The following is a 288,358-nucleotide window of genomic DNA, read 5'->3' as shown; positions in this document are numbered from 1 at the left end:
GGGGGCACCCAGCACCTCAAGAGCCACTCTCTCATGGAGGATGAAAATGGCAAGCCTCACTTCATTGAACTCCTGCCTGGTAAGGCATCAGAAGTCTGTTTAAAGAGAACAAGAAGCCTTTTCCCCTTCTCCTGGGAAGTGGAGAATGAGACCAGAAAACTGCAGCTGTGAACCCCTTGAGAAAAACAATAATTTGGTCCCATCTGCAGCATTCAATCCATGCTCCAACACCCAGAGAGCCAACCCCTGGACGTGGAACCAAGTGAACTCATTGACCATGGGAAGGCTTCCTGCCTGCAGAGGAAAGCAGCAGCCTAGACACCCCCTGCTCTCCTCATCCTTCATTGGTCTCTGGAGCTCAGTGCTTTGCATTCAGGTAATAACTGTTCAGTACAGTCTAAGGGCCAAGGTCTGTTCCATTTGCACTGGGGCAAACCCAGAGTAACTCCCATCAAAGTCACACAGATATCCTCGGCTTACACCAGAGCAGAACTTGACCCCATGGCTGGTAAGAAAGTTCAGAGGCCTGTCCCTCTTCAGGAGGTGGTTCCCTACTCACATGCCCGTACTTGTGCTAGAGCTCATCGAGCTAGTGTGAGTAGGAATAACAATGCAGTCGCGGTAGCACAGGTAGCAGCAGTGGAGGTCTGGCTAAGAAGCACAAACTCACCTGAAACAGCTGGGCCTCCGCGGCCACTACTCACACTACGAGCGGCTATGCTGCTATTTCCTCCCTGCGCTAGCTCAGTGAGAGCAGGGGAATCACAGCCCTAGCTCATAGCCTAGACAGAGCCAAACTGGGCACGCAGAATGCTCTCCCTTCCAGCTAGCTCCACGAAGCCAGTTAGTACATACACCAGGAAGAGGCAGGATTTGATGGGGTTGAGCTGGGCATGCCCAGCTACATCGAGCATTTGTTCGATTCATCTAAAAACTTGCGAGGTGAACACTGGAAATAGCTGCCCTTCAACTTTCGTCCTAAATACTCCTGCCTGTAGGGACAGGACAACATGACTGCGAGTGTGTTACAGCAGAGCCGGGCCTGGGAACTATGCCAGGCTGTTCGGTGCAGGACATCTACTTATCGGGTGGTTTTCACTGAGAGAAGAGCAGCAGTGCCCAGAGCACCTAGGCCAGGAACATGCTGCTGGTGCCACCACCACCCTAAAGAAAACAGATTTTAGATATGTTGGCAAGCACCCAGAATCCCTTGGAGGAGCAGGGCTGGCTTTAGGAACTGCGGGACCCGATTCGAATACCCGGCGGCAGTCTGGGTCTTCGGCAGCACTTCGGCGCCGAGGAGTCCTTCACTCGCTCCGGACTGCCCACTGCCGAAATGCCACCGAAGAGCCGGAGCAAGTGAAGGACCCCCCACCGCTGAAGTGCTGCCGAAGACCTGGACCCCGCCGGGTATGTAAAAAATGTTAAAAATTAAACAAGTGCCTAAGGCGCGGGGCCCAATTCCGGGGAATCGGGGGAATTGACCTAAAGCCAGCCCTGTGGAGGAGAACCTGCAAAGCAAAGCAGAACAGCTAACAAACCTCCCCTCTACCTGAGGGGAACTTCTATGAGCTGCAACAGGACAGAACCTCAAAACACACACACACACTCTCTCTCTCTCTCTCTCTCTCTCTCTCTCTCTCTCTCTCCTCTTCAGGGCCAGCTCCAGGCACCAGCATGGAAGCAGGTGCTTGGGGCGGCCAATTGAAAGGGGCGGCATGTCCAGGTCTTCGGCGGCAATTCGGCGGTGGGTGCCTCAGTCCCTCTCAGAGGGAAGGACCAGCCGCTGAATTGCCGCCGAAGAATGAAGCGGCACAGTAGAGCTGCCGCCGAAGTATCGCCGATCGCGGCTTTATCTTTTTTCTTTTTCTTCGCCACTTGGGGAGGCAAAAAAGCTGAAGCTGGCCCTGCTCCTCTTGCTCACATCATCATTCAGGCCAATAGAAATAGTGTCCTGACTGTCTCCCAGGGAAACAGTATTTTAAAAGGGTCTGCAACCCAAGCCCTGTGCTTGTGCATGAGGAGTGCAAAGTGAAACCAACTAGAGCCCTAAATTAAGCTGACTGGGCTCCAATATTCAACTACTGGGATTCTGGGGCAGATTCACCAGCGTCACTAGAAGATGCCAATTTATATCAGCTGAGAAGCTGGCTCAAATAATTTATTGTTATTGGCCAAGCTGAGAGGGTTTAAAATAATAAAAAAAAAAGCATCAGCAGAGTGAAAGGTAAATTAGATTTAAAATGCTTTCAATGTGAACAGTTGGACATGTTAGCAGTGACACAAGCATTTTAAGAAAACAGCATCTTTAACCTGAGAGAGGGAGGAGAAGAAGGGTTTATCTTCAATCCAGGCAGCAGGACAAGAATTTTAGTTAAGGTTTGTTTGTTTCAGGTAATTGTTCCAGCTGGAAAAAGAAACCTCACTGTCTGAATCCAGAAGATTTTTCCTTCAGGAGATCCTTGTGATTCCCTGTCCTTGTCAAGCAGGGTAGGGAGGGGAAAAGCCTTCACTAAAATACTAGGAAGCCAAGAGGGCAAACTGTAGAGAAACTGCTCTCTTTAAAAGAAAAAAATCAAAGAAGTACTAGCTAGGAGACAGCTCTGCACTGCCCTCTTTGGGCTAAATCCTCATATCTGGGCCTGAGCTGTGCTGCAAAGCAGGCTGGTATGGGAGTAGGTGGGTTGAGAGAGAAGGACTGCTCTCTGCAGGCGAGAATTTAAGACGTGATTATGTGGCAGTAAGTTTATTGGTCTCTAGTGGATGGAAGATTATACTACAGCTGCCAGAAGAGTTTCTCCTCTGCAGTAGCTGTTGCCAGGCAGGGTGCACCTTGGAGACCATTCTGTTGGACAGGAGGCTGCTGTCAATCAAAGAACCACAGGGCTGTGCTGAAGTCTCTAACTGTTAATATTTATATTAACAAAAGCAAGGCCCTATTCCACCATTCACACTCCCTGCTCGGCAATATTTCCTTCCCAGTGCCAGTGACACCCCTGGAGTCTCTTCCACATAAGAGTGGCAGAATCAGGCCCCAGATCCTACTTCTTTCTGGTGTGTCTGTCACACATATGGAAATCCTTGGGCAGAACAGAGAAGAACAATTTTATGGGTAGGATGGGAGGGATTGGGGGGAGGAGGGCTTGGAGCTGAAGGCCCTGAATTCACATGGTGCTTCCTTGCTGCGTGTGGGAAAACTTGCCGATAGTGGAATCTGAGATGTAGCATCATGTATTACTACAGCAGAACATTATCAGAGATTAACACGGTGCAGTATCCACCAGAAACCAGTCAGAAGCACCTTTCACATACAGTAAGAAGGACCAGTCAACATGCAATTATATCTAGTCAGCGGAGCTAGAAATCATGTGCCGTGACATTGCATGGAGGTATGAGTGGAGGCCCCTATGGATAGGTGGGGAAGGCGCAGCCTACCCTGTTCTGAGTCAGGCTCACGGGGTGTCTGCAGCCTCCCCCAAGAGGTGCAGTGATAATGCAAGTGAAATCATGGATACGTGCGCACCAAACATCCACCAAGCAATGGGACAATAAATACAAAAATCTTGTGGTTCTAGCCATCGGAAAGCCCAGCCTGTTACTGCTGCCTGTGGCAAACTGAATATCACAGAGCAGAAAATAAATTGGTTTAAAGGCTTCCGTGCTCTCATTAATGCATTCTTTTCTAAAAGCCAATTTAGTGAAAGAGAGAAAGGGACGGGGGAGGAAAGGTCTTTGAGCTGAAATTCTTCAATAAACAATAAGAAATCAGCAGAAGTGGAGCAAGCACAGACTGAGCCAAGAAGAATCCAAATTGGTCTAGGTTTTGTGCATTTCAATATATACTTTCTATCATCACATTCTTTTCAGCTGCTTATAACTTTGCCAAATGTTAACCATTTGGGTTGACATTTTTCATTACGAGGTGTCTGCCTCAGGTTGAATTTTTTGGGACAGTTTAAGCTAAAATGATTCTGCAATTTCTCAGAAATAAAGATTAGAAAAAACATTTTTCCTATGATAGATTCTTACAACTGTTTTGTTGAGAAGTTCTCATGCCTCCATGCTTTGGAGCAGAAACTTGAAATTTGGCAAGGAGGTCACCCTGGTGGTAGAGATGTGCCTTATATCAGCCCTGTGAAAATCTGCCCAAATTTAACCAAGTTATAAGCCAGGGGTAGGCAACCTATGGCACGAGTGCCAAAGACGGCACGCAAGCTGATTTTCAGTGGCACTCACACTGCCCTGGTCCTGGCCACCGGTCCGGGGGGCTCTGCATTTTAATTTAATTTTAAATGAAGCTTCTTAAACATTTTAAATACATTATTTACTTTACATCAAATAATAGTTTAGCTATATATTATAGACTTATAGAAAGAGACCTTCTACAAACGTTAAAATGTATGACTGGCACACGAAACCTTAAATTAGAGTGAATAAATGAAGACTTGGCACAGCACTTCTGAAAGGTTGCCGACCCCTGTTATAAGCCTTTGAAATTTTTCATTTGATGCACACTCAGTAGACACTTGTTAGAGTTCAGCAGCTAAATTCTCTAAACATTCCATTTGCACCAAGCATGCTCCAGCCCCTCACAGCTGCAAGTGTGACCAGACTGTACCTATGCCATCCCCACAGAGCAACTGAGCAGGTTGCATCTCTGGGATGTAGGGACTACCAGACTTTTCCTGCAATTGCTCCTCCAAGCTGCTAGGGACTCATGTGGGGCCAGGCAGAGGAAATGCAAGCAAGGAGATGACCTCTCAATGCTTCCCTTGCTGGCACCAAGGCCACACAGAGGAGAAGGAGAAAGAACTTGTTTTGAATGCAGTGGAGGCGGAGGATCAGGAGCTGGGTTTGGGGAGTGGGACACATGAGCAATATGATCTAACACCACTAGATCACGCTTCCCTCCAGAACATGCAATTGAACCTAAAGGCCTCAATCTCTACGTTGTCTGTTGTCAGCAAGTATCTGTGAAACCCACTGACAAAACGTGTGGCTCGTCCCCCTCTAGTAGGTGGTCCCCAGAGAGGATGACAGCCTAATACAGCTATCAGTTACTCCATTAACTCAAGCGGCAGAGGTGTGTGCTGTGGATCTAACAATCCAAACCCTACTGATGAAAGACCCCTGTGGGTGTCAGTATCATGCATGATGGAATTTGTTTTTCCAGTTTCTAAAAAAAACACTGTAGAAAACTACACCAAAATGTAAGTGAAAAGAATAATCTTAAGTTTGCAAAGTCAAGCACTCAGAAGTTAGAAAATGCCAGAATTAAGGTTGTCTGCACAATTTTAATTCACCCCCTTTTGCATATGCATTATGAAATGGTCTTTAATTACATGAACACATTATTGAGGACCCTTGCCTCATTCAGTGCACAGGATGGACCTGTTCTGGGGAGGAATCAGGGCTGTCTAGTGAAGGACATAGCTGTCTGCAGGACCCTGGCTTTGTTACAAACGTTGGAGGGTATGCAGTGAATGAGGGAGGGACTGGCAGGAAGAGAAAAGATGGTCTCATGGTTAAGACTATTGAATGCCACCCTAGAGAATGGGATTCCGCTTGCCTTGCTAAGTTACATGAAGCAAAATATTCACAGTTGGCCCATAATTGTGCGTGCCACATTTTTTGGGGACTGTGGGACATCTGGGATCAGATCTGCAGAAGTGCTGAGCACTCACAGCTGCAACTGAAGGCAATGGAAACTGCTTTGCATTATAAAGTGCTATGAAAATGCGAAGTACTGCAGAAAATCATGCCATAGGCATCACAAGTTGGGCATTCAAATTTAGTGCATCCTTTTGACAATTTTGGCTTTAATCTCTCTGTGCCTCACTTCCCGGCTATAAAATAGAGACAGCAATACTGCCTCATCTCACAGAAGTACTGTGAAGATCTATTCATTCATGTTTGTGAAGTACTTGGATACGATGACGACAGCGTTGTAGAAAGCACCCAGGAAAAATATCATAATCCTGTATTCAGTGCAGGGTTTGGATGGAGGAGGTGTTAAATAAGACCACCCAGGCGACTAATCCTGGCATTTCCTAATCTTTGAGTGCTTGAGTTTCCTTAATATTCTTTTGACATTGTTTTTTGGAAGATGCATACATAGATGTACGAAGGATTCCTTTTTGACCTCAAAGCACTTTAGAAAGAATAAACCATGTACACTGTGGCATGCATTTCTTAAGACCCCTCTATTTCTGATGGGGACTGCTTCAGGGGACACATCACTACACTATTTGAGTGCATGCCAGGTTCATTAGATTGGACTGGCATAGCTAGATCCCCAGCCTGGCAGGATTTCCTTTGCTCCACATTAAGCCTTGTATTAACACTTCACTATATCTCTACATCGAAATGCCCCTGCTGAGCTGGAGAGCATCTTATTTATAATAATGGCAGGTCTGTTGTGGGAGATTAGGGGTAAGCTGCAGAGAATCACAAGCAAGCAGTGTGGTACAAGTTTCAAATTGCTAGCTATGTCCCAGACTCCAGAAGATCACAACTGTATTTCTCTCAGTAATGATGATCTTTGAGCCTGACAAGATATTTCAGCATCACAGTACAGACCTGCTACCACTGCTATTTTAACTAGACTCCCTCCTCTTCCTCCCCACTTTATTTTCCTTACATCTCTGTAAGCCATATCTGGGGCCAAATTCTGCTCCCAGCTCCACCCATGCAACCCTACAGACCTTGTGGGGAACCAGCATTCCCAGAAGCACAAAAGAATCCTAGAAAGTGGAGCTGGAAGACAGCCATGAGGTCAGTACAGGAGTGTTACCAGCTGTGTATTCTTGAGTGCTTTGTCTAGGTGAGTATCTGTAAGGTGAGCAATGGAGCATCCACCGCTGCCTGCAGGAGGCTGCATGCTGTAACAGAGCTTGCCCTTAGGCAAGGTTTCCTGATATTGGACGAAATGCATATCTGCTGTAACAAGGAGCAATTCCACCGATGTCACCCACTTACACTTTGCCTCAGTTTACCTCCTGCACCCACTTAGCACTACATCTTCCTTTGGCCCAATCAGACCTAACATATGTCAGCACTACTGGAAACCTCTAATTGGCTGGCCAGGACAGCCGTGTCATCATTTCCTTATGTGGCCACATTGTAAGCCAAAGCACTCCAGTCACACCGTATCTTAGAGAGGTGGTGGGATTCATGCCTCTCAAGGCTTTGCCTGCCAACCCCCCTCTTATGCAATGACAAGCTACACTGACCTATCAAAATCAATGCACATTATAGCACCCAGGGCGTTGGAATCCTTCACACACACACACACTGATCTCAGAGCAAGGAGGGGGAGGGGTTTGTACTGAAGCAAGCGCAGCAGCAAATTCACTCATCCCCATTCCTGAGCCAGCTTTTGCCACAAGAAGAAACACCATGCGAGAGGCCAGGCAGAGCATGTGGGAACAGAGCTCCACTTCCCCGATGAATAAATCATTAGGACAGTGCATTATGTATCCCGCCAACATCCATATGGACGTGAATTATATATAACAAGCCAGTGAAAGCAATTTATCTAAAACATGTGTGAGCCATAAAACCAGAGTTCTCCAGCACTCCAGACAATTTCCAGATATTGCACTTTTACAAAAGCAAGAAAAGCCGGTTCAGGAGCACCCTGGGTTCAGAGCACCGCAACGCCTTAACCAGGTTTATTTATCACGCTTTGTGGAGCAAGTGAAGGGCAAAGGGCTCAGACATGGCAGTGTTCGGTGCTGCTGATCAGTAGGTGCTTGGAGACGTGGAAGGGTAGAACCAGATTGGCCTGAGCCAGCTCTGATCCTGCCTATCAGACCACTTCCCCCATAAAAATACCCCCCATGCACATGGAGTCCTAGGGCATAGTCCTTTCTCCGCACACTGCTCAACTTCCATGTAAAGCCACTAGTAGTGATTGAGAACCGACGCCTCTGACCACCAGATGTTGGGACTAGTGACAGGGGATGGATCACTTGAGAATTGTCCTGTTCTGTTCATTGCCTCTGAAGCATCTGGCATTGGTCTCTGTTGGAAGACGGCATACTGGGCTAGATGGACCATTGGCCTGAATCAGTATGGCCATTGTTACATTCTTGGTCTGAAGGCCATCAGTACACACATGGCCTTCAGCTCAACATCTCCTATGCTGTTGCCCAAACATCCCAATGCCTGAGTGAAATTAGTGCCTGGACAAAGAGCTGCTGACGCTTACAGAGGTGATCTTGACACAAGGGGGGGAATATTTCAAACAACTGGCCAAGACCAACACATCATTCTCGGTACAGTATAGGACATCCACCTCATTGTCTTGACAGTGCATAGCTTGTACCTCCTCCTAGCCTCCTCTTTACTGTTTGGCATGGAGATAGCAATAGTTGCTGAAAACACCTTTTCCCATCTACAGTTTTCCAGGAGCCCAGTGTGATGTTGCACTCTATATGTTTATGGAAATATGCTTATGAGTGTAAATATGACATAACTGGAATATGTTTTATGCTAGATATGCCATGTAACATATCCTTACAAAACTCATAATCTGCTGAGTGTGTTCATCCTTTTTTGTATGAATGTAGCATTCTTGTATCTGAAGCTAGAGATATGAAGTATTACTCTGAGGTCCTATTGTGATTATGCAAAGTGTGGGCCATAAATGGTGGTTTAGAATCTTGATGGCACCCGTTGTCTAGGACAACTGACTGTAGATGGCTCTGTTTACCTGCAAGTCTCCACTGCATATGTGTGGGCCAGTCCTGGACGAATGGAGAGGAGTTCACAGGACATGTGATCATGTCATCTGAACTGGAATCCATCTTTAACCTGGTGCTTTTCCATTTAGAAGGAGGGGTGGGAACCCAGAGAGAGACAAAAGATTCCCGCCTTGTTCCAAATCTATAAAAGGGGGTGGAACAGAACAAAGGGGCCCCGGTCATGTGGAATCCCCTGCTTTTCACCTAAGATGCCTGCTGGAACTAACAAGGGCTGCACCAGGGGAAAGGATTGGGCCCAGACTGGTAAGGAGTCTAGTCTGTGAAAAAGCTTATTGGAACATCTCTGAGGGTGAGATTTCATCTGTAATCAGTTTCTTAATGTATGAGGCTTAGACTTGCATGTTTTGTTTTATTTTGCTTGGTAACTTACTTTGTTCTGTCTGTTATTACTTGGAACCACTTAAATCCTACTTTTCATACTTAATAAAATCACTTTTGTTTATTAATTAACCCAGAGTAAGTGATTAATACCTGGGGGAGCAAACAGCTGTGCATATTTCTCTATCTGTGTTATAGAGGGTGGACAATTCATGAGTTTACCCTGTATAAGCTTTATACAGAGTAAAATGGATTTATTTGGGGTTTGGATCCCATTGGGAACTGGGTGTCTGGGTGCTGCAGACAGGAATACTTACTAAGCTGTTTTCAGTTAAGTCAGGTTCAGGCCCTGTGTCTGTGTCTGTGTTGCAGCAGGCTAGTGAGTCTGGCTCAACAAGACAGGGTTCTGGAGTCCCAAACTGGCAGAGAAAACGGGCTCAGAGGTAGTCTCAGCACAATAGGTGACAGTCCCAAGGGGGTTACTGTGACTGAACCTGGTACACCCATGCCTCAGCCTGATTGAGGCTAGATCTCTGCCTGTCATCCGTACATTCATGACCTCCTGTCTTAGCTCTTGCCAGCCAACATAACTAAGAACATACCAAACAGCCTTAAGGAACTTCTAAATAGTCCATTATGCTGCAATGTGTCTATCAAATAACTAGGGTCAATGCAAACACGTCACCACAGCGTTCTACTGTCTCCCTATCCAGTACCCTGTCAATGTCAGACCCCCTGTACTGATCTTCAAGCCCTATAACAGGATAGGGCCCAGGCTACCTGAACAATCAACTCTTGCCACAACTGTGTTATTTACATTAGTACAGTCACAAAGAAAAGAAGATTGCTTCCCCCTATGCTCCAGGAGCCGTTGATATAGCTTAAAAGTAGAGAAAAATGCATACACTGAGTGAGCAGCACAAGTCAAGGGAGACTTCTTGCAATATTCCAGCACTGTCAGGGTTCAGGAAATGCCCCTCTCTAACAATTCCCCACCTTCTGGTTTTTAATGTTTGAGGGAGGGAAGATGAGATCGGCAGCGTGCCCTGAAGGCCTCCAGATCTGGGTTATTTCAGACCCGATATGTGCACTCATTGAGAACCATGGGACTACCCCAAAAAAGGGATGTGGAGGAGGGAAAACTCCTCCACTTCCTCAAGCCACAGGTCCATAGAGAGGTACCTCCCATGGGTGATGTTAGGACCACCATAAATATTCTCACTCACAGGACCAAGGCAAGACACAAGTCTTTGGAAATGCCACCCCTCGAAACAGCCACGCCTTGGGGGATGGGGATGGAAGAGTAGAATGGCCGCCAATGAGGAGGGAGAAGATGGGATTTTTTTAAATTGAATTTAAATACAATTTAAAGCCTCGTGTCCGGAGAACTAGGATGGACCTAAGGAGAAGGAGGAAAAACTAAGGAAAAGACCAAATAGCCAGGCCTATGGTAAATGGCTTACTCTTTGGCAGAGCAGGGCAAGCTGGCTGCTCAGCAGCTGGAAGCTGAGTAAGCAAAGTTGACTATGGAAATAAGCTGCAACTTTTAAATTAGCCATTGGGACAGATCACCAAGGGCTGTGGGAAATTCTCCATCATCTGGAGTCTCTAAATCAAGGCTGGATACTTTAAGAGAGAAGCTCTAGTTAAACCACAAATTGTTGGCCATGTCGCAGGAACGACAGGGTGAAATGCTCTGTCCTGTGTTATGCAGGAGGCCAGACCAGATGATCACAGTGATCCCCTATGGCCTTAAAATCTAGGAATCTATCCAGGTACTTCTATGCCCTTTATCGCTAAACAAGGCAAAAAGAGTGAATCTGGCCCTAATGGGTTGTGCCTGGTGTGTGTGCACACACACACACACACACACACTTCTTCTTTGCATTGGCTCTCTTTTATCAGAAGTTGAGACTGCCACTTCTCTATGGGGTAAGTCAGACTTGTGGTGGCTTCCAGTGCAGAGCAGCTGCTTGTGAGCAGAGGGTTGCTCTCAAAGGTGTGAAGTCCTGGCCCCCTTCTGATGTGAGCTTTATCCCCATTGCACACCATTCAAAGATGATGCAGGATGGTGCTTGCTGTGCTGTGCAGCTTCTGTTTACTCAGTCTCTTTACAGCTTTGTCTGTACATCAGATCCTGGCCATATTAAATTCCCCTGCTCCTCGTCTACATCTCGACATCACCACGGCATCCCACCGCTGTCCCACCACACCAGAGTGCTGACTGACACCTTCCCACCCCAGTAAAGATGGTTTTATCGTTAATAAAACAATGCATGGTTGTACCCAAGGACACACTGAGTGGGCATAGAAATCAGGGTCCTCCCCTGCCTGTCTTGAGCTGTGGGTGAGCTCTGTAGAAGTTATCCGAATAAGGTTCAGCATTCATCTTGGCATAAATTCAGTATCCAAGAGCTGCATGTATGGAAGAGTAGAGATCATGGGCTCAGGCTCTTGTTACAGCCCAGAGTGCTCCCTCTTCCTAGGTCTAGATAATATCCATGACATGAGAAATGTTAACAACGTGGAGAAGCAGTTCTCATCTACGTGTCCTGAAAAGGAAATCTGCAGGTGCCATCTGTCCCAGCCTAGCACCTTAGAAGGACATCAGTCCACTTGTTTACTGGGCAGCCTTGTCGAGGATGAAGCTGCTAATAGTTTTCACAACTACTGTCGTCATTTTCAGATCACATTAACATCCACAAATGACTGAGCTAATAATAAGGCCACTGGGACGCTACTGTAAATCCATCATTGGACTTTCTATTCATATAAGTGGCCTTTCTATCATGTTAGCAACACCAAGAGCACAGTTTTCCCACCAGATGAGAATTCACACACATGCACAAGGCAATCTCCCTGAGGGGCATCAGATCCTTTGGAAGTAAAACTCCTTGGGAAACAAACCATCAGACAAATACCACATGGGACAGAACTGCTAGAAATGACCCATGCTGGTGCTCTCAATTTACCTTCAGTAAACTTTTGCCTGTTCTATTCTTTCATGTTTTGTTCTTCCTAGACACCTGACCCATAGAGTGGATCTACTCTGAGAGATATTTAAGAGTCTCAGAAACATGGAAGCTAGAGATTAAAAGCAACAGGTAAGTAATTTGCTCCATCACATTCCCACTGTCCTCAAAAGCAGGAGCTTTGACTGTTTACCTAGGTTTGAACTACGGCTACATCTACACTGAAAAAAAAATCACCGTGGCAGCAAGGCTCAGAGACCAGGTCACATGACTCAGGTCCCAGGGCTAAAATGAGCAGTGTAGACATTCCTGCTCAGGCTAAGGCCCAGACTCTGAAAGCGAGCCCAAGTCAGTTGCGCCAAGCTCTGAGACTCACTGCAGCAGGTGTTTTTTGCAGTGTAGACATGCCCTTAGTCACTTAGCATCATAGCATGAGTGTCTCTCATGAGAAGTAAGCACCTCTTGCCTAGCCAGACTCTTCTGCAGGCTGGTAGACAATACACCCCTTAAAGTCATCATGTCTGTTCTGTACTGCTTGGCCATTTTCTGTTTGAGCCTCTGACTGTTGGAGAAAGGGTTAGCTGGACCCCAGATCTGCTCCAGTCTGGGAACGGCTCTTTTGAAGAGGTTAGTTAGCACATGGAGGGAGGACTGTGGTTACAATAGGGCACGAGGGGTCAGGATTTACCACTGACTAGCTGCATGAATGCTTGAGCAGGTCATTTAATCTCTCTGTGCGTCATTTCCCCCCATCTGTGAGACAGGTGTTGTGAGAATTAATGGTTAATAAAGGGCATGGAGGATGCCTGAGGTGGCACATTAGTGCAAAATACCGCCGGCTTTGGGCTGATTGGACGTCTCACATAGAGGAGAATAACCACGAGAATCAAGTTACAGAGCCACTCAGGAGGTCGCCTCCTAAGAACCTTCTGGGGCACATGAGCTGAGGGCAGCCATGGGCAGCACAGTCCCATCCAATGAGACAGCTCAGCATGGTGTTAAGAAGAAATAGCAAGAAAATCCAAGTCCCTCTAGCTGGAAGCGGGAGCAGCTTGGTGCAGGTGGGGAGGCCATGTAAAAGTGGCCCTGCACCACTACTGCGAGCCTTGCTGGCTTCAAAAGTTACTGCAACCACAGGGCAGCTGCAGAGCCTTGCATGGTTCTGGGCAAGGGGGCAGGCCGGGGCTCAGATCCTACATTCAAAACACGTCGGAATTAGCCTGCACCCAGGGGCGGCTCTAGACATTTTGCCACCCCAAGCACGGAGGGTCCGCTGGTCCCGTGGCTTCAGCGGACCTCCCACAGGCATGCCACCGAAGGCACTCTACCTGCTGCCCTAGCAGCGACCAGCAGAGCGCTCCCCGTGGCTTGCTGCCTGTGATGGAGTAGGGACTGTCTGTGTGGGGAATGGGAGAGCAGGGGAGGACTTTAGGGGATGGACGATACCGGAGCCTGTAACCTGAGCTAGGTAAGGGAGGGGAAAGGTCAACACCTTTGCCCGGGAAGGGGGACAAAGGAAGGGAATGGCAGGAGGGAGCAGTTTGAGTTTGGGCTTGGGGCTGTGTGGGCGGAATTCAGGGTATCCTAGCTAGGATCCAATCACCCTGAAAGCCCAGAAGGACTCGATGGAGGGGTCCTGACTGTGCCTGCAAGCTCTGCTGTAACCTGTGTTCCTGTTGTCCAATAAACCTTCTGTTTTACTGGCTGGCCGAGAGTCACTGTGGGTCCCAGGAAGAGGGGTGCAGGACTGGACTCCTCACACTCCGTGACACTGCCCTAGGCACGCGCTTGGAGCGCTGGTGCCTGGAGCTGCCCCTGCCTGCAGCTGAGGCTGGGCAGTCCTCGCAGCCCCCAGGTAGGAAGAAGGGAACTAGCAAGAGGGAGCTGGGTAGCTCTCTGCCCACGGAGTGATGTGCACTGCTTAGTTCTTCATCTCTGAACATCAAGGCTCCAACCCTAAATCACCAAAAAAGCTCTCATTGGTCAGGAGGACATTAGGCCAGATGAGTAAGAGATCCCTCCCCCCCCGAGCCCGCCCCAGTGTGTAAAATAAATAATCATGGCTGTCGCCGTGCAGCTCCGAGGCGGCTCGTGTGATGAACAGATTTCCCCTGCAGCCCTCCATCCATTTTGCAGGAGAGAACACGCCTATTACTTATGTAAGCAATAACTGAAAAAAAATCCTGCTCCACAGCTCCCTACGAGGCCATGCCATCCAGCGTGATTTCCCAGCCAATTCATGTGCATCAGCAATCATTGCTTCTTGATTGGCTCTACGGTCTAGGAGGCAGCAGAACAATAACACACCTGGCTTGAAGTTAGAAAGCCCACTTTCCTATCAGCTGGGTAATCCTCCCTGACGTGATGCTGGCCTGCTGAGGATGGACCTGGCCTTTGTGAGGGCTGGCAGAGTTATCACATTTGCACAGCAATTGCAATGCTGTATCATCATGAGGCTGAGGTTTGCAGGTTGTTTTCTGTTCCCTTTGCTTCATGGTAATGCATGAGGTTGGAAGAGCTTGCCGAACAAGTGGAGGAAATTGCATTCCTTTATCTCATTGGTTTCTAGCCACACTGCCTGCAGACCATGGAGGGAGAATGCCAAAGCAGTAGCAACAGCCAGAATTCATTTCCCTCTCAGGTAGAGGAGGCTTTTGCGGGTTATGCATCAGCAGCCTCCTGCAGGGGGTCTCCTTAGTTTTTCTTCCCTTTCACCAATTCTCCCTCCCTACGGCCACATGCGGTGGTTACTAAACACAGGCCTTGGAGTCATTCCCAATCCCAGGGCCACCTCTATGTTGCCCCCTGGGCTGCTGCTAAGTGACAGGAGGAGATGCTCCTGGCTCTGGGCATGGAGCACACCAGCCCTGCAATCCTGGCTGGTTGGGTTCAGGAGTCAGAGATGGTCTCCCATGTGGACACAGCAAGGCAAGCATGTAGGGGGACAGTGGAAGCAGGTTGGAGGATCCTGTGTACCAAGAGAAGGAAGGCTGTCACTGCTCGCATTTAGTGGAGACGATGTGACAAGGTGATATGGCCAGTGCTCATCTCACTTCTGCAAGGGAAGGTTCAGGGCATGCTCCACTCCCTATCGGCCACTTGATGAGTAACTCCAATGTCAATCCATCCCCAGTGTCCACTTTGTCCATCCTCACTGCTTGGAGAGTCCACTGTGTCCTAAAATGTTGCTATGTCAGCCCAGCCCTGCAATAATTCAGGGCTTTGCAAGGTTCTCAGCCTATCTCTAGGCCAGATCTCTAACCCAGACTTAGAGCACAATTAGCAGATGAAGCCATTAAAAACGTCCAGTGCCTACAAACGTTCGTTGTAGATCAAGCTAAACTTGCCCTTGTGGATAACCAGCTGTTTAAAACAATTGCTTCATCAGTGAACAGATAGAGGGAACACTGCCATGTCTTGACAGCATGACAAAATGGACAAGTTACTGCATACTAGTTATATTCCAGTTTAGCATTAAATGTTTGCTATAGTAGCACTCAGAGAACCTGGCCAAGATTGGGCCCCATTGTGTTGAATATTAAGCAAACACATAGTGAGACAGTCCCTGACCTGAGTGTTTTACAACCCTGTAGCCTGGGATTAATCTAAGGTGCAAAGTGCACCGTCACAGGGAACAGGTTCTTCACCCTTGCAAGTACATACTACTAATTATGAGATTGGTGAAACACACAAAAATCCAAGTAAATCTCAGGATAAGCAAAGTTATACAAAACCAGATACATATAAACAAATCAGTCCCTGCACTGTGCATACTTACAGCCTTAGGCTGGCACCAGGTAAATGTTGACATACTTACAACCTTGTGCCTACTGGTAACAGTGAAGATAGAAGAAAAAGTGGAGATCACCTCAAGCGGGCTTGTTCGTACTCAGGCTTCCACCATTTGGTCATCCCTGGTGACCCAACTTTGACAATTTTTCATACTCCTTTTTCCATTCCACTCAGATACCTCTGGGAGCATACCTGATCGACTCTTGCCCTCCTACTCATATTTGCTACTCAAAGAGACCAATTTTAGGGTGCTGATTGTCTAGATGTGGTATTGCAGTTGACCATAATTACTTTTCCAACTGTTAAGCCAATCATTCACATCAGTCCTTTGCCAAATAGTTTTGATACATCAGCGCAGTTAGCTCTTATTACAAAATGCCCCAGACATGCTACCATCTGTTCCTTTGTGGTTTTACCTATTCATCAGAAGATCCATTGCCAGACTATCACAAGATATATATTGCTAACTTGTAGGCCTCACTCGTAACACTTAATGCTTAAAATCTATAGCCAAGTTTATTTTTAATACATATATTTTGGTTCCTCTGCTGGCTACAGTTTCAGTAACATCCATTATTATTTTACCCAAAACTCTAGATCCTCCAAGATCCAGTCAGGGTCAACAGTTAACAGACTAAATAGAGAACTGTGGAGGAGAGGGGACAGAGACAGAGAGGGGAAAATCATTTGCTCAAGGCTGCAGAGCATGTCAGTGGTGGAGCCAAGAATAGAACCAGGTCTTCTGACTCCTAGTTCAGTGCCCTGCCCACAAGGGAACATTGTCCCTTTTGTATAGCTCTAGGCATATTAATGCCACTTCATAGCTACAAGCACTTTACAGAACATAAATGCAAAGGTCCCTAAACCCATATATAAAAATGAGCTTCCGGTGTGATGAATTGATTTAATAATTACCCCCAATTAATGAGACCTACTGCTTGCCCCTCAGTCCATCCCAGCTCCAAATGCCCAATTAAAGAAATGAACTTTACTGTTTTATTGTCCTTCTACCTACAAGTGCTTTCTGTGCTTCCAAGTGGAGAAGTTATTCCTCATGTGTTAGTGCTCATTTAGAATGATTATTAAATTAGTGCTATTATTCACCCACCTGGTGTGGTTATGCACTGTGGCTGCCATGGTCCGTATTTAAGTGGGACTACATTTCAGTGCTGGATAAGCAGCACCGGAGAAATTCTTGTAAAGTGCTTTGGGATCCTTCCTGATGAAAGGATGCCCTAGAACCATAGAGAGAGGGTTTATTATCATCAGTCAGATTAACACTGCGGGCATAAGCCTGTCCCGCTCTGCCCTCTGGGCAGTCATTCTCTCCTCTTTAAAGCAAGTGTAAACTGCTGCCTTGCTGAACTGGTGGCATGTTACACCACATGGTTCAGGTCTCAACAACTCCACCAGATGTAAGGCACTGGGAAAGCGGGCCCACTGCCTATATCACTATTCCATTCACTTCTTCCAGTTCTGCTGTCCATCACACTGGTGCAAAGCAATAGTAACTGCACTGCACTCAGAATTTCATGGGTGCCAGTGAGATCAGAATAGGCCCATTATTTCTGTGCCTGGGCTAGCATCTAGAAAACGAAGGCCAGTGGCTGCTGTCTTCTACTGCAGTCAATGCATCTTTCCCTAGCTGGGATCAATACACTCCAGCAGTGGGGCGAGTATTTGTTTTTGCATCAAAGGAGGAATAATTAATTACCCAAGGTCTAATTATCTCCAGAGGTAGATGCTGCCAGTGCCATCATATATCTATGTCTTACTGAACACCCCTGGCACTGGCAAAGAGCGAGCCTTGTACATAGGTAGGTGGTAATCCCCACTCTGCAACTGGGACAGACATGTTCCCTGTCACTGCTGTGACCCACAGCTTGGTGCTGTGAACCAGGAGGAAGGGGCCAAGTGCAGGTTAGCAGAGACTCTGCTACATCTGTCTGGCCACAGTGTCACTTCAGCTCTGAATGCTCCTTTGTGTCACCTTTAATTGAATGAGACAAGGAGGAAGTCAGCCCAGCAGCCAGACACTGTGTAAGGCAGCAGATTAATTAGAAGCAGCTCCTCACACTCACTCTATTTGCCTTTTCCCCAGCTAGAAAACAGAGAATGAAACCAGCTTCACTCAAGAGATTGGACTTGAAACAACTGCCATTGTAGCATCCCAGGTACCAAACACAAAGATGCCAGCCCACCATATCCACCTTCGCCCACTGAATACCTGCCAGCTGACCGACCACTGGAATGGCCTTGGGAAGAGCACCTTTGATTGCTTAACCCTGTGTTTGCTTATGTTTGACAGCACATACGCTGCCGTTTCCACTAAACAGTGATGGGTCTGAACCAAGTCTCTGAATCCCACACACAAGCCCAAATCTGAGTGTGTTCAGAAGCCACATGCAGATGGGAAATGTCATAGCTGATCTCCCCCTAACAGGCCAAACCAAATCCTCCCACCTCAACACCCCCAAACTGTGCCCTACCTGCAGGGGTGCTTTGAAATAAGGCACAGAGCGTTAACAGGTTACTCAACTATTGGAACAGGTTAGCAAGCGAAATGGTAAATTTGCCAACATTTGGAGTCTTTAAATCAAGACCAGCTGCCTTCGAAGAGAAGCTGCTTTAGTCCAACCACCAGTTACTGGGCTGGACATAGGAATGGCTGGGTGAAATCCTCCGGTCTGTGCTGTGCAGGAGGTGAGACCAGATGACCAGAATGGTCCTTTCTGGGGTTAAAAATTACAAAATCCAGATCAGGAGTCAGAATCTGAATTTGGAAGCGTGGGTCCATCTTTTCCTGTAGTAATAATGAACAACAATATTTGTACTTGTGCGACACGTTACATTTCCAGGCAGCTGAAAGGTATAGTCCTTACTCAGAAAAAGCAGCAAAATATTCCCCTGCACATCTAATTCCTGGTGGTGAAATGAAGGGACAAAATTAAAATGGATAAATATGTGTTGATTAGCATTCATTATGGAGATTTATTACATGAAAAATCAGATGCTATAGGGGGCATGAAGTTCATGTAACAAAAAGAATCCTGTGATCCGCAGGATTTCCCAGCAGAATACCCAGTTCCAGTGATCTGAACCTGGCTCTCATTTCAATCTAATCAGAAGAAGAGAGGCGAGAATGACAGAAAGATCTGAGCCCCCGTCAGAGCTCCAGGTCACTCCTTTGGCTGTGTGTACTAAAGTGTACACAGCTTTATACACCCCAGTGGACAAGCTTACTATTCTGGGGCAGAGACTAATGCAGTGTCAATCTTTACAGTGACATTCACCCTTGTGCAAAGAGTCACTTTAGGGCCCTAGCTGCCTTCACTGGGGAACAGATCCTTGGCATTGGGTGGAGGTTGCACCCCAAGTATGTTGATACAGAGTAACAGCGCCAGAACAGAGCATATTGTCCCTTTTGCACTACACAGCAAGGAGGAAGCAGCAGTGCTGTGATTGGGGGTGGGGGCACGGAAACGGGATGACTCTTGCTGTGCTGCTCTTTTGTTGTCTAGCGCTTTGTGTGCCTGACACTACTGAGATGGTAAAGGAATCGAGAGAAGGGGAACCACTGCTTGTGTCAGTCGGATTTCGGTTCATCACAGACACTTGGCCGCCAGTCACAACAGGAGAGCAGCCACATGTCTGTGCTGCTACATATGAATATACATAACACGGGGTCTCCTTCCTCCATGACCCCTGAGAGGTTTAACTCAGCCTGATGTTCTAGCCCAGGAGGTCTGTCTGTGTTACAGACCTGCCACTCCCCGTTCTCTGCACAGGCAGATCCTGTGCTGCAGAACCAGTGTGCCTGTGCTCCATGCTCTCACTACCTCCTTGTCACAAGCACTGATCCAGGTAAGAGCAAAGATTCCCCCCCACACACACATCTATTTTATGCTGTTGTCATCCCAATAACTTCACTGGAGTCACTCCTGGTCTCCACCGGGGGAAATAAAGGGGTGGTAAGGATCCCAAAAGACACCTTGGGTGCTGAGGCCCAGCAGTGACCTCAGTGAAGAGCACTACACCTACGTAATGCCTAGAATAGCTGCCTCAGAACTAGGCTAGCTGGCAGTTGGAGTCCCAGCACACCAGGGCACAGCCCTACCATGGGAACTTGGGTCAGAGGCACCAGTTTCTTGTGCCCCACAGCTAGGGGAGCAGGAAGAGCTCTGTTCCCAGGGATACGTTTGTGCCTGTATCACTGTCACTGGGAAACACAGCCAGATGGAGCAGTTGGGATCAGCGCTGGATGGGAAGGTTGTCTTCATCTCCTCCCTCCAAAGGGCTGCCGGAGAGATTTTCCCAGAGAGGCTGCAGAGCTGGAAAGGAACCCAGGCAGGGGGACACTAGAAATGTATTTGATGTGCCACAGAGGACAGGCAGGCCAAGGGGACCAGATCGATGCTCATGTCTCTTTAAATCAGAGCTTTGATTTCTGCTTCTGCATCCTACTCAATCCCCCTTTCCTCCTTCCCCAGCATGGCTGCTTCATGAGTCAGAGACTGGAGGTAAATAAGAAGTGGAATTGTCAGCATAGAAATCTCGCTATCTCATTTCAGGGCATTCTCTAGTGTTGCAGCCTAGCTCCATGGACTGAGCCCTGGCAGGGCTCCTGCTTGCCCTAAGGCTTGGGAAACAACATGGGCAGAGGACGTCTCACCCGGTACAGGGGACTCAGGGTGAAATGACATGGTGTGTTCTGGAGGAATCCCTTTGTGAGTATTGGGCGTGGGGCTTAGTGTGTCAGCAAGACTCCAGCACAGCAGCTAAACACAGCTCCTTTCCTGGAGCTCTGGCAGCAGAGATGGAGAAAACAAATGTCAGTCCAGCTGTCAGTCCAGCAGCTGGATCTGTGATAGGCCACAGCCATCAGCTCACGGGAAGCTGAATGGAAAGGGAAACCCATGTGGAAGCCAATCTCCGCTGGGTTAATTGACTAACCTCCTCCTCACCTTAAAAAGCACTACCCTGCACAAAAGGAACACGGCAATTGGGGCAAGCGTGGGAGGATCAGAATCAAACATCATGTGGAGTGGGGAGAGAGGAGATCACCCTGTATGAAAATGAGCACAAAGGCATGGATGCTGGCATCCCTGTTGCCATGGTGATGATAGGGGAGTCAGGCATGGAGCACGGACATCCACACCACATAGTGGGTGAAGGCACCAAAGACAGGGGGCTGGGAACATGGGAGCAAGGGCACATCCTAAGCGGCTACTGGGAATGAGGGGACCAGTGAGGTCAGAACAATGGTGCAAGGACTGCCACAGAGTCAGGGCAATGGAGCCATTATGGGTCTACTGGCAGAATAAGGCGTTGCTCTTTGAGAGTACAGAGTGGTACAATAGGCCCCTTAGTGATTTAGGGCCCCTCTCCTCCGGTGGAAGAGTCAAGCCCCTGGAATCTTCCTCACTGCTTGGAAACCAGAACACCGTCAATGGGCTCTGGAATCCTGGGCCTAACTACCAAATACAGCAATTAGCAGTGGAGCTCCCTGCTGCGACGGGAACATGCTGTGTAAATAAATTACATTCTAGAAATTAATAAGCGCTGCCTAATTGGAGTTTAGCGCCTTTAATTTGTAAAATTCCAGTAAGGCTGCTAAAAAGGTAGTACATTTGTTTGCCTCTCTCTTAGCTGTGTGGAGAGCACCAATCCCCTATGGCAGCTAGTTGCTAGGTGAGACATCCTTACAAGCCTACCATCACCCATGCCAAGACCCCCAGCTTCATGTCATACCCTCTGTACATCCAGAATAACCCAGGTGAAAGTTGATTTCTCCAATTAACACAACTGCGCTGCTGCAAACAACCAAGTCAATACACAGCACCTGGGGAATCGTCTGTCAAGTGAAGAAAAACAGAACTGCACACATGCACTGGTTAAAACTGGCCAGTCACATACTAACCAAAAGCACAGGTTCCAGACTGGACTCTTCACCTAGGCAGACTGGGTTTCCAGCTGTTTGACTCAATTACCTTTCTGGTGATCCCTGTCTGGGTTTGACTAGGGGGCCTGTCATGGTATAACTCCCACTCTGAACCTTAGCGTCCAAAAGATGGGGTACCAGCATGAATTCCTCTAAGCTTAATTACCAGCTTAGATCTTGTAGTGCTGCCACCACCCAGGACTTGCAGTGCCTGGTACACTCTGGTCCCCCCAAAACCTTCTCTGGGGACCCCAAGACCCCAAACTCCTTGGGTCTCACAACAAAGGGAAATAAACCATTCCCCCTCCTTTCCTTTCTTCCTCCCAGATCCTCCCCTCCCTGGGTACACTAGGAGATTACTGTGATTCAAACTCCTTGAATCTAAAAATAGAGAGGAATGTCACCTTCCCCCCTCCTCTTTTCCCCTCACCAAGAGATAATACAGATTCAAGCTCCATGAATCTAAAACATAGAGGAATTCCACTTTCCCCCTCTCTCTTCCCTCCTTTCTCCCACCAATTCCCTGGTGAGTACAGACTTAATTCCCTTGAGCCTTAACAAGGGGAAAAATCAATCAGGTCTTTTAAAAAAAGAAAAGCTTTTAATAAAAAATAAAAAATAAAAATTGCCTCTGTAAAATCAAGTTGGAAAATGTTACAGGGTCTTTCAGCTTATGGACACTAGAGAGAAGCCTCCCCCCAGCCCAAATACAAATTAAAATCCTTCCAGCAAAATACACATTTGCAAATAAGAAAACAAACAAAAAGACTAAACCGCCTTCCTAATTGGTACTACTAAATTGAACAGAAGAGGCTGTTTCAGAAATTTGAAGATATCTGCTTACAGGTCTGGTCCCTCTCATAACCCAGAGAGAACAAAGCAAACCCCCCAAAAAAACAAAAAAACAAAGGCTTCCCTCCACCGAGATTTGAAAGTATTTTGTCTCCTGATTGGTCCTTTGGTCAGGTGTTCCAGGTTCACTGTTTGTTAACCCTTTACAGGTGAAAGAGACATTAACCCTTAACTATCTGTTTATGACAGGGCCACAGTCTCAAAGGCAGCATGAACCACTTGATAGGTCATATGGGCACTTGGCCACTATGGTCTTCTGGTGGTGCAAACAATAAATTAGATATGGGATAAAAGATGTGACCACTCTATCATGGCAGCAGCATCTGGACACTTCAAAGTATATCCATCATAACCAGGGGGCACGTTGTTTGTTCCTGAGTTTCACAGGGGTGGGGCAGGGAGTGCAGGCAGCCCCAGCAATAAAAATGTAAGCTAGCTCACCTGTGACAACAACACGTGCTGTTGTAACGAAGAACAATCTTTTGGTTCGTGTGATTGTTCTGAGGGGCATGCAGAGAGACTAGGGGATAGAGATCTGAGTTGTCTACCTGCCAAAGAAATATGCCATCGATCCAAAATATAGTCTCACACCACCTGTTGCTGCTGTTCCTTAGAAGGGGCATGTCTGATGTGCTGTCTGAGAGGCTCAGTTGTTTCAGAAAAGTGGTATCTTGACCTTGGCTGGTGTTTTCGATGTGGCATGGAGATGGAATTGTGAAGTAAGCTGACTTGATACCTGGCTGCATGCAGTAATGCGGCCAGGGCCCTGCCTTCATACCTAATTGCCAAAGGAGCAAAGCCAGCCAGGACCAGAAGGTTGAAACTGGAGCTGTCTGGGTCACACCAGGGATGATACAAAGGGCAGAGCTAATTGTTGAGGCCATTTGCCACAGTGACGACTGGAGCCCCATGCTGCCACATGGTATTTGGCAGGTGCAATAATTAGGGCATTGGGAGGTGTCCATGAGTTGCCAGCAAGCCTACAGAGGAGTGTGGTTCTCAGTTGGATTTTATTGCATCCTCTCAATGTATTGTGGAAAGGACAGAAAGTGGTCATGCTCTATACCCAAATAAGAAGGGTGTGGTTCAAAAACGACTGGCTGATTGATCACAGAAGGACTTGCAGCTGTCGATGAGCTAACCAGTTGGCGAGACAGGACAAGATGACACTATCTTTTAGTGCATTTAGTTTAAGTCACCATTGGCCAGGATGTCAAGTTCAGATGACAGGCAAGACTCCAGCTCCTCAAAGCACCTTCTGGCTACTGCCAGGCAGATGCCATCAGCATACACGAACTTAGCTGCCAAAGTGGGCAGCAGGTCGGCTGGGTGTCTGTTAAAGAGCATCGGAGTGAGTACAGATTCCGGGGGAAATGCATTGTTCATCGACGTGGGTGACTTGAACTGTCTGCATGCTTAAGGATCACTGTACTGCTAGAAATCATTTGCACAATAAACTCTACGTGTTTCTTGTCTCGGGCCCCAGAGAATAATGTTAGGACTTGTCCATAGTGCCAGACTGTGTTGTATGTCGACAAAAGGTCAACAACAACCGTGCCAACTCCTGTCCTGACTAAAGGCATCCTCAGTAAAATATGTCAGTCTAATCACTTGATCCTCAGCTATATGGCCTGGTCTGAACCCTGCCCAGTAATGAGGCAACTGTGGGTTGATTAAAGGCAACTGTTGTTTAAGCACTAGTCTCACAAGCAGTTTAAAAATGATGCTGATCAGGACAATTTGGCAAATAGTCCTTTGGGTCATCTGCCTTCCTTCCAGGCTCCAGAAGTGCCATTACGTGTGCCCTTCACTAGAGCTTCGTCTGTACAGCATCCCAGACAAGTGTTACAGGCATTCTGCAGAAAGTCACGATGTGAGGCCAGCTGAGGAGATACATTAAATGCCTAGGCAGGGTGGATTAAGAGGGGTTATTTAACTTTCCATGGAGCATCCTGAGGTTAGTCATTAAGAAGAGGAACAAGACCACTCCAGATCTGAATTCTAGGTGGCGTGTTGACAAAGTGCCAATCTATGAATGTAGGAGCTCAGATACCACAATGACAAGAGAACTTATCCAAACCAAAGTAGATGAGTTAAACCACTAAACACAAGGAGGCAAGGATCCTGCCATATCTGCACTATCGAGGAGGGGAGGGGCATGTTGTGACGTTACACTGCATATTCTTTATGGAAATATGCTTATTATATGGATGTGACATAACTGAGATATACTTTATGCAAGATGGCTCATATGAGATGTCATTGGGAAAGTTATGATTTACTGAATGTGATTATCCAATTTGTACACCTTTATCATTTCTGTATCTGAAGTTAGGAATATTGACCATGTATTTGTATTTCAAATGTGCTACTTTGGGTGACACCCCCAACACCTTCAGGTACAACAATGAAAAACCAGACAGGGCTGATGGCCCGTCAGCAAAGACAATGGACTGTGAAAGAGCTTAGTCCTCCTGTGGCCGCTCCAGACTACTTGCGAGTAATGGCTGCTACAACCCGGCAGAGATAGGGGTCTGCATCACCTGGTACTGGACCGCACCTCCCTTGGAATGCCAGTGTTTTTCCATTGGAAGACAAAGAGTTCCCACCATAGACAAAAACTATATAAGGCAGGGGAATGACATCACCATGGTTCTCCTCTGCCTCTCCAGCCAAAGAGACACTGAAAAACATCTGGAAGCAAGAACTGAACGGGGGGGAGAAGAGTTGAGCCCTCTTTTCCTCTCAGAGGTGTTGTCAGACTTAAAGACTCAAGTCCTTTTTACCTCTGCCAGTTCTAGGTAGCATCATTCCAAGCAAGCTGCATGGGTACCTTCCCCCATCTGCGAATGGCAACCCATGGAAATCAACAGGAACGCTGCAGTGCTGCCTGATGCCTTCCAGCTCATGCACTGGACACAGGTCCCTTGGTAGTTAACCCTACACTACCTCCCCCACATGCCACATTACTAACAGAGCCGGGTAAACAGGAAAACACAGCCCCCCTCCCCACCCTGCCTAATGCAGGCTTTTCCCTCCCCCACCTTCTCGTGGCCAGAGTGCAGAACCCATTAATGAATTTGACAGAACTCCTAGCACAGAACAGCTCTACGATGTGATGCAAAGTTTAATTTGATTTCTCACTTGAGTAGCTGAGACGTTCTCTATATACTCCCTTCGGCTTCTCAAGATAAATTCTCTGCATACAATTAGCACTGCCAGGTGCTCATGTTTTGCCCTCCCTCATCCCCTGCCCCACTCCTTCCCTGTCTGGCCTTTCCTTTTCTTCCCAGCTCCAGGATTGCTTTGAGACTGCCAGCCCCCTTGCACTTCACCCCTCCAACCCAACCATCTAGCAGAGGCTGTGAGCACTGAGCGTGTGTGTGCGCCACACTCCCTGAGGCTCTCAAAGTGAAAGGGGGTTAGGATGGGAGGTCTTCCCTAGGCATCATCCCCCCCCATCTGCAGAAGAGCAGCATTCATGGACTTCAAAGGACAGCTCCTGGCACTTTATGTTAGCCCCGCTGTGCAGGTAGTGCTCTCTGGGTGTAATGCTAATCAGGGATGTCTGGGGACTTGCAGGTCCCCTGAGGTTAGCTCTCTCTGAGGCCAGGATGTGGTATAAATAGAGCGGGGAAATAAAGCCCATAAAGAGAGTCTAAATATAGGCCTTGCTAGACTCCACGCTTTAAGGTAGCTGGTGATGTGCAAGATGAAAGGGCCACAAGGCAGCATATCGCAGCCGGAGCAGTCTGCCCCTTTGTGCCAGTCTAGTGTCCTTTAGAAATCTCTTTCCAATTAAGACACCAGTTATGTGCCCAGCAAAATAGACAGAGGACAGATAGATACTTAAACCTTTTGTTACCTTTTATTCAATACTCAGACAAAGAACATTTCCCTGCAAGAAAAAAAAAACAAAAAAAACCAAACCAGTGCACCTATCCACTTTTTTTGAATATTAACATTTGACAGACATAACTAGCCTGTTAAGCGTGTATATAGAGATTTCACTCAATTTTAACACAATCACTAGAAACAACATGGGGGTTGTAATGATGCTCACTCTGTAGGATAGTAACACCCCATTAAATAGAAATCTGATGACTATATTCCTGTATGATGGCTCTTTGAACAAAAGCTACCTGTTTTAATAATTGTTTCATTTCTGACATTTACATGGCAAGGATTTGTAAACTTGTTAAAACTGCCAAACTACATAGTAAGAGATAAAGAACTCTCTTTCCAGATCTTCCTGTAGGAGGCAAGGGTTGTTCTCTGGAGGAGCTGCTCCATGCATACACCCCCAGGACAGGCCTCCAGTCCTATCAATCATGCTTCTGCCTGGCTGGTGCCTGCTACCTGGGCCTGCCCTTCAGAAACACACCCCCCTCCACACACACAGGGCTGATGTAGGGGGAAGCCATGCATTTCCTCCTTCTATCAGGAGACAGTTTGGGTCAATAGTTTGAGTATGGGAGATCTGGCCTCTGCCCCCAGCTCTGCTACTGACCTGCTGTGCCAAGTCACTCAACCCAGCTATTCCTCAGTCACCCCACCTGTAAGAGGGGAATCAGAGCACTTACCCCGCTCCCTTTGTAAAACACCCGGAATAATACAGCACCAGTGTTGGCAGTTGTGTTGCTCAGAATTCCCCCAGAAATAGCCTGCGCCTATGCTCCATCAACAAGGATGTCTCTCTCTACATCTCACTGCAACCCATTTCCCCAGCCACTTCCTGGCCGTCTGGAGAGGGGACTTCCTGGAAAGCAAATGGAGCAGCTGCCAGCTGAGCCAGCAGGACTCAACCGCCCCATTCGGTGGCACTGGGGACACGGTGAAGGATGGCAGTGCTGATGGAATCAGGCAGCAGATTATTCCGGGTCTCTGTGGAGGAGAAGTGTTATTGTGGGATCAGGAGGAGGATTTACAACATAGTGTGATCCCTGCAGGACACCAGCAGAGGCAGTGATGAATTACCCTGCAGTTTCACTTGGATACAGCATTCCTTGGCCTTTCCCATGCCGAACTGCTGCACTCCACCCCAAAGGCAGCCACATTTCAGTGACAGAAGAAGTTAGTATCAGTTTACAAAGTGCTTTAGGAAACACTTAGGGGTGAAAATCATTAAAATGGAAGCTGTATCTTTATTGCTACAAAGACTGACTTGGAGATGGGTGGTTTTTTAAACAGTTTAGATGTGATTCCACATCTTCACAGGCTGCACTGCAATCTAAGTCCAAGATGCCAGACCTCACTGCATCCAATTCAACCAGAGATGTAGAACCTTCATCTCCATTGTAAATACCTACAGCTCTGGTGACGCTAATGGAAGTGGGCTCACTTCCACCAGAGCTGAATTCGGGCCGTAGTGTTGCACCTTCCATGTCTGGGAATTGGTTAGCAGCATGACCCCAACTCCAGTTCAGTCTTAAAGCAGGCAATTCCAGCAGGCCAGGCAGCCCAACCCCCTCTCTGCAGTCTCTGTTGTAGAATGGCTGCTGCTTCCCTCTCGGTTTTGCCAGGCACAAATGTCATAACATTTCTTCCCAGATCTGGACCTTAGCATCCAAAATATGGGTGTTAGCATGAAAACCTCCAAGCTTAGTTACCAGCTTGGACCTGGTATTGCTTCCACCAGCTAGGAATTATACAGTGCCTAGCTCACTGTGGTCTCCCCAAAACCTTCCCTGGGGGACCCCCAGACTCAGATGCCTTGAGTCTTACAACAAAGGGAAATAACCCCCTCCCCTTGTTTCCTTGTTACTTCCTCCCAGGCTCCCCTCCCTGGACGACCCTAGGAGATTCCCTGCTTCCAGTCCTGGAAACACAAGTACCGAGAGATCTAATCTCTCTTCCCCGTCACCCAGAGGATATGCAAAGTCAGGCTTAGTAAATCTAACACAAAGAGATTTTCTCCCTGACTTCTTCCTCCCACCAATTCCCTGGTGAGCTGCAGACTCAATTCCCTGGAGTCCCCACTAAAGAAAACTCCAACAGGTCTTAAAAAGAAAGCTTTATATAAAAAGAAAGAAAGACATTAAAAATAGTCTCTGTATTAAGGTGACAATATACAGGGTCAATTGCTTAGAGGAAAAAAATGAATAAACAGCCTTATCCAAAAAGAATACAGTTTAAACATTCCAGCAACTAAACAAATGTAAATACAAAAAAAAAAACAGTATAAACCTATTGTCTTACTATCCTTGTACTTACAACTTGGAAACAGAAGATTAGAAAGCCTGGAGATTCTCGTGGTCACTCTTAGAGCCGAGAAAAGAGAACAGACCAAGAACAAAGGACTCATACCCAAAACTTCCCTCCACCCAGATTTGAAAAAGTCTTGTTTCCTGATTGGTCCTCTGGTCAGGTGTTTCAGGTTACTGTTGTTACCCCTTTACAGGTAAAAGAACATTAACCCTTAGCTATCTGTTTATGACAACAAATGATTTCAAAATCCTCTAATGCTCCATTAAAGAACGAACGGTACACGTGCAAGAATTAAAGCTACAGAGCCAGGAGCAGCAAAACCCTTTTGATGGGGGAAATCAATGCCAGACATTTCACTAGCCTTATCCAAGGAGGAGGAAAAAGAAAGCACAGCAGATCTAGGCAGATGGCAGCATTTCTGAAGAAAGCCAAGTCTCCCAGGCGGGAGAGAATGTCCAGGAACAGGTCCAGTCACGCTGCCGCCAGCAATGCTCCAGCAAAGCTTGAAAGCAAGGATTGCATTGAAGCGTATCAGCAGGTTTGAGGCCTTGAAGTCTTACTTGCTTTTAGAAATTAAAAGCAGATGCCTGGGATGGGAAAATTGTGTCCGTTTTTTTCCCTTCCCTCCCTTTCACAGGCAGATTGATCTGCGGGAGCGTGGTAGGGCTAACAAGCTCTGGCCCAGGAGGTGTCCACAAGAGCGGCAACAGCACAGCGAGGGGAGGAGCCCATCTCAGTTTGTGTGCAAATTCGGAATGTTGTTTTCCCATTGGTTCCAATGGAAGCCATAACAGGGAATATATACACTCAGATTGGCCCTTGAGCATGTAAAGTGCCAGGTCATGCAGAACTGCAATGTCCAGCTCAGGACTCTGTACTTGAAAACTAGCCCCACAGTTACCTTCACCTGAAGACAAAACCTGCTCCCCTTTCCCCTTCCTTGCTGCTCACTGGCTGGGATTCTTAGGTTGATTAGCCCACACCGTCAGATTTAGACACAGATATATTATGGGATCATCCCCCACCCGCACCCTCTGCAGTATGTAAAGAAGCCAGTGCATCTGGGAACCTGCATTCAGGTCATTGCTCATGGCTGCAGATACAAGGGTCCTGGGACTCAAACATGGTGTATTAAAAGCAAAGGGTGTATATCTCCATGTAGATTCAGCAGACAGTTCAGTTCTGACAACCACAGCGCCCGAGGAAAGGAGCAGGCCATAAAGGAAGGAATAACATTCCCTGCCCTCGCTTGAAAGAGGTATTGCAAGAGTGAAAGCCATTCTGACAAGTTAAAACAGGTCATTTGTGCCTGCTGATATATTTTAAGCACTTTCCTTTGTCTTTTATCTATCGGTTTTCTTCTCCTTTATATTCAAAAACATGGTCTTCAAAAGCACACGGCACGTCTCAAGGGGGAAATACCCTACCACAAGGCAGGCTTACCTCTAGGCTGTGAGAAGCTGTATTAACTGAGCAAAAGGCTTTCATCTCTTTATGCTATTTTTTTCCATAGCGCTCACACCAAAAGGAAATCGCTGTCTTTTATATGATACAAAAGTCACCTTCTCTGCCAAGTACTGTGGCCTCAGAAGAGGCTAGTGGCTTTTAAGAATCTTTTGTTCTCTTCTTTTCCAGTTCCAGTCTCACCTCTCCCCAGTATCATGTGTATTACGGTAGCACATACAGGTCCCAGTGCGCTAGGCACTGTGCAAACCCAGTGGGAGACAGCCCCTGCCCCAGAGAGCTCGCCGTCTGCTAGACAAGGTAGATAAAGGGCAAGAGACTTGTATTTTGGTTCTGAACGGTTACACCAAGTAATGGCTTCACAAACTGTACCAAGGAGACTAACAAACTGTTCCAGTCTGAGAGAATCAAACAGCAGCCAATATAGCAATCCGCGGGGCCATTACTCTCTGCTTGCTTCTCAATGAACATTGAGGCAACAAGCAAATCCACCAGCTTTCTAAAGGAAACCAGAGAATGGGAGCATTTCTACAGTGCTATTTGTAGTACTGGTGCTGTCATCCCACCTAGGAATTTGATTGCAGAAGCTGCGCAGAGGCAGAACTCGGATGGAGAGCTAACCCCCTTAGGTGACTGAGTTGCGCTATTTAATATTTGCTAAGCACCAGTGCACTTATCTTCTCACTCTACCCGAGGAAGATGTAATCCCTGCCTCCAGAAGCTTACAGACTGAACAGAAAGGCAAACAAAAACCCACTGCCTGCCTGCAGTTTGGAGCATTATGTTATGGGAGAGCTATGGCAAAGCCATGTGTTTGTTTAATATAGGGAGCGCCATCTACTGGCAGATAAGAATATGTAGTATTGTTCATAAATTAGTGGGTTCAATAAAGTTGTTATACACTGCAAATTGTGGTGCCAAGTCTTGCGATTTTATCTAGTATCTCAAGATATCTGATGTTTAACAAAGACCCAGTGCTTGGAGATGAGTGATTACAGGAGAATCTCAGCTTTCGTTGTTAAAAATGAACGTTGCTGTGAAGAAAAGCTTGGAAAATGTGACCCCTCCTGGTTCACAAACCAGAAGGCAAATAAACAGAATCCAACCTCAATTTTGAAAAATCTCATGACTTGTAAAGACCTTCTCTTGATTTTCAAATGTTTAGGGTTAAGAACATAAGAACGGCCACACTGGGTCAGACCAAAGGTCCATCTAGCCCAGTATCCTGTCTGCCAACAGTGGCCAGTGTCAGGTGCCCCAAAGGGAATGAACAGAACAGGCAATCATCACATGATCCATTCCCTGCCACCCATTCCCAGCTTCTGGCAAACAGAGGCTAGGGACACCATCCCTGCCCATCCTAGCTAATAGCCATTGATGGACCTATCCTCCACGAACTTATCTAGTGTTTTTGAAGCCTGTTATAGTCCTGGCCTTCACAACATCCTCTGACAAGGAGTTCCACAGATTGACTATGCGCTGTGTAAAAAAATATTTCCTTTTGTTTGTTTTAAACGTGCTGCCTATTAATTTCATTTGGTCACCCCTAGTTCATGTGTTACAAGAAGGAGTAAATAACACTTCCTTATTTACTTTCTCCACACCAGTCATGATTTTATAGACCATTATCATATCCCCCCTTAGTTGTCTCTTTGCCAAGCTGAAAAGTCCCAGTCTTATTAATCTTTCCTCATATGGAAGCCATTCCATACCCTTTATCATTTTTGTTGCCCTTGTCCAAATGTTTTCCAATTCCAATATATCTTTTTGGAGATGGGGCAATCACATCTGCACACAGTATTCAAGATGTGGGTGCACCATGGATTTATAAAGAGACAATATGATATTTTCTATCTTGTTTTCTGTCAGTACTGCACATGGCTTCCCAAAGGCAGCTCCTCACGCATGGTATGTCATTGTGGTAAATGGGATGCTACTGAAATCTCCTACTGACAGGAGTGGAAAAGTGATGGGCTTTCCAGATGGAACATGTTTTAGGGAACGATTTGAATCAGGAGAGGGAGGCTGCACAGGTCAACATTACTAAATTGTTCTCTGCTTCGAAGTATCAGGTGACAGACAGGTGAGACCAGGTATTAAGCTACCTAGAAAGAGTAATATAACAAAATGCCACAGCTTCGTTACATATAAGCAACCTCCCAACAGCCCTTAAAATAAAGATGTGGCTGGGAAAGTTAGAGAACAAGACAGGGAGCGAGGATTCCTGTAACCTAAGACAAGTTGCTTAGGTCAGAGTCCTCAAGAGGGGCCATTAATTTTTGCCCTACCCTACTCCAGAAGGTCCTGATTTCTGGAAGTGCTGAACATATACACAGCTCCAGGAGAAGTCACTGGCAGCTGTGGGTACTCGTCAGGTCTGAAAATCAGGCTCCCCAGCCTCTTTTGGCATCCAGCATTAGTGGGTATTTTTGCAAGTTGAGGCCTTAACTTCTCTGGGCCTCCGTTTTCTCCTCTCTGTAAAAGGAGAAGGATGCTGACCTACCCCATAGACAGGGCTGGAAAGCTTTAGTAAAGCGCTTGGAGGTGCTTGGAATGTGCTGTACAGCACAAAGAGGGCTGGCTGGCAGCATGAGCCTCTGTGCTGCTAACAAAGAAACGTGTGGATAACTGCTGGTGGGAGAAGCTCTGGGGACTTGCCATACTAACCACTGGGAGCTCATGCTGCCATGTGTATGCCAGGTTTCTGGCTCCCTGGTATGACATGAAAAGTGGCAGTGAGGCTCTGGACTAGCATGTTTACACATGGTTCACAGTTGGCAGCTGCTTCCTCTGAGAACTGGGGTGGGAGAAAGGGGATTCACAAGTGACTTTGGCAAGCGTCTGTCCAGGTATTGTCCCACTGAGTATGCAGTGTTAGGGAGTCGGAGTGCTTGGCCAGATGTTCTCCTTCTGCAGAGAGAAGTGCCATAGAATACTGGGGTAAACCACTGAGCAGATCATGGTCCCAGGAAAGGAAAGGAAAGGAAAGGAAAGGAAAGGAAAGGGGGCATCTTGCCAGCGATTTCAGAGAAAGTAGTCTTTCCCACTGTCCTGTCTCCCTTCCCTTGATTTCTAATTAAATCAGACAACAAGCAAATTTCTTCTAAGAGGAAGAGTCCAACCAGTAGGAAAAGCACAGAGTGGATGAGAAAAGTCACTGCCCCGGCCTCCCACATCCTTTACCCCACAGGGCACTGCTCAGATCACACAAGCGAGAGGTCAGTACAATGGCCCCAGCTTAGCCCTCTGATATATGCAGGAACACCCCAGCCAAACAGAATGTGATTCCTTCTGCTTCGCAGGTCAGGACTGTGATGCATTTACAGAGCATGGGAGGGACCAGGACTGGGATACAACTTCCATTTCTCTACCCAACCTAGTGCCTAGTGGTTCTGCATTGCCATTGCCGCAGCCGATGGCATCTGCAACACCTGAAGCATTGCAAGAATTGCAGCTCTCTGCTCTGGAAGTGATGCCAATATTGGAGAGGCAGTGTTGCCTACCGGATAGGGAATTGACTCGGACCAAGGAGACCTGGGTTCTATTCATGGCTCTGCTACTGGCCTGCTGGTGACCTTGAACAAGTCATTTCCCCCCCCCCCTCACCCCGTGCCTCAGTTTCCCCATCTGTAAAGTGGGGATACTGACACTGACCTCCTTTGAAAAGCACTTTGAGATCTGCTGATGAAAAGACCTAGGTATCACTATTATTAACCGCTGCAAGAGGAACACAGAACCTCAGGGGCACATAAAGATCATTTCTGCTTGCCTAGAGAGGCGGGCATGAAAGTTCAAGTACAAGGCTGAGAGTTCCTGGCTCGTCTGTAATTTTGCTGTGTGATCGCTGGTAAGTTGGTGCCTCAGTTTCCCCATCTATAAAAGAGGGTTGGCCATATTTATCTGCTTGCAATGGAGAAAAGAGTCTTAGCAGAATGTTTGCACAGTGTGTGGGCGCCCTCAAGCTACAGAGTAACCAAGCGTGATGTTAAAAAGAAAGCCTGGGCCACTTCTAAGATCACAGGTTTTACTGTTTGTGATTTGAGATCTTGAATAATTTGTGTTTGGTTTTTTAAAAACAACTTTTCCATTTGCTTCTAGCCTAATCAATACTTCCCCCCAGCCCAACAGCATGTGTTGGGGGGAACACAATGCAGCCCTGTTAAGAAAAATACCTTAAAGCCAGAAAAGCCCACTAGGTCGGTCAATTTCTAAGAGATTCAGGAACGGCGGGGGAAAGAAAACTCCAAGGCAGATAAACTACAGTAGAATCACTGACCTATTAAAGAAATAGACATGGTACATAGAGCAAGCTATTTCCTGCAACCTGGCCCCCCGTGTCAGAAGTGGAAGGGGCATGTTCTTTCTAACCCAAATCTATTTTGGCTCCTCCATGGTGACCAGCTTTCCCCTATACCTGCCCCTTCTGCTCCCAGCAGCCCAGCCTTGACTGCTGTGAGGATGTGTTTCACTTTATTGACCTATTAGCTTCCACCTGCTTGGGACGCTGCCACAGCAGCTTTGCCATTGTGTAAGCAGCAGCAAAAACATCCAACCCCAAATAAATTGTCAGAGGCCCTGAAGCAGTATAATTAATCACACGGTTCTTTTGGGGACAACACTGGTGGGGATGGAAGACAGAAAACCAGAAAGTGGCATTGCAGTCTGACTCCAGAGAGGGCTCGGGATTAGAGCTGCCCTCAGGCTCAGCTAAAGCTTAGATAGATTGCCTTCAGCTTGCTGATATCTAAGGTAAGCTGGGTTCAAATCTCAGTTCCGCCATGTGACCTTGAGAGTAACACTGCATCATGCTGTACCCTGAGCTGTAGGAGAGGGTAGGAAATGTGAGGCACATTTTGATCCAAAGGTAAGTAGTATCTTACACCAGTATGCACAGGTGCAAATGCCAAGGAGAATCAGCTCCCTTAGACTTGTGTTCTTAGATGCCTACTCAACATCTAACTGGCAGTTCCCTCCTCCCCTTACACAGTCCAGAGACTGCCAAATCAGATCAGGGAAAGCGATGAAGACAAAGATATTCTCATTAGGACACTCCAGGCCTCAGTGGACCATGAGCTACATCCTGTCCAACCTGTCCAGATCCAGCTGTGGAGAAGGAGAAGATGCATTTGCTTTGGGTGAAAAGCCCACCCCCCAGCAAACATGATCCTATCTGAAAAATATATCCAAGCACTGGCAAGCTCAGGGTCTGGTTTTTGGGCGGCGCTCCGACACATCAGATCATCTCAGCAGGGATTGAGAAATGCCAAATCAGGAGCCGACAGTGCTTTCCTGGAGGTCATCAGCAACCAACTACATGGCCCTCCTTGCCTGCATTTTTGCTGCTTGGCAGTTATCTGTATGATGGTAGCACCTTACCATTCAGTGTGAGATACTACTTCCCTGAAGGGTCCAATCAAGAGCAGGGCCCCGTTCTGCTAAGGGCTGTACTCCCACATTATAAGAGATGGTCCCCACCCTGAAGAGTTTACAGCAGGGGTAGGCAACCTATGGCACGGGTGCCGAAGGTGGCACGCGAGCTGATTTTCACTGGAACTCACACTGCCTGGGTCCTGGCCACTGGTCCGGGGGGCTCTGCATTTTATTTAATTTTAAATGAAGCTTCTTAAACTTTTTAAAAACCTTATTTACTTTACATACAACAATAGTTTAGTTATATATTATAGACTTATAGAAAGAGACCTTCTAAGAACGTTTAAATGTATTACTGGCACATGAAACCTTAAAATTAGAGTGAATGAATGAAGACTCGGCACAGCACTTCTGAAAGGTTGCCGACCCCTGGTTTACAGTCTAACTAGATAAGACAAAGGGTGGGAGAAAAAAAACAAGACACCCCCTCTTCTACAGCTACAGCACTGAGGCACAGCAAGGTGACATGGACTTTCCCCGGATTATGCAGTGAGTCTGTGGCAGAACCAGGAACCTTCTTCTCCCTCATGCCTTGATGATAACGTTCAGGGCTGACATTGGCAGCCAGAGAGGACTCCGCTGTCCCTGACTGGATGGGAGATAGTGGTGGGAAGGGGAGAGGCTGTTGAGACCAGTCAGTCCTGGGGTGAAGTTAATTCTAGGATGATCAAGCCCCGTAGGGAACAGTCCTGCACTGGGACAAGAAGGTTGGACCTAAATGACTAGAGAGGTGTCCCCATCCCAGTTCTGTAGCACTGGAGGAGTTTGCCTATCCTCTGCTCCCTGTGTAATCTTCATGGAACCCCCATTCATGCTGTGGGACACCAGAAATATTCCTTCATGCCCTGTAATGAGAAAAATGTTGGGAAAGGGATTTCAGGTCTGTGGGAAAGAATCCTGGGACTTCCTTGCACAGAGACATGGAGATGGAAGAATGCCACCTGTGTATACTTCTCTAGGCTCTTTCATCCAGGGATCTCAAAGCACTTTGCACAGAGGAGATGGAGGTGATACTATTTGCCTATTTTACATGGGGTAAAATAGAGGCACAGGGAAGTTAAGTGACTGGGCTGAAGTCACAAAGAAAGTCTGACACAGCTGGGAATAGAGGTCAGGTCTCCTGATGCCTAGTTCTGCACTGTAACCACTAGACCACACTCTCCCTTATTCAAAGAAGATACAGAGCATTCAACGCATATTTACTCTGAATGTGGATTGTGGCTATTTGCCCTAAATTGTCCATCACTAAACCCAACCAGGAGAGCGTCAAATGACAACAACGTTCACAGGCCAGCAAGCAAGGAAATGCAGCTCCTTTGGGTGGAAAGGCTACAATTCAGCAGCCACAAGGTCACAAGCTGATCTCTGCATGCTACACACAGGTGGCTGGCATCTGTTACCTGCTGCCCCAAAGCCCTGCAGTCTCCACTTCCCCCAGGAATCCAGCCACCATCTCACATCCCAGGCCAGCTCTCCCCCAAGCAGTAGGTGAAGCAGTGCCTCAATTTTGTTTTCCTTTTAAACCGACTGCCGAGAAAGTATTTTGGTTTTAATTTATTCTGCAGACTCACTCAGTTAAACAGCACTCCCCGTCTAGACAGAACCATCTTGTTGTCAGCAAAACAGATTCACCCTGACATCCTCTAGCTTGTTGTGAAGCTGTGGCTATTCTGAAGAAAGAACAGCTAAAAGCTCCTACTCTGACGGCTTTGAAATTATGATTCCTGTCCACTCAACTTCAAATAAATACCCAGCAATAAATAATCTTGCCATACGTGGCTTGGTATCATGCTCTTTTAGGAACCCACATGGGTTGAGAAGGAGGTTGATTGCTTAGCACCTATGCAGTTGGACATCCCAAGTGCTTTTGCAATACCTGCTCACCTGAGATACAGGGGTTCCACCTTATACTCTGGAATGTTGCTCTATATTTCTAAAGGACTGATTGGCCCTTCCAAGCCTAGAGAGCTCTGGCTTGTCTGTGGACTGTCTTTCAGAGGTTTAAGCTCATCAGATTGCAAAGGAGGAAGGTCCCTGGAACCACAACTCCTGAACTCAGCAGAGCAGCTTCTGCCTTTCCCTAGCACCATTTATTCAGCTAGGGGAGGCACAAAGAAACCGAAAGGGACACTGTCATCCTGAAGACAGTTTCACCAGAAGCCTTTTTAGGTACCACACCTGCTCCCATCTTCCTCTGCCAGTATTTGCTAATTTTTAAAAAGTTCCTCATGCCTCCCCCTGGGAAAGAAGAAGGAGGAAAACTGGCTGAACAGTTTGCAGCCTTTGGAGTCTAGCTAGTTTCACTGCTTCCCCCTGCACCATCAGAGAAAACAGCCCATCAGAAAATAATATTCCCCTTTAATCTCTCTGGGATCCTAGGTGTCGTAAGTAAGGCACGACATACCCAAGTCAGACATTGTGGATCAATGTATCTCCTCCTCCCTCATTAACTTAGCTACCTGTCCATCACATCTAGAATGAGTGGAGGGATTTCCCTCTCTGCTGATGAGGCGGTCCCAGCTATGCACCACTGGGAAGGAATGCACAGCCTGTGAGACTAAGCATGACATCCCACGGGCCCATCAAAATGTGTTTTTGGCCAACAGCCATTCCAACACCGGGTGGAGGGAAGGGATTTCCAGGTAATGGCTCCTCCTGGTGGCAAGTAAAAGGTACTGAAGTTCAAGCCCAGCAAATGAGCCCAGATGGTGGAGAGGAAAAGTCTGCAGGCACAGTGAAGAAATCCTCTGTCCTCAGTGCTAGGCTACTTAATAAAGAAGGAAACCTGTTGGGCCATAGCCTTATGCCCTGTGCTGCAGTTGGCCTACCCACAGGAAAGTTAACAACATGGTGACTGAATTGTCACAGCCTCTTTTCCAGCCCTGACACCTTGAAATTTAGCATGAAACCCCTGCTGCTGAAGCATCCTTTAATCTCTGTACTTATGATGTTTGAAGCAGTAATCCACAGGCACTGGGAGGCCGTAGGAGCCTAGGTACTACAGAAGGAAATGTTACAGAGTGATCATAATGAGCCAGGCCAGCAGTGCGGATAACACCCTGTGCTGCCAAGCCAGAGACATGGTCTCACTGATAGAGACCCAACTTCTGACTGGGATGCAGGGATTGGCAGTACTGGGTGGGTGCAGCACTTGACCTAGGAAGATAGTGGCACAAGATAGAGTACTTTGTATTCCTCGTTAGCACTGCCCCATGGCCAAACATGGAAGCCAGTTTGTAGGAATTCTATAATGTGCTTTAGAGCAAAGTTTACAACACTTCATAGGACTAGGCTCGTTTTTCCCCACACAGCCTTCTTACCCCAGCCCAGTACTAAAATAACCCCTTAGTAGCCAAAAAGCTGGAGCTGAAATGGGAGGTAGTAGTTCCAAGGTCTTAGAATGAGAGTGAGAATCAGGACAAAACCAGAGATGGCAAAGTTGTTGTTTGTTTTTTAAAAAGGTGCCTCAGCTTGACTAGCATCATGTCCAGTTGCCTTTGACCTCCCTAACCCTGTGGATCAGGTGTCCACTTGGCCGCTTGGTGAACTGGAGGCAGACTTTCTGCATGAGGTCAAGTGAGACTTGAACCCATGTTCGGAGTCAAGCACCTTAGTCACTTGGCCACCACACCTCATTAGGAGTCAGGACACCCAGGTTCTAGTCTCAGCTCTGCCACTGTGTGATTGTTTGCAAATGAAAAAATGGTTTCCATAACTTCCAGCTCTGCAAACTCCCTCCAAACCAAAAGTCACAATGGGTTCTCCTCAACTGCACAGTAAAAGATTCTGCAACCAGACGATCATTATTAAACACAAATGAAGGCTGCATAAACAGAACAGAATCCAGTTTCCTCCTGATAGCCCTGGAGAGGTAGGAGACTAAAACCCCATTTCCCCCTCACTAAAGCAAGCAGACTGGAGTCTGAATACAGCCAATAAACTGATTGTTAGGATATAGATATTCAGGCCTGTCTGCAAAGGCCTATACTCTAAGAATTTAGGTGTATTCTTATCACTTAGCTAGTTATAGAGGTATAAAGGAAAGAATCAAAGATCACTGTCTGTGTAATGGCCTTCTCTTACTGTGACAGGCTAAGGCCTTCAGCTAAGATGTAGTTAGGCAGCCATAAGCTGGAAAGTGTATGGTCACATCCTCAAATTCCAAACTAGTCACATTGAAATAAGGTGCTATTGGGCTATTAGGAATACAATTCTGTCCTGATATTCCTATCACCTCCAGAGAAAGGGAAGAGCCTAGAAGATGTAAAAGGAAACTTAGTTTGATCGCATCCTGTCTGGCAAGAACTCACTTATCAATAGACACAGCCGGAGAACCCTTATGTCTGTATAGATGTAGTTGTGAAATCCTCACTTCTGTATTGTTTTGTATGTTTATTTGCATGGTCTCTGTCTGGTTCTGTAATTGTTTCCGTCTGCTGTATAATTAATTTTGTTGGGTGTAAACCAATTAAGGTGGTGGGGTATAATTGGTTAAATAACCATGTTACAATATGTTAGGATTGGTTAGTTAAATTTCAGTAAAATGATTGGTTAAGGAATAGCTAAGCAAAACTCAGGTTTTACTATATAGTTTGCAGTCAATCAGAAAGTGGGGGGGGAAATGGGAACAGGGACTGGGGATGGGGGAATTAAAATCATGTCTTGCTAAAGGGGAAAATGGGAACAGGGGATAGGAACAGGAACAGGGACACAGGCAAGGCTCTGTGGTGTCAGAGCTGGGAAGGGGGACACTAAGGAAGGAAATTGGAATCATGCTTGCTGGAAGTTCATCCTAATAAACATCAAATTGTTTGTGCCTTTGTTGGGTCTAAACTTTTGGTGAACTTTGGGGAGCCAAAACACACCCAGACTGGCCGTCTCTGCATAATCCTTTCTGAACCCTTTATCGAACAAAGCACTGACCTGCAAACTACTCATGACACCCCCTTTCTCAAGTAGCCATTAGCCTTTATCTCTATGCATTTACTTGTTAAACTTGCTTTTCCTGTAAAATCTTGATTGATTATGCATGACCATTATCTTTTGTTAATCACTTTGTTTACTTCTGTGTATAAATATTGATGCTCACCCCTAATAAAGGGGCCACACTTAATCTAAAGCTTTGAGAGCTAAGGATAGTGTGAGCCCGTTGATCAACGCATTGGTGTCTGGTCTCTGACAGAATTGTGTGCCCCATACCAACTCCGCACGAACTCGGGTGCTGGAGAGGTGAGTGAGGACTTGCTTTATTACCTAACAATTTGGGGGCTCGTCCGGGATTCCTTCTGGTGCGGTACCTCTGTCCAGTGGTCAGACCACTCATATATGAATTGGCAAGGCGCCACAGGAGATTTCTCCCAGCCAATTCAATATTGAGGGGTCGTGTATTGGACAGCAGGGTAAACGCCAGTTGGAGGGCTCCTGTCAGACACCATGGGTCAAGGGACTAGCGTGCCTCTTGAGAGTCCGTTGGGGATTGTAAATAAGTTATGGAACGAAGGGAAACTCCCAGTACAGACAGGAATGTCTAGGAAGAAGTTGTACACACTATGTGTAAGGAATTGGACTGGGTATACCGCGGTATTGGCCGACCCGGAGATGAGGTGGCCTTCGTATGGCTCTTTCGAACAGGCTGCCTTAAGAGGAGTAAAGAGCCAGATCGAAAAAGACCATCCGGGACAGTTATGTTACTGGTTTTGTTGGGACACAGCAGCAGAGCTGTGGAAATCTTTAAAAATTATGGCAGTCAGGTACTCTCCCGAGAGTGAACCCCCTCCAGGTTATTTCGATGAAGGGTGTAGACCACGGCGTGTTTTGACTCGTCAGCTGGTCCCCTCTGCACCTGCCCCTATTCCTCCGCAGGGGGACTCTCTCCTTGTAGCAGAGGGGAATCTGCAGGATACCAGATTGGAATTTCTGCAGAAGGATGAGGAGGAAATGGAGGGGCAAACCTCGGGAGGAGTGGTTACTAGGCTAATGTCCAAGCAGGTACGGCAGGGTGCATGCCCCCCCCCGAGGATAGCCCAGAGGATGTCCCCGTCAAATCTCTTGCGAGTAATAAAAGTATAGTTAGAGAGATGCCTTTACAGGTGCACGATCAACCTTATATGGGCAATGATGGACGGTTACAACATGCTAATATTGTGGAATATAAAGGATGGCTAGAATGGGACTTGAAAGAGTGGGGACAGTTGTCAGGGTCTTTTGGGGAAAATCCCCGAAAGATCATAGAACTTCTAGAAAGATTGTTTTTAAGTTATAATCCTACTTATACGGATGTGGATCAGTTGTTAAGTAGAGTTTTGACCGGAGAGGAACGTAGTAGATTGTGGATGGCAGAAAGGACATGGGGAGATAGCAATGCAGTTAATCGTACTTGGATGGATAGGCGGGATCTGGCCGCTGGCTGGAATCCCCTAGACTGGACTCAGCCAAGGCTGACTCAGCTGCGAACAGATCGAGAGCGATTGTTAGAGAGACTCAAGGAAATGGCTCGCCGCTCGCCTAATCAGGCTAAGTTCATGCAGATTCGGCAGGAATCTGATGAGCCGCCCAGAAAGTTCTGGTCGAGGCTATTGGAGGGGGCCCGAATGTTCACTCAGATGGATCCTGAGAGAGAAGCAGACCACCCTACTCTTATTTCATTTTTTGTGAATCAGTCGATGCCCCCTGTAAGGGATTACTTCTTAAAGTTTCGCCCTGGTTGGGGAGGTGAGTCAGTCACTTCAGTGTTGGACGTAGCTGATTTTGCCTGGGAGAAAGAAAGGGAAAGTAGTAAAAAGAAAGAGAAAAAGGAAGAATATAAGCTGATGGCTTTAGCTTTTCACGGCGGTGTTCGAGGCAAAGGCCGTGGCCATGGCAGGGGATTCCAGGGTGCTCGGGGAAGAGGGTCCTGGCGACCCCAGCCATCAGGAAATTGTTTTCAGTGCGGACAGCCCGGTCACTTTAAACGTGAATGCCCCTGGGGACGCCCAGAGGGTCTGGTTGCATCCGCAGATGCTTACACAAGTGAGGAATACACCCCTGCACCACCAGCTCAGCCCATTCCCCAGGCCTGGATCAACTACGGGAAACAGCAGCAGCCACAGCAAACTCAGCCTCCTCAATGACGGTACCCCGGGGGCGAAGGCAAACAATGTGATGGTCTTATTTCCTTAATGTCTTTAGCCGGCTCCTTTCTCACTTTCTCCCCTCCCAGCAAAGAGCCTCGTTTAACCCTTTCAGTCCAGGGACTGCCTGTCTCTTTCCTCATTGATACTGGGGCTACTTTCTCTCTTTTAAATCATGCCCCCTCTCCCTGGCTATCCTCTGAGGTCAAAACTGCGACTGGGGTGGAGGGCAACCCACAGTCTCTGGAACTCACTTTGCCTTTGAATGTTGTTTATGCTGATAAATGTTTTCCTCACCGTTTTCTTTTTTCCCCAGCTTGTCCGATCCCTTTGATGGGCAGGGATTTACTCTGTAAGATTGAGGCTACTTTAACCTGCACTCCTGAAGGGGTAGGATTATTGATGACAGTGTTAGGAGATTCGGCCCCTACTCAGGGTAATTGGGAAACACCCCCCTCTCTCTCCCCTGACCTCACTGACTTGCCTTCAACCCTCTGGGGAATTTCTGACACTGATGTTGGCCTGCTCCTTTCGGCAGAGCCCGTAAGGATTCAGGTGAAGCCTTCCTTAACCCCCCCGTCAGTCCCTCAATACCCCCTGTCGCTGGAAGCCCGGGAGGGCATCCGCCCCATTATCGAGGGATTCATTGCACAAAAGCTAGTCCGCCCTCAGCGCACTCCCTGTAACACCCCTATACTGCCTGTCAAAAAGCCTCCTCAAAAGGACGGAGACCCTGTTCGTTGGCGCTTTGTACAGGATCTACGAGTTGTTAATCAGTATGTGGTCCCTCTTCATGCAGTAGTTCCTGACCCAGCTACTATCATCAGCCAAATCCCCTGGGATGCTGAGTGGTTCACTGTTATTGACTTAAAATCAGCTTTTTTCAGCATTCCTGTGCACCCAGACTCTCAGTATCTCTTTGGTTTCACCTGGGAGGGACAAAGTTATGTCTGGCAACGACTTCCTCAAGGCTACAGAGACAGCCCCACGATTTTCAGCCAGTGCCTCCGCCACGACTTGGAAGGTTTCACCAGTCCGCAGGGATCCACATTGGTCCTATACGTAGATGACATCCTATTAGGTAATCGCGAAGAAGCTGCCCTCCGCATCGATGGTAAGGCACTTTTATTATACCTACACACCAGAGGCCACAAGGTAGACCCTAAAAAGATTCAGTGGGTCTCACAGAAGGTCCGATATCTGGGCTTCCTGTTAACCCCAGAGGGAAGACAGATGGACCCAGCCCGTATAAAGACTATTCAAAACTGCCCTCTACCGAACACCAAGAAACAACTTCGAGGTTTCTTAGGATTAATTGGCTTCTGTCGCCCCTGGTTGCCGTCCTGCGGGGAGTTAAGCAAACCGCTCCACCGACTCACTGCTAACCTTGCTCCTGACCCTTTGCAGTGGTCCCCGGACACTATTCAAGCCTTTCAGTTACTCAAGGACAGTGTGGCCTCCTCCATGTCTCTCCGCCCCCCCAATTACAGCAAACCCTTTCACCTTTTTGTCCACGAGAGGGGCGGAATTGCTAGTGGTGTCCTTACCCAGCTGAGCGGGCCCCACCATTTCCCGCTTGCTTTTTACTCTCAGCAAATCGACCCTGTCGCTCAGGGAACCCCATCCTGCACCCGGACTCTGGCAGCAGCTGCCCTGCTGATCACAAAGGCAAAGAGCCTAACCCTGGGTCATTTTACCACGGTTTGGACCTCTCATGCCTTGTCAGCCCTTCTGCGTAGGGGTACAACCCAAGTCTTTTCGGCCCATCGTCAGCAACAGCTAGAGGCCGAACTCTTAGAAGACACTAACCTAATTTTTGAAAGGTGTGGACCCCTTAATCCAGCTACCTTGCTTCCTGACCTGCCAGTCCTCCAGGATCAGCACGACTGTGTGGAAGTAGTTTCCAGCATCTTACAGATAAGGGACAACCTGTTTGACCTGGCACTGGACAATCCCGATTGCATCCTCTTCTCGGACGGAAGCTCCTTCTTTGTTGATGGCAAGCGTTTCACAGGTTATGCTGTCACCTCTGAATGGGACATTCAAGAGGCCGCCTCACTGCCAGGCAACTGGGGAGCCCAAGCCGCTGAACTCTATGCCCTGGCCCGAGCTTGCCAGTTGGCCGCTGGTAAGACCGTTACCATTTTTACTGATAGCAAATATGCTTTTGGAGTTGTGCATTGTCATATCCACCTCTGGAAGTTTCGAGGTTTCCAGACAGCTGCCGGTAAACCCATTCAGCATCTCCCCCTCATCCACAAGCTTTTGGACGCCCTCCAAAAACCCTCTGTCCTGGCTGTAGTTCACTGCCGGGCCCATACTAAAGATAGTAGCCCCGTTACCCGTGGGAATGCCCTGGCTGACGCCTCCGCCAAGAAGGCTGCCACCTTACCTTTAGCCATGCCCACATTGGCTATTGCAACCTCCTCCTTTACTCCACCGCACCCCGTACCAGTACCCGCTGCTGAACTACAATCGTGGGAAAGCCTCGGGGCCACTCTGGTCAAAGGGACCTGGCTTATGCCAGATGGCCGAGCCTGCCTCCCTCGCTCCACATACCCCGTGGCAGTTCGCTGGCACCATGATAAAGGGGGTCACTACGGCACGCACGCCCTCGTGGACACTATCGCTCGCTTTTGGTATGCTCCAGGCATTCAACCCTATTGCCTATCAATAGTGAAAGCATGCAGCACATGTCAGCGTAATGGACCTGCTCCACCTCTTAACAAAATTAAGGGTGGAAGACCTCCGCCTGCTGCTCCATTTCAACATCTTCAAATTGACTTTGCAGATATGCCAAAGGCTTTTGGGAAAAAGCACCTCCTTGTTTTGGTTTGCCCTCTGACTTCCTGGGTCGAAGCTTTTCCTACTGCTAATTGTACTGCTGCCACAGTGGCGAAGATTCTCCTTAGAGACATTGTACCCCGTTTTGGCATCCCTCTTGTGCTCGACTCAGATCGCGGACCTCACTTTACTGGTCATGTCCTTGGCCGTTTAGAACAAGGACTGGGCATTTCACACTCCTTTCATACACCCTACCACCCCCAGTCTAGCGGGAAAGTTGAGCGTATGAATAGGGAACTTAAGTTTACATTGGCTAAATACTGTCAGGAAACAGGATTAAAGTGGCCTCAGGTACTTCCCTTGGTCCTGTTTCACCTTCGTACTCGCCCAACCCGCGCATTGGGATTATCCCCCTTTGAACTGCTCTATGGACACCCCCCTTTCAAAGGCGGGGCGCTACCACGTGCTGATGTTTCACTATTGGGAGGGGATCATATGACCGCGTGTCAGTTTCTCTCCCTACAGGCTCGCCTCCGTACCCTTTGGAAAGCCTCGCAGTTTTCCCAGACCGTGCCGCTGGAGGAACAAATCCACCCGTTCCAACCAGGGGACTTCGTCTGGGCCAAAAAGTTCGTTCGTGACGACACCCTCCAGCCAAGGTTTACTGGACCCCACCAGGTTCTTTTGACAACCCAGACTGCAGTGTTCCTGGAAGGACGCAAATCTTGGATCCACCACTCCCACGTCAAGCCAGCCGTAGTGGACCACAGTGACGGACCAGCAGCTCTTGTCACCACTGAGGACACTGCCTTCGACCAGTGGACCAGCTTACCTCTCTCAGACATTAGACTTAAATTGACTCGAAAAAAATGAGAGGACCCTTTATTCTGACAACTGTATGTTTTTTTTTATGCTTTTTTAGTTTATTTTCTGCTTATGAAGATAATGCTTTTATTAGATATTCCCACGAGGTTAAAACTCGTATTTTAGGAAATAGAAGTGATTGCTGGGTATGTACTCAATTTCCAGTAAATGCAGCACAGGGACTCCCCTTCACACCCATTCCCCTAACCACTGTTAATATGACTTGGATGCCACCGACTCCTCTGGCCAGCCACCTTATGATTGGTGGGGAGCCTTATGGAATTGGCTGCCCGGACTTGGGTGGGTTAAAAACCTCTTGGTGGGTGTTGTTGGGGCCATAGTAGTCCTTATAATACTGTGTTGCTGTATTCAGTGTGTCCCCTCCCTCATAAACTCATGTAAGTCAGTTTATTCTTTTCCCACTTCAGCTAAAAGCCTTACTCTCTTCGAATTGGCCCAGGCTGAAATTGCCAAGCGGCCCTTGAGATCTTGAAATAGGGTGTAGCTTTTTGATTAATAGTTATCTCAAAGCTACAAATGGAGGAATGTTGGGTCTAAACTTTTGGTGAACTTTGGGGAGCCAAAACACACCCAGACTGGCCGTCTCTGCATAATCCTTTCTGAACCCTTTATCGAACAAAGCACTGACCTGCAAACTACTCATGACACCCCCTTTCTCAAGTAGCCATTAGCCTTTATCTCTATGCATTTACTTGTTAAACTTGCTTTTCCTGTAAAATCTTGATTGATTATGCATGACCATTATCTTTTGTTAATCACTTTGTTTACTTCTGTGTATAAATATTGATGCTCACCCCTAATAAAGGGGCCACACTTAATCTAAAGCTTTGAGAGCTAAGGATAGTGTGAGCCCGTTGATCAACGCATTGGTGTCTGGTCTCTGACAGAATTGTGTGCCCCATACCAACTCCGCACGAACTCGGGTGCTGGAGAGGTGAGTGAGGACTTGCTTTATTACCTAACACCTTTGGACTTCGGGTATTGTTGGTCTCTGTTCATGCGAGAAGGACCAAGGAAGTGAGAGGGTGAGGGAATAAGCCCCCTAACACTGATCTGTTGAGTAGTATGGGCCATTTTTACATGACTGCTTCTCTGATCATAAAGGCCCTTTCATTCCTCCAATGCCAAAAAAACCTTCAGCAATTCCTTAACTTTAAACAGTCTATACCACATGCCACACATCTGTATAAACATGCAACAGCACTGCTGCAGCGTCTTGCTGCAAACCTCATGCAACTCTACACGGAGGGAAAGCAGCACTGGCTATGAAATATTCTAAATCGGAAAATGAAAGTCAGGAAGCAGAAGGGTTTCCAGCAGTCCCTTTTCTAGGAAGCCACTAGAGCCTGCTCTTAAAGCGTACCATCATTGCTATTGGAGGTGAGCTGGGCTGGCGTGACTGCTACCATAAACTGCCCACCGCTGTTTAAACTGTTAGCCAAGCACTAGTACACCCGTGGAAGGTGTTTAGATACTACAGCAATGAAGACAGAAGAAGGTCTGAGAGAACACAGGATGGACTAGGATAACACAATTAGATAATGCTGGTGTGAGAATGCTGATGGTGCGCTGCACTAGCCCTCCCACCACTGCCACGACTGGCGGGGACTTTAAGACAGAACAGCTTAGACAAGGCTTATTAGTCAGGGGCTTCCAAGTTCAGCCACACACTGGTTTCACCTGGGCCACTAACTTAACACGTAATGATTCAATGAGCTGCCCAATTGCAAAATAAATGTTTGAAAAGGGTCAGTGCAATTACAGGGTAAATGGAATGTTTACTCGCCACTTGATAACAGCCATGATTCACAACAGGATTGCAGACACTGAGGAGATGAATGTGACTCTCCAGGGGTAACAGCATTAATGCATGGACTGCACTGATAGGGGACTCAGGCAGGCAGTGCTGACAAGTGTGACAAAGCCTCATTATTATGCACTTAACAGCACTGAAATCGGTTACCGATCTAAAGCCCCCACCTAGTGAGCATGGACTGGACAGGACAGACTCTCTGCCTCCTGACAGAGCCACTACAGCTTGTAGTGTTTATTCTAGGCCCTACTCATGGTGTTTACTTCCAGCTTAACAATGAAAACAGGGGTCCCTCCAGGCTTCATCCAGAAGTTGTACTGGAATTTTAAAGAGCTCACACACAGCCATGCCCCAGAACTGTATACCCTCCTGGCAGACATGCCATGCCAGACTCCAGTCCAACCATTTTCCTGCCTGGACCACGAAGCAGCAGCTGCACTGAGTCAGCTTGCAGTAAGACCTGTTGTAATCAGGTAGGTCCACCAGCTTTCACCAGCAGCTGGGCACTGGGCTCCAGACCTCTGTTTTATCCCCATTACTGCCACTGCCTCCTTGTGACCTCTGTCAAGTTTCAACCTCTGTCTCTGAGTTTCCCCATCTGTAAAACGGGACTGGTAATATCTTCACCCGCAACTCTGTACCGTTCAGACCTTTGCATTCAGATTACTGTAGTGTGTTCTCCCATGGAGCGTTACTTGGAGACCACTTGGGACTGTCAGCAACTGCTGATGGAATCTCCTCTTACTGACACCTCCTGGATGTTAGTGATGGGACCCTGGGCACTCTCTGTGCTCAGATTCAAGTGGAGAAACAGGTGCCTTTGGGGCACAAGCAAGACATCTTTTACCCTGGCTCATGGAGCTTGCAGGAGGGCTTTTAGCTAGGAGCCTCTTTAGGTGTCAGTGTGGATGGGATTTAATGAATTTGGGCTTAGCAGCTATGTAACATGCGTAGGCACTTTAATTTGTAATAAAGGGCCTATGCTGGAATTGGTTTATGGCCCCTGAAAAATGCAGAAGCCAAGGAGTTTCTAAGCAGTGACCAGCACTGTTCAATTGTGGGGTGATGTGTGTACACAATCCAGTTCTAAACCTAATAATTTAATTTACCATAGGAGACTCAAACTGCCATCAATTAACATTTCCCTGCCCCAGAACATAGGCATGTTTTGTCTGGAGATTATGTTCATTCAATTATCAACTGCCATAATCCCCGCAACAAGGCTGCAAGAGACATAAGAAAATATAGATATCACCTTCTGAGCCACAGCAAGGAAGTGTAAATTCACCTCCCACTGACATACTGGCTCACTGGAGACCATGTATTTACACACACACACACTTCCCAGGAAGTAGCTGCTCTGATGAAACTGGCATGATATTAAGGGAAAACAAATCACCAGTTAAAAATTGAAGGGATACTGTCAGAGGATCTTAAAAGCCACTTAGCTTTGTGCCACCATCATTAAGGGTTTGGCTAAATACACAGCTCAGGCCTTTGAAATCAAAGATGTGAAGTTCCAAAAGTGAAAAATTCTGTCATTCAGACCCCCAGACAGGGAATGCAGAGCAGGACGGATTTCTCAGGCCATAGAAATAGACAAGCCATCCAGCTCCAGACCCCCACGCAGCTCTGGCACCTCAAAAATCTTCCTAAGGTCTCAGACTCTCTCCTCCTGCTCCCCTTCAGCCACCACTCATGGCCTGGATTCCTTTCCACCACCCCACGGACATGTCCTATCTCCATTCTGATCCCCACAAACCACCACCTTCATCTCTAGGACCCTTGGAATGCAAGGAAGGTCCTTGAAAATAGCTTTACAGATCTCAGAATGCAGCAGGCCTGTGTGCTCAGCACGAGCGGCCATGAATGCATCACCCTGCTGCTCTGGCCACTACGCTGCATTTGGTTTAGTAGGAAGCTACAGTCCTGGACCTAACCTTCAAAAACTTTGCTAGATTTAGTTACTGTAAAGGCCACCTCTCACCCACAACTCAAGCCTTGCTGGGCTCATCTGGGAGAATGGAACTGTTGGCTGCTAAGAGTACATCTATACAGGGATAAAAGACCCACGGTACAACTCAGACTTGCGGGGCTCTGACTCCGGGGCTAAAAACTGCTGTGTAGACATTTGAGCTCAGCTGGTGCCTGAGCTCTGGGACCCTTCCCCATCACAGGATCCCAGAGCTCAGGTACCAGCCCAACCCCAAACTCTGCACAGCAATTTTTGAACCCCGGAGCCCAAGCAACCCTGAGTCAGCTGATCTGGGCCAGCCATAGGTTTATCAGCCCTGTGTAGATGTACTCCAAGAGAAAAGTAGCAGTAGCCCAGGACAGCTCTTCTCTCACCTGGCCTTGGGCAATAGCGCTCCCTTCCACAAGGGCTGTATCACCTCCACAACACACTGCAAGCCCCATCTTCTTGGCTCGGCTCTACAAAATGGCAGACTCGCTGGGCCCATCTAGAGCCTGGCTTATGGCCTCACCAAGGTCACTAGCAAACTCCCTGTAGCAAACCCAATGAGGGTCCTCTGGTTTTATTTCTCCATCTGGCTGCTGCCTTCAAGCCCCCATGATTGCTCCATCTTCTTCCTGCAGCTGTCCCATGGGTGACCCTCCTTCCTTGCTGACCCCTCTCAGCCTCTTGGGTAACTCCTTCACCCTTCCCCGTTGGCCCCCTTCTCCCCCCTCAGGCCCTAGGCCACCTCATCAGCAGCTTCCAGGACATCTGCACTGATAACTACTCAGTCATTCCCTCAACTCTCAGCCCCCTGTTCTCTCTCACCTGCCACTGCCTCAGTTAATCCAAAGCAGAATTACTCTGCTCCTGGTCTGCCCCTTTTCTCCCCGTCTTCATCACCAAACATCAGTCCCAATCTTCAACTGCCCCATATCCAGCCTGCTAGAAACCCTATGGCTTCCTCTCCATCTAGAATCCATATTTCCACCCCTCCTGGGCAAGCATCCCACCCACATAGACCAGGATCTGTGTCCTAGGCTCAGTGTTTAGAGAGCGGGGGGAGTTGCTGGATGGTGGTTTCCAGAGAAGAAGGCAGAGGGGCTACAGAGAAACCCTGCAGGACCGAACCTGTATTACTCTTCCTACCAGGGACTGGGAGAGGGGAGGAAAAGATCCTACAGCCCCAGACCTGTGACTTCTATGCAGACAGACTCACCCTGCAGCACTTCCATTCAGGGACTGCAGCTCCATGGCTGTCACTGTCCAAGGTGCTGGTCACTTGTTGCACTGGATAGGGGACTGAAGCTACATGGCAGGTGCTGTCTGAGGTGCTGCTTATCACAGTGCCCCAGAGGCTAAAGCTTTGTATCTAATACACTTCTATGGGTTCTGGTGCTGTAGCATCGAAAGTGCCTCATGATCTGTAATGCAATTATCCTCACAGCACCCCTGGGAAAGAGGGAAGTGCTCTTATGCTCATTCCACAGATGGGAAATGAAGGTAGGGAAAGAGTCACTTACCCAAGACCATTACAGGGAGCAAATGTGGTGGAGAAGGGAATTGAAGCCTGAGAATCAGGAGATGTGGGTATCCCATTAACCACTGGACCATCCTTCCTCTCTATAAGGGAGATACTTTCCCAGATTTCAGCTGTTGCTCTTTTAGCAGCAAAGGAAGAGGCAGCCTGAGCCAGGGAGGGTGTGCACTGCTCTGCTATTTTAAAGGAGCGATCCTCTGTGATCATCACATGGTACACCCACCATCTCAGTCTCTTCACCTTGTTTATTCTCTCTGCATCTGCAGTGCTTAGTCAACCTCCTTCCCCTTCCTTCCTCTAGTTCTTTCTTCCTGGGCCTGTCCTTGGCAAGGTCAGCCACGGCAGCCACCTGCACAGGCAGCCCCTGTTCTGCTCTGAATCACTGCATTTCTGAGGTGAGAACAGCGTTTCTTCTTTCCAGTTCAGCCCTGTTGATTGGTGCCAGAGAAAATGAGCATTAGAAGAGAAGCTCCTGCTGTATTTCTGTTGCCACATGACAGAGGAATCATTTTTGCAACCACTGTCAGTTCCTCCTAGCATGCATGGAAATAAGCCTGACTCTGCTTTTTGAGACTCTGATTATAAAGATCCCCTTTTTGTCTTATACTCAGAGGGGAAGGTCCAGGCCTTGCAATCCAAATGAGAAGCATAAAATGACTGGTGGGGAATGGAGATCAGGGCCTTTCTCTAGCAGCAAGATGCAACTTTAAGCAAATGGAATTTCTCAGCTTACAGCCATTCATGCAATAAACAGTTGAGAGAACAGGCACCTTCCCAACCTGCTATACAAACTCATCACCTACCCTGGAAGTTGGCTCTGTAAATACATGTAACTAACCATGCCCTTGTTGGGTCCTCTGAAGGGACTGGGCCTAAAACCATTAGTCTCATTTGCAAGATAGAAAGGTCCCAGTCCGTTAGCTCAGAGTAAGTAGCTGACCCAAAGCACCTGTGTTGTCTGGCTACGTAATCCACGCTGAAAATTTGTCCCTCACTCATAGCTACAGATCAAACATCAGGTCACACCTTCTCCCCATGTTTGACCACTCTACAAATCCTCCCCACAAGACTGTTCAGCCCACACCCTTTATCCTCTCTATCCACAGATAATCCCATCTCCTTTAAATCCAGGAGGGGTAATGAGCCAGCAGGACCCCCCCTTGACTCCTTTCCAGCTCCTGAAAACTATGTGGGGCATTTCAGGCAAAGCCTGTTCCCTTGGGGGGGCGGGGGAGAAATACTTATCCAAGGACATTTTCCAGCAGCATTTCATAATTCAACGACGCTCAGCTATTTTTTGTTTAAATTAAATGTTTTATCTGCCAGTTGTTAGGCTTGTTTGTATAGCGCCCAAGGGCCCTTGGCAGGACAGTTTAGAAATACAATACAGATCCCATTGAAAATGGAGCTTTTTGAATTAGAAAACCTCCTTGAAGTCTGACAAAGAATCTCATGATGAAGGTGACCAGTGGAGAGGGGTTCAAGGCTGAGATAACAGGCGAAAGCCACATCAGAACAAAGCAAACACAAGGAATACTTTACACGTTGGCCTTAGAAACAAAACAATACACACGCAGCAGATTATACATACAGTCTTTTGAGGCAGGCCACAATGGAAAAGAGAGCTTTGAATACTTGCTCACTCGTCTAGCCAATCAACAATGGTAAACATATTAACAGAAATAGAATTTAGTGGGCGAAATGAAACAAAAGACTTCACCTCCTTGTTTGAAGGCTTATAGTGCTAAGTGCAAATGACTAGAGTCAAGGCTCCTGGTTTCTGTGTCTCAGTCTCTGAAAAGACTCTGAATGTTAGCTTGGGTAAATCTCTGCCTCAGTGTCCCCCATTTTACATATGTGGATGGTGCCCCACATTAGTAAAATGCTTTGAGATGCTCAGATGAAAAGCACTAGCGCCATGCTAAGCATTTTAGGAATCCTTTCAATTGAAAACCAGGTTCATGGAATGAGGAGAAATAAAGTATGGGAAGAATTACATCCAGCCAGAAGCAGTGCAACTTTTTTCTCTTTGGCAGATCGGATTAGAGAGAGATACTCAAAACACAGTTGTAGTCTAATTTGGTTTGGTTACTTGGGAGGGAGTGTGGAGGAAAGACTCCTCTCCCTGTTCTCAAACCTCAGGGCTCTAGTTTTTCCCCCTTTATCTGTGCAAAGGAACGATTCAACGCACACACTCGCAGACACGAACGAACACACACGGAAGAGGAACCAAACACTGAAGTTCTCCAAAACAAGGCATTCTCAGCAAGCTTTTTGCAGAGGGAGGGAAAAGTGAAAAGAGGAGTTCGCTGATTAGACACATTTGGCAGCCAGTGCTACGAGACTGGAAGCTGCATGCAATTGCACTCCAAGAAATACCACACCTTTTTCAATCATTCTGCATCATTCCCATAGCACTATAAGTGTGTCCAATGATTTTCAAAGCAGAAGAGATCTGTTCCCTGCCCTGAAGTCCTTTCAATTTTAAATCCAAGCCCAGAATCCCATCTTACCCAGAACCACACGGCCTAGTTTTATCAGACTCCACAAGTATAAAATTATTCTAAAAAAAAAAGAAAAAAGAGGAATTAAATTTCACACTAATGCTCCCTATCTTTATGATACCATTTTCAGAGCAGGGATAATCCATTTGATTGGCTGAAGTGAGGGGGAGGGTCAGAAAGCCGGCAATAGATTGCATTTCAACGTGTGCCTGGTGCATCTCTATTCTGAGTTTCACACCTCTTCACTGTCATTAGTATGTGCTGCACAAAGGCTGAGAACTTCATTACTCCTAAGTGAAACATCTTCAAACATGTCAAAAACATTTGTCTTCAGTGAGATCCTAGTCCCTGACAAGCATGAAGTTCTAAAGAGAAGCCCCAAGCTAGCTTTCCCCAAGCAAACGTGCACAGTTTAAGTTTCAGAATGGGTAGTACACATCCCTCCCTTTCTTGGTAAAAAATAAACACCAGCACAGCCATACGGAATTACATCAAATGGTCCCATCAAAACTAATTTACCTGCCAAGAACAAGCCTGACAAATTCTCAGTACAGAGGAAGATTTTTTTTTTTAATTACAGCACAAGTACCTGAATCCAGAGGAGTGGTTAAGACTGAATGATCTCTTCAGCCATACCACCACGATGCACTCTCACAATCCACGCCTGCCTGATAACAGCCACCTTTGAAGATAAGGGTTTTGAGTATTCAGGGAGAGGAGCATATAAAGACCTAGGATGAATAGTTGTTGTATCTCAACTCTTGGCCAGAGGGGAGTGTGAAGGGGGACACTCACCTCCTATCAGCAGGGTGTGGCGTTGTGATCGTTCTTCCAGCTCCTGGCACCCTCTGTAGGTTGCTGACCTCACCAGGCAAGTCTTCCTTGGCTCAGCCCTCTGACCAAGTCATACGAGTTCAACAAGCTGCCAACCTCACCAGGGTTTTCAGCCCTGTTTCTGGGCCCTTTAAATTCTGCCTTTCAAAGGGGCTTCTAAAGGAGCCATGTCCCCTTCTCGAGGCTTAGGCATCTTCCCGGAGGGAGTACCCAGGCCTGCCCACTGCTCCAGGTCCCAGACCCAGGGACCGAATCCACAGCAGCCACCTGCGGCTTCCTTTAATGAGTTGCTGCTTTTTTCCCTGGGCCTCTTCCCACCCAGTGCCTTTACCTTCGCTCGTTACCTCAGGGTTACAGTTCTCAGGGCCTCTCTCCCCCGGGGCCAGTACGTGCAGCGAGCCAGGCTCCTGTAGCCAGAGCAGAGCCCCCTTCCTCACCCCTCTGGCCCCAGCCAGGGACCCGCCCCGGCCCGGCAGCTCCTTTTACCTGAGCCTGCTGGGCTGTGACTGGCTGCTTCAGTGCAGCCTCTCTAGGCAGGCCTGGGGCACCCACCTTTGCTGCTCCTTCCTGGCACAGGTGGGAGGACTGCGGGGCCTTCAGCAGGGGAAGGGCCAGGCATAGGGGTACCAGAACAAGGGGGGGCAGGGGACCATGGACTGAGCAGTGTGGGATCTTGGGGGGAAGGGGCAGTGTGGGGGCAGGGTCTTGGGGGAACGGGCAGTGTGAGGCCAGGGGCTCAGGGAGATGCAGAGCAGGGTGGGGCCTCAGGGGATGGTGCAGGGGGGCAGGACCACAGTTCAGGCACTTGTGGCCCCTGCACTTTTAGGGCACTTCCACTGCTCCTGGCCCAGTACACCCTGTCACAGGGAAGAAGTATGTTGAGACCAGACAGCTAGTAGGAAGCGTAAACATCTTGGCTTGAAAAGGGCAGCTTGGAAAAAGCTACATGTGGCTCAAAATACAAACACTTGTCTCCTCAGCAAAGTAGGCTCCTAAGAGCACATCATCCCTTTATGTTACTCACACCTTCTCAAACACAGAATTAAGTTGAGGATCTTAGTCCTTCGTTCAAAGCTCTCAATAGACTGACAATCTCCAGGAGATGCAAGATACCACCTCACCCATGGCTCTGCTCCAAAGGACTGATTGATCGTTTATCTCAAGGGTGATGCTTGCATGCATAGGAGTTGTTAGCTGGCCAGAGACTGAAATCCTCTCTTGCAGGAGCAAGGACTTACTATAAACCTACCTGCTTTCAGATCCCAATACAAAGCTCACCTCTTCCACTTTGGTTTTCCACAAAGCAACTTATTGCCTAATAGCACTTACACAGACACTGCTTAACTTACTCCCCAAGGACTGGGTGGGAGAGAATGGTGCAAAAGCCAAAATTTATTAATGTACGTCATGCGTGTGCATGTACACGCACTCTGGATGACACCGCTACTTAGTCATGGAGCAAAACCTTAAGTAGAATTAAAAATAATTAGACAGGTGACTTGGGACAGTGGATAAAGTAAGAGACTGGGGTTGTGTTCCCAACTCTGCCACTGACTCGCTGTGTGACCTTGGGCAAGTTACTTTACCTCTGTGCCTCAGTTTCCCCAACCTAAGGATTGGGGTGGGAGGGAAATCACATTTACATCCCGTTTGTAAAAATCTTTGAGATCTATAGATTGAGTGCTATAGGAATACCAAGTAAAGATTGCTGCTAAGAATAACAGGTTCCTTTTTGGCAAAAGGAATCCTTGATAGCACTGAGCAAGCAGGGAAGCAGCCTGTATTGGACTCACTCCATCGTTTGCTCCTGCTAATCTTGTTCCTTTTCCTTTAGTGGCAGGTCAGACTGCGAAGTGATAGGGAAAAGAAAAATGTACAAGGGAGACTGAGTAAAAAAAAAAAATTTCACTGGAATGTATTTGGTTGCTTTTTACTGGAATGCCATAATTCATTTCCAAATCCTGTCAAGAACATTCCGATATGAAACTGGAAATATGAATGCCTGCCAGCCTTCGGCACACTGAACCATGAGCAAAATACAAGGGGTGAGGAGAGGTTGAATACACAGGGGATTAAGCTGAATGAGTTGCAGATTGAAAGATTGTGGCAAGATAGAATTTTAACCCTAATCAACTCCATATATCATGTGGTAGAAACCTTTTCTTCTAAATATTCAGCTTCATGCTTATTTGCTTACACACAGTACAGATTATTGGTAAAGAGGACAGCCAAAAATTTACTTCTGTTTAGGGCCAAACCTGCAGAACACATCCTATTGCTGCTTTAAGACTGCATGTGAAATTAGTGCTGGAGAAGAGTGCCAGTCTATTGGAATTCTGGGAGGAAGGTTGGCAACTGTGTGGAGCCCCCTTAAGGCCTGCCCCTCCTTAGACAAGGTGGGAGTTAGAGAGCCCAGAAATCAACTAAACATATTGGACAAGTGAAAAATAAAGCCCTCAGGGACAGCGTGACGGTCAGATGTATTGACTGTTCAGGCCACGAGATGAATGCCAGCAGGACAAGCTTTCCCCACCCTCAACTGCCAATGTACATCAGCATCCCTCCTGAGAGACCACTGCAGTCTCAATTGGCCATTCAGCTTTTGGACCCTCTGCCAGGAGTGGTTACAGTAGAACCTCAGAGTTACAAACACCGCAGGAATGGGGGTTGTCCGTAACTCTGAACAAAACATTATGGTTGTTCTTTCAAAAGTTTACAAAGGAGCATTGACTTAATACAGCTTTGCAACTTTATTATGCAGAAGAAAAACGCTGCTTTTCCTTTATTTCTTTAGTAGTTTATGTTTAACACAGTACTGTGCTGTATTTGCTTTATTTTTTGTCTCTGCTGCTGCCTGATTGTGTACTTCCAGTTCCAAATGAGGTCTATGGTTGACTGGTCAGTTCATAACTCTGAGATTCCATTGCAGTGGGGGGGGGAGGGGAAATCATCAGTACCAAATGAGGTGACCTTTGTTTTTAGTTAAACATGTGAGGCCTTTCCTTTAGGCTGATGAAGCTCGTGGCTATGCTGAGTGCACCATGAGCAGTTAAGAATGGACAACAGGCTCCTGTGTGCATGGCTGCTTCTTCTGAGAGTATCTTCCCTATTCATCACAGCTAGCACCCCACTACTCATCCCAAAGGTCAGCCTTCTCACACAAAGCTCTTTTTACAGAAACTTTATCCCAGGAAGAAAAATAAATACCCCCCCCCCAATTGTTAAGCATCATTTTGTTCTTGTGATTCATTCATCTGCTCTTGGAAATGCAGCTGATTTTTTTTTTTTTGGAGGAACAGACTGAAGCAGGCTTGCAGAGCACATCCCCATCACCAGGGAGAGAGAATCTAATAAAGGCTAGGCAGGTGGTGAGCTGCTGTTAGTGCTCTCAACCAATTGAGAGCAATGCACAGCCAATCATTTATGCTATCTTCTCTCCTCCTCTCCCTATCCCAGCCCACTTGTCTGTCTCATGCACCTCATGTCTCATCTTTCAGATTGTAAACTGTGACAGGGCCTGTCAGTTACAATGCAACTGTGCCCTGCCTAGCACAAGAAGTCCCTGCTCTGCTTGGCCTCTAGATGCTCTTGCAGTGTTCAAATACTAAATAAAAAGCAGTTTGTTGTAGAACAGAACTGGTGTTCTGTCCTGAGAGCAATAAAGAGAGCACGCTGTGTTTAGTTCTTGGATTCTGTGCATTGTACCCCAGGTTGACAGAGGACTAGGATACGAAATAACGTTCTCTCCTGGGATACAATGCCTGGCATGCATATTATAGTCAAATTATACTGAGCATGAATAGCAATACATTTCATCCTTCCAGGTGACCAAAGGCTGGCCCTCCTGTGAAGCATTGCGTGCATTGTTTTTACCGGATAATAAGCTAGATAACAGATACTGAAAGCCAGAAGCACCGTAATGGTTTATTGGAATAAAGCACTTGTGTATTTATAAAAATATGATCCATTCCCTCAGGCTACAGCTATATTTGCATCAATACACTTGTTGGGTCTAAACTTTTGGTGAACTTTGGGGAGCCAAAACACACCCAGACTGGCCGTCTCTGCATAATCCTTTCTGAACCCTTTATCAAACAAAGCACTGACCTGCAAACTACTCATGACACCCCCTTTCCCTAGTAGCCATTAGCCTTTATCTCTATGCATTTACTTGTTAACTTGCTTTTCCTGTAAAATCTTGATTGATTATGCATAACCATTATCTTTTGTTAATCACTTTGTTTACTTCTGTGTATAAATATTGATGCTCACCCCTAATAAAGGGGCCACACTTAATCTAAAGCTTTTTAAAGCTAAGAATAGTGTGAGCCCGTTGATCAACGCATTGGTGTCTGGTCTCTGACAGAATTGTGTGCCCCATACCAACTCCGCACGAACTCGGGTGCTGGAGAGGTGAGTGAGGACTTGCTTTATTACCTAACAATTTGGGGGCTCGTCCGGGATTCCTTCTGGTGCGGTACCTCTGTCCAGTGGTCAGACCACTCATATATGAATTGGCAAGGCGCCACAGGAGATTTCTCCCAGCCAATTCAATATTGAGGGGTCGTGTACTGGACAGCAGGGTAAACGCCAGTTGGAGGGCTCCTGTCAGACACCATGGGTCAAGGGACTAGCGTGCCTCTTGAGAGTCCGTTGGGGATTGTAAATAAGTTATGGAACAAAGGGAAACTCCCAGTACAGACAGGAATGTCTAGGAAGAAGTTGTACACACTATGTGTAAGGAATTGGACTGGGTATACCGCGGTATTGGCCGACCCGGAGATGAGGTGGCCTTCGTATGGCTCTTTCGAACAGGCTGCCTTAAGAGGAGTAAAGAGCCAGATCGAAAAAGACCATCCGGGACAGTTATGTTACTGGCTTTGTTGGAACACAGCAGCAGAGCTGTGGAAATCTTTAAAAATTATGGCAGTCAGGTACTCTCCCGAGAGTGAACCCCCTCCAGGTTATTTCGATGAAGGGTGTAGACCACGGCGTGTTTTGACTCGTCAGCTGGTCCCCTCTGCACCTGCCCCTATTCCTCCGCAGGGGGACTCTCTCCATGTAGCAGAGGGGAATCTGCAGAATCCCAAATTGGAATTTCTGCAGAAGGATGAGGAGGAAATGGAGGGGCAAACCTCGGGAGGAGTGGTTACTAGGCTAATGTCCAAACAGATACAGCAGGGTGCATGCCCCCCCCCCCTGAGGATAGCCCAGAGGATGTCCCCGTCAAATCTCTTGCGAGTAATAAAAGTATAGTTAGAGAGATGCCTTTACAGGTGCACCACCAGCTCAGCCCATTCCCCAGGCCTGGATCAACTACGGGAAACAGCAGCAGCCGCAGCAAACTCAGCCTCCTCAATGACGGTACCCCGGGGGCGAAGACAAACAATGTGATGGTCTTATTTCCTTAATGTCTTTAGCCGGCTCCTTTCTCACTTTCTCCCCTCCCAGCAAAGAGCCTCGTTTAACCCTTTCAGTCCAGGGACTGCCTGTCTCTTTCCTCATTGATACTGGGGCTACTTTCTCTCTTTTAAATCATGCCCCCTCTCCCTGGCTATCCTCTGAGGTTAAAACTGCGACTGGGGTGGAGGGCAACCCACAGTCTCTGGGACTCACTTTGCCTTTGAATGTTATTTATGCTGATAAATGTTTTCCTCACCGTTTTCTTTTTTCCCCAGCTTGTCCGATCCCTTTGATGGGCCGGGATTTACTCTGTAAGCTTGAGGCTACTTTAACCTGCACTCCTGAAGGGGTAGGATTATTGATGACAGTGTTAGAAGATTCGGCCCCTACTCAGGGTAATTGGGAAACACCCCCCTCTCTCTCCCCTGACCTCACTGACTTGCCTTCAACCCTCTGGGGAATTTCTGACACTGATGTTGGCCTGCTCCTTTCGGCAGAGCCCGTAAGGATTCAGGTGAAGCCTTCCTTAACCCCCCCGTCAGTCCCTCAATACCCCCTGTCGCTGGAAGCCCGGGAGGGCATCCGCCCCATTATCGAGGGATTCATTGCACAAAAGCTAGTCCGCCCTCAGCGCACTCCCTGTAACACCCCTATACTGCCTGTCAAAAAGCCTCCTAAAAAGGACGGAGACCCTGTTCGTTGGCGCTTTGTACAGGATCTACAAGTTATTAATCAGTATGTGGTCCCTCTTCATGCAGTAGTTCCTGACCCAGCTACTATCATCAGCCAAATCCCCTGGGATGCTGAGTGGTTCACTGTTATTGACTTAAAATCAGCTTTTTTCAGCATTCCTGTGCACCCAGACTCTCAGTATCTCTTTGGTTTCACCTGGGAGGGACAAAGTTATGTCTGGCAACGACTTCCTCAAGGCTACAGAGACAGCCCCACGATTTTCAGCCAGTGCCTCCGCCACGACTTGGAAGGTTTCACCAGTCCGCAGGGATCCATATTGGTCCTATACGTAGATGACATCCTATTAGGTAATCGCGAAAAAGCTGCCCTCCGCATCGATGGTAAGGCACTTTTATTATACCTACACACCAGAGGCCACAAGGTAGACCCTAAAAAGATTCAGTGGGTCTCACAAAAGGTCCGATATCTGGGCTTCCTGTTAACCCCAGAGGGAAGACAGATGGACCCAGCCCGCATAAAGACTATTCAAAACTGCCCTCTACCGAACACCAAGAAACAACTTCGAGGTTTCTTAAAATAATTGGCTTCTGTCGCCCCTGGTTGCCGTCCTGCGGGGAGTTAAGCAAACCGCTCCACCGACTCACTGCTAACCTTGCTCCTGACCCTTTGCAGTGGTCCCCGGACACTATTCAAGCCTTTCAGTTACTCAAGGACAGTGTGGCCTCCTCCATGTCTCTCCGCCCCCCCAATTACAGCAAACCCTTTCACCTTTTTGTCCACGAGAGGGGCGGAATTGCTAGTGGTGTCCTTACCCAGCTGAGCGGGCCCCACCATTTCCCGCTTGCTTTTTACTCTCAGCAAATCGACCCTGTCGCTCAGGGAACCCCATCCTGCACCCGAACTCTGGCAGCAGCTGCCCTGCTGATCACAAAGGCAAAGAGCCTAACCCTGGGTCATTTTACCACGGTTTGGACCTCTCATGCCTTGTCAGCCCTTCTGCGTAGGGGCACAACCCAAGTCTTTTCGGCCCATCGTCAGCAACAGCTAGAGGCCGAACTCTTAGAAGACACTAACCTAATTTTTAAAAGGTGTGGACCCCTTAATCCAGCTACCTTGCTTCCTGACCTGCCAGTCCTCCAGGATCAGCACGACTGTGTGGAAGTAGTTTACAGCATCTTACAGATAAGAGACAACCTGTTTGACGTGCCACTGGACAACCCCGATTGCATCCTCTTCTCGGACGGAAGCTCCTTCTATGTTGATGGCAAGCGTTTCACTGGTTATGCTGTCACCTCTGAATGGGACATTCAAGAGGCCGCCTCACTGCCAGGCAACTGGGGAGCCCAAGCCGCTGAACTCTATGCCCTGGCCCGAGCTTGCCAGTTGGCCGCTGGTAAGACCGTTACCATTTTTACTGATAGCAAATATGCTTTTGGAGTTGTGCATTGTCATATTCACCTCTGGAAGTTTCGAGGTTTCCAGACAGCGGCCGGTAAACCCATTCAGCACCTCCCCCTCATCCACAAGCTTTTGGACGCCCTCCAAAAACCCTCTGTCCTGGCTGTAGTTCACTGCCGGGCCCATACTAAAGATAGTAGCCCCGTTACCCGTGGGAATGCCCTGGCTGACGCCTCCGCCAAGAAGGCTGCCACCTTACCTTTAGCCATGCCCACATTGGCTATTGCAACCTCCTCCTTTACTCCACCGCACCCCGTACCAGTACCCGCTGCTGAACTACAATCGTGGGAAAGCCTCGGGGCCACTCTGGTCAAAGGGACCTGGCTTATGCCAGATGGCCGAGCCTGCCTCCCTCGCTCCACATACCCCGTGGCAGTTCGCTGGCACCATGATAAAGGGGGTCACTACGGCACACACGCCCTCGTGAACACCATCGCTCGCTTTTGGTATGCTCCAGGCATTCAACCCTATTGCCTATCAATAGTGAAAGCATGCAGCACATGTCAGCGTAATGGACCTGCTCCACCTCTTAACAAAATTAAGGGTGGAAAACCTCCGCCTGCTGCTCCATTTCAACATCTTCAAATTAACTTTGCAGATATGCCAAAGGCTTTTGGAAAAAAGCACCTCCTTGTTTTGGTTTGCCCTCTGACTTCCTGGGTCGAAGCTTTTCCTACTGCTAATTGTACTGCTGCCACAGTGGCGAAAATTCTCCTTAAAAACATTGTACCCCGTTTTGGCATCCCTCTTGTGCTCGACTCAGATCGCGGACCTCACTTTACTGGTCATGTCCTTGGCCGTTTAGAACAAGGACTGGGCATTTCACACTCCTTTCATACACCCTACCACCCCCAGTCTAGCAAAAAAGTTGAGCGTATGAATAGGGAACTTAAGTTTACATTGGCTAAATACTGTCAGGAAACAGGATTAAAGTGGCCTCAGGTACTTCCCTTGGTCCTGTTTCACCTTCGTACTCGCCCAACCCGCGCATTGGGATTATCCCCCTTTGAACTGCTCTATGAACACCCCCCTTTCAAAGGCGGGGCGCTACCACGTGCTGATGTTTCACTATTGGGAGGGGATCATTTAACCGCGTGTCAGTTTCTCTCCCTACAGGCTCGCCTCCGTACCCTTTGGAAAGCCTCGCAGTTTTCCCAGACCGTGCCGCTGGAGGAACAGATCCACCCGTTCCAACCAGGGGACTTCGTCTGGGCCAAAAAGTTCGTTCGTGACAACACCCTCCAGCCAAGGTTTACTGGACCCCACCAGGTTCTTTTGACAACCCAGACTGCAGTGTTCCTGGAAGGACGCAAATCTTGGATCCACCACTCCCACGTCAAGCCAGCCGTAGTGGACCACAGTGACGGACCAGCAGCTCTTGTCACCACTGAGGACACTGCCTTCGACCAGTGGACCAGCTTACCTCTCTCAGACATTAAACTTAAATTGACTCGAAAAAAATGAGAGGACCCTTTATTCTGACAACTGTATGTTTTTTTATGCTTTTTTAGTTTATTTTCTGCTTATGAAGAATGCTGTGTTTTTGTAAATGACACCTACTCTAACACTTTTCAACGTACCAAACACCTAAGGGAAATGGCTAAAAACTACTCCTCTGGCCAGCCACCTTATAATTGGTGGGGAGCCTTATAAAATTGGCTGCCCGGATTTGGGTGGGTTAAAAAAACTCTTGGTGGGTGTTGTTGGGGCCATAGTAGTCCTTATAATACTGTGTTGCTGTATTCAGTGTGTCCCCTCCCTCATAAACTCATGTAAGTCAGTTTATTCTTTTCCCACTTCAGCTAAAAGCCTTACTCTCTTCGAATTGGCCCAGGCTGAAATTGCCAAGCGGCCCTTGAGATCTTGAAATAGGGTGTAGCTTTTTGATTAATAGTTATCTCAAAGCTACAAATGGAGGAATGTTGGGTCTAAACTTTTGGTGAACTTTGGGGAGCCAAAACACACCCAGACTGGCCGTCTCTGCATAATCCTTTCTGAACCCTTTATCAAACAAAGCACTGACCTGCAAACTACTCATGACACCCCCTTTCCCTAGTAGCCATTAGCCTTTATCTCTATGCATTTACTTGTTAACTTGCTTTTCCTGTAAAATCTTGATTGATTATGCATAACCATTATCTTTTGTTAATCACTTTGTTTACTTCTGTGTATAAATATTGATGCTCACCCCTAATAAAGGGGCCACACTTAATCTAAAGCTTTTTAAAGCTAAGAATAGTGTGAGCCCGTTGATCAACGCATTGGTGTCTGGTCTCTGACAGAATTGTGTGCCCCATACCAACTCCGCACGAACTCGGGTGCTGGAGAGGTGAGTGAGGACTTGCTTTATTACCTAACACACTCAACGTTTAAACAGCATACTGCATTGGCAGCCTGCTGCAACAGAAACAAGAATGGCACCAACCTCTACATCCAGTGACAGTCTGGACAGACAGACAAGCCCTGCACTGCCCTGATTAAGTCGAGGTGATTTGACAAGGAGAAAGAGTTCGACGTGAACAACATTCACCAAAGATAGATCTGAATTATATGGACAAAAGGCAGGCTAGGACTTGTTAACAGAAACACCTCAACTCACCTGAGTAACAGAGAGAAGGTAAATACTGTAGGCTACTTTAGATGGCCAGGACATAAGCCCTATAGGGGCTTTACAGATTAATACTGATACTTCGAATTGTACCAAGCCACAAATAAAAAGCTAGTGCACCTTATGGAGCCCAGCTGTAAGAGTTAAGAAAGGCTCACACCAAACATGTTCTGTCAGATCCGTATCTCTTGGGCAGCTCAGTGTAGCCCTTTGCAGAGTCCATTACAGTACATCCCATCTAGAAGTGAGAGGCATAGAAAGCTGTGGCAATGCCCACTTCAGAAGAGGTCACAGCCTCCTGAACACACATGGCAAAAAGGACCCTCCTTGCTGCTAGCTGGGAATCAGTAGCAGATTTGAACTCTCAACATCTAGGCTGCTCACTTTGGCAAAGCGAGGGCACAAGCACCCTCAAGAGAAAGCTAACAAGCCCCACTAAATCATCTCCAGACTTCCCGTTCACAGCACCATCTCTCTCTTCTCTGGAATGAGCCCAGCCAACTCATTTTGATCTCAGCTCCTCCCTTTCTGGGCCAGGCCCCAGAAGAGTCAGGACTCCACACAGGCCTGATGGAAAGATGAGAACCGAGCATCAATGGGTTTGCAACCCAAAATGTCTGTTACTACCCAGCAACGGGACACACAAGACAGAGTGAATGACCAAGCCAAGTGCTCCATTCCTACAATGCTTAGGAAGGATTGGGAGTCCCCATGTCCTCTCCAGCTAGAAGAGAGGACGTGACAGTAAAGCACCTGCAAAGGGAGGGGGAATTTAAGCGATTACATGAGGCAGGATTAAGTAGCCTACCACAACATTTTCCTCGATAGGCTATTTCGCCTAAATTCTTCAGGCGAAAAGCAGAAAGAGCTATTTAGTGGTTTGCCGTTGTATTTCACTTTAGACCTGCACAATTCTTCTCTCCCAAGCTACTTTAATGGAGGGAGGAAGGGAAAAAGTTTTTTCATTGTTTTAGTAAAGGGCAGGCCTAGTAGATCATGCCAGAGCTGGTAATTATTCACGGCCGTTTTGCAAGGCTGTTTTACCCTCCTCAGTAGCGATAAGCTATGCAATTGAATTAATATTTTTAGAGACCATTGCTCTATGTGCTTAGAAGACCTATTCCTGGCTCTTAATAGATGCTCTTTTAAACTCACGAGTGAGGCTTTTTTTTTTTTTTCTCCTCTTTCCAGTACACTTTATAAACCTTAATTTTTAAAATCACTAAGATATAGAGCCCCTTGTTAGGCCCATCCACATGACAAGTGTAAGTGGTGGTTAGTGATCAGAAAGGCACTGATTCCTGTCTATGACATAGTACTGAATAATTATTCAAGTGCACTATGGGTGGAGGTAGCTTCTCCTTGAAGCAGCTTGAACTTTACATATGCTTTCATTACGTTGGCACTCTTGAGGAAATGCAGCTTTGGCCACAATGTTTTGTTCCAGCCTTTCCCTAACTCCTCTGGTCAGCAGGGAGAACTGATTAAAAGCAAGGACTTTAATCGTAGGTTAAAGCAGAAAACCTCACTTTAAACCAGTCCATGCAATCATGTGTTGCTGTTGTACCTCCTAGTTATTTTCCCAGACTGCATTCTCAGTGGTTGGTATAACAATTAAAATAAGTTAATTTGCAAATGTAATGGGCCTTTATATTAAATTGGTTGCTTTTTGGTAATCAGGAGTATACTATACACCTAACACTATTTAAACAATTATCCATCTTAACATACATTTAGATTCTTATTTTTTAGTGTTAGAAAATGTGAATGATGCATTTACTAGATGGTTTTTTGCCCTTGATTTGTCTCACAGCGCATTTAGAAGGAAAATGGAATTCTATTAGAAGCATACAAAAACAGCATTTTACCATTGTTTTTAATAGTTTCTTTGCATTATGGGTCAGATTTTTCAAGATCTAGGCCTCCCCTCCTTCAAGTTAAGAATTAGTTGATCCATTCTTCTTCAATCTGGTTTTCATTCACAGATTAGAAGAGGAAAATAAGCTTTCCAACTCCCACTTGGTTTTTCAACTTTGACTGAATTAGTCCAAAATGAAGACTAAATTCTCTCTGCACCTGTTAAACTGAAATCAAAAAGTACATAAGGCAGAATATATTGTCCACAACAAATACACTTTGAAAAAATATGAATACCAATATTTGCTTGCTTGTAAAGACAGAAAATAGATGTCTAACGTGATACATGTCATTGTGACATTTATAAAGCTTGAGCTGACCTCAAAAAGTTAAGATGTCTCCTCCTATGCCTGCTTTTATGTATAACATTAAAAACCTTTAGCTCATTGAAATTTCAGGGGTTTTGATGTGGCCTTTTTTATTTAAATGGTTTTAAGAGACTGAAGTTTAGGCTTCAACATAATTTCAAGTGGTTTATTTTTTAAAAAGAGAAAGGTAGTGTAAATTTTTATCCACACTGCTGCTCAAAGAAGGTGGAAATAAAGCAGGATTATTCTGAAGGATAAGAGGTGTGGGTGTTTGTTTGATAAATGCATGATGTACAAATATTAGACACACTATAGAAGCCCTGTGCCAGACTGATTCCAAGCCCCAAAAAACTATAAATCCCATGTAAGTTTTGTTCTCCCTGGAAAGATTGTTCCAGGAGAGCAAAAAGATCAATGGCAAATTGAAAGACATTTGGTCCCTATTGGAGTATCCATTATGCAGTTAACAAAAACAGCTACAACCTGACATGCTCTATAAGCTGATGTCAGTACACAGTGTTGTTTAGGATGTCTAGTTGCTGCAGAATACTTTATGCATTTAATGTGGGATTTTGAGGAGTATCTAGATGACCTGAGACACACAAAATAGACCAACTTTTCTGCTGGTGGTAGAGACAAACTTTCAAGCTACACAAAGCTCTTCATCAGATCTGGGGGTAGGGGGAGAAGAGTGACCTGCAAACCAATTGCATTGGAAGTTGTTAATTTTTGCTCCTGAAATAACCCAGGAACTAAAAATATACCAGCTTAAGTACTTGAGCCTGAAAATCTTGTTTCCGTTTGTATTTGGCCTATTTTGTGATCTTCCCACTAGCAGTTCTTTTGATATAATTTTGAAGGATCCTAAGGGAGTTAGGCAGCCAAATCCCAAGAAAGTGGGTTCAGCTGATCATAGTTAACGCCCCTTCACTAGATGGAAGGTTTTGTGCTCCAATATATTTGAACGATTAAGGATTTATTGAACAATGTTAAGATGAAAACTGTAGTCTTTGACAGTCACACTCCATTTCAAAAGGAAAGGCATTTGTTTCCTTTACATGAGTCTAATATGCTTCAGGAAGACTAAACTAGTCTATTTAATTTTGGAAGGAAGACCATCTTTTTTACATTCACCTTTCAAAACCAAGTCAAATGAATGATTTTATCCTAATATTCATAAAAAAAAGTTAATTTCTCAAATCTGTAGCATTTGTTTTGTCTATTCTAGAGCTGTCAGTTGCAGTTAACTCACTCGATTAACTCAAAAATTGTGATTAATTGCACTGTTAAACAATACTAATTGAAATTTAAATACTTTGGGATTTTTTCTACATTTTCAAATGTATACAAGGTGTACATTACTCATTTTATTTTGATTACAAATATTGCACTGTAGAAGTGATAATAGTATATTTCTTTCACCTGATACAAGTACTGTAATGCAATCTCTGTCGTGAAAGTGTAATCTCAAATGTAGATTTTTTGTTATATAACTGCATTCAAAAACCAATACAATGTAAAACTTAAGACTGAATGGATTTGTAGGCTCTAACTTCTTGTTCAGCCAATCACTAGGAAAAATAGAGTTTGTTTACATTTATGGGAGATAATGCTGCCTACTTCTTGTTTACAATGTCATCTGAAGGTGAGAACAGGCATTCGTATGGCAGTTATAGCTGGCATTGCAAGATATTTACATGAGAGATGCGCTAAAGATTCATATGTCCCTTCCTGCTTCAATCACGATTCCAGAGGACATGACTCCATGCTGATGACGGGGTCTGCTAGATAACCATCCAAAGCAGTGTGGACCAACGCATGTTCATTTTCATCATCTGAGTCAGATGCCACCAGCAGAAAATTGGTTTTCTTTGTTGGTGGTTCAGGTCCTGTAATTTCCACATCAATGCGTTGCACTTCTAGAAGCACATGCCACACTTCATCCCTCTCAGATTTTGGAAGGCACTTCAGCTCCTTAAACCTTTGGTCAAGTGCTCTAACTATCTTAAGAATGTTTAGAAATTTCACATTGGTACTTTGTCAAATCTGCAGTGAAAGTGTTCTTAAAATGAACAACATGTGCTGGGTCTTCATGTTATGGCAGAACACGGGTAAAACAGAGCAGGAAACATACAAATTCTCCCCACAGGAGTTCAGTCAAATTTAATTAACACTTTTTTTTTTAAACAAGCATCATCAGCATGGAAGCATGTCCTCTGGAATAGTAGCCGAAGCAGGAAGAGGCATATGAATGTTTAGCATATTTGGCATGGCAATACCTTGCAATGCCAGCTACAAAAGTGCCATACGAATGCCTGTTCTCACTTTCAGGTGACATTGTAAATAAGTGGGCAGCATTATCTCCCATAAATGTAAACAAAACTTAATTTCTCTTTGTGATTGGCTGAACAAGGAGTAGGACTGAGTGGACTTTCTAGGCTCTAAAGTTTTACATTATACATTTGTAAGTTCAACTTTCATAATAAAGAAACTGCACTACAGTACTTTTATTAGGTGAATTGAAAAATACTACTTCTCTTTACAATAGAAATATTTGTATTCACTGTAGTAACTGAAATCAAAATATTTGAAAAATGTAGAAAGCCATTTAAATATTTTGGATTTCTATTATTGTTTAGCAGCACAATTAATCACACTATTAACTTATCGCTTGGCAGCCCTAGTCTATTCATTTATGGTTAGAACCTATAGTAGAAAGTGTCATTTTATGGAGATGCCAGCGCCCATTTAAAAAAAAAGTTAAATCAAAAACCTAATGTGCCCCCTTTGGAAAGGGACAAAAAGTGAACTGCATTGTGTTTTTCTCCAGGGCTATTCTCCTGCAAGTGTCTACCCTCTTTATCCCAACCATAAAACATTCTGAAGTACAATCCTCTTAGTATTAAAAGCTTAGTACCTCCCAAGTGCAAGGTGTTTCATGAATATAAAGACCAGAGAACAAATACACAGACCACCATAGGACAAGTGGTTTCAAAAAAGAGTTTTTCCACAGGCCTCTTTTTGGGGTGGGGTGTCTAATTTGGGCAATAGCCAATATAGGCAAGAAAAGTTCTCCCATGTCATTGAAGTAGAAATAAAATTGCCAAACACATAATGAAAGGGGACATTTTCATTAGAACCTTGTAAAAAGCTCACTAGAAAAGACTGTTGCACGCTGGCTCTACTCCAAATGATGAAGCAAAGCCCAAGGTTGCAACAGAAGGTGAGGTTGCTGATCAAGACTGAGGTGCACGGTCAAAGCTGTGCACTGAAGCTTATACAATCCCATGTCCACATTGTGCCTGGCTCTAAATAGTATCCAATACTTGCATAATTGTGGAACAAAAAAAAGAAAATCACCGAAAGTGTTCAGTGATGGCTTGCTTCTACGTACAGTTAGGACATCTGGTGCCAATGGACTGGCAGGACTCCTGCCCTTTGTTGATCCCAGGTCCTCAACTGCCTCCCCCAGAAAGACACACATTTGATTCAGTAGGGAATCCTATTTACGTAACTGTTTTATTTATAAGAACCATGATGTTCATGTTGTAAGGCTCAGTAACAAATCCCATTTGGTACATCACCTTATAAAAGTCTGTCTCAGCAGCAGAACATTGCATTAAGCATGCTGTTAACTGAACTCAAAGAGCTTGCTGCTCTTCATCTGACTGCATTTGCAATGAACATAGCACATCTTAGAGAGGTGGGCAACAGACTTCCTGCCACTCTCACCTTGGGAAAGGTACAGAGGTGGCAGAGATTCCAAACATAACATGAGTCAATCTCACAGCCAGTATATCACATGCTCATCTCTAAGGGCTGATCTACACTACCGCAGGGGGGGAAAAACTGATCTAACTTACGCAACTTCAGTTATGTGAATAATGTAACTGAAGTAGATATAGTTAGATCCACTTACCATGGTGGCTACACGTTGCTGTGTCAACAGGAGAACATCTCCTGTCTGTTTCCCTTACGCTTCTTGGGGAGATAGAGAGTACTCTCCCATCGATTTAGTGTGTTTTCACCAGATCCACTAAAATCGACACTCGCTGCATCGATTGCAGCAGCGTCCATCTATTGGTAAGTGTAGAGATGCTCTAAGATTCCACCATGGACCCAAGACTCAAGTGTGTGTACACAGAATCATTACTGGGACTTGATGCTACCCAACTGTAATAAACAAAGGACTGGAGAAAGGTAAAATTTAGAAGTTCATTTACCCAGATATGAAATACAAACCTAAACATGAACAAGGTGGCATTTAAAAAAAAAAAAAAGAATAAAGACCCAGTTCCAAGTGACAGACACTGACAAAGGAGCACCTTAACTCATTGCCCAATGTTTTCAAGTGGAGACTCAGTTTCACTCATATAGAAGGCAGAAAGTTGACACTCTTTCCTATATGTTGTATAGTTCGTGTTGCTGCATCAACACATTTCATGGCAGCCTCTGGCCATCAGTGTCCACTTGTGAAAAAAGTATTTTTAGAAAATAGCTACCAGGAACTCAAGTGGTTGAACACACTTGAATGGATGTCACTATCAGTCAAATACTGTAGAATTACAGCACTTTTGAAGAGGACACTGTAGAGACTCATCTTGGTTTCTAACTAAAAAACACCTTGAAAGAGAAACTTTATGACATTTGGGGAATTAGGCTTCATACATACTGTCAAGGCCTAGCAATGCAGCTTTTCGTTTTGTATCAGGTCCTTGAGAGCAAAGATCTATATCATAAGTTACTCATCAACTGTTCCAGTATGGCCCATTAATTAGCTGAGTCATCAATTTCAAGGAACTTATGTACAGCACTGAAAGGTAAAATTATCCATGATTATACTGTGCTGTTCACAATGTCACTGCCTCATGCAAAGTCCAATTAATCCTTTGGTTTATACTCATCTATGTATGGAAATGCAGTGTAGCAGTATAGACACACACTGTTTGTTCATCTGAAGGGTTTTTAATGTGAAGAGAAAGGAAGCTTTGGATTCACCAAGTATGACTGTGTTTAACCAGGTTAAAATCAACTGGAACATCAGCATGTTACAGGTTTCCAGAACACTTTTCACACTTTCCTAAAAAATCCTCATTGCATGGGCAAATCTTTCAACAGCTCATCCAAAAGAACTGATGTCATGTCGTTACAGACAAAGCTAGTTGGATTAGTCTCCTTCTGCTCAGCACCCTAAGCTTTGCAGAAAAAACAGAGCTAGCTTTCAACAAGGAAAATAGCTGGGCTCCCCCTCAATTCAAAAACTTTGTTGTTGTCCATGTACACACACGCTTCACGGTACAAAGATAAAAAGATGAGAAAATATGATGCAGAGTCTTCTTAAATATATAGTCTCTAGAAATATGAAAAAGCTCAGAGAGGCTTTACGGCAAAGTCCAGCGCTCCAGGGCTGTGCTTGCGTGTCACTAGAGACTTAAGGACTATGGGGATGATGTGGCCAGCCACAAACAGTCTCTCAGGAGGCCATAACAGCATCTCTGTTGCTATGGCTGGGTGGACAGCCTGCTATTCCCTGTAAGAGGGTTCTTTTTTAAAAAAGAAAAATCAAGGAAGAGTCAGACAGTCACGCAGCTGATCGCCGACGGATCACAAAAACCCCTCGCTGTAGCTGTCCGAGATAGATCCTCATTTTTGTGCTGTCACTGGTCTTCCTCACCCAGATCTGCATGAGAGAGAAAGAGCAGACGGAGACCCGCCAAGATTAGAAATATTGGAGAAAAATCTTTCAGGGATCCTTAATGTTTGCCATAAAAGTTGCTTTCTGCAGCTCTCCCCGCTTTCTTAGGAAGAATATAAAACATGGCTTTTTAAAAGCAACCTTGGTATAATGTATCCAATCACCAGCTTTATCCCTCTCTCTGCTGCCAACCTTCTATTAATCAGAAAAAGTAATTGCTCCTAAGCATCAAGCAGGTGAAGTTCTCTACTGCAACAGCTCATAACAGAAAGTTTGCATTTGTTTTTAGCTAATCAAGAATAAGTCTCCCTAGATCCACAGATCATAAAATTACTTGTCCTGGGATTTGCTCAGACAAGTAACTATTAGTCAAATGAAAAGCTTGCCCTGATTTTGTTCAGTGAAACATTTCTCACACTATTAAATTATAAAGTTGTATTTGGAGATGAAAGTGCTTGCTTTTTGAACACCTACACTGAAAATTCTTACTACTGCAGATATATAATCTATTTAAAAGGACAAATTGCATCTGCAGAAATAGCCATTTGGAAAATAAAGTTTTTAAAATCAAAGTCATCGTCAAGGATTCTGGAAACCAGATCAGATGCCTTTAAACTGAATCTGTGCAAATGTCCTCCTGGTTTTATCATTTTAACTTCATTTTTTTTAAAATGTGTTTTAAATAAGAATGAAAACTTGATAAAAATTAACATTGCTGCAATTATGAATAGAGTACAATATTTTCCATTACAAAGGTTTCTAAGTTTAGTCTTGACCAATTCACATTTTAATGTTGGCTTTCAGGTATAGGTATATCCTTAACCATCGACTTACAGACAAAGTAGTTGTTGTTTACTATATTATATTCTGCATTTCCTGCTTTTAATTATTCCTTTCACTGGAAGACTGTCTCCAACATCTCCTCAAATATTCAACGTTTAAGGGTTTTAACTTTATAACTGGGGAATTTACTTCCAAAAATTCAGCTTTTCACAGAAATGTTATCACACTTAGCAAGTTTCAGTTCCAGAGTTTATAAGTTCACCTTCTAAGCCCTTAGAGAATTCTATCTGCTCATGATTAAGAGTATACATAGACCCTAGCACACACATTTTCCCCATTACGGTTTCTTTCAGAAGTACCTTCCTTGCCTTTCCGTTGTTTTCAGTTTAAATGCCAAAAGGGGGTAGGGGAGATAAAAACCCAACCCGTTTCCCTCTTTCTTCTAATCCAGTGCTGAAGCCAGCTGCCTTTGAAAGGATGCTCTTATTCCACTTTAAGAAAATGCAAGTCTGCATTATCCTTTTGCAAGAGATTCTTTAATTTCAGCTAAAGCCTTTCATCATTTACAACATTAAGATCCTTAATGTTAATTGTAATAACCTTAATCAAATTAGCCATTTCTGTATGTGTTATAATACATCTGTTGGCATTTTGCTACAGGTTCATTTAAATAATCAACCATAGAGCCTAATGATTGCTCGGTAACTATGGCTCATTGTTATAAAAGAGCATTTCCCATATATTAATTTTATTGATAAAATATTTTTCCTTTAATACCCATATCAGAGGTACTTTTTTGGTTCACGGAGGCCACTCAATTTAAGCATTTCTAGCTCCATTTTCTTGAAAAGTTAGTTTTCACATTGTTTGCCAATTGTTTTTCTTTGCACAATTATCCTATTGCTTAAAATACCAAGTTTGTTTTAGGTTTTGATTCAGATCAATCCTAGATGCACATGCCTCTTAACCCCCACTAACCTCATCCCAACTCTTTGTCAGCAATTCAAGTAGCATTAGCCAAATGACTTGCCCTTTTCTGGTACTTAAGAGACTTGTGAACACTTGAATTAATCCCCAAACATGCGCTGCCCAACTCCTTTCAGTCCATTAGTTTGTGGGAGGCATTAATCATCATCAACTATCTCAACTCATACCTGCTAAAGACAACCATTTTTCTGAGCCGGAGGTGAAGGAATTTACTATAGCCTATGGAACCTGAAGCCAAACTTAAAAAGTTTCTGATGTGGTGGTTGAGTATCTAAAGCAGCCAAAGAGTAGGACATGTGAACAGGAAAGTAGGTATAGTTATTAACCGCCAGTAATTTTCAACCCAATTACCTTGATAAAACCAGGAGAACATTTAAGAAATTGCTCAACTTTGGACCTTAATTGTATCTTAAGCCAGGAGTCATTTCAAACTGGCAACTACCCACCAGCTGGCAATCACAATGCTGCTGTACAGACAGCTGCTGTATGAGGAACCAGTGTCCGGTTTACCATCAGTGTTCATCCTGTTGCTGCAAAAACTGACTAGCTTTTGAGAAATTACTAGCCTGCTTTCTTATTGGTAGGGTATACTCTCAAACTTCACCCATATTTTGCTAATACTATGAGGTGTCTGTACAAGGCAAGCTCCAAAATTCCAGTTTCAGTCACTGACTGTCAGATGTATCCCAGAGATAAAGGCTTTTCAGCAAGGGAACTTCCAGGAGATTGCGCCTGCTGTTTTCTTTTAAGAGACTTCAGATCTTGATTTAATTTAATAGGCAACCTAGAGGTCCTGTAACATATATAATGAGGTTAGCAGTAAGGTTGAAGTACCCTATCTACACCTAAACTTAGTAACGAGCCTTTAATTCATCCTCTTCTGGGACCCCAATGTTTTATGTCAAATGAGAGTAAATATTTGTTCCTGGAAAGTTTAAAGACTAGAAGTAACGGAAATTTTCAATCCACAGCCAGGGAAATACAATGCAAATATCTTTCCTGATGCCCTGCCAACTGAGTAGCTTGGGCAGAGAGGGACCATCATATCTACATGGTAAAGATATTGAAGTCTCCTACCAGGTCAATCCTTTGCCTCTCCTCAGCAGAGACAACCAATTACGTGCAGTGGTTCTGTAATATGGATTCTCGGCCATCAAGGCTGATCCAAGATCATTAATATTCATTCCACCAAGGAGCTTAAGACAGACTTGGCTCTGGAGCCAAAAGGTGAACTGAACTTCTTTACTCACTAGGAGGCTTACCTCAAACCCTCAGTCAAACTTTTCTGCAGGGGAAAAATCAGAAGACTAGAGTATATCATAATCCAATTTTAACAGGTTGGCTGTGCACCAAAAATCATCTATGAGCAACACAGAAGAGGGATATGTAAAAAGAGATTTGTTTAAGGATATGAGTGTTAATAAGAGATCAACCCAAACTATTAAAGTTACAAATATTAAAACCCACTAACACTGCTGAGCAAGCATCACTGGCAGCACAATTATGAAGATTATGATTGAAACAGTAATTCAGCTGCACCTCAGATTTAGCTTCTGAAATACCACATCTTTCCCCAAAGGAAGAGGCTGCTACTCTCCCAAGCAATTTGTATTGTGATTATGAGTTTAAGCTCAATTGACAGACATCCATTTGCTTGTCTGCACTGACTCTTGTCATTGTCTCATTCGGATCAAAACTTAAAGAAGCCCATTACCTCGTTGGCTCCTACAGAGCTGATCACACAGCTGATCTTAGTGTTCTCTTTTGACTCCAGGTAAATAGCCTGGCTCTTGTGGTACCTGCAAAAAGCAACGCATGAATCTGTTAGCTGCCCAGCAGATCCCATCTACGGCATGTGAAGATTTAGAAAGCCATGAGTAGCTTGATTTATGAACCATACAGATTCTATATGCATGAGGATTCTCGCTTTTCTCAGCATATTCACATCATTACATAGCTAAAGATTTAAACTCATTTCTCTCCCCATCACCTACACCCAAACATTACAAACACACTAAGCTACATACGGCAGATTCCCCCACCCCACTCAAATATACAATTACTGACAACTCCCCATAATTAAAAGGTTTTAATAGAATTTCTTACTTACATAAAAATGGGTAACACCAAAAGTTGACAATATTTACCCTTGGGGCAGAGTTCTTTTTTTCCCTGCAACTGATTTGCTTCCATCTTTCAATAGCTACAGAGTATTAAAACAAACTCATCTAAAATGATCTAAAGCATACAGACTAACAAATGGCTGGGTTGTAGGGAATTCTAGAAAATCTATCAGATATGCAATTAAAAAAAAAACTAATGTTCTTAATATTGTGTCGCAACTGCTTGCATTTACACCCAATGAAACCCAAAAGACAGTGCTTCTCCACTAACACAACTGGTACCTTGCACAGGCAGGGAAGTGCTGAAGCATCAGTGTTTCACTGCCAGTTTTGTAATCAAGCCCCAGCTCATTTCTCTGGCAGCATCTCACACCTGGTTAGTCCTCTGTGCTACAAGTATAGTACCCAGCCCAGAACTTGAATCCTTTGCCCCTGCTGCACCACTACCCGAAGTTGAACTGAGGGAGATTCAGTGCAATTCCACTCTGGCAAACATTAGGAATTGCTTTGACACTGCAAACCTCTCCATCTTCTTGCCCCCACTACCTTGACTAAGCAACAAGTGTGACTTGCAACATAGTTGGAACTCCTGAGACTTGCCAGTGAAGCTATGTGCTAAACCACCTCACTAGGTCCTACAGACTGGTTCATTGCTGACTGCTAGCACACCAAGCCCTCAGATTCATTGTCTGTATGTTCAGCATAGCACTTGGTTCCATGGTCAATCCTCTACCCCCATCACTTAAAGTTTTTTACAAAAAAAACATTACACATGAAATAAAAAGCAGGAGGCATAAAACTGGTGTAGCAAACTGGCAAAGAGATTAGATCTAGTGGCAAGCAGAAAGCTGCAGTGGCCTAGGAGGTACAGCCATATGAAAGGGATCAAACAGGGACAGGAGAACCAGGGATGCAAAAGATGCTTAGGTCCAGAGGTTTAGAAGGGGGTCTGCAGTTGATAGGGATGGATATGAAAGGGACAGGGGGAGGAAGAGGGTAGAAGACATCAGAACAGGGAGTTCTGTCCATGCTGCAAGTAGATACAATTTCAAGTTAAACATGGGTAAAAGCCTCTCCCCTCCCCATTTCATAATATCCCTTATTTCAAGATCTTCCCTTAAATTTTCACCTTCCCCACCCAAGAACATGCAAAGGAATTAAGGAAGGTATCCCCCTACATTAGGTGTCATAAGGGCTGTCAGAGCTACTGTCCTGGAATCTTGATGCTCTAATTACATTTAAAATTGATGCTAGAAAAGATACAGGGAAAGTGCTACACAAGCAGCTTTAACTTGGAGTTAGGAAGTACATTTAAGCAGCCTTATCAATGCAGTTAATAAAAAAAAAGTCAGGCAACACATCAATATTAATCCAAGCCAACCCTAATTCACATGGCTTCTCCTCCAACTGTCATGATACAACATCTCAGTACACGTAATTCCTCAAAAATCAAAAAACAGACCTCAGATTCCTGCTGATAGTAAAGAAACTAGGGACATTAAATTATGTTTTGATAGAATGGCTTAATCTTGCTAAGGCTGGAATTAAAGTTGTGGAAGTGTGATTTTGCAGAACTAGGTATGTGCATAATGGGTGATCACCGTGGAAGTGATGAGTGTTTGGGTGTTATGTTTAGATGGTAAAGCATGTGATGGAGGTTGGTATGGATTTTATTTTTTAGTTAGTGCATAGATTTAAAAAAAAAAAACAAACCAAAAAACAAAACACCCCCCCCCACTTGGACAACCTAACAAAGATAACAGTTTGCAAGTTCCTTCTTCCCACACACTCTGCCAGTCACTGCCATGAAAAACACACACTCACTTGCCCTATAGACACTGAGCAGACAAGAGACACTTCCAGAGGACTAAACTCTTGGGGAAAAGTGGACTGTTTTAGAAAGTCAGGAAGAAAAAAAAAATCACATTTATTAAAGTCTAATATTTGATCTCTCATGCCACCCAAAGTTGTCAATTAGAGACAATGTTTGTATTATAACTAGGAAGACACAGGATCCCACATGACATTGCTGTATCCAGCTTGTACAAGTTTCTTTGCTTATATAAAACATGAGATAAAATAGGGTCTTATCTTATTTTGTCCAAGGCATATGCCAAAGGATAATGCAGTGCTTTCAAGTGCTTGATTTCATAGCCTTAATGTTAGCTTTCTGCATGTAACACACTTAAGGATTCACCTTGTTAATGCTGTAGTTAAAGTATGCTTGGTCTCTTTATTATCCCATAAGCAGGAATCACTTACATATAATCTATTTCAGTATAATTAAGTGAACAATTTTAGCCAGGAGTATAGAGATGCCTTACAGTTACTGGAGCATAGTTATACTCCCACATCTGCCCCTATAATGACATGCCTGACATTTAGATCAGGTGTCTGAGCTGCAGAATCATTGCAGTTACTTCCCTAGCAACTGTTCAGTATGCAGCTTTCAGCACGCTGACTGGCTGATAGCTATTAGAGTATGATAATTTGCATAATCTGTTATTTCCATAATAGCCATACGATAAAATATGAAAGTCTCCAACAATTAGTTCTATAATCTGTTCTGACTGGCTCCCATACTTGCATTTTCAGGCTGTTTCCCAGCAATGAAGATTATAGTCTCAGCTTTATGCCCTTCAGATGAGAAAAATGCCAAAGTGTAAACAACAACTAAAACCAGAAGACATTGGGTTAACAAAAAAGATAGGGAAATTGTTTTTGAAATGTTAAACATCTCAGACCTCTATCTCCATTTTCAGGGCGGGATTTCATCTGGTTCCCTGGTAACTTAATAGTAACCATGAGACTTGGCCAATGAACTGCGTTTATTCAGCAGTTATCTTGTAAACTGGAAGCATTCTCAAGTTATTACAACCCAGACCCCACTGCCTGCTTGAAAACAGTGCTAGGGCATGAATAGCCCTCACTATGAGGTTGTAGTAACCAGAAGCTACAATCTGACAGCTCTTCATTGTCTATATGAAGTGAGTTGGGGGTCTTAGCATAATTAATGTACACACTTCCATATTGCAAAACACCATTGCAATTGGCACCCTTATTACCAAGATAACAGTGGGATTGGAGAATGACCTACCTTTTCATCAATAGAGGCTATTGCTCACTGGCACAGACCCATAATGATGGGTACTATAGAAAACTTTAAGCTAGGCAGACGGTAGAATTAATGGAGAGGAGCAAGATGGCAAGGGGAACTAGGCACTACCACTGCCTGTTTGTTGATCAAGACTGTCACTCAAAGTGGTCAGACAGCCATTGAAAACAAGGGATAAAAATAGAAGGGGAAAGGTGGACTAGGACTGAATTTACCTGGGAATTTTTTAAGCTGGCTTCTAGAAAGAAAATAGCTCTAATGGGTGAACTCTTGCTTTCCATTAGGTAAAATAAACTGCCATAAAAGGCTAGCACATACAGAGGCTGCCTGAAACTTCATCTTCTGCTAGGTAATGTTTAACTCAAACTCTGAAGTGTCTCAGCTTGTTCTTGCAAGGGAGTTTTTCAATAAGACAAAGGGACTCTGGATGATGGACAAATGGAACACAAACCAAAGCCTCAGATGCACACTGTACTTCAGACTGAGGCCAATAATGGAAGCCTCTCCCATTCCCTGCTATGAAATTCTCAATTATACTGTGCACATCTAAAGTTAAAATTAGAGAAGAAAAGTGGTTTTGCTGCAGGCAAGTGTTTTAGGCATTGGGGCAAAACGGCTGAGGAAAAAAAAATAGACTAATTCCATATCCAGCTGGGTTTCCCATTATTAAGTCTCCATTTTGTGAAAGAAGAAGTTCACCAAATGGACTCCCTGAGGTTTTTGTAGCTACATTTCTAGCCTTAAACATTAACTATTTTGAGAAAATTGTCCTTTATGCCTCCTGTCAGAAGGAATAAAAAAAAAAAAATAGTCACTCCTGAGCTGTCAGAGTTTATTATTTTTAGTGCATGCTAGCAGCTTCAGGTTTAATATACATTTCAAAAAAGTTACCCTCCTACCATGAGCTACTTTGTTATTTTAAAATATCAGCTACTTTGCAGAGGCATTATTACTATCAATCAAAATGTGAGTGGAATTATTCTAGCAAAAATGTAAAACAGCAGTACAGGACCCAGGAAAAGGCAATGACTACAATCCTTGACAATGAAACAAGGAAACCCCATGACAATGGAATGCGGTGAGAAAAATATTTATGCTACAATGCCATATGTCCTAACCACATATGATTTAGAGAGTCCTTTCATACTTTTGAGAAGCTCACCTGGGGTCCAACTATGTATTCCTTAGTTTGAATTTGATGGGAATTTCGCTTGACTAAGATGCAAGAGCAGCCTGTTGTCTCTAAGAGGGAGGAGGACATAAGCCTTTTACAGATGTGTCTGTGTGCTTGAAATTCTAGAGAGGGGAGTTTAATCACTATAGTTTATCCTGGTTTCAGAAAAAGCAGGGAAGAATAGTAGTTTTAAACAAAAAAGCAATACACTTGTGAAAAGACTCAGTTTGTTGAATCCTAGTTTAAGCCACACACGTTCAAGCTCCTTTCTATTGCTAAACTTTCATTACACACACACCCCAAACCTTTAGTGAAATTTGACAACCAGAGGGTTGTACCAGGAAAACTGCTCTAAAACTCAGCGAAATTGCTGCTGTGCTAGGTTACGAACTTTTAGTTATAGCCTTCTACTTAATAGCTAAAGAAGAACAGGTCATAAATCTGATGAGAAAATGACCTACCTTCTAGGTGCTCATGTTGAGTAGAACTCATTTCACATGCCACCCATTCAGTGAGAAGGTTACAGCAACTTCCCTTGGTTTTCTGAGCTAACACACAGCTCAGTCAAAGTAATACATTATAAGTCATGTAAATTGCTTGCTATTTTTAAAGGACTAGACTGCGTCCTTGATTGCTCACTCTTGCATATTTCATAGGATTAAGCTTAAAAAGGGAAGTTCTCTGTACAAAATGAACATCTTCCCTGATGTATCATGAGGTTTCAGTAGTTATATACCCATAAAAATTACAGAGATAAATCTGATCATCATTTCTGAAGTGGGTTCTTGTGGGGGGGTTTGATCTTTAAAGGTTATTTGGTTTTAGTTATTAGAAACATTTTTCATTCTACTCTGCTGGTTCATAATATTTTACTACCTTCTGCCACCTTGTGGCATAACGTTCTAATGAACCATAAAGCTGAATTAAGAACTTCCAATATCGTAAAGAGCTGCTGCATCAGCACCAGTACATTTGGGTAATAGCTTAATGGATTTGCAATTGTCTGCACATAATCGTGACTACCTTTACTAACATTACTTTTAATAAATACACTTCCTTGGTGTTCTAGCACAAAATAGGGCCCCCAATGACACCAGCTTACATAGCTATAAATTCCCTTCCACTAAAGTCAGAGAGGGAAGCAAACTATTTCTCAGAGTTCTGTTAACATTCCTGCAGTAAAGAACTATAGCCACTTCTAATTCACTCAGAGCACCACATGTAGTAAGTGGCTAGCTCCTGCTCAGAAACACATTTTGCCTCTAAAATGTTTTCTCCAAAGGAAGTTCTCTTTGCATTGTTTTGTCTCTACAGAGCTCAGACTAACAGCAGCAGCTGCCCCCACATATTCCCTCTAAACCTACCATCTTTTATCATAGTAGAGTTTGCCATCTTCAATCCGAGCCTCAAACCGCTGTGCCGGAGACTCTGCAAGTGTGGCTGGTAGGTGTTCTGGAGATGAAGGAGATGCTGGAACAGAAATAAGTTGTATATATAGACTAGCATGTTCACATCAGCATATATACATGCAACAGGAAAAAACTGACGATAGGTGTAAGTCTTCTCTTCAGAGGTGTTAATGCAATTTCACTGACTAAAGGAGGTGTGGTATGAACAGAGGAACTCTAATTTACTTCTGCTTTGACATAAATGCCTTCTGTTTGGGCAAGTCATTTCACCTCTGTGCTTGTCTCTTTTCACCCAAAATGGCTTGCCAGGCTTCTCTCAAAGAATTTGAAAAGTGATAGTGTTACAAGCAGACAGACAGACAGACTGGCCCTTGAATTAGCTTCTAAGTGACTCTTGTTATGTAACTAAGCCCAAAAAAACTGAAGTAAAGCCAACTACAAACACCAGAGAAATATCCAGACCCCTCTGGTGAGTTGTGTAGCACAACTGGTCCCACCCACCTGAGAAAACTGGGCGCGCCATCTCAATACACCACATAGTGAAGATGAAAAACCTCTTACAAAAGCATTTTGGTTGATTCTTGAATCCTACATTTAAACAGACACCTGCACCATCATATTTCACTATTTATACTGTTCGTTTTATAAAAAAGGTAAAATGGCACTTTTGAAGCACTAGAACTGCCAGTAATTCTCACTGGATGACTAACCACAGAGACTAAAAGAAGTTCCAATTTAAAGACTGCTACAGGCTCCAACAAGATTCATGTATGCTTGAGAGAACATGATTTGTACCCAATGTTAATATCGTGCACTTACCTGGTCTCTTCGGTGATTTAAGCTACCAGAAAAAAAAAAAGAGAGGAATAAAGCCATTTTAAACATTTGAAATGCAACTTGTGGTATCATAAAAGCATTAGTCTGAAAAAGGAATTGTGCTAAAGGAAAAAGCAAGATTCAAAAAGAATTGGAATGTAAAATTGTAAGTAAAGTTATTAGTTATAACTAGAATCCAGAACATCAAATCATGATCAGTATCATCAGACAAAAATCTGGAAAATGAAGTTCTCCTCTAACTTCAAGTAATTCACCAAAACAAACAAACTCCATCTCACACCCTCCCCTCAGTCAGAGTGTTTTGATCAGGCTTGGCGTAAACTGTTCTAAAATAGGCCTCATTGATGAGAGAAGTGAAAACTCACTCCATCATCTTGCATAGTTTTAACAAGCCCATATGGGGACCCTGATGGAGCTCTGGCAAAACAGATCATAGGTCTGGAAACAGACAAAACCTTTTATATACAACCTTCCCACCTCACCCAGCCAGCATCCTATGACACGAAACAAAGCTGAGATGCATTACAGAGAAAGACGGAAACACATGACCTCTGTTTTAAGATTTGAGATCTGACAAGAGTTTGTATCAGTGTCTGTAAATCCAGATGAAGGAAAAACACTTCTGATTCCTCCATTTTATTAGAATCAGATATACTGTGTTTCATGCAAATAGTACATCAAATATATATACCATTTCATTAAAGTTAATTCTAACCTGTTGGAATGGGATGGGGCAGGGGGAGGAACTACCATCTTGATAGGCCTGGGTATGTTAGGCAGTGGAGTACAGACTAGAAAGCCTACTTTGGATGGGATACCTATGTAAGTGACAAATTCCCAGCATTATTAAGAGGAGCAACTGATTAGCCAGATATGGAGATAGTTCTCAGCATTGGTTAAGTTTCTCTAGAACAAGCTATTACTTACCTTATTCAGTGTCCTCAGATCCTCCATTATCTGTTCATCTGTCAGCAGATAATTTAACTGAGGTATTCAGAATTAAAGGTACATGTAACCAAGACACTTTTGACAAGCAAAGTTAGAAACCAAACATGCCAATGGTCTCCCTCTCATGACCAGGACAAACTCAGAACTTTACAAGAAAGTCACCTAAGCTACAATATTCAAAGAGAGTCCTACCAAAGAAACAAAATCTATTTGTTACATAGCCATCTTCAGGGCTTCACGCAGACTGTAGCCAACTGACAGTTCTGTTGCAAAAAGACTGTTCTAGAACATTAGACACAGGGCGGGCGAGGCGCTCTCTTTTAAATGGACCAACTTTGGTTGGAGAGAGACAAGCTTTTGAGCTTACACAGAGCTCTTCTTCATGTCTGGGAACTGTCTCTGGGTGCAAGTTTCCCAGACTTGAAGACCTCGTGTAAGCTCGAAAGTTTGCCTCTCACACCAATAGACGTTGGTCCAGTAAAAAAAAACAAAACACCAACCACACAACTTACGTACTGACTTTGTCTCTCCAGTATCCTGGACTGACAGGCCTACAACACTGCATACATACTTTAACCAAAATTCATCAAATAAAAACTGCTTAAAAAAGAAAGAAACTTGATTTTTATGCTGTGAAGGCATAACCAGTAACATTTTCACAATCTTTTCCAACCTGCACTGTATGAGAATACCAGCTAATACTTGAGCTGCAAGAAGATCCCAAGTGTCGATTCACATTTCGTGAAGAGCTGCGTTCAGTTCATCAGCAGAATGAGGGGACAATGGTAACACTGCAGCCCACGCACTGGGTGTGAGCAGAGGCCTGAAAAATATGAATCTCCAATGCATCTTGGGTCAAAACAAAGTAAAACTGAGAGGAAGATAAAAAGGAGTACCATCAAACTAGTCAATTATTAAATACAATTAGAAGCATTTTAGAGCATTACATGCACTCCAAGTTTCCAGTGCCAGTTTTTCTGGGTTTAGAATCACATTTTCCTCTTTCTTTTCTAATGTATTGCTCCCCTCTATGTGGATTCCAACCACCCCCCTCTTTTTTTTTTTTTTTTTTAAAACCACCACAAAAAACAGGGGAACTAACTGATGAGAGAAATAAAATTGATTGTATTTAGGTGAGTTGTTTTTTGTACAGTCTGTGTAAACAAAAAAGTGAACAGGAAAATTTTCCTTGGTTTTTCCAGCTATGATCTTGAATGTTACTTCTAACACTTAAGTAAGAACGCTCAGACAGAAGTGTTTTTTAAACTGAATTGTCCCTTCAAAAAGGAACAAAAAAAACAAACAAAAAAGCTATTTTACAACAACTTAAGAACAGGAGGCTTCATTTCCAGGCTGTGGATTTTGATGGAATGCTTGCTGCACTCCTGCTTTAGTGCAGCAGCATCCAGGACCCACTCAAAAGGCAGACTTTGACCTTTCTGCATACAACTAGCATTAACCCTTCCCCAGTGAAGAAGGCAGGCAGTGCTTAACTTAGGCAAGACATGGAACCCAAGCTGGCAGTCACAGTTTTATGGAGGAGAGAGTGATTTCCACAGCAGCAGGGATAAATATTAAGTCTGTGGCAGATTTCCCTGAATGATGGCAAATAAGGGATACTACAAAAAACAAAAAACCAAAACAAAACAAAACCATCTAGCAAGAGTAGTTCAAACAAGGCAGGAGACCCCTGCAGTTATATTCAATTAGAACTACAAGTTCAGGGTCTAGTACAAGCATGCAGAAATCATGAGTCACTCCCAAAAGTCATAATATGGGCTTTTTTTTTTTTTTTTAAAGTTTAAAGAATAAGCTTGAGTCTCTTTTTATTTGCCTTCTGAAAAATAGATGTGCCTGGCTTTCTTTTGTACCTTTTATTTAACTGGAAAGTAAGTAGTCATGGCTGCAGGGGAACCATGCAAACATTTACATAGGCTATGGTACCAGCCCATTAAATCTGACCTCTGAAGGGAATAAAGATCATGTATTTTCCCCCTCCTTTATGCTGTACGAAGGCATGAAAGATTTTCTCCAATTTTAGTTATAATGGCTAGTCTTGCATTCCTTGTTTTCACTACACAGCTCCTTAGATGTGCAGAGATGTGGAATGGCAGTTCTGACACCAGATGAAGGGGAAGAACAGATGAATTTCCTCTCAACTATTTTATCAATAATTTGAGTTAAAGCCCCTTCCTCCCATCTTAATCCACATCCTGTCTAGGCTCCATGGAATTCATTACTTTAAGGCTATGTCTACACTATGAGCTGAGGGTGTGATTCCCAGCTCCCATACAAGATAGTAGCGTATCCACAGTAGGACAGGCAGCAAATATGTGCGTGAGAGATGGGAACCTCACCCCAACTGTAGACCTACTCTAAGGGCATGTGATGGATATTTTTGAAAACAAATCCACTTCAGAAATTCACAACTCAATCTTTATTGACAAAATCCAAAGTAGTCAAGCCACCACGCTCAAAAACTGGGCCTAAGAACTGGTTTCTGTTATAATCTTCTGTTAAGTGAACTCAAAATACAGAGCTTACTTACTCCAACACTAGTTAAACGTGACAGATTGCGTTGCCGAATGTCTTAGACTGACAGATTAAATCAGGGCCTTAAGCCTTTATACTTTTCTTTCCTGTGTGCTGCACTGACGTACTGTGTCTAGATTATTGCACAGAGGGTATGACTCATAAAATGGCACTTGACTGATAGTGTAAAAAGGATATCAGGGGCAGGTTTTCTCCTCTTATCCGGGATCGGAACAGGGTCATTCGGCCTCCTTCTCAATTTCCTTGTCATGATAGGTTTCACTTCCATGGAATCTGCAGAATAATGAAGTTGGACAACTGATAAGACCACAGAAGATTTTGAAGAATGACAGGGAGATGAGAAAGGTAGCAAAATTTGCTACAAGGCACAAGAAGAATCATCTTTCTTCCTTCACAGAGAACATGATTTTTCAACATTAGTTACCAGCACTGGCAAATGCTGAAACTAGTGGCAGTGAATTAAAAAAAAAAACAAAACACAAAAAACCACACACACAAATTCTGGATTACTTAGTTAAACACAGCATTATCGATGTTATGGTATAACTATGCCACCTCCACATGATACAACCATATTTTCAGGGTTTTACAGATAGATAATTACAGAAATGCGCTACTTTAAAGACTTAGCACACATATACGTTTTGGAGATAATATCAAGAATCTGTTTATCCAGATTTAACTGGAATTTTAAAGGGTTTGGTTTATGAATATTTTTGCATTAACAAAGCCTGGTAGTTTTTAAAAACATAAAAAGTTTGCAAGCCATCAGCCTCAAATTACAGACAAGTCACTTTGCCAACAACAATTATTATCACTAAGGTATATTGGAGGTGAAAAGAGAAGTAGTACATGAGAGGCTGCTATAATGTAGCTTTTTAGTGCCTCAACAATATTGACTAAGCCAAATTTCTACTGAATTGGTCTTAAATTCACAGAACACATTTAATCCTAGAGGATCACAGACTATACACAAAGTTTGCTTCATCTACCACAGACACTTCTTGAGTGAGTAATAGCAGCAGTTTAACAGCACAGAGCAATGGAACAGAACCATTTTAGCACAAAAAATTGGGGGGGTGGGGGGGGGGGGGGAAGGAACATCCAACTGAAACCACAAGGAGAATTTTAGGTACCTGAGTAACTACTTGAGCTGAGATTTGGCTAAGAATCCACAGCTATTCTTAGTTGATCTGTTGAATCCAGATGACCCCACAAAGGACACAAAGGAGCCACTTTATAAAGATGTCCCAGGTCAGAACAAAGTAGAATGTACTGGAGAAATAAGCTTCCTTCCTGAGAAACACTATATTGCTGATGACAGACCCTACACCTGCCTCCTTCTGAAGGGTTTTAAGAGCAATTTGTTTGGCCAATTAATGGCTGATGTTGACTGTTTCTAAATGGTAACTCAGTCAGTTGGCTGGAAAACGGTACTCAATTCCAAATTCGTAACAAAGGCTGCAGTCAGCAAAGCAGCAAGAACAGAAAAGCCTTCAGCATATCAAGGTGGAAGTGAGGATCTTTATCATCTCCAACCCATCCAAATGACAAAAATTAAATATTTACACAAGTATTTTGTACTGAGTGAGATCTCACCATCAAAAAGATACACTGCGCAGCGCACACAAAAAGCAGACTACTCTGCATTCAGTGCTCTCTGGTGTACTGGAGCAGGCCACAGCCAGGCCAGAGACATCCTTCCCTGGCCCTCCCCAGATAGGGTGGGAAGGGGAGAGTGTGGGGGTCCCAGGCTAGGGGTGGGGTCACAGGGGTTACTCCCCTGACCCCCAGCTTCTCTCCCTCCCCCAAAATTTCCCTGTCAGGGTAAGCAGCTGGCACACCGGGACACTTTGCTTACTTAGGTTTACCTCCGTGCCTGCAGATGCTTGAGGTAAACAAGCCATCTCGGCCTGCCAGAATATATACAGTCGTCTTCCTCAATTTATGTTTGGCTATGGGAGTTTTCTGCTCTACAATACGATGTGGCTGGACATTATAGCAGGAAAACAATTAAATCGTCCATTTAAATGGTAACTCATGTGCATGGGTCCTTTTACCAGATGACCTAGCTAGGGGGAAGCTTCTTTTCTTGCTCAATATCCTTTCTAGACTTCTTAGCTGTAACAGTCATTCCCTGTATACTACAGCTACACCATTTATCAAGCTAACTCAAATAGGAAACAAAGGGAACCCTTAGCACACAAAGCAGATGCTGCACAGAAATTAAAGAATTTCTACACAGTATAAAGCAGCACAGTGTAATCTTTCAGTAAACAATTTTAAAATGCATTATGGTCTAAAGGTTTCTCTTACTTTGGATCTTTATCCAGATTTTTGGTTAATACGTAATATACTATGAGACACAAAGTGCTCTTATGGCCAATGTTAGATTGGGCAGGTTACACAAAGCCATCAGCACTCAGATCTATCTATACAGACTTCAACAATAATAAAATTGTAAGTCTGCAAACTTGTGCAGAAACTATGAAGGGAAGTCTGTAAATGACACCTGGTAACACAATATTGTGGGGAGGGATAGCTCAGTAGTTTGAGCATTGGCCTGCTAAACCCAGGGTTGTGAGTTCAATCCTTGAGGGAGTCATTTAGGGATCTAGGGCAAAAGTCTGTCTGGGTATTGGTCCTGCTTTGAGCAGGGGGTTGGACTAGAGGACCTCCTGAGGTCCCTTCCAACCTGACAGTCTAGGATTGTCTTAGACTCTCCATAAGGCGAGGGAGTTCTTTATTAGAAAAGCAAGAGCAGACCACTGTTACAATATCATAGCACCATCTGTGAACTAGGCTAATTATCCTTCTACCTACTTTCATTTGTGTCAGTTATTACCTTGGCAATGCTTTCTGCATCAAGGATACCAATTTGTTTCAGGAAAAAAAATCTGTCCACTTAATTCCCATTTTCCAGAGTCTGAACACAAATGAAATTCCCCTTATCTATTTCACTGGCTTCACATGGCATTTTTCAACATTTATTGTCTGCCTCTTTAGCATCTGTTATTAAAGAACTCAGAACCCAGTTTGAATCCTGGCATGACTCGTTAGAGCAACAATGTGGCACATCTCAACAGTTTAACTGCCAGACTTCAGGTACTGAAGTAGTCCCTTCCCCGTAGATGGAATGGGAGGTTGTGGGATGACATTTCCCAGCGGCCTAATGAAAAAACACAAAACAGAACAAAAAAAAAAACACAAACATCTGGTGTGTGTTTGCTAGAAGCGTTCAGTAACAAAAACAGTTATAATGCATTAGCTCCAATTGTCACCATACTACAGGCAAATGATGAGAGAATCTACAGGGACACGCGAGGTCTTTACTAGGCTTACAGACAAGGAGCCATTATTCCAGATCAAACACATTTTAAACATGCAAAAAACCCACTTTAAGACGTAAAGCTTAAAGCTGTGCTGTTGTTAGTCGAAACGCCAACCATGGGGACACACTCTTCAGACAAAATGTGAATTAATGTCCACCATTCCATGGTTCCAAAGAAATCCTACAAAAACAACCAGGCAGTTTTCCCCCTTTCTATATGTTGAAGCCCTAGGGCGTCAATTTCTTTCCATCTATAACTCTGTATTCATTTATTTCTGGTTAAACTTGATCATTTAAAAGTACCTATTAAAGTTTCTTCTCTAGGCGCTGACCCTTTCAACAAAATTTGCCTTTTTTCCTGTACAAGCTGGCTGGCTGCTGATATTACTGCTGAAGTTTTGTTACTGGCTGAGTCACATGGGTCCTGCTTGAGGCAGCTGAGTGCTTTGGTAATAGAAATATTTCTAATAAGGAAACTGCAGTCTGCTCATACACCTCATAAGCAGAAGGTCTGTCAAATCAAATAATTTGCAACAAAATTTCTCATCTGCCCTTTACACTAAAGAGGGAGGAGCCTCAGGAGGGGATAAATGGATGTTGCGGCACATTCTGGGCAAAAAGACTTATCAAATTGGAGTTTAGTTTACAGGTAAAAAAAATTGTTACTCTTTTTGAGCATTACACCACACTACTGACTGCATGTGGAAAAACAGTCACTCCTTTTCTCCATATGTCTCAAACTCAGTCCCAGTCTCTGGCTCCAGTTCCAACATAGAAATAAAACTGAAGATTGACATGCTCCTTTTAGAGAGGGTGATCACTTAAATTCCATAGTCAAGAAAGAATTCTGACAAGGCAGCTACAGAAGTGCTGCACTGCCCCAAAACCACCCCTCCCCCCCACATTTACTCTAGATACAGAAATTGACACAGAAGAGATGCAGAACCATAAGGGCTCTGATCACTCTTGTATCATAATAGTTTTGGCCATTCTAGTAGACCAAATGCTACAAAACACTTAATTTTCTCCTATAAGTGTCCAGATTTTTTTTTAATTTTCAGTTAAATCATCCCTAGACTCTGCCTAAAACAACAGAATGCTCCCTTCAGATCAGGTTACAAGGTATCCAAACCGTGGAATGGTAGTGTAGCAATAGTGGTGTTTACCACCACACGAATTTTGCAACTTGTTCTGCTAATCAAGAACAAAGTCAATGCAATTCTAGAGAAATCCTGAAACATTTAATCAAATAATTCTACAAAATTCTATAAAAGCCATCAAATTTAACTATATTGATTCATCAGTTTGAGCATTCTGAAAAGTGCTTAGCAGTGGTTCTCAAATTTGTGTACTGGTGACCTTTTCACATAACAAGCCACTGACTGTGATCCCCTTATAAATATATAAAAAAGTGGTTTTAGTTTAATACCATTATAAATGCTGGAGGCAAAGTGGCATTTGGGGTGGAGCCTGACAGCTCACAACTCTCCCATGTAATAACCTCATGACCCCCTGAGGGGTCCCCGACCCCCAGTGCTTAGGTCTCATTTTTGGAGAGAAGAGACAGATGCCTATCTTTTTACCTCCTGTTAGCTCCATGGTTAGTTTTTCATTCTCTATCATCTTCTTCTTCTCTTCTAATTCAGCAATCAGATTTTCCTTCAACTCAATTTTCTTATCTTCGAACTCCTTCACTGCTGCCTTCTTCTCTTTGATATAATTTCTCTCCACCTGCTCTGTCTAATGCAAGCCAAAAAGAAAGAGGATTAAGGAAGAGAAGCCTAATGACAAGGAAGAACACGACAGGTGGAAAGGAGAACTAATGATAACAAGAACTGATTAATTTTGGAACAGAGCAGCCATAGTCATCTTACATTAAGAGATGTATCAACATTTATATGACCAGTTGAAAAATGCTTAAGAAAATGAACAATAAAGAAATGACTACACTGGCAATAGTAGTGCTACTCATATTAAAAACAAACAAACAATCTTTGGTAATGCTTCGTAATACTTAATTCAAATATATCAAAGTTCTTTAACAGAGCAATCCTCAATATTATTCAGTCAGTATAATTTATCTATTTTGCAGGTAGGTTAAATGAAGGAAGACCAGTTAAGTGATTTACCCAATACACAGCCAATGTTAAAAAAAAATCCCATAAATGGTTATTTTTAGTCACTATTTTTTTTAAACAACCTTCAGTAGTTACTTGAGTAGCAGTATTGCTAGCAGTGTATACTATATCTCAGCTATGGTAATCAATATTAAATAAAGAAAAAGTCTACATAGATTTCCTGGAAAAAAAAACAAACAAGATCTACCATGTGATATGATACTAGGCTTAAAAAAAATAAATAGACTGGTATTTTATTTCTAGAAGTTAAGAACACTTACTTCCAACTGGAGGAAAAGTTCTGAAAGACAAAAAATACAGGTCTAGTTAGCACCACTTTATTATCCTTACAAGACACATGACAACAACTTGACTTACTAAGTAACTCAGTTTTACAGCCAAAAAAAGGTGGCGTAAACTGTACACATCTATCCCATTCTGATGCACATTTTACAGTTCTACATTGTTGATTCCAGCATACATGTGCCAAAATTTCTGTAAGAGTATACTGTAGGCTGACATTTTGTAGGTGTATTTAAACCACAGGTGGTAGAGCAGTGTCCCATTTCTGTTGGGCCAAGCTGCTATATTTAATGGCATTTAGAACGCAGTTGGGCATTTTTCTAGCTTAAGATGCTATTTAAAAAGTTGGCACTAGATTTAGCTTTCCAAATGAAATGAAAACTTGAAAGATGCAGCTGACACTGCCAGATGAATGCTCTGCAAAAGAACCATGGTTTAAACAGATTTCACTAGGCCCGGCTGTCATTGCTTCAGCAGCACTTCTCTGGCAGAAAAGCCCTTTCATCAATTTGAGTTAACAGACATGAGGTGGCCCATGCCCCACAGCATATTAGGAGCATATAATGCACCACTGAAAGCAAGTTATATCCTGTCTCAATTACATAATTCAGTTCATACACTGAGATCAGGGAAGAGTATTGCCCATGAGTGCAGCAATCCTGCTCCTAATGAAATCAGTGGCAAAATTCCCCACTAACTTCAAATTGAGCAGGATTACTGGAGGATTCATGTCCCAAAATGAGGATTTCAGTGAACACTGATGACAAATCCAAAGTAAAACTAAGGCTCTTGATCAGTCTTTACTTCATTGTATCAAATATTTAATAATTGTGATCTTCAACCCCTGGCAAGCAGCAAGGGCTAGGAACAATAGGTAAGTTCTGAACAGAACAGATGCATTAAACTTGTTTCAAAGAACAAACTAATAGCATTAGAGAATTATAGCTGTGATCTATTTAGGTAAGAATTTATATGCACCAGGAAGCCATATAAAGATTAAAAAAATTTTTGTACACCAAGGCCAGAAATGACAATGAGGCAACGAAGGCCAGTCTTTCAATTTCTTAAGGGCTTTGCCACTGGTACAATGAAAGCTTAGAAATGGAACAAAAGTTTTTTACAGAGATAACCAAAAAACGCTAGTCCAAAGAATTGAGAATTTTACACACATTAGACAGAGCCAAATAAAAAGGCAGACAGGGCAAGAACAAAATTTCAACTGCCCCTCTTCCCAATATTGCTGTAGTTGGCAGCAAGAGTTTTATTACAAGGGTGAAAGTTAATACCATCTGTGCCCCAACAGAAGAACTCTGCCACTGCAGCAAAGATCTCATTGATCTCTGCCAACCCAGGGTACACACTGCAAGAGACTGTGTTTAGCCTGACATTAACAGATTATGAAAAACAAAAACACTGCTGTAGTCCAACTCTAAACTACATCAAATTTATCTTCAACACTTGAAGACAGATTCCTGCAGTGAGCAAGAGATCAGTCCAATTCGAGTTGCACTGGCAAGCTCTTTGAGGTGACAAATACAGTCCTAGAAACACTGGTTATGCATCACACACATGATGGTCAGTGCTCACCTGAGATTTGTTACTGGATTTTAACAGTGATACCAGAAACCACAGTATAAACATACTGCAGTGCAAAATGGTCTCGGTATCTGTACAGCATTACAAGGTTTTATCCCTCAATGCTGAAGGGTGGAAGAACAGTTTTATATTTTCATTGCTGACTCCCACACATTCTTCTGAGAAAGCATCTCTAATTTAGTGGAAGATAAAAACCTACATAGGAATGAGTGAACAAGAGCTAATTTAATTTCTGAACTACTCACTCTAGAAGCACTGTATGGCAGCCTGTTTCCCTGACAGCTTCCCATAACTGCTATGGGAAATTTTGAATTATATTCATATATTTTGATACATTACGTTTTACATAGAAAGATTACTGAGCATCCTAGCAACAGCTTCACAATTAAAGTAGCACTGCTACTGGCCTCATGGTCAAACAGTAGATACCTAGAGACCAATTCGGTCCTTTGATCCTGGGCCAGTAAGCTGCGGTGTGATTAGCAAGCAGCGTGCCGAACCCCCTAGCCATGCGAGACAATGCTGCCCTAGAGCAAAGTCTCTAACCAATTCCAAAGCACAAGCAGTGAGCTCTTCAGGAAGCTTCTAGCCCCCACTGCATGCCCCTCTTGTTGGGAGGAATCACTACAACAGGAGGTTTGAAAGAAGGTGTATTGGAAGATTAAAAGAAGTTAAATGCTATAATTTACATGAGGTCACATTAGACCAGAGGTAGGCAACCTTAGGCACGTGAGCTGATTTTCAGTGGTACTTATACTGCCTGGGTCCTGGCCACTGGTCTGGCTGGTTCTGTGTTTTAATTTAATTTTAAATGAAGTTTCCTTAAACATTTTAAAAACCTTATTTACTTTACATACAATCGTTTAGTTATATATTATAGAAAGAACTTCTAAAAACATTAAAATGTATTACTGGCATGTGAAACCTTAGAGTGAATAAATTAAGACTCAGCACATCACATCTAAGTGAGATCTTATTACTTGAGCTGTAGGTAAACAAGTGCCTAGTCAAGTCTGCTGTTTACTGATCAACATATTATAGTTGCCAATACACCTGCAGAAAAGCATGATTGATTCTGTTATGCCTTATGCATATTCAGCAAAGAAGCCATTTAGCATCACCAAAAAGAGTGAAAGACTGGAGAATCTTTCACTCCTGCCAACCCTGTTCTCCTAGTATTGAATCCATGTCATGTTTCTTGGGTGTGATTCTAATCTGTGAGGCATCTACAAAAATCAAAAAGGTCCTTGCATGCATTATTTTTTAAAACAAAAATCCAGCTCACCTGCATTCCGTATCCGTTCCTTGTATTGCTGATCCAGTTTTTTCATTCTTTTTTGATATTCTTGCAAAGTACCTATTTGAAATAAGTTGCAGATTGCCATAGGGTCATATTGTTTTCCAATATTCGATCTCAGATAGTTCATACTTCCTAGGTAAATTTAGCATTTGAGAAAAGTATACATTTATGGAAGGAAAAAAAAGCCTAAAATAGAAGACTGCTACCCTGCTTCCCAAAAACCAGCCAGAATATTTGTGTAGCAGCACCATCCACTTGTGTGCATGGCAGGAGACGGTTGAATTTGTTTTGTAACTAGAGTCATAAGTGTTTGAGAGGTATCATGCAGTCTCCCAAAGGCAGGAAGCTGCCAAAGGCACATTACATACAGAAAGGGAAATAAATACGAAGTATGGACTATAACAGTGAAGAATGAAGATGTACGAGAAGACCCACGAGCTCTAACAGCAACTTTTCCTAGTGGTTGCTGTCTCAAGGGACATTTTTCTAGAGAGCTATGAGGTACATCTCATTTAAAAACCCTACCACAATTAGGTGAAACAAGCCCTCACACTTCCTATACCTCATTTAACTGCAAAACCATCTCACAAGTGAAAGTATTGAAGAAAGTGACCACCTCACTAAAATGTAAACATCATTTCAAGCCCTCCTACTGCACACAGAACAAAATAGTGCGTCCATTTTCTACGGACAACACTTTCAGGACATTGCTACTCTTCTCTCACTTCCACTTAGACACTTTTTAGAAACTGAAAATTGTCAGAAAAAAAACAAAACTCATTTTAAACCCTACCTTCCTGCAATTGTTGTAACTGCCTCTTAAGAGATGCCAGTTTGTCCTGATACATCCTGCAAAGAGAGGGCAATATCACAAACAGATCAACCACACTTTATTTCACCATCTGCTTAGGTGAACAAATCCATTTCACTCTCTCACCAAGTAAAGAGGTGCTCCTGAAAAGCCTTTTACAAGAGGAAGTATTGTAAAGTTTAAAAAAGGTATGGCCTATTTAATCCTAAAATAAACCAAGAAAGGTTATGCTAGGAACCTCAGATATGACTGTTGCAAGATGTTTTGATCCACTGATATTAGGAACAGCACCAGAGAATCATTCTGACATCTTAACCTCTGGCAAGTCTCAATCTTTGTGCCTCAGTTCCCCATCTGTAAGAAAGGGCTACTTCCATGCCTTATGAGTCTTGGGTTTAGAGTAAGTCTTCCCCAATACCCATGCAATGGAAGTTAAGAATAAACTTGTGGCAAAGCCACAAACAGAACTCTGATCTCCTGCCTCAAAGATTTGTGGTTTTAACTTAAGTTCATCCTTCCTGCCAAGCATAAAACATCTTTGTCAATAAATGAGAGACTACTGAATGCTATAAATGCATTTAAAGATCAAGAAAAGCTGTTTTACTAGGCTCTCAGAGTCCAAAAAGTCTAGATTACTGGGCTAGCATTGTTGGTATTGTACTATGCAAGAGCATGAAGTGGGTGTCTTCTTTGTTTAGAATGTACCAAGTGTGCCCTTCTGGACAAAATATGGATCGAAGTTGAATGTCTCCAAGAAAGTCATATCCACCTCTTTTTGTCCAGAAGAAGAGTAGCCAAAGTGCAGGTTCTTGAACAGGCTAAGTAGTTTGTATGTGTGGCAAGAGAGAATCCTGAGTCCAATAAATCGTTAGCTATCCCTGTTGGGCGAGCCACTATGCAATCAGAATGTCAGTCTCTATTTTAGAGTTAAAAATCTCAGGATATGTCTACACTAGAAATGTTAAAGTGGGTACAGCTGCGCCGTTGTAGTGTTAATACTGACTACAGCAACAGAAGGGGTTTTCCGTCATGGCAGTAAATCCACCTCTCCAAGAGACAATAGCTAGGTCAAGAGAAGAATTCTTCCATTGACATAGCAAAGTCTACACCACGGCTTAGGGCAGCTTAATCACATCATACAGGTCATGACATTTTTCACAGCCAAGTGATGTACTGAAGCCAACATAACTTTGTAATGTAGACCAGCCTCTTGGACACCAGAAAATGTTTTTGGTTGAGAATGAAGGGAAACATAACTTACTGTTCTTTCATTTCTACATAGTCCTCTTCATCATGCTTTGCTAAGTCAGTTTCACTGGCATCCTCAGTATCTGAACAAGGGAAAGAGAGATTTGATAACAAACAAATCAAATAAATTTTTAAAGAAATGAGTGATTGTGGCACATGTGTAGTTATTCCAAATTAATTTAGTGCAGCCAAAAAAGGGTATATTTTGACATCTCCAATTGTGGAAGTGATTCAAACCACCGTACATGTTTCCTACACATAAGCTGTTCAAGATGGGTGCTCAAACATTTAGAGGGAATTTTGGTAGTATATCAAAATGAGTCAGTTTTTGACATAGGATACTCCTGTGATTTCCTCACACTCACTCCACTTCATTTTTTGGATGAAATCAAAGTGTGTTAGCATTTTTAAACACAAGGGCCTGACATCATTAATTTGAACCAGGCACAGCACCACCAGTGCTTTGCAGGCTTCCTCCTTATAGCTTTAATCCTGACCTGCTGCTTCAATTCTTAACTCCCATACCACTGCATCAATACACATGTATCTTGATCTACAGCACTACAAAGCAGGGTGATAATTATACTAACTTCTGCAGTGGTTTGCAACGGAGCCAAGGGGCCCACTGAAGATATAATTAAAGTAATGTTATTTCACCTAGTCTTCCCAAACCTGTACTTCAGTATCTATACACATCAAAAGACTTACTACAGCTTTGTCTGACACTGATAAAACAGGTTAATGCTGTGTTGCAAATTCTCCGCAGCTCTTCTAATTTGTCTTTAGACGACTGAATGTGCACAGTTAGCAACTTTCTCACTCCTAGAGTTCATCCCATCAAATCAGGGATTAGACATATTGGAAGGATAGAGCTGGAAAGCTATTATGTGGACTGGGAACTTCAGTCTCTAATTCCATCTGCCCTTCTCAGATTTCTTCCTTAAATTACTAAACACTTCAGGCTCCTTGTGTTAAGATAAAACTCAATGTATCCAACAGGTATCAAAGAGATATCTACAGCAGACCATGCTACAGAGGGCCACATCTCCTAAAACGAACTGATGAAGCCTTGGTATTTTAATTCAAACACATCACAATAAGTTTTAGCCACACTGGCTGGGTTTAAAATGATTTGATGACGACTCTAAACATCAAAAGGGAAGGACTATGCAAAGATGAGGAGTCCTTAAAAACACCCTCCCCCTCCCCACCCAAGGATATCAAGCTGGAACTTCAGAAAAGCCTTGAACACACTAATGCTTTCATGACTTGCCACAATGAGATGTTTAAAACAACTAGACTTAAACTGAAATATGAAGGAATGAGAGCACAAAGCAGATGCTTCCCTTTCACAGCACCATCTCCTCCCTGTCACCCCCAAGAGTGTGTCTCAACTTTGTGCATGGCTCATTTCTTCCTCCCTTATCTTCCAAGAGTCCCTCCCCTAACCTTTGAGCATTTTCTCTTATTATACTCCCTCATTTCACCATTCTGTACCCCCCACCCAGACCCTTTCTTCCCAATCCCTGGAGCATCTCTCTTCTTCTGTTATTTTTATACCACTGAAACAAAGTCAAATGACACCCCTACTACCATGTTCTTACTTTGTCCTTTCACTATCCCTCTCCGAACCAACCACCTCTTCTTAGTGTCCCCATTAAATCCCTCCTCTACCCTGGTACCTTTTCTGACCATATTGGAGGCCCTCCTCCAAATCTCTATTCATAGAATCATAGACTTTAAAGTCAGAAGGGACCATTATGATCACCTAGTCTGACCTACTGCCAATGTAGGCCACAGAATCTCACCCACTCACTCCTGTATCAAACATGTGTCTGAGCCACTGAAGTCCTCAAATCATGGTTTAAAGACTTCAAGATGCAGTGAATCTTCCAGCAAATGACCTGTGCCCCACACTGCAGAGGAAGGTGAAAATCCCCCAGGGCTTCTGCCAATCTACCCTGGAAGAAAATTCCTTCCCAACCCCAAATACAGCAATCAGCTAAACCCTGAGCATGTGGGCAAGACTCATCAGCCAGACACCCAGGAAAGACTTCTCTGTAGTAACTCAGATCCCCACTCCATCTAACATCCCATCACAGGCCATTGGGCATATTTACCGCTAATAGTCAAAGACGAATTACTTGCCAAAATTAGGCTACCCCATTATACCATCCCCTCCACAAACTTACCAAGCTTAGTCTTGAAGCCAGATATGTCTTTTGCCCCCATTACTCCCATTGGAAGGCTGTTCCAGAACTTCACTCCTCTAATGGTTAGAAACCTTCATCTAATGTCAAGTCTAAACTTCCTGATAGCCAGTTTATATCCATTTGTTACTGTGTCCACATTGGTACTGAGTTTAAATAATTCCTCTCCCTCCCTGGTATTTATTCCTCTGATATATTTAGACAGAGCAATCATATCTCCCCTCAGCCTTCTTTTGGTTAGGCTAAAGAAGTTAAGCTCTTTGAGTTTACATCCTTTCTCTATTTCTCTTCTCCTCATCCCCTTATCCCAATAACCCTGCTAGCTTCCTCTTGCCCTGGATCATTTTCTCCATCCAACTCATCTGATCCTACGCCCCTGCATCTCCAGCCTCCTCTCCAAACACTCACCACTGCCTCTATTATCCCAATTCACCTAGGTTCAGTCCCTTCACCACCAAGCTGTTAAATCAATTCCTCACCCGAACTTCTTCCTCTCCCACTATTGCAGTGACTCCTTGAATTTCTTCTGCCACACATTCCTACTCCCCAGGATTACTCAGGCACCCACCAACCCACTCCGCACCTGGGGCTGCTTAGCCACCTGCCAAGCCATCAAACTATCTGGCCCCATCGCCTGGTCCCCCCCGGCCCCGCTCTCCCTCTCCCCACCCGGCCCCGCTCTCCCTCTCCCCACCCCCACATTCCCCCCGGCCCGCCCCTTCCCTCTGCGAGGGCGGGGGGAGCCGCTCACCCTCGTCGGAGTCCCGGGCCCGGCCGCTGCGCTCGCCGTCCTCCTCCTCGGCGCTCTCCAGCTCCTCCTCCTCGTAGTACTCGGGGCCGGCGGGCAGCGCGGCGGGGGTCAGCCCCACCGGGACAGGGGCCGGGGGCGCGGGAGACACCAGCCCGGCCGCGCTCATAGCGGCGGGACGCGGACTCTCCTGCTCCCGCCGCTTCAGCGGGGACTCGGAGGCAGCTGGGCGAGGACCTCGGCGCGCCACTTCCGGGTCCCAGGGGCTGCCTCCGCAGGCGAATGCGCAGGACACCTAAATCCGGGGGGGAGTGGGCGGAGTCAGGGGCTCGGGCTGGCAGGGAGGGGGCGGGGCCGAGCTCGGCGCCCGTCGCGAGGGGAAGCGGCAGGTTCGAAACTCGGCCTAGCTCCAGCGGCGGACGGAGCCCGGGCGGGCTGGGCGTGGCTCCCCCGTGGGTCCTGTTGGGCGCGGGCCGGCGGCTCCCATAGCCTGACTTCAGTGCCCACAGAGCGTTTGAAACGAGACCGGAACTGACTTGTGAGAGAGGAACATGGGGTTGGGGAAGAGTCGAGGTGCTTTTTGTAACGGGAAATCACACGCCTCGCCCCCTACTAGAATGCGCTGAGGGGGTCAACAAGCATGTGGCCCAAGGTGCTCCAGTGGAGAAAGTAAAAGCAGCAAAGAATCCTGTGGCACCTTATAGACTAACAGACGTTTTGGAGCATGAGCTTTCGTGGGTGAATACCCACTTCTTCAGATGCATGTAAAAAAATGCATGTGGAGAAAGTGTGTATAGGTTTTCAGAAAGCATTTGACAAGGTCCCTCACCAAAGGCTATTAAGCACAGGTAAGCTGTCATGGGACAAGGGAATGTCCTCTTATGGATTGGTAACTGGTTAAAAGAGAGGAAACAAAGGGTAGGAATAAATGGTCAGTTTTCAGAATGGAGAGAGGTAAATAGTGGTGGCCCACAGGGGTCTGTACTGGGCCCACTCCTATTCTCAACATATTCATAAATGATCTGGAAAATGGGGTAAATAGCGAAGTGGCAATACTTGTAGATGATACAAAACTACCCAAGATAGTTAAGTCCCAGGCAGATTGCGAAGAGCTACAAAAGGATCTCTCAAAACTGGGTGATGGGGCAACAAAATGGCAGATGAAATTCAGTGTTGATAAATGCAAAGTAATGCACAATTGGAAAGCATAATTTCAACTATGCATATAAAATTATGAGATCTAAATTAGCTGTTACCACTCAAGAAAGAGATCTTGGAGTCATTGTGGATAGTTCTCTGAAAACATCCACTCATTGTGCAGCTGCAGTCAAAAAAGCAAACAGAATGTTGGGAATCATTAAGAAAGGGGTAGATAATAAGACAGGAAATATATTGCCTCTATATAAATCCATGGTATGCCCACATCTTGAATACTGCGTGAAGATGTGGTCGCTCCATCTCAAAAAAGAGATATTAGAATTGAAAAAGGTTCAGAAAAGGGCAACAAAAATGATATGGGGTATGGGAACGGCTGCCATGAGGAGAGATTAATAAGACAGACTTTTAGCAAAAGTCGGTGTTATTACTATATGGCGCTGAAACTTGGAGGCTTAAGATCTTACTATCTAAACTCCAAGTGCTCATAAATAGCTGCCTCAGAAAAGTCCTCAATAGCAGATGGCCAGAAAAAACATGACAAAGAACTCTGTAGGAGTATGAAATAAACTGGTAGGACAGGAAATTATGGAAAAAAAATGGAGATGGCTAGGACACACACGGAGAAAAGATCTGAATAACATAGCAAGACAGGCATTAGACTGGAACCCCCAGGGCAAGAGGCAATGAAATAGACCAAGGTTAACATGGAAGCAGGGCTGACTTTAGGAACTACAGGGCCCAATTCGAATACCTGGAGGCGGTCTGGGTCTTCAGCGGCACTTTGGAGGCAGGGGGGTCCTTCTGCAGACCCCCTGCCACTGAAATGCCGCTGAAGACCCAGAGGGAGTGAAGGACTCCTCTGCTGCCGAAGTGCCGCAGAAGACCTGGACCGCTGCTGGGTGAGTAAAAAAAATTAAAAAGGCGCCTAAGGCGTGGGGCCTGATTCCAGGGAACCGGGGGGATCAGCCTAAAGCCAGCCCTCCATGGAAGTGTACAACAGAAGCAGAATTGAAAAAGCTATCAAAATGACATAGGAAGAAGCTAAGACTGCAACAGGAGACTGGTACTTCAGAGGGAGCTGCATTCAGTGGGTCTGTATGTAAATAACTATCAATTTAGCTTCATTTGGTAACTGACCAACTTAAGCTAGATCTTTTGTAACTGTCTTGTAGCAATTTAAGTGTGTTCCCAAGGGGTGTTGCACCGTTTAAATGTGATTTTAAAAACACTTTTAAACAGGAGTAGTTTTTGTATGGCACTAAGACCTGGTTCTTACAATGCTTTGGGATCTGTGGAGAGCACCTGCCACATAAAAGTAAACTCTCCCTTACTGCTTGGAAGAAGACAACAGAGGGCGCATAAGAGCTGTCAAGGATTCTCTTGCCTTGTACTTCCCAACAGCTTGTGTAAAGCAGTTCAGCTGTGGCTATTTTTTGTTCCAGTGTAAAAAACACGCCTTGTTACATACTTCAGATTCAGACAGACAATTTCCTTGTCCACTGGTTGCAATACTCCTGCCCCAGGAGATTTACTTTTCAGATGGGGAGGAGGTCTCTGCAAGGCTTCTCAGATCTGGAGGGATGGGTTCACCTCCTCCCTGGCCCAATGGAAAATTAGTATGATTACCTCATTCACTCTAGTGGTTGTTTATAACATCTATGGCACAAAAGCCACAATGATTCTGGTGATCTGGTTCTGCTCATCATCAGCTACTCAGGATCATGTACTGAGCAGGGTGTTATAGGAATGAGGACTGAAGTGAAAGGGCATCTCCCATTCTTTCCTCCTTTTCCTGTCTACTTTTCACACACTCACCCTCCTGTGTCATTGACAAGCTGTCACTGGTGTGTTGGGATGTGACAACATTAACTGACGTCACTACATCATACCTACGAATAACAGCTTCCATACATACATTGCAGGAATGGGTTTAATCCATTTTAAACCATTAGCATCTTTCAGAGCATATCAGTCTTCCAATTTCTGAATATTGCAAATACCCTTCCCTCTGTCCCAGCTATCATATCCACAGAGGCAGGCACTTTGGTCTGCACAGAGCTAATTGCAGGATTAAAGATGTGATGCTTTGACCCCCAATCAGCATGAGTATGGTAAAAACATAAAAACAAACTTGAAATGGTTTAGTCCTTTTATGTGAGAACAAAACGCCTAAAAGGTATTGATTGACTTGTATGATCAGAGCTGCAGCTGAGCACTTACTATAATATTTGCAAAAATATGTTCCCTCAAAGTCACTTGATGTTGAGTCACTGAAACATCAGTGTCCTTTCCAGTGTAAACACCAACCAGGAGAAGGAATACTAAGATTAAAGGAATGATGGCACACAAAACTGGCAGAGTGAGCCAAAACTAGTAACCTAGTAGTACTACTAGTAAACTAGTAAAAGGGAACTGGATAAATTCAGGTGGTTAAGTCCATGAATGGCTATTAGCCAGGATGGGTAAGGAATGGTGTCCCTAGCCTCTGTTTGTCAGAGGATGGAGCTGCATGGCAGGAGAGAGATCACTTGATCTTGTTAGGTTCACTCCCTCTGGGGCACCTGGCATTGGCCACTGTCGGTAGATAGGATACTGGGCTACATGGACCTTTGGTCTGACCCAGTACGGCCATTCTTATGTAAACCTGGGTTCTGACAAGCCATCAAGGTCTTCAGGTTCTACCTATTATTATGAACAGAATGAGTATAACTATTTAATACAGGGGTTGGCAACCTAGGCATGCATGCCAAAGATGGTGCGCGAGCCGATTTCTGATGGCATGTGGTGCGGGCTGAGCCACTCAGCCCACCGCCGCTCTGGGGGTTTCCGCCACCGGCTCCTGCCAGCCGGGGTCCCACTGCCAGTCCCACTCAGCACCCGCTGTTGGCCTGGGTGAAGGAACCACAATCTGGCAGCGGGCTGAGACCCCGACTGGCAGGAGCCAGTGGCTGAAACCCCAGAGCGGGGGCGGTCTGAGCTGCTCAGCCTGCCGCTGCTCTGGGGTTCCTGCTGCTGGCCCCTTGCCAGCCGGGGTCCCGCCGCCAGTCCCATTCACCTTGCTTCCGGCTAGAGTTCCAGTGCAGGCCCCCTGCCAGACAGGGTCCAGGCCTCCGGCCCTGCTCAGCCCTACCAACCACCCGCCAGCTCCACTCACCTCAGCTGCCGATCTGGGGTTCCAGTCGCTGACCTCCTGCCAGCTGGGGTCTGGATCTCCAGCCTTGCTCAGCCTGCTTTCTGGCCTGGAGTCCCAGCAGGCCAACCTGGGCTCTGTTCCTGGCCTTGGATCAGTGCTCTGCAGCCTCCGCGCTGTGGCCCACTGTCCCCAGCTTGGGACAGTGAGGGTTGCACATGAGGCAAGAGGGGATGCAGCTCAGCACCCCTATCTTAAAATTGCTTATATCAGCCCACACTGTGTTTGACCTTGTGCCTGCCTTCTATCGCCAATCAATCAAAAAGGCAGTAGCAGCCTGTGACAAGCAAAGGCAGTATTTTTAAAAGCTTAAGTGTAAGTAAAAATCAAGCTATAGAGGGAAGTTACAAGATTGCACAGTGCACTGCAAAAAAACGGAAAGCTGTTTACATATATATAAAAAGATTTTCTCAGCAGTTCGGAGATTTTGTTAATGATTTGCCAAATAAAGATACAATCATATCTAGAATAAAAGAACTGCCCATCTCTGCCAGAACAGTTGAGAGACGCGTAAGTGAAATGGCAGAAAACATTAAGGAAAAGCAGACAACCGCATTGTAAGACACAGCAGTCTTTAGTGTTGCAGTTGATGAGAGCATGGATATAAATGACGTTCCATGTTTGGCAGTTGTTGCAAGATATTGTGCTTCCGATGAAATCCAAGAGGAACTCTGTTGCCTAAAACCCCTGCATGGCACAACAAAGGGGGAAGATATACTGGAAAGTTTTGTAAACCATTTTGAAGAACGAGGAGTTGACATCACAAAAATATTTTGTGTGACAACAGATGGTGCTCCTGCCATGGTCGGAAAACAGAAGGGATTTGTAAAGTTACTTGAAGATCAAATTGGCCGTCCGACAGTCAAATTTCACTGTACCATCCATCAAGAAAACCTGTGTGCTAAAATTTCTAATTCAGAGCTTAATAATGTGATGAATACAGTGGTGTGAATTGTGAATTTCCTTGTTGCTCGATCTGCTTTGACTCACAGACAATATCAAGCACTGGTAGAAGAGATGGACAGTGCTTATAACGACATCCCACTTCACAGCAACATTTGGTGGCTAAGTCATGGCAAGGTTTTGGTGTGCTTTGTAAACGGTTTTGATGCAATCAAGGCTTTCTTGTCGGAAAAAGAACAAAACTATCCCGAACTGGATGATGACAAATGGCTGTGTAAGCTCATGTTTCTAACTGATATCACCGCTCACCTAAACGAACTCAACCTCTGTCTCCAGGGGGCAGGGCAAACAGTTCTGGATCTTTATGAAGCCTGGAAAGCATTTGTTGTGAAACTAGCAGTTTTTTCCAGGGATATTCAAACTTCTACTTTCTGCTACTTCCAACTCATAAAAAAAAACTATTGACACATTGCACTGTCAGTGTCGATGAGATTTGAAAGTACATGCAAGAACTGGAATCAGAATTTTCTGACAGATTTCAAGATTTCCAGTGATTTGGCCCAATGCTTTCTTTTCTAATTAAACCTGAAAAGTTCAACGAAAGCGACTTGGATTTGTCTGTATTTCAGTGGATGGGTACTGAAGATTTTGAAATCCAACTCATTCAGTTAAAAAGCTCAGAATTGTGGACATCAAAGTTTGTGGATCTGCGGAGCGCACTTGAAGCTACCGAGAGAGATCATGGGGCCTCTATTCTGACCTGCTGGACATCCCTGCCAGTGAAATTTAATTGTTTGAAGAAAATTGCATTTGCAATGCTTTCAGCCTACGGATCCACATACCTGTGTGAACAGGTATTTTACTTGAAATCTGTCCTCTGTCTCTCTCTGAGCCAGTTAACAACTGATCACTCAGAAGCCTGTGTGCAGCTTAAAGTATCCAAATATGTGCCAGACATTGGAAAACTCCGCAAAGAAAAGCAAGGGCAAGGATTGCACTAAACTGATAAAATTCCTTTTTAATTTAATTTTAAATAAAGCTTCTGAAACATTTTGAAAACCTTGTTTACTTTACATATAACAGTAGTTTGGTTATATATTATAGACGAGAGACCTTCTAAAAAACGTTAAAATGCATTACCGGCACACAAAGCCTTAAATTAGAGTGAACAAATGAAGACTCGGCACACCACTTCTGAAAGGTTGCCGACCCCTGATTTAATACGTGTAATGCTTTACCCCTTCTGTAACACATTTAAGCCAAGGATCGCTCTCCTTGCAAATATTAACAAATGTTGACTTGCAGTAATCTTGAGAATTAATGTAAGTAAATATTATTGGCCAAGCTTGCAAGGTCCTACACTCAGCTCTGGCATTTCTCCATAACATTCAGCAACAACCACTCAGACTTTGGTTCTTCTGCGGTAGAGAAATGGAATATTGTACAGTTTGCCACATGTGGCTCTTTTATGTGAGACCTTAAAAACAGATCTTTTCAGCTCTGTGTAGACTTGAGAGATCCCGTGCGGTTTTGTGTCTTGGCCAAAGCTTCCCTCTCTCCAGTGTTTCACAGCATTCTGTGCATTATGTGGTTGTTGAATTCCAACCACAATTCAATGGTGATATATGCCTGTAGCACCGTACATGAAAGTACTTTGAGAGTCTTACGTGAAAAACACCCTTGTAAATATTACTACTGTATATTAGAGTTATTAATAGAATTACACCACCTTCCTTATGCTTGAAATGCCTTCCAACTTTCCAGGAGTCAGACACCTTGCCTCTCTCTGATTCATCATTCCTCTTCAACATCTTTGTGACTTCCTATATGTAACAGGTACTTTACCCTCAGTTTCCCTTCTCCAATTAATCAAACTTCACTCTGTAGGGGTTCACAATAATCCTCCCTTTCTGGAAGTCTGTCTTATAAACTTAAAAACAAGATAACTTCCACCTAGCTTCCTGCTGGGACACAGCCCTGGATATAGGATTTAACCCAGTCCCTACTGAGACTTTTATCTTGGCTGGCTGGTAGGCACACTCTCCACTACTCATACCCCCTACAAACTTACACTCTCCACACCTTCTGTAAGGGGCTATTCCTACAACCAACCATCTTCTTTAAGTATATCCCTTAAGACAACTCAGGGTGCCCTTATATCTCCCAAGCAAGCCTTATTTTTAGTCACATGCCCCCCATCACTTGACTCCTGGACTGAGAGGTAAACTGGACACAAATGAGGCTGAAAGCAGGACTGCTTAAAGGGCTGGTCACCCTGTGACACACACCCTCAACAAGTGCCCTTTGTCTGAGGTAGATTGGATCTTCTTCCCACGAAGGACGTTGTCTTTTTACATGTCCTACAAAGCTCTGGTTATATTTACCAAAGAAACGTCACACACATTTCTTTGAGGTGTACACAGTATAATTGCTGAGGCAAAAGTTTTTAGTGATCAAAACCCAACTCTCACTGTAGCGCTCCCTCTAAGCCAGACTGCTCATGTTTAGCATTAGTCTTGTGGAGACACCCCATGCTGTCATCTCTCAGGCATTCAGTAAGAACCCAAGGGAGGAGGGTTAGCTTTAAGGAATGCTATGTTTCCCTTGCAGATGCAGCAGCTTAACTGTCCACGCCCCAAGAGCTTTCAGAGAGAGTTTATGCCTCTTACTCAAACTACTGCACATGGCCCAAGTTTCCATCAAAGGTCTTTTTCCCCCATCACAGGCTCACTTACTTTGTTTATGCACATTCCTTTATTTGATGAAAGATTTTTTTGTTCTGCCTTATCAATATCAGTCACAGCTATTATCAGTCACAGAGTAGCCATGATACAGAACTCATGCTCACAACGTGTAAAAGAAATCAACATGTTGGCAGTAAAAAAACCCAAACCAACTTGTCGAGATTATAAACCAAGATGGAGTCTATACATTTGTTGTATGAATGAAATGGTTGTAAGCAGAAAGCTGTAACACACCATACTGGCTCTCAAAGGCCTGGCACACCATTGTAGCCTGCTGCTGGACTTTAAGGTCAGGCATCCTGGGACTTCTAGTCCCAAAGGACCAGGGGATGCTAGGCTGAAAGCAAGGCCTGCTGGGAAAAAACACAGGTTGTAAAAGCCAAAACACCGAAGTAGTGAGTGAGATAAGGGAGATATGGAATTTTTGTACTGTGGGGGTGTGATGGTGGGTGGGCAGGGTGAGGGACAATTGTAGTTATCAGGTCTCGTCTGCAAAAGTGGCCTGAGTAGAGCTATGGATAGAGACCACTGACAGAAATTTCTTGGAGCTATTGTGGACCTTTACAGCCAGGAAGAATGAAAGGCTATATACAGATCCTACTGAAAGAGCCATGAACAAATTTCTGTAACTGAGAAATAGAAATGATGTTGTGAATCTCCTTCATTTTACTCCCGCTTCTACCTTCACTATGGTCCTTCTACTCATCATAATCCTATCAGATCTATTGTTTCTTTTGTCTCCTTTACCACTCTTGACTTCACCTTCTGCCACACCCCTTTTATACTTGGAAGACTCTCTGTCCTTATCCTGTGAACTCTACCTTCTAATCCACCTCTCCAACCAGTTTTTCTTCCCCTTGTTATATTGATAGTCTCTCCTCCTTCACCTGACCTATTTCCAGTTTTTCGTATGTATGTGTTAAACCTTGTCTGTATTAGAAAGCATTCACTAATAGTGTAATTAAAAAAATTGACCTAGCTATACAGCTGCAAACTCCTAATGCAGATGTGCTTTAAACTGGTTAAAGTGACTCAGAACAATGTGGTTTTAGTTTGTGATCCAAATTCTGCAATATAGGTTGCCTATAAATATTTTAAAGGAATGGCGTCACCAAGTAGCAAGTCTGCAGTAAAAGTCATAGTTTGTCCATTGGCCTTGTCACTTAAAGGGAATTTTAGGGAAAATTCTCACCAGTGCTATCACCAGTTCAGCTGTCCTGACTGGGAGTCCGACTGCGGACAATACATCACCTAAATGCCTAGGACGGGTGCTGAGAAGGACCCTCGCTGAGGTCTCTTCTTTAAAAAGCCCGGGTTAGACCCAGGCGTAGGGGCCAGACGGAATGCAGGGTGGGTGGGTTACTGTCGTTGATTTCAATCATTGCAACACTGCCGAAACCGACGTGCTGTGAAATACAGAGTGCCCGCTCCAGTCCTGACACGTGAGGGCTCTTTCCAAGCCCAGGGAGAGCAGCAGGAGAGGCCTCGCTGCAGGTGCGGTTCAGCCTTCCAGCTGGGCCATGGCGGGGGGTGGGTGGAACTGCCACCGCGCCTTCCCCCAGCTTCACCCCTTGCCGGCGGAGGGGGTAAGGAGCACGCCCCCCATTTAAACCCTGCCTGGGAGAGGAAGTAACCCCCCCGCCCCCACATTCGAGCTCTGCCCGGGGAACTGAGCCCCCTTCGAGCCCCGCCTGGGAAGGGAGACGTCACTCTCCCCACAAAGGGTTAATCGCCTCCCTCTGCCCCAGAGTGCCACCAGCGACTCCAATCGAGCGCCGATCCCGCCTAGACCAGTATGGGCCCAAGCTACTCATCCTGATCAGGGTGGTTAATCAAGCGCTGAACTAGTTCCGCCGGCCCGAGAGCCTGAAGTGATAGGTTTACGAATCGACCTCCGATCCGTTTCCTTCAACCCCCCAGCTCAGTCGCACAGATCTGGGCGATTAAGGTCGCTTAGTGGAGCGCCGATCCTCCCCCTCCTCGATATCTGAAAGTCGCTGGTTAGTCAAACGCAGACCATTCCCCGCCTCATCGCCCCGTTAGTCTGAGTGCAGGCTGCGTAGTCGAGCGCCGATCTCCCGGCTAGCCCCAGTGACTGACCAGACTGGAGAGCTGAGCGCCGATGCAGCCGAGCGATTGGCCGCGCCTGGCAGGAGCCGCACCTCGGGCAGCGGCAGCAGCGGGGTCCGTGGCAGGAAGCGGAGGGGACGGAGCGGGGCCCCGGGACGGACTCAGCCGCCGGCCAGCGCTGAGCTACGGCGGCCTCACGGCCCCTGGTGCCAGGTGAGACGGAGACGCCGCTCCGCCCGCCGGGGCGCCCTGGCCACGACGGAGCTCGGGGAGGGGAAGCGGCTCGGCTCGGCTCGGCTCGGGGCGCCCGCCGTCTCTCGCCCGCCGCGGCGCCGGGGAGCGGCGCGCTCCCAGCCGGGCAGGAGGCAGCCCGGGTCGGGACCCCGCGCGGGCAGCCCTCGGCCTTGCCCTGAGCCGCTGCCTGCAGGGATGAGCCAAGGCAGCCCCGGGACGCAACCGGGAGGGAGCCCGGCCGCTCGGAGCGGGGCTGGGGCAGGAGCTGGCGGGCTCGGCCGCCGAGCCCTGAGGGGGACCCGGGCTGAGCCCCGCGCAGGCACCGGCGTAGCTCCAGTGGCCAGCCGCGCGGGAGCAGGGACACGCGTGTCTCTCAAGCCCCCGCCTGGGAAGCGGCAGAGGCGGCCGTGCAGCGCTGCTGCGTGTCCGGTCTGTGCCCCTGCTCCCCTGGGCGCGCTGCTCGGGAAGGCACGTGTCGTGCTTTGCTTAGGCTGAGTTACCCGTCCCCCCTCTGCGCTGTCACTGACTTTCCCTGCGAGGCGCGGGGCTGGGGTGGGGACGAGTCTTATCAGAAGAAATCACACTCAGGAAACGTTAAAGAAAATAATCTTCAGATACTAATTCTTGCTGCTCCTGGGATGGTGGCGCGTTGTCCCTCATGCTCGTTCTTCGTGCCACATGTAGTCACTAGCAGCACAATGATGAAGTAGTGACTGCGAGGAAAGTAATACAGGTAGATGAGGTTAGCTCTTTATTAAAATCCAAGACGAGGATGACAGTGGTCCCATTCTTAGGGACGAAGAATTGTGTTGTGGATGAATGATGGGACTGGGGATCAGGGGATCTGGGTCCAGTCTGTGACACTGTCTAGGCTGCTCTGTGACCTTAGGGAAGTCACTTGTGTCTCAGGGGTGTTGTGAAGACTAATTCTTCACTCTTTTTAAAAATAGTATAAGATCTATAAAATAATGATGCTTTAGAAATTCTCTCTCTCTTTCTCATACATATTTTAGAATGGTAGTCCACAAAGAAGAGACATTCACTTGGCTTTTTACTTAGCCTTTTTCTTAGCCTTTCCATTGTGTACATGGACAGAGTGGAAGTACAAATCATTGCTGGTACTAAAGGAAAGGTGTTATGGGGAGAAAGAGCTCTTCAAGAATAAACACCCCTCCCCACTGTCAAATCCAATGTCACTTTAGATATAATATCTTTTGCAGAAGGTGTATGCTCCAGTATGCTGTGGAGTTAAGTAATATACTTAGGGTTAAAGAGTAACAGAAAAGGAGAGAAATTAAATAGCAAACCCAAGGGAGATGCATGTTTTCAGCTGAGATTTGAAGAGATGAGAGGCAGTGAGGCAGAGATACAGGAAACCTGTGCAGTACTCAGTCTTGTACAATTCAGAAAATTATTGTTGCATATCCTTCATTCTCAGCTGGTTCTCTCAGTGATGTCATATTTGGGTAATAGATAGCAGCTGCTCTGTAGCTTTTCAGACATCACAGCCTTTTGGTGCTGACCACATCTGAAGTGACAGAATTCTGTTTGTATTTTTCTTAACTAAACAAAGCATCTTCCAGTGTCCACAAATCAAAAAAATAATCTACAGCATTTAGGGTTTGTTACAAAATTTGGTCAAAAGTCTATATTTCTAGACAACCCCACCACCACCACACAAATTTCAGCGGCAGAAAACACTGCAGAACCTTGATTACCCAGTCTTCAGGGACACCTGAAAGTATTGGGTAATTGGGATAGCTGACTTAGCAGACTTTGAGTTGTGCACCCATGGTCTCTTAACCTATATGTAGCCTTCCAAACTTCGTGGCCAGATACCATGCTTATGCCCCTGTAGGCATACATACTTGCATACCTACTTTCTTGTTAAAGAACCCTGGGCAGTGCCCATAGATATCAGCTAGCCTTGAGGAAGTTGTGGAGCTTTTGCATATAGGTCTTTATATGGTGAACTGTCCTCAGCTCATATGTCTTGCTCAGGAATAGATGGAGTTATTTCAAATGGAGAAGCAGATGCCTGAGGTGGGAAGAGTGGGTGAAGAGCTTTAGCAGCAGTGGGTGAAACAATTCACTAACTTACACTGACCTGAAAACTGAGGTCATGACCAGGTTTTGGATAAACGAAGTGCAGATTGTGAAGTTTTTACTTTATATCAAATATTTCCATGTGTTGTTGCTAAATGACCATTTGAATAACTTTATATTATAAATATTGACCTAATGACGTTCAAGTGAAGGCGGGGAGCTTCACTGTCATACTAGTTGTCTTTGAATGGAATAGAAATTAACTACACTTTGTTCAATGAAATCTTAAATCTTCCCTGTGTGAGAGAAGGAAGCAAAGTACAGAAGGCATTTAATGTAATGCTGCTGACTAAACTAGCGTAACTGGTGGTGGTTGCATGGGTGTGGGGATGAGGGGAAGGAATAGGGAGGAGGGAACTGTGTTTTGCAGGTGGGTTACTAGCTGTTTGGTATTGGGAGGAATATGGAGAAATAATTGAATTTAGGGTCCCGTGTTGCAGTTGTTTTACGTGGAAATGCCTTTGAAAACATTGGGAGATTTTCATGTGGAATAACTACAGAATCTGATCCTATTTAGGAAAGGTTGCACTTTTTTTTTTAAGTCAGCGGACAACTCCGTTTTGCTTGTGGTCAGACATACCAGTTGGTGTTACCATTCTCTTTATAGTAATCTTTGTGTATACCTAACAGCTTCTACCTGAGGCTTTACCAGTGGCAATTAGGCTTCTAAATAACCCTGATGGGTACAATGAGTATAAGCCCAATTTTACAGATAAGAAAACTGAGGTATAGAGAGATTAAGTGACCAGCCCAAGAAGTCAATGGTGGAGCTGGGAATAGAACCCAGTTTTACATCTGAACCACTAAACCATCCTCTTCCTCCCCTCTCAAACTTTTTATTTATCTGTGGTAGCCAGTTGATACACTACTCTGAAAACTCAGTAGCTTAATGCAGAAAGCATTTGAAATTGGTAGGTAGGAATATTTGTTTGTAGTTTTTCTTTTTAGACTAAAATGTGTTACTAGGTTTCTGGTCCTTCACAGTGCTTGGTACGGTATACACATGGAAAAATGCCAGGAGCTTCAGTAAACTGGTCATATTTGCCTTACTGTTTTCTTCGTAGTTGTACCTTGCTTAGCCAGTAATGAATTGTTCTGCAAATCAAATATGTAATTTCCTGTGGGTCTCAGTCCAAAGAGAAACTCACCTCCTTCTCAGCATCAGGACCTTAGTGCACAAAATAGCGCTCACGTGGCTGTCCACTTAGACAGAATATGGCAATTGCTGTTTGTTACATCTTTGTGGTATTGTGAGTTAAAGGGACACTGCCAAGTTAAATAACATCTTTTAAGAAGAGACTTTTTTCTTTACCTGAGTTATAAATAAGCATCGTCTGTTCTTAAAAAAAGAAAGATGTTTAATAATCTAATTTACTTTTAATTATGTGGCAGTGGCTGGAAGGTCCTTTAAGGGAGCTTTGCTTGACACCCCCTCTTGAAGCTAATTAGTTGCCTTCCAGGTGGTGAGCTAAGACCAGCTAGCAGCAGTTGGTTGTGAGATCTACAGGGAGCAAGTAGGCTCCTGTGGGAGTTCCTAGGTCTTTTAGGTCAGGGGAAAGATGCTTGTTTATATGTGGCTCCAGGCAGATGGCCTGGAGTGTGAAACCTGTGGGAACTGTAGAGGTTCTTGCAGGAGACCCTGGGTCAGAGGAAAGGGTGTTTCATATGTGAAATTTATGATGAACTCTCTTATTTGGAGAAATAAAACTCAGGCCCTGAAGGAAGGGACCAAAATCGTGTGGCTCTTTAGTGCTCTTGGATGCATTAGCTAGTGAGTTGGCACACTAGCTGACAATAGGCTGTTGGCTTACTTTTTACATTTCTGGTAACATGGACCGTGAAAATAGACTAGTCAGTTTGTCAATTTCTGATTTATTTCACTTCTGGGTTTCCCCATTTCCAAAAAAGAGTACTACGTCAGTGTTTGGGATGCGGATGCTGCAGGGGGATGATTTGTTTTAAAAACCTATTTCTGTTTGATTTTAATTTAACATAAATATATTATTAGTTTTAAATGTTTTGTAAGTTTACTTTCATAGAAACTAAATTTGGGGCAAATTTGATCCGTGATAGCCTTCTAAAGGAGAGCTACAGTATCCATTATAAACGCATATAGTTCAAAGGGTCCAAAACTTGCCAACAAGAATTTTAGTAGTTGAGTAAAAGTGAAAGTTTAATATATAAGATACTTGAGAAGTAGGGATTTTATGTAACCAAATTTCAGATGCTTGCGTAGCGTTTTTAATAGGCATATTAAAAAAACCTAAAACTATAAAAAACCACCAGCAAGAAAAGATTTTATTTTGCACTATAACATTTTCAAATGACTTCCTTATTTAAAGGCCATTGATTAAAAGAGTGAATTGGTTGCTTTTGGCTGCAATTGTTAAATTGTCCCATGTGTCTATTTGCTAATTAGGTTTTTTTTGCAAGGTACTATAATGTGCCATCCCCACAAGTCTTTTTATCACAGACAAATTATTCCAGAAGAACTGTGTTAATTTACTAAGTAAAACATGTCAAAATATTGATAAATCTACAGACCTGTAGTCACCTGAGTTTAAAGAAAAACGCTGTCCCGTTATATTCATATTCAGGGAATGCACTTTTTGCCTTTCAGTTTAATAATTTGCCAAAAAATGTGTTTCGGGAGCAGCCAAAGCACAGCCTGTGAGGTTCTACAGTGTAGTCCACAGCACTTCGATCAGGATGGAGTATTGCATGCTGGGAACTAGTCTCTGTGAGTCTTAGTTCCTTATTAAAAATGAGGATAGCTGCAGTTGGCTGTAATGCCTACTAATTGGGTTTGGTCCTCACGTTCCTGACAAATTCTCAGTGTGTCCTTCAATAGATCAGAGTTTGCCTCTGAGCTTGTCTACACTTAATGCTTCAGCAGCACTGCTGATTCAGTGTAGACATTATCTATGTTGGTGGAAGGGGGTTTTCCTGTTGGCATAGGTAACCCACCTTCCTGAGGCCTGGTCTACACTGGGAGTGTGTGTGTCGATGTAAGATATGCAACTTCAGCTATGGGAATAGCGCAGTTGAAGTCGACATATCTTATTTTGACTTACTTCCTGTCCTCATGGCGTGGGATCGACTCTGCTACTGCCGCTTGCCCTGTTGGAGTTCCGGAGTCGATGGGAGTGCGTTCGGGGATCGATATATTGTGTCTAGATGAGATGCGATATATCGATCCCCGATAAATCGATTGCTACCTGCCGATCTGGCAGGTAGTCTGGACATACTCTGAAAGGTGGTAGCTAGGCTGACAGAAGAATTCTTCTGTTGACCTAGTGCTGTCTACCACCAGGCTAGGTCAGAGTAGCTGTATCTCTCAGGGGAGGTGTTTGGTTTTTTTTCCCCACCTCTGAGAGAGAGAGAGAGAGAGAGTGCGCGAGCGAGTGAGCTACGCCATTGTAAAATCCTAATGCAGACCAGGCCTCTGTTATAGTTAGCTAAGATAATGGCACAGCCCTTACTGAAAGCTGGTTTACACTAGAAGCTCTACAGCAGAGTAGCTTCACTGATGCAACTGCGTCACTGTAGCGCGGCTGGTGAAGATGCTCTAAGCTGAGCAGAGAGAGCTCTCTCATTGACTTAATTATTCCACTTCTGCAAGAGGTGATAACTATATTGGTGGGAGAAGCTCCACACTGTCTACACTGGTGTGTAGGGGTAGGTTGGTGAATTTATGTCACTCAGAGGTGTGGATTGTTCACACCCCAGAACGATGTAAGTTATACTGAAGTTAGTGGTAGTATAGAGAAGCCCTGAGTCGTCTTCTAAACTCATTTCACACTATTAATTTTATACAAAGAAAATTACTCTTAAAGCGTGAACTATACACCTCTGCCATATGCTTCATTTTTACTTCCTCATTTTGTGTGTGTGTGTCTGTGTGTGTCAGGAGAATAACAGCTTTTGCTTTCAGGATGAGGATGCCATGATTATTGCTTTGACCTTTGATCGTGTGTTGGGGTGGGGTTTTGTGTGTGTGTGTGTGTTTTTTTTAAGATGGGATAGAGCATTTCTGAGCTTGAGAGTTCTTCCTGCTTTATCAGAGAGAGATGAGTTAAAATATTAGTGTTCTTAGTCTTGTAGCTGGGCTATCCTTTTCCATTCTCCCTCCATGTCAGGAAGTGGTTAGTTATTTGACTTGTAAAGGTAGGAAAATACCAGGTTTAATACAAAGTTTGCATAACAAGTTTGTCCGACTTGTTAATAACAGAAGCACTTTATGTTATTGAACAGGTAATAGCTTGGCATTGATGGATTATTTTTTTCCCCACCCTTTCTGTTTATTTGGTCAGAATGGATCCTGGTTTCATTCAGTTTTAGTGGAACAAATAGCTGTGTGAGAGCATGCAGCTGAATGCCTTACTCCTTACCCAAAAATCCATTTGTACCCAAAGGAATTCTCATATTTTGTTCACTATATAGATTTCAGGTCTATCTTTTCTGCACAGCAGTAGTAGAGTTAGCCACATATGGGTCATCCAGGCTTAATAAAGCAAAGTTAAAGCAAGTGTAGGTCATCCAGAAATATTAACTTTGGAGGCTGGATGGCTTTAGTACTTGGGATACTGAAGTTAACTTTGACCTGCAGACCTTGCACCTTGTGCTGTGATTGCATGTTGCGTCATGTCTCCCAGTAGAGTTGGATTGGAGAACAAGGAATGCCTTGAAGGAGGGTGAGGATGTTGATTTCATTGGGTGGCATTCTTAATTCTGAATCAGTCTGACCAAAACTGATATAGTGCAAGAGGGCCACTGTGCTAGTGGATGTGCATCTTTGGGAAGAGAGATGTAAAACTGCTTGTGGTCATTAAAAATCTCATAACTTCAGAGTCGTGGCCAAATTTTAGCTAAGGGAATTACATTCTGCCCACCTAAATTCTCCTACAGCTTCAGATGCCTGTTTTTTTCCCCATTATTTCTCCAAGTATTGTATAGAGGTAGGCAGCTGCCATGTTCCACCCCAGAGTGGCTGCATTTCAGCACTTGTTGAAGTTAACCTCGTATATAGTGTGTCTGTGTTCAAGTACGCAAAGTACTTGCAGATGAAAGGTGTTGTATAAGTGCCAGACGTTGTCATTCTGCTCCTAGAATAATGTCTTTTTTTTTAATTACATAAGGACTACTTGAAATAGAAGAACATACACCTGATATTTTGTGTGTGGTGATTCTGATTCTGATCTTGGAGAGATGCATATACTATGCTGACTTTTTTATATTAAATCATTTTCTTCTAAATGAAAGTGATCTGTAATCCTATCACTGAGAATCTGGCAAATAAAATTCAGGAGGCTTATTTGGGGGCTGCCCCGGTTATTTCTAGTGCTTTTTAAGCTAGATTGTTGAGAACATAGTCACTGATGAGTCGTGCTGTTTTTTCTTCCCTGTAATGGAATATATGCTAGTACGTAGCATATGGTACTGCTGAACAATGTTAAACACGCAGAGCCCTGATTTGATGTTATACAGTGAAATGGAATTTTGGTTTTTTAGCCTGAGTTTAAGATGAAAGCTTTAGTAGATTGCCTTTGCTGCTGGTCTGTTTATCAGATACAGGACATTCTGGTAGCGAATTCTACATATGACTGTTTCCATTTCGGGGAGCTTTTTCCCATTACTTACTTGCATATGTGAAGGTTTTTTTAATGTGCGGTTCCTAGCAAAATGGGGCCCTAGTCTATGGCTGGAGCTCATTGCTGCTACTGCAAATACTTATTCCCCATTGTGTCTGGATTTTAATAATCAATTACAATCATGTTTTGCATTTATACTTTATTTTCCTGAAGCGAGTTGGATCCTCATTGATTGGTAACCATTAAAACATGGTGATTTTCAACTAAATATAGCCTTTACACCACATTTGGTATATCTATTTGCTTACCGGAAGGTTCTGTCACATTTAGATTTATTTAAGCGGTTACATAGCTTAACTTACACTTGTTTGGATTCTAAATGTTCATATATTTTTATTATGGTAGAAGATGGTGAATGATACATTTCTCATTTACTAGAACAGTGGTTTTCACCCTGTGATTTGCAGACCCCAGAGGGTCCTCATACTATGCCTAAGATTTCCAAAGGGATCCGCCCTTCATTCAAAATTTTGTAGGGATCTGCAAATGAAAAAAAGATTGAAAACCACTCTACTAGAAGATTAATATTTTGCTTATGATTTTGTCAAGCTGCATTTGGATGGAAGTTGGAATTCGGTTGAAATGCTCTGAAGCAATTTAAATCTTTCTTAGGTAAATAAAATTACATTAAATGTGCGGGATGCATAACAAAAAAAAAGTTTATCAAAACATATTACATTTAAAACTGATTGACTGAACAAAGGAAGTATTATTTGTAGTTAGTGAAATGATTATTTTCTGGTCACCATGTCCTTCAAAATTTTAGAAAGAGTAGATCTCGCCCCTTCTCACCTTGTTTTTAGCCTTTGATTGGAAGAGGAAAATGAGTTTTCTTGTTTTTTCGGCATCCAGTCAGTTTCTCGGCTCTGAATGACCTAGTCATTGAACTGAACTAGTTGAATAAACTGAAGAAAGTATTGTTTCTGTACCTGCAGCAGAGACTAGTGCTGTCAAAAGCTGGTTAACACTTCAGCACACTCTGACTCCCAGTGCTTAGCCAGTGACTTCCACCCGTTCAGTGATTTCCCTTTTTTTAAAACTTTGGCAACAAACACATACTGTTTGCATTAAATAAAGTAATATTCAATCTTAATAGATTGTACCAAATTTAGGCCTTAACATTGATTGTCATAATTACAAGTTTAATTTTAAATAAGTATAATATTTTAACTTTTTTTATTTAATTTGAATAAAAATTAGGGCTGCCAATTAATTGCTGTTAACTTATGCAATTAACTAAAAAAAATTAATCACGATAAAAAAAATTATTGGCCTTTTTAATTACACTGTTAAACAAGAGAATACCAATTGAAATTTATGAAATATTTTGGATGTTTTTCTACATTTTCTTATATATTGTATTCTTTGTTTGTAATTGAAATCAAAGTGTATATTATTTTTTTATTACAAATATTTGCACTGTAAAAATGATAAACAGAAGAAATAGTATTTTTCAATTCACCTCATACAAGTACTATATTTCTTTGTCCTGAAAGTGCAGCTTACAAATGTAGATTTTTTTTATTACGTAACTGCACTCAAAAACAAAACAATGTAAAACTTCAGAGGCTACAAGTCCACTCAGTCCTACTTCTTCTGCAGCCGGTCGCCAAGTTTGTTTACATTTGCAGGCGATAATGCTGCCCTCTTCTTATTTACAGTGTCACCTGAAAGTGAGAAGAGGCATTCTCATGGCATTGTTGTAGCTGGCATTGCAAGGTATTTAGGTGCCAGATATGCTAAACATTCATATGCCCCTTCATGCTTCAGCCACCATTCCAGAGGACGGGCTTCCATGCTGATGAACTCATTAAAAAAAATGTGTTAATTAAATTTGCGACTGAACTCCCTGCGGGAGAATTGGACGTCCCCTGCTCTGTTTTACCCACATTCTGCCATATATTTCATGTTATGGCAGTTTCGGATGATGACCCAGCACATGTTCATTTTAAGAACACTTTCACTGCAGATTTAACAAAATGCAAAGATGGTACCAATGTGAGATTTGTAGCGATAACTACAGCACTCAACCCAAGATTTAAGGATCTGAAGTGCCTTCCAAAATCTGAGAGGGACGAGGTAGGGAGCATGCTTTCAGAAGTCTTAAAAGAGCAACACTCCGATGCGGAAACTATAGAACCTGAACCACCAAAAAGGAAAATCAGCCTTCTGCTGATGGCATCTGACTCCGATAATGAAAGTGAACGTGTCGGTCCTCACTGCTTTGGATGATTTTCGAGCAGAACACGTCCCCTGGAATGGTGGTTGAAACATGCGCATCTGACAAGTAAATATCTTGCAACGCTGGCTACAACAGTGCCATGAGAATGCCTGTTCTCACTTTCGGGTGACATAAACAAGAAGTGGGCAGCAATATCTCCTGCAAATGTAAACAAACTTGTTTGTCTGAGCAATTGGCTGAACGAGAAGTAGGACTGAGTTGAGTGGACTTGCACGGTCTAAAATTTTACATTGTTTTATTTTTGAACGCAGTATTTTTGTACATAATTCTATATTTATATGTTCACCTTTCATGATAAAGAGATTGCATTACAGTACTTGTATTAGGTGAATTGAAAAATACTATTTCTTTTGTCTTTTTACAGTGCAAACACTTGTAATCAAAAATAAATATAAAGTGAGCACTGCACACGTTGTATTCTGTGTTGTAATTGAAATCAATATGTTTGAAAATGTAGAAAACATCCAAAAATATTTAAATAAATGGTATTCTGGTAGTGCTGACGACTTCGGGCATGTCTTCACTGGCATCTAATGGATATGGATGTTTAGCCTCCATTTGAGATTAATTTGGTGGGTCATAGGGGTGGTCTACACTACTGCTCAAGTCGATGTAACTTATATCGCTTAGGGGTGTGAAAAAGACACCTTCCTATAGACTTGCCCTTAGTTCCACCTCCCATGTCCCATGTCACAAACTCACCACTATACTTTCCCTTACACTGTAAGATCTCAGAGGGTTGAGACTGCCTTACTATGTGTCTGTAGCATATCAGAGGGGTAGCCGTGTTAGTCTGGATCTGTAAAAGCAGCAAAGAATCCTGTGGCACCTTATAGACTAACAGACGTTTTGGAGCATGAGCTTTCGTGGGTGAATACCCACTTCTTCAGATGCATGTGTCTGTACCGTGCCTAGCACAATGAGGCTCTAATCTCAGTTGGATCTTCTAACAACATCTCTAGCAGCAGGGGCCAAAATTGCCTTTCTCACTGTGAGTATTGGCAACACTGAGAGGTCATTCTACTGTGTCAAAGGGTTGGGGAGAGGTTTTTATATTATAACCAATGATTGTGACTCCCCACTGCACCAAATTAAGCTAGGTACTACATGGCCCTCTGATTTGGACTACGAGGGCGTGAATTGCAGCTCATGCTGGTGTGCTGCACCGGGACTGTTCCATGTGATTGCAGCAGGCACAAACTAAAAGGTACCTTTGTCACATTAATGCTGTCCTGTTTGAAGAGGAGTTCATTAACACAAACTAAGGCTTTGTCTACACTACCACGGTAAGTTGACCTATGATACACAACTCCATCTATGTGAATAAAATAACATAGCTGGAGTCGACATACATTAGGTCGAGTTACTGCAGGGTCTGTACCATGGGGGTTCGACGGGAGAAAATCTCCCATCGATTTACCTTACTCGTCTCGTTGGGGGTAGAGTACAGGGGTCGACTGGAGAGTGATCTGCAGTTGATTTGATGGGTCTCTACTAGACCCGCTAAATCGACCGCCGGTGGATCGATCTCAGAGCGTCAGTCCTTGCTATAGTGTAGACCTGCCCTTGGTACCTTTTTAGTTCTTGCCAGAAGTGCCCAGATGGGGCAGTTACAGTGCAGCATTTCGGTGTGTGCTGCAATTCACACCCCCTTAATCCGCCTTGTACTGTAGTGTATACATAGTCCATGATTCTTTGCCTCCACAATCCCCTGAATATTTTAAGGAATTCATACTTGTATTGTGGGGCAGTGTTACTGCTTATTGTTGATTTACTGGAACCCAGGCAGCCAGGGCAGTCAGACCATAAATTGCCTAATTGCAGAAAACCAAACACCATTGCCTTGCCCCTCCACTCACTCCATCCTCCCTCTCTCTTGCTCACTTTCCCCCATACTCGCTATTTTTTACCCAGCTGCGGCAGGAGGTTGGTGTATGGGAGGGGCTGAGGGCTCCCGCTGGGGGTACAGGTTCTGGGGTGGGGCCAGGATGAGGAGTTTGGGGTGCAGGAAGGGGCTCCAGGCTGGGGCAAGGGGTTTGGAGTGCAGGAGGGGCTCAGGACTGAGGTGGGGGGTTGGGGCACAGGAGGGGTTTTGGGGTGCGGGCTCCAGACGGTGCTTACCTCAGGTGGTTCCCAGGAAGTGGCTGGCATATCCCTCTGGCTCCTAGGTGGCAATGCGGCCAGGGGGCTCCGCACCACATGCTGCTCCTGCCCACAAGCACTGCCCCTGCAGCTCCCATTGACTGCTGTTTCCAGCCAGTGGGAGTTGTGGAACCAGCTCTTGGGGTGGGGGCAGCGCATGGAGCCTCCATGGCCACCCCTACACCTCGGAGCCAGTGGGACGTGCCATCCGCTTCCCAGGAGCTGCGCGGAGCTGGGTAGAGAGCCTGCCTGTGCCACCAAGCAGACTTTTAATGGCCCAGCCAGCGGGTGTTCTGGTCAAAAACTGGACACCTGGCAACCTTACCTGCTACCAGTTGCACAGCTGGCATCAGACCTAGGGCTGCAAAATGACACTTGCTCTATTTGTGCTTATGGTCAGCTCTGTTTGCGCACCTAGGTCTCAGGAAGTAGTGTCTTCAAACCCCATTGATAAAACCAGATCTTTGTAAAGAGAATCCTGTGGCTAATGATAGGACTGGAATCCAGGAGATCTACATTCTGTCCCTGCTCTTGCCGTAGATTAACTCTGTGCCCTTGGATAATTCACTTGCTGGCTTTCTGTCTCCCTTTCCCCCGTCTGTAAAAGGGGATAAAACATGTTTCCTTCACAGGATGTGGAAGCCTAATTACTATTGATAAAGTACCTTAAGATCTTTGGATAGAAGGTGCAAAAGGAATACACAAGGTGGTATATGGTGATGAAGGCACAAATAGTGGTAAAACTGGTTAATCTTTGGTTATCCTTAATTTTTTTAATGAATGGGTTAATAAATGCTGGGATGAAAGCTCTTTGGGGCGTTTCCTTTTAGTTACCCTGGGTTGATGCTGGCACACTGCTGGAGCACTTGAGCTCTTTATTTCTGCATGCGGGTCATGTTCTAGCCTTCTCTGGGAATTTTGGCAACTCTAGTGTGGTAAGGGTTACTTAGTCTGCCACTAGTGAGCCCTTAGCATAGGGATGGGCAAACTTTTTGGCCCGAGGACCACAGTGGGGTTGTGAAACGGTATGGTGGGATGAGTAGGGAAGGCTGTGCCTCCCCAAACAGGCTAGCCCCCGTCCCCTGTCTGCCCCTTGACTGCCCCCGTCAGAACCCTCAACCTATCCAACCCCCCTGCTCCTTGTCCCCTGACTGCCCACCCCCCAACCGCCATTCAGCTCGGTTTAATGAGAATAAACTAGCCAGTTTCACTTTCCATTTCTCATGCATTAGCTCAGGGCTGCTGCATTTGGGTTGTGAACACTTCAGGGGAAGGTTTAAATCCAAACAAACATTTGTGTTAGGTTTTGAAACCTTTGCTCCAGAATCAAATTTTGAGGCCTTTAGCTATCTAACATAGACCATTTTGAATTCCAGTTTCAAGCTTCCAACTGTACATCATAAACAATAAGACTGTTTTGTAGCGATTGACAAATATTTAAGTGTCAGCGGCGTACTTGGTGTTGTACACCACATACAGGAAGACGTCCCTGCCTCAAGGAGCTTACGGTCTATATATTTGGATTGTGTCCTTTACAGATTTGTTTTCACTTGTATTGCAGAACATGAACCTCTGGATAATGACTGAGTAAGGATAGAAAACAAACAAAATCAGTTTCATTTTATTTCAAATCTCGCAATATTTAGTGGGTTGTTTTTTTTTAAAGCCCCAGATTTGGAGGCATGTGATTAGGTGAGAATCGCAGCTTTTACTATTACTTTCTGGCCCTCAGAGTTGCGGGACAAAGCTTAAAATGTGACCAGAATGTAGTCAAAAGGTGCAGAAACAAGATGACAAGAAACATAGCCCACAGGATGTTAAACTTTTAAAAAAATCTCGTGATTTCTAATCTCATTGCAATTTTGGGAGGCCTGTCTCAGGATTTTGAACACTTTTTGGTTGGCAATACTGTAAAACATTTTCAGTCATTTCTGAGCACACTTGGCTTTCAAAGCCATTCAGGGAATTTATGTGGTGGGATGTATAAAGTATAAAACACCTTTAATTAAAGAACATTTGGCTTCCAGTGGCAAAGCCGCCTCATCTAAAGAACATTTGCAGCTGTTGTCAGTGAACTTGTGGGTTAAAATCTCCAGGGTATATACAGAGGAAGTTAGAACACTTTCATATTTATGATCTCTGAAATTGACTTCCCGGTTGCCTTAATTTAAGCTATTGGCTTCTTTGTTTAAGCTTATGAATGCTAAAGGACATGTAATAAAGTTTAACCAGACAACTGAATGTCTGATGAAATGTATGATTCTGTATCCTGCAATTTGTATTCCTGGAACTCAACAGATTATATAGAAACTGGTCAGACAGTGTATGTGAAAAGTGATCACTTATTTCTTTGGTGCCTGGCAGCAGAAACTTCATGGTGCTAACTGCTAGCTATATTAGTAGAAGGGGGTGTAAAGGTGTGTGCTAGCTATATTAGTAGAAGGGAGTGTAAAGGAAGAACATACCTCCCACTGGCAAAGGATTAAATGAAAGAACTAAACTATTGCACAGTTTAGACTTAGTGCAACAGATGGCTTTCCTTCCTTCTCTTCCCTTTCTGTCACCAGTGGTCTTGTTCAGTTTGGACAGAGATGCTTTCATTAAGGCAGGGATTCAGAACCTGGTGTTCACACTTTTCCCAATTAAAAAAGCCAGACTGAAAATTTGCCAGGAGCCCAAAGGCTCCATTTTTTGGTAAATGAGGCAGTTTTCAGTTACCATTATCTTGAATTGTGAGGTGTGTCCTGTCTAGGCTTCAGGGCCCAGTGAGTGGTGCTTCATTTTCCTCTGGATCAATGATCTATTACTTAGTAGGACCTGTATTATTCTTCTGTACTTATACTGCCCTCATCACCATAGTATCTGAGCACCTTCCAGCACTACATAGTGTGTGACTATATGTCATAATGATTCATTCTCTCTCCTCCTGACCCAAGTAGGAGAGTTGTGTGTGTAGCATTGTAGGTTTTTCAATACATACATACATGCTGCTGTCTGTGTTAGTTAGAGAAGGCAGATGAGAGAAGTACACCTTGTATTTGGAGTGGAAGGTGATGAGGTTTGTGATAGTCTTTAGTTCCATGGTGAGTTTGTCGTGCTGTCTTGGACCAGTTCCTGAGAAAGCACTGTCTCCTGCTCCTGCTTTATCCTTGTGGCATCCTTGCTTTGCACCCTGTGTTCCAGATGAGGGTGGGACCCCTGCCATAATGTTCTGATGCAATGTCTTCCTTTGTACATACATGCAGGTGCAGTTTGGCTTCAGGATATTCTGTTCCTTCTTTAGAGACATGAAATCTCAATGCACATGGCTTATCATCAAATCTGGTCAGTGGAGATAGAATTGTCTTTGTAAATAGAGCAGCTGAGTGAGGCTTCCCAAGTCAGCATTTGTGTTAGGAAGAGTTTAAATGCAACATCTGAGTGGCGTAAAAGAAACCCCACATATTTCACCCTTCCTGTTTTCTTTGCTCAATTAAAATGTCTTGAAATAAAAAGTAAAACTGCAGGTGAGTGAGTCAGAGTTCAGTCCCTTGATACCAAAGGTTGATTTTATGTCGCTCCTGAAGAGTGCCTTGAAATTCTAGGCAGGGCTTTGTGGCATGTTAGCACCAAGTTGAGCTTCTGATGTTGCAACGAAGAAGGAAGTGTGTGGGGGAGAAATGAAGCATTTCTGCCCAGCTACATAAGGTGGGAATTGCAGCTGGCTGGTTATTTTTAGCTCCTACAGTTATCTCACTGTGAGCATGAATCTTTCTTTGTGGTCGAAGAGGCTTTGCGTGGTTGGGAGTGGCTGTTGACTGCTTTTACAGGTTCTTTTCATGCCGCCCTGATTTTGTTCATATAGTTTTTGATCCTGTGAGGTACTGAGGGCTTCCTGTGAATGAGTGAGAGCTATTCCAAGAAACATCACAGGGATATTCACCAAAGAAGAATTAACATTTTCCACTCATTAGGAGAATTGGATGTGATTTCTATCTCCTCACTCTGTGCAGAGACACATAACATAATGTGGTTTTGATACCCACATGGGTGCGTAGATGAGGTGAAAGGTAAAGGCACTGGTCTCCATCAGTTCCTGTTTGTTTCTCTCTTTGGCAGAGTGGCTTAAGACTTTAAGTTCATTTTAGTTGATTGGCACGAGAAGAGAGGCATAGACTGTTTCCATTTTAAGTTCTGCAACATGAGAAATGCCCCTTCCAATATTGCTTTCACTGCAGTAGCTGAGCTTTCTGGAATCAGTCAGTCTGTTGCAATGCACTGGCCTAGAAAACTCCACAGTCTGATAACTTTTCCTCTGCTATCAGAACACTGACTGAATAAAATGTTCTAACCATTTTGTTTCAGGGTCATTAGTCTTGAAGAGGCATCATTCAGAATTGCAAATTTTCTAAACACGGTGCAATTTATCTTTGTTCCCCAAAACTTGAAGGCGGGGTGGGAGGAAGGAGCCTTGTGTTTGCTACATTTTAGTAGCCATGAGCATAGTGGTAGCATTAGTAATCTCTCTTTATTGTACAAACAAAACACAATGTTTATGGAAAGATGCTCTGCAGATGGACTCCTTCTGTCCTCAGAATAGGTGTAGCACAGGCAGCATTCATACACATTGCAGCAGTTGTGGACCCCTGCCAGCATGTCCTGGTGTTGACCTGCTGATAGTGAGAGGGTAGTTGTCTCATTGGCCTCTGCTGAGCCTGCCAACAGTGCAAATTGTGGTATTGGTTTTTGTGAGGGGGATACCTCCCCTTGGGAAAAGGATTGAAACCACCAACTCCTTCACAAGGCCTAGCGAACAGCTGTCAGACTAAAGACTCTGAGCCTCTGCTGACCTGTCACAACAGCTTTTAAAAACAGTGATGATCTGAATAGATAGGAAGCTGAAGGGAGGGTGGGGGAGTTCACACCAGTGTCATTTCAAAAGTGAAAGAGTTGAGTTAGAGGTGGCTTAAGATAAGCTTTTACTAAACAGTGAGAGGAACTGACTTGGCAGGAAAGACCAGTTTGTGGTAATGGGCATATATTCCCTATCCACACTTGGGTTCAAACCATGATTTCTGAGCCGGTTTTTGTATGTTTTAAACTCTTAGGCTGACTCCATTTGGCTGGCTGTGGAGGGAGCAAAACCACTGCTAAACCAAGGGTACGTCTTCACTACCCACCGTATCGGCGGGTAGCAATCGATTGCTCGGGGATCGATATATCACGTCTCATCTAGACATGATATATTGATCCCCGAATGCGCTTATATCGATTCCGTAACTCCACCAACCCGAACGGAGTTGCGGAATCAACAGAGGGAGCCACGGACATTAATCCCGCGCCGTGAGGACGGTGAGTAATTCGATCTTAGATACTTTGACTTCAGCTGCGTTATTCACGTAGCTGAAGATGCATATCTAAGATCGATTTTCCCCCATAGTGTAGACCAGCCCCAAGTCTGATAACTTCTAGCCCAGACCAGGGCTTCCTGTCAACACAGCAAGTCTAGCGTGAATAGCAGTAGTGCAAGTTCTCCAAGCCATCCCATGCCAAAGTGCGTCTCCCGCCATCCTGACCTGGAGGGAGTCACCTGAGTCAGAGAGGGTAGCTGATTCTCCACAGCCTAGTCAGTTTCTGATCTATTTGCTGAGGATGCCAACATGAGACAGACTAATGCCATTGATTACAGTTGGTTTGGTTTTGATATCGTTGTGATTTCTGCTAGGAAGTACGCTGAGGACCTGCAAGTTCACATGAGGTGATGTGTGTCACTGAAAAGACATCATGGTGATAACTTTCAGGTACTGCTGACCTGGACTGGTTTTGAATTAAGGTATAGAGATGAGAGACAATACTCAAGTACCAATCTTTGGGTCCCTCAGAAACAAAGGCATTTTAAATGATAGCTAAATCCCTTCTCTGTTAGAAATCCATTTCACATTGCATTGAAGGCAAACCCTGTTATATTTTGCATCAATCTTCTAATACTTCTGCTCACTGTTAAATACATCCAGTATCATTTATTTACAGAATTAAATCCACAGACTCTTCATCGTCGAACTAGAATCTTGAACCTATGTGATGGGTTTGTCTTAGCAGCTACAAAATTTATCTGCTCAGTCCTAAAAATTACTACAGTCAATTAAAAGAGCCTCCAATACTGGCAGCTGAATAGATTTAAAAAAAAAAGAACCCCAAAACCTCCAGAGACAAACGTGTCTAAAAACAAATAAAATCTGTTTACGAGCTGGCATGTCTTGAGTGGTTCTTAAGTACTAGAAGACACATATATGACTTATGGTTGAGTGGCATTTTGATAATGGCACAAGTTTTGATTGGCACTTAAAATGTGCTTCAAATGAATTTGCCTGCAGTTGTGTTCTTTATTCACACTGGTTACGCTATTCCTAAAAGTTTGTGTCATGTGCATGCTGTCTCTGTCCCTGCTTTGGCCGATCTAGAACAACCTTTAGAAGAATACTCTGGTTACTGTTTTCTTTAGCATTTGGCTGGTTTTTGCTGATGTTTGTTTTGACAGTTTCTCTCACTTGATATCAACATATGTGTGTTGTGGCATGTGGATGATAGGATAGGAGGCATTCAGTTGCTAAGGTGATGAAGTGCCAATAAATGAATTTAGATTGTGGCATTTGGAATGCTGTCCCTTGAGGATAGTTTATTTAATCTGTGGGGGGGGGGGGTTTGGTCTGTGCTCAATGCATTTGACTGCCATTAGTGATAGGTGCTAGATAAATTAATACAAATGAAATAAATTGTTACACATCTTAATTATGCAGCTGTGAAATAGCTGGCTGCTTTTACTTCCTATAAAAGCGGAAAAGAATTCTGTGGCCCCTTATAGACTAACAAACGTATTGGAGCATGAGCTTTTGTGGGTGAATACCCACTTCGTCGGATGCATGTATGCACATCCGACGAAGTGGATATTCACCCACGAAAGCTCATGCTCCAATGTATTTGTTAGTGAATAAGGTGCCACAGAACTCTTTGCCGCTTTTACAGATCCAGACTAACATGGCTACCTCTCTGATATTTTACTTCCTATAGTGATTCTGTGGCATTGGTCCCTCTCTGAAGACAAAAGGTCTTATAGCACTGTTCTCAGGCTGTGGTGAAGATCTCTTTCGGAATGTCTGACAATGTATTAACTCTCTCAAGTTTGGTAGACAAATATAAGGATCGGCTTAGTTAGATAATTAGAAGTCATTTCCTGCTCTGCTGACATAACCTTCACTGGCCATATTTGCACTGTAGTCTGATGAGAAGCGCGGTCGGGAAAGTAAGTGAAATACTTCCCTAATGGATTGTATTTTCTAGTGGACAACCTACCTTAAATTCTCAATTACTAGGGACAATTTTCACTCACTGATATTTGCTTTCCAAAACCAATACTCTATATAACTTTTCATGAGTGATGTACCCAAATACTTGGATGCTAATAGCTGAACTGTACAGTTAAATTTATTCACCTAAATTTGAGTTGTTGCTGATTATGTATTATATGTATCTTGTGACTTTTTTAAAACAAACTTTTTTTATTTGTGGATAATCTGCACACTATACCCAGATATACAGAAACTCTTTTCTTAACCTTAGCTTTAATAAGACATTTAAATTCAGTTAATGAATAATGCACACAGCTAGCAGTGGAATTATTCCATACTGCTTACGATGCCCACCTTAGCTGTGTTCTAAAAATCTGTACATTTACCATGCTTTTTACTTTATATAGTACCTCTCACTTGGAAAAATCCACAAATGCTTCACAACTATTGCCCTATTTTTCAATGGGAGCTCCAGATGCTCAGCACCACTGAAATGCAGCCAGCTCTGGGATTGCAGGATGACAGCAAACATGTACACTGCACAACTGGACAACAGGGTGCAAACCTCTACTCTTACTAAAATGTCATGAAATCAGTAATGTCTACCAGAATCACACTGGAGTAGAAATTCTGTGTATTAACCCTTCATAACTGAGATATTCGTTTAAAGCCCCATAGTGGAATAAAATCAGTGGTAATATTTATTCAGTGACTGAGGAGGCATGAACAGTATATAATCCAAGGTGCTATTGATCTGGGCCTGGAATGATTTTGTTTTAAGTACTCAGTAGACTTGCATGATAAGCTTTTGTTAGCCTGGCCATTTTGTTCATGTGAGATAGTTAGTGTGACTATTTCATACTTGGTGGGGAATAGGGTTTTTAATCTACATATAGATGAGAATATTATTGCTTGTGCTAGGTTGCCTGCACCGGTACTTGGAAGTCCTCTTCATCTCTGGAACAGCTGAACCCACAGTAGCAGTGCAAACTTTCTCATGCCTTCTCTTCAATGTGAGTCAGCCCTGACCTAGAGGGCCCACCTGTAGTAATGAGAGCCGTTCAAATCTCAGCTCTTTTCCTGATGCAGTTGGTAAGGGCGTGGTGTATGAAGGTGGCTTGTAGCATGAAGACTGTCAACTGAGAATTAAATTAAGGCGACCAGCTTATTTCACAAATGCCCCCTAATGCCTGTCAGGTCCAACCTGGGCTGAATTCAAATCAGTGACCCAAAGGGAAAGATTCAGTATGCCGTCTCTTAAGACATCAGGTTTTCCTCCAAAATTTCATAAGAATAGCCAGTGAGTTTTCAGCCCGGTGATGTCCTAGTATATGTTGGTTAGGGAGGTGACTTTTTATTGAAATCATTACACCAGTAGAAACCCTAGTAAGGATGCAGTGATACTGATAGTAAGGTGCTTATATCAGTATAGCTTATTTCTGGAGGGGAAAGGGAATAAGATATGTCAGCATGAGCACTGCTCTAATGGTAAAATTGCGTCCACACTAAAGACATTGGTGCTTTAAATACTGTTCCAATTGTAATGGTATAACTTCAATGTGTAGGCAAGACCTTATGGAAAACTGGAACATAGAACCATGTGGTTTGATGGGTTTCAAGTGAATGTAGCTGGGTTTTCACAACACAGCTGTGGCCTGCTTGGTGTGTGGTTAGCTTAAAAAAAGAGAGGAGCCTTATTGGTCTCAGTGGTGCTGCCTCTTCTTCCTTCAGCTTGGAGGCTTTGCTGCCTCCGGAAACACTGAGTCAGGATGCCAAGCTGTGGTGGCCAGCAGCTGCTTGAAGCTTTGTCTATTAGTTTTAGCTCACACTTTTAGGATCCGATTTGGCAAGCAGTGAGTTATCTCCAGAATAGACGTTGCCATGTATTATTGGTTGAGCATCAAAGGAATGTATATCTTATGCATACCGGCAAACCAAAAACCTGGAGAGCTTGTGAGATTTTTTTTTCTCCTATCTTTTTTTAATATCAGGGAAAACAGATCATTGCTGAGGAAATGTTGGTGTAAGAAAATCAACTCTGCAGCTGAGTACCTCTATACCTTGTTCAGGGGAGTCTTCGGAGATCTTTAGGAATGACTGGGATTTCAATATTTAATGCTACAGTTCTACTGTGCCCTGGTTCCATATTTCCTTCGCATGAGCAGGCAACTCGGAATGCCTGCTTCATTTCCCTTCCGTCGTATGTGCATTAGCATCTTAGTCTGAGGAACTGGCTTTGGCAGTTGACACAGATGATCCTGACAAGAACCACTCGGAGTAAAGCAAAGTCTGAAAAGCAGCATTATTGTATTGTATTAGGTGGCATAGCTGGGAAATGGCAAATTATTGCTGGCCAGCATCTGTCTGATTTGGAAGCCTGGCTTACAATATGTTAATATGTTTCCAATGCTTTACTCTTACCAGAGGCAAAATCAGGATAGTTGCATGCAAGTGTTTTGGAACCATGAGCTTAAAGCAGAAATGTCTAAGGTTTCAAAGATTCAAATGTGGTTGAAGGCTTTTTTTTTTTTTTTAAGGGTGTTGGTCATTTCAGTTTCTACATTTAGCTCTTTAATCCTATAATAGTGAAGCAGTTTGGAGTTAAAGAAGGTGTTCCTCTTGCAATTATTAAACAGCTGTTCTTTTCTGCATGGTGTTTTTTGTTTTTTAATAGAGGTTTGCTATGCAATGACTTAATTGCATTCAGGGCAGATTTTTGTATCTTCCAGTTCACCAACCTCATCCCAATCTGAGTTGGTTTCTTACCACTGTTATGGCTCTGGATCTGGGCTTTCAGGTTTGGTAAAGGAGGTCCAGTTTCTTAAGCCAGCCGCTACAGCCAGAGGCTACTTATGGATATCTTTATTCATAGAATCATAGAAATGCAGGACAGGAAGAGACCTTGGTAGGTCATCTAATCCAGTGCCCTGAACTGAGGCAAGACTAAGTATTATCTAGAGCAGTGGTTCTCAGCCAGGGATCTGGGGACCTCCGGGGGTCCGTGAGCAGATTTCAGGGGGTCCACCAAGCAGGACCAGTGTTAGACTTGCTGGGGCCCAGGGCAGAAAGCATTAGGCTGAAGCAGAAGCCTGAGCAACTTAGCTTCACGGTGCCTCCTGTGGTGTGGGGCCCTGGGCGATGGCCCTGCTTGCTACCCCTTAACACTAGCCCGGGCTTTTATATGCAGAAAGATAGTTGTTGTGGCACAGGTGGGCTGTGGAGTTTTTATAACATGTCAGGGTGTCTCAGAAAGAGAGAGGTTGAGAATCTCTTGATCTAGAGCATCCCTGACAGGTGTTTGTCTAACTTGTTCTTCAAAACCTCCAATGATGGAGATTCCACAACCACCCTAGGTAATTTGTCCCAATGCTTAACTGCCCTTCCAGTTAAGAAGTTTTTCCTAATGTCTAACCTGAATCTCCCTTGCTTCAGTTTAATTATTTCTTGTCTTGTCCTCTGTGGTTAAAGGGAACAATTTTATCTCCATTCTTTCAATAACAATCGTTTACATACTTGAAGACTGTTATCATGTCCCCCCTCAGACTTCTCTTCTCTAGATTAAACAAATCCAATTTGTTCAGTCTCTCCTTGTAGATCCTGTTTTCTAGACCTTCAATTATTTTTTGCCTCTCTCCTCTGGACTTACTCCAGTTTATTCATGTCTTTCCCAAAGTGTGTTGCCCAGACTGGCACACAATACTCCAGTTGAGGTCTTATCAGTGCTGATTAGAATGGAATAATTACTACTTGTGTCTTGCTTACAACGCTCCTGCTAACACATCCCAGAATGATGTTTGCTTTTTTTTGCAACAGTATTACACTGTTCACTCATATGTAACTTGTGATCCACTGTAAATCCCAGATACGATTCTGCAGTATTCCTTCCTAAGCAGTCATTCCCCATTTTGTATTTGTGCCATAGATCAGGGGTGGCCAACCTGAGCCTGAGAAGGAGCCAGAATTTACCAATGTACATTGCCAAAGAGCCACAGTAATACATCAGCAGCTCCCCCACCTGCTCCCAGTGCCTCCCGCCCACCAGCAGCACCGACAATCAGCGCCTCCCCTTCCTTCCCCACACCTCCCGCTCAGCTGTTTCGTGGGGTGCAGGAGACTCGGGTAGGGGGGAGGAGCGGGGAGCATGGCAGGCTCAGGGGAGTGAGGGTAGAGTGGGGGCAGGGCCTATGGCAGAGCCAGGGGTTGAGCAGTGAGCCCCCCTGACACATTGGAAAGTTGGTGCCTGTAGCTCCAGCCCTGGAGTTGGTGCCTATACAAAGAGCTGCATGTTAACTTCTGAAGAGCCGCATGTGGCTCCAGAGCCACAGGTTGGCCACCCCTTCCTAAGTGTGGTACTTACCATTTGTTTATTGAATTTAATCCTATTTATTTCAGACCATTTCTCGAGTTTGTCAAGATCATTTTTGAATTCTAATCATGTCCTCCAAAGTGCTTGCAACCTCTCCCAGCTTGGTATTGGCTGCAAACTTTATAAGTGTACTCTCTATGCCATTATCTAAAGCAGGTGTTCTCAACCTTTTTGAGCCCCCAGCCCCAACATGCTATAAAACCTCCATGGCCGACCTGTGCCGCCACAACTGGTTTTCTGCATATAAAAGCTGGGGGTAGCAAGCAGGGCAATTGCCTAGGGCCCCATGCCACAGGGGACCCCGTTAAGCTACGTTGCTCAGGCTTTGGCTTCTGCCCCATGTAACAGAGCTTCAGCTTTCTGCCCTGGGCCCCAGTGAGTCTAACACTGGCCCAGTTTGGCGGATCCCCTGAAACATGTTTGAGGACCACCAGGGGGCCGCGGACCCCTGGATGAGAACCACTGATCTAAAACATTGATGAAGATATTGAATAGAACTGGACTCAGGACAGATCTCTGCGGGAGCCCACTCAATACACCCTTCCAGCTTGACTGTGACCCATTGATAACTATTCTCTGAGTATGCTTTTCCAACCAGTCGTGCAGCTACCTTATAGTAGGTTTATCTAGGATATATTTCTCTAGTTTGCGTAGGAGAAGGTCATGTGAGACCATATCAGAACCTTACTAAAGTCAAGATATATCACAACTACTTTTCTCCCTCCCTCTCCCGACTTGTTACCCTGTTAAAGAAGTATATTGGGTGGGTTTGACATGATTTGTTCTTGACAAATCCATGCTGATTGTTACTTATCACCTTTTTATCTTCTAGGTCACAGTGCTTAAGAATTGATTGTTTGATTATTTGCTCCATTATCTTTCTGGGTACCAAAGTTTAGCTGATTCCTCTGTACTTTTCTGAGTAGTCCTTGTTTCCCTTTTTATAGATAGTTAATATATATCCCCTTTTCCATTCCTCTGGGATCTCTCCCATCATCCACAAGTTCTCAAAGATAATCGCTGTTGGCACAGAGATCTCTTCAGCCAGTTTCTTAAGTGTTCTAGGATATATTTCAGCAGGCTCTGCCACCTTGAAGACATCTAACTTGGCTAAGTCAGTGGCTCTAAACCTTTCCAGACTACTGTAGCCCTTTCAGCGGTCTGATTTGTCTTGCGTACCCCCAAATTCACCTCACTTAAAAACTACTTGCTTACAGAATCAAACATAAAAATACAAAAGTGTCACTCCATACTACTACTGAAAAAATTGTGTACTTTCTAATTTTTACCATATAATTATAAAATAAATCAATTGGAATATAAATATTGTACTTACATTTTAGTGTATATTATATAGGAGCAGTATAAACAAGTCATTGTATGAAATTTTAGTTTGTACTGACTTCGCTAGTGCTTTTTCTATAGCCTGTTGTAAAACTACACAAATATCTAGATAAGTTGATGTACACTCAGGAAGACCTTTGTGTACCCCTGGTTTAGAACCACTGATCTAAGTAATTCTTAACTTGCTCCTATTTTAGCCTTAGATCCTCCCCCATTTACACTGATTCACTATGTCAGTTGTGCAGTCACTGATGATTTTTTTGGTGAAAACTGAAACAAAAAAGGCACTTAACACTTTGGCCATTGCGGCATTTTCTGTTGTTCTTTCCTTCCTCATTGAATAATGTATTAGTAGGAGTGTTGTAAGCAAGACACAAGAAGTAATTCTTGCCACTCTGTCCTTGGCCTTCCTCTTGCTTCTAATGTATTTGTAAAATGTTTTCTTGTTGCACTTTGTCCCTAGATAGTTTAGTCTCGTTTTTTGCCTTGGCCTTTCTAATTTTATCCCTACATGATTGTTGTTGTTGTTGTTGTTTTTTTTATATTCATCCTTCTTAATTTGACCTAGTTTCCAGTTTTGGTTTGACTCTTTTTTTGAGTTTCAGGTAATTAAAGATCTTCTGGTTAAGCCAGCGTGGCTTTTTACCATGTTTCCTATCTTTCCTGTGCATTGGGAGAGTTTGGTTTTTGTCCTTAATAACGTCTTTAAAAAACCACCAACTCTTCTGAACTCTTTTTTTTTTCCCCTTTAGACTTGCTTCCCATGGGATCTTACCTACCAATTCTCTAAGTTTGCTAAAGTATGCATGCCTGGTGTCCATTGTCTTCGTCTGCTATTTTTCCTCCTACTATTCCTTAGAATCATAAACTCTATAATTCCATGATCACTTTCACCTGAGCTGCCTTCCACCTTCTAATTGTCAATCAGTACCTCACTGTTTGTCAGAATTAGGGTGACCAGACAGCAAATGTGAAAAATTGGGATGGGAGGTGGGGGGTAATAGGAGCCTATATAAGAAAAAGACCCAAAAATCGAGACTGTCCCTATAAAATTGGGATATCTGGTCAACCTAGTCAGAATCAAATCTAGAATAACTTCCCTCCTGTCGCTTCCTTTACCTTCTGTAATAAAAAGTTATCTCTAATGCATTCCAAGAATTTGTTGAATAATCTCTATCCCTTTGTATTATTTTCCCAACAGATGTCTGGGTAGTTTAAGTCCCCCATCACCACCAAGTCCTGGGTTTTGGATGATTTTGTAGTTGTTTTAAAAAAAGCGTCATCCACCTCTGCTTCCTGGTTGGGTGGTCTGTAGCAGACCCTTACCATGACATCACCTTTGTTTTTTCTACCCCTTTTATACTTACCCACAGACTTTCAACAGGGTTTGCCTCTCACTTCTGTCTCAACCTCAGTGCAGCTGTAATACATCTTTGATATAAAAGACAATACCTCCTCCCTTTTTCTCCTGCCTGTCCTTCCTGAACAAAATGTACTCTTCTTCTATACCAATATTCCAGTCATGTGAATTGTCCCACCAAATTTCTGTCATGCTCATTAGGTTGTAATTGTGATTATTCGTTAGTGTTTCTAGTTATTCCTGTTGATTCCCCATACTTGTTTCGTTAGCATACAGACCTCTAAGATGTTCATTAAATTTCCCCTCTATATGACCTCATCTCTCCTTTGTCCTTGCCCTGATTGCCCATGTTCCCTCCAGATTCTGACCCTTCACCCAGGTCTCCAGGCTCTGGACCTACCTGTGGGCATTTGTCTCCTGGCCCATCTAACCTAATTTGAAGCCAGCCTCACTAGGACACCCAGTCTGTATCAGAAGATACTCTTCCCCTTCCTGGATAGGTGGACCTCGTCTCTGCTCAGCATTCCTTCTTCTCGGAACAGCATCCCATGTTCCTGGTGGTCCAGAGCCCTGTAGTCGCTTCTGATCTGCTCAGCGTCATGCTTGTAGTATCGTTTGTGCCCATGTGAATGAGCAGCCTAGGGTAGTGTCAAAGGGTCGGATGAGGGGTGGAGCACTGCATGGTGCCAAAAGTAGCCAGCAGCCAGCTTCCTCCCTGTGAAGGAACTGTTTCCTCTTCCCTTGGTGGTGCTACAGCAGTCCTCTCCTCAGTCCTGTAAGTCTCCATATTCATGTTTTCAATGAATTCCTCGTGTGCACGAGTACTCCTCAGCCTAGCCACTGTCTCCTGCAGCTCTCCCACCTCCTTCCTGAGAAATTCTACCAGTCGACACCTCTCTCACTGGATGGTCTCCCCAGCCTGGCATTCTATGATGGGGAAGTGCTGGCTTCTGTCTCTGCAAAGCCACGCCAGGAGCTGAGTAGAGGTATCTGTGGTCGGGTCTCTGTCTGAACATAGGTGCATGTGGAGGAGCCAGGAGCAGGGTTGGCACTGGTGATGCAACCTTTCTAAACCATGCTGATTTTATTCTTGTTCCCCTCCTACAAACTGCCTCTCAAACTCCCCTTGATCGCTTAGCCTCTGGCTCGTAAGCTCTTCTCTCCTAAATCAGCCCTGCTCCTTCCTTAACACACAGAGGGAGGGTGATCACAAGGATGATCAAAGGACAGGAGGCTAGAGCTTTGCTAGTGTGCCCTCATCTAGCAGCTGCTAGGCCTCTGGCTCCACTCCCACACAGTCCCCAACAGACCACACTGCAAACCAGGGGTTGGTAACCTACGGCACGTGTGCCAAAGGTGGCATGCGAGCGTATTTTTAATGGCACACTGCTGCCAGCCAAGGTCCCGGTCACCGGCTCCGCTCAGTCTGCTGCTCTCCAGTGGGGAGTTCCTCCTGTGAGGGCAGCATCCACTGGCCAGGGATTCTGCCCCGCAGGGCAGCGGAAAGGCACCTTGGTGATCTTGGATGTCAGTTTCGAAGCCCCTGCCCCCAGGGCTCGGGGAGCACTGCTGGGACTGGGCTCTGGGAAGCAGCTGTGTTAGGTTTCCCAGATGCTGCATGAGCAGCTTGTGTGACTCTCCTGGCCCCTGGACTTTAAAGAGGGAGCCTGGACTGGTGCAAGGTGCCATGAGTCGTAACTGGCCCCCCTCTTTGCATGGCCCCGCTGCCGCCTCATGCTCCCACTCTCCTCTCCCCTTCTCTGGCACTGCATCAGCCGAGGAGGGGGCTGTGCCCCTGAGCCGGTTGGGCAGCAGTGCGGTTGGAGGCCTCTGGAAAGAGCAGATGGAGACCGGGAGGCTCTTGCTGTGCTGTGCATCCTAACACAGAGGCACTTCAGCTCGAGCAAGAGTCTGGGCAGCTTTCAGCCCCCAGGAGAGTTCAGGTTTAAAATGCGCAAACTGTGGAGTGATCTGGGTAGGTCTTGCATCGCAGGGGATCTACGTCTCAAAGGGGAAGGTAGTGGGGAGTGCAGTGGTCCCTAGCAGCAGCCATATGATTTTTAATTCCAGTTACTTTACACCAAAGCTTGATGTCTTTGAAAGTGTCCTGATCAGAGTGTGGTGTTAAAGAGAAGATGTGATGTGATTAGTTCATTGAAAAACTTCAACCATATCACTGAGTTTGAGTATTAAAGAATAAGATGTCCATATTGTGTACATAATAAAACTGTATTTTATCTGTATTCTAGTCATGTTGACTGGTTATTCTAGGATTTGGTCTTGTGTCCTGAAATCCTTGATGAAAATACAACCTTGGTTATGTGGCAAAACCCACTAAGTACTGAATATGGATCTTTTTGAATATTGAAGTGCTGTGAAAGTTCCAAATTGCTCCACTGGACTTTTACTTACAGTAAATCTTCATGCTGTGGTGCTGATTCTCTTGGAATGTACAAACGCATTTGTAAGAGACCGTCCTTGCCCCAAAGAGCTTATGGTCTGCACAGAGCTGGCAGATTTTGATTGCGAAGGGAAGAATTATTCCCACTGTGCAGGTTGGAAGCTGAGGCACAGAGTGTTAGTGACTTGCCCAAGGAGATACAAGAAGTCTGTGTGATGCGAGGAATTGAACCTGGGTGTCCTGACTCCCAGAGCTGTAGCTGCAAGCAGGGCTGCCCGGGGGGGGGGCGAGGGGGGGCAAGTGGGGCAGTTTGCTCCGGGCCCCAGAAGGTCCCCCATGAGAATATAATATTCTATAATATTGCAACTTTTTTTATGGAAGGGTCCCCCAAAATTGCTTTGCCCCAGGCCCCCTGAATCCTCTGGACGGCCCTGGCTGCAAGACCAACCACCCTCTCACTGTGCGAAGGAGGAGGAGAGAAGTTGCCACTAGTTAGATTGGGAAGAGAATGGAGAAATCTCCGGCTCTCTTGCCCCAGCTACTCCAAACAAGGTGTGCAGAGAAACTGGGCCGCCTCTTGCTGCATGGTTTACACCAGAGTGCGCAGATATCACCTTCTATCCTCTAATACAAGTGCTGAGGCCCTCTTGCCACTATCCATAGGGTGAAAAGCAAGGAATAGGTTGCCATGTAAGTCATCATCTGTTATAACTGAATTCTGTTTTTGTAAGAAAAGCTGCTAATGGAGGTGGGACCTACTCTGGCTTGTTTCTTCTAGAGATGAGAACTTTTAAGTTACTGAAGATGTAAGCTGGAATTTCTCTAATTCACCCAGTGATTTGTGTCTGAGTCTAGGTAATTCAAGAAGGCCATCTCATGCTCTCTTAAGGTGAGGCTTGTACCACAGAGTAATTCTAGTCCCTTAAAAGATCATCTGGCACTGTCCTTGGTTTACCACAAGATGAGGGGAATTGTGCACTAGCTTCTCTCCCCCTCCAACAGAAGTTGGTCCAGTAAAAAATATTACCTCTCTCTCCTTGTCTCTCTAAAAAATAGTTGTCCCAGTTACTACTGCAGTTTTTACAGTACTGGTAAAGTTAGGTTGGGTGACCCTCTCTCCAGGGTCACCTGCCTATCTGATTGGCCCTGAACTTTAAAATCCAAGCTCTATTGACCAATTAGCATGTCTCACCTAGCGCACAGGCGAGGTGATCTGTTGCTGATGGTACTCTCTACAAGCGCCAGGAAACGTTAATGGTAGTGGAGTGATGGCCAGCCCCAGCAGTCTAGCAGCTGCGTATCCAGGTTCAGGACAGGACAGCATTTGCTCCCCTAGCCAGCCCAGAAGCCATTACGATTGCACATTGTCTTTGGGAGCTTTCCCTGTCACTGTCTAGCACCTAATGGAAAGAGGAGAATAGACAGGTTCTATAGACTGTTGGGTCTAGCCTTCCGCAGCAGGGCAAGTTAAAAACATTGATGCCAGGTGTTGGAGGGTGGGAGGAAAGGAGTAAGTGTATGGAAATTGGGGTGATGATAAGGATGGCTTGGGGTATATCACTCACAGTTTGAATGGGGAGAAAAGAGACTCCTAGAAAAAAGTGACGAGTTCAGTTTCAGCCTTGTAGGAGAGGGATTTCATGAGACTGTATTTTATACCAATCCAGGTAATGGTACACATTTAGAAATAGCCCCCATGAATGATGGATCCATCCCTAATATGTATGTGTTGGAGATAAGGCGGAGAAAGTAAGCTTAAACCCATGAGATGTACTTAATTACATTTCCTTCTTGTTTCTTGCAGTCCTTTTGATTTTCATATGTAAGTGCTTTATTTAAGTAGCATACATTTAGTTAAGATGGGAATTATGCGAAGATGCTTTGTTCTGTGTGTTTGCAATTTCATTTCTCTTAATTGGAAATTGTGATCAGCATAGTCAGAAACTAGCATATGTGCATTTATGGAAAGAAAACATTTCCTTCTGTAGCCTGAAATGAGGAGTATTTGTGTCTGTTAATGCAGTATCTGAATGTGGCTTGTCATTCACCACCTGATGAGTTCATAGTCAATGACAGGGCATATATTGAAGGGAATGTATTGTGATTCAAACTGGAAGAAACAGATGCCACCTGCTTTCAGAACGTTTATGGTAGTTCCTGAAACTTGTGAACCCCCATAAAGATAACTGAGTGCCAGAGGTCTCTGGAGAGGGTGATTTCAACATCCTCCTCTCCCCACTCAACACAGTTTCTCATGCTCCTTGCATAGCATATACAAGTGAAAGCTATAAAGGCTGCCCTCTGTTCTGCCTCGGTGTTGTAATCTGAAGTTAGCAGCATTATGGTGCACTTCCGCTTTCTGGTGGCGTTTCCTCTTCACCCAGCTTTTGACAGGGACCAGCAGTTGGATATTAATCCTGACTGGGTCTGGAGAAGGCATGATGATACTCGCTCTGATAACAATCTTTTGGGGGTCCAATATCCCACTTTTTAAGAGGCCCTTAGTTGTTTTGGCAACGGAGATAAAAGTTGCTAAAAAAAAAAAACTTATCCCAGTACATGTATTCAGAGTACAGAAGAATAACTGAGTACAGCTGAGTTTTGCTTCCTTAGTGTTTCATCATCTTCTACATGCAAAGATGTTAGCAGGAGCTCAGCTGTCGCCTGTATCTAGATGTGAGCAGTGTGTGCTTGTGCCATATAATCTGTGTTTTCTTTTGGTCTGGACTGATGAGACACATCTGTGACCTACAGAGAAGATATTGTTTAGTATAAACACAATTCTTCTATAGCCTTTTACATTCTTTGCTCTGGAATCATTTCACAGGCTGCAGAGGTGATCAAAAGTTGGATGACAACGTGTGTGGACATTTTTGATTCTAGAGAGGAGGTGACGTCACTTCACTCCTCAACTCTCGCTCATTTTTCAACATGGGGCTTGCATAGATTATGGAAACTTGAACTGATTTATCTGTAGTTAAATTGGTGCAAGCACCTAGTATGGATATGGTGTAAGTAAGCCCCTTCGTTTTCAGTTTAAATCACTTTTGTAGATGCAGTGTCATTTACAAATGGTTACAAGCTTTATATTTGTCCCTTCCATGTTCATATTGATCTTTGCACAATACTTTGTGCAGTAAACTTACATTCGTGGAATGCTGAAATCCACAAAAGTAATGAAAATAAACTCAGAGTGGAAATGTTGGGTTCTGTGGTATATTTGTGTATATGGTTGGTGTACACGTCTTCCAGACTCCTAAATACCCGCAAGGGCATTGTACTTCCTATGATGTGAGAATTGTCTTGTGAGTTATGTGGATAGAGAACCACAACGCCATGCTATTTTTCTACTGTGAAAGAGAGCCCCACAATGGAGAGTCTGATACAACACTGGTAGGGGAGGAGTTGCAGGTGGAGGGAACTGCTTAATATTTTAGCATCCGGTTTGAAGTTCCTAGACTCCTAGATATGCCAGCAAGGTTGACTCTGCTCTTTATTCTTTTTGACGTTGATAAAGCTAGCTCCATGCAGCTTCTTCTGTATAAATCTTTCAATGACCACCTGCAAAAGAGGAGTTATCTTCAGTGCAGATACTGTCCATGCTACGTTCTCAGGAGGAGGGGTTTGCCCCAATCTCCTTGACCAGAATTCGCCTCCTTACTGTATGTGGTAGATTGGTCTGGCTGCTTTCTGCACGCTGGCAACTGCTGCATATCAGCAGTACCCAACCTACAGCCCGCAGGCCATGCACGGCCCATCAGAGCATTTCATAAGGCCCAAGGGCTGCTTCCACACAATGTGCTGACAGTCAATTCATGAACGTTTTGTTGTCATGTTTACATCATTTCAGTTTAGTTTTGTGTTCTATACTGATTTTTCCTGTTTTCTATAATACATGTTTTCTGCACTGATTTCTTTATTTGTTTTTAAACAGACAATACTGCACATAGAAACAACCAATCTAAATCGATATGAAACAGAATCTGTTTGGCCCTCCCAGGGTTGTGCTTAGGTTTATGTGGCCCTCCTGTGTAATAAGTTTGAGCATCATGTAGTTAATAACGTGCTGTGGACTCCTTTGGGATTCAGAACACCATGTATACACCATGTCAGATGTTGAATCATACTGATTTATTAACTAAGTCTTTGGGTTCTTCATATCTTTAATTGTTTTGTTTTCAGGGAGCTTCCCTGTTGGTAACATGCCTCCACCCATAGAACTTACCTCATCAGTCAGGCAAGATCACCCGATTTGCTGAGCCCTGCCTAAAATGACACTCCTAGCAAAATAAAAGGACTTAAAAATCTGCTTGATAAAAATTTTCCCAAGTTACAGTCATTGCATTACTCATGAACTGTGGAATTAGCTATTTTTAGAAGCTTACAGTACATTTTCAGTGTCTATAAAAATATATATACACAGCACTGAAAAATATATGTAGTCAGGCAATATAGAGCAAGATCCTTTGGTGAAGACTTTGGACTGGCTTTCCTTTCCACTTCTGCCCCTGATTACTTCTGTGGTTTTTCGGACAAGTTATTTATCTTCACTGTTCGTTGTTTTCCCCATCTGTGAAAGCGGGACAGTAATACATACCTGAGGCATGCTGAAAAATTACTGAAGGCTTTTAAAAACTGATCATCTCCGAACTTATATATAATTCAGTCATTGTAACGCTTGAAAATTTGATCAGCTACCAGCTCCTCAGCAGCCACTCAGTTCTGAAGCCTTTTTATAGCTCTGCTCATGTCTGAGAGCTGTTAGTAGGCTTAATTAATTAATGTTTGAGATTCTTGGATGGAATTTGCTAGAGAAGGGAAAGGTGGTATTAGCAGGAGCAGGGAAGTAGTTGGTTATCTTGCTTGAGAGAGAGTGAAGGGAGAGAAGAGTGGTTGGAGCTGAGTAAGGCCTTGTCTACACTGCCATTTAACAGCGCTGCAACTTTCTCGCTCAAGGGTGTGAAAAAACACAGATTTGTGGGGGTGGGTTTTTTACAGTGCTGGGAGAGCTCTCTCCCACTCGCAGCGCTGGTGCAGCGCTTTAATGTTGCTAGTGAAGACATTCCCTAAGTTTGGTTCCTGTCTTTCATTAAAGAATTAGAGGGTGTGTATGTGGAATTGTCCTTTGATTCACTTAGCATTGTAACTATTCAAAGACATCTGTGGTGCTTATAAATAGATCTGCCTTGTAAAGGGAGGTGGTTCTGTTCTGAATGCATAAACAAGTGGACATATTTGTGGTAAGAGCCTGGTAATGGGCTGGGTCAGCCTTGCAAGATTGTTATGAAAATATACCAGCATAGGCACCAGATCTATTTCCCTAGCTTTACTGTGCAAAAACTAACATTCCTCTCACTTCTAGAAAAGAAATACTCTCCCTGGGAGAGTGAGTGAACAGAATTTTGCAAGGCCAGGTGGTATATATTGTGTGTCTGCTGTAATCCTGTGTTGTGTCCCAAAACAAATGTCTTCATATCATGCATGCTCACTCCAATCCTCTTGAATAAATATCTTTGAGGCACCCCAGAATATTTATCAAGCAGCAGGAAACTATTATTCTTTGGGCATGTTCTGTTCTGTTGACAGCGTAGCAGAAGGGCAGTCATTGCTCTAAAACTAGGAGACCCATTTTGAATTACCAAACTCTGTGAATTAGCAACTCAATTAACAAACTTTAAAAAAAAAAAATCCTCTCAATAGCCATACTTTCCTCCTTGCTGGGAAGCTCTGAATTGCCCATGATGAAAATTATCAATTTGAATTGTACCATAGATGGTATGACGGTGAATATGCAGTCACAGAAAAGAGATGGCCTTGCAAGTGCCTATACTGGAGATAGTTTTACTATAGAAGAAAGTAGATAAGCTCCGAAGAATCTATTTTAATGCTATGAAAGTTCGTATTTTGGAGGTTCTAAAAGATGTAGGTACCTCTGATGTGAGCTATTTTGTGGGGGGTATGGTTACTGCACAATTGCACCTGGACATGAAAGGTACCATCTTCATGGACCATTGTTACCATATGTGATCAGAAAGAACAGAATCGGGAGCGATGTAATTGCTGTCCTTATCCCAGGCTCATGATAGGGTTAGGATTCTGGTGGCTGCTGCTAAGAGAAAGCAGGAACGGAAGCAGACTGGCACAAATGACTGATCTTTCCTGATTTGAGTCCAGCAACATTGCTTGATGAGGAAAATCCTCTTGGCAATCGAATAAGTCTCAAGTGGTGAAAGCTCTACTGTAGTTAATTTTAACCCTTCTAAGATAAAAACTCTGTATATTCTGTCTCTGCTGAGGCTTCTTGTCTGTAGTTTAAAAAGTTAACAAATGGGACACCATGGAGTCTGGTGATGAATTAACTTTTACGCTCTTTTTATTCAGCAAGGACAGGAATCTGATATTTCTTAGAAAAGTTTCTTGGTTGTGTGACACTGGACTGATTTTATGGCTTGGGTGTGCCTCTAACATGTCTAATAAAACTTGTGACTGTCTAATTCATGTGGAAAATAGTTTCACTTGGTCCAGATCATTTTTACCTTAATTTGGGTGGAAATGTTAATGTTTATGTTGACTTTTCTGTAATTCTATCCTTAGTGCTGTGCTTTAAATTTGAGAGTAACACTTGGATTAGATTTGTGGTGACTCGGTGTAGCACAACAGTTATTTAATTGTGCTGCCTGGTTGTTGGATACAGTTTTATTTGACTATTGCCAAGATGAAGGTCACAGGTAGACTTCTGTAGTGGTGATAAGCTGGACATGGAAAGGTGGGGGACTCATTGCATATAGAAGAGGGGAGCCATTGTTAAAATGTAGTCCTATGTTACAGGTTTTACCTTGAGGCCAAGGGATAGTGTGGATTTTTTTGTTGAATGAAAGTTTCCTTACAACACAATATGTAAGTAAACAAATATCCAGCTAAGGGCTTGTCTTCACTGCAGTGTCAGCTCAGAGTATAACTGGAGGGTTGCCCCTAATCCGACTCCTGGCCCTGTACAAAAATCTTTAGTTAGAGTTAAATGTTTTCTTTAAATTCAAGCTAGTTTCCCCATCGGGGTCTGGGTTGAAGGTTGCTAAAGCTTCAACAAGTAGTGAAGTGATGCGACTGCACAGGCTGCAGCTCCAGTAAGCACAATTTATCAACTGCTAATCAAATCATGCTGTGCAGCTTGAGCATTTCACAGTGTGGCCACTCTCACTCGAGCTGACTGTCGCAGTGAAGACAAGCCCAGACTGTGCACATGCACACTAACAGAGCCTGCACACGCAAATTAGTTCCAGATGAATGTCACAGTTTGTTTCTATACTTTGCACTGAATCAAGAATCAGTTACAAGAAGATAATGGTTGTAAAATAGGATTATTACACTTTCTCAAACATAGGGATGCAAATGTCAATCAGTCTTTTGTTGGATTGATAAAAATAATCTATTATTGCTTGATTGTAGTGAATGAGGGTCAGCACTGAACTACATCTCTTTCAGGTTGTGATATCCCTGGAACTTTTGATGGCATGTTATCACAGTGCCTGGTATCTTAGGCAGTGATTTATACACAATAACCAAACTTCGAATGAGATGTAGGTTATAACATAACTTTCTCTTTTCAGGAACATACTTGGAATAGGACTCACAGTTCCAAGAAATCTTAGAAAATGTGGCTGGAATTGGTCTGTTTAAAAAGAATGGACAAAGTGATTTTGTTTGTTTGTTTCCTAGGTATGTCAAGTATATTGCATAGGAAACTGATCAAAGAACTATAGAGGGAGGAGGGCGCTTGAATTATTTCGCACATGAATTATAATTCACTCTCAGGGCTTGAAGTTGTTGGACTCCATTTACCTAGGGCAGTCACTGTATGAGGCAGTAGGGCCTCTGATGACTTGCAAGGATAATTTCTTGGCAGGAGGAAGGAATAAATATGATTTTTAAAACACTGAACATTTTTCACACTTAGTGTGTTTATTGAGCAGTGTAGGGCCAGACAGTACAAACAGGCATACATCTTCCAAGGAAGGAGGAAATCATTAAAAAAACAAAACAAAACACAACAGTTTGGAGACTAAATGCTTTGGGACATGAGAGTCATGCCATTTCCTGCCAAATTCTGGGATGAGGGAAGAGGACCCTAAGCAAATCTGTGGGGAAACTGTTATAACACTCAGATATTAGGAATGGCCTTGGTCCATCTAGTCCTATATCCTGTCTGGACAGTGATAAATGCTGGATGCTTGAAATGAAGTGCAAGAGCACCTGTAATGGACAAATACCAAATAACCTGCTGATAGAGGAAGTTTCTTACTAACCCTAGGCAGTAAGTGGTTGCTTTATGACTTGAAGCACAAAGAATTGGATCTAACATGTAATTTGATGTAACTATGTGTGTTCTCATTACCCATATAAATGTCTAAACATTTTTTTAAAATCCTGTTAAAGTCTTGTGCAAAATATCAGAGGGTAGTGAAACCCGTAAGTGAATTGTAGAGGGGAATGTGTGTGCATGTCTGTCTCTCTCTATATATCTTGTGTGTGTATATATATTTTTTTCATCAGTTTTAAGTTGATATATGTTGTCTTTCCCTTTCATTATATGTCCCGTTGTTCCCGTACTATAGAATCATATAAATGTAGGGCTGGAAGGGACCACATGCGGTCATCAAGTTCACTCCCCTGAGCTGGGGCAAGGCCATCAATACTTAAGCCATCCCTGACAGGTGTTTGCCTAACCTGCTCTTAAAAACTTCCAAGGACAGGGACTCTGCAACGTCCCTTTGTAACCTATTCCAATACTTAACTTTCTAACCCTCAGGGTAGTTTTTCCTAATATCAATCTAAATCTCCCTTGTTGTAGGTTACTTCTTGTTTTACCTTCAGTGGCCCTGGGGAACAACTGATCACGGTCTTCTTTTTATAATAGCTCTTAATATATTTGAAGACTGTTATCAGATCCCCCTTCAGTTTTCTTCTTTTTTTCAAGACAAAGTGTGCCCCTTTTTAGCCTTTCTTCATAGGTCAGGTTTTTTAAATCTTTTATTATTTTTATTGCTCTCCTCTGGGCTCTCTACAAATTGGCCACATCTATCTTGAAGTGAGTTGCCCAAAACTGGACACACTATTCTCGTTGAGCCCTCACCAGCATCAAGAATAGTGGGACAATTAGTTGCCGTATCTTAACACACAACACTCTTGTTAATACACCCCAGAATGATAGTAGCCTTTTCTGCAACTGCATTACGTTGTTGGTTTATATTCAGTTTGTGATCCACTGTAACCCCCGGATTCTTTTCAGCAGTACTATCACTTAGCCAGTTATTCCCCATTTTGTGGTTGTGCATTTGATTTTTCCTTCCTAAGTGTAGTACTTTGCAATGGCCTTCATTGAATTTCATCTTCTTGATTTCAGACCAATTCTCTGATTCGTCAAGGTCATTTTGAATTCTAATCCTGTCCTCCAAAGGATTTGCAACTCCTCCCAGCTTGATGTCATCTGCAGATTGCATAAGCATACTCTCAATGCCATTATCCAAGTCATTAATGAAAATGATGAATAGTACCAGACCGTGGACTGACTCTTGCAGGACCTCACTGGATCTATCCTCCCAGTTTGACAGCGAACCATTGATAACTACTCTTTGAGTATGGTTTTTCTACCACTTGTGTACTCCCTTCATAGTAATTTTATCTAGAACCCATTCCCTAGTTTGCTTGTGAGAATGTCACGTGGGACTGTCAAAAGCCTTTCTAAAATCGAGATCTATCCCACCTGCTACTTCTCCCCAACCACTTGTCCAGTATCCATGTTAAAGAAGGAAATAAGGTGAGTTTGGCACGATTTGTTCTCCAAAGATGCATACTGACTATTCTTTATAACCTTGTTATCCTGTAGGGCAGGGGTGGCCACATGCGACTCTTTAGAAGTTAACATGCGGCTCCTTGTATAGGCACTGATTCCGGGGCTGGAGCTACAGGCACCAACTTTCCAATGTGCCGGGGGGTGCTCACTGCTCAACCACTCTACCACTTCCTGCCCCCTTCTCTGAGCCTGACGTGCCCTCGATCCTCCCCCTCCCACCCAGAACCTCCTACACCCCACGAAACAGCTGATCAGGAGGTGTGGGGAGGGAGGGGGAGGCACTGATCGGCGGTGCTGCTGGTGGGTGGGAGGCACTGGGAGCAGGGTGGAGGAGCTGCTAACATATTACTGTGGCTCTTTGGCAGTGTACATAGGTAAATTCTAGCTCCTTCTCAGGCTAAGGTTGGCTGCCCCTTCTCTGGGTGCTTACAAATTGATTTAATAATTTGTTCCAATATCTTTCCAAGTATCAAAATAAAAGTGATGAGTCTATAACTCCCCAGATCCTCTTTGTTCTCCTTTTAAGTAGATACTATGTTTGCCCTTTTCCAGTCCTCCTCACTTATGCTCCGTGAGTTCTCCATAATCGGTAAAGTTTCTGAGATTGCTTCTGCTAGTTCCTTGAGTACCCTGAAGTGAATTTTGTTAGGTCCTGCCAACTTGAATCCATCTAAATCATCTAAATATTCTTTAAAGCATTCTTTCACTGTCCTAGCTTGTGTTCCTTTCTCCTTGTTGTTAGTATCAATTGTGTTGACTGTCTCATTACAATTAACTTTATAGAAAAGATTGAAGCAAAATAGGCATTAACCATCTCAGCCTTCTTGGTGTCGTTTGTTATTAACTCTCCTTCCCCACTAAGTAGACTTGCACTTTCCTTCATCTTTCTCCTATTCCTAATGTATTTATAGAACCTCTTCTTGTTGTCTTCTGTGTCCCTTGCTAGGTTTAGCTTTTTTGTGCCTTGGCCTTTCTGATTTTGTCTGTACATGCCTTTACTATGCTTTTGTAGTCATCCTTAGCCATTTGTCCATGTTTTCACTTCTGGTTGGATTCCTTCTTGATGTTTAGGTCATTAAAGAGCTCTTGATAGAGCCTATTGGTCTTTTATCTTTCTATCTTGCCTTCACATCAGGATAGTTTGCTGTTCTCGTAAATGCCATTTTCTCTTGGATTCTCTTCTCTTGGGACCTTACCTAGTAGGTCTTTGAGTTTGTTTGTCTACTTTTTTTAAAAGCCACTATCTTTATTCCACTGCTCTCTTTCCTTAGAATCACAAATCCAGTCATTTCATGATCACTTTCACCTAGGTTGCCTTTTATTTTCAGTCACAACTAATTCTTCCCTGTTGGTTGTAATTGGATCTAACATGGCATCCTCCCTGATTACTTTCTCCACCTTCTGAGACAAGAAGTTGTCCCCAACACATTCCAAGGACTTATTGACACTTTTTGTGTTTTGCAGTATTACTTTTCCAACAGATATTTGGGTAGCTAAAATCCCTTATTATTATCAGGTCTTGTGTTTTGGATATTTGTTAGTTCTAGAAATGCCTCGTCCACCTCCTCCATCTGATTTGATGGTCTATATTAAACCACAACCATGGTGTTGCCTGTGTTTTTTCCTCTTCACCCAGAGACTTTCAGCTGGTCTGCCTCTCTCCTACATTTGGACCTCAGAACACGTTTATACATTCTTGATGTACAATGCAACATCTCCTCCCTTTTTTCCCTGCCTGCCCTTCCTAAACAAGCTGTACTCCTCTAGACATGAGATTTATCCCACCAAGTCTTTAATGCCAATAACATCATGATTTTGCTTGTGTACTAGTACTTGCAGTTCTTCTTGTTTATTCCCTGTACTCCTTGCATTTGTGTATAGACGTCTAAGATACTGAACGTATTCCCTCAGTTTTTCCTCTTGTTACTCCACTGACTCTGTTGTAATTTTCCATTTCCCCTCCCCCCCCGCAACTTCCAGTCCTCTGTCATGGTCACTTTTTTATATTGACCTGTGGGCTTTTGTCACCTGCTCACTTTGAACCTGTTTAAAGTCTTTTTCAGTAGATTGTCGAGTCAGTGTCCCAAGATGCTCTTCACCTTCCTTGTCAGGGGGAATCCATCTCTTTCCAGTATTCCTTCACAGAACAGCACTCTATGGGTGAGGAAGCCAAAGCCCTCCCTTGGATACCATGTGCATAGCCATGCATTAATCTCCAGGATGCATCTGTCCCTGCCCAGCCCTGTACTCTCCATCTGGATGATGGATGGAAATTCTACCTGTGCCTTTTACTCTTTTGCCCTTGTTCCCAGAGACCTGTAGTCACTCTTGATTTGCTCAGCTCATACCCGGCACTATCATTAGTGCCCATGAGGATGAGCAGCATGGGGTGGTGGTCAGAGGGCCAGATGAGCCTCAGCAGCCTTCCCATAACATCTTGGAGATGGGCAGCACGCCTCCCAGGATGTCAGGGCAGGTGGGCAGATGGATACCTCTCCTTCCCCTTAGAAGGGAATCCCCGACCACCATCCTCATTTGTCTCCTCCTCTTGTGAGTAGTGGCTGTGTCCTCCAAGGGTAGGGGGAGGTGGCTCCTCTTCCCCAGTTGCTGGAGTCTGCTCCTCTCCTCTTGTGGTCAGTACTGCATACTACACTGTGAGAGGGGAAAAAAGGAGGACAGGACTTACCTTCTTTTTCCATTCATTATTTTATATTCCCTGTTGTGATCCTTCACTAAAGTGTTAATTTTCAATCTCTCTTCATCCAGAAGTCTCTCCATACTTCTAATTATTTTTGTCACTCATTTCTGCTTCTGTTTCTGCTGTATCTCTTTTTAAAATGGGATACGTTTGATGTGCAAGTGTACCATCCATTTCTGTAATATTTTAATATTCTCAATATTATTTTCTATGACTATTTTCACATCTTAACATTTAGTTTGCCCTTTTTTTTTTTTTTTTTTTTTGCCGCTGTACATAGAGCAGATGTTTTCAGAGAGGCATCCACAAAGACCCTGAGGACTTATTCCTACGTGGTTACAATTAATTTAGAACTCAGCAGTGTGTGTGAAATAGTTCAGATTATTCCTTACAATCTATATTACCTTGCAGTTGCATGCATTTAATTTAATCTGCCATTGTGTTTCTAATTTATCTAACTTGGTTAAGTCCCTTCAGAATTACTCATGGGCTGTTTTGATTTTGACTGTCGTGAATAATTTTGTCTTCTGTGCCTTATCCTCGCACACACGTTAGATTCTATAGTCTTGCTCAGATCTATTAATTTTTTATTTTGAGATTTATTATATATAAAAAGTATATAATCTCACTGCAAATGCCTTCGCAAAAAATATACAGTCCAATTATAATCAAGCCTGAAGGCTGTTCCATGCCCACACCTCAGCAATAACCAATATAGTAAAAAAATTGAACCCAGTAATACCCCCTTCCACAATCACTGGTACAGCCCTGTCTGTCTTTCCTGTGTAGTTTTCTCATCGATTTATTTTTAGTCATTCCACCATGTTTCAGTAATGCCTTTTATGTCGAGATTCCCTCATTGCCAGGCATGCCAATTCACTACTAATTTGCTGTTCACATTGGCGTATAGACCTCAGAAGTTTTTATTTTTGAGCACATAGCAGTTTTTCTTTTATTTCTTTCAAATCCTGTTAGTTTTCTGGTGCGTGTTTCTGCTCATTTCAATAATAATTTTGTCTGTATCTCCATTTCCTGAAGGGATCTAGGTGGTGCATGAGGACTGATTCTGGTTCCTCCACCTATGAGAAGGTGGGTCCCATCGAAAGGAGCCTGACATTTCAGTCCATCTCGCTCCTTTCCCACAATGAGACTAGTACAGAGAGGTGCTGAAACTTGACAGATTAATTTCTCTCAAAAGCAGAGCTTAACAGTCTGACACAACTCCTCTTCATTCAATACTTTAAAGTAGAGACTTGTACCTAGACTGAACGTTTTCGTTTCCAAACACAACCAAATACAGAATTTTGGACCATTGTTTTCACATGAAAAACAAATTTAAGTGAATCATGACTTAAAACAGTCAACTATAAATTAACCCTTATTTGCTGGCAGTGTTACAAGCGTGGTGGTTTATAAGGGTAGATAATTTGCAGTTGTGTTTATGCTGTTTTGGGAGCATTTCCCTTTTAATCTTATGAATGGTAATCCCTTTAATTTGATCAGAAATGATAATTATCTGCAGAAATCTCCAGACTGAACTGCTGAACTCTGTGCATTCAAGAGTTAATTTAATCTTAAACCTCAGATTCCACTGCCCAGTTAGTGGATAGTATTTTTTCCTTTAGTTCTAGGTTAGGACTTTTTTTTTTTTTTTTTTTTAATTATTTAATGCAGCTATATGCCAAAAATCTGCCTTAAAAGTACATTAAGGGCTTGGCTTGGCCTGAGAAATTCCAAGAAAATAAGACTTAAGGCTGAAATCACATACCTTGATTTACCCATTGTCCAGATATTGATAGTCTTGGAGTGGTGAATGTTCTTCTGTGATGTGGGTGCGCACAGCAGGTTAAACTAAGGACGTGGTTTCAGTCTTAGAGCTAAATTTCTTGTCTTTTGTCAGTGTAAGCAAAACAGTTGTTTCAGTTTAGTACTTTTATTTATATTTTTTCCCGTGAAGAAAATTGCTTTTGGAATGGATACAACGAACATACATTTTTTTAGCTATTTTCCCTAAAATGCACCGTTATTTCCATTGTGCCCAGCAACTGCAGGACCTGGTAAGATAACATGTTCCCCATTTCTAATCTGCTCCTACCTAAGAACATAAGAATGGCCATACTGGGTCAGACCAAAGGTCCATCCAGGCCAGTATCTTGTCTACCGACAGTGGCCAATGCCAGGTGCCCCAGAGGGAGTGAACCTAACATATAATGATCAGGTGATCTCTCTCCTGCCATCCATCTCCACCCTCTGACAAACAGAGTCTAGGACACCATTCCTTACCCGTCCTGGCTAATAGCCATTCATGGACTTAACCTCCATGAATTTCTCCAGTTCTCTTTTAAACGCTGTTATAGTCCCAGCCTTCACAATCTCCTCAGGCAAGGAGTTCCACAAGTTGACTGTGTGCTGTGTGAGAAGAACTTCCCTGTATTTGTTTTAAACCTGCTGCCCATTAATTTCATTTGCTGGCTCCTAGTTCTTGTATTATGGGAACAAGCTTCTACATACCACTTATGATTTTATATACCTCTATCATATCCCTGCCTTAGTCTCCTCTTTTGCAAGCTGAAGAGTCCTAGCCTCTTTAATCTCTCCTCATATGAGACCTGTTCCAAACCCCTAATCATTTTAGTTGCCCTTTTCTGAACCTTTTCTAGTGCCAGTATGTCTTTTTGGAGTTTGGAGACCACATCTGTATGCAAGATGTGGGTGGGTGTACCATGGATTTATATAAGGGCCATAAAATATTCTCCATCTTGTACTCTATCGCTTTTTTAATGATTCCTAACACCCTGTTTGTTTTTTTGACTGCCGCTGCACACTCTGTGGACATCTTCAGAGAACTATCCACGATGACTCCAAGATCTCTTTCCTGATTAGTTGTAGCTAAATTAGCCCTCATCATATTGTAGGTATAGTTGGTGTTATTTTTTCCAATGTGCATTACTTTACATTTATCCACGTTAAATTTCATTTGCCGTTTTGTTTCCCAGTCACTTAGTTTTGTGAGATCTTTTTGAAGTTCTTCACAGTCTGCCTGGGACTTAACTATCTTGAGCAGTTTAGTATCATCTGCAAACTTTGCCACCTCACTGTTTACCTTTTGCCTATGGAATTTGGTGGTGGTATTCACCATACATTTCCCCCTTAGTTACTTTCTTCCACCAATTTTAAACATTGCGATAATTTTATTCAGAACGGTGCTACGTGTTATAGCCTTGGATATCAAACACTTGTAACAGGAAGGATATTTTTTGTAAGCGTTAATGTACTAGTCAAAATACACCGAAAGGTGATGACAATGGGCAGCTAATACCAGCTACTGATAACCTTAAGTTGTTTCCAGCTGGCAAGGCTGAAAGAGACAGTAGTTTTGTTTTCTCCTCATGGCAGGTGCTCAGATATACTGTAGTGGGCACCAGTCTAAGAAAGAACCTACATGGGAAGAGAAAGCAACTCACGCTGTCCGTGTAGGAGGTGTATTAGAAGTACTCTATTGTATCTTGGTATTGGTGGTCAGTATTCACTCTGAATTACCCCGACTGGCTCTAATTCCAAGACTTCCAACCAGGGTGCTAGAGACAATGGTTGAGGCCATGTCGGCACTGCCCAGCTAACATGGTGATGGCACCAGGGTTAGCCTAGCCTGGCCTTGTGGGTTCCTACTGCAAAGCCCTGTTTGAGTTACTGTGTTTGCACTCGTGTGTGGCTCAGGGCAGGTGCTGAGCTGCTCTAGGATTTTCCTAGTCAGTTGTGGGAGAACTTGTCTGTCCTTTGGGGAGAGTGATGAAGCCTGCATCCTCACTGCAAATTGGGCAGGTTCTAGTGCCAGATTTAAAGCAGAGCTCAGGCTGTAATCTGCACATCCAGCCGGGTCAGCTGGCCCAGGCTTAGAGGACCTCCAACCCAGGTCAGGGGGTTTTCTGTGTGGATGGCGGAGAGGGTTAGGCTAAAACCCAGATTATGAGCCTGGGTTAACTGTGCAGGGCAGGCATACCTGAGACTTCCAACAAGGGTGCTTCAAGACTACAGACTGTAAACTCCACCGTTACCCTTTGAGCTGGTTTGAATGCTGCCATATGTTTTATGGAAATATGCTAATGAGTGTGAATATAATGTAACTGGAATATGCTTTATGCACAAGGTCTCTTGTAAGGACAAATCTTATAATCTTCTGAGTGTGTTCATCCTATTTGTATGAATGTATCATTCTTGTATCTAAAACTTGAACTATGAAGTATAACTCTGAGGTCCTATTATAATTATGCAAAGTGTGGGCCATTAATGGTGGCTTAGGATCTTGATGGCTCCCATTGACTTGGACAATTGGTTGTGAATGGGTTTATTTGCCTGTAAACCTTCCTGTGTAGGTGTGTGGGTAATGAAGAATGAGGTCTTACAGTGACAATGTCACATGATACTGGAATCCATCTTAAACTTGGTGCTTTTCTGTTTAGAAGGAGGGATGAGGACCCAGAGAGACAGACACACACAGGATTCCCGCCTTGTGCCAAAGCTGTAAAAGTGGGTAGAGCAGGACAAAGGGACTGCCGATCATGAGAAATCCCCTAGTTACCACCTCAGCTGGAACTAACAAGGACTGTACTGGGGAAAAGATTGGGCCCAGACTAGGAAGCTGTCTAGTCCATAAAAGAAGCTTACTGGAACATCTCTAAGGGTGAGATATTACCCTTTCTTAATGTATTAGGCTTAGACTTGCATGTTTTTGCTTTATTTTGCCTCACTAACTTACTTTGTTCTGTCTGTTATTACTTGAAACCACTTAAATCTTACTTTTAATACTTAATACAATTACTTTTGTTTATTAATTAACCCAAAGTAAGTGATACCTGGTGGAGCAAACAGCTGTACATCTCCATTCTCTCTATCCATGTTATAGAGGGCGGACAATTTATGAGTTTACTCTGGATAACCTTTATACAGAGTAAAACGGATTTATTTGGGGTTTGGATGCCTTTGGGATCTGGGTGCTGGAAGCAGGAGCACTTGCTGAGCTGTTTTCAGTTAAGTCTGCAGCTTTGGGGGTGTGGTTCAGACCCTGGGTCTGTGTTGCAGCAGGCTAGCGTATCTGGCTCAACAAGACAAGGTTCTAAAGTCCAAACTGGCAAAGAAAATGGTCTCAGAGGTAGTTTCAGTACATCAGGTGACAGTCCCAAGGGGGAGTCTGACTAAACCAGTCACACAGGTGTGTACACACAAAATACACACACTTTGGTGTAATGCAGTTCAGTAGCAGCATAAGTTTTATCATAATTTATTATTGTTAAATTGAGGCAGAGCTGTGCTCTAGAATCTAGGCTTTTACTTGGGGAGGGCAAAGGGAGGCGTGTCTGGCTCTTATGAATGTGAAGAAACCTTCGAAATGTCAACAGAGTTCAGTAACAGTGCCTGCCTTGGTTTGCAAATAGCCTAAAACAGTAGGTCTGAGATTGGTACATAGTACCTCATTTAGCTCAGTGGGCTGTGAATGCTGAAGTCTGAGGGGCACTGGAAATGTCAACATTGATGACTTGCCTGTCTTTGCAGTGGAAACATCAAGCCTGTGTTATATAATCTGTCTGTGTTCCCTTCAGCCCCATTCTCCTTCATGGCTCTTAGATTCCTCATGTACCTCCCACAAACATCCGCTCACGCCCCTGGTAGGAAAGGGCTGCAAAGGTTGTGGAGCTCATCTTGGCTGAGAATTGAGTCTGAAGGTAGCATACTCAGGGAGGGGGCTGTCTACAAGAAATTCCTCAGCACAGCAGCCCAAGATCCAAAATGGTCTAATTAAAACAAGATGTGTTGACAGCAGAGGTGGAGAATCTTACGGTAAACAAAAGCAGTAGCTCATGTAACATATCTAGCCGGAATACTTTGTGAAGCTGATCTAAGTGGATGTATTGGACTTAACTGCAGGAAAAATAAGAGAAAATACCTTATTGCTTTATATTATAAGCTTTTCTGCATTCGCCCAGCCGTCAAGCATTACGTCTTACTGCTCTCTCCTCCCATGTCTGTCTCCCATCCCCTCTGATATACTTCATGCAATTTCATCTTGGAAGTGTCACAGGGTAGGTTACATCCAGCATCATTCATTAAAAGATAGTGCCTGTCAATATTTTGCATTCTCCTCCTCTCCCTTTGGACAGGTGATGTCTTGCTGGAGGAAATTCCCTGGGGATTGTTAATTACCTTCCTTTCTGTTTGCAAGGCTTGTGCCACTCAGCAGCTCCTGGTCTGTTTTTAGCGATACAAGCTTATATAATTCCGTAACTTGGTCTTAACATTATTTCTACTCTCTCTAGTTAATTGATAAATTCACAGTTGTCCGGCAGGCCATTGGTTTTGGACGTGGTGATAGATCTTAGGGGCAGAGTATAGTTGCTGTCCAGTGCTGCTGTGCTGAGTAATTCAAACCTCCTTCCCCACACGTTTAAAGTCACTTCTCCCTGCCTGATGTGGGGGAAAGGAGGAGACAATGTATTCCTTCTCAAGTATCAAAAGCCTCAACTACCTCCTGGGCCATCTCCTTGCCTTCCTGAGTTCCCAAAGGCCCAGTTGTCCTCTAGCCTAGTTCTCAAAATCCTCAGCTCCCTCCCGCCCAGCTTCTACAATTGAAAATGGAGGAGACAGCATAAAGTAAGAAAATAATGGGAATACCTCATTGATAGGACGGGATTAGGAGGCACAGTGCGGGCAGAGCGCCTTGGAGTGCCACATAATGCCAGAGTCCCTCCTACATAATTACAGCATCCCTGCCACCTAATTCACGTCTCATATGCTTTGCATGTGACAGGGCTTTGAGTCTAGGGAAAGATTGTGCTGCTGCTGCCTGTGTTTTGTCTATTTCGTGGCTGAACGCAGGACTTCAGTGTCTAGGGCTGTCAGTCAATACTTTTTGCCCGCACTATAACTTACTTGACGTTTGAAATGGCTAAAGAAATGGCATTTAATTATAGGCAGTGGCCCTTGCTGACTAATACTTTACTGGTTGAGCGCGGTCCTTATGTGTTCCTCAAACTCTGCCAAACCAATTTATTTGTTTTAACTCTGATCTTTAGCTGACTCCTTGAATCTGGGGCAATTTTTTTCCTGCTTTGTTATACCCAGAAAAGATTTTATGAAGGAAACACTAGCACAACTGTGACTCTGGAATGCTGACTCCAACACTGTCATGATGGTGGCGTTTTCATGACATAAATCTCTTCAAAACATAATGGCCAGTGAAACCCAGCTTTCCGCAGTGGTAATTGCTATATTTGTGTTTTTCCTTAAATGATCTTTGTAAGAAGGGGCAGGAAAAATTGCTGTGTATATTTGTTCCTAAAATAGACAAAGCTGTTAAAAATCCCCAGAGATCCTAGAAGTGTAGAACATTTCAGTCCTTCGCTGATCATTTTGTGATTCAGCTATCACACCCTTTGGGCTAAGCCAGAGAATGCAGACTTGGGACAAGAAAGAATGCCTGCTACAATACTTCACTTTCTCGTTTACGTACAGCGATGTTTGTCTTTACGTCATTTAGAGATTAGCCACACACCCTGTGGGATAGGAGGTAGGCTTTGTGAGCACTGAGGCTTCTCATTGCTTTCTCAGACACTCCTTTCCCTTTAGCTTAATGTGTCTGTCTGCATCAGTGCTGTTATACAGTACTTGGCAGCTTGTTTGTGGACAAGAGGGAATTACCTTGGCTTGTCTTCTTCAAACTACAGGAGTGTTTTAAGGCTAAATCCATTGATACTTGTGAAGTGCTTAGACCATACAGTGATGAACATCCTGGAAAAGACTAACTAGTGGCAATGATACATGATGGTCAGCAGATGATACTGAGCGGCATAACCGGTGACTATCCTGAGGAAAGGACTTGCTGATGTGGTTAAAGCAGTGGGTTGGGAATCAGGAAATCTGCTCTCGACATTGTCACTGTTTTCCAGTGTGACAGCCTCTGTTTCTCTCTATTGTGAAATGAGGCTGATGCGCTTCACAGAACCTGTGTAGCAAACAGGATGGTGCTGTGGGAGTAAATCGGAGTTGTCATGAAGAAGATGCTGCTCTCTTCTCGGTCTCTTCCCCACTCCCACTTTTCGTCTGTTGTCACACCCTGCCCAGTCCTAGTTTTTACCATACTCACGACCTAACTACCTCATTCCAGTCTCAGTCTCCTTGCCCAGCCAGTCCTATCTCAGAACATAAAATACACTGGAATCTGGTTAGCATCTATGACAGGCAAGAAGCTCAGTAAATCCTTTGTCACATTTTATTTCAGATTTTCAGAGTGTCAAGTATAGGGTTTGTTTCTTAAATAGTTTGTGCAGCTCTGCAACTAACACAGGGAGGTAGATTTTCCCTCCTTGTATGCAACCATTAGACAGCAGGGATAGCCATTTGGAAATGAAACATACGTACTTTGCTTCTGTGTGCATTCTTTTTTGGACAGTAATAAAAATACGCATTGGCTTCCCAAGTTTAGCACTATCCAGTAGGAGGAAATCATGTAATATTTATCACCAACTCGGTTTTATTCTGGGTGATGTTAGGTTTAAATTCAGTTTCCATTAGAATATCCCTTCCCCCAACCCCAAACTGAACTTGGTTGTAACTTCCTCAAATGGTTTTTTTTTTTTTTTTGACTTAGGTTTTTCACTTTTGGTCTCAGCCCAGAAGTGAACTTGGGGATGTTTGAGCAAAGTCGGTTCAGCCATTTCTGAGTTATACGAGCTTGGGGAAAAAATGCCCTTTTCCCATATGTTACCTGCCGCCATCCTGTATGTAACTAGGTCAGAAAGAGAGTCCAGTGAGCTGGAGTGGAGCAGAGTCACTGAAGGTGGAGCAGAGTGAAACTGTAGCACTTTAGGAAACTCTCTTTGATCATTTCAATTTATCTGTGGCCCACAGAGAGACAGGAAGAAAAGGAATCTGTAAAAGGTGAGACCTGTGGTGAGGCGCGACTCATCGGGTGGGTGGTAGACATATCCCAGAGTGGGAGCCAAAGAAGGGAAAGGGGAGGGAACAAAAGCGGAGCACAAGAGAACTATTTGAATTACAGGAAATACAATAAAATGCTGCAACTTTCTCTGCTTTTTTTTAACCAGCAGCAGTGAGATTAGGGTGACCAGATGTCCCAATTTTATAGGGACAGTCCCGATTTTTGGGTCTTTTTCTTACATAGGCTCCTATTACCCCATATCCCCTGTCCCAATTTTTCACATTTGCTGTCTAGTCACCCTAAGTGAGATATGATAGCCTTTGCCTCCCCTAAATTCGAGTTCTGCAAAGGAGAAACAAAGGATAGTTCCAAAATCCTTACACAATCATTCAGACTTTTTATTTCTATTTGAACTTTTCCAATAAATGGGTACATTTTTATTTTTTGCAATCATGAGGCATAAACTTCTGCATTCCCTTCATCCAACACAACCCACTGAAAATTGAGAATAAATTACTGCCTTGTTTTGTGGATTCTGTTTCACATGGTCTTCTTGACTGACTTCTTCCCCAATACATCTTTTCCCTTTCAGCATTTGAGTGTAGGATGAATCTGTTTCCATGCGTTGTCGTGAGATGCATCTGGATCAATAATTTTCTTTTCCTTTGTCGGGTGCTCTCGGTAATACGAACACCACCAAAAAGTGCATCTGGATTGGGTCCTCTTGTGGAAAGAGAGTAAAAAGATTTCTAACAGAAAATTACTTTTTCACAGACAGCTGGAGTAATATTTAAAGACCCAGAATTGTTTGTACTTTTGTACAGATAAATTAAAGTGGATTTAATACAGTGTCATGCATTTGTATTCTAGAAGCACCTTTCATCTCAAAGGCTCCCAAATCAGTGTAGCAATTTTACATACATAATAACCTCTTCCCTTCATACTAAACATACAACAGCATATAACAACCAGCATACAGCAGTTTAAGACCTGAAGCTTGAAATATCCTAGTTAGTTGACTCTTTGGGGGAAGTCAAGGTTGCTACAAAACAATTGCAGGGAGACAGATTAGAAATGGATAATACCAATCCAGTTTCTGTGATGCACAAACTAGATTTTGGCCAGGCCAGCATGGCTGACACCTATACAGATGGAAAAGTGCGACTGTTTTTAAAAATGTTCAGAATGGCATTAGGATTTATTAACCGCCCTTATGGCAGTTATGTCTAATAGCCAATAGGCTTGCTCAACTGTAGCAGACATCAATTCTGGAATTAGAAAGGCAATATGGGATATAAAGAGCTGGAAACCTCACATCTCTCACTAGGCTAAACATTGTTTACTTTTGGATGGTTTGGAGCAACTCAAAGCTCTCAGCACTGATTTTGGGAGTAGATTTGTTCTGTTGCTGACTTGTTTCTTTGTTTCTGATTATATGTCAGCCACAATATAAAATCTTTTTTTAAAAATCTAAAAATAGCTTTAAACTATGAAATGGATACAAATCTGTCAAAAAACGGTTACAGCAATAGATAGGAAACACTTAGTGCGCTGTTGTCTGTCCAAGCTTTTATAAACAAATTGGGTGACTTACTTTTGCCTCTGAGTTTTGCATGGCATAACTGTCTAGAATTCTTCTAATCTTTTGATCAACACCCTTAAGCGGCAGGGTGGGAGGATACAAATGCTGTGGAAGAAGCCTGCTGAATGTAGGGAGGTAAAAGCTGTGTCCTCAAATTCATGAATCTGGGATTATTTTAATGAAACTTCATATCTGTCTCTGTGCAGGACTATTTGGGTTAGACAACTTTTATAACAACATTTTAAATCTGATGCATATGTACTCCACGCAGCTTCTGCCCCATTTTTAATTGTGTTTATTAATTTCAGGAGTGCCCCGCGGTAACATTAATGAAAGCATGTGGTATGGGGCAAGGAACATGCTGTTTCTAACTAAAATAAAATTGCATCTTAATCATGAGACAAATTTGTGAAGCCCATTAAATAATAAAACGACTGAATTTGCTAGATTTTGTGTGTTCATAAAAAGTACTACCAACCCTGGAAATGGAGTACTGTTACGTGCAGGTAAAGTGATGGTAAATATTAGCTCCTTTAAGATTTAAAAAAAAAAGTGTCTGCAGTTACCCTGAAAAATGACTTCTTAGAATAAATGAAGCCACACCAACTTCTCATACTGACAGTTTGTTGCCTTATAAAGTCTTGGATAAAGCAATGGAAATACATTTCCACCTTTTAAAACTTAATCTGAGATAAGCTTAAGGGCTAGTCATTTCAGCTGGACTTGGATTTTAATTTTTAGTTGTTAATAGTAATAATGATAGTACTTAGTGGTGTTTATACAATTTTAAAGGGTTTTCCAAACATCCACTAAGCCTCTGACCTGCTCTAAGTAGGTAAATATGGTTATCCTTATTTTAGTAGGCACAGAACCGGGTAAGTGACTTGCACATGGCCAATGAGAGAGCCAAGAATAGAACCCAGGTGTTAAGACTCTTAGTTTCCTGCTCTAACCAGAGGAGAACACTCCCTTCTTTTTGTTTCAGTTCATTATTAAGCCTTTTACTGCAATTTTAAAATGTTACTGCGGGGAAGGGCTTGGAAAGATTTAAAACTCTTATGTTCCTTCCAAGAGGATATTTGTTTCAACGTTTGCTTTTTGCAAGGGATGATGTTTTCACATTTAAGCCCATTCTCCTGTGTGTTTAACCCATTTTTTCCCCCTCTGCTCACAATTTATTCATTTAAATATCATGGGCCTTAACAGCTGCAAATAGTTTCATAATGACAATATAAACGATCTGCAGCAAGACAGTCCAGAGCATGTGTTTCGTTAAGTAATTTAACAAATTTAGAGTTATGTGGATTTTGGAAAAGATTGCCTGGTGTTTGTTTCTGTTTGCAGATGTTCGTGGGGTGGGGGAACACATTTTACATTGTGATGGAGTGTAGCGAAGTGGTGTGCTGATTATTACCGTGCATGCAAAGGAGCACTGGGGAGCCCACAAGATCCCTGCATTTTTGGCTTGCGTACTATCTAGCACCATGTTTCTTAGTTCCTTACATAACTGTTGTCTTTGCTCCTGGGCTGCCTTGCTTGAGCTTTGAACTCATTAGATCAGCCTGCCAACGGGACTCAGTACGGATGACATCCATTGGGAGCCGTGGGAAGTGATGAGGTTGGCGCATCGCCAAGTGGCAGTTCTTCCCTATGCATCGGAATCCAGCCAGCCCCATGGCACTCTTTGTTAAAGGTGGGGTATGAATCTGGTAAAGGCTTCCGTGGAGCTAATCAAGTACCTAAGGTTAAGCACACACTGAAGTGTTCTGGATTGAGCCCTGAATGCATGCAACTGAAATGTAGTAGTCCCATGCACAATTCCATTCCTTAGTCATTGGATAGTTTTAAAAACAAAACAAAACTGGACAGCTGATTTGAGTGATTGAGAGGATGACCCCTCCCCTGTGTACAGGAGGCTTTGGAGTGGGGTGTTGCCTTCATAATGACTTACTGCATCATCTTGTGAACTTCTGATTCTGCTCACATCCTAGCAGGATGATTACACTGGCTGCTGTAGTAAAACCACACTATCAGTTGTCTGATATTTGCATGTCTGTGGCTGCAGCTGGTTGTGGTGGGCCCTGTTCTGTACGTTTTTGTGGCGTTCGCTGTAGTCACGTGTGCTTTGTAATGCTGAGCTCCCAGACTCTAACTCAGGGACATAAGTTGAATTAAAGAATTACTCTTTGAAAATTTAGCAGAATATCCTTATAATACTAGCTGTATATAATGCTTTTCATCTTTAGATCTCATGGTGCTTTACAAAGGAACATGAGCATCAATATTTCCATTTTGTGAAGGGTGAATTAGGCAAAATAAAGTGACTGGCACGATGTCACAACAGTCAGTGGCAGAGCTGAGATTAGAACTCGGGTGTCCTCAAGCTCAGTCCAGTGCAGTGGCCTGTCTGGATCAGGCTTCCCTTTATAGTTTCTGTCATGGAGCCATGACCCCATGATACTGCTAGTATTGAAATTAATTATACACTGATGACCATAGGACCATTTGGGCTCAGAGGGACCTTTGCTAAATATACTAATAAATTATATAAATAAATTATATTCTGTCAAGACTCAGAGTATCCTTTAAATATTTCCACTAATTGATTGTCTTGACCTTGAAGACTTCCAGTGATGTAACCGAACTGTTTCCTTTGGAAGCATGTTCCATTACTCTGCCTGATCTTATATCTGTAAAACTTTTCCTTTTATTTAAGCTAATTGTTCCTTTCTGGAATTTAAACTCATCATTTTTAGTCTCTATCTTTGATTAACCAGAGCGATTGCCTCTCCTATTTGAGACACCAAGTACTGGTACATCAGTAGTTGCAAGCTGAACAAACAGAAGTAATAGTGTGTGCCAGTAAAACTGTAGATCCTCAGTGAAGATCATGTGTACTTCAAAAATCAGCTCTTTTGTTGCTGCAGTAAAGGTGGATTTCTACAATGAGGCATCTGATCTTAAGACTAATTTAATTTGCCTTGGCTACAGTGCACATAATTTCCTTAATTCCCTGGTGAAGTACTGATCCAATTTCTTTTAACCTGCACAAGTAATATTTTTAGACTCTCAATCTAACAGAGTAATGGATCAAAGTTTGTTTAATACAAGAATTTATAATACATGGATAGCACCCATGAATACATGGAAAGGTAAAAACCTCATATTTCTCTCATGGAAAAGAAATATTTGAAAGCAACCCAAGGCCTTCTGCTGTAACACAAACTGCAGTGGTTCATTTATGACTTTTTAACTCAGCTGAAGTTTCTGGGCAGTCCTGTGAATTGCAAAGTAAAGAAAGCTGAGTTGAGCTGAAAACAAGTCTGTCAGAATCGTACTGAATGTCCTGGGCACACTTGCTTATCCTATGCTGCGCCACGTTTGATCTGTGTGACTAAAGATTCTACTTCCTTTCCCAAATCAGAAAAAAAATTAATTGAAATATATTGATAACAGCTGGGCAGATTATCTTCTCATATTGGAAAAACTTTTCCCTGCTACAAATGGATGCATTTCATTATTATGATGTACAAATCTGAAGATTTTTCTTCTAAGCACAAATACTCTTCTGAGAATCTGGAGTCATGTTAAATTACTTAAAAGTGAACAAGAGGTCATCAAATCACTGCTTTTTTATATGCAATATCTAAGAACTGTAAATAAATGAGCTTATATAATAAATGCATGTATCACTTCATATTCCACATACTTGTGAGATTTTTAAGGCTGGACTTATGCATTGTTTTGGTGTGTGGCACAGAATAGTAGCTCTCTAAATTTAATTATTTTAGTTGCCAAGAAATGAGCTAATAACCTAAACAAGTTCCCTGGGTCTTTCTCTAACTAACTGGGATTTTGACTATTTTAAGGGATGGTATGTATCTTACCAAAGTAACTTGGTAATACTGGATGCGATGGTTTTAGATGAGTGTGTGTGCACGCACACTATTTCCATCTACAATCCCCAGAGGGGACAGGTGAGTTCTCCCACACTAGCCAGCAAAAGCATCCACATGTGGTTTTCTTCTTTTTTCTTTTTTTTTCATAGAACTGAAAGGGACCTCAAGAGTCATCTAGTCTAGTCCCCTGCACTCAAGGCAGGACTAAGTATTACTTCGACCATCCGTGACAGGCGTTTGTCCCACCTGCTCTTAAAAATCCCCAATGATAGAGATTCCGTCACCTCCCTAGACAATTTATTCCAGTGCTTAACCACTCTGACAGGAAGTTTTTCCTAATGTCCAACTTAAACCGCCCTTGCTGCAATGTAAGCCCATTGCTTCTTGTCCTATCCTCAGAGGTTAAGAACAATTTTTCTCCCTTCTCCTTGTAACAACTTTTTATGTACTTGAAAACTGTTATCATGCCCCCTCTCAGTCTTCTCTTTTCCAAACTAAACAAACCCAATTTTTTTTCAATCTTCCCTCATAGGGCACGTTTTCTAGATCTTTAATCATTTTTGTTGCTCTTCTCTGGACTTTCTCCAGTTTGTCCACATCCTTCCTGAAATGTGACGCCCAGAACTGGACACAGTACTCCAGCTGAGGCCGAATCAGCACGGAGTAGAGCTGAAGAATTACTTCTCGTTTCTTGCTTACAATACTCCTGCTAATACATCCCAGAATGTTTGCTTTTTTTGCAACGGTGTTACACTGTTGACTCATATTTAGCTTGTGATCCACTATGACCCCCAGATCCCACTCTGCAGTACTCCTTCCTAGGCATTTTGTAGGTGTGCAACTGATTGTTCTTTCCTAAGTGGAGTACTTTGCATTTGTCCTTATTGAATGTCATCCGATTTACTTCAGACTATTTCTCTGGTTTGTCCAGATCATTTTGAATTTTAATGTTGGTGCGGTTTGCTGTGGTGCTATGACCCGTGTGATTTACTCTCAGAAATCTGTGTCTAGCACTATCGATTCTGTCTAGCCTAGAATGAGTGAGGCCACTTGAGTTGACTAACTTGAGGGAATTCTGTAGCATGGACATACCCTGTATGTGATCACGTTGCTCTCTACAGTTCATAGACTAAAAAGACTGTTCTATTACTGCTGTTGCTAACAGATGCTGCTCTAGTGCTATTTGTAGTCCCTGTTGACTAGTGGAACTAGAAATTCTGTCCTGATGCTACTGTAGACCTGGCTTGACATACATAACTTGACACAAGTACCTTGCCTCACCTCTTAGTAGGCATGATATGGAAGGTGAATGAAAGGTTAGGTTGTCATAACAAGCAGTATGTGGGATCAGCTGGAACAGCCTGGTATTAGTAAACAAGCCTAATGGTCAGATAGGATAGAGGTCAGATTGTGCATGGGCAGAGCATGCTGTACAGGGATTGGCTGTATATATACACTTTGGAATATGTATGTATAGGAAGAGGATTTCTTTGTAACTTTGAATGTGTGACATGCCCTATACCCACTCTCTCTATGCTCAAGTCTTATCAACTCAGTGTAGTTTCACTGTATGCCAAATAAAGATACCTGAGTGACGAAATCTGGAGTCGAATGAAGTTCTTGAGAAGCCTAGTGGAAAGAGGTCTCAGAAGGCATCCCAACAGCTCCACATGTAGTTTTCCCGACAACTGTGGTGGCTCTGTATGTAGCAATGAAGCCTTTATACCAGGAGTTGGGAACCTTTCAGAAGTGGTGTGCCAAGTTTTCATTTATTCACTCTAATTAAAGTTTTGCGTGCCAGTAATACATTTTAAACGTTTTTAGAAGGTCTCTTTATCTAAGTCTATAATATATAACTAAACTATTGTTGTATGTAAAGTAAATAAGGTTTTTAAAGTGTTTAAGAAGCTTCATTTAAAATTAAATTAAAATGCAGAGCCCCCCTGGACCAGTGGCCAGGACCCGGGCAGTGTGAGTGCCACTGAAAATCAGTTTGCGTGCCGCAGGTTGTCTACCCCTAATTTCCCTTATTTTCTTTTCTAGGAACATCCAAGGGAAGCTGTTTGAAGTACTGTAACTCCCCTTTAGGGGGTGGGAGTGAGCGAAGCAAAGACTTGTCTTAGAACTTTATTTGGTGGAGTTTGGATCTGCAGATTTGAATATGCTGGTGGGAAGTTTCTTTCTTGGGGATGAGACTCAAACCCCACAAGAAGTTGCTGGCAGCTATGGCATCTTTTAAGCTTATATGCCAGACAATCACTGCTGAAGGTTCATCTTACTGGCCACTAATTTTTACATATACTAGACTCCTAATGAGGAAATACATTGTGATCCTGTATGAGCCTGTCCCAAGTTTAAAAAAAAACAAAGATTGACTCCATGACTTGTTGAGACGTTCAATAAATACTGATAGGTAGAATTTACAGTTCAGGCAGCTCCCAGAAGCTAACTCTGTTTCTATTTATTTTTTATTTTTTCCATCAGTTTAAAACCCAGGAAGCTTCCAGAGATCCTTTCTCTGTTGTTCTATGGTGTATAACTGCATGTTTCTATCATGGATCTCAGTGAAAGATTTGGAAATGGAATGGGGCTGCTGCAAATCCGTTGTGCTTGTGGGTTGGGTACTTTTAGAGAATGCTAGCTTACATCAGAAATAAAGTACCTGGTTCTGCTAAGTGATAGGAATTTTGAGGCTAGATAGTGATCTGCACGTAAGACGATTAATGAGGACGTTTATGCTTCAGTTCACTGTAGCAACATTGGATGGAGTGGTTGTGTGTGGGTTTTTGCTAACCCTGTTCAGCAATCAAGGGGAAAGTTATTGGCATAGATTCAGCAAAGCAATTAAGGACATGCTTACATCACACTGACTACAGTGAAACTTAAGCATGTGCTTAAAGCTGTGGTTAACTGCCCTCTGATGTGAGACCTTCATTTGCTGCTTGATTTTAAATGGAGAACGTAGTCCTTATTTTGGAAAATGTTGCATTAGGTGCCAGTTTGCATTAACAAAAGGTTTGCACAGTTCTTAATGTTGAAAAATCAACAGTAATTTCGATGTGAGTTTAATAGCATTTCCTGTCTCTTGGAAATGGTGTTGGAAAGGCCTCTTTAGGATTGTGGGCCACCATTATAAATATGTGTAATCATCAGTACAGAACTGTATCCCTGAGATGTTCTTGCAGGATCTAGAAACCTTTGCTGCATATACTGACAACATTAATGAGCAAGTGAGACAGGGCAGGCTGCAGGTGGATTAGGACCAGTTTTTTAAAGGTATTCAGGCATCTAACTCCCATTGAAATCAAACTATGTAGAATCACTTCTACAGCTTAGAGCAACACTACTATTCAGGCTTTGTTTTCAAGCAATTTACTGATGCTATGTCTGCTGTTAAATTAACCCCCCCAAAAAGCAACCTTGTACTTGATGGATTTCTCCACAAGGCAGGGTGCAGTACTGCTGTAGGAATGGTGCCAGGCTGACCTCGGCTGGAGTAGCTGGGAAGTGGGACACAGCAATGGTATCTGGTTCCATTTCTAATTAAAAAACGAACAAACCCACAATTAAAATGTAAAAATAACTGCTGGATTTGCTCCCCCTGTTATTAAACATTGCCTGGAAGCAGAGACTCCATCTTTCAGAGCATGGGCCACACAATGGTTACATTTCCTGCTTCTAAGAAACAATGTGGCTATGAGGCTAAAAACAAAGGGTTATAAACTCAGTCTCTGTAGTTCATTTAGATTGTGTTTCCCAAACATTGGAAAGCTGAGCTTCCACAGCAGGAAAATAAACCGATCGTGCCCTCCCCCATCCTTGTTGCATTTTGTTGTGCCATGTGTTATGAAGGCCTGCCCATCTTAATGTGCACATCTGTTGCACCCCCACCTGGGCTTTTGTGCTCCTTCCACTTTGGGAAATGCCGGGGAAGTGTTTCATAATATGATATGTCCTTTTATTTCTTACATGCTTTGAGCTGCCAATGTTCATTAGCTAAATGTGAACTATCCTCATTGGTATCTCAGTTAGCACCCATTGAAATGAGCAAGGCAGTTCATACGTCAGAGCTATTGTTTTAGGCTCTCTACAAAGTCAGGAAGACCTTGCTTCATCAGCTATTCACTCCATGTGTGGAAGATTTTCTTTGCAACTGTAACAAGTAGAGCCTTAATTTTTTTAAAATGAAAATGGAGACACTGGAAAATAATTAGTGTGTCTACACCTCTACCCTCAGCTAGTGATTTGACGCATACTTTGGGAAGCACTAGTCTAGTCCCTTGAGATTTCTTGCAAGCATACAACTAGCTGTTTAAAAAGAAAAAAGTTATATGTAGCCCCGGTGCCGCTGTGTGTCAGAAGGGAAAACAGCGCCACAGATGCTTTCTCGTGATGCTACATGATTAAAGAGCTTCCAAAAAGGACCTGCCATAAAGTGCCCAGAAGACCCCAACAGTTTGACAATCTGTGTCATCCCCTCTGCCCATCCGGCTTCTGCCACCATCCTGGTACAAGTTAGCACTGGTCGACTCACGTAACCGTTAGTGGTTAGGATACTTGTGATAGTCCATGAAGGTGCAGCATTCCCATGTCACCTGAGAAACATCTTGCACATTGGAGATCATCAGTCTGATTTTAAATTGGAAGGTGTAGGGTAGAGGATATCTTTTTATCTGGTATTTTTCCTCCTTTCCTTTGCAAAGGGATCAATTCCACCTCCATCTGAAGTCTGTGGCAAAACTCCTATTGTCTTCAGTGGTAGAATGATCCAGGCCCATAATCTGTCTCATCTCCTCATTTCCTACCAATGAAAAAGGAATTGTTTAGTGTCTGTCAGTAGTTACTTTCTCTCGAACATTAGTCTCACCTCCCTGCCCCGGGTATTTGAAGAGCCTTTTATTTTTGACAGCACTGCTGTATGTCAGTAATAGTTAACAAGAGCTGGCCAGGCTCTAAGGCTGAGAGTTTTTCAAAAGTGCCCAGTAACTGAGTGGGTCAGTTTTTGGATACCCAACTTGAGAAACTCTGAAAGTTGGCCTGATTTGCAGAAAGTGCTGAAAATCTCAAGTCCCTTTTTGCTTTTGAAAGTCTTGGCCAACGTTTGAAGCATTGTCAGTGTTTCACTGCTTCAGAACATGTTCTCTCAGTCTTCTCAATTTGCTGCTTGGGACTGTAAGAGGACTCTCTTAGGTACAAATTGTCTCTGACTGTGCTAATTAAGTACTTAACAGACAAATATTCAGTTGACCATTATTTGAACTGGTTCAGCTGTCGCTCTTTATGACTCACATCCGCCATAATGCCCACAAGAAGTGAGCCATCCAACTCAATTTAAAGTTTTCTTTGACTTTTAATGTGTCCTTTAAACTAAAAAGCACCTTAGTTTTAAAAGCTATGACTTTGCCCATTAGGAACGCAACCTTGTGATTGTGCCCAGTGTTTCTCCTCTGTTTTGTTCGTCGTTGGTTGCACCATGTCACTTAGCACAGGATCCTTGCTCCAAAGATCTTTGATCTATTACACTGAGATGCTGAGTGTGCTTCGGAGCACTATAAAGGAACTCAGTAATAATGTTAGCAAAGAGTCCTCTGGCACCTTATAGACGAACAGACGTTTTGGAGCATGAGCTTTCGTGGGTGAATACCCACTTTGTCGGATGCAAGTTCTAATAACTTTCTAAGCGGTTGGACATGCCATAGTGATGCGGGGGGTGGGGGTGCATTTTGAAGCTTGAGGTTTTTCTCTCTCTTTTTTTACTGGAAAATACTAAGTATCAATAAGGCTGCGATGAGTACTCATGAATCTCTTTGTGTGATTCTATCTCTATCCCTATTAGCAGCAAGATAGCATCACCCAGGGCCTGGCATTAAGAACGATGCTTGCTTTCTTGCTGTCAGTAGTCTTTTAAAGACAATTTAGTTGAACTGCACAGATTTCTTAGTGGAAGAGAGGATGCATTTAAGTAGAGAGAGTTGGATGAACTGGTATTTTCCTCGATACAACTTTTATTTATTGTTCTAAACCCAGATGGATTTCTCACTTGGGTAACGGACAGTAGACCTTTTATACATTCTTTGCACATATCTGCCGGCTCGCTGTAAATATAGTTCCTTTGGGTGGGGCCAGTCAGCTGCAAAGGAGTAATAATTTAGTTCATCTGTTTTTTGTCAAGAGTTTATTTTTGAGCCTTTTATTTTTTTTAATGTAGCCTTTCAGGATTTCTTCCTGGAGTTCTGCTAAGAAGAATATTTGAATGAATGTTTCACTGTATTGCCCTCTTCAGGGGATGACAAAGGTATCTTTCTTTGAAATGGTATTGCTGCCTTTCTTGGTGCCAGCTGGATGAAGGAGAAGGAATGTCTGTCAAGGGAGTGTCCTCTAACGGTTAACTGCAGGGACTCGGGAGACAAGATTCTTCTCTTCTGTTCTTAGCTCTATCTGACTCAGGCCAGGCCTGCCCTTGGAAGGCATTGGTATATGGGTGTACTAGACTAGCAAAACACTCTTCATGCGGCTCCATCATCCGTCCTTGAGCAAAATAAGCTATACCAGCAAACGTGCAGTTTTCCCAGTATAACTGTGTTTACACCAGGGGTTTTGCCAGCACATGTATGTCCATCACAAATCGCACCCCTGATGGGCAACAACTCTGGCAAAAGTTTGTAGACCCGGTCTCATTGTATTCATTCCTCTGTGTCTCACTTCCTCCCCTCCCCCGGGTCATAGTACTTACCTTAGAGGTGTTGAAAATACTTTGAGAGCATCAGATGGAAATGATCTCATTGCAAAGTATCATTGCTCGCTTTTATGACACTGTAGCTGAAAACTGAGGACAAAAGGGTTTTAGCCTTGATGGCAATGGGTGTGTTATCCTTGAAACACCTATGGTCCACCCAGACCAAGTACCCTACAAGAGTTACAAATCAAGAAGGGCTTTCTTACCCTCCATTTGTCGTACAAAATACTTATGTTGTTTATGGAACTAGGCTTCTGTCGGCCAAGCTCATTGCACATGCCAGAGGCTCCTTGCAATCTCTCCATTCTTTCCACAAGCTCCCTGTTTGTCCCCTGCCATCTGCCGCTATTTCAGGGACTCCTTGCACCTTTCCCCACTGCCATATATCAGGTGTGTCTCCATGTCCCCCATTTCTTCCTTTCTTCTCCTTGGCAGGGTCCACGTTTCCCCTTCCCACCCCCCACTATTTCTTGTTTCTCTCAGGGAGATAAATTGTTCAGGGTTAACATTCATCTTCGGCAGTGCTGTTGGGGGGATGGGCAATTGTCAGGTATCCTTTATGTTGGAAGGTGCTAATAGCTGCCACCAACTGGTTCTTTGATCTATAGACAGGTGAGACCTGATTAAAGCTGAGGGGGTCTGCTAACCTGGCACCAGGGCTCAGTTCTTCCCCTACAGTTATTCCGATTTTTCACAGAAATCAACAGGGTCCTGCCCATAGATGCCTAGAACATTCTCTAAAAGTATGGACTTGATTGGAGGGGTTGTTCACAAGTTACCGTATTATATCCAAACAAAGAGAAGCCATTGAGTCAGGGCCTCACCAGCTCGGCCAGCTACATACAGTTCAAAAAGAGGGGCCTGTCTGAGACCGAACAGATACAGTCGCTGATTCAGAAATTTCGTAGGGGTCAAAAACAGGAAATGGAGGAAAAAGCTTGAGGGGGATAGAAATCAGATAAAGGAGTGGGATACAAGCCTGAGCTAGTGGTAGCTTTAATAAAGTTGGCGACCTCTCTTGTATCCCACATTATGATACATCACAGGCCTGAGGTTTATAGCTAGGGCCCTACCTAATTCATGGTCATGAAAAACACGTCATGGACCATGAAATCTGGTCTTGTGTGCTTTTACCCTATACAATACAGATTTCACAGGAGAGACTAGCATTTCTCAAATTGGGGGTCCTGACCCAAAAGGGAGTTGTGTGTGTGGGGGTGTCACAAGGTTATTTTAGGGGGCTCATGATATTGCCACCCTTACTTCTGCACTGCCATCAAAGCTGTGTGGCCGAAGATCAGCAGCTGTTGTCCGGGCAGCACAGAAGTAAGGATGGCAATACCATACCATGCCATCATTACTTCTGCACTGCTGCTTTCAGAGTTGGGCAGCCAGAGAGTGGCGGTTGTTGACTGAGGGCCCAGTTCTGCAGGCAGCAGCACAGAAGTAAGGGTGGCAATACCATACCACGCCATCCTGACTTCTGTGCTGCTGCTGATGGCGGCTCTGCCTTCAGGGCTGGGCTCCTGGGCAGCAGTCGCTGCTCTCCAGCTGCCCAGCTGTGCTGCTGCTAGCAGCAGCGCAGAAGTAAGAGTATAGTACCACAACCCCCCCGCTACAATAACCTTGCAACACCTCCCCCCCTCTACCACCAAACTCCTTTTGGGGTCAAAACCCCTACAATTACAAGACCAGGAAATGTCAGATTTAAATAGCTGAAATCATGAAATTTATGATTTTTAAATCCTCTAACCACAAAATTGACCAAAATGGACCATGAATTTGGTAGGGCCCTACTTGTAGAACATGGGGAAAGTCAACTCTCTTCACCTGAAAGGGAAAGAACAGCATTGGTAATGGGCGTTACTTGTACTAGGGCACCCTGGCATGCTCCAGTGATAAGAGGAAGTCTCCTGGTTAGCTTTAATATCTGCATACATAGATATTAGCATATTTACAAAGAATTTATACCGTGTTCCTCTACATGTTTTTCCTTTACAGGAAAACCAAGTGCACAGAACTTGGGGAGACGACAGGAGAACACACATAAAGATGCTGCTGAAATGCGTCTGAGCCATAGATTGTGGTTTGTGCCACAGTTAAACAGGTACGATTCAGCTGAGTGTATTCTGCATGCCTTTAGTGAACGTATATTTATCTGTCATGCATTATGCTCCATTAGTTAGAAGTCCTGATGCAGAGTGTCTGAATGGCCGTGACTGCAAGCTGTCGAATGATTTCCATCCAAGATTAGACCCTTTCTTCACCGTCTCTGTACCTTGAGATTTCAGACCTCAGAACCTCCAAGTCTACCATTGTTGTGCTGTGTAGTTTATTTTATGGCTGCTGTATTTTGATTAGTCCATTCTCAGGTGTCCCACTGCCATTTAGGATCTGGTTTCTAACATGAGTGACACAGTACGTCGCTTCTGTGCTTATGCACTGGTGTCAATGTTTAGAATTTTGCTCAAAAAGCCAGTGCCCACCTGGTAGGAAATTATCTTAATTTGACAAAGCCACAGACAAACATGGTGACATGTCAGCTTTTGGTTAAAAATAATGGCAATGTAAATTTTAAAATGCGAACCATTTCCTTCTCAATAGCAAAGTAAGTTTTGCTGGAGGATCTAGCTGTTATTCAGGCCCAGGTTGCATTTTTAAATGTTGCAGATTTCTGAGCATCTTCTAATGGGGAGTTTTCGAAACATCAAACCCCAAACTTTCGGGCATGGCTACACTTGCAGATGTAGAGTGCTGTGAATTAAAGCAGCCCTTGGAGAGTGCAGTAGGGAAAGCGCTTCAGTCTGTCCATGCTGATAGCTTCAAGCGCACTGACGTGGTCACATTTGCGGCACTTGCAGGAGCATTTGGAGCGGTGCATTATGGGCAGCTATCCCAGCATGCAAGTGACTGCAACTTGATTTTCAAATGGGGTGGAGTGTGGTGAAGTGTGACAGGGAGTGTGTTGTGTGTATGTGGGGGAGAGAGAGTGGGTTTTTGGGGCGCTGAGAGTGTGTCAGCATGCTGTCTTGTGAGTTCAGAAACCCGCCCACCCCCTGCCCGCCTCTCTCACTCACTCAAAGCAAACAGTAAATGTTTGTTTTTTCTCAGAGCTGATAAGCAGCCGGCTTCTCCGAAAAGGAGCTTTGAAAGGGCATTTCCTGCAGCCAATTTCACAAAAATGACAAGAGTGGCCACTTGACTTAAGGGGATTGTGGGCCGTTTCCAGAGGCTGATCAGAGCGCAGTAATGCAACACCTCATTCACACTGGTGCCGCGGCGCTCCAGCGGGGGCGCATCAAACATTATTCCACTCACCAAGGTGGAGTACCAGCAGCGCTGTAGCCGCGGAGTCAGAGCGCTCTATGTCCCTTGCCAGTGTGGACGGGACAGTGTGAGCTAGGGCGCTCGGGGCTGCTTTATTGCGCTGTAACTCGCAAGTGTAGTCCAGGCCTTCATGACTATTTCCCCTCACTTTTGGCAAAACAAGTCAAATATCATAGAGCCATTTATTTTTGTTGTCTGTATTGACTAATATGATGCAAGTAAGAGCATGGTTTGTTGTTGCTCCTTTTCTCCCTCCTTGTCTTATTGGTGTGTTTGGTTGAAATTGATGAGCAGTAACACAAAGTGACCCAGAGTATGGAAATATCATAAAATAGGCCTGTATTATATTTTCATGGTGAGTTTTTTTCTTCTGAACAACTTGTTGTAAGTAAGAAACAATCTACTGATTTTATTTTCAGGAATTAAACTGTTTTTTGAATGAACATCTTAAGTCTTCCATTAAGTACAGTTCTTTGCTGTGTGAGCTGGTACACATACTCAGGAAAGATGAGCTCCAGTAAAGACCTGGCTTGTTGGATGACATAGGCCAGCGTTTTTCAAACTTTGGGTTGCAACCCAGTACCGGGTCGTGGCATGTCAGGCACCGGGTTGCTCTAGTCAGCACTGCCTCCCTGCTCCGACACCACGGGTGCAGCTGGGGTGCAGAGGCAGGCTTCTGAAGCAGTCAGGAGCAGGTCCGGCTCCTAGGTGGAGGCACGTAAGCGGCTCTGCGTGGCTTTTGCCCACAGGCACTGCCCCCCCAGCTCCCCTTGGCATGGTCCTTGGTGCCAGGACAGGTGGGAAGCCTGCCTCTGCATCCTGGCTGCGCTGCTGACTGGGAGCTGCCGGAGGTAAGTCCACACCCCAACCCTGTGCTCCAATCCCCTGCCCCAGCCCTGAGCCCCTCCCAAACTCGGAACCCCTTCCTGCACCCCAAATCCCTCATCCCCAGCCCCATCCCCCAGCCTGCACCCCCAGCCCAGAGCCCTGACCCCCTCCCGCACCCCAACCCCTTGCCCTAGCCCTGAGCCCCCCCCAAACCCAGAACCTCCTCCTGCACCCGAAACTCCTCATCCCTGGCCTCAGCCCAGAGCCTGCACCCAGAGCCCTGACCCCCTCCTGCACCCCTGCCCCAGCCCAGAGCCCCACACCGCAAACCTCTCATCCCCAGCTCTGTTGGGTAGCATGCATCAACAGTTTTCTTCAACTGGGTTCCCAGAAAAAAAGTTTGAAAACCACTGACATAGGCTGTAGGATTGGATTTTCAAAAACACCTCTGTGACGTTGGAGCTATTGAAAGCCAATGGGACTAGTGCATTTAGGCACTTCCTGAAAATCCCATCCGTTCAAATTATCATATGTAAATTAAATAGAGCAGGTCACCAATTGGCAAGTGGAAAGAGAGTAATATCCAAACAGGAGAGACTAATAAAAAGATGCATAACACAGTGTGATTCCTTAAAAACTGGCATATCAGGAGATCTGCATTGAGACTGTTAGTAGAAACTTCTATCACGTAATGTTTCACATAATCCCCAAACAACTTCCCTCTTCACATGGCCATTAGTACAGCCTCAAACTGCAGTACTCACTTCCAGTAGCCAACAAATGGCTATTATGCACAGAATTCCTAGTTATCTATACTCCTCTGTTTGACTAAAAGCAGCAAAGGATCCTGTGGCACCTTATAGACTAACAGACGTTTTGGAGCATGAGCTTTCGTGGGTGAATACCCACTTCCTCAGATGCATGTAATGGAAATATCTAGGGGCAGGTATATATATGTGTGCTAGCAAGCAAGCTAGAGATAACGAGGTCAGTTCAATCAGGGAGGATGAGGCCCTGTTCTAGCAGTTGAGGTGTGAAAACCAAGGGAGGAGAAACTGGTTCTGTAATTGGCAAGCCATTCACAGTCTTTGTTTAATCCTGAGCTGATGGTGTCAAATTTGCAGATGAACTGAAGCTCAGCAGTTTCTCTTTGAAGTCTGGTCCTGAAGTTTTTTTGCTGCAGGATGGCCACCTTAAGGTCTGCTATAGTGTGGCCAGGGAGGTTGAAGTGCTCTCCTACAGGTTTTTGTATATTGCCATTCCTAATGTCTGACTTGTGTCCATTTATCCTTTTCCGTAGAGACTGTCCAGTTTGGCCGATGTACATAGCAGAGGGGCATTGCTGGCATATGATGGCGTATATTACATTGGTGGATGTGCAGGTGAATGAACCAGTGATGGTGTGGCTGATCTGGTTAGGTCCTGTGATGGTGTCGCTGGTGTAGATATGTGGGCAGAGTTGGCATCGAGGTTTGTTGCATGGATTGGTTCCTGAGCTAGAGTTATTATGGTGTGGTGTGCAGTTACTGGTGAGAATATGTTTCAGGTTGGCAGGTTGTCTGTGGGCAAGGATTGGTCTGCCACCCAAGGCCTGTGAAAGTGTGGGATCATTGTCCAGGATGGGTTGTAGATCCTTGATGATGCGTTGGAGGGGTTTTAGCTGGGGGCTGTATGTGATGGCCAGTGGAGTCCTGTTGGTTTCTTTCTTGGGTTTGTCTTGCAGTAGGAGGCTTCTGGGTACACGTCTGGCTCTGTTGATCTGTTTCCTTATTTCCTCGTGTGGGTATTGTAGTTTTGAGAATGCTTGGTGGAGATTTTGTAGGTGTTGGTCTCTGTCTGAGGGGTCAGAGCAGATGCGGTTGTACCTCAGTGCTTGGCTGTAGACAATGGATCGTGTGATGTGCCCGGGATGGAAGCTGGAGGCATGAAGGTAGGCATAGCGGTCGGTGGGTTTTCGATATAGGGTGGTGTTAATGTGACCATCACTTATTTGCACCGTGGTGTCAAGAAAGTGGACCTCCCGTGTAGATTGATCCAGGCTGAGGTTGATGGTGGGGTGGAAGCTGTTGAAATCATGGTGGAATTTTTCCAGAGTCTCCTTCCCATGGGTCCAGATGATGAAGATGTCATCAATGTAGCGTAGATAGAGAAGGGGTGTGAGTGGACGAGAGCTGAGGAAGCGTTGTTCCAGGTCGGCCATGAAGATATTGGCATATTGTGGGGCCATGCGGGTGCCCATAGCAGTGCCACTGATCTGGAGATATATATTGTCATCAAATTTGAAATAGTTGTGTGTAAGTATAAAGGCACAGAGCTCAGCAGCCAGTTGTGCTGTGGCATCATCAGGGATAGTGTTTCTGACAGCTTGTATTCCATCTGTGTGTGGGATGTTTGTGTAGAGAGCCTCTACATCCATGGTGGCTAGGATGGTGTTTTCTGGGAGGTCACCAATGCATTGTAGTTTCCTCAGGAAATCAGTGGTGTCGCGGAGATAGCTGGGAGTGCTGGTGGCATAGGGTCTGAGTAGAGAGTCCATATATCCAGACAGTCCTTCAGTGAGAGTGCCAATGCCCGAGATGATGGGGCGTCCAGGATTGCCGGGTTTGTGGATCTTGGGTAGTAGATAGAATAACCCTGGTCGGGGCTCTAGGGGTATGTTGATTTCTTCTGGTGTTAGTGTAGGGAGTGTCCTGAGTAGATGCTGTAGTTTCTTAGTGTATTCCTCAGTGGGATCTGAGGGAAGTGGCCTGTAGAATTTGGTATTGGAGAGTTGTCTGGCTGCCTCCTTTTGATAGTCAGACCTGTTCATAATGACAACGGCACCTCCTTTATCAGCCTCTTGATGATAATGTCAGGGTGGTTTCTGAGGCTGTGGATGGCATTGCGTTCTGCACGACTTAGGTTGTGAGGCAAGCGATGTTGTTGTTCCACGATTTCTGCCTGTGCACGCCGGCGGAAGCATTCAATGTATAGGTCCAGGCTGTCATTTCGACCCTCAGGAGGAGTCCATGTGGAGTTCTTTTTCTTGTGCTGTTGGTGGGAGGGCACCCGTGTATCAGTGCACTGTTCAGTGTTGTCCTGGAAGTATTCTTTGAGTCGGAGACGGCGAAAGTAGGCTTCCAGATCGCCACAGAACTGTATCATGTTGGTGGGGGTGGCAGGGCAGAAAGAGAGTCCCCGAGATAGGACAGACTTTTCTTCTGGGCTGAGTGTGTAGTTGGATAGATTGACGATATTGCTGGGTGGGTTAGGGGTACCACTGTTGTGGCCCCATGTGGCAGGTAGGAGTTTAGACAGCTTACAGTCCTTTTTCCTGTGAAGAGAGGTGAAGTGAGTAATGTAGATCTCCTGTCTTATTCTAGTGAAGTCTGTTTGTATAGAAGTTTGGTTATTAATGAGAGTCTCCAGGTTGGAGAGCTCTTTTTTGATGTTTTCCTGTTTGCTGTATAGGATGCTGATCAGGTGGTTCCTCAGTTTTTTTGATAGAGTATGACATAATCTCTCACTGTGGTCTGTGTAGTATGTAGATAGCAGTGGATTTTTTACCTTTAGTCCATTTGGTATGATGTCCATCCGTTTGCATTTGGAAAGGAAGATGATATCTGTCTGTATTTGTGCAAGTTTCTTCATGAGGTTGATGGATTTCCATTCCATACGGCTAAATGCAGTGCCTTGCATGGTGTCAAGTATCAGAGGGTAGCCGTGTTAGTCTGGATCTGTAAAAGCAGCAAAGGATCCTGTGGCACCTTATAGACTAACAGACGTTTTGGAGCATGAGCTTTCGTGGGTGAATACCCACTTCCTCAGATGCATGTAATGCTGAGCTTCAGTTCATCTGCAAATTTGACACCATCAGCTCAGGATTGAACAAAGACTGTGAATGGCTTGCCAATTACAGAACCAGTTTCTCCTCTCTTGGTTTTCACACCTCAACTGCTAGAACAGGGCCTCATCCTCCCTGATTGAACTGACCTCGTTATCTCTAGCTTGCTTGCTAGCACACATATATATACCTGCCCCTGGATATTTCCATTACATGCATCTGAGGAAGTGGGTATTCACCCACGAAAGTTCATGCTCCAAAACGTCTGTTAGTCTATAAGGTGCCACAGGATCCTTTGCTGCTTTTACAGATCCAGACTAACACGGCTACCCTCTGATACTTGACACCATGCAAGGCACTGCATTTAGCCGTATGGAATGGAAATCCATCAACCTCATGAAGAAACTTGCACAAATACAGACAGATATCATCTTCCTTTCCAAATGCAAACGGATGGACATCATACCAAATGGACTAAAGGTAAAAAATCCACTGCTATCTACATACTACACAGACCACAGTGAGAGATTATGTCATACTCTATCAAAAAAACTGAGGAACCACCTGATCAGCATCCTATACAGCAAACAGGAAAACATCAAAAAGAGCTCTCCAACCTGGAGACTCTCATTAATAACCAAACTTCTATACAAACAGACTTCACTAGAATAAGACAGGAGATCTACATTACTCACTTCACCTCTCTTCACAGGAAAAAGGACTGTAAGCTGTCTAAACTCCTACCTGCCACATGGGGCCACAACAGTGGTACCCCTAACCCACCCAGCAATATCGTCAATCTATCCAACTACACACTCAGCCCAGAAGAAAAGTCTGTCCTATCTCGGGGACTCTCTTTCTGCCCTGCCACCCCCACCAACATGATACAGTTCTGTGGCGATCTGGAAGCCTACTTTCGCCGTCTCCGACTCAAAGAATACTTCCAGGACAACACTGAACAGTGCACTGATACACGGGTGCCCTCCCACCAACAGCACAAGAAAAAGAACTCCACATGGACTCCTCCTGAGGGTCGAAATGACAGCCTGGACCTATACATTGAATGCTTCCGCCGGCGTGCACAGGCAGAAATCGTGGAACAACAACATCGCTTGCCTCACAACCTAAGTCGTGCAGAACGCAATGCCATCCACAGCCTCAGAAACCACCCTGACATTATCATCAAAGAGGCTGATAAAGGAGGTGCCGTTGTCATTATGAACAGGTCTGACTATCAAAGGAGGCAGCCAGACAACTCTCCAATACCAAATTCTACAGGCCACTTCCCTCAGATCCCACTGAGGAATACACTAAGAAACTACAGCATCTACTCAGGACACTCCCTACACTAACACCAGAAGAAATCAACATACCCCTAGAGCCCCGACCAGGGTTATTCTATCTACTACCCAAGATCCACAAACCCGGCAATCCTGGACGCCCCATCATCTCGGGCATTGGCACTCTCACTGAAGGACTGTCTGGATATATGGACTCTCTACTCAGACCCTATGCCACCAGCACTCCCAGCTATCTCCGCGACACCACTGATTTCCTGAGGAAACTACAATGCATTGGTGACCTCCCAGAAAACACCATCCTAGCCACCATGGATGTAGAGGCTCTCTACACAAACATCCCACACACAGATGGAATACAAGCTGTCAGAAACACTATCCCTGATGATGCCACAGCACAACTGGCTGCTGAGCTCTGTGCCTTTATACTTACACACAACTATTTCAAATTTGATGACAATATATATCTCCAGATCAGTGGCACTGCTATGGGCACCCGCATGGCCCCACAATATGCCAATATCTTCATGGCCGACCTGGAACAACGCTTCCTCAGCTCTCGTCCACTCACACCCCTTCTCTATCTACGCTACATTGATGACATCTTCATCATCTGGACCCATGGGAAGGAGACTCTGGAAAAATTCCACCATGATTTCAACAGCTTCCACCCCACCATCAACCTCAGCCTGGATCAATCTACACGGGAGGTCCACTTTCTTGACACCACGGTGCAAATAAGTGATGGTCACATTAACACCACCCTATATCGAAAACCCACCGACCGCTATGCCTACCTTCATGCCTCCAGCTTCCATCCCGGGCACATCACACGATCCATTGTCTACAGCCAAGCACTGAGGTACAACCGCATCTGCTCTGACCCCTCAGACAGAGACCAACACCTACAAAATCTCCACCAAGCATTCTCAAAACTACAATACCCACACGAGGAAATAAGGAAACAGATCAACAGAGCCAGACGTGTACCCAGAAGCCTCCTACTGCAAGACAAACCCAAGAAAGAAACCAACAGGACTCCACTGGCCATCACATACAGCCCCCAGCTAAAACCCCTCCAACGCATCATCAAGGATCTACAACCCATCCTGGACAATGATCCCACACTTTCACAGGCCTTGGGTGGCAGACCAATCCTTGCCCACAGACAACCTGCCAACCTGAAACATATTCTCACCAGTAACTGCACACCACACCATAATAACTCTAGCTCAGGAACCAATCCATGCAACAAACCTCGATGCCAACTCTGCCCACATATCTACACCAGCGACACCATCACAGGACCTAACCAGATCAGCCACACCATCACTGGTTCATTCACCTGCACATCCACCAATGTAATATACGCCATCATATGCCAGCAATGCCCCTCTGCTATGTACATCGGCCAAACTGGACAGTCTCTACGGAAAAGGATAAATGGACACAAGTCAGACATTAGGAATGGCAATATACAAAAACCTGTAGGAGAGCACTTCAACCTCCCTGGCCACACTATAGCAGACCTTAAGGTGGCCATCCTGCAGCAAAAAAACTTCAGGACCAGACTTCAAAGAGAAACTGCTGAGCTTCAGTTCATCTGCAAATTTGACACCATCAGCTCAGGATTGAACAAAGACTGTGAATGGCTTGCCAATTACAGAACCAGTTTCTCCTCTCTTGGTTTTCACACCTCAACTGCTAGAACAGGGCCTCATCCTCCCTGATTGAACTGACCTCGTTATCTCTAGCTTGCTTGCTAGCACACATATATATACCTGCCCCTGGATATTTCCATTACATGCATCTGAGGAAGTGGGTATTCACCCACGAAAGCTCATGCTCCAAAACGTCTGTTAGTCTATAAGGTGCCACAGGATCCTTTGCTGCTTTTACAGATCCAGACTAACACGGCTACCCTCTGTTTGACTAATAATTAAACATAATTACTTGAAGGAAACAATGGGTAAGCCTTGTCGTTTTGAAGTTATTTCCTCTAATTTCGCAGTAGAAAGTGTGAACAAAAACATTCATAAAAGTAGCTGGTAAATGATGAACATTGTTATTCTTCCAGGTGCTGTGTTATCTGCAAACTACTTTGTCAATGAGGGAAGAAACTGATTGGGAATTTAAAGCGCGAACTAGGTCTTAATACTGTTCAACATGCCCAAAGGGGTGCCGAAGGACCCAGAAATAGCTGACCTGTTCTACAAAGATGATCCTGAGGAAATATTTGTGGGTTTACATGAAATTGGACATGGAAGTTTTGGAGCAGTTTACTTTGTAAGTATATTTGTTCACCCACATGTCTCCAAAGAAACACTTGTCAAAACATGAGACTTTTAGAAGTGACTCTGATACAAAGTTATGAGGGTCTTACATACACTAGCTTCCTCTCGGTACCTGTGAGATAAATCTATGGGCTTGGCTACACTGGCACTTTACAGCGCCGCAACTTTCGCGCTCAGGGGTGTGAAAACACCCCCCCCCCCCCCCGAGCTCTGCAAGACACAGCGCTGTAAAGCCTCAGTGTAATCAGTGCCGCAGGCTGGGAGCGTGGCTCCCAGCGCTGCAAGCTACACCCGTAAGGGGTGTGGTTTACGTGCAGTGCTGGGAGAGCTCTCTCCCAGCGCTGGCACTCCGACCACACTCACACTTCAAAGCGCTGCCGCGGCAGCGTTTCCGCAGTGCTGCCGCGGCAGCACTTTGAAATTTCAAGTGTAGCCATACCCTATGATAGAGACATCTCTTAATCCACTGCTAAAGTGCAGCTGTTTCTGAGGGGAAGCCCAACCTCACTGTATCAATGCAAGGCATTTAATACACAACTGCTTGTGGTGTGAAGGGAGTGCTGTTTCTGGTTGAAGATGAAGGACAAATTTAGCCAGGCAGAACATAATCCACCAAGCTAATTTTTATCAGAAACACCAGGATCTAACATCATTGTCCTTGTGAAAAGTGTCATGGGTTCTTTAATGACCATAAGTTGCTTGAATTTGTTTTCTGTCTTACTTGCTTTTTGTGTTTCTAAATTGCCTGCAAATTCATGGATTCCAGGAACTGATAAATTCAACAGGCAACTGAAGCTAAAAGCCATTTTCAGTAGTAAATTGGTCCCATGGCTGCTGGCCTAGAATCTTCACTGGGTCAGTAGCAAAAACAAAGATATTGTGGAGGTCCTCTGTGGCATTTCTCTACTGCTCCTAACATTAGAGAGAGTGAGATGCTCATATCACCGAAAGCATTTGAGGGTGTCATCCTGCTTCCCTTCCTGCTGCAGCGCTTTTAGCTATAGCAGAATCTGTATGAAACAGTATTAATGGATGATGTTAAATATCCACATTAACTGATTAAATATCATGGCAGTATTAGTTTAGAGAAGCAATTTTAAAAAGAGCTTGTTCAAAAAGTAACTAAAGTTGAATCACTGAGTGATGGTGCCCGTGATAAATTAAGTTCAGCATCTTTGTGGGAGCAATTTTACCAAAACAGGGCACTGTAACGCTGAGTTTCAAAAAGCAAGAATTAAAAAAATAAGGAAGATAGAGAAATTAAACACAAAAGTTAAGATAGACCCTTTGATTTAAGCCTGGGAGCTCATGAGAAATATTATAACAGATTCCTGATACGTATGGATAGCCCCAACAAAAAAGGCAAGGAAAAAGTGGTTAAATGGCACCTCATTCGGAAAATGGCTTCAACTGAATGACATTTTCATTAGAAAGGAACATAAGTGAAGACATTCGGAAGTGATGGGTGACTTTGGATGCCACACTTGAAACACATTAAGTGGGCCCAATTTTCAGAGCATCTGGTCTCTGAAAATTAGTCCTCTTTAAGGTATCTCAAGTTGGGCTTCAAAATCACTCATCATTTTTGAAAACCTTGACCATAACCTCTAATAGATAAAAAGTAAAGTTGGAAGAGCAAGTAGCCAAACATGTAAAATCAAATAAAAAGGACATTATTAAGGTCTGTGGAAGCTTGTGAGGGAAGTTGTAGGTTTGCTAAGCCACCACCATGGACCAAAGGGGGCAGCCTAAATAGTCTTTGTATTGCATTAGTCTTCATCACAGGCTACGCTGGGGAAATACTGGTTCTTTTCTGGTAATATGGAACTGACTGAGTGTTGCAACAACTAATAAAATAGCAACATGTCACCCAGATTACATGGAATTCACCCAAAAATTCTGAAGATCTTAAGAATCTGATACTGGCCACTGTCAGAGGCAGGATTCTGGAGTAGATGAATCAATGGTCTGATCAGGTGTGACACTACCTATGTACTTAGTGCTTGAAACTAGAATGTACAAAAACATTAGAAAATATACTGAGTAGGGAATAATCCTGCGTCAACAGAGAGAGACTCTAACAGGTGTTCTCCAGCTTGAACTTCTGTGATTCTGTGGACCCACAACATGGGTTCACCTTTGGAAAATGCCCTTTTGGAACTCCAATAAATATACCTTTACTCCTTTGCAAATTGTTTCCCTTCCATTCAGTTCTCAGAACCTCTGCCTAAAGACTTTTCATATTTGCATATTACTCTTTGTATTGGAAGGACAGTTATTGCTCAGTGGTTTGCCTTTCTCTTATTGGCCCAGTTTTCCACCCCATCTGTATAACTTTTTGCTGTTTTGTCCATTGAAACAACTTGGGGAGACATCTCAATGCATGGGAGTGCACATATATAACTGAAAATTAATGTAGGATGATAAATGTGACCGCTTGGAGGGAAATAGCTGCAGAGATCTGTCTCTTCATTTTGGATGCACTTTCTTACAGCTGTAGAGTATGACTAGTTCTGTGGTGGTGCTTTTGTTGAGCTATCTAACTGTCATTATCTGTACAGGCAAAATTACTGAGCAGTGCTCTGTTTTTAAGGATAATTGTCTAATGCAGTATATGTGTTTAGGCACAATTGATTGGCTAGTTTTCTGCATTTATTTTGTTTGACCTTTTTATTTGAGTTAGTACTGTCACCATTATATTCATCCAAGGCATTGATCTGTTTCGTTTCATAATAATGATGGCATTTGAATTCCATAGCCCTCCTGTGGGCACTTCAACAGAACATTTGTAATAGTATGAATTTTGTTAGTTCATTCTGCTATGCTATCTACTTTTGACTATTATCAATATTTTTTTCCCTAGTGAACTGAATAAAGGCTAAAATAGTCCTGGCCTCATTTTGTCACCAGGTTTCAGGGTTTATGCACCTTCACCGAGCAATTTTATATTTTCATTCAAAAAGATCATTTTCCTCAATAATCTTAGGCTAGTTAAACACTGCACCATGAAATAAAGTGGTGGATGGGATTTGACAAAGCAAATGAGGGGGTATTAAAAGCTATGTTCCATGAATAATTCACTTGTGATCTGGCAGAGTCTTCACAAATGGTCTGCTAAAGGCAGCAAAACATGCTTGAGATCTTTAATGGTGAATCAGGATCTCAAGTGGTCAGAGCTACAGCTTTTCATCTTATCCCAAAGCTGTTTCTTCTGGCTTTCCTTAATTCATCGGATGAGGACTTCATGCTTCTGACAGTAGAACACAATTTACCTATTCCACTGTGCCAGACATTAGTCTAAATCCATTAACTCTCTTAAATAATTCTCTTGGTATTTATATTGGCCCAGTGTAGCATTATTTTTCCTTGAAGACACAGTCTGCATTACAAAACATCTTGGGGGATTCATATTTTTCTGAAAGGACATTACTTGTCCACACAAGTGAACCACTGAGTTTGTTATGCTTCCCTTTTAACTTATTACAAATTCGGAGCTTTCTGCTGTTGCCAGTCTTGTTCTTCACATTTCCAGTGGTTACAGAGATAACAGCATTTAACCACGTTTCAGACTAAATTGTTCACTTTCTCTATTTGACCCTTTTGGAGAGCTCCAGGTGGCTTGTTGCCAGTCCAGGCAAATAGATCATTTATTCTGAAGCCATGAGTTTTCAAGCTTCAGTCAACTATTCTTTTGTTATGCAGGCTAAAGAAAAGTAGAATTTTCATAAATCCAATGGCTTTGATAATGAAAATATTTAATACGCAGTTAGCTCACAATATATAGTCTAATGTCTTGCTTGTTCCCTTGAAATAACATTAAACATTTGACCTACACTCTCAAAAGGCAGGAAATTCATGCTATTTTGAAGTGTTCTCCTGAGCTTTCCATGTGCTGCCTAGGTACAATATTGTAGCATGTGTATAAAAATCACCTGAGATTCAGAGTCACCTCTCATTATTTAGAGGTCCAATCCTGCAACGTACATTGATCATCCCTGTCTCGAGCTGAACTTCCTGGGTGCTGAGGGCGCTTGACAACTTGCAAGATCTTTTAAAACTCGGCCAAGTGTTGACGACTATATGGTAGGGCATGATCCTTTGCTGGCCAAGGGGAGGCGGTGTAACAACCAAATACAGCTTTAATCTCCATCTGCTGCGATTCTGGAGCCAAGCCCTTTTCATTTAAAAAAGCTTTACATCGTTACTAAAATACCTCTTCTCCCCCACCCCAAAGCCCTTGGGTCATGTGCAGTGCTACTAACACATGATACAATTGACTCATAATAAAATCTCTCTCAACATTTAAAACAAAGCCAGTGAAGGGGACTGGAAGCAGTGGGAGGGAGGAAAGGGGAATATGTATTGGGCCAACGTTGATCTCTCTTGATTGTCAGGCCTTCCAGGGATAAAACAGAATTCTCTTGGAAACTGGGGAGAGAGGAATTGAGATGGGTGCCAGGAGTTCCATATCCATATATCAACCACTGCAAAGGCACACGTGCCTGCTGGCCTTGTCTAGACCAGTGAAGTTCTCCAGAAGGTGACCTGTGGGCTCAGCTACCCTTCAGAGAAGGCTTTCATATTGTCCCACAGCTACCAATTCTGCAATTTGCTGGGGGTGGTGGGTGTTCCAAGGAGTCCAGGGAGAATAAAATATTAGATAGGTCAATCCAACAGAAGAACTGCAACTCATTCTCTTTGTGTTAGCTGGGGCCTGGTGGCTGCTGGGCCGGGCCGTTGTCAGCTGGGCCAGCGTGCATTGTGGTTTGCCAAGTTGCTCTGCAGTTCCCAGAAGCCTGATCCTGATACTGCTAGAGTCAGTAGCAAAGCTCTCTCTAGGCGCGAGTCGGGTACCAGGTTTGCACTGTAATAGAGCTGTTGCTGATACCCAGAAGCGGGCAGGGAGGTAGCTTGGAATTGGACAGGTGGATGAGCCAGTGTTGTAGCTGGATTCAAATGATGGTATCCTGAATTCGAGTCCAGAGGAAAGGAGACTCCGAAGCACGTGAGCTTGCCAGTATGTGGGATAAGAAGGGAAAACCTGGACTTACACCGAAGACACGTCTGACTCCATAGGAAAAAATTCTGATTTAATTTCTTTCTCTTTCCTCTTCTCCAGGCCACACATTCCCACAGTAATGAAGTGGTGGCGGTCAAGAAAATGTCCTACAGTGGGAAGCAAACGAACGAGGTAAGAGATCGAGCTAGTTTTTCACGTGAACTCTGTGCACAGCAGCCATATAAACCTGTCCAGAGAAGTTAGCTGGGGATTTCCTTTGGCCTTGGCAAACCAGATTCTTTAATGCATGTAATGGTCACTCACTTCATAGGAAAGGCAAATGCATGAGTGTGAATTCTGGCAAATGGTCGGTTTTAATGAAGTCAGGGTGAATTCAGAAGGGATTGTGTGGTTGTTACTTCAGTAGCATCGGCATCAGAAGCACATCAGAGCCATAGCTATTGCAGTGCTACGACACCAGCCAGAAAGGACAGCTAACTTGCATCACAGACTCTGAAGCTGAGCAAATGGTTTCTGCAGTTTTACGGAATCCCTCCCTGAAACCAGTCTCACTTCAGTTGTTACTTTCTTGGGTGATCTTCTCTTATAAAGCTTGCTACTTCGGTAGATGTCATCTAGCTGGATTGATGGGTAGACTTGCAGTAGAGAGCAGGCTTCTGTGCTATTAATAAGGAAGAGGCAGTTTCAGATGTTTTTTCTACTCTGCTGTGTTGGTCTCCAGCATGTGCGTTACCTATTACCTCTGACATTTCAAATGTTAGTGTGCCTTTTATTACATTACAGAAGGTACCAAAACCAGTTAAAGTTACAGCAGACTTCTCACACCTCTAGCCTTCATGACAGATTTCAGTTACTGCTGTCTGGTTTGGAAGCACTGGTTTCATAATAAAACTGAGAGAACTTTGCACTTCAAATACAAACTGTAGAACAGTATCAGTGTTTTTTGAGAAACGTTTACTGCAGATAAAATAACTCTCTCAATAGTATTGTGGGAATCCTAAAGCTGACCTTAATAGTCAAAAAGAGCAAAACTTCGCTAACTTTTTTTTTTTACTTGTCTTCATACAACATGGACCTAGACAACAACAAGACAATCAGCTCTTGCAACTGTTGATTCAGGGTGGGACTGTACTTGAGGTCTTGGCATATGGAGAGAAGGCCGGGTATAAAATAAACCCTGAACTGGTTATCTCTGAGTCAGTCATGGAGGGATAAAATAAATGTACCTGTCAATGGCCAGTTGCCGGATAACTGTTTATTTAAACCCTTCACCAATTTGATAAAATTGACTCACAATGCATTAAATATAATCACTTAACAGCTGGCATGATTTGAACTAGGGTGATTTCAAAGGTCAATGATTAGAAGTGACACCACCTTTGGGGAATTTTTTTTGCTTCTGTGTAAGATTAACAGAGCTAGATTGCCCTCTCCAATCTAACTCAAAGTTCGCAAAGAGAGGTTTTGAAAGCCTTCGCCCACTTCCTGGTATCAGTCCTGTAGTTCTCCTTATGACAGGCAGGTCTTCCCAGTGAGTAATTTAAACAATGAAAGGGAAAGATGAGGTGGTAGCAACAGAGGGGTAAGGCTGGCGTTAATTGAGAGGCTGGGAAAAGGAGAGAAAATGGGGTGATTGTTCTCTTGACTTTCTCAGATAGTAAAATTGTCTCATGGTTGCTTCCCAAATCTGCAGTAATACCTGATTGTGCTGCAGTAGCCGCAGGTTGTAGTGGAGAATGCAAGATGAGGGATTGACATAAGGATGAATTCCTTCTGTTTTGTTTTCAATAGAAATGGCAGGATATCATCAAGGAAGTCAAGTTCCTGCAGCAGCTGAAGCACCCCAACACCATAGAGTACAAGGGCTGTTATTTGAAGGAGCACACTGCCTGGGTGAGTGAGAGCCATGTGGCATTTACAGCTCTTCCCGAGCAGGACCGCTTGCCCTTAGGTGCCTGAATGTCTGGTAAATGATCCTGTCTGTCCACACAACACTGAATACTTAATATTCCTTGTAGTCTCTTTCATTTTGAAGGATCCTCAAAGTGACTTGCAAGGGGAGTGGAAATTCTGGACAGGGACACTGGGGCAGATCCCTGCTTTGTTAGTTCACGCAAATCGGCCAGAGCATTTAGTTTCATAATAAGAGTTCCTCCAACATCCCCTCACAGACAACATCATCGCAGATAGCTAATCTGCTGCAGAAAAACGAAGGGTTTGGTTGACTCTGCTAGGATTTGACTGGGTGATCCAAGGGGCTGCAGATAATTTGAACCTGATCCCAGAATCCTCATCTAGCTCATTAGTTTACTGTAAGGTAGAATCTGTTGGAGTGTTTTATTTATTGTCTCCCTATCATATTTCTTGCAACTCCAGGGTTTCATTGCAGTTTCTCAGCCTTCAGCCCAAACCCCTTTTATTTGTGATTATGTAGCATCTCCTCCAAAGCCCACTGAAGTCAGAGTCTTTCTGTTGAATTCAGTAGACTTTGGATCAAGCCCATCCATCATTTGTTGATGTCCATGCCCAAAGGCCTTTACATTTCATAGTTTCTCAGTACTGAAAGCCCAATCTTTTTTATTGTAGGGTCTTTAAAACAATAACCTCTGTACACATGACTGCTTATAGTGGTAGAATCTATCCTAACCTTTACAAAAGTCAGTGGGGTGATCCAGCGAATTACAGATCCTTACATCTGTGCTTCGGATATTAGTTGCAACTATTACTAACTAAAAATAAAATAACGCCTAGAAGAACATACTATGATAGGATCCAACTGGCATGGCTCTGCAAAGGAAAATCATTCGTCTCACTCACTTATTAGGACTCTTTGAACATGTCCATAAAGTAGTGGATGAAGGAGGACCAGGTAATTCACTTAGCTTTTCAAAAGGTCTTTGACAAGGACTTTCCCAGGAAGCTACTACAGAAACTTAGTAGTCATGGGGCAAGAGGCAACATTGTCATGGATCAAAAACTAGCTAAGAGAAAAAGAGAGGAATAAATAGTTAATTTCCATCAAGGAACACTGATACAAGCAGGACATTTCAAGTTCCATAATAGGCATGGTAGTGATTACTGAAGCTTATTAAAGAGCTGGAAAATGGGGCAATCACTGAGGTAGCACCAGTTACACTAGGAGGCATTTATTCTCTGATGCAGCTTGAAAATCAAGTTTTATAACCAAATGCAAACTGTTTGCCATCCATAACCTACAAACATCTCCAGCTACATCATGCAACTAATTTCTCTGCCTGAATATAACATATGCAAGAATTGAATCAAGCGAATCAAAAGAAACACTGAGAACGATGTTAATGTGCTGTGTAATTAGGTGAGGAAAACAGATACCAATCCAATTGAGCTAAATCTATTAGTCCTAGTGGGCTGGCTAAGAAACTTCTGGGTTCTGGGTTTTATAAACCTGTGGATGCTGAGATCCACATCTACATACAGTATGTCACTAGATCAGCCCTTCTGAAATCTAACACATACATGATCTTACTATGGTTATGCTGGAGGGGTGGCGGGGTGAAACCTAAGTGGTTCTGCGGCATTGCAACCTGATGTGCAGGGTCCAGAGAGGAGAGTCTGGGTGAGCCACACAGGGCAGAAGTGCCACCACTGCAGGGTGAATGTGGGGTGAGCCCGCTCTTCCACAACCCTAGGGCCTCCCCTTCTCACCAGGATGACAGTTGTGGTGCCAGAGCGGAGGGTGCTGCAGATGACTGTGCTCCCTCAGCAGTTGAGTGTAGTCAGTGTATTAGCTGAATTGGAAGGCTACATCTACTCCGACCAAGACACACCTGGCTGGCTGTTGTTGGCCTGCATTGTGTGCTGAGTAAAGGATGCCACAAAGCATTGTGCCTTGGCTGTACTAAATGTGCTGATGCATCATCTCCAACAAGCTGAATGGGGTTGTTGGAAATAGTGGAGCTGGAGAAATACCGAATGAGCAATAAGTGCAAATATCGAGCTCAAAGGGGATGCTGCCAGGTTGCTTGTGGCCTTGAGCGTTCCATGCAAGAGTGCTTCAAGCTGCTTTTGATTTTCACATTTCGTTAAGAGGAGGAATAAACAGGACACATTTAAAACATGTTCCAGCTGTGAAAATCCACGTTAGGGCTCACTTTTTTGTTCAAAAAAATCCTGCTGACTGCACTTACAGCCTGGTTTCCTAAACTTTCTAGGAGAGAGATGAAAAATGAATTTCTCTTTTAATATTTGTGAGGAAAATATGCAAATAGCGAGCTGGCTCCCTGCCTTAGTTATTTTATTTAAAGTGCTTTCAGCAGATAAATGCATTGGGCTATGAAATACAATTTAAAATGCCAACTTGGGGCTAGAACAGAGCAATAAGCATTCTACAATAAACTCTTCAGTTACCAGTTATGACATAGTTGATCAGATTAGTTTCTATTCCTAGATTGATTGGACACAAAATACCAATGCAAGTTAGTTCACAAATCGATCGTAGTCCAGTGAAAAGGCATTGCAGTTCATGCAGTTAGTTGTAAGATCTGCATTTAATGTGAATCCATCCTTGCTGCATTTGTCTCTCAGAAAGAACATCCTTCGTTCAGTGACTTGAGGCAGGTGAGAGCACAGAAATTCCACTAATCAGCAGAACTCTTGGAACGCTGTCTTCCCACATTCCTTCCTGCCTCTTTCACTCATAGACCCCCTGGAGGTGTTACGCTGTAGCCACCAGGCTTTCAGCTGCAGTGACCTGGACAGAACTCCCTTGGGAGCCTATTACTGCTGCTCTGTAATTATTGAGCAATGCAAGTCACCCCTTTAGCCAGAATTAAATATGCCATTTTTGCCACATGCCCAGCTCCTGCCAACCTAGGGGCCAGGAACTTGCCATGGAAGAGCACAAACACCAAGTGATTAAGCTACCCATTCCCCTCCCATGCCCAGTCAAATTTTGTTATTGGCCTACCTACTTCACAGCTCTTCTCAGGCCATGAAGCGAAATAGAGATGATGTTGGAGATGCCTTGGGCCAGTGGACATGACTGGCCCAAGCAAGGAGGGTTCACTGTGCAGGTGTTGGGCAGAGGAAGGGGCTGTTTGTACTGCCGTGCTTAGGGCGTCTTCCCATGAGCTGAGAATGAGAGTAGGTCTAGGGGCCTGCCCTTAGCTTTGCAAAACAGTGTTGTGGTTTTTCCTGAGCTAGGATGGTACATTACGCCGGGGCTCCTGAACAGCTCTGCAGACGGCATCGTACACTCAAATTGCAGGGGAGGTGCCCTGTGTAAACGGTTGTAAAACCCCACAAAAGTCTCTTTCTACGTTATTACATCCTGGTTATGAGCTGAGCCTAGGAAATGCCAGTCATTTGTGGGCCCTTCATTAATGCTAGTATTCCATATTCCTTGGTGTGCTGAGCCAGTGCGAAACCCAGCCATTCCGGATTGTCTCATGTTTCACCATTATTGGGTATTCTACCTTCCTAATGGTTAGTGCTTGTGTTTTTCTGTTGCAGTTGGTGATGGAATACTGCCTAGGATCAGCTTCTGATTTGCTAGAAGGTAAGCTGTGAAGTATCATTTCTACCACATATTTGTCCAGAATACAACTTTTTTTTGGGGGCGGGGGCAGTTTTTGGCTGAGATGGATGCTCAGGAAGCCATTTCACAGATGTCATAGGCTGTCTATACTTCCAGTGAACCCTGCTAGTGCCTTAAATCAAAGCCAAGTCCTGTGTGGGTCTTCTAAGCCCTATATGTTCTGTAACTAGGCCCTACCAAATTCATGGTCCATTTCACAGTCGTAGGATTTAAAAAATGGTAAATTTAATTATTTCAGTTATTAAAATTTGAAATGTCATGTTGTAATTGTAGGGATCCTGACCCAACAAAGAGTTGTGGTGGTGGGTCGCAAGGTTATTGTAGGGGGGGTTGTGGTACTGCCACCCTTATTTCTGTGCTGCTGCTGGCACCAGCGCTCCCTTCAGAGCTGGGCGGCCAGAGATCGGCAGCTGCTGGCCAGGAGCCCAGGTCTGAAGGCAGCAGTGCAGAAGTAAGGGTGGCATGGGATGGTATTGCTGGCAGGGTGCTGCCTTTAGAGCTGGGTGCCTGGCCAACACCCACGGCCTTCCGGCCATCCAGCTCTGAAGACAGAGTAGAAGTAAGGGTGACAATATTGTGACCCCCTGACCCCTTAAAATAAAGTTCGTTCTCTCTCTCTCTCTCTCTCTCTCTCTCTCTCTCTCTCTCACACACACACACACACACACACACACACACACACACACACACACACACACACACACACACACACACACACAGCTCCCTTTTGGGTCAGGACCCCTAGTTTGAGAAATGCTGGTCTCCTCCATTAAATCTGTATAGTATAGGGTAAAAGCACATAAAAGACCAGATTTCACAGTCAGTGGCATGTTTTTCATGGCTGTGACTTTGGTAGGGCCTTATCTGTAACAGGGCTGCCCAAACTTCAAGATGTCAAGGGTCACACTGAGAATTTGCCAGGAGCCCAAGGACTGTACCCAGCTGGCACATTTACATGTTGTAAAATGAAAAAAATAAATGCATACAGCCTTTTTCTTGGGCTTGTATCTTCCTTGATAGATAAATGGGACTTGCTTGTTGTATGTTCAGTAATAATGGAAACCTGCAACTGATCAGCTTTGTTTTTGCCCTGCAGTTAGAAGGAATAGTTGCAGGTAGTTTTGCAGTACGGGAGGCTAATGTGACCTCAGAACTAAAACGAAACCCCAAGGCATTCACGGTGCCTGTAAAGAGAAGTAGGAAACCCATCCCAAGCTAGCTAAAAGTAACATTTTATGGGCCCTACCTCTGTAGCTAAGATATGGTCAGCCACAGGCATGTGCTGATCATATTTGAGGGCTCCGTGGAATGTACTTAGGGACCTCTTCTTTATATGCTGTTCATCCTGAACCACCTCCTACCTCTGTCCCATAGGCAATCCATAGGGGTGAATAGGTATTACACTACTCATGATCTGCAAATGCCAGTTGTGTTCCAAGAATGTGACTAACTATTCCCCTCCCAGTGTGGTGTAAATCCTTGGCAAGGAACAAATCTAACTTACCTAATCTTGTTGTTTAAACCCTTTAGTTCACAAGAAACCACTTCAGGAAGTGGAGATTGCTGCCATTACCCATGGTGCCTTGCAGGGGCTGGCCTACCTGCATTCTCATGCTAAGATTCATAGGTAAGAGTCCAGTCCAGTACTGCCATGTTTTATCTTGCTCTAGGTTAAGGGCTGATGAGAAGCCATAGAGAATTGCTCTGCTACACTCTGGTAACCTTTATAAAACAGTAATATTTAACCAGAACTTCCTGACACACTGATGTTATCGTTCAGTATTCCCTTTCCCAGCACTGCTAATGCCAGGGTATGTTTGTAAACAGAAGCTGTCTCCTTGTTAATGAGCCTGCTCTTCTGCTGCAGTCATTAGTGAAGCCGCAATCCAACAGTTGATTTCTTTTTCTCTGATAGTGGTTTTCCAAATACTTCACTCTCAGTGTCACCAAATGAATGTGCCAGGCAAACAGGGCTGCATGTGAGGGAGGAAGCAGTTAGGTGAATCAGTAATGACAAAGGAAATACAGGAAAGATACCTGACAGTTTACAGTGTGTAAAGTGAAACATAAGCCAGATTTAAGAGAGCTTGATTAACTTTCTGACCAATAATAGTAACGATTACACCATGCTTGCTGAGATCTGAGTAAATAAAATTCGTGCCTCAGGAAATCAGCTGACCACTGCAGAGGTCAGGAAGAAACTTCACTTGTTCAGGATAAAGCATCACACAAGCAGAGTGTGTGCAGTAGGCATCTTCCTCTGAAGCAACGGGCATAAGCCCCTAGGCCTGCTATCAGACTCGGGCTGTTTGGGGAAATTGTCCTGCGTGATGTAAAATTTGCCAGTGTTTGGACACTTTAATTTCCGACTCTCCTGTCTTTTGTCAGAAATTTAACATGACAAGACACGCACATGTGTGTCTTGTCTTGTTCTGGTAACTCAGAATCCCGTAGGTTGGGGTATTGCTATGAAACGGGGTGATCTGGGTTAGCACAGAATTAGTGAGCAAAGATGAGAATTCTCTATTTCCAGAGGCAATTTGAAACCAGTCATTTGGGCTCAAATCCTCCCCATTGTTGATAACCTAGTGTCAAGTTGCAGACTAACATTTGGCAGAGAGACAGTTAGCACATCCTGGGGCTGCTACAATGAGATGTTTCCTTCAGAGGCACTGGATGCTCCAGTGTGTTAACATGTCCTGGCTACCTCATGAGAACCACTTTGTTGGAACTGTTATTGACTCTGTTCTACAGTAGCAGAAGCAGAACTATTATGATGCTCTCAGCCACGGCTCTTCACACACTCCTCAAGGATGCCCAGCTCCTGGACTCAGGAGGTGGGGAGGAAAATCTGTCCCACGGCAGAGAGAGCCAAGAAGAGCACTTCGGTTCTCAGCTAGACCCTAGTGTCTGAAATTATGGGAGACAAAGCAGTATGGTTGGCTTCATTCGCTCACAGAGAGGAGCATTGCCTTGATGGAGCCACCTGTCTTATCATTTCTTGGCTATTGTCTTACTATTTCCTTGTATCTGCCTGTCTGTCCCCACCTGCTGTCTCCTGTCTTACAGAGAAAACTCTTTGGAGCCAGGGCTGTAGATGTTCTGTGTTTTTTACAGCACCCAGCACAGTGGGATCCATGTCTGTTACTGGGGCTACTAAGTATTACAGTAATATGGATAATCAGTAACAGTGCAATTGGAGGACAGGTTCTCTCGGAGGAACGTGCAGGCCTCCACTGAGGTTGGCTTTCATCCGCCTCCAGGCAAAATTTCTTCTACAAAAGGTCTTCGTGGCACACGCATCATCGCCGAGTGACTACCAAACCAAACTGCCCATGTCACTTCTTTTATTGGACCAGCTTGTGTTGGTGAGAGAAGTTGGTCCAAAAGAAGATACTACGTCACCCACCTTGTCTCCCTAATATCCTGGGACCAACACTGCATCTAACTTCTGTTTTCCTGCCCCATAGAGAGGCAAACAAGATGAGCATGACTTGGCATAAGGGGGACACCCTGTGGTGAAACAGAAGAAGTGCAGTTTCCTAATTGGACATCCTGTTAGAGAACAGAAGAGGATGCACAACATAATAATGACGTGGAATGCAATAGGATGAAGCTATTTTTCTTTTAAATTGCAGATAGTAAATAAACCATAAACTAGCAAGAAGCAAATATATTTGCCCAAACCCGAAGTTCTTTATGCGTACTGTCACTTGCTGCCCCTGTGAATCTAACTTTGCTAAGAATAGCTGTAATACGGACAGTACATTGTTACCCAGTAAAGATTTTTTACTGGTGACGTAGGGCTGTTGCACAAGCTTCTGTTAATTTTTCAGAGATTAGAGTGAACTGGAGATAGCATTGGACATAATGGTGTATGCATCCTGAGTATTTTGCACGTTTTCTGGGTTCTGTCTTTCCACGTACAATACAGGGCAGGCTTGTAAAATGCCTTCTCAGTAGGTGTACCCTGTAGAAATAAACTCTCTGCACAGACAAGCACACCGTGACATTTCAGTGTGTTCCCCTAACTGGGACGAAAATATCAGTGAAAAGTTGTTGGGATAGTTACAGGTTTAGGTTTAGGTTTGAAGAGCAGTGTTGGTCCAGTGGATGCAGCTCTGGACTGTGAGTCAGGGGATCTGAGTTCTGTTCCCTAACCCACTGTGAACTTGGGCATGTCGCTTTATCTCTTTGTGCCTCTGTTTCTCTCCCATGCTGTCTATCTTGTCTGTCTAGAACAGTGATTCTCAACCTATTTACCATTGTGGACTGCATATGTAGCTCTCTGCGTGTTTTCTCGGCCGCATCCACACAGTATATATACTACCTGTATGGCCCTGAAGATGTCACCTCAGCCACAGCTGTGTGCTGATTGGGCTGCAAGCAACCCACAGGCTGTGGGTTGAGAACCACTGGTCTAGGATGGGAGCTCTTTAGGTTAGGGATTGTCTCATACCCATGTTCTGATCATGCCCGCTACAGTGGGGACCGTAAACATGTTTAGGTCTCTAGGAGCTGCAGTAATACTAATAATCATGTAAAAGGTTCTGCTGTTTGGGGGCTTATGTAGTGGGACGCAGAATGGGGAAAAACTGCAGTGGTTTATTGTGTGTTGTCATATTTTTTGAAAAAATAGAACTTGGCATTGCCGTTAGCTACAGTGCTAATAGCCTGACTCAGCTGGGACTTTTAACTCACCTGCCATTTCTACTGAGGGCCTGCTTTTGCAAAAAGCAAATAACTGAGATGCTGCCATGTGAAAAAGTGCCTGGTGTACTCTTTTGCCCTCGTTAGCTAAATGCTGTCTTAGTTTTCACAGTCCATTATTATACTGCGTCTTTCAGCTGGCAGCGTATAACGAGAGCTGGATCCTCTAAAACAATCTTTTTGTTGTTGGGTTTTCTTCCTAGTTATATTAGGAGGAGGTGGGAGAAGAGAGGTTTCCAGTGCAGCAAAGACTAGACAGACAGTTCTGCCTGGGTCCTGAGCTTGGCGATGTTATCTGTAGCTCTGTATAGGCATTTAGCCAAGTGTCATGGAATGAATGGCTTTAACCCTTTAGCAACATTTCACAAGTTCATTTGAATTTAACCCCCTTACTGCTGGCACTTAAGGATTAATGTTTTGTATCAGCTTAAATGGTTTCATATCTGTACATCATGTCTGTCTACTGAGAGAGTCGTCATAACCATAATTGGAACCCCTACAATTCTAATTAATCCTCCCCTGGCTGTACGCCTGTGAGATACGAAAGTAGTCATATCCTCATTCAGATGGGGAAACTGAGGCACGGAATGGCTGCAGTGACATGCCCGAGGTCATACAAGGTGGCAGAGCTGAGTATTGAACCCATATCTCGTAAGTCTCAGGCCAGTGGCTAAATCACAAGGTCATCATTCCTCCTTTCTAGTGCCTGAAAGTTCCCTGTTCCCAGAAAAAACACATGATTACTGAGTGCCTTGCTCCAGCCAGTAGGAGCAGCCACTGAAGCAGCCAAAGCAGGGACCTGGGGCACTCGGAGACAGTTTTGACTGGACTTTCTCTGTCCTGTGCTGATTGGCTGTTTGTTCCAGCCCTCTCCACCCTTCCCTCCCAGTCTCTTTACTTAAATTTCCCTTCAGACCTGCCCCTCTTACCCTCTTCTCCCCTTGAATGGCCCCTCTTCCCTGGCTTTTCTCTCTAGTTAGCTTCTTCCCTCATAGCTAAAACCAACAGTGGCACAAATGTCACTTGCTGCCCTGGCATGGGTCACTCTGCTTGTGTGTGACACCCTTTCCCCCACCCTGTCTCTTGTCTACTGAGATTGTGAACTCTTGGGCAAAGTCTGTCTGTCTTACCCCGTGTTCGTAAAGTGCCTGGCACAAAGCAGCCCATTCTTGGTGGCTCTGATGCATTATCATCATAAACATGAGTAAATAATTGTTCTTTGGGGCCTTTCAAATCTTTGGTGCTGCGTCGCTCTTATTCTGCAGAAAGGCTAATGGACTGTATTGTCACTGCATTTTTACCTGTAACCAAAACCGCACTTCTCTTTTGTTCCCAAGGGATATTAAAGCTGGAAATATTCTCCTAACGGAACCGGGTCAGGTGAAACTAGCTGATTTTGGGTCTGCGTCTATAGTCTCTCCTGCCAACTCCTTTGTGGGGACACCTTACTGGTAAGTAGAGCTGGAACACGTTAGTCTTCGTAGGGCCTCTCTCTCACTTCTGGCGCTTAACGAACTATATGCGGCATTAAAAACCTCCAACCAGTAGCATTATCTGAGCAGCCTTTTAAAACCTCCACACCCAGCTCTTCAACCCATTCTCCTCCTGAGTGCCCATGAGAAAAGGTGGCTTTTGCAGCACAGTTTGATGTGGCCACTGTCACTGTTTCAATTACCATAGTTCCAGGAGCTTAAAAAATTGATTTTTGTCCTAGATGATGGACAGACTCTATTGCCAGGGAGGCCAGAGCCGTGTCAGTCTGACTGCAGCAGGGATAGGCATGTAAATAATTTAGAACTCTGTTTTGAAGAAACTTGTTGGATGTTCATTTGAGTTGACTAATGGTCCCAACCCAGTGGCTCAGCACAGCTTTACACTCCATTTATTTCATGGCAGACTCTCCAGGGCATTGATGCCAGAGATCACCTATCGCCCAACCTCTGTACAAGTACATGGGGTGAGAAACCTACTTCCCCTCTGAAGTAGCAAGTTAAGAGGTTGAACCTTTCCCAAGCCAGGTCCCCTATTTTTTCACCCCTCCCTTTATTCTGGACCGCCATATTTCCCCACTCTGTTCCAGATTCCCCTGTTCCTTTCATAGCTGCACTCACAGGCTGCACATGTCTGCTGGAAAATGCTCCTGGCGTGCCAGTGGAAAAAACCCACCATCTCTGGGGAGATTGAAAGACGCCTTTAGGACACTTCAGCCCCTGCTGGCTGACTCCAGGTACAATGCCTTTGAGATTGGTGTGGGTCTCCCATGTGCCAGCATGTTGCGCTAACAGCAAGACAATCCAGGTTGGCCTCTTGTTTTCTTTCCTTTCTTAAAAATGCCTCTTGGAGAAGCTGCTAATGCAGGCAAGCATTGTTTTATTTCAGCATGGCTTTACTCAGCTCCGTGCTGATTCTTTACATTCTGGGGCCACTGCGCGACTGAAGACAATGAAGGTGTCTTTTTAGGAAGATCTGTGCTAATGATTTTTTTCCCATAACCTGCGTATTTTGTGCTGTGCTTGGTAGGATGGCCCCAGAGGTGATCTTGGCTATGGACGAAGGACAGTATGATGGGAAGGTAGACGTTTGGTCTCTTGGGATCACATGCATTGAGTTAGGTGAGTCAATGCATTATTCTGTTCCTTTGCCAAGTACTCATCATGCTGAATTTGTGATTTATTCTGGTGTCCTAAAAGACTGGAAGATTCTTCTCCCTCTTAAATAAAGAGCCTGACACACTTAGAAAACCTTGCAGATAAATGCTTAACTACAAACACTTCATTCTCTCTGGTATATCACGAGTTAACTATCACCACCACTGTGTTCTATACTAGCCTGAGGTGCTCAGGGAATAACAACTCTGAGCACAAAAAGGATTTGGTTGGTCTTTTTTAATATGTTTAGGCAGAGCTGGGTTTGGGCAGATCCTCCATTGCTGGCAGAAGAGGAAGCACTGAAGCTGCTGTAGCTAATAGAGTGTTGAAATTCCTCTGAATGAAAGGTGGTTCTGGAGGAAAACAAGAGAAAAGGCTGTCAATGTGATTCTGGAGGCCTGGTTTTCAAACAGGAGCCCTTTAAGAAACTATCCCAAACCTACATTTGGTTCCTCAAATTGGCATTTACTGTAGAAACAGAAAAAGAGCATTACATTCCTATGAGCCAGTTTAAGCATCCAGATGTAGGATTTGGGTATCTCAGCTGGCTGCTGTGTTTGGAAATTGAGCTTCCTCCTGGATGATAGTGGGTTATAATTGTCAGAGGTTCTGCAGGTCTGTATGAATTATCCCCTGTTCCCTGAGTTCACTGTCTGCTTCCAGCAGAAACGCATGGATGAGCCCACAGTAGATTGGTTGCAGTCATCACAGGAGAACTGCTCCTGATGCTGGCAGGTTCTTCCTTTGAACCCAATCCTATGTGTTGTTGAATGTCTCTACAAGGTGCTCCATGCCCTCAACTCCTGTTGATTTCCGTAGGAGCTGAGGTACTGTACAATCCAGGAGACTGAGCCCTTTGGTAGCAAATTCCTGATATAGAAACAAATTCAGTGCTGGTGTAAGCAGATGAAACTTCTAATGAAGTTAGTGGGAATTGTCCTCCTATACCAGAGTTGGATTTGGCCTATAACCAACAGCTAATGATAAAGATTCAACCTGCTTTTTTGAAATCACTTACAGGTAAGGGGCCTATTGGTACACAAAGATGATAAACTCTTGTAGCCCCAGATTTAAAAACAGATGCCTTAAACCCTGTCAAACTGTTGGAGTTGCTATATGAATAGTTCTTCAAGTCCTCACTCAGCGATCACTTCTTACACTGTTTCAGTCCATCTTGTTTCCCAGTACGATGGCATTGTCATCCCTAGGATGGCTCCACTAGATCCACAAAGAATAACCTCAACCCTTGCCCAAGAAAGAACATGAATATCCTATTCTTGAGCAAGCAGGTGAGTGGAGCCTCACATGGTTGATAATTCAGCCTCGGCCATCAAAGTACTCCAGCTAATTCCCTGTGCATGCTGCCTGTTAAGCCACAACAGCGAGGGATTTTCTAGACTGCACCTGGGAGCCCCAGCAGAACTCGTGCCAGTGGGGTCGAGCACTATGACTGATGTGACTCAGGCAGCAGCTCGGGCTCTTAAGCCCTCCTGACCCTCTGGTCTGAGCTTAGGTGGCTATTCTGAGTCCCCGCCAGACCCGCAATGTGGACGCTACTTCTAGTGTGCTGGCTTAAGCCCCGCTTGTGCAAATCTGTCCACCTGGGCTGGGAAGCTTGCTCTTTGCTGCAGTGTAGACATAATCCCAGAGGATGATCGCTCCTGGAGATGACAGGAGATGACTCTGGTGCTGACCCTACACTGTGAACCTGTCCCTGTGTGGAGCCATTGTAGAATGGCACCTTATGAGTATTGGGAAGCACATTGCTATTGTCATCTTTACGTTCCAGACACCCATGCCCAACAGCCTCTGAGAGCCTCAACTAAAGGAAACTATAAAAAATAATGTGCAACATTTCTTCCTGCTTCCCATCTCACTCGGATCCCCTAATACAAGCCACCACCTAACCACACACTGTGTGTCCTCCTCCATTCTTTATTGTGCCTTCTTTGGTGCTTCCCCTTACAGCAAGCTTCATTGCCCGCTCCATTTAAATCCCTTCTTAAAACCAAGTTCTCCCCTGATATCTTTCCAGTGTTCATCCATAGAAGCCATTTTAAAAATACACACTCAATGAGATGGGATTATTTATCCCACTCTCAAATTGCTCACCTCGTCTATTGTGTGTCTGACCTGCGCTGTCTGTACAGTTGAATTGTGTGCCTGCGGGACTGGACCCATATCTTCTGTATTGGATGGAGGGACAAGCACGTTCACAGCCCTTGGTGGATAACCATAGGACCTGGGTAAGAGGCCTGACAAGATGCCCCAGTGGGAACCAACTTTGAGAGGCAGAGAAACGAAGCTCCAAAAAAGGAAACCATACCTTGAGTTTCGATATGAAGGAGGATGCTACCCGTGTGCTTTCATATATGGCAGTGAGAGAAGGGAGCTCCATGATGATGGGCTCCTGAAGATGCTGCCTCTCACAGTGCTCTCTGGGTTGTCTTGGGGGGTGGTCAGCAGCTCCGTGCTGTCAGCCTGCATGGGCTCAGGGGAATAAAAAGCAACAAGGCATCTCACAAGTACTCGGGTCCTGTGTTATTTGTAGTAATTGTCAGACCAAGTCGCTCTTGCTGGGTTACTAGTCACTGGCAGGGCCGGCTTTAGGCCTATTCCACCAATTCCCCCGAATCGGGCTCCGCGCCTAAGAGGGCCCCGCGCCCAGTGAGAATCCCTTCCCTGCCTAGAGGCGCCTTTTTAATTTTTACTCACCTGGCAGCGCTTTGGGTCTTCAGCGGCACTTCAGTGGTGGGTCCTTCGCTCTCTCCGGGTCTTCGATGGCATTTCAGCGGCAGGTCCTTCGTTTACTCTGGGTCTTCGGCAACACTTGGGAAACAGGTCCTTCAGTGCCGCTAAAGACTTGGAGTGAGTGAAGGACTCACCGCCGAAGTGCCATCAAAGACTCAGAAAACCGCCCCATGAATACAAGCCCCAAGTGTTTTTTCACATGTGGTTTTTTTTTTAAGTCATCCCTGCAAGGGCCCTGTCGAAATTGTTTGAATTGGGCCCCGCACTTCCTAAAGCCGGCCCTGGTCACTGGTAGTGGTGGAGGGGTCACCGATTCTCTCAGGCTGAGGGAAGCACCAGTTCCTTTCCTCCGTGTCCAAACATCAACACCGAATGTTTGAGCAGCTTCTCACCTCACCATCCAGAGTATGGTCAACTGGTGCAATGCTGTAGTAACTGCCTCTTTCTGTGAGAATTGCACAGCAGGCCCTTCTGTCTACAAAGGTTGCTTCACATGGAGGTAGACCCAGCATGCTGTGTACACTGATTAATAGGCAACATGGCTAAATGTGGGATGATGTGGGATAACTTCCTGACTGCACTGGAAAATTGTCAGACAAGGCAGCATAACGTACCCCTCTTGAAACCTAAATGCTGCCCTAGCCAGCAAGGAAACCCCCTGAGGCATGTTGCAAGAAACCGCACATGAGCAACAAACCCCAAAGATAAAAATTCTCCTGTGCTCTTAATGGGGCCACGGAGGTAACTCCCCCTCCCTGCCTCTGTCCCCCACCATTCTGCCATGTCAGCTTCGTTCTGTTTTCTCCTGTTCTTGATCCCAGTCTCCTCATCAGGGACTCCTTGTGTTTTCTTCAGTGTCTGCACCAGCAGGTAACATACATGTTCTCTCCCCTATATAGAGTGACAGTTACCACAATAATTCTCAACGCAGGGCCCATCAAATAAGTAAGGGTTATAAGAAAAGCATGAAACCTAAGCAGTAAAACCCTGCACTGTGATAGCTGTTAAATGTTGTCAGGCATTCAGACAGTACCCTGCTGTGGTGGGACCTTCTGTATCTTGAGAGTTGGCTTCTGAGAAAACTTTAATAAACTGAATACTACACCAGGGTAATCAGTGTTAATAGGTCAAAAAGGAATTAGTGGCAACTGATACTTGGGTAGTTAGCACTAGCATATGTTGCTGCAGTAGCTATTGTATAGAATGGTTGTGGACATTTTAAAGTTTGAAAATTAACTTTATATTTGTTCAGTAGATCATTTTCAAAGAAAAAAATAACCCATTTTAAAACTGTGTTTGTAGCAATCTATCTGAAGTGGTCTTTGCTGTAAGGGAAAACTCCCTGAAAATGGTACTTCTGGTAAACCTTCAGCTGGCAGCAGACCCTGGGGACTGGCAAAGGGGACCAGGAATGGGGAGAAATGCTGTTTTCGACAGAAAGGGGTAGTTCCATCTCTCATGCTGTGTGATGGCTGCCAGTTACGAGTCTTGCATTTCAGTGGCTAGAACTAGCTTCCCCTTGATGCAGTTTGTATTTTAGAATTAAGAAATGGAGAATCAGAGCTCCTGGGTTCTCTTCCCAGTCATTTCCCAGTCAACTAGTCATTTAACCTCTCTGTGATTGTTTTCCCCACTGTAAAATGGGTATTGTGATAGACTCCATATGGGCATTGAGGCTGAATTAATATTTGAACTTCCATGGAGCTTTTCATTCAAGGATCTCAAAGCTTTTTTACCATGTATTTCTTGTTGTTGCTAATGCTCTTGGAAAGTACCAATTTTCTTATTCAGCTACCGGGACTTGTCTCTCAAGTGTTTGTCTGACCCAGGATAGTGGAATCCAGTTTCTTGCATAGCCAGAATTAGTCTGAAAAAAAATTGTGTTGAGTTGTATGCACATTGCATGTCAGGGACAAGCAGCTACTCTGCTCTGACCTGACGTGAACTTAAAAATCTGCCTGCATTGAGTCATGGTACGTCTGACCTTGGACCAGGGTGAAAACTGGCCTCCTGCCTCGGTTTCTATGATCAGCAGTTGTGCCCTGCTCTGAGGAGAGCACAGACGGACAGAAGTTGAGTACCCTGTCACAAGTGCACTCCCGGGAGTGACTGTAGCTAAGGGGAGCTGAGGAGGAATTTAGCAAAGAAGCAGGAAGGCAGGCAAATTGTTGTCCTTCTGCCAGTTGGTTGCAATTACAAGGGCACCAAAATCAAAGGCGTCTTGTCCTCTTTAGCATCAGATGTAGTCAGGCAGAGCATCCAGCGTTTTTAGGTGCCAGTTCCCAGCTCTTCTGGAGCAGATGGTGATCGTGCTTCACTTGCACCGACAATTTTTTCTCATCCTGTATGTACTGCAGCAGGCCAAACTCAGGAAGATGTCACTAGGGTAAAAGATACTACAACCCTTTTTACAGGTAAAACACACTGGGTTGCACTTGCTTTCTCAGGAGCCGTCCCATCCAGCATTCAGGTGACCAACAGTTTTCCCGAAAGGGCTGTCCTGAACTAACCTAGGAGATTAGAATAATGGGTTTATGTGGCATGACGACAGTAATGAGCTATTGATTTAGCAGCGACACCTTGCTTGAACTTCCTTGTCTTTCTCCGTTTTCTTCGCCTGCTTTATCGCTCCTCTCTCTTGTCTTTCCAGCCGAACGGAAGCCTCCCCTTTTCAACATGAATGCAATGAGTGCCTTATATCACATAGCCCAGAATGACTCCCCTACGTTACAGTCAAATGAATGGTAAGAATGCTACTCTGTTCTCTTTTGGTGTTTGTTTTCCTGAAAACCCTTGGCCTCTTCAGCACCGTTCACGTGGTTAAATATCTGACAAGGAAAGCGCTTGTTCTGGTGTAGCAATTGGCTGTCAGCTGTCAAGTTCCATGTCTGCTACTGCACAGATATTCTCTAGTAGGTAGGCTTAGCTTTGACCTGCTGTCACTTCGGCTGTCCTGCAGTCCGATGTGGGCAGGTACTAATTACGTGCCTGTAGATAATGCATGAAGTAAAATGTTAGTGTGTGTATTAAGCCAACCTAAGTCAATGTCAGCAGAATTTCCAGGTGTGAATGGTGCTTGACTGAAGGAGGAACTGTTAGTGTAAGTGTGCAGCAAAAACTGAGAGAAAGGATAGGTGCAGATAGGTAGATTCAACTAGCTTTTCCTGGGAGTCACTTTAGGAGCTTTGTCAAATATTCAGGGCTCTGTGGCTGCAGAACCTCACCTTGCCACGCACTTGTGTTCCAGAATCCAAGCTTAGACATTTTTAAAAATCATTCTCTTTTATGGTTGCAAAGGAAACCCTCCAAAAGTGAAGTGTAACTGAGGCAGTGATGGTTGCCTCAATCTGTGGACAGCTTGAAACAATAGCTCGTAGTTGGGTATGCACTTGCCCTGTTATCAGCACATGTCTTAACTCTGAAACTTCAGAGTTATTTCATAATGGAAACATTCAGCTAATGTACTTCTCCCATAATCCCAATCTACCTTGCGCGCCTTTCCAGGTGCCAAAAAGTTGGTCTTCTACCCAAACGCCCAAACCTCTAACTTCCATCTTGACGATGTTTATTATGCAATTACTGTGCTTCATGTACAGCATATGGAAAATTAAAAAACCTAGAGGCAGAATAAAGTAAGTTAAATTTAATAATGCAGGAGTAGTATGCATTGTCCTAAATCACTAGAACCTATGTGATGCTGTCACAGACTTTCCATCTGCTGGTCTGGAGCACTAGAGAATCCAAAGGTCTTCTTACTGAAATTGAGGGGAAGATTGCTGCCGAGTACCAACAGCTGTGAATACGGCATATGAATTGATATCCCTGGTAGTGATGGACTTTTCTGTTGCCCTTTGTGTCCTCACATTGGCACCAAAAATGCAAATAGAGACTAAAAACGTAAGGAAATCAGTGTGGTCTGTACAGAAATATTACTCCTGTTGAAATGTGTTAATATCTGAGTTTCATTGGCAGGGAGGGAACAATACACTCAAGGAGACTATTTTTCTCTTCCTGGGCATGAGGAGACAGGGAATCCCTCAAGATACCAGCCCCAGTTGAGCAAGGCCCTGAAACATGTGCTTAAGTGCCACAGCTGGTGCATTGTCAGTAATGATTGGATAAAATGGAGCTCTATACCATCAAGTTATTAAAAAGAAAGCCTCTTTCTTGGGGAAGATGCATCTGCTAGTGCAAACTTCACCTTCACTAGAGTAAAAGGACTTGAACTCCAGTACAGAACATCTTACTATCCAACACAGAGAGTGATTTCCCCCTCACTGTGAGTGCCCTTGCGTTTCTCCCTGCGTTGAGGAACCAAGGGAATTAACCAGTACACTTGGCAACAATCTAGTTTCTCTCGTATCCCAGAACTTAAGAACAGAGAAATACAGATTTTTTTTTTCCCCCTCTTACTGATGCAGATAAATTTTGAAAGTCACCAGTGTGCCTTTGGGACCCTGAAGTGATTCCCCCCTTAAATTTCTCTCTCTATACAGGACGGACTCCTTTAGGGGATTTGTTGATTACTGCTTGCAGAAAATACCTCAGGAAAGGCCATCATCAGCAGACCTGTTGCGGGTAACTTTTCACTTTTCTGTTTCAGAAGTTTGGGGGAGGGAGGGAGATCGGAAGTGGAGTAATGTTACCAGTATTGGTGGTGGGACAGGATGTCGCTTGGCAGAGTGGAGTAGGCCATTTTCTAGTGTATCCAGGTAGGCAGAGGTCAGGACTACTTGGACCCTGTGGATTGGTTTTCCTGAAGAATTTTCCCTTTTTATTATGATCACTATGTAGTTTCATTTTGAAATGTAATTTCAGCTTCAGTTCTACTTAACAGCTTCCCTGATAAAGGGTGGGTGAACTAAGCAAAGACCTTTGTCAAGCAGCTTTGCCAAAGTATCATGACCATTTCCCAGTGCAGGCACTGAACCCATTTGCCCACCCTTCTACATTTCAACGATGCTGGAAAATTGGTGATATTTTACTTGTCCGTTCCAAAAATTAAATCTCACTTTGGGCCTGTAGAATTTTGCAAGACACCTTAAAATTCACCACAACAGTAAATGAATGAATTCATGGTCCTCTATCTCTTGCCACCAGACTCTTGCTAGTAAGAAATACTAATTGGGGAATGGAATAAGATGACACTTCAGAAAGCTGTGGTTAACCTGGGCTGAAACTCACCCTTCTGCACTGACCTGTTGTGTAGTGGCCTTGGACTGGTCCTCTGCGCAGAGATGAATTTCATCCTTTATGCACAACCTTGGCTGCCACTATTGTTGATGCATCTTTCTAAAGCACCACGTTTAAGCCGCTTTTCATGTAAATGGTTCATTTGAAATCTAGCCTGTTACAGGCGAAACAGCTGGTTCTGAGAATCGCTTTTGATATCTGGCTGCACTGTTCCTTCAGAAAATTGCAACCTGCCTATGTGAAATGTAAAGGGATGGTGGCCTTGTTTATTTGCATTGCTGGAGAATTAGGGCACTTGCTGATCTGTTTTCAGACTTCATTCTGCTCCTGTTAACATGCATCTGTTGTAACAGGATGCTCCGAGGTTCACGCTGTTGGAAAGGACTACGAGTAAGCTGCATGGGGAAAGGGCTCATGTTGTGAGGTACAACTTTGGGAGCAGTCGCAGGACTCCTGCCCCTTTGTACCCTGGTGTGCTTTGCAGAAAAGAGGTTTGAGTTCTGGAAGGAAGTTGCAAGTCTCATGGGGCAGTATTTCATGCATTAGCTTCCCTAGCTTAAGGAAGAGCCTGTCAGCAGCAAACGGATAAAGGATTTAATTATGATTTCTGCAGCAGCGCTGAATGTAGTTCAACTACAAGCATAGGAAAAGACAAACCATCACCAGCATTAGTTTAGTTGCCCCTGTTGCAGGCACCCACTGTTAAATTATCCAGTGGGCAGTTTTTGTTGTATAGACAAGACTTAAGAGTACGTGCTCAAAAGCTTTGAGGGGCGAGAGGGGATTTCTGCACTCCAGATTTAGTTTAAAACAGCAAACCAGCCTACTGGTCTAGTAGGGTGGCAATGGAGTGCGCAGGAAGCAGAGTTGGGTCCTGTGTTACAGGAGTGCTCCCTCTCTAGCCTGGAGGGAGGATGACCTCGTGTGTGGTCTTAGAAGTGGAGAGGAAAAGAATGTTAATCAGAAATTGGATATTTGTTTATGTGTGTTCTTTTCCATATGCCCCTTATCCCATCAACTGGAGTTGGGTCGTCGTGCAAGCACCCTCCATCTTCATCTGTCCATCTACTGCCCATCTTCTTTGATATAATCCATCCATTGCTTCCATGACTTTCCTCTGACTCCCTTTCCTGCCATGCTGTCTTCAGCAGGGCTCTTTCATTCATCCTCTGCATGTATCTAAACCAATGAATTTCCCATTCCTAGTTTTTGTCTGCCACATCGTGGACTTTGACTTCCATTCTAATACATTCCTTTTGAAGTCTCTCTCTTCATGTAAATCCTCTTATGGCATGAAAACATCTCTTCTTGAACACCTGTAGGCACTGAACCTGCCGTCTCCATGTCACCCATGCTTCTGCACCACACAGCTTTTCTGTAGAGTTGAGTTTTTAGTGTCAGTGGCCTACGCCTGTCATGCATAATCCCTGAGATGTTATTCCACACTGTTCCAGCATTGCTCAATCTGGACTGTCCAACGCATTCAGGATCGCTGGCTTCCACACCTGACCCACTAAGGGACTTGAACTGGTCTGTCTGCTTTAGTCACATTTCACTAATCTCTGTGTCCAGTTTCCCTGTGGCACTGCTAGGGATCCACATGAACTCTTGTCTTAGTCATGCTCATTTTCATCCCATCCCAGCTTCTCTGGTTATACCACTGGCTTCTTATTTCCCCTGTCTCTTCTTTTGATGGTGCCCTGGTTGCTGTGTCATCTGCATAGAGCAGCTTTTCTCCTTTTCCCATTGAGATCTTCATGCTGATGTAGTCCATCAATATGATAAATAGCAGTGGACTTGCAGCCGACCACAGGTGCAGTCCAACTTTCACTTCAAATGCGATTCTCGTTACAGAACGTGTTTGGATCACTGTTTTGGGTGATCTATGTAGGGCATTCCCCATAGTTACTAAATCCTCAGACACTCTGTGTTACCTCAGAGTGTGAGCATCCATGGTGTGAGCATCCTTCTGTCCACTTTATCATATGCCTTTTCTAGGTCTATAAAAGCCCAGACACCATCCTTTTGGTGCTCTAGCCACTTCTGTGTCCTTTGCCAATTTACAGACATGCCGTCTGTGGTTCCTTGTCCTTTCCTAAAGTGGATCTGTTCTTGTTCCAGGAGGAGTTACACCATTCTCCAAGTCCTGGCATCCCTAGGGTCTGTTCCAGTATCTTCATCCCACACGACATTGGTTTTATCCCTTGGTAGTTTTCACATTCATGGAAACTTCCCTTCTTAAGTATTGGGACCAGGATAGACTTGCACCAGCCTTCGGGAATTGTCTTGCCTCACCATATGACTTTAACTTTTTCACTCATCCAAGACTTTCACCAGGTCTGCTGTCGCTTGGAGTCTCAGTGCCGTACTGTTCTTCATTACCTGAACTGCGTATCTCCTCACCCACTGTTGTGTGAGGCTCAGGCACTACATGAGGGTCACATGTTGGTCACTCCACCCTATAGGGGTTTGCCTCATTTAAGAGACTCAAAGAATTTTTTCCACCGCTCTTTCACTTGTTCAGGTGTTACTAGTAGTATCGCCTGGTCATCATTTGCTAATGGTGTGACAATACCATCCTCTTTCCCTTTACGTCTCATTTTTGTAATGCTGTAGATATTTTTGCCAGCTAGCTGTGAGTCGTTCACAACGCTGACGTGTAAATTGTCTTGGTCACTCTTTGGCTTTCACTGCCTGCTGGGTAGCTTGCTTTGCTACGTTGTATTTGTTTTCGTTTACACTCAGTGGATTTGATTTTTTTTCTTTTATGCACCATTTTCTTATCTCAGATTGCTGTTTGCACTTGATCAGGCCATCACCATTCCTCTCTTTTCCTGGGCTTTTCCCATCTACGTTGCCCACAAACCTCTTCCTTTGCCTCAATCCACATTCTTTTGAGGCAGTTCCACTCCCCTTCTGGTGATGCCAGATCTGTTTCTTGACCCTTAACTTGTACGGCTTGCACAAATTTCTCTTCCACACTTCCCTGAACTGCATGTACATTAATCTCATTTCTTTTGAGCTCAGTTCCCTCCTTGTCCAATGCTCTGCCACAGTCTTTGCCACAAGAGATTTGTGTTCTAGCAAGATGGTAGCTCTAAGTATCACTTTTCACTCATAACTCATCTCCATTGAAGTTTCCTCACCAAAATCATAGGCCTTTTCCCTCACCTCTGATGTATATAACCCAATGACTCACCTTCTTCTGGAACCATGCATTGGCTATCATCCCATTGTTACTGTATGGATCTCCTTCGTTAAGAAAGGCCCTGCCTGGAGCCGTTACACAAACTCCTGTGTATACCCGCAGGACCATTAATCTTCTGCTGCAATCCAAGTTTCTTTCTCCCTTATTCTCCCATGAAGGAAAATGTTATTTGTCTGTTGTGCAATGGACAGTTTCCTCTTACCCAGTTTTCATGCAGTTGCACTATAGATTTGTAAGGTTTATGCTACAGGCTTTCTCTGTGAGCATGTGGGAGATCTAAAAAGACAGTGTAATTAGTTGGATTTAGATTTTGAGTGAGCAGCAGGGAGATGTGGAGCTCCCAGTTCTCCAAGATTCACCACTGCATTGCATTCTGCATGATCAGAGGCCTGAGTCCTTATTCAAGGTTTGCAGGTAGTTACCGATTAATCATAGAAATTAGGGATGGCTGGTCCATCTCCCAGCCAGAGCAGGATTATTCTGTGTGGTGCATTGTCTAGAGCCTTGGGCAATCTAGTCTTAAGCCCCAGTAATGGGTCATCCACCATTTCCCTCAGGAGACTGTTCCACAGCTTGTCAGGAGGATTTTCAGCCTAAATTTTCCTTTTCCCAATTTCATGCTATTAATCCCAGTAATGCCACCTGGAAGCACTCGCTCACTTCTCCGCCCGTGGTGTTTGCACCCTTCAAATGTTTGTTGTGTTCTACAATTTCCCTGATTGTTCTGCTTGCTCTTCTCGTCGCCAAACTATAGATGTGCCGCTCTTTTCTCCTAACTCGGTCCTTCCAGCCCTCCTGATCATTTTGTGCTCCTCTTTTCTCTCCATTGGACACATCTTTCTGGTATTGATGTGCCCACAGAGGAAAATACTGTCCCAGGTCTGGCTATTTCCTCTCTGCTCTGTAATGATGATGCTTCTTTGTATACAGCCCCAAACTTCATTGGCCTTTTTGGTTACTGTCTTGTTGCAAAATCTTGTCTAATTTCCTGCCCACTGCCACCCTTAGGTCTTTTTTAGCGTTGTCTGCATGTAGTATTTTTTTTAAAAGAATTAGATTTTTTTCAAGTTGAATCTCCTTTGGTTTTCTATCCATGTTTCTAATCTTGGCATCTCCCTATTACGTCTCTGTCCAGACTGGTGCTAGCAACTCCTCCCAATGTAGTAAGCTTTGTGACTTCCATTAACATGCCTTTTACGCCCTTTTCTGTATTATTAATGAAGATGTTAAATTAAAACTTACTCGGCACCCAATTCCCACAGCAACTGATCAGAGTCTTTCCCTAAACTTGATACTTTGTCATTTATTATTGCCCTTTGTTTCTGGTCTTTCACCAGTTTTTATTCCCAACCTAATCAATTACCATTTGTTCTGGGAGTAAAGAAAGTTTCTTTGCTGCACTTACTTGGCAGCAGTTTACAGTTTACAATGTGAAAGTAGGCCAGGGACCACATACTGAAGGGCATGTCCCCAGTTTATTGACATTAGGGATAGGAAGTGAATCGTAAATCAGACCTTCAGCTCCTTGTGTCATCTGGCTACAGCCTACTGAAAAGTGTAGGGGCCTTGTGTAACTCCAGGGGCTTTATCTTTGGGAAATTCAAGGAGCAGCATTTCTTTAGAAGGTAGCCATGTGTGAAATTTGGCCGGCCTCTTTTCCATCAGGCTTTTTTTTACATATTGCCTTTCTTTAAAATTGATCAGTGGCCTGCTATTCCTCTGGTTGCAGTGCCTGGCTGCTGGTGAGAATTGCATGGCATGCTGCTGTTCCACACCAGGTAAACAGGACTCAGTTTTTCCTTGAATATTTTGGCAGAGGGATCACTAGCTCCATCGTGTTTTTTGCTTAATTTCCACAGTTGGTTAGATCGCTGCTCTGTGCTTACCTTGCAGCCTTTTGATTCTGATTTTTGTTCTAAGGCTACCATTCGGCCTTTGTTTTATGGCTTCTCTTGTTGCTCTTTCAGCTCAGTAAAATGTGTTCTCAGGGATGCATCAGAGCCTCTCTTGGTTCGTGAAGTGAGAAATCGAAACCATACACTGTGCTGCAGTCAGCTTTGCGCTCTTTCTTCTGGCTTTGCTGTAAAGCTGGACCATATAGTATATAGATTTAACTCCTAGGGCTTGGTTTTCCATTGAAATGCTGATAAATCAGGCTCCGTTTCTAATCTCTTCAGAGCCTGGTGTATTTTTTGTCCCTGTGATCTGAGTATGTAATGTACAGCACATACCAGTGTTTTCTTCTCTGGTTCCACTTGCAGCACACTGATAATCCTTTGACCAGCTAATAGGTTTATGTTGTTAGTTTCTTGACGATTCATTCATGTGGCTTGGCAATCCTTCAGCTCTCTAGTAATCATGCAAGTTCATTGAAGGATATGATTTCATGGTTACCTTGGGCAGGAGTCTGTGTAAACAATTGGAGCTGAGACGTCATTCATAGATTGTACATTTTCAGTCCTTTTAATTGGTTTATCAGAAGACTCTGATTGCTGCGCCACAAATTTGTTCCCTTCTTCATCAGCCCCAAAGTTCCTCAGCTTACAGCATTCAGTACTTTCTTCTTTTGAGCTGTTATTGGGCAGCCCGGGCTCTTTTACAGAAGAAGGGATATAGGTTATGTTTGTGGTGGTATTTTTCAATGGGGAGTGTAATAAGTGATTTGTTGAATTAAATGCTTCTGAGAGTGAATGCAATGTCCTCTCAGTATTTGGTATGAGCTTTGTTAAAGGGACAGTTAAATTAAAAATGTAGTTTAAAAACTAAAACAACCAAATATATCACCTTAGATTTTTTTTTTTAAACTGGAAGGAATTTTAAAATCTAGCTTGATTTTTCACCATTTATTACTTGGAGATGTGGATTCTATTCCTGGCTCTGGCACTGACTTGCTGTGTCACCTTGGGCAACTCACTTACCCTCTATGCCTCTGTTTCCCTTCCCACCCTTAATCTGTCATGTCTATATTTAGATTGTAAATGCTTTGGGGCGAGGACTCTCTTAATATGTGTGAATTCAGAGCCAGGCTCAGTGGGGCCTTGATCTTGTTTGGGGCTTATAGATACTACTATAATACAGATAAGCAATCATAATTTTATTCTGCCTAGATAAGGATGACTTCTTACCCTTCTATTTCATGCATGTACCTTGCAGTCTAACTCTGGCCCTGATTCAATAAGGTATTTAAACACCAGTTTAACTTTAAAGAATGCAATTAGTTCCATGTATTGCACTGGGACTATTCCTATAAGCTTAAAATAAAGCATGTGTTTGAGTACTTGGCTGGATGGGCGCATTTGGCATGGATTTATGTTGGCACTTCCAGAATCAGTAACGTGGTTTGAAATCCATTTTTTTTCTATTTTAAAAATTCTCTACATGGTAATTTTATCTCCACCCACAATTAACTGCAAATTGACTTCATTCACTTGCCAGTGTTGACATTATTTAAAAAAATATTAAATTGGAGGGTCTGCGTATAAAGAAATAGAAATTATTCCGTTTTCTTCCCTGTGAAATGACCGTCAAAGCTTGAGTAATAGTAAAAGATATTTTGATACTGAAATGAATGGGCATCTCCGTTAATAAAACTCAAATGCGCAATAGTTTTAATTTATTTAAAAATTTTAAAAATAAACCTTTGGCATACGTCTATTTACAGATCATTAAAACAGGTTAATCTGCTCCTCGTGGCTTTTTTGGATGTGAGACGACTCTGTTGAGGAGTGCTTCATCTTAACATAGCATGGATACCTGGCTTCATTTCTTTTAATATTGCAAATAGAACAAATATGGGCCAGATCCTGAACCCCGGGTAGTGCTTATTACTGTGACGAGTTCCACGGAAGTCAGTAGGGCTCTTCAGAATACTTTGTGCTAGTCCAGTAGTGAGTGTTTGCTGCATCAGGCCTTCTGGTTACAAATCTTCAGGTGACAGAATCTTTTCCTCTTGCTTCATTGTCCTTGCCTGAAGAAATATATGGGACACACTTGTTCCTTAGAACACTTAAAAATTTATCCTACTGACTATTTGGGGGAGGGGGCACATTCAAGGATGCATTTTAAGTGCTGTCCTAAGTAGGGATGGACTCTAACGTGCTGAAGTGCTTTCCTGAACTGGGATCTATGTAAGGACCTGATCCTATTCCCATTGACTTACTGGGAGCGTGATAAAGCTCTGAGTCCTCCCGTTATTCCTGTTCATAAATCTGAAAGGTCTAGAGGATAAATCTTTGCATGAGGTTTAGGCAGGAAGTCTCCAGTAACAGGAGTAAGAATTCCTTCCTCCTGGAGTGTCTGCTTATTTACGCACCGTATATATTCATCTTTACTTAAATTGTATATAATCTGCAAGTTGGCTGCTGTTTAAATTTGATTGTTAGTCCTTGGATTACCTAAAGAGTGAGTAAGAAGGTGTGTGTGTGTGTATGTGTGAAAGAGAGAGAGATGAGTGTGTCTGTATGTACACAGGGAGGGAACAGGTCAGTTACTGTTTGTGTGACCGTATTTCACAGTGGCCCCACCCAAGATTTAGGGCCTGTTGTGCTAGGCACAGGACGGATCCTGCCCCAAAGGGCACCTGGCTTAAACAAGCAAGACAGACCAAAAGCTGGGAGGGAAGATGGACAGAGAGGGGTGAAGTGCCTTGCCCAGGGTCATCTAGCAGGTCAGTGGCAGAGATGGGAATAAACCCCAGGTCTCCTGACATATAGTCTAGTGCCCTACCCACTAGCCCTCCCACTCTGAGTTGATCTCTGATTTGTGGCAGCCCGTATATACATTTATTTTAAATCGATTTGTCGAGTAGAATGGTCACTATATTTCTCCATATCCTGTGCTTGGCCGAGTCCTGCACTCCTGCCGATTTTATAACCGTTGAATGAAGCATTTCACCATCCAAATGCTGTACGTCAGGCTGCCGCGTGGCTAGCTTGCTCACTTATGTTGATTTGGCTCATGTACAGTGCATCTAATAGCGCTAAATGAATTTTGGGAGCTTTGGTACCTAACGGTGTTGAGAATGGGGGAAGAAATGTCATATCAGGTGACTTTTAATGTAATAATTACCATGGCTTGTGTTGTCTGGTAAAACATATATGGTGCTGTTTCTGAAGCCACATATCTTCTCTCGTTTCAAAATCAGCATGACTTTGTTCGCCGAGACCGGCCGCCCCGGGTCCTAATTGATCTAATACAAAGGACAAAAGATGCTGTACGTGAGCTGGATAACCTTCAGTACCGGAAAATGAAGAAAATCCTTTTCCAAGAGACGCGGAACGGGCCACTGACGGAGTCTCTGGAGGAGGAGGAGGTACTGTAGATTCTTAGAGTGCCCTGCAGTTCAGCAGAGATGGAGTGAGGACAGATATGGGTGACAGCCCCAAGAGAAGGCTGTTACATTAGGTTAGGCATATGCACATGTTGGTGGCTCGAGAGCTCTATTTTGGACTTCTTTCAAAGACACAACTTTTTTCTTGAGAGCTTCACAGAAGAAACTCCTTTTTAAGGAGGATTTTGAAGGAGAAGATAGTGGCTTCTCAGGCCAGGTCAGGGAGGGAATAGGCAAAGTTTGAATGTGGAGCAGTGAAGCTGGCTTGCCAAACAGTGATTTGGAGATACTTAGAGCGAGGGAAGTAAATTTTCCTAAATCCCATAAACTGCAGTTGTGGGGAAGGCTTGTTCAGGCATTCTCTTACCGTTTGGCCTCTTAACTTGCTACATGGTGTTAGATTAGACCTCTATCCCTGATCTCAGGAGCACAAGATTTTTGAGTCCAAAGTGGGGTCCTGACAGCATTTGTTTGTGTGCACACTTTATAAATGGATGCCAAGAAAACTCTGTGAGGAATTAAATATATACATCTAAGTCATTGTCGTCCTTAACATGAGGAGATTCTGCTTTTTGGATTGTGCTGTTTCACATCCCACGCACCTGGAACTGCCAGAATCTGGATGTGTTCATCTCTCAGGCACACTACAAAGCTCACCTATGGAGGGAATGAGATGAGGGTGGCATGGGGTTATTTTATTGGCATGATATAATTGTTATGGAGCTGGATTTAATAATAAATGTGTGGACAGCAGGTTTAATGGGATTTTCGTGGGATGGTTTTAAATCCTGTAAAGGATGCTAAGAGCTTGATATCGGCACTTAGTGGTGGAAGAGGAGACCAGCCGACCTCACTCAGTAGTGATCTCACTGGCTGGTTTAAAGAGCGTCAGTAACGGGTTTTGATCGTCTGATGAAAAGAGCGTAGCTGCAATGGAGAGCTCTTTAGGGATGAAGGGATGAAATTGGGAAGCCCACAGGGAAAGTAGAGGAAAGCTGAGGGACATGAAAGCCACCCCTTCCTGGGAAGTGAGTTCCACCAAGACACAGTCTCACTCAGTGGCTTGAAATGTACAGCTGGGGCTTATAAAGGGTACAAATGAGGTGCTTTACCTTCAGTGACTGATGGCCTAGACTCTTCTAAATAAAGGCAAGCCTGTTTAATAGCACCATCGCAACATTTTCCCAATTGCTGAGACATTTCTGTCAATTAATTGGCCTATCATGAGCCGAAAATGAAATCAGATAAGCAGAGATGCTTTTTTTAAAAGTTCTTTGCTGCTAAAAAATGAAAACCACTGTTTGATACACAAAGCCAGGCATAAAATTAAAATCTGATTCAGTTCAAACCATCAACTGTAAACAGCCCAATTAATCAGTTTGTAGTAATTGACACTAGCTGTGCTTTAGAGAAGGAAACCAGTGATTTATCAATTAATGATATTAAAGGAAAATTATTTAATGTCACTTGATGTGGGCACATTTGGATAAACTAATATCTAATGGTTTGGTGCATGGAAAACCTTTTCCATTGAGCCCCTTCCTATTATGTGCCCTTGACTGTGTGTATCTTTTTCCTACAATGCAGCAGGCAGATGTGAAGGGGAGAGGTCAAAGTTCAGCACGCTGGGGCTAATCTTTTGGGCCAGATAGATCAGTTGTGCTATTTTGGGAGGAGGAACAGTCTTGGGCTTGGAGGTGGGGGCGTCTGTGCTGGGATACAGTGTGGCACTGAGAGCACTTCTGAAGAAACACCTGCCTGTACTTCCAGTTGGAGCAGTGCAGCCAGGGCTGTCTGCTGTGAAGGAGAATGGGAACTATGCAGTGGGAGCAGTAGCAGCGCCTGCCATGAAGGGCAGAGTGGAGCAGGAATTTCCATTCTAACTCCCCGTTGTCAGTCACTTAGAATTTTCCAAAACTTTCAGACTGAAATTCCTAGGCTCGGTCTCTGCCCAGGAGTGTTCTCCTCCTCCTCTCCTCCCCTCCCCCCGGTGAAAGTCTGAACAAAATTATTTCAGGGACAGCAAGTAGGGTGGAAGGGGAGTACTTTCCCCATTTTAATGTTTAATAGCTCTAGCGCTGGGGTCAGAGTGCTGAAATGTATCACGATGCATCGCCAAGAAGTGCCATGGAATATTCCAATAAAATTTGGTTTTGATATCACTGAATTACAGTCCACAGCACATGTTGCACTGAGTTTTCTCACTAAGCTTGTTCAGTGTGTCACTAAGGGGGACCATGTCGCGCACACGTGCATGGCGAACTTAGCAGTACAGGATAAAAATTAGCAAGGAGGCACAATGAATGAAGATGTAGCCTCAGTCACTGCTCATATTGTTAGCAAAAGCTGCCTAGCTCCTAAAGCCTACCCTGGAGAGGGAGGGAGGGAAGGGTTCCCTCCAATAGGCTTCGTAGGGAGTGCAGGAGATGTTTTCCCTGTTGTGAACATCACTGGGTATATATCCAGTGAGTTCCAGATCTTGGAGCTTTGAAACTTTTTTCTAAAGGAACTCCCATCAAAAACTATCAGGAGAAAGTTAAGGTTGCATGTTCAGGCACTCAGGTCAGGAAGCGAGAAAGTTCAGGTTGTATGTGCAGCCTCAACACTGTCCTTTGTGCACATGCATTCTTTAATTAAACACCCATGGAGTGTTTCTCAAATGCTGCGGTATAATAGGCGGTTTCTTCTGCCACTTTAGATACGCATATGTAACTTGGTGTACAATTGTTCTTTCTTGTACATGTGTATCACTGTCAAATGAGATTTTTTTATTTTGGTTTGGGGTAATGTAAAGCACCCATACACAAACAGAGATCTCTGCCAATTACTTATTACAAAACTAAATACACATTTCAGTCAGCTAGCCCTTCTACCAAACAGCAGCTCTTACTACAGATAACAGCCTATTAATTGGCTAGTAAAGTCCCTCTCCCCGGCTCTCTTCAAAGTCCAGACCAAACAGGATGGCCCTGCACTGAATTTTGGCTAATCAGGGCTATTGTGGACCAGAGATTGGAGAGCGTTCCAGAGCCCCAAGTCCCTTATAGAGAATTACCTCCTCTGGTGATAACCCTTTGACTTAGATCACTTTATATAAATTCTCTTCTCTGTAAGCCAGTGCAGGTCAGACTAGCCCACTATGATTACCCAACTGATCCAAGCACCCAGGAAGGAAAAATATTGTAAGATGCTACTTTTGTGTATTTAAGTTTGTAGAGAAAAGGGCATGTTCTATCGTAGTGTTTGAGAAATAATTGAGATCATGGAATTAAATGTATTGTAATGCTTTCACCCATTGTAGTACAGCCTCTTCTGCGGAGTGATACGTGATGTATCTTAGTAGAAACCACAAGCATCATTTAAACTGACAGAATGTCATTTCTGTTTGGCCTGGACATCAAGGCTGAAACCCCTGCTCCTGGGAAAAGTGCTGTGGGATTCTTAAGGGATCACAAATAGTTGGGACCCCAGTTTTTACATCTCCGATACATGGCACCTCGGCTAATCGTGGCTGGAGCATTATTTCAGTACAGACTCTGAGGGAAGAGTGCCCATTTCTTAATCACTGGCGCTACTTACAGCAGCACCTCAATGTTCCCTGGTGGGTTTCCCAGTCAAACACTAATCGTGTCCAACCCTACTTAGTTTGAGAGAGACCTGGCTTGCAGCCTGAGATGCTATGGCCGCAGAGCACAGAGCAGAAAACTGACTGAGAGCCTCTGGTAACCTTAGGGTGATACCTGGTTTGGCCTTTAGGAGGTGAACAACAAGGAATTTAGGTGCTGGAAAATAGCGGCAGAGAACCTGTAACTGCAGGATTGCAGAGCAGGATTGCAGAGCATATGCATCAGGCAGTTCATCTCCTGCAGTGTTTGTAATTCTGCTGCCCCTTATTTTGCAGGACAGTGAGCATGGATCAAACCTGAATCGGAAGATGGACAGTCTGGGCAGCAACCATTCCATCCCAAGTATGTCTGTGAGCACAGGCAGTCAGAGCAGCAGTGTGAACAGCATGCAGGAGGTCATGGATGAGAGCAGCCCTGAACTGGTCATGATGCATAATGATGAGAGCACAATTAATTCCGCATCCTCTGTGGTGCACAAGAAGGTATGTTCTCCGGGGCGCTCTGCAGCTTCATGCAATGGCTTCTGTCCCTCGGGTTAGTTCAGGTTCCTTAAGGCCCAATGCAGCAATGTGTAGTGAGTGGCCTCGCTAACTTCTTGAGAGTAGGAGGCTCAGCAGACTCCTGTGGGATCCCGCTCTTTGTATTGTTTCTCTTCTGGCTTTAGCAATTAAATGATCTTTGAAATTAATCATGAAAAGCTGTTGCTGTGATGGCACAGTCAAATCCAGCCATCGAGCAGGTACGTTCTCTGCATGCTTCCTCACCCAGCTCGGCATGTGCCTCATCATCCTTGCCTGCAACACCTCTTAGGGTTCCAATCCTTGGGCTCCTCTGAGCAATTGTGCCACACTGTGTGTTGTGGTTTGAAGTGGCCGCATCTACTAAGGTACCATTTAGCAGTCACAGTTTGTGACCAAAGTCTGAGTTGTACTTGGATCCTTCCTCTGGACAGGAGCATCGCACACAAAAGCACTCCCGCGAGGTAAGTTTTAAAGCAAAATTCCACTCCGCCCTGCTCTTTCATTCTCTCTTTCACGGATTATCTGTTCTGCTTATTAGAGTGGCAGCTTCAGAGGTGAAGTCGTCTGGATACAGGCCAGGCGCTAACCCTGCACTTGCCATTCAGAATCAACTTTTACATAACCCTAGTGGTGTCCGCAGATGATGGACAGGAAAATCGAGGTGGTTTCTGCAACTGTGTTTACAAAGAGTTTGAAAGTGTATATAGTGATGTTCTGCAGCAGAGACGCTAACGTCCCACTGTACAGTACTACAATAGAAGTGTGAGTTTCTCAGTGGCATGATAACTGCAAAGCCTAGTTTTAACCATTTAAATGCTTATTCTTCTAAACAAGCTTGTCATAAAAAAAAAAGAAAAGAAATAAAACTGCAGTTTGTCATTGAAAATGACAACGCCTGCAATGTAAGACTTTTCTCATGTGCTCTCAATTGTACCTTCAAGCAATAAATTACCAGATACGTATATTTATAAAGGTACTGATAGGGAAGTAGCATAATTTAGTTCTAGTTTAAAGGGTACTCTCTGATTTACCTTCTCAAATATGCTGGAAACCCCACCTTCAGCGTTAGCCCTTTTTAAGGAAACAGTGGTGAAGTGTGAAACATCAGTTCACATATTCCCCCAGTGGAGGGAAGAAGATGCTCCAGAGGCTTTATGCTGTCCCTGATCATAGCTGGAGCTTCTTCTTGTTCTACGTAGGTTTCAGAAATTAAATATTTTTATTCTTACTTGTTATGTGTTTGCATGTATTGCCCAGGTATACAGGATGCACTTTGAGGGGGATGATGTGGATGTTTGTTTTCATAAGTTACAATGATTTTACTGGCTTGTAAATGTCACTACAGCTCATGAAAATAAAATGTGTGCCGCTCCTATCGGGCATGAATTGCATTTATTTTAAACGAATGGAGTAGCTCTTCATTTTAAGAATAAACTTTCATTTTGCAGTAATTTTACAATACTTCCTGTTTATAAATACAGGATGATTGGTAGGGTTATGGCCTAGTTTTTCAGGATTTGTTTACAGCTGTCAGTGTCTGGTGCTGAGTGTCTTCCATCTCAAGTAATGCCAATGAGAGTTTGGTGCCTAACTCCTTAGACCTTTTGAAAGTTCCCACCATACCTCTTGGCTTACATGCAATGTTGATGCAGTGCTCATGACTGAAGACAATATATTACTGATGACACGGCTATGACAGGTACACTTGTTGGCCAGGAGAGTATTCTTGCACAAATTCATTGTGTACATGTCACTCCCACTGTATGAAATTACATCTAAGACACCAACTAGCTGAGTACATTTCTTTTCTCAGAGCTTTACAAGTGAAGGAGGAGGCCTGGGCACTCACTCATATCTGTGATTTAAGGCACTTTTGCTGACTTATAGATCACTGACAAAATAAATGTGTTCTTAGGCTAATTGTTTGTTCTTTTTATATAGTGGTTATCATTAAAAAGTCAACATTTGCCAGCATTTGCCATCAGTTACCACAGTGCACATTCTGAGAAAATCACTGTTCTTCCCCTATTCTTACAATATGATGGATCTCTGGTAACATCTGGCAAATGTTACCTTTTTGTTGTCTTCTGCTGTATTTGCATATACAGGAAAATGCAGAGTATATACATAGATATGCAGTATAACATATATCACATCAAAGTTATATTCTATATGTAGTTTTACCAGTGTTTTATTAGTTTGGTGATAGCAATTCTCACATCTAGCTATATGTTATGAATGCACATGCCTGCTAATAAAAGCTAACTGCAGAGCTTAAAACACAGAAGTTAAATTGAAATAGACTTTATATGTGTGTATTTACAGTATTTGAAGATAGACATTTTAGTTTCTTAAAGTTTCCTCCTTTGAAAAGTTTGTTAGTGCAAGTTTGAGACTTCCTGTTAGCTTAGTGCCCATGTTAATTATGTCTCTGTGTAATCTGTGCTCTAAAGTATTCCACACCAACTGATGTTTCTACTGGCAGTTGAAAAAGTACCATGGGAACAATAGGTTGTTAGTGTCACTGGGGAGCTTTAACCACAAACAAGTCATGATGAGCTCAGGTCCAGTTAAAATGAAGTCTTCATCTTCAGTTTAACCAACTTCTAAAGCAAAAGAAAATAATGCTGATTTTAAAATAAGTCTCTGAGCTTGATCTGGCCACTAGCCATCATCTAGTCTCACTTAACTCTCATGCTTTCACGCAATGGATTTGACCCTTATATAAGTAAAACAAGTGCCATGTGCATTTAGGATGCTCTGTAAATGATTATTAATAATAATGCAGTCTCATGTATCCGAAAGCTATTAAAACATCATGCGCTGGCAAAATTACATAAGGATGCTAATGTTTTAAAGGAATCCAGCTTAAAATATTATAAACCCATCAATCTCTTCTCGCACACATTCCGCTTAAAAGTTTATAATAATTCAGTGGTGTCATGAAAACTACAGGTCCCATCATGCAGTTCTTCTTCGAGTGATTGCTCACATCCATTCCAGGTAGGTGTGCGCGCCGTGCGTGCACGTTCGTCGGAAACTTTTTACCCTAGCAACTCCAGTGGGCCGGCAGGTCGCTCCCTGGAGTGGCGCCGCCATGGCGCTCGATATATACCCCTGCCGGCCCACCCGCTCCTCAGTTCCTTCTTACCGCCGTGTCGGTCGTTGGAACTGTGGAGCGCGGCATAGCTGTCCTCCACGTCCCTAGCTCTCCTTGTTAACTACCGTTATTGTTACAGTTGTTAGTTAGATCGTTAAGTATAGTTAGTTAATTAATTAGGTGTAAATAGTATTGTATATAGTTGTTCGCCGGTCTGGGCTGTAGCCCTTCCCGGCACCCGGCACCGGGCTCATGCCTGGTTCACCGGGCTTTAAGCAGTGTGCGGCCTGTAAAAAGCCTATGCCAACCAGCGACCCCCACGACGCGTGTCTGAAGTGCCTGGGGGAATCGCACAGGTCGGACAAGTGCCGCATCTGCAAGGCTTTTAAGCCCAGGACAAAGAAGGAGAGAGACCAGAGACTCAGGACTCTCCTCATGGAGGCGGCACTTGACCCAGCAGCTTCACAGGCCGTGATCTCAGCGCCGGCACCGGATCGCACCGGCACCGGGAAGACTCCCCGGCACCGACCTTCCCCGGCACCGGGTGCAGAGGCGAGACCGTCAACGTCTGCTACTCCAGCCAGGCAGACCCGAATGGAGCGCCCGGCATCGACATCGGCCGCGGCACTACCGGCACCGTCGACTCCGGGCCTGGTGGGTTCGTCGAGTCCGGTGCCGCCAAGCTCCCCCATAAGATCTGGGGTTGAGCTATTGGTCCCTTCCACACCGGAGACCTTCGCCTCGGCACGGGACCTTATCGCCCTAACTGAGTCTACTCAGCCGCCACCCCCGGTACCTCCGGTGCGGGTCGCATCTAGAGGCAAGCCCATGATGACGGCACCGTCTCAGGACTCGCGCTCGCGATCCAGGTCCCGACGCCTCGGTCGCTCGAGATCCCGCCGCCGCTTGCAGTCCCGGCACCGCTCCCCTCGCGGTACCGGTCGCACTCGCGGCACCGATCGACCTCCAGACGGTCGCGGTCTGACTCCAGCCGTCGATACCGGCACCGTGACTCGAGGAGCCAGTCTCGCCGTCACTCACCGCGCCGGTCGACCTCCCGGCACCGAGCTGGTGGCAGGTCCCGGTCCCGGTCGACCTCCCGGCACCGCGTCGGTGGCAGGTCCCGGTCTCGATCCCGGCACCGAAGCAGCGGCCGGTACCGTTCCAGATCCCGGCACCGAGACAGAACCCGGTCCCGATCCCGGCGCCGCTATGACTCCCGGTACTGATCCCCGGCACCGAGAAGATCTTCGGTGCCGACCTGCGCAGACCCTTACCAGCCGGGGTCGGCCCCGCCATGGCCTTCTAGGCAGCTGTCGGTGTCTTCCCAAGCAGACAGCGTGTATGCGCTGGGCACCGACAGGCAGGCGGCATTGTTTCAAGATCCTCCGCAACAGGACCAGGGTCCGCAGCAGTGGGGGTTCTGGACCCCCTGGGCATACCATCAAGCCCAGGGCCCCCAACAGCTTCCTGCTAGGCCTGCAACGGCGGAGCACAGGGTGCCGGAGGCTTCATTGTCTCGCCCCCCCTCCCTCCCCGGATGGAGAGGAAGGATCCAAGCAGCAAGACCCTGCTCTTGCTCCTGAGACAGAGGCGAGGGCTGAGGGGGACCCCCCACTGGACACTTTCTTGCCGGGGGTCTCCTCATCCTCCTCCCCCGATGAAGCGGTGGCTGGCACCTCCTCCAGTAGCTCTCCCCCGCTGGATCTCAGGGCGCACCAAGACCTCCTTAGGCGAGTAGCTCAGAATCTGAGCCTGCAAGCCGAGGAGGTCTCTGAGATCGAGGACCCTATCGTCACCATCCTCTCATCTGATGCTCCCACCAGGGTCGCCCTACCCTTCATTAGGACGATCCAGGCCAACGCCAATACAATCTGGCAGTCACCGGCCTCCATCCCCCCTACGGCGAGGGGCGTCGAGAGGAAGTACATGGCCCCCTCCAAGGGCTACGAGTACCTCCACGTCCACCCGACACCGTGTTCCCTGGTGGTGCAGTCGGTGAACGAGAGGGAGCGCCATGGACAGGAAGCTCCAGCCCCCAAATCCAAGGAGGCCAGACGTATGGACCTCCTCGGCCGCAAGGTCTATTCAGCTGGGGCCCTTCAGCTCAGGGTTTCAAATCAACAAGCCCTGCTCAGCAGATATGCCTTTAACTCGTGGGTGGCAGCGGACAAATTCAAAGAGCTGCTGCCACAGGAGGCCCGCCAAGAATTTGCGGCCATTTTGGACGAAGGCAAGAAGGTTGCACGAACCTCGTTGCAAGCTTCTTTGGATGCTGCAGACTCGGCTGCCTGCACCCTCGCCTCGGGGGTAACAATGCGCCATATCTCCTGGCTTCAGGTCTCTGGCCTTCCACCGGAGCTCCAATATACCATCCAGGACCTCCCGTTCGAAGGCCAGGGCCTGTTTTCGGAAAAGACAGACCCCAGACTTAAGAGTCTCAAAGACAATCGGGTCATTATGCGCTCCCTCGGGATGCACACGCTGGGAACGCAGCGCAGACCCTTCCGGCCACAGCAGCAACAACAGCGCAGGCCATACCCCCAGTTCCGCCAACGGCAGGACCTCAATAGGCGCCGTGGCAGGAATGGAAGGCGTAGGCATTCGGGGAACCAAAGGGGGCAGAATCAAAGCTCCTCTAAGCCCCCGCCTGGGCCCAAGCCTTCGTTTTGAAGGTGCGCCCGAGGGCGCAGTAACAGTTTCCCCCACGGATCCTTCCCCCCCGTTTTCCAACCGCCTTTCGTTTTTCCTCCCGGCGTGGACCCAGATAACATCGGACCGCTGGGTCTTACGCACGGTGCAGACGGGATACCGCCTGCAGTTTATATCATTTTCTCCTTCCCGCCCCCCTTCCTCGTCCCTCTTCAGGGACCCCTCTCACGAGCAATTCCTTCGACAGGAGGTACAGACACTCCTCATCAAAGGAGCTATAGAGGCGGTTCCGGAAAACGAGAAAGGCAAGGGGTTTTATTCCCGCTACTTTCTGATCCCCAAGGCCAAGGGAGGCCTCAACAAATACCTAGTGAAGTTGAAGTTCCGCATGGTATCTCTGGGGACCATTATCCCATCCCTGGATCCGGGAGACTGGTACGCCGCCCTCGACATGCAGGACGCTTATTTTCACATTGCCATTTGGCCACACCACAGACGTTTCCTTCGATTCGTGGTGGGCCGCCTTCACTACCAATTTGCAGTCCTCCCATTTGGCCTTTCTACGGCCCCGAGGGTATTTACAAAATGCATGGCAGTCGTTGTGGCACATCTTCGGCGCAGTCGTATCCACGTGTTCCCTTACCTAGACGATTGGTTAATTCGGGGCACGTCGGAACTACAGGTTTGCAGCCACGTCCGCAGGATCACCGGCCTGTTTGCTACCTTGGGCCTCATGATCAACATAGACAAGTCCACCCTGCTCCCCACGCAGAGGGTGGAGTTCATCGGGGCCGTCCTGGACTCCACCGTGGCCAGGGCTCTTCTGCCGTTACCGAGGTTCCAGGCGTTGTCGGCGATCGTTCAGCGATTGCGGGCAGCCCCCTTGACATCAATACGGACATGTCTAACCCTGTTAGGCCACATGGCAGCATGCACATTTGTGACCGGTTACGCTCGGCTCCGCATGAGGCCCCTCCAGTTGTGGCTCATCGCACATTACCGGCCGGCAAGGCAACCGCTAGACATGCTGATCACAATCCCCCAGGGGGTGTTAGATTCTCTCGGCTGGTGGCTAGACCAGTCCGTAGTGTGTGCGGGGCTCCCTTTCCACCCACCTCAGCCTTCGGTGTCCCTAACAACGGATGCCTCAGATCTCGGCTGGGGGACCCACCTGGGAACCCTGAGAACCCTGTGGTCCCCGCAGGAGGTGAAGCTGCACATCAACATGCGGGAGTTGAGAGCGGTCCGCCTTGCTTGTCAAACGTTCTGTCACCAGCTTCGAGGTCGTTGTGTCGCGGTGTTTACCGACAACACGACGACCATGTACTATATCAACAAGCAGGGCGGCACCAGATCCTCTCCCCTATGTCACGAGGCGATGCGACTCTGGGACTTTTGTGTAGCCCACTCCATTCACCTCACGGCTTCCTTCCTCCCCGGAGTACGGAACACGCTGGCGGATCGCCTGAGCAGATCCTTCCTATCACACGAGTGGTCCCTTCGCCCCGGACGTCGCCCTCTCAATCTTCCAGAGGTGGGGTTATCCCCGTGTGGACCTCTTCGCGTCCGGGGGGAACAAGAAGTGCCAGGCGTTCTGCTCCTTTCAGGGCAGGGAGCCCGGGTCTATAGCGGATGCCTTCCTTATTCCGTGGACGACCCACTTGTACTACGCGTTTCCCCCGTTCCCACTGGTCCACAGGGTCCTTCTGAAGGTGCGCAGGGACAGGGCTCGCGTGATCATGGTAGCCCCGGCGTGGCCCAGGCAACATTGGTACCCCATGCTGCTGGACCTGGCCATAGCCGACCCAGTTCCCCTGCCCCTTCACCCGGACCTGATTACCCAGGAACACGGGACTCTCTGTCACCTGGACCTGCAGTCGCTGCACCTAGCGGCGTGGTTCCTGCGTGGCTGACCGGTTCTGAACTGCGCTGCTCCACCCCGGTACGGGAGGTATTTTTGGGCAGCAGGAAGCCTTCCACTAGAGCGACATACTCGGCCAAGTGGAAGCGTTTCTCCTGTTGGTGCGTGGAGAAAGGTCTCCGCCCTATGGAAGTTTCGGTGGCCAATATCTTAGACTATGTTTGGTCCCTCAAACAACAGGGCCTGGCGATATCGTCTTTGCGGGTCCACCTGGCAGCTATCTCCACCTTTCACCCGGGTGGGGATGGCCGCTCCGTTTTTCTCACCCGACGGTGACTAGATTCCTAAAGGGGCTGGAACGTTTATACCCTAACGTCCGACTCCCTGCTCCAACCTGGGATCTTAACCTGGTGTTGTCTCAGCTCATGGGGCCCCCCTTTGAGCCGTTAGCTACTTGCTCCCTACTCTATCTCTCTTGGAAGACTGCCTTTCTAGTAGCTATCACCTCAGCTAGGCGGGTGTCGGAACTCCGGGCTCTCGTGGTAGACCCCCCGTATACAGTCTTCCACAAAGATAAGGTGCAGCTGAGGCCACACCCTGCCTTTCTCCCCAAGGTGGTCTCGACCTTCCACATCAACCAAGAGATATTCCTCCCATTTTTTTTCCCGAAACCTCACTCTTCAGGCAGGGAGCAACAGCTCCACTCGCTTGACGTCCGTAGGGCTCTCGCGTTCTATGTGGAGAGGACCAAACCGTTCCACAAATCCCCCCAACTTTTCGTGGCAGTAGCGGACCGCATGAAGGGGCTTCCTATCTCCTCGCAGAGGTTATCCTCATGGGTAACGTCCTGTATCAGGACCTGCTATGAGCTGGCCCACGTTCCTACGGGCCGTGTGACTGCGCATTCTACCAGGGCGCAGGCGTCGTCGCTGGCTTTCCTCGCCCGTGTGCCCATCCAGGAAATCTGTCGGGCAGCGACCTGGTCATCGGTCCACACCTTCGCGTCCCACTACGCCCTGGTCCAGCAGTCAAGAGAGGATGCGGCCTTCGGATCTGCAGTGCTCCATGCCGCGACTTCTCACTCCGACCCCACCGCCTAGATATGGCTTGGGATTCACCTACCTGGAATGGATGTGAGCAATCACTCGAAGAAGAAAAGACGGTTACTCACCTTTGTAACTGTTGTTCTTCGAGATGTGTTGCTCACATCCATTCCACACCTGCCCTCCTTCCCCACTGTCGGAGTAGCCGGCAAGAAGGAACTGAGGAGCGGGTGGGCCGGCAGGGGTATATATCGAGCGCCATGGCGGCACCACTCCAGGGGGCGACCTGCCGGCCCACTGGAGTTGCTAGGGTAAAAAGTTTCCGACGAACGTGCACGCGCGGCGCGCACACCTACCTGGAATGGATGTGAGCAACACATCTCGAAGAACAACAGTTACAAAGGTGAGTAACCGTCTTTTCTCTTTCCTGGTCTGAGAGGCCAGTCTGGACAGGAGCTGCAACTGATTTCCCTTTAATGCAGATTTGAGGCAGGCCTTTGGTTCTTGGCAAGACACCAGTGAAGTCCTTGGTTGAGCAAAGTTTGGGTGCCCCTGGCAAAGATTGTAAGCATCACAGCTGTTCCTAGCTATTCTGAATGCTAAGTGAAGCATAAGAAGCAGGCCAAACCCCTTGCACTGGCATGTTCACCTCTGTTAGACAGCCGTAGGTTTTTAAAAATAAAGAAATGGAGCATGCTTTCCGGCCAAAAATAAATGAAATGACCTTGTGTTTCTCATCTAGCTGCTCTGGTTACAGTAACTCTTGGTACTTGGCTCATGCCATGCTATGTTTGTGAACATCATTAGGCTCTGCAGTGAGAAGATGTGTCCAAAGCCCTTCCTAGGCACATAATCGCTGACAGAGAATTAAAGCCCGTGGCTGTCAGTAGCATCTAAGCTTGTGTTTCGAATAAAGGCCACTTGAGCTCATCTGCTAAAAGTCCAGCAGAGCAAGACTGAGTTCCTAGATGGGAGTGTAGGGGAAGGCTGCCCTCTGTAGGCAGGGTGGGTAGTTCTTCATATCAACTCTGAGCCAGCTGTTACAGCTGGCACCAACAGAGCCCATGACACATAAATGGGCTAGAGTGGCAGGCAGCCGAATGCCTTCCACAGCCTCCCTTTGCTGAATCCCATTGCAGCTGTAGGACCTCCTGAGGTAGCAGTTTGCTGGTCCAGTGACCAACACCACATTTCTTAAAAGAAGCCCAAATGTCTGTCATGTCTCCATCCAGCTCCCACAAGCTACGTGGAGCTTTTTCCTTCCCAGTGTTTGCATCTTTGTATGCTGTGTTAATCTAGCTAGTGTAATGGAGAGGCATCTCACTAATTTACTAGCTGAAACGTGGATCAGTCTCTCTTTAGAGAGAGAGTTAGGTAACTACTTCTCTAGCCAAAGATCATGTTACGTATGGATATACATTCCCCTGGTCATCTCCCTTTGGAAGTGGAGTCGGTCATTCACTCAGGTTACGGATTGTGGGCAAAATGACATCTCAAGTGCAGACCAAACAGTTGTATCTTGGAGGAAATTTTTATTTTATTTTTTTTTTTTTTGCCAGTTGCACTCTGAATTCGCTATATGCTTCTAAAGCCACATGACCCAGTGTCATGGTATAATTCCCCACTCTGAACTTTAGCGTCGAAAAGATGGGGTACCAGCATGAATTCCTCTAAGCTCAATTACCAGCTTAGTACTTGTAGCTCTGCCACCAACCAGGAATTCCAGTGCCTGGTACACTCTGGTCCCCACAAAACCTTGCCCGGGGACCCCCAAGACCCAGTCCCTCTGGATCTTAACACAAGGAAAATAAACCCTTTCCCTCACCGTTCCCTCTCCCAGGCTTCCCCTCCCTGGATTACCCTGGAAGATCACTGTGATTCAGACTCCTTGAATCTTAAAACAGAGAGGAAACTTCACTTTCCCCACTCCTTCTCTCTCCGCCTCCCAGACTCTTCCTGAGAGAAAATAATCCTAACACAGAGAGAAAATTAACCCCTCCCCCTCTCCCCCTTCCCTCCTTTCTCCCCACCAATTCCCTGGTGGATCCAGACCCAGTCCCCTGGGGTCTCACCAGAATGAAAAAAACAATCAGGTTCTTAAACAAGAAAAGCTTTTAATTAAAGAAAGAAAAAACAGTAAAAATTATCTTGTAAATTTAAGATGGAATATGTTACAGGGTCTTTCAGCTATAGACACTGGGAATACCCTCCCAGTCTAAGTATACAAGTACAAATTAAAATCCTTCCAGCCAAATACACATTTGAACTCCTTCCAGCTGAATACACATTTGAACTCCTTCCAGCCAAATGCACATTTGCAAATAAAGAAAACAAACATAAGCCTAACTCGCCTTATCTACCTAGTACTCACTATTCTGGATATATAAGAGACTGTATCAAAGAGATTGGAGAGATTGCACGTCTGGTCCCTCTGAGCCCCCAGAGTGAACAACCACCAAAAACTAACAGCACACACAAAAACTTCCCTCCCTCAAGATTTGAAAGTGTCCTGTCCCCTGATTGGTTCTCTGGTCAGGTGACAGCCAGGCTCACTGATCTTGTTAACCCTTTCCAGGCAAAAGAGATATAAAGTACTTCTGTTCTATTAACTCCTACTATCTGTTTATGACACCCAGGAACAACAAAACCCACATGCCAGTGAAAGTATTCTGAAGCAAAGTAAGGATGACGATCTTTGTCTTGGGAGGACAATGTTGTGTTTCCTTGCTTACGGCATCCAGATACTATTTTGCTCTGTGCATTAGAAATGCAAAGTGTTGGTCAGGTTTGATTTGTTCATCCTGCATAACCATTTGCATGGTACCCCAGAGATGCTCTCTGCTACTTGTTTGGACTCCTGAATAATGCTAGCCGGGGATGGCATTTGAGAATTGCCTTCTTAGGGTTTAATCAGCAGTTACAATTGCCTTTATTTTATAGGGAGGAATAGATGCTGGTGCCATCATAAGCGTAAAGCATCGAAATCCATTGCAGTAATGGCAGCAGGAAGCATGACTATGTTCCAGATGTCGCTTTCACCATAAAACATGTTGACTGTGGCGGTAACTCTTCATAGCCAGACAGAGCATACAGTGTGTCCCTTTCGGCATTAGCTGCAACAGGACATTTTTGGTGTATTAATATTTACCAGGGTGCTGTTCAGCAGCATATGAGCGCCCTTCCTTTTTGGCTCACACACATCACAGATGACTTATTGTCAACCACTCCATCAAACTGACGCTGCAGTCATGTGTCTTGTGGTGTCTTGGGAGACATTGTCCTAGCTAAATATGCCAAGTGACAGGACTTGGAGCATTTCCTTGGGAGACTACATCACAATATTTTAGCTAGATTGGGTATAATGAGGGCAGCATTTTTACTACAAATAAAGGTGGTGTCATTTTTTTTTTGAAGTATCACATTCCATGTTGTTGTTTTTGTTCAGCCACAATGCACAGCTGCTGCTGGTGTGCTTCTACCAATACTAAGCACTTAGCGTTTCTTCATAATATTATTTCTTTGGTGAAACCTTTAGGATGTCAGACTGTAAATAAATACCCGTTTGTATAAAACATTTTTAAAACAAGAGATCTGAAAGGAGCACATTCGTTGTTAAGCTCCACAAACAAAATCGACTCCTCTTTTCTCTGCCCAATGTCCTGTTACAACTTAAGAAATTTCCAAATCATTAACTACAAATGAAAACAAAATATGTTGTATAGACATGACTCCTCTCCGCTCCATGATGCGTATGTGGCACCTTGGCTGGATCCAGTGATGGGAGGGATACTGGGTGCGCAGCCAGTATATGTGGAGTGGATGGGATATATAGGGGTATGTTGCCCTACAGGCTGAGGTTTCTGATTTACCCCTGGAGAACAAGTAAGATCTGATGGAATTTTCCTTCTGGTTGGGAAGGATGAGTAGGGACTTTTGGAGCCTCTGACCCATCATAAGTGGGGAATTCTGGGCTGTGTGTGGAGAGTAAGACGTGATTATGTACTTGCCCACCTGCCTTGAATGATTCCAAGCCTTGATATTGATGTGGAGCCTTTTCCAAAAGGACTCTTGTTGAAATGTGACCCTATCTGCAGGTTGTTGATACAGCCAATGTGTTGTGTTCAGCTGATTGTTTTATTCCTCCCCCCTTTGAATTCTGGGAAATGGAGGAGGTTGTCGCGGCTTCGTTGTACATTCCCTTTAGGGTCCTAACCATGGTTAGTTCAGTCGCTCTCCCCTTCATATTTGTGTCAAGAAGGCTGGCAGTTCTCGTGGTCTATTGCATACTGTTGTCCAGGTGGCATCTGTCCTCTTGAACTGTCTGAGGGGAGTTTGCTTGCTGTGCTACTGCTTGTTTCCCCTAGCATCAGTCAAGATACAAAATGTCAGTGAATGCTCTTTTGAAAAGCAAAGCTTGGGAATTTAGCTTCTTGCCGATCAAATGTGATCAGCGTTAATGCAGTTTTTCTACGTATATGAATTTCTCCAATCAAATTTCTCAACTAAGATCATGGAGACTTTTCTCTAATATTGTGTCGCCTTGATTCTTTGCACTTAAATACGCCTGTTTTACCTTTCACAGAATTGCATGGGCAACGATGATTTTATGTACTGGAACACTTAAGGCAAGCTGTGGGTCTACTCATGTTCCCATCAAAATCAAAGGCAAAATTCTCATTGACTTCAGTGTGAACAGGCTCAAACCACATATACTTAATATGTTGAGTTCACCTTTCTTTCATACATAACTTGCTCATTCTTAGCTATTGCTGGCTTCTGCTCTGCAGATATTTTGAGCATGTGTGCGAAGGTGGTTTCAGGAGTGTGTCCTGGTCCATGCAGCTCTTGGGCATGGGTCAGTTTAAAAAAAAAAAAAAAAAAAAAAAAAAAAAAAAGACCTGATTAAGCTAATTCTCATGAGTATGGTCATTAGAAAACTTGATGAGACTATGTGGTCAGAGCAGTGTGGAGGATATTGTTGGCACAATATACTCAGTAATCTGAGTGCTATGAATTTGGAGATGTCCTTAGATTGTTGCAGTAGTGTAGTGAGTTAGCTTTTAAAGATTGTTTTTCAATGAGCAGAGGAGGAAGAATGGTCTTGGGTTGATAGCACTGGACTGGGACTCTGGAGATTGGTGTTCAGTTCCTTACTCTGTCAGTGGAACCTTGGGCAAGTCATTTCACCTCTCAGTGCTCCAGGTTCCCATCTATAAAGTGGGGATGATAGTACCTTACTGCCTCACAGGCGTGCTGTGTGAATAGTCATTATTGCGGATAAGGTACTCAGATGCCTATTTGAACCCAGTTATGTGCCTTATGCTGTCCGAGTCAACAAAATTTAGGCCTGGATAGACCCAGATCCAAACTTGCCCAAACTTTGGAGTGTTTGGATCCAATGCTCTGGTTGTAGAGATTGGCCTGAGATGCCAAGTTTGGCTCCTAACATCGTCAAAGACCCATACAAGGGGGCTTGGAACCAGGTTCCAGATTGGACCTATATCTGCTGAAAACTTAATAGATGTTGCTCAGGCTATTGACAGAAAAGAAGCAATAGATGGAACCTACAGACATCCATTCTGTGTGCTTGTAGCTAGACCTCTCTCTCAGGAGCTGTTGGCCTCACTGCCCAGTGTATTCTTCACTGGCAAAGGGAGAATGGGGTCCTCGTGGCTCATTTGTCTTAACTCCTTTTACCTATTTGGTGCTAGCTGTCACTGCTACGATAATGTCACCTATTGGTCTTGACAACTATAAATATTGGATGTATATTTTTTCTGGCCAACCTGACACATTTCTCTGAATATGTTGCCCTGTTAGCTTACCCAGGGTTGCTGGAGATTTTGCATGAGGCAGAAGCCCCCAACCCTGACTCAGGAATTCCAAGGACAGTCATTGGGCTTTTGTCTACACCAGGTTCTCCAACCATTACATTTTCCATTCTTTTTGTGTGCTTGGTTACAAATTAACTGCCATGTCCCTCAAATACATCAATAAAGAGCTGTTGAAAGATTTTATGTTATTCACCTCTTGCAGACTGTTCTCTGGGCTCCCCTAAGATGCTGCTGCACATAAGTCAATGGAAGTTGCACATGAAGATGTGAGGGCACAGTTTTAATCCTTGAGACTCCACCCCTTAGAGAATCCAAGGGATCTCACCCGCTTATTTCTTACGGGGGGAAATTAAAATGAATGAAACAGAATCAAAGAGAAGGCATCATTTCAGGCTGTCTTGTGAAAAATGGAAAGGCGGTTACTTCACTTAGAAAACTTTTTTTTACAGCAACTTGATTTTTTCCTAAGAATGTTTAGTAGATTGCATTGACCTCCACCACACTAATGTAATAGCTGCTGTCTTGCTAGAGCTAAAGACCTACATCTTTTGCACACCCTCCCTTTTCACCAAACTCCCAAACAAGACATTTCTCTGTGCCTTGCTGGACTCTGGAGAATCGCCCTGTTTTAACCAGTGGTGTCCCTTCCCCTTAAAGCTCTGAATTGAGACCAAGGTCCTTGAGCCAAAAAGGAGCCCATCAGCCTAGTTGACGGGTATATTGGGGGTTGTAGCCTGCATTTCACCCATGGCCACTCACTCTTGTCCTTAGATTGGTCACTGCAGTGTGGAGAACTCCAGAAGGCTTCCGTAATCTACTTCTAAAAATGTTCCAAACTAGGATTCCGGAAGATTTATTTTTAGTGGCTGGTCCATCTGCATGGAACACCGTTGCCTATCCTATCAATAATGTGTTCTAGAGCCTCGGTCACCTAGAATACTCCGGTCCTACAAAGCTTCATAGATTGATTATTTTCCCAATAGACCCACAAACCTAATTAGCTGAAAAATATTCTTGAAATTTAAAGATTTGATCATGATATTTCAGGAAAGACAGGGATCTGAGCTTTAGCTTCATTCAGGCATGTTATATACATTTTAGACCCTCCTCCTTCTCTAATGCACACACAGCTGAAAGCTAAAATTCAGACTAGTTTCAAGGATGGCTGCTCTCTAACCTTACGGAGTGTTTGCCACTGTCAAAAGTAATCGGAATTCAACATAATGCCCAGCATCAGATTGACAAAAATGCAAAATAAAATAAAATTCTTCTAACAGTCCAAAGGCTTTCTATTTCTAGAAGAGACTTCCTTTTATTAATCTCTTTCTCTCCCTGCCCAGTCTCCAAGTTTTAAACCTTCCTTGTCCCCTTCTGATTTAGGTGTGGCAGGTTGTTTAGCATCTTCTCTCTTGCCTGGAGGGAAGATGCTAAAAATACAGGGATCATTGTAAATTCTGTTCTGTGACAACCCTGGCTATTCCTTCCACTCCGCCAAAGCTCAAATGTGAGATGTAGAGTAGAATGCAAAATCTTAAAATGAGGGACACAAGAAAAACGGTTGGCTCTAGGCACCTTTAAAATGGTATGTGGTTCACTTCTGGATATCTACATTTCCTATATCCTTTACTTTCCTGCTACATATTTGTTCACCATATAGAAAGTGCACAAACTTGGGTAAAATGGCGATAAATATGGGTCTAAAATAAAGTCTGTGTGAGCGATATGCTCCTAGGCGGCCAGGAAGAAGCATGTCAAGACGCACCTTGTCTGCAGTAGAGTTGTTTCATATAGTGTCCTACCAGTAGTGCCTACCAGTGGGAATACTGGTGTAAACTAGCCAGTAACTGTGTTTTCTAATCTTGGTCAGCGCTGGTCTAGAGGACAGGATGGCTACGAAGTCAGTGGCCATCTGCAGTGTTGTCTCCACAAAGTGTTCAAAAATAATGAATCAGGCCTCTGAAAATCAGGAGCTTTTTAAAAAAAAATTAGTTTGTGGATCTTTTTATTTGCCTTCCGATGTGAGGGCCTTTGAGTCCCATTTTCAACCTTTACTCTATAGCCACAAGGGCTAGAAACTTTTATGGTGTTTTTTTTTTTTAAAAGAAAACAGAGATACTCATGTAATTGACTTCAGGAGCTGGGCTTTAATACCAAATGACAAGAGTTGGCAACTCTGTTTGCTCCAGAGCTTCCACCTTTGCCAGGTCCTTTGAATCTGCGCTGGTGAGAGCGGCAGCTGGAATTCTTAGGGTACTGACCTGGGAACATAGTTTGCAAATACTTTTTCCTTTTGGAAGTCACCTTTATAGCCATTTCTCTTAACAAGTCAACAGTCCTGGACTTTCACAGGCCTGTCTGGACCGAGGACATGGATTTTGAGCAATCTACAGAATACTGCTTTTTGTTCCAACACTTAAATGCATGGCATTTCAGCTGCAAAATCACTAGTTCTTAAGCCTTTGACTACTAGAGAGTGAGGGATTTCAGAGAAGACCATTTGTGGTAAACCTATGAGCTGTCTCTTTAAATTAAAAAAAAAAAAAAAAAAAAACCCTTTGCGAGGCTGTAGAGAGAAAGTGCTAGAACCGTGCATGATCATGACTGGAAAGCAGGATCCCTGAGTGGTCACTGAGTCTTCCCAGCACAAGATCGGGAAGCTGGTCTCTTCAAGCCTGCAATGTTTTTAGGCAGAATGATCCTTCTTCAGAGCAGCTAGCAAACAAAAAGATCAAATTAAGGAGAAAGCAAATCTTGAAAGGGAATGAGGCAAAATCTTGCTCCTGTGTTAAAAAGGAACAGCATCCTCCTGGCTAGACATGGAAATCACATTTTTAAAGGGATTATTTGGTTGCAGCGCTTTAAGCAAACCTTTCTGAAGAGTCTGATTGCTCTGCATTGCTTTGTGCTTTTGCTTCATTTTTTTAAACATATGTAATTCTGGAGGTTAAAAAAAAAAAAGAGAAATTCTGCCAGGGATTCAGAAGGCATCCCACTAGCGATCAGCTGACATTCTGAACTGAAGGCTGCAATGTGTTGCTTATTCATTTTGTACTGTGGGAGCTGCAGGGGCTAGCAGAGAGCTAAACTATGCATTTCAAACAGCAGTGCTTGTGCAGAAAGAGGGGTGAGAAAGAGGCAGCCGGCGAGGAAAGAGCACAGCTGGACTTTCTCCTTGTTTTTATCCATTTCTGCAGGATCATGTATTTATAAGGGATGAGGTGGGCCACAGGGATCACAGGCCTGAGCCGCGGCCTACCCAGTCAGTCCAGAATCAGGCCCTCCACTACCGGACCCGAGAGCGCTTTGCTACAATCAAATCAGCATCTTTGGTAAGCGAACACCCCACCCCATCCCTTCTTCTTCTCTCTCTTTGGTTGGGAAGAGGATTAAGAATTTTCTTCTCATCCATATTTTTTTTTGTTGGCATAGCAACTAGATATTGCACAGAAAGGGGTGCGTGTGTGTGAGAGAGAGAGAGAGAGAGAAATGTAAAAAAAATCCATTCTGGTTGTGTTTCCAGCCTATATAAAATCAAACACATTTATGAGTGAAGTTGATTTCCTCTCTGATTTTTTTTCTATATTGCATCTCTCTCTTTTGTTAGTGGTGACTACTAGTAAGAGACTAATCAGTGTGCATGCATATATATTTAATTGCACGTGTATAGGTAATAGATTTTGGTTTTGAACAAAAAAAAATCAAATGTTGATGTATTTGATCATTTAAAAAATGAGACAGTTACCTTCCAGGGATGAATTGCTGGCTATATGTGGCTCATTGATTTATTTATTTCAAGCTACTGTATTTACTGCATTTTTTCCCTGTTCAAATCCATGAAACATTGCCTGGCTCCAGTAAATGAGGGTTTACAGCAGCCTGTCGTCTCACAAAGAGAGGAGAAGGGGTTGGTAGGATCAGGCAGCATTTGTACTATTGCAAATGTCATCGGTGTAGATGGCTTTGTAGTAGCAAAAGGGGTGTGTGCCAGAAGAGTTAGTTTTCTTGCCTCCTCCACCATCTCTCTGTGTGTCTCATACACACAGCCTGAAATCAGCAGCAGCCTTCCGAGGGAGGAGAGGGATGGCATAAGCAAGAAACAGGGTCCTAAACTGAAAATAATTGAAATATTGATTATTTCAGCTGGACTGACATTAGAGGTCACATGGGTCGGAAGATTTACAATGTATCCAGTGTCTGGCCATTGCATTTGCTGCCTATTATGACATCATCGCAGGCCAACCCAGAAATTACAATGGGTAACCCTCCCCCTTTCTGTTTTAGTGTGTATCTGAATGATTCCCCCTCCCCCATCACCACCATTTGCTGATTCCCTGTCACACCCCAGCCTGTGCGCGTGTGTTGACCTTAGGTTAAAGCCTGTGCAGTGGGGATATTAATATTGTTTGTGCTGCTGAAACCTAAAATGAAGCAGTGGAATTCAGACTACTACCATTCCTGTTGGCCTGCATCTAGGGCAGTGAGTTTCTTTTTCCAGGTGTACTTCTGAGTAACACACGCTCTGATTGTTCCATTCCCCCCCACCCCCCATTCAAAGGGTGACCTAGAAATCTACGCATTAGAGGTCTTCGTACCAGCATTCCTGACACAGCAGGGACCTCAGATAGCCTACACCCTTTCTCTGATATTCCCGTGTTGGGAACTGTCTTTGTAGACTATACAGTGCCAAGCAATTGTCTGCACTGAACAAGTAGGATAGCTTCTTTCCAGTCAAGTTGGAGTCGGGGGGGGACAAATGATAAACTACTCAAAATGTCATGGGACAAGCCAAATAAAACCCCATATCTATTCTGGCATCTTGCTGGCTGATACGGTTTACCCGCCGTGGAAGGCTCCTCGCTACCTTAACCCCATCACCAGAGGGCATAATTCCTGGTCTCTTTCACCTTGTAATTCTCCAGGGGTTCTATTCCTTTGCCTTAATACTTCAGTTAATTCTGCTATCAACAAGTTATCCCAGGCGATGGAGGAGTTTTGAGAGCCATCTGCCAGGCAGTAGAGGGTGCTCATGTGATGATGAAATGCATTGTCCAGACATCCCCCTGAACTCCTCTGCTCAGGGCAGCTGACGTCCCAAGGTCACTCCAAAGCCCCACTTCGTGGCAGCCTCCTCTGGGGCTGATACTCTGTGCACTGGGTCTCTGGGATACTTGGATTTGCTAAAGCTTCTCTTCCTACGTGACCAAATCACCGTACAGTTAAAGGGGTTGTGAAGCTAAGTAGGGAATATTCTTTTTTCCTGTCATTTCCACGGGGTGTGTTCCTGAGGCGAAGTATGTTTGGGGTCATGCAGGGCTGGTTTGGAGTTCAGGTGAGTGCAGCAGTGCATGCGCACCATGGTATCTCCTGGCAAGAGTGAATAGGAGACTGATGATAATACCCACTGGTTAAATCCATTTAGAATACAACAGCACCGCTCTCTTCTTGGGTGAAGCGTGGGATTTCCTTTCCTCCATACATCTCCATCCTTCTGCTTCCAGGATCTGTGTCCGTGAACACCTCCCTGGCCTTTCTTATGTCAGGAATGAAATGAAATGACAGGAAAGCAACATACAGGAGCAGCTCGTGTGGCGGTTTTGTTGTTCCTCCCGTATCCGAATACAAAGAAAAAGATTAAAACTGTTTTCCCCATAAAAACCTGTCACGGGTAGAGGGTATGTAGTTGCATGTGCAATCTTTTGTGTAGGTTTTATTTCACTTTATAATGGGAATACTTATTTTCTTTCCGTTCAGTTATATCAGTGGCTTTTCCCCCCTTTGATTCAAAGACCTCATATATATATATATATATATATATATATATATATTTATATATATATAACCATAACCTTTTTTGTGGTTATATGCCACTACAGTTGCAGTTAATAATTCTGTGGAGGGGGAAGGATTCATAACCTATCCTCACTCCAATCTGTTTTTGGGTGAGCATACAGAGGGAACGCTCAGAATTGCCAGAAGAGGGTTGGTTACTTAGTGAGCATCACATGGGAGATTTCTAGCATCCCTGCAACCAGCCATTCAGATCTCAGTGGTTCTTCATTCTTCTAGTTGATTTTCACTTTGTTGCTTCCATAAGGTATCTTAAGTGAGGTGCTGTCTTCTCTACATGGACGTTAGATCCCATGGCATTGGCATCTTCTAAAATAAGAGCAGGTTTGGTTGCTCCCCCCACCCCAGACTGCTCCCCATTGCTATCCATCAGTTGCCTTCTCTGGGTTCTGCTCCCCAACCCCTGAAGAGTTGTACAGTTGTGAGAGAAATAATGACTATTTCATAAAGGCCATGGACTGCTCTGATGCTGTTAGTAGTGATCTCTTGGGATGAAAACCTCTGTGTAAACATGCATTGTTTTGTTGAGGTGAAAAATCATCTTCCTGTGAGATTCCCTCAAACCCCCCAGCCTGAGAGATGGACAGCACTGTAGATAGAATGCATTCTGCACTGGGGAGGGAAGCGGAATAGCTGTCCCAGCTGGTTGAATTCAGAAACAATATATGTGATCTCTGAACCTTCAAGTTCTCCCTGGTCTGAACTTGCTGTAGTGCAGGCTCTCAGAGGAGATGAGTGTCTCTAAAAAGGCACTGTCAATTTGAAATGTAGTCCATAGCCAAACATTAGTTAAAAGTGATTTCTGGTAGCTCACCTACCCCTGAGCCCCATGATAAATGTTATGGTTATATAGTCACACTTTCCCATTGGTTTTAAATGTGTTTTTCTGCCCTATTTCTGCATGAGAGCACCACCCAAACAATAGGGAAACTGACTGACTTTACAGAAGAAGCAGTGAGATGAATGACCAACAAAGTGCTGCTAGAGGCACAAAGGAAACAAGCTGTGAAAACAGAAATATTTTTTTCTCTAATCTCTTTCAGAGACTGTGACCTTAGGTATTTTTTGTAACAACAGTAGATAATTATTCAGGCAAGAGTATGATTGTTAACTTGGTGCGTCTTTTAAGGCCAATTTTAATCCTCTTTTGGAGCAGAAGTTCTCAGATCTGTTCATAGTGTGGGCTACTGTTAACATGAGCTGCCTTCTTTCTCATTGTTTATGATTCAGACCATTTGCAATTCCATCGTATCCCTGTGGCAACAGGGACCATCACTTACATGGGACAGTAAGGAGAAAGCATTCCATGGGCTTTTTGTTGATTTTTATGCAATATAGGAGGCGTCAGCCTTGTGTGCCCTGCCACTTCTTCACAAATCGTGAAGCACATGTTTTGCAGATCACCAGTGGTCCACAGGCCACAATTCAAGAACCTTCGCTCAGGAGCTTGGAAAACCCCAGTTACCCTCACCTGGAAAGAATGCAGAACATGCTGCATCTTGATCACAAATGCCAGGCAGCATCCACCCTGAAAAGGAAGTTTGTCAAATCCATGCATTTAGAGACAGGATGGGGTAACAGTATTGTCTGAATTTATTTATGGCTTGACCCCTTTTTCTGAGGACCCACACTTCTGGATGCCTGTCTTCATAGTTGTTCACTTAATCTGGGTTTTCGAGATGATGGCCTCTGGTGCTTAAAATCCTAGAGAGTTAGTGGCAGTAGCAATGTGGGTTCAACTGAAGGCTGCCTTATTCTGTTTGGAATCAAAATGCAGACAAGGGAATCTTGTATTCTCACTCTGGGACCTTAAACTTCTTAGGCATCTGGTACATGAAGGCAGTGATCTATGGGGTCTGACCACTGAAATAACATCAGGCCAGTTGGACTCCAAATACAGACATATATATTTGAATTAATATAGTGTTTTCTGGGTCTGTTGAAAATCTATGGCATTGATGTGTCTTTCTCTTGTCAGAATCACCTGACTGCCCAAAAAGTATTCAGTTGATACTGTCCCCCTGCTCTATTGTCTTCTCATTCATAGTCCTTTTTTTCATTGTAAGAGATTGGGCATGTTTTCTTGCAACACCCCACCCTGGTAGCAGGGGCTGATATTTCTGGCAAATGGTTATGTGGATTCTGGTTGCTCATCTTACCTGGATATGAGAGGTGGGCATGGCTCTCGGGGGAGAGGATATGGTGTGCGGGCTGAGTAGTGTGTAGGGACGAATCTAAGTAATAGGTAGGGCTGGGGAGGAGATTTGAGCTAAACTTTCTTACTGTTAATGTCTGTTAATAAAACCAAATCTCAGGGAGGATGAATCTGGATTCTGCATAATATGTAGAGTGGCTGGGAGCAGGCTGGAAAAGACACCTGGTTACACATGCCTTAACCATGCTAAAGATAGGGGACAACTAAGTCTTGGTAAAAGCTATTGTATTTTATTCAGCCGTTCAGTTCTATAGCTGTCCTGACAACTGTTGTATGTTCATTTCAACACAGAGCTTTAACAACATCTCGTATGTCTGGCCCTGAAGTATTCTGACATTTTCTGATCATCTGGGAAATACTTTTGCAGTGAGCAAATCAGTCTTCTTCCCTTATCTGTTATAATCTGTAGGATTATGTTGTTCATAAAGCACTTTAATGTCCTTGTATAGTTAAGGCTGCCATTAACATGTTGTCATAGTGCTTCCTCGCTGTTCTTACGATTTTGTGTCTTTAACATCTGACTGACCGTCACCCCCATCGTATCCATTTGAAGACTGTCACTCGTCTTGCTATAATTGGTTTAGCTTCCTGTTGCTGGTGTACAAGTATATGATCAGTCTAGGTAACTTCAGAGTAATGTCCTTTGACCCTTGGTGTAAAGAGGAGACGTTTGTTTCTCTGGCACATGTTTGGCTTTAACAGGTTGGCTTTAACACAGCCACAGGTTGTCCCTGGGAACAGAGCCTGATTTAGACAGAAAATGGATAGTCTAGGTGGATACATTCCTCTGAATTAAATCCATGTTTCATTTTTTTCCTGCAGTGCTTCTGGTTGCTCATTCTGTGCCATAAATTCCATTGTTCTTATCAACAGTTATTCTGGGCCTTTGACTTCAGTTTTACTGATGGTTCATTGTTACGTCCTGCTTGCTGTTCTTGGTCCACAACACGGTAAAGGCCTTTCAGCCCTCCATCCAGATCTGCTTTTCATAGCCCACTGCAGAACAAAGAACTCTTCAGCCTTGGGAAACGGTTTGGCTGGAATGAATTTAAGCGTGCAGGCACCATGGTTTCACTCTACAGAGCCAGTACTGTTGTTCCCAATGGCATCTCAGCTATCTTGTCAAACTTGAACTGTTTTGTTGATTTAGATGGTTTTGTTGATCGCTGCTTCTTGCCAGCTAGTTGTCTTAAAATGCTGGACTGGCCAATGAGTGTTTAATAACCAAAAGCATCTGTTTTTCTTCCTTTATTAAAATTCAAGCCATTCAACAGCCCTTGAGGCATCCCATCCTAAGTCAGTGCTCAGCTGTTACTTTTTAACACCTTCTAGCGGCTGTGGTGATGCAGTACCTTCCACTATTTTTTCTGTGGATGCTGTGGTCACCACTTAACTACCCACAGAGAAATTCAAAAAGAGCCTGGGGTCCCCCAAACTGCAGAGAAAGTTGCCACTGTGCATGAGAATAAGAGCTATTTTGTTTTGTAAAGTTTCCATAGTCTCTGTCAAAGATCTGAGCACCATTTGCTTCTTGCTCGATCTGTGGAGCAAGTGTGGAGTGCAGGCCTGCAGGGCTACGGTCTCTGATCCCATGCGCCATCCATGCCAGGCCCAGCGTTCACCCACAGCCACTACCTGTGAATAGCAGCAGATAGTGAGATGGTGGTTTTGGTAGGCAAACCTACAGTCATGTCTTTTTACCAGGAAGAAGATGGTTGCGGTCTGTCTGACAATGCTCTCCTTTGAACGGGGAGCACTGCAATTGGTATTTTCTTCTTAAAATTCCTGGCATAACTGAGGCTCTTACCTCTCCTTCACATGCCTGCACTTGGAGCATGGAAATCTGTGCACCCTGTGAGTTTGTTTCAGCTGAACAGTGTTTGTAATCTGCTTAGCTCATACGATCCACCTTGTTAATACTGTTCAGTTATGGAACAGTGCGCCCCTGTGTTCGGAAACACTGGGTCCAATGGGCGGGATGGCTCTTTAAGGAGCGTGTGGTACCCAGCACCTCGCTTCTGTGTGTGCCACTTGTGGGAATCTGAGTGCAGGGAGATCTGCCTGTGTGTGTGGATTGTCAATAGAATAAAAACAGGAACACGGCTTCCGCATCCACTGGAAGCAGAAAATAATATTGGCAAGCACATTTTGACGATCATTCCGGAGCAACCCATAAGGAAGAATGTAAGGCTGTTGCAGTCGCTGGGAGGGGATAAAAATCAAGGGGTGGAGAATCCTTATGGGATGGAAATCAAGTATAACATATAAGGTGCAGATATAGATGGCCAGATGCAGGGTTTCCACCATGATCTTTAGTGAAAGGAGGGTGGGGGCCAGCACCCAGCAGTCTCAAGGTGAACCTGCAAAGTGGGGGCAATTTAATAATGAAAAGTGCTGACCTGGTGTGTTCTGGTGTTTCTCTAGGTTAGAGTGCGGGTAAGGGAACGGACTGGTGGGGTGGGGTAGACTATGAAAGTGAGCTGCCCTCCAGAGCTTTGGGAGGAAGCCTGGAATGAGGAAATGAGCATTTAATAAGGGAAAGAAGTGGAGTCAAAGCAAAGGAGTTTTGTTTCCCCCCTCCCCCCCCCCATGTTGTGACCATTTTGTGAACCCTGCCCGAGAGGGACTCTGTAGGTCTTAGACTTGCCTTTGTTTCCAAGTGCTCTGTGGGGTTCCCTAACCTCATCAGCGAGCTGCCTGCCTCTCTTCTGTGTAAATGGCTGGGCATTTCCTGCAAGGAACATGGCATGTTCTGTTACTGGACATGCCGTGAAACCCCTTTATAATGTGGAAAGATCTGGCTGCACATCCCAGGCGAGAGGCGTTCCTGGCCTCTATGCTTCCTCGATGTTGAGCCGTTTGTGACATTAGACAGTAGCTGCCTCTATAAAAACCTGGAGCAGTGTTCCCGGGGAGTTCATTTGTGAGTGCTGGGACTTTGCTTAGCAGGTAAGTAGCTGTGAAGGGGAGACTTGCCTGCAAAGGGAATCTCTAATGACTTTTTTTCCTTTTCAATGACATCAGGTTACAAGACAGATCCATGAGCATGAGCAGGAGAACGAGTTGCGGGAACAGATGTCAGGTTATAAGCGGATGCGGCGCCAGCACCAGAAGCAGCTGATCGCCCTGGAGAACAAGTTGAAGGCCGAGATGGACGAGCACCGCCTCAAGCTGCAGAAGGAGGTGGAGACCCATGCCAACAACTCGTCCATTGAGCTGGAGAAGCTGGCCAAGAAGCAAGTGGCTATCATGGAGAAGGAGGTCAGTAATTATATGAATTATATAGCTGGGCTGGGAGACTGAACAGGAAAGCACTGCAAGTGATCTCCAGGAAAAGACTGCTCAACCATCTCTAAAACATGTATTTTGGGAGCTGCAAGTGGCGACTGTCTGAGGGTGCTTTGGTAGCTTGTTTTACCCAAACCAGCTGGATCTCAGTCTAGTTCCTAATGGACAGGTGTCCTCAAGCACCAGTTGTCAGTGACTAGTAACACTGCTGACTGAACTGCCCTCATAGCCCTCGACGTGATGGTTCTAGGTCATGGGGCGAGACACGTCAATTGGTAGAGTAAAGAAGTTTGCACTATCCTAGCCTTGAGACTGAATGATTTCACATTTGGTTTGGTGGAGGAGAAACAGGAAGAAATTCCTAAATGTACGTGGGTGGTAAAATTTTTACAATTAAACTTTCATGTGGTTGAATACGGACAGGCTACGACCTTGCACCGCAGGGTTTGAGAGTGACTGAATGCACAATTACAGGTTGCTTGGCGATACACTTGGTGCACTCCCTCTCTCTCACTCTCTCAGGCAAAGGCGACTGCAGCAGATGAGAAGAAATTCCAGCAACAGATTTTGGCTCAGCAGAAGAAAGACCTAGCAACCTTTTTAGAAAGTCAGAAGAAGCAGTACAAGCTTTGCAAGGAAAAGATTAAAGAGGTAAGAATCGCCACATTTCAAAGTGGTTTGGAGCAAGTACAGTCCAAACTTTACTTTTGATAAATTTGGGCCTGCCCAGTGATGCAATGCCCATTACCACATGGCAATCCAAATTCAGATTCCTAACTCCACGGGCCTTCAGGAACTGGGAGAGCCTGGTGTCGTTCCAGAGCAATTTACTAATATTCTCAGTGGCATCAGCCGGCTACAGGAAGGTGAATCTCCACAAAGCAGGATCTTTGAAACTGAAAGTCATAGGGAAAAGGAGAGGTCCTGGAGAATTCCCACTGGCATCCCTCATAGAGCAGCAACTTGCCCATCAGCTTTATTTAAACCATTTATAAGGCACCTGCCAATAGTCATCAGCGTGCACAGCAATTACCAGTACAAAATCAAAATAAATCAATGGTTTGCCTGTATATCCAGCCAGTCCCACCCCAAACTGCATGCGTGAAGGCTGGCATTACACCGGTCAAAGGGACTAGTTAGCATAAAGTGCAGGGAGAAAAAGGATAGCAAACGAGAAGCAGAAGAGCTCATTACAGGTGTGAATCAGCAAAGCACTTGAGTATGTGTTTAAGGCCCATTGGAATCCATGAAACTTAAGCATGTGCTTAAGTACTTTGCTGAAACTGTGCTTAAGAAAATACAGACAAGGATAAGTCTGCAGAAATGGAGGCTTTTGCCTCAGTGCTCCAAAGGCCAGCAGAACTGTTGTCCTCTGAGTGTTCCCGTCCAAAGAGCCTGGCCTGACATAGTCCGGCTTCCAGCCTCAACTTGTTAATGCGCTCTAAGGTGCAATGGTTTATCTGTGATGAGCTGACTGACACAGGAGTCTCCAGAACCTCGTCCCACCTTGCGTGCTAACGCTAAACAACGTCAAGTCAGCTGCCCAGGTATTGACTAATTTATAGGGGAGGGTTGCCTACTCCTGATCAGAAAATACACTAACTGCATCCCTACCCCCAGGAAGGGAAAATGCCTGAGAGACTCCTGGTGTCATTCTATATCCATATGCCCTTGAGGCTGGGGCCAGCACACTGCAGCCTGGGCTGAGGGCCCATTTGATACCACTGTAATGTTTCTCGTTAAATGATGGGGTATTGCCACAAGGATTGTTTTTTGCCTTTCCCCATCTTGTAGCAGAGCTGAGCATGCTTCACGCTCCTTGTTACCTTGGGCGGACCGTGCCCAGACAGTGACCCTAGTCAGCCCTCAGGTGTGTCGGAGAACAAGCAGGCTAGCCTGCCTCCATCCCATCTAGCTGACCTTCATTGAGCTGTTAACGCTTGGCTGAAATTTAAACAAACAAAACCTTCCCCAAATACCCTGTTTTTCCAGGGATGCTACACCATTAAATCGGTGGAAACTCTTCAAAAAAAAAAAAAAAAAAAAGTGTATTGTGAAAGAGTGGTTCCCTGAGAACTGCAGCTCAAATAGCGTTTAATGCAAGTACACGAACTGTCCAGACTGTGCTCTTCTTCTTGTGGCTTGCCTGGCAAGTCTGTTTTAGTACATGACATAATGTGCATTTACATGGCACCTTGCAGCTGGGAATCAAAAGCACTTTACAAACCTTTCCTTTATTAAACTTTCTACCAAAAACCTTAGGCATGTGGGTGGGGGAATAGATAAATATATTCATTTTGCACCTGAGGAAACTGAGACATAGAAGGGTTAAATAACTTGACTTACCCAGAATCACAGGACAGATCAGTAGCAGAGCTGGGAATTGAACCCAGGAGTCACTGTTCCTGGAGTGCTCTCTAGCAATCCCTTTTGATGCCATCACATTGTGTTCTTATCATTGCTCTCTATAACCCAAGAGATGTTTGCCCTGCCAATAATTTTACTTCAGCTAGAGAGGTGGTGGTCTGGGGACCCATCTGGATCCTGTAAACCCCATGGTTCCATTCTTGCCATACGTCACAGAGTTGTGTAATAAATTTGTGCTTGAGAAACTGGCCAAAGGGTCTCCAAGCAAGCTGGACTGGCAGTGACTTGGAAACCAGTCCAGCTGTAGTTACCAAATAAACGCAGCGGCTCTCAACGTAGTGCCCAGAGGACTGTGTTTCACGTGTGATGGGATACTTGGTAGCATTTAAAACTGTGATTAGTAATACCTATGGTGCCGTTTGGGCCCAGAGTGAGGGAAAGGGGGGAGGGATCGCTCAGTGGTTTGAGCATTTGGTCTGCTAAACCCAGGGCTATGAGTTCAATCCTTGAGGGGGCCACTTAGGGTTCTGGGGCAAAAATCATTACTTGGTCCTGCTAATGAAGGCAGGGGGCTGGACTCAATGACTTTCAGTTCTAGGAGATAGGTATATCTTCAATTAGTATTTATTATTATTATTATTATTATTATTATTATTATTATTATAAAGCCAAACTGGATTGGGGAGCATTTCACTACATACCTTAGAGGGGGTTTTTTAAATCATTTAAGATGTTGTTACTGCCAGCCCTTGGTGGCTTTAAAGACCCATCCAGGCTGCAGGTGCTGGTTCAGACAGAACAAAGGAAGCCAGGTGTCAGTTCTTCAGTACAAGGAACATGGCCTTCCAGTAGGGTGTGCTTCACTGTTGCTCAGCACAGGTTTCACTTCTGTATTTTTTAAACTGGTTCAAGTAGTCAGAATTTCCTTCTGCTGTCATCCTTAGCACAAGCATCATGTGAAAGCCAGGTGGTGTCATTGTCAAAGAATCCTAAACAGAACTGCCTTGATCATGAACTCGGGTGTTGGTGGCTAAGTAGCTAGAGCACAGAATTGGAATCCAAGCTTGTCTGGCTTCAGATCGCGGCTTTAACAGAGACTTGCTTATGCAGGCTTTGGGCAAGTCATATGTCCCTAGATCCTCAGGTGTAAAATGGAATTCAGAGGTGGTGTGAGGGGTAGTGTCTTTAACGCACTTTGAGAGCCTAGGCGGAGGTGCTTACAGGAGCACAATGTGTTCTTATTACTACTACTATTGTTAAGTAGGTAAAGGGTAGTGCAGAGTCACGTGAATGTACCACTGCCATCTGGCTCCAGAGGGCTCATGTGGGCATCACCAAGATAGACAGGTTGGTCCTAAGAAGCGACTCGTTTCTTGATAATTTATTTGTGTGCGCACGCGCCCAGGAGATGAATGAGGACCACAGCACACCAAAAAAAGAGAAGCAAGAGCGAATCTCCAAACACAAAGAGAATCTGCAGCACACGCAGGCCGAAGAGGAGGCCCATCTACTCAGCCACCAGAGGCTTTACTACGACAAAAACTGCCGCTTCTTCAGGCGAAAAACCATGATTAAGAGGCACGAGATGGAGCAGCAGAACATTCGAGAGGTACGTCACTCTTTAATATTTGGCGCTATTTAACCTCTCACTTGCTGGATGGTTTGATTAGTTTGTTCTTAGCTGTGGTGTTCAGGGCTGTAAAGCAGAGGTTCAAGAACCGAGGGCTGTGGCTGACTGGTGATTCATGGAGTTCTTGCTAGTTCCCTGGTACTGGCTGTTCTCGCTTCTATCTGCTAAATTGCATAAAGAGGTAAAAATACATGTAATGTTCTGGCTGTTAATTTTCCAAGTAAGCAACTTCTGTAGTGACAACAAGGCTTCTCTTGCTGGTGTGGGCAGCTCCAAGGGAACATATTGGGTTTGGTAGTCAGGCTCTCTTGAGTGGAAGACATCTACTTGATCTCCTTGGCATGGGATTTGTTGGGTGACCCCACTGGGCTTCTCTGGCAGGAGACTCGAGAGAGTCAGCTGCCACATGTGCCAACCTCGTCCAGGGTATTCCTGTGAGACATCTGTGGTACACTCACAAGAGCAGTAGCACAGTTGAGTGTTCGTCATGTGACCAGTGTCTACTCTGTTGGATTGGTTACGAACAGTCAAATGGCTAGAAGCAGATGTTACACCCATAAACTGCATTAAAAGAATATTAAAGCTGCAAAGTCAAGCACTCAGGAGTTAGAAATGGCAGCATTAAAGTTGCCTGTACAACCTTAATGTAACCCCCTCATGCATATGCAGTATGATATTATGTGATCATGTCATTCAAAACTGTTTATTCCACAGGACCACTGCCTCATTCAGTGCACAGGATGGACCTGCTCTGGGATTAATCAGTATTACGTGGTAAAGGAGGATGTTGAGTCTATCTCTGCCTCTGCCAGAGAGTTCCTATGTGATACTGGGCACAGGTCGCTTACACCCAACTTTTCGTAGGTGGTCATTAACTGTGTTCCTCATTTACTGAGTGCCTGACTTGAGACCCGAGGGTCTGATTTGCAGAAGCATGGAGCACTCACAGCTGCAACGGAAATGAACGGGAGCTGTGCTTGGAACATAAGAAGTGCGATATAATGCAAAGCACTTTGAAAAACCAGGTCCTGGACATCTCCACATGCGCACCTAAAATTAGTGGATGCTTCAGTTCCCCATCTGTAAACAGAGATAGTACCAACTCCTCCTCTCACGGGGATTTTGTGAAGGTTGATTAATGTTTGTGAAGCACTTGTTTGAGCATTGTAGAAAAGCCCATGAGGAAATTAAAAATTCTGCCTTCCGAGCAGGGACTGAATAGTGTGGTGTAAATAAGGCCTGGGACCACACATTGAACAACGAGAGGACAGACTCATTAAGTGAGCACCATCCATCCTGTGCACTGAGAAGGGCAGGAGTCCTATGGAAAAATAGTATGTCCTCATCTAATTAAAGACTGTATCATAATGCAAATGCACAAGTGGGCAGAATTAAGGTTGCACAAGCATTTCTTAGCTTTTGACTGCCTGACTTTGTAATCCTGATGTTCTTGTAACACAGTATTTTTTGCGTGAGATTTCCTAGGGTTTTAAAAAGCAAACTGAAAAAACAAATTCCATCGTGTGTCGTTATATTGACGTGGATCATCAGCAGAGTTGGAACATGTAGATGCCCAGCACAGACTCTGTCACTTGACTAATAGAGTAACTGATAGCAGTAGTGGGTTGTCATTCTCTGTGGACTGGCACTAGTGGGGAACTGGACAATTTGCCTGTGGGTTTCACAAGTATTTGCTGGCAGCAGAATCGTGAGGCATGAAACACTTCAGCCCAGCTGGCTAAAGGTTGACTAGAAGCAACTGAAAACATGTTCTTATAATAGGAAGTGTCAGGCAGTCACACAGAGGTTGGCAGACAGAGAGAAATAAATATGTATCTACACAGGTACACATGCAGGCCAAGATTTTCATCAGTGACTAGTAATTTTGGGTGCCTTGATTGTTGGGTGTCCCACAGGAGTTGCCTTAAAAGCAGCTTGGTCTTCAGAAGGAAAGTGCTTAGACCCTTGTGAAAATCAGGCCTCTTTGTGGGACACCCAAAATCAGGACTTGTTTTTGAAAAGCTTGGCCATTACCTTTGAACAGAAAAGTAACGTCCGTTATCAGTGAGGTTTTCGTTCCATGGCAGGAGCAAAGGAATTCGTGTAAACTGAGGCGTCTCCTTTCATTTTGGACTGGCTGGCACGGGAACTCAGATTGCGGAAGGGGTGCGATCCATTTGTGTTCCTAGTGAGTCTTCAATGAGGGGGTCAGGTGAAGATTTTTGACACACAACATCACTGATTCCAGGGCCTGCAGTTCTGACTGCTTGAAATCCACTAGATCCCTTCAGATAAGAGGTTGAAAGAGCATCAGTATTTTGGAGAGTCTGGCTAGTGACCTTGGTCATCAGATGCAGTTTGGTTAAGTTTAGGCATTGCATACTTGGCAGTACTGATCCTCTGCCAGAGATGAGCAATGGCTCTGAACGTGCTTTTCTTTTCCTAGCTTAAAGCTGTCACAGTTGCTACACCAAAGGCAGGTCTGCGCTATGGGCTGGTTTACCTGTGTTCATGAGGGATGTGATTTTTGTTCTACTGGTGGTAGTTATAGTGGTATAGAAGCCCTAGTGAACAGTTTCACCAGTATAACTTATTTCACTTTTTGAACTGGAATGAGTTATGCTGGCATGGACCTCATCTGGAATGCTGTGGGCAATCCTGGTCTCCCATGTTTAAGAAAGATTCATTCAAACTGGAACAGATGCAGAGAAGGGCCACCAGGATGATCTGAGGAATAGAAAACCTCCTTAAAGAGAGCAGACTCAAAGAGCTGACTGTGAGCTTGGCTTTTTTAACCAAACCAAATAAAGGCTGAGGGGAGATCTGATTGCTCTCTGTAAGTACATCAGAGGGATAAATACCAGGGAGGGAGAGGAGTTATTTATGTTAAGAGCCAGTGCTGACAAGAACAAATGAATATAAACTGACCATCAACAAACTTAGGCTTAAGTTCTGGAACAGCCTTCCAAGGAGAGCAGTAGAGGCAAAAAACCTAGCTGGCTTCCAGACTGAGCTTGGTAAATTCATGGAGGGGATGGTATGATGGGACTGCCTATGATGGCATGTTGCCAATCTACAACGGCCAGCAGCAAATATCTCCCCCACGGCCAGTGATGGGACACTGGATAGGGAGGGCTCTGAGTTGCTGCAGATAATTCTTTCCCTGGTGTCTGGTTGGTGGGTCTCGCGCACATGCTCTGGGTCTAATTGATCACCCAGATTTGGGGTCAGGAAGAAATTTTCCTCCAGGTCAGATTGGCTGAGACCCCAAGGGGGTTTCACCATCCTCTGCAGCCTGGGGTGCGAGTCACTTGCAGATTTAAACTGGAGTAAATGGTGGATTCTCTGGAACTTGAAGTCTTTAAATCAAGATTTGAGGACTTCAGTAACTCAGCCAGAGGTTATGGGTCTATCACAGGAGTGAGTGGGGGAGGTTTAGTGGCCTGCGATGTGCAGCACATCAGACTAGATGATCACGATGGTCCCTTCTGGCCTTAAAGTCAATGAGCTGCTTCCACGCTGATGGATTGTAGCTCTTAACAATACTGGTATAGTTAAAACAGAAAAGTTTGCTAGTACAGATAATGTCTTGAGAAAACTTGCTAGACCATGTGGTGGTGGGTTTGTGCAAGGGCCAGGGCCAGAGGGAACCCTGCTGTGCAGGGCTGGTGTTATGCACTGCTAAGTTTTATTATGTCTCATTTTTGTTACTCTATCGGGTCACATGATCCATTCTCCAGGACAGGATTGTTCCCTGTGGGCGGGATTTTCAGAAGCTTTCAGTATAAGCCTAATTTTGCCCCCACTCGTGTCAGTGCAAGTTTTACTCCAGTGCTTTGTCCAGTCAAATGTAAGTGACTCAAAGGATGGAGTTTCCATCCATCCTTTTGGGCAACCACTCGACAATCCAACAGAGTTCACTAGGGGGGCAGTTTCTTGAAGATCAGCCTCTAGTGTACTTGGTTGATGATTAGCCTCTAGTGTACTTGGTTGTTTTTTGTCTGATGGCTCCTAGTTAAAACCCAGTGGAGAAATGATGTCCCTAGGAGTGAGTGAAAAGCCAATGAATTCTCCCCTCCCCCTCCTCAAGGTTAGGATAATTATGTCTGTGTCACTGCCTCGGAAAATGGCACACCCCCTAGGCATTCATAGCCGGCGGAAGAGGGAGATCTGTCTGGATCTGGGACGGGAATGCGACCGAATGTAGACCTTTGGAAAATCCTTTGTCTGTGCTGAGATTCTAACCCTCGTTCATACAATCATAGACTCGTAGCACTGGCAGAGACCCCGAGAGGTCATCTAGTCTAGACCCCTGTATGCACGGCAGGACTCAGTATTATCTAGACCAGCAGTTCTCAAACTGTGGGTCAGGACCCCATTTTAATGGTTGACATTAGAGTTGCTGGGGGCTGAGCCCCACCTCCTGGGGCTAAAGCCAAAGCCCAAGCCCAAAGGCTTCAGCCCTTGGTGGTGGGGCTCAAGTTACAGACCCCCCAGCTGGGGCTGAACCCTTGGGCTTTGGTTCCGTGGCTGGGGCAGTGAGGCTCAGACTTTGGCTCTGCCTCACCCAGGGCAGCAGGGCTCGGGCAGGCTCAGGCTTCAGTCCCCCATCCTGGGGTTGTGTAGTAGATTTTGTTGTCAGAAGGGGGTCGCGGTGCAATGAAGTTGCAACCATCCCTGCCGGGTGTTCAGACTTGGTTTGCAATGCAAATTTCCCCGCACTGCCGTTGAGAAGTCCAGAAGGATTCCAGCGTGCCAGCAACAGTCTAAGCGCAAGGACCCTGTGTTGGCTCTTGCTGCAGAGGCCCAAGGTCTGGAACTGGACTGTGCTAGGCACTGGAGAGAGAGAGAGAGAGAGACACACACACACACACACACACGTGAACTTACAGTCTAGTGTGAAGCACAGCAGCTAGAACTGAGCATTGCCAAACTCATCTCATAGAATGGCCACCAGATATACGTTACATGAGAACTGCTAGTAATCCCTGCTGAGCTGAGCCCCATTAATACTGCTCACCCACAGGTGAAGGGCTCTGTGGCACCTAGCAATACCCTAAGGCAGAAATATTAACAGCAGTCAGTGGAAGACCAGGAACTAGAACTGATAGTCTGTCCTATCTTAAACTCAGGGCATGTTTGCAAGCTACAGGGGGTTGCGTGGAGCCCTCTGTCCCAGTGTGCACACGCTCCAGTCACATGGCATCAGGAACATATCAAGCTTTTGCAAAAGCCACACAGCGGGGCCGAACGGGGGCTCCCCGCAGCAGTTGGCAGCACTGCTCTCCTGACGTGCCCTGGGGTATCCGAACTGCTCGGCCTTGCCTCGGCAGCAGTTCTGCTAGTAGTGCATGGAGATGCCTTCACTCCTGGCACCCCGCAGGGCTTCTAAAAATGTGCTGGCACTCAGCAGCCCCCTGGCGTTTCCCATGCTCCCTGAGCATGCAGAAGCTGTGTTCACCTATGATCTAGCTGCACTCGGGAGTATTGCAGAAAGCATGTTGCCCATCAGCACCATCTGCTGGATGCCTGCTGGTAGTAAAAGGATAGTAGCCAGGTGAAGGGACAGGGTCGGGGTTAGGAGCACATTCGTTTTGGACCCACAGCACATACAGCTGTCCAGAACGTCAATCCAAATGCATGGGATGACTGGCCATACCTATCATGGCTGGCCACGTGCTCACATCGGCTGTGTCTGCGCAGTAAACGGTTCGCAGCACGAGGGAGAATGAATGTTGCCTGTTTCTGAGACTGCTCCTTCCAGGCCCTAGCTTCTGTTGCACTGTGTCTTACGCAGGAATTAAACAAAAAGCGGACCCAGAAAGAAATGGAGCACGCCATGCTGATCCGGCACGACGAGTCGACGCGTGAGCTGGAGTACAGGCAGCTGCATACGTTGCAGAAGCTACGGATGGACCTGATCCGTCTGCAGCACCAGACTGAGCTCGAGAACCAGCTGGAGTACAACAAGCGGAGGGAGAGGGAGCTGCACAGGAAACACTTCATGGAACTCCGGCAGCAGCCAAAAAACCTGAAGGTATTGTGGGGCTTCCTTTTCTTCAGCTGTTTTACACCCATCCCCTCCGCTTTGCTCTCTGCCCTCTGGCATGCACTGACCAGCCTTTGTCATCCTTCACCAAGCAGCCCCTCCTCTGGGCACTTGGTATCCCCCAGGTGCTCCCTGTCCTGAGCTGGCCTTCTGTGTCTGGTATACATTGCAAGCGCTTGGCCAAGGGGAAAGGCAGTTTCTGGGGTTTTTTTAAGTGCCATGTCGATATAGGTAGCTATAGAAGTGTTTGATTGTAATACTCCCAACTGACAAGGCATTCGAGAGATTTTGCTCCTTTCTCTCAGTCCTTCCTTCAGCCTCGGTATTGAATCCATTGGTGAAAGGTTCTGGTGTTGCTTCCTTGCTTCTGATGTTAGCAAAAAACTAAATAAATGTGGGTGTGCTGGTCCTTGGCTGTATCCTGCTAATGCAGCCCCTGAACAGTCAGAAACCTGCCAAGCTCTTCTTGGAGCTTTTCCTTTCATCTTTTTGGAGCAGTGGGTGAAGAGCATGCGCCTTTGCATTCACGCTTTTCAAATCCTAGAGTCCTCCAGTGGATGTATTGTGGAGGCATTTGTGGGATAGAAAGATGGGGAGGATTTGGGGAGCAAAGGCACTTGGCAAACCATTGAATATGGCAGCTGACCCATGGAGCAGTGATTGTAAAAGAGAGAAAACACTCTAGGTCAGGAGTGAGCAAACTACAGCCCGTGGGCTGGATCTGGCCCACAGGATTGCCCCTGTGGTGCTGCGCGGCCGGCACCACGTCACTGCGGCCCCCAGGCAGAGGGGCAGAGGGCTCCGTGCATTGCCCTTGCCTCCGGGCACTGCCCCCCCCCCATAGCTGCCATTGGCCAGGAACAGGGAACTGTGGCCAATGGAAGCTTTGGGGGAGGTACTTGGAGGTGCAGCAAGGGTAGCACACGTGGAGCCCTCCGTCCCCCATCCCTCAGGGGCTGCAGCGCTGGGAACAGGGCAGGCATGCAGGGAGCCTGCCCTGGCCCCAGTTTACGCCACCACTTTAGGTAAGCGGTGCCAGGCCGGAGCCCGAACCCTTCCTGCATCCTGCCCCACAACTCCCTGCCCTGAGCCCCCTCATATACCTCACACCCCTCCTGCATGCCAGCCCCCTGCCCTGAGCCCCCTCGTACACCTCAACCCCCTGCCCTGAACTCTCTGCACCCCTGTGCACCCCAATCCCGTGCCGAGCCCCCTGCTGCACCTTGCACCCCTCCTGCACCCCGACTCCCTGCCCTGAGCCTCCTACTGCACCTTGCACCCCTCCTGCACCCCAACTCCCTGCCCTGAGCCCCTTCCTACACACTGCACTCCGTCCCGCACTCCAAGCCCGTCCTCAGCCCCTTTGTACACCCTGCACCTCTCCTGCACCCCAACTCCCTGCCCTGAGCCCCTTCCTACACACTGCACTCCCTCCCGCACCCCAACCCCCTGCCCTGTGCCCCTTTGTACACCCTGCACCTCTCCTGCACCCCAACTTCCTGCCCTGAGCCCCTTCCTACACACTGCACTCCCTCCCGCACCCCAACCCCCTGTCCCGGCCCTGCATACAATTTCCCCACCCAGATGTGGCCCTAGGCCCACCCCTGCTCTAGGTTGACTACCCTCAAGTGGATGCTACTGGTTAAGGCCCTTATTCAGGCAAACACTTAAGCACACACTTAATTTCTGTTATCTTCCATGCAACTTAAAGTTGATAATGTGCTTACATGATTGTCTGAATAAAGGCCTAAGTCAGAAGCCTCTTCTCCCTCAGAAAGAGAGCACTGCTTTTATTAGTGGAACAGCTAGTCACCCAAGTCAGACAGTGGGTATAAGGTGATAACTAGCTGGCAGTCTCCTGTATATTTGTTTTGGATGTACCATAGCCCTGCCTGCCAGCCCTCTCAGTACCCAAAACTCTCACTTCATCCTCGTGCTCCCATGTTTCTGCAGGCCATGGAAATGCAGATCAAGAAGCAGTTCCAGGACACGTGCAAAGTGCAGACGAAGCAGTATAAGGCACTCAAGAATCACCAGCTGGAAGTTACTCCAAAGAGCGAGCACAAAACGATCCTGAAGAGTCTGAAAGATGAGCAGACGAGGAAGCTCGCCATCCTGGCAGAGCAGTATGAGCAGAGCATCAATGAGATGATGGCTTCACAAGCCGTAAGTGCGAAGTCCACAGCTTCAGATCCTCTTGGTGAACGGGATACACCAGAATTCATGCCCACAGTGACCCGTGGGCGTGAATATTAGTATAGTGCAGAGGATAGAGCCAGATATAATGTGAGCAGCTTCTGTGACAGCTTCTCCTTCCATCTCTGCCAGTGCACCTCACTCCTAAGCTGCATGACCTCTTGGTCCCCACATAGCTTTGCCAATGCACCTCCTGCTTGACATGAAGGGCCTTTGCTTTTCTAGTCACGGGCCTCTCCTGTTCCGTCTTCCAGGCATGCTGAATTGTGGTAGTTTATAGGGTGAGGATTGTTGTCAATTGAGCAGCAAATAAAGACTCTTAAATGAGTTTTGCTTCTGATCTCTGAGTCCCCAGATGTCTCCTGCCTGGTGGTCTTTGCCCTCACCACTCTGCTGCCCAGATACTAGGTTTACAGTTAAAGAGCAGGCACCTTACCCAAATTGCTCAGCAATGTACACAGTGTGTGAAGGTCAAATTCACCCTTTTCCTGGGATTTGCTTTTAACGAAGAATACAAAACCCTTCTCCCAAGACATGGATGTGGCTAGAGTTCCTCCCTCCAAGCTGCTCAGCCCACATCCTAGGTCATCAGTGCCCAGAGAGACACTCCCACTCCATTTACATCCAGTGTGGTACTTAGCCATCTGCCTCACTGAGTCGGTAGAAGTCACTTACCATCTTTCAGCATGATCAGAACCTGTATGTTGAGTGGCGTGTTTGAGGCAGACGCTGCAAACCTCTTGCAACAAGTAACTGTCCTGAGTTACCGAATGTGAATAATAAAATGCAGTGCTACTATCTCAACAGTGGGTCTTAAAGTAATGCTTTCCACACCACGGCTCTACCAATGAGCAAGCAGATCGGTTCCATTACACAGCCCAACCCCACGAATCCAGGGGTGTTTCTATAACTGGGACCTCCAGTCCGATGGCTGCTCCCATTGGCCATTGGAAAGAAAGACATTTCTAACGCAGACGCCACTTGCCGCCAGCCATCAGCACCGTTAATGCTGGGATTTGGGTCGTGTTTAGGTGAAAACTCATCAGTGAGTGTAGGCAAGGAGCAGCATGTTCCCATCTAGCCCCAAAGCAGGGAAGTAACTGGTTGAATTGACATTTTGTTTTTGAACAATCTTGCAGCTACGGCTGGATGAGGCTCAAGAAGCAGAATGCCAAGCCCTGAGGCTGCAGCTCCAGCAGGAGATGGAGCTGTTGAACGCATACCAGAGCAAAATCAAGATGCAGACGGAAGCACAGCATGAACGAGAGCTCCAGAAGCTGGAGCAGAGGGTGTCTCTGCGAAGGGCCCATCTTGAACAAAAGGTACGTTTCGGACGTGCTGCTGGGCAACATCTGAATCACTCCATTGTGAATCGCTCCTTGGAGCTAGCAATGTCTGAGCTGTCCTTGTTACTAGTTAAATCAGTGCCAGGAACTGAAGGTTTAAATAGAATGGATGTGCTGAAGGAAATTTGGACAAATAATTTCAAAATGGATCAAAAGAAATGCTTTGTCTGCACATGCAGTTCACCTGTGGAACACCCCGCCTATTTGTTGAGGCACATAATCTAGTAAGATTTCTTAGAGAATCACTCATTTACATGGGTAAGGATAGCATCTGCAGTTAGCCCTTGTAATTTTACTGTCTGGGGTTAATCAGCCCTCATGCTTCAGGGCTGAACACCAGCTGCAATCAGGAAGAAAACTACCCTGCATGGTCATATTAAATGGCGAGGTGCATTTAAGTGTTTTAAGTATCTGGCACTGGTTAGTGCTGGAGCCAGGATACCAAACTCTCTAAGTAGGCCTTGGGCTGCTCTGGTGAGATGGTCCCCAGGCAACAGTTGGATTGTCTGTTCTAATGGTGGGGTACATCTGCCTCCAGAGAGGCCAAAGCCATCCAAGGTGTAGGGTCAGGAGGGTCCCTAGCAGTTCTCCTGTCCTTAAGCCCCCTTTCCATCTTGCACATCACAGCTTCCCACTTCAATATGGGAGAACAGATGCTGCTCCTAAATCAGCCAGCAGGGGAGTCACGCTAGAGCAGAGATTCCCAAACGGGTTCGTGAACCCCTGGGGGTTCACAAAATGTTACAGAGGTTTCTCGGGAAACAATTCCCTAATGGCAGACAGAGCTGTCCCTAGGGACCACGGGCAGCACAGGGCCAGCAGCCCAGAGCCCCTGGACTTCCAAGAGCTAAGCAGATCAAAGCAAGCAGGGGGAGTGATAGCTCAGTGGTTTGAGCAGGGGCCTGCTAAACCCAGGGTTGTGAGTTCAATCCTTGAGGGGGGCCATTTAGGGAACGGGGGTAAAAATCTGCCTGGGGATTGGTCCTGTTTTGAGCAGGGGGTTGGACTAGATGACCTCCTGAGGTCCCTTCCAACTCTGATATTTTGTGATTCTATCACACTAAGGAGATTTAAACTTCAAGACTCCTTATAAGAAATGGAAAGGGAGGTGGATATTTTTTGCTGTTTTTAAAATTAAACAGGCAGCTAGTCTTGTTTTTTAAATTATTATGAAGAACAAGTTTAAGCTTTGTTGTAATGTCCGTTGCTTATCTGGACGGCTCAAGACCTTAATGCTTGTGTAGGAGGAACTCTTTGAGCTGGCTTCTTAAATACCTGAATGCTGTTTCACATCTGATACTCCTTGATGAAACATAGGAGCCTTGTCTTATAACAGGCTTATTCAAAATGATATAAGCTATGAAAGTGAGATATTGGAAGAGTGTTGCCGTTTTCATAATGTAATAAAAATACTGTAATGATAAATATTAATTAATAATAAATAGTGTGTAATGAGCATGTCATAAAAACAAATTTTATATTTCCAAGATCACTGCTTCTATAATTTATACTCAGTTAAAGGAGAAAATCCTTGGAAATACTCATTTTAGGAGGGGGTTCGTGAGACTTGACTTTTTAGTGAAAGGGGTTCACTGGTTGTTAAAGTTTGAGAACCACTGCCCTAGAGTGGTGGACACCAGGCAGCTAGTACAACTGTTACCCGGAGCTTGCTGTGCTTTGAGGTGCTAGCTAAAGAGGTTGCTGACTGTGCTTGTTTCAGATTGAAGAGGAGCTGGCTGCCCTCCAGAAGGAACGCAGCGAGAGGATAAAGTTTCTGTTGGAAAGGCAAGAGCGAGAGATTGAAACGTTTGACATGGAGAGTCTGCGACTGGGCTTTGGGAATTCGGTCACATTAGATTATCCCAAGGAGGACTATAGATGAGATTAAATTTCTTTTGCCATTTTCAAAAAAGCAAACAAAAAAAAAATAATGAAAAACCAACATTCCCCATGTTAACGGGCGTGCTCTCTCTCTTTCTGTCTCTTACTGACATTGTGTCGGACTAGTGCCTGTACGTTCTTACTCTGTCAGGGCCCCTTCCCCTGCGTCAAGTGCCAGTGCTGGACAGCTCCTGGCGGTCTCTTTTCGTAGTACGTCACAGTATTGATGTCTCTGTGCAATGATGACAAATGTTTCAGTGAAAGCTTTGGAGACAGTTTTAACGAATCAAACAAAAGTGGATGTCTGTTGCTTTTGAGCAATCACTCATTTTACCACCAATCAATGAAAGTACAAGCAAAAAAAAAAAACAAAAAACCCCAACCCTATATATGAAAACCCAGGGGGAGAGAGACGAAATCCGCAGCCTTACCTTAACTAGCTGCTGCATAATTTTATTTTATTTTTATTTTATTTTTTTTTGGTATTTATTCATCAGGAATAAAAAAATAAAAAATTTATTAAAGATTGAGAAATTTGATACATTTTACAGAAAAAAATCTTAATCGTGATGTACATATCAGTGGTGACATATTATTACTTTCGGGGGGGCAGGGGAGGGAAGGGAGCGGGGTGAAGAGATCTCGTGATTTTTAAAAGAACCATGCTGGGCGAGGTTGGGGTTTGACCTCAGCCTTCGGCATATTCTTGATTGTATCATAATCATTTTCTGCTGTCGCAGAGAATGTGAATACACTTAAATGGGCCCACAGGTTCCCAGTAGCACAAATTGGGCTTTGTCAAATCGTGTATTTTGTGTATAGAAGGAATTTAAGGAGAGCTTTTACTTATTTTCATATTGTATTTTAACTGTTTCTCTGATCAGAATTTTTTTACTCCTTTCCTCTCCCTATCTCCAGCCACCTAGCCCCCTGACTTTCCAGTTCCGTATTTGGAGTTCAACACTGTCTCTCGGTCAGATCATCCTGATCTCTTTATTTTCTTTTGTTGTCCCTCCCCCTAAACCCACCTCCGTCCCCAGAATCTCGGTCATAAATACTGCATTCTTCACACTTTCAAACTGTGTATTTTCTTACAATAAAAAGCAGTAAAAAAAAGGCTTTACCTTCTTTTGCATGCACTTTAAAAAAACAAAAACAAAAAAAAAACATTTTTCAGGTTCCAAGGAAGAGCATGAATAACTGTCAGAGCTTTTAATTATATTTGTAAATAAAAGTGTTCATCACAATGCCTCGCTGTCTCATTGTCATGGAACAAGCAGCTCTTGCCCACGGGGAGTGGTTGTCCACTCCTGGCCTCAGCCCTCCTACTTCCAAGCTGAGAGCAGAACCAGGCCTGCGGGATTTAATGTCGGCCTAACGCCTCCCTTCCAAGCCACTGGATGCATTTGACGCCTCAGAGTAACATCTCTCTAAGGACCCTGCTTGTGATGCGGATGGAACGGGTGATACACGCTCAACCCAGACTCTCCTCTATACATGGAGATGGGCAGTTCTCTCTGCACAGCATTGATCATATGAACCCATCTGCTTACAGCAAACATTTCTTTACATGGCTCTCTCCCCCCCCCATTCCCCCCCAAGAATTGGTGACTCTGATTTCTCCATCATTCTTCAACCTGCTGCTGCCTTAGGGTGGATTTGAGGGACTGGGATAGTGGTTCTCTGTGTTTTTTCGGAATCTACAATGCAGTAAATGAATGGCTCAGCCTCCCTTCCTAGGCAGCACCCTCCTGTCCTATCTCCTCTTGGCCATGCCCTGGCAGTTACCAGCATCTACTTTTTCTGGCCATTGTATTGCTGTTCTTTCCCCCCTTTTTCATCTTTAGTTCCAGCTTGGGGGAAACAGAGCTAATACTAATGTGTAGTGCAGCCACTCACTGCTCTTCAATCCTGTCCAGGTTCCTGTTTTGCTCATGTATCTCCACTCTGCGACCCTATCTTCACTCATTTTCCCTGGGCGTGCAGGAGTCGGGTGCTTAGGTTTTGGCCTGAAAGGGAACAGTTTATTATTGATATTGCAGCCAGCAGTGCAATGTAATAATATACATATAAACTGTTGCCACTAACTCCCATAGCCCTTACTATCTGCATGGGTACCCCTTGCATTCATAATGAGTGAGGGAGAAAAAATAGCAGCAATGCATGCTAGAGAAAATTCTAGCAGAGACGACGTTTGCAGCCCTGGAATGACTCTAAGGTGGAGATCTTCATTTGCTGTAAATGAGCATCCCTGGTAGAGCCATGCTCATTAATATCAGCTGAGGATCTGGCCCCAAATGCTTACACAGGCATTTTGTTTTCCACTAGTAAGTCACGTTAAGTGCTTTACATTTCTGTCTCCCGGGGATTGTTAGAGATGCCGTTAAAGACTGGTGGAACAGCTCTGCTCACAAGTGAAATTGTAACACGGTGCTGATATGTCCCATATTTTTCCACACAGTGCTTTGATCATGGCTTTTACAGACCCACTTCCATGAAGCTCATGGAGGGTAGTACCGAATATTAGCCAAAGTATATACACAGCTGCTTTGTCTGAAAACTTACTGTTTAATTTTGGATTCACGTGTCTTGCTTCCCAGCCTGGACCACAAGTGCATTTACCTGGAATGTGGCCCTCTGCACAAGCTTCACAGCCATTGTAACATCATCAAAGCACTTGGGAAACGAATGTTTTCTTGCAACCTGGCAATGGCCGTGCCTTCAAGGAATGGCCCTGGCCTACAGTATAATAGGGCAAGGGGTGAACTGAGGCCTCTGCAAATGGCTGGGGATTGGTATTGTTTCAGGGCAAGACATCAAATGGGCATTAGAATCTATTGCTGAAGCAGGCTGAGTGGTGCTGGAGCTGGATGGATCCTCACACTGTGTTTGAGTAGCACCTGCTGGTGCATGTGGTGGCTGAAAAACCATCAAGGCCGTGGCTTGTTCTAGACCCAAGCTGGGAAGGACAACGCCAGCAGCACAGACTTGAGTTGCTTTTGTTGCTGTCTGCCAGGTTAGCCAAGCAGCATGTGTAAGTCCTCCTTCCAGCAGATGGCAGGTGTGATAATGTGCCACGATACTCTCTACAGTCGAGCTGTCTAATGTCTGTCCTGATTCAAAGAAATGAAGGTGGTGTTGCCATCCAAAGAACAAGGGTGTTTATTTGATCTTTGCTTAAAATAAGATCTTTCATAGCAAAAAATTTAATTCTCAGGGTATAGCCCCCCCCCCCCTTTTTGAGCTGTGAAATTAGGGCAAAATGGTAGATTCTTATGCCTGAAAAGGACATTTCTGAAAAGTTTGTGGTGGTGTGTTCCTCCTCTCCACTGTACTAAGCCTTTTTTGGATAGCGGCCATTGCTGTAGCAGGCAATATTCAAGGAAGAAAAACACCTTGAGAGAAATATTTCATTTTCTAAACACCTAGCGTTTCTGTTAAATGTTTTTCAGAGAGTGGCAAAACCTTTATTGCTCCCTGAATAAACTTAGCACCAGCAGTTGCTGTGTGTACCTAATGCTAGTGCTAAGATTCATTGGGTCACCCTTCAAAACCTAGGTGTACAAGGAGCTCCTACAGCCATAATGCTGTTTCCTTATGCTGATAAGCATGTGAATAGTGCAGCACCAGCTCTTGCTTGGATATATACACATTGCTTCGAAGTGCTTGGGCAGAAACAGGCTGAATTCTCATTCATGCTTTGCTTGCTCAGCAAGGTCTTGGAGCCAGTCCTGAAGTTTTTAGATAAGGGGAATTGTGCTACAGAGGAGATTGCTAGATCTGCAGCCCTCCCCCATTTGCACTCAGGATTTAGACTGCAGTCTAAGCATTTGTCAGACTGGTATTTCAGTGCCTGGGGCAGGCCTGTTTCTCCAACACCCCCCAGGGCCTGCTCTTGGGCTGGAAGAGTGATGGCATTAAGGTTCCTGCCCTGCAAGGAAGTTTAACCTGCATTACTACTAAAACACTAAGGGACACGAATGGCTTCACAGGATGTAACTTCCGATAGAGGCAAAGTCTTTTCAAACGCTTGTGGGGGCTCCACATCAAGCAGCTGCGTCAGCAACAAGGGGTTGCCCCTGCCCTCAGCAAAACATTTCCTGGGCCATGTTCTGTCACAGTACTATGAATGTACTACCTCACACCAGCCAGGTTCATAAAGCCCCCCTTTCACAGCCGGGTTGAACTTAATGACAATGTTCCTCGAGCCCTGTACAGCTCTGTGAAGTGGTAGAAACACTAGTTTAACTGAAGGGCAATAATTTTAAAGAGGCTGCACCTTCACACCCTGTAAGAAAGAGTCAGTACTTCACAGGTGCACAGAGGAAGTGCCACTTGGATTTACAGATGTTTTCTGTTACCCCTAAACACACAGCTCCCCTTGAGCTCCAGGTGCTCCCTGGACCCTGCCCACATACATGGTAGAGAGAAAGAGGATACTCTTCCCAGCCACTGCTTCCAGAGCCTCTCCTAGAGCATGGATTCACCTCCCTCCCACACCCAGAGGAGTTTAACAAAGGTGATCTGAAGCCACCTAGAGCGAGTCCAAAGGGCGGTTGATAGCCAGTGAGGCCAAGGCTTTTTCCAGAAAAACAAACAATGTTCAAGTCCACCTGTGAGTCTGTCCTTTTAATTGAACTAAGCGCAAACAGCAAATATGGCACAACACTGACTTGCACAAACAAGGGTTTCAATAGAAGCTAAATTAATTTTCTGGTTTAACAGAAGCTTCCTGGGGCAGTTTTGCTCCCTAGTCCAGTATATAGTTAAATCAAATCGAAGGGCACAGCAGTGGCCCGACACACTGCTGTGGAACAGAGCAGCTCCAACCTCCTGCCGCCTCCAGGGAACATCTGAAAGTCTGTCCTTGGGTAGTTACTACAGTATTCCCCCTCTTACGGCAGCATCAGTGTTTAGTGACTAGTGAATTCTGTCTTTCCCCACTACTTTGCATGTCTGCATAAAGGCAGGCTCTGCATTTTAAGAATTTATTTGCTACCATAAGTCAAATCTTTCTGCTTCCAGACTAATTGTGAAGTTTGACACGGGATTGCAAGGGCAGGTGGGAACACACACAAGAGCCTCAGCTCACTTTTACCAGGAGGGAAGAGAAACAGAAGCCATATTCTCCCACCCCCAGGGTTTCCAAGACACAGGCTTTTCAAGATAGTCCAGGAGGTATAAGCAGCTCTAAGCATTTCACCTTAGCAGATTTCTGTAGTGAACTAGTGCTCTTTATGCAGCAATGGTTTCTGCAGAAATGGGCACAATAAATGGTACATTTTCCCTTTACCCGTCTGGGTAGGGCCCACTTGCTACTAGCAACTGAAATCTGCCTTGGTGCTTGGGAAGGACCCCCCACCCATGCAAAAGCTACGTTAATACTGAAGCAGGTTCCAGTCATGGCTGTACATGGGGTAAGAGGCTCTGGTTCCACCCAGTAATTGTTTGCAGAGGCAGCACAGAGCTGGGTGAGAAGGAGCCCCGTGAGCAGCAGGGACAGTCGTAGAAATTGCTCTACTCCAACACTTACTTTGTCTGCCAGAAGACTGATACATCTCACTCAAAGCTAGTTTTGTTCTAGGTGATGGGATTTGGGGATGAAGGAACAAGGCTAAGAGGCTTAAGGGCTGCCCCTCCCCACTACTTCCCAGACAGCTGCTCGTAGAGTTTTGGCACATAGCTATCCCACTCTGCCTGATAGCAGGCGCCAGCCACCGGGTTTCCCAGCTTGTACTTTTTGCGGAAAGAGGCCACTTGGAACTTCCCACGTTTGTCACCAGATCGGTTTGTGAGGATGGGTTCGTTGCAGTTCAGTGGCTGCGGCTGTTCATAGACCAGCCACACGTACCGGTGAAGTCCTGCAGATTGGGTGGGAGAGAGAAGAAAAAAATAAATCTATTTGTTTACAAGGAAAGCACTATGGTACATAAGCTTGTGATCATACCCCTATGTAAGGGTCTGATCCACACATTAATCTTGTTATTGCGTATAAACAAACCATTCTGGTATCATACACCATGGAGGCTGTCTGATTCAAGTATACAAGGAATGTGCCGACAGCACCAGGTGTAGACATTAGATAAGCATGCCAGGTGTTGTACACAAACAAGAGCTCTAAGGCAGACATCTTATAGGACAGATGGAACTTTTGTTGGTTCCATCGTTTGGCTTTTTAGCCATCCTGTTGCATAAGAGTTAAGGACAAGTTTGAAGCCTTTTGGAACAAGAGTTTTAATGGAAGGACCTGTGAGAGATAATGGACTCACTGGCACTATCCTATCAACCACTTTCAGTAGTATTGTCCACTTTACTAGACTGAGGCTGAAGGCAGAAGCATGTGTTTTGCACAGATGTTAGGCCTGGAACAGCAGAATAATTGTTATTTCTTTGGCACACTCCAAGCAAGTCTTCTAACAATGCATATTCAGCACCCAGAAGAGCAGCAAAACAATTCCCACAAAATGTACTGACTCAGGGCAATCGCCAAACATGGCCGTATGTGACCCTTCAAGAATGAGGGGTCATCAGCTGTCAGTTTATAAAGATGAGTATGGACAGTTCACACCTTTGTGCAGGTAAATATCTGCCAGGATCCTTTACAACTGAAGTTGTCACTATATTTCCCACTTTTTCCCCAGGTTTGGGGGTGGCACAGGAAAGGAGTGGCTAATACAAATCTGTAGGCTTTGGAAGCTGAAAGTTGGCATATACTGAACACACATACTGCAAACTGTTCTTCAGCTGTGGCAGAGCAGTTTTTAATGCAGGCTGCACCAGCTCCCAAATACAGAACTGTTTTAGTCTCCTGGGCCTAACACCTGTTCTAAGTGATGTAAGAGCTTAACAGATTCCCAGACAAACACCACTAACTTCAACTTGTCTACCACGTTTACGCAGAAGAGATGTCCAGCAGCTGGTAACTCCCAGGTAAACAGCTATTGAAACAGCTTCTTTACTTACAGGAAAAAAAAGATTTAATACATGTAACAAAATGCACCAGCCATGCCTGAATAGCTTTCACGGTCACATTTGAACTCAGTTCTCATCTGGGAACCACACAGATATCAATTCAGTGAAATTCCCTCCAGCCCCTGATGCAGGCAATACACTAGTCATTTACTTCCCCCCAGGGTGGAAATATACTAGCAGCGAATGGACAGTGCTTGGCCGTGCTATCCACATTGCTGCTTAGGCAGCAGTTTGCTCTGCACTCCCAGTGCAGGAAGTATACACGACTCCTCGTTTCTATCAGGTAGCTTTGGCCACCAAGATGGTGACTTCTTTCTCTCTCTACATTGCACATTCCTGCTTGGGTTCCTCTACATTACGATCTACTCATTCACAGCATGGATTCGTCAGTCGAGTCTGAGTACTGTAGTATTCACTCTAACAAGGAGTCCTGCATTAGGCCAGGCAGGAACTTAGTGATATGTGGGGGATATCACTTACTAACCTGTCCCTTTGGGTGGCCCAGAACCAACGTAATCAGAAAGGACGCACCCACTGCTGATGTCGTTTCCTTTCATGTTAACAACCAAGAAGTGATGCCATTCCCTAAGAGGAAGAACATGCCCAAGTTAGAATCAATAGCAGTCTTTACAGATTACTGGACCTGCCAAGTGAATTAGACAGCCAGGAAGATGGCTGTATTTCCCCACTCACTCCCTGTCCTGGTGGAACGTCACAGGCTCTTGCTGTCCCTGCAAAGTTTGCGCCATATACACACACAAGGATGTAGTTTCACATGAATCTCATTGAATGGAACTGTTCAGATGAAGCCAAGAAGCCAGCAGGGCAGAGGTAGCTACTTCTCGTTCACCACAAAGTATCCAGCAGCACTGCTCTGAGCACTCATGCTTCCCATCCTTGGATGTCTGGGTGGGGGAAGGATGTTACTGGCTAACATTCAGGAGCAGGAGCTCTGAGTTGTCTTGCAGGCTTTGCTATAAGCTCACTACAAGGCCCCTAGCAAGTCACATCACCCCTCTCGACAATTTCTGCTGCACCAATCATCAGCTGAAAGAGACAGCATGAAAGTTCAACTAATGTTCAGCGGTTAAGCTATTGTCATTGATGGCAGACAAGAGAGGGACACTCCCAAAATTCTCCCACGCTGTTACCTGAACTTTGGATCCTTCCTGCTCGGAGCATCTGGGTCAGTAAGAACCAAGGTGTAGAGTTTCTGTGGATCGCATCCATCCCACTCAATGCTGGTTGGCCGGTTCTGAACCTATAAATGATTAAGTTGTATGCCATTCGTTAAACAAGAAGGCAAAAAGAGTCATTTGTGTAGCGACTCCATCACCCCTTCTCCAGGTGCTGTGAGCCACAAGTTACATTGGGCATGCAATTGACTCATCATGCTAACGTTATTACATAGACCTGTTTTCATTATACCAGAAGGGAGACTGCTAGTAGAGTACACCTAAAAATGAAGGACTTTAATGAGCTGAATGTTTTTTCCTCCACTTAGAATGTGTTTGAATAAGAACAACCCACACAAACTGCAGTGTTTGGCACCTAAAAACTGCACCTCCATGGTAGTGACAAGAACTTGATTGCAAAACACAGAAACGCTAAGAATGATGCATGTCTGTTTCCAGGCGCAGTGAAGCGTAACTAGCAGATGCATGCCACAAAGGATCAAGGTTGGAGACCTTGACTCAGTTATGGAATGCACCTAGTCCTTACCTTGTACTTGGACAGCAGAAACACTCCCTGGCGTGGTGGAATTTTCCACCCGCCTGAGCAATGGATATCCAATGTGCACTGCTGTTGGAATATACCCAAGGAGGATTCCAACCAACCACCACAGCACTGTGCTCTTAAGTACTCTATTTCCTGGTAATGGGGTCGTGGTGTTGGAGCAACACAGGCATTACCACAAGCATTTGGAGCACAACGGGCCTCAGTTTTGCTCTCATGCTGGTGCACCATGAGTAACACTACTGAAACCAATGGCGTTAGCAAACACAGAGGCAAGTCCACTCTCAGTTAAAGCCAGAGGCGCCCAGGTGGGTTCATCAGGCCAAGCAGCTTATTTCTGTTTGGCGCTCAGCTAGCAGGAATCCCTGGGAGCTCGCATTCATTCCTGTGTCTGTATCCACAGCCAAAGCCACCCCACCTTTACCCGGGGCAGCAAACAGGGTCAAGTCTCTGCCATGCCACAGGGCTGGGTCTTTGCAGCAATCGCAGCAACGTCACCAGCCCCCCTGATCCCCCGACACCCACCCCTGCAAGGAGCCTCTTCTGCGAGCACCCGCCTCTCCGCCCTGCCCCCAGCTCCAGCCGGACTGTCCCGTCCCGGGAGTGCGGGGGCAGCAGCCTCTCCCGTTACACCGGCGCTGCACGTAGCCAGGCTCCTCCGGCCCGGCCTGGGGCGGGGGCTGCCTTGCACCGCTGCCCGGAGCGGAGCCGACGCCTCTGCATGGCCGGGCTCCCGGGGCAGCCAGGCTCGGGGCGGGGCCCTACCTGCGTGGGGGTGAGCACCTGGCCCAGCTCGTCCAGCTGCAGCGCCCCGTACAGCACCCGCAGGGGCAGCGCCGGCTGCTGCTCCACCTCGCCCAGGCTCAGCGGCCCGTCCCACTGCCCCAGCGCCATCCTCCGCACCACGGCCTGCGACTGCTGCGGCGCGCGAGCGGGGCCCGGAGTGACGGGGGTCCGGCTCCGCCCTCCGCTCCCATTGGCCTCGGTGGGCAGAGGGGGCGGGGCCCGGCTCCGCTCTCCGCTCCCATTGGCCTCTGTGGGCAGACGGGGCGGGGCCCGGCTCCAATCGCTCCTGGTGCGCGGGATGTCTCGCGTTGCGGAGCAGAGCGCGAAGCAGAGCGGGCTCCCGGGCTCCCGCTGTTCTGGGCTGTTCGCTGCAGCGTGAGGGGGGGTGGGGGTAGCACCCTGGCGGGGCCCAGCCCTCCGCCTGATGAAGGCGGTCAGCATCGCTCCTGTTGCAATGACACACACCCCCCACAGCCCGTTGTCCTGGGTGCTGCACAAATGTCCCCGAGTTACAATGCAAATGCATAGCCGTGAGCCCCCCCCCTCCCAGTACCATCCTGTGTCATGGGGCCACTGGGAACCTGTCTGCTCCCAGCGTAGCTGAGAGCAGCCCTGAGGGTTGCTCTAACTTGCACCGGCTGCTGGTAGCTCAAAGGGACCATTGCAGCAGCTAGGAATAGGCACGATGTAGAACTGCCCCCTGGTTCCCTGTAGCAGGAAGGGAGATAGAGCTGGCTGGACTGACTCAGCCTGCCAGGGACTTCCCCCTATGCTGGAGCAACACCCCAAGGACGATCCAGCTGTTTTACAGCCCTCCCCTGGGGCAGCCCTGAAGTGGGCTCTTAGAATTTCTGCACTCCGGGGGAGCAGTGAGTACCATTTTGCAAGGCTGCGCTGGAGCGTTTGTGAAGCGCCAGCCAGGACGTATTACACTCCCTGAGTTCTGTGCAGTCACAGGACAGAGAAAAGATTTTGAACATTTTCTTTGCAACTCCAAGGACTATAAACTTCCTTCTTTTAAATGAAAACTTTAATTCTTCAGCCCAGTGTGGGGAAAGGAGTGACTTGCTAAGCTGCCGCAAATGGGCCCTTGCGATGAAGTGACTGTTGGGCAGTGGTGAGTGGAGCTCAGCTTTGTATTTTTTTTTTTAACTAAAGTCCTTAAAACAAAAAACTCTACTAGGGTCTGACCAAATACCCCACCTGTGGCCTGGGAAGCAACGCAGTCCGGCATCACTTCTCATGAACTATGGGTCCCCAGGGTACACTTCCTGCTGACAGTTACAGCCATGACTGGAATCTGCAGTTGCACAGAGGTTGCCTGAGGTGAAAGATTAATTTCCTCACTGGTTTAACCTGGCTAATCATCCAATTAATACCAGTGCCTTAAGTCCATGTTACTGTTGTAAAGGGTGTTTAGGTAGCTTGAGACACTTCCCCGAACGCTATTCATTTGACACCTTTGCATAAGTGTTACACTTAAACAATACCATATAGAAGAAAAACTACTTGCATTGCCAGAATCATGTGCCTACCAAAATACAGTATGTTAGGGCACTGGTTCTCCTCCCTTTCTACACTGGGAGCTCTCTAGTCTAGCTGGCATCCCCCTCCTGGTTAGCAATGTTGGGAAGGGCAGGGTGGTTGCAAATCCTGACCATGGTTTGCAGCCTGGGTTGAGAATCAATTAGGGTGTTAGGCTTGTGCAGCGTATGTATGGGGCAGGTGGCCAGGACTTCTGGGTTCTCTTCCTGACTCTATTACTGGCTCAACTTCCGTGTGCCTCAAAATTTCCCTATCAGTAACATGAGGATAACAATTTCACCCTTATATGGGGTGGCGTCAGGCTTACATCTAAAGCGCTTAAAGATTCTCAGAAGAAGGACTTCATTAGAAGTTTAAAATATTAGTATTAGTATTAGCTGTGTGCTAACTAAGCAGTTGACATAGCATATGGTGGCCAGTTAGCAAAGTTTTCCAAAGGATCCCAACACGTGTCAGAGCAGAGGTTAGACCTGGTAACCTATTAGTGACAGAAATTCCCATATCATTTACTAGCAGCAGAGTGTGGTATTTCCAGCTGCTGTTGCAATGGGAAAGCTGGTAGAGAAGCAGCAAGGGCACCTCCTTGCATGCCTGCATTGAGGAGACAGGTAAGTTACATTGTCTCCGGGGTTCCAGGCCTGGGAATCACCTTGTTCGCCCCTCCCTAGGGTGACCAGATCATGTCCCGATTTTATAGGGACAGTCCTTATATTTGGGGCTGTGTCTTATATGGGCATCTATTACCCCCCATCCCTTGTCCCGATTTTTCACATTTGCTCTCTGGTCACCCTACGAGAGAGACAGAAACAGACAGACAGACAAACTTGTGCTTAACTGGGTGTGAGCTCCCTGACTCCACAGTCCACAGTGTTACCCACCCAAACAATCCCCTCTGGGCACTGCCAGCCCTCACCTTGCCCTGCAGGTAACAATAGGTGCACCCAGCCCCTGAGTCCCTCCGAAAGCTTCCCCTTGTAGCGTCCAGCCCTTAACCACTGCACACTCCCAGAAGGACCAGCTCAGCTGTCCCCAGAGGAATAGGGCGTTTGTTTGATTGAATCGAGCTCAGCTCCAGAGTAACATCACAGCTCTGACCTACCTTTATGGAGAAAACAATCATAAGTTTATCATCAAGGGAAAAGGTGTAAGAGCTAGTGAATCAGAACAATGGAGATGGTTAGCTATAAAACACGCAGACCTGGGTCTACGTTTATCAGTGGTCACTCCTCTATATAACAGTGTAGATTTTCCCCAAAGGTGCAGTCTTTTGCAGAGCTAGCTGGTTTCAGACAAAGCAGGATGAAAGCATCCCCCTCTGCCAGTGCCAGAAGCTCTCCATGGTGACTGCATCACAAAATATCTCCTTGCATTGTATTTATATTCTTCAAAGTTCATTTTTTGCCCCGCCAGAGGCAGGACAACCCCCTGGGGTTTAGTCTCCGGGGTGTCTTCCCATCCTCCTGTTGATTTCATAAGTATATTGAGCTCCCATTCTGTTGGCTTAGAATGCTTAATCTCCATGTGAATGGAGGCAGACGGGTGAACATACATCCCTCCGTTCGTCAGCCCTGCTGGGACACAGACTAAACACATTTTTCAGCACGTACACACAGCCCCTGAAATATCATCTCTGCCTATGTCATGCAGTGGTGATGGGGCTCAGTGTGGCACAAGCTTTTATTAGGGACCTCATATGGCCTTTTCTGGAGCAATACTATGAAAGCAATGTGTTAGGTGTAGTGAGTTTGTCAGGCCTGACAGGCCTTGCTGTTAGATACCAGTAAGTCTTTCGCCAGCGAGCATCACAGTAGTATGGCTCTTTGTTGCTGTCAGAGGAGTTCTTAGTAGGAAACCTAGTGTTTTGGTCAAGATCTGCTTTATTTCCTTGTTGCACGTTGGAGTTGGTAGGCACCTGCATAACATGTATCTTGACATGCCCCAGGTGGGGGCAGTATGAGAAGCTGCACAGAGTGTGGTCTGATCTGCAAATGCCTATAGATGTATGAGTGTTTTATGTTCTTCTCAGTGTCTCTGGGGTAGGGGGTGCATTATACAATGATTCATGGACATTAAGACCAGAAGCCATCATCCCAGTCACTTCCTATGTAACACCCTGTGGTTCCTACATCCAGCCCACTAACCTGTGGTTAACTTGCTGCTGGATGGTTCTGGCTGGCAGAAGTACCATTTAGCTGTTTGCAGCAGGAGTGGGTTTCTGAGGAGTTGTCTCTGTGTGGACTTGATCCAAAAGCCATCGACATCAGTGGGCTTTGGATCGGGCCCCACATGTCCAGGATACACTGCTGTTGGTAGCACTCGGGACATGGGAAATCAAAAGCTGTGCACTCAGGTGGATTTGGGCTATTCTGCGTACTTAGAGTTAGAACTGCCCTTGAAATCTGTACCCAAAAGGGCACCCCCAGATATGGCTTTCACACTCCTGTGTGTAAAGGAGGAGGTCACACAACACCTCTGCGGCACTGTCTCTCCCTTTGAGGGCCCCTTGGGGAGCTCAATTGTCTTACCTATAACTCAGCCTTCCTCTGCAGTAAGGAACTCTCACATGTGGGGGGGAGAGAGGTGGTCATGGGAGGCCCTACCAGGCACTGGATAGGGTTAGCAAGGCCCCAGAGCCAGCGTGAAGTTTGTTTCACAGATGGGTTGAGGGGGGAGAAACCTCCCTGCCCTACAAGGCAGTGATCAGAGGGAATCCCTTCAAAGGAGTCCCCACAGGGGCCTGCTATGTCTTTTGCTCTTTGCACAATAAATATAAAATAAAGGAACGACACAGGCACGGTGGGGTTCCAGTAACACAGCATGCAAGGTCTAGCTTCTGTCTAGCCCGGGGTGGGCAAACTTTTTGACCTGAGGGCCACATCAGGGTTGCGAAACTGTATGGAGGGCTGGGTAGGGAAGGCTGTGTGTCGCCAAACAGCCTGGCCCCCGCCCCTATCCGTCCCCTCCCACTTCCCGCCCCCTGACTGCCCCCCTCAGAACCCCTGACCCATCCAACCCCCCCTGCTCCCTGTCTCCTGACTTCCCCTTCCTGGGACCTCCCACCCCTAACTGCTCCCTGGGACCCCACACCCTATCCAACTCCCCCTCCCCCCGTGCTCCCTGTCCCCTGACTGCCCTGACCTCTATCCACGCTCCTGCCCCCAGACAGGCCCCCTGGGACTCCCATGCCTATCCAACCCCCCATTCCCCATCCCTTGACCCACCTCCAAGAACCTCCGCCCCATCCAACCTCCCCCTGCTCCCTGTCTCCTGACTGCCCCACCTCCTATCCACACCCCCACCCCCTGACAGCCCACCGCAGGACTCCCACACCTATCCAACCACTCCCTGTCCCCTGACTGCCCCTGGGAGCCCCTGCCCTTTATCCAACCCCCCTGCCCTTTATCCACTCCCCGCCCCCTTACCATGCTGCTCAGAGCAGCAGGAGCTCACAGCCCTGCCATCCGGCCGGAGCCAGCCATGCTGCCCATGCTGCCCGGCAGGAGCGGCGGGCCAGAGTGCTGGCAACATGTCGTGCTGAGGCCGCGGGGGGGGGACGGGGACTGGGGGCTAGCCTCCCTGGCTGAGAGCTCAGGGGCCAGGCAGGATGGTCCTGTGGGTCGGATGTGGCCCGTGGGCTGTAGTTTGCCCACCTCTGGTCTAGCAAGATCTAGCTGCTTTGGCTGGGTTCTGGCAGCTTCTCCAACACAGAACATGGTGAGCACCACTAAAGGGCTTGCAGACCATTTAAATGGATACCCTGTTCCTGCACACAACAGGGCCTTCTCCTGCAAGGGCTTAGCAGGTGCTTAGCTTCACTTCAGTGGGCTCCTCAAGTGCATAAAACCAGTCACACACACAAATCTGTGCAGCACGACGGGTCCCAACTTTCCTCGTCCTTCTGTGGGAGCGAGCTTTCCTTTGTCTCTTTAAATGCACTACAGATTCAAATAAATATGGCAGGATCCAGTGGAGTGCCTGAGGAGCAGCAAACCAATCAGTGCTGCAGGCACAGGAAGTTCCTCTGAAGTGGAGAAAAACCAGAGAGGAATCTCACAGGCCTGGTTGCTTCCCCCTGTGCCGTCTGACAAGCACCTGATGGAGAGCATCATTCGTCAAAGGCATATTAACAGCGTAAGCATAAGGAATTAGATTGTCGAGAGCATGTTCCACAGGGGCCTGAATGGCTCACAAGCTTGGTAGTGACCAACGGAAAACGTCACCTGTAGGGGCTGGTTCAACCCTAGGCTGGGTTGGGCGTGACTGACACTGGTAGTGGGGTAAGGTTGCTGGGGGACCTATGTGAAATAAGGGAGGTGGGTCTCAGTCTACTGCGAAAGTGGTAAGTGTTTGTGTTTGGTGTTTAAAGTCACAGGGTCAGTCAGCCCTCACTGGGCACCACGCTCCGTGTGGAGATAGTCCTGTTTCCTGTGTATTCCAGGGTAACGTACGGCTGCAGCATGTGAACAAATGATCAGTTACAACAGGCCCATCGCTTAGGAGATTAGCCCAGATTCACCTGGGTACTGGGGCTAGGGACGTGCAGGGTCTGCTCTGGTTGGAGGTTAGTTTGTGCCATTGCTCCCATGCATCAGGAGTACAGACTCACCAGAGTCTAAGAACACTGGATAGTTTCTCCTCCCTCCCCCAACATGGCCCTACCCTGCCCAGGGATGCCCCTTGCACGAGGGATATTTGTGGGGCTTTACAGCCCCTTTATGGGGCCTAGCAGTGAATTGCCCCCAACGTCTCTAGGGTGCTCTTTGTCCCACTGTGTGCAGAGCCAGTGTCCTGTGCCCAGTGCCATCCCCTTGTTAGCTTTGGTAGCGGAAGACTCCTGTGTTCAAGCTCCAGGTCTGTATTTACCCTTGAGAGCAGGGTTCCCAGGCAGGCAGCAGCTGGAATTCCTTTGCCAGTGGAGTGGCCCCCTGGTCAGGGCCGGCCTTAGGATTTATGGTGCCCTAGGCGAGATTATTAAACTGGTGCCCGTGTGCCTGATCGGCTCTTAGCAACACAAACATAAGCTTACAGTATTGGAAAACTTGCCACATTCACGTTATTAAAACCAGTTTAACTTAATTAAGCACTCTGTAATGCTGATGGACTAGCACTAAAGAAGCAGCACTATAGAAAAAATTCTGATGACAGAATGATGCAAATTTTTTTTTAATTTATCAAAATTTTATTGGAAATTTATATGAAGAGGTATTGAAACAAAGATTTGTTTTTAATTAAAAGCAATCTTTCTGGCTTTTTTTTTTGGCTGCAGAATCAGTAATAATGTCATCGTATGACAAAGACAAAGTCGTGTCTTGTTTGATTGCAAGAATAGCAAGACCAGTTAAGCGTTCCTGACTCATTGTAGAGCGGAGATAGTTTTTAAGGAGCTTTGGTTTTGAGAAACTCCGTTCTCCTGATGCTACTGTTAAAGGAATTGTCAGTAGAATACGAGTGGCAATGTACACATTAGGATATATGTCAACAAGTTTGCGGGTATGAATAAACTGTACAATGTCCATCACCGATTTTGCATGTGGCAACATTGATGACAGTATACTCAATTCTTCGTACAGTTCAAGTCCATTTAAATCAAAACTATCACCGTGCTTCAGGAGGCTCTCTAGGTTCTTGCACTTTGTCATTAGTTGCTCTTGTTTTCCTATTTCGTTGAATTTAGTTATGTCATACAAAAATCCAAACTGTTCATGGCGTACTTGCAAGGTATTAAACCTTTCATCAACAGCAGATACTGCTTTATCCATCACAACATTAAAAAATTCAACCTCAAATTTCTTTTCTGGATCGTCTATGGGCATGATCTGCTGTACAGATTCTTCACGAAGAAGTGTCCCTGGCCTTTTTAACTCATATTAACTATGTATTTACTTTATGAAAGTTGGAGAAAACATTGTGAAAACGTAAAACATTGGCTGCCCAACTTCTGGGCTGGCAAAAGTTATACTGACTCACAGGGAAAAAAAAAAAGCAGGAGAATCTTAGTACAACATATGGTCACTCTATAGCAGGGGTCGGGTCGGCAACCTTTCAGAAGTGGTGTGCCAAGTTCACTGTAATTTAAGGTTTCTCGTGCCAGTAATACATTTTAATGTTTGTAGAAAGTTTCTCTCTATGTCTATACTATATAAATAAACTATTGTTATTATCTGAGGTCTTGGCCACCGGTCCTGCTCAGGCCACTGCCAGCTGAGTAAATGAAACCCCAAACCCGCAGTGGGCTGGTGGCTGGAACCCTAGACAAGGATCCCAGGCCCTGCTCAGCCCGCTGCTGGTCTGGGGTTCTGACCACCAACTCCTGCCAGCCAGGATCCCGGCCGCCAACCCCCCCTCAGCCCGCTACCAGCCTGGGATTCTGCTCACCCAGGCTGGCAGGAGGAAGAGTGGGGCTGGCGGCTGAGCTCCTGACTGGCAAGGGGCCGGCAGCCGGAACCCCGGAGTAGCAGTAGGCTGAGTGCTGCTGGCACCCCAGACTGGCAGCAGACTGAGCCACTCAACCCCCCATCGGCCCTGCTCAGCCCGCCAATAGCCCACTCAGCCCGCTGCCGGCTGAGTGAATGGAACCCCAGGCTGACAGCAGGTTGAGTGGTTCAGCTGACCTGCTCAGCCCACTGCCAGCCTGGGGTTCCTTGGGGGTCCCCAGGCCAGCAGCAGGTGCTGAGTGGGGCCGATGGCTGGTATTCCAGCTGGCAATAGGGCAGCAGCCGGAACCCCAGAGCAGTGATGGGCTGAGCCGCTCAGCCTGCTGCTGCATACCATCAAAAATCAGCTCACCTGCCACCTTTGACACGTGTGCCGTAGGTTGCCGACCCCTGCTTTATACACTAGTAAAAAGATGAGCATATTACAGTTGTTGGAGGGCTCTTATCAGGAGTAACAGGCTATAGGAAAGTCAGTCAACATTTTTTGTTTCTCTGATGAAACTGGCCCACTCCCTGCCTCAAACCAAACCTGTCACTAATAATTGTCAACAACTTAATTTTCTGTTTTTGGCTAAGATACTGATTTTAAAAAAAATATTGAAATTGGATTCAGGATTGTTAGCAAGAATTTTTGGCAAACAAAGTTGTTAAATGACAATCTAAATGGCAACACAGTACTGCTTTCATGCTTGGCTCACCCCCCAGCCCGCTGGTCCAACAGCTGCAGTAGAGGAGGAGATAGGTGGAAAACTGCAGGACCCCAAAATCCACCTCTTGGGGTGCAGAGTGGCAATAGCAGCAGCAAACCCTCAGGTCCAATCACACGCCAATGGGCACCACCACCAGCCTTATGGACCATGGTGAAGTTAGCACAGCATCTGATCTCAGGGACAGGGCACCCATGGAGCCACAGCAGCTCATCCTGCCCTGTGCAGCTCCCCCCGGATGAGATGGATCGCTGGCAGCTGCCAGCCTGGGGGAGAGGCGCTCCCCAGCTAGGGTGGCCAGATCCAGATGTCCTGATTTTATAGGGCCAGTCCCGATATTTGGGGCTTTGTCTTATATAGGCACCAATTACCCCCACCTAGAGTGACCAGACAGAAAGTGTGTAAAATCAGGACAGGGATGGGTGGGGGTGGGGAGGTAAAAGGAGCCTATATAAGAAAAAGACCCCAAAATTGGGACTGTCCCTATAAAATAGGGATATCTGCTCACCCTACCCCAATCCCCTATCCTGATTTGTCACACCTCTGGCTAACCCCAGCCAAGCCCTGTGTGACATTCCAATCCTGGCTGCCTGCCCAGGAAGTGAGTTACTTTCACTTTCATTCCTCAGCAAGCAGCCAGCCAGCCTCCCTTCCCGCCTAGCACTTCACCCAACCTAGCCCTGACGGAGGGGAGGGAGGGGAGAGAGAGGGGTGCTCCTGGGGAGGAGGGAGAAAGGAGGGGGTGCTCCGTGGGGCAGGGGGGAGAAGAATGGATGTTATGGGAGACAACAAAGGATACTGGTTCCAGAGCCACAGAGCCTGCCTCACCTCACCTCAGCCGGGGGGAAAGAGTCACACTCACCGGTGAGCTCCTTTCCCAACCCCCACCCCCTCCCCTTCCCAGAGACCCCAGCAGCCAATCCCATTCCTCAGACTGTGTTGCATTCGGCTCTCTCTAGGACCCAGCAGCCCTGCTTCTACACTGTCTGGGCTGCCTGCAGAGTGGTGCCCCCAGGCAGTGTGAGGCCCTACGCGGCTGCCTGTTCTGCCTATGCCTAAGGACGGCCCTGTCCCTGGTGCCCCAGCTCCTGGGAGGGGAGTGGCAGGTTAGGACTAGGTTAGTGTGATGCACGCAGAGGGGCTGGAAGGGAGGAGTGCAGAGAAGTCTGGCAAAGCAGAGCAATGGCAGGAGGATGTAAGAAAGGGGTTGTTACATTACAGCAGGCCACCCCCAGCTTTAAGTGTCACCCTCTTCCTGCTCCTCAGCATGGAAATGACACCAGCATACACCACGTCCTGGGCACTCACACATCGGGATGAGGGTGCGTATGCCTGAGGGATCGCTGGCATCACCGTACGCACCCTCTCTGATCTTGACCCAGTGAGTGTGACTAAGAACAGAATCTGGTTGTGAGCCAAGTCCTTATCCTCGTTTGCACAGTCTTTGTTAACTAAACTCCAGGCCTCGCTGTTTGAAATGAAATGCAGGCCGGTGCGGCATGGAGATGGGCGGGGGAGTGTGGCAGGAACTTTTTAAGAGCACGCCAGATACAGTAATTCCCGATTTAACATCCTCTCGCTTAACATTGTTTTGATGTTATATCCCTGCTCCATTACAGAACGTGCTCGTGTAAGGTTGTGCAATGCTCCGCTATAATGTGGTTTGGCCGCTGCTTTGTCCACAGCTGGCAGCCCCCCATCAGCTGCCCTATGCCTCCCCCCAGCATACCCCCGTGGATCAGCGCTTTCCCCCTGCTCCCCCTGCCTGCAGCAATCAGCTGGTTTGCAGTGTTCAGGAGGCAGGGGAGGGAGGGAAGAGTCTGCGTGCCGGGTCCTCGCTCCTCCCCCCAGCCTCCTGAACGCCACAAGGCAGCTGATTGCTGCGAGCAGGAGATGGGGAGAGCAGGGGGAAGGCACTGATCTGTGGGGTCTGCCAGCAGGCGGGAGGCACTGGGTTGTGTGTAGGGGAGCTGATAGGGGGGCTGCCAGCCTGTTTAATACCTGTATTTAATTGCTTGTTTAAAATGCATATGCCTTATTTCTGGCAAAAAAAAAAAAAAATCCCTGGAACCTAACCCCCCCCCATATACATTAATTCTTATGGGGAAATTGGATTCACTTAACATCATTTCGCTTAAAGTCACATTTTCCAGGAACAATACTACAACGTTAAGTGAGGAGTTACTCTGTTTGGCCCTTTGGGTAAGGAAGTGCTGTATCCTGGAGGGTTAACAGTTAATGGCCCTTCTTCTTCATGGCCGTCTGGAATGAGCTAGGCAGCCAAGAACCAGGGTTGCAATGATCAAGGATTCTGATCTAGAGACTCAGCTGTTCCCTTTGCCGTGAAATTGACAAATTAAGAATCTCTCTCGTTGTAAAGTTCACCTCCAGCCCCTCAGTCTCTGTATCAGAGTTTAGCCCCTTTGCCCTGGCCAGCTTAGCAATGGGGAGTGGAGATGTAGTCCCATGTATTCTCCACCATGGCCGGCAGAGGGCAGGATTCCTGTAGGATAAGTGTAAAATTAAAGAACTAAAGTTTGGTTAAGAAAATAACACTTGCACCTTATAGTTCATGGCCAGTAAGGAGAAGGCCCCAATCAGCAAGTAAATGAAGGTCGGGAGCATAGCAAATAGTGTTACGTGTAGTATGGGACAGATGTATGGTTCCAAAAGTTAATAATAAAGTAAAAGAGCTGTAGTAACAAAATAAAGAAAAACTACCTTAAAAGCAGGGGCGGCTCCAGACCTCAGCACGCCAAGCGCATGCTTGGGGTGGCAAGCCACTGGGGGTGCTCTGCCGGTCGCCGCGAGGGCGGCAAGCAGGCTGCCTTCGGCGGCTTGCCTGCGGAGGTCCTCTGGTCCCACAGCTTCAGCGGACCTCCCACAGTGGGAGGTCCGCCGAAGCTGCGGGACCAGTGGACCCTCCGCAGGCAAGCCACCGAAGGCAGCCTGCCTGCCGTGCTTGGGGCGGCAAAATGCCTAGAGCTGCCCCAGCTTGAAAGAAACAAGCCCAAACCTTCCCCTGTGCTGCTGGTAAGCAATAGGTGGTGGGGGAGAAGGTAAGAAAGGAAAGGCCTTAGGAAGAAAGGAGGCTGTAAATCTTCTCTGGATTAAGACTGGAAATAAGGATGAATTGTCTCAAGTGGTTTTTAGCTGAAGTCAGAAAAGGCAGTGACATCACTTGTTTGTTAAAGGGTATAAAAAGTAAACTCTTAAAAGGTTTCATTTAAAGGGTTTCATTAGTACCTCCTTGACCACACTGGAGCCAACCAATATGGGTCACAGCACCCTGGATTTAGCCCATTTGTAAGTATCTTGATCAAATGCGTATAAACGTTTTGTTACCAGTTGGATGTCGTACATTGCTTATTAGTTAGGCTTTTTAGGCATGTTTAGAGCAATTGTATAAATACTATTTTGGCCTTTGGATTTAATAAAGGCGTTTATGGTTAAATTAGTTTAGTATTTGGTGGCTTTTCATATCAATATTAATCATTTCAAACATTATTAATAATTTCAACAATTCCTGGTCCGTGGCTGGGAGCAGGAGGGCTGTTTGCATCCCAGATGACTTGAAGGGATAGGCACGCACCTAACCTACCCACACACTCATTCACCGACATGTTGGCAGGCAGCTGCTGGGCTCATCTCCTAATGCACCTGATGCTCCCCTCCTCTCTTGTGCTGAAGGCCTGATCCAGCTCTCACTGAAGTCAATTGGAGTTGGATCAGGCCCTGGGGATGGATCCTGCTCTGTACTGCTGGGATTGGGGGAGGGAAGGCAGACGTCTGGAGCTCCCAATGTCCTCTTGCCCATTCCCCACACCAGTGGAACAGCGGGCAGGACTGAGGTCTCACGCTCGGTTTCCTCTCAAGTTTCATAGGCGAGGCCTTGGCTCTGCTGCTGTGACTCCCGATATGGAGGCTGTAGTTTTAAGCATAGATGTGGGCAGTAGGGAGCCCAAGTTGTAATCCTAGCTGTGACATGTAACAAACAGTTTAAGATTGGGGCTGGAGATTATTTTATCCCGCGGCGTTGGAAGTGTTTGTACATTGGGGGGGCTGAAAGCCATTGAGCCACACTGTAAACCCTGTATACGATGGAAACCACTTCAAACCTGGGGTGCTACTGCACCCTCAGCACTGCTCGTTCCAGCATCCCTGATCTTACCCAGCTGATGCTGCAGAGCCCCATGTGGGTAGGCAAGGTGACCTGCATAGGGATTTAGCCAAGATACCAGATCAAGTAGCACCAACTCTTGCAAAAAGATGCAGGAGACCTTTAAAGACGCAAATGATCCTAGCATTGGTCTTGTGCCTCTTCCAAAAGACAGCTCCATAAATACCATGGCACCGTCTAGGTATGTGCTGGGGCAACAGATTTGGAGCTGATCTGGAGGAAACCACCTCGTGGTTCTGGCTTGTTTGTTCAGCACTAATAATCAGGAGTTCCCAAACTGTGGCCCAAACTCTTGGAGAGCGGGCTGGTCATGCTGTGCTAACTCCCAGAGATAAATAGAACTAAGAGAGGATAAGACATAAATCCTTTGCTAATATTACTCATATTATCACTGTCGTTGCCACAAGAGTTTTACTTGATTATGCATAGAACAGTATCTCCTAAAATGTGTTCCGCTCTGTGAAAAAGTTCCTCAACCCCCCATCTAAGACATACTCAGCAATACCCACGTCAGCCTGGAGATTGCTTTCTGTGGTGGGGGTCTCATCTTGGCGGTTAGCAATGTAGGGGCATTACGTCCACCCAGTATCTGTTTGGGACATTTTCCTTTAACATTTCTGCTGTTGATTTTAATGACCAGGTTTACCTTTCTCAGTTCTTACTCTTTGGGCTTTACTTTCTCCTTTGGGTCCTTTTCGTCTGTCCTTCTTCCATCTCTTTTACTTGTTCACCTTTCCTTTTGCTGCCTCTTCTTTGTGG

At 45.0% G+C, this 288,358-nt stretch overlaps 3 protein-coding genes across 5 annotated transcripts; 1 reads left to right on the top strand and 2 right to left on the bottom strand.

Moving 5' to 3' along the window:
• Nucleotides 1-72,502: 72,502 nt before the first annotated feature.
• Nucleotides 72,503-101,083, bottom strand: SUDS3 (SDS3 homolog, SIN3A corepressor complex component). The gene is made up of 12 exons (XM_050924162.1): nt 100,849-101,083; nt 97,901-97,970; nt 96,622-96,677; nt 95,814-95,885; nt 92,911-92,930; nt 92,096-92,252; nt 87,359-87,454; nt 84,608-84,669; nt 83,663-83,684; nt 82,799-82,904; nt 76,737-76,821; nt 72,503-73,237 (listed from the first exon to the last, which is right to left on the bottom strand). Exons 1-12 carry the CDS (start codon nt 101,012-101,014, stop codon nt 73,139-73,141), a joined length of 1,011 nt encoding a protein of 336 aa, XP_050780119.1. The 5' UTR covers nt 101,015-101,083; the 3' UTR covers nt 72,503-73,138.
• Nucleotides 101,084-110,998: 9,915 nt separating this feature from the next.
• On the top strand, nt 110,999-266,485 carry TAOK3 (TAO kinase 3). Of its 3 annotated transcripts, none has more exons than XM_050924129.1 (21): nt 110,999-111,123; nt 175,780-175,885; nt 185,132-185,340; nt 190,468-190,539; nt 192,160-192,261; nt 195,859-195,904; nt 197,474-197,570; nt 201,991-202,104; nt 203,174-203,265; nt 208,703-208,796; nt 210,549-210,630; nt 219,597-219,764; nt 223,684-223,890; nt 241,614-241,748; nt 249,506-249,742; nt 250,292-250,420; nt 253,542-253,745; nt 259,564-259,803; nt 261,769-261,981; nt 263,151-263,333; nt 265,078-266,485. In XM_050924129.1, the coding sequence occupies exons 3-21, from the start codon at nt 185,221-185,223 to the stop codon at nt 265,237-265,239; spliced, it is 2,697 nt and encodes an 898-aa protein (XP_050780086.1). In that variant the 5' UTR covers nt 110,999-111,123; nt 175,780-175,885; nt 185,132-185,220; the 3' UTR covers nt 265,240-266,485. The 3 variants fall into 3 exon arrangements, with proteins under 3 accessions (XP_050780086.1, XP_050780087.1, XP_050780088.1); XM_050924130.1 differs by lacking the exon at nt 110,999-111,123 and adding an exon at nt 111,783-111,877; XM_050924131.1 differs by lacking the exons at nt 110,999-111,123; nt 175,780-175,885; nt 185,132-185,340; ... (2 more) ...; nt 195,859-195,904; nt 197,474-197,570 and adding an exon at nt 202,734-202,880 and having other exon boundaries at nt 202,013-202,104.
• A 3,355-nt stretch (nt 266,486-269,840) lies between these two features.
• PEBP1 (phosphatidylethanolamine binding protein 1) lies at nt 269,841-274,871 on the bottom strand. Its single transcript, XM_050924158.1, has 4 exons — nt 274,713-274,871; nt 273,362-273,471; nt 272,695-272,795; nt 269,841-271,099 (listed from the first exon to the last, which is right to left on the bottom strand). Exons 1-4 carry the CDS (start codon nt 274,839-274,841, stop codon nt 270,882-270,884), a joined length of 558 nt encoding a protein of 185 aa, XP_050780115.1. The 5' UTR covers nt 274,842-274,871; the 3' UTR covers nt 269,841-270,881.
• Between the last annotated feature and the right edge of the window lie 13,487 nt (nt 274,872-288,358).

Source organism: Gopherus flavomarginatus, chromosome 15 (genome assembly GCF_025201925.1).
Source record: "Gopherus flavomarginatus isolate rGopFla2 chromosome 15, rGopFla2.mat.asm, whole genome shotgun sequence".
Classification (NCBI taxonomy): Eukaryota; Metazoa; Chordata; order Testudines; family Testudinidae; genus Gopherus; species Gopherus flavomarginatus.
Note: the sequence above shows the minus strand (reverse complement) of the source record. Positions and strands in the feature narration are given on the sequence as shown.

Coding starts and splice junctions, on each gene's coding strand:
- SUDS3 (XM_050924162.1), bottom strand. CDS start 101,014: ATGAGCGCGGCCGGGCTGGTGTCTCCCGCGCCCCCGGCCCCTGTCCCG. Junction 96,678..97,900: donor TATGTAGAAATGAAAGAACA/GTAAGTTATGTT, acceptor CTCTCTTTGCAG/GATGTATCAGGACAAACTGG. Junction 95,886..96,621: donor GTTACAACAATTGCAGGAAG/GTAGGGTTTAAA, acceptor TATTTCAAATAG/GTACTTTGCAAGAATATCAA.
- PEBP1 (XM_050924158.1), bottom strand. CDS start 274,841: ATGGCGCTGGGGCAGTGGGACGGGCCGCTGAGCCTGGGCGAGGTGGAG. Junction 273,472..274,712: donor AGGTGCTCACCCCCACGCAG/GTAGGGCCCCGC, acceptor AATCATTTATAG/GTTCAGAACCGGCCAACCAG. Junction 272,796..273,361: donor AGGAAGGATCCAAAGTTCAG/GTAACAGCGTGG, acceptor TCTTCCTCTTAG/GGAATGGCATCACTTCTTGG.
- TAOK3 (XM_050924129.1), top strand. CDS start 185,221: ATGCCCAAAGGGGTGCCGAAGGACCCAGAAATAGCTGACCTGTTCTAC. Junction 192,262..195,858: donor TGAAGGAGCACACTGCCTGG/GTGAGTGAGAGC, acceptor TTTCTGTTGCAG/TTGGTGATGGAATACTGCCT. Junction 223,891..241,613: donor CCTCTGTGGTGCACAAGAAG/GTATGTTCTCCG, acceptor CCATTTCTGCAG/GATCATGTATTTATAAGGGA.